The sequence below is a fragment of the Ursus arctos genome, unplaced genomic scaffold (assembly GCF_023065955.2).
Source record: "Ursus arctos isolate Adak ecotype North America unplaced genomic scaffold, UrsArc2.0 scaffold_8, whole genome shotgun sequence".
NCBI classification, from domain to species: domain Eukaryota; kingdom Metazoa; phylum Chordata; class Mammalia; order Carnivora; family Ursidae; genus Ursus; species Ursus arctos.
The window spans coordinates 48,381,335-48,668,822 of record NW_026623100.1 but is presented as its reverse complement, the minus strand read 5'-3'; the positions used below and the strand labels follow the sequence as shown (position 1 = coordinate 48,668,822).

The 287,488-nt window shown below is 46.3% G+C and overlaps 5 protein-coding genes, 2 long non-coding RNA genes and 1 pseudogene across 15 annotated transcripts; 4 read left to right on the top strand and 4 right to left on the bottom strand.

Moving 5' to 3' along the window:
* Positions 1-41,975: 41,975 nt before the first annotated feature.
* Positions 41,976-49,799, bottom strand: LOC123000370 (uncharacterized). The gene is made up of 3 exons (XR_006408332.3): positions 49,347-49,799; positions 49,115-49,212; positions 41,976-42,342 (listed from the first exon to the last, which is right to left on the bottom strand). It is a non-coding gene; the product is annotated as an uncharacterized LOC123000370 (long non-coding RNA).
* Positions 49,800-50,052: 253 nt separating this feature from the next.
* Positions 50,053-66,130, top strand: LOC130543153 (uncharacterized). Of its 2 annotated transcripts, XR_008958271.1 has the most exons (4): positions 50,053-50,331; positions 52,263-52,372; positions 57,822-57,965; positions 63,961-66,130. It is a non-coding gene; the product is annotated as an uncharacterized LOC130543153 (long non-coding RNA). The 2 variants fall into 2 exon arrangements; XR_008958270.1 differs by lacking the exon at positions 63,961-66,130 and having other exon boundaries at positions 50,058-50,331; positions 57,822-58,132.
* A 65,223-nt stretch (positions 66,131-131,353) lies between these two features.
* On the bottom strand, positions 131,354-146,527 carry THNSL2 (threonine synthase like 2). Of its 6 annotated transcripts, none has more exons than XM_026481088.4 (9): positions 146,451-146,527; positions 144,540-144,774; positions 143,119-143,313; positions 142,540-142,692; positions 139,395-139,625; positions 136,414-136,562; positions 136,185-136,310; positions 133,407-133,558; positions 131,354-132,981 (listed from the first exon to the last, which is right to left on the bottom strand). In XM_026481088.4, the coding sequence occupies exons 2-9, from the start codon at positions 144,760-144,762 to the stop codon at positions 132,771-132,773; spliced, it is 1,440 nt and encodes a 479-aa protein (XP_026336873.2). In that variant the 5' UTR covers positions 144,763-144,774; positions 146,451-146,527; the 3' UTR covers positions 131,354-132,770. The 6 variants fall into 6 exon arrangements, with proteins under 6 accessions (XP_026336873.2, XP_026336857.2, XP_026336865.2 ...); XM_026481072.4 differs by lacking the exon at positions 146,451-146,527 and adding an exon at positions 145,722-146,250; XM_026481080.4 differs by lacking the exon at positions 146,451-146,527 and adding an exon at positions 145,975-146,249.
* A 28,467-nt stretch (positions 146,528-174,994) lies between these two features.
* On the top strand, positions 174,995-180,468 carry FABP1 (fatty acid binding protein 1). The gene is made up of 4 exons (XM_026481110.4): positions 174,995-175,177; positions 176,776-176,948; positions 178,385-178,477; positions 180,369-180,468. Exons 1-4 carry the CDS (start codon positions 175,111-175,113, stop codon positions 180,417-180,419), a joined length of 384 nt encoding a protein of 127 aa, XP_026336895.1. The 5' UTR covers positions 174,995-175,110; the 3' UTR covers positions 180,420-180,468.
* A 3,725-nt stretch (positions 180,469-184,193) lies between these two features.
* SMYD1 (SET and MYND domain containing 1) lies at positions 184,194-228,668 on the bottom strand. 2 transcript variants are annotated; one of them, XM_026481124.4, is made up of 10 exons: positions 228,077-228,668; positions 212,640-212,816; positions 208,463-208,676; positions 207,408-207,538; positions 205,336-205,374; positions 203,153-203,342; positions 196,596-196,688; positions 194,374-194,537; positions 193,168-193,336; positions 184,194-191,924 (listed from the first exon to the last, which is right to left on the bottom strand). In XM_026481124.4, the coding sequence occupies exons 1-10, from the start codon at positions 228,211-228,213 to the stop codon at positions 191,769-191,771; spliced, it is 1,470 nt and encodes a 489-aa protein (XP_026336909.1). In that variant the 5' UTR covers positions 228,214-228,668; the 3' UTR covers positions 184,194-191,768. The 2 variants fall into 2 exon arrangements, with proteins under 2 accessions (XP_026336909.1, XP_026336919.1); XM_026481134.4 differs by lacking the exon at positions 205,336-205,374.
* Positions 228,669-235,895: 7,227 nt separating this feature from the next.
* On the top strand, positions 235,896-252,234 carry KRCC1 (lysine rich coiled-coil 1). Of its 2 annotated transcripts, XM_044391721.3 has the most exons (4): positions 235,898-236,124; positions 246,863-246,967; positions 247,399-247,510; positions 250,848-252,234. In XM_044391721.3, the coding sequence occupies exon 4, from the start codon at positions 250,870-250,872 to the stop codon at positions 251,638-251,640; it is 771 nt and encodes a 256-aa protein (XP_044247656.1). In that variant the 5' UTR covers positions 235,898-236,124; positions 246,863-246,967; positions 247,399-247,510; positions 250,848-250,869; the 3' UTR covers positions 251,641-252,234. The 2 variants fall into 2 exon arrangements, with proteins under 2 accessions (XP_026336931.1, XP_044247656.1); XM_026481146.4 differs by lacking the exon at positions 246,863-246,967 and having other exon boundaries at positions 235,896-236,124.
* On the bottom strand, positions 248,059-248,526 carry LOC113242859 (60S ribosomal protein L26-like 1; annotated as a pseudogene).
* Positions 252,235-271,947: 19,713 nt separating the features above from the next.
* On the top strand, positions 271,948-286,526 carry CD8B (CD8 subunit beta). The gene is made up of 6 exons (XM_026481185.4): positions 271,948-272,031; positions 275,010-275,369; positions 278,990-279,079; positions 282,368-282,457; positions 283,691-283,727; positions 285,786-286,526. The coding sequence occupies exons 1-6, from the start codon at positions 271,989-271,991 to the stop codon at positions 285,796-285,798; spliced, it is 633 nt and encodes a 210-aa protein (XP_026336970.1). The 5' UTR covers positions 271,948-271,988; the 3' UTR covers positions 285,799-286,526.
* The last annotated feature ends 962 nt before the right edge of the window (positions 286,527-287,488 follow it).

Below are 287,488 nucleotides of genomic sequence, written 5' to 3'. Positions count from 1 at the left end.
CTCCCATGGACCTGCTTTCGCACCTTTCTCAGAGATCAGTTGGCAAATCTTTGTGTCTGTCTATATCTGGATTCCTCTCTGTTCCATGACCTAAGCGTCTATCCCTCTGCCCACACTGCTAAGTCTCAAAGCAGGTAGTGTGAGTCGTCCACTTTGTTCTTTTTCAAAATTGTTTTGGCTTTTCTAGTTTCTTTGTCTTTTCATATAAATTTTAGGATTAGTTTGTCTATATCTACAAAAAAATCTCGCTGAGACTTTGATAGATTAATTTAGGGATAATTGCCATTTTTACTATGTTGGGTCTTTCAATTAATGAGCACAGTTTCTCTCTCCATTTATTCAGGCCTTTTTTGTTTTCTTTTTACTTTTTTCATCAGCGTTTTGTAGTTTTTAGCATATAGATCGGTCACATTATTGTGCTTTAATTTCTGTTTCCAATTGCTCATTGGTAACGTTGTTGTTAACATGATTGCTTTTCGTGTGTTGACTTTGAATCCTGAGAATCTGCTAAACTCACTTACTAATTGTAGACAGTTTTGGTGGTTTTTGTTTTTTATGGGTTTTTTTTGTTGTTTTTGTAGGTTCCTTGGAGTTTTCTAGACAATCATGGTCTCTGCAAGTAGGGACAGTTTATTTCTTCCTTTCCAATCTGTATGTCTTTACTTGCACTGGAATGTACTCCAACTTATTTATTCTCCTGTTGACAGAAAACCAATTCTTATTTTCTCTCAAGGACCTCTTCTGATACAAGGACAAATTCATACTCTTTATCCAGATCCCTAGGATCCCAGCCGTGTTTTGGAATTCTGAATTTTTTGGATTTTAAAAAGGTAGTTAGTTCATTGTACTTACTGAATATTTCATAACACTCCTAGCAGGATCTGGTTCAGCATCCTATAATCAGATACGTTTCTTTCTTTCTTTTTTTTTTTTGCAAAGAAATAAATGAATATTCATACAAAGGGAGATAGATAAAGTCTAGAAATAGCTACATATCATTTCTGGTCAGGTTCTGCCACAAATGAGTTCGTGCCAAACTTAGAAGAAAAACCACTCTCTGTTTTGAGAGCTTTTGGATTCAGGAATTGCAAAAATGAGATTGCGACTCTTCATTATCTGACTTGGAGTTTGGCGTGGCTGTGAATTTGTTTTTCCTCACTTGCAGTTTTGCGGGAGCCTGTTGGGGGTTTCTCCTCTCCTTTATTTGTTCTTTTTTTTTTTTTTTAAAGATTTTATTTATTTATTTATTTGACAGAGCTAGAGACAGCCGGCGAGAGAGGGAACACAAGCAGGGGGAGTGGGAGACGAAGAAGCAGGCTCATAGTGGAAGACCCTGATGTGGGGCTCGATCCCAGAACGCCGGGATCACGCCCCGAGCCGAAGGCAGACGCTTAACCGCTGTGCCACCCAGGCGCCCCTCCTTTATTTGTTCTTATTCATCTGTTTCCTTTCTTCATTCTGTCTTCTGGGAATTGTTCGTGATCTCTGGTCTGCTGGTGACATCTGCTCTCATTTGCTATGATAAGCTTATTCTCTATGTAAGTCACTTTTCTGTCATTTTAAGGGGTTTGTGTCGGAGACTTTAAGATGTATGTTCTGCCACCTGGATCCAATATCCCAGCTCATTCTGTTTTCTGCTTTATATATTCATGATACACTGCCATGCGCACACACACGGTATTTTTTTTTAATGCCCACATGCTACTTTTGTAATCAGCAAGGAAACATGGCCTTGAGGAAGTATAATCAGGATTCCCCCTCGCTGAACCCCCAGCAAGGTGGGTATTAGTCACTTTACTTTGCAGAGAACCAAGGACCAAGGAGGGAAGGGGCTTGCTCAATGGAGTGAGCCTCTTTCCAGAGCCTCACCACTCTGCAAGACTCAGAACTCAAGGAATCAGAAAAAGGACCAAATGGAAATGTGCCCAAATGCAAGCAGTGGTCACCTGCAATTGGTCAGATCACTAAAGCGACTCGCTGTCTTCTACTTTTCCATATTTTTTCCAGATTTTCTACAGTGACCGTGTAGAGCTGTTTTTTTTTTTCTTTCTACACGATTGAAAATCTTTTCTATGGCTTGATCAAAAATAGCTCGATTCTCACGTTGGCTTCTGTATTCAATCTGTTGTGCTGTACTGTGTTGCTGAATATATAAAGAAAAATCCACTCTGGACATTTTCCTGGAGGAAATGTTCATTGGTGGCAGGGAGGATCTTTGGAGAATAACACTATATGATGTACTTCAAATATCCTTTGATTCGCTCCTAGGAGAATAGGGTTCAAGTTCTTTAATAAAAGCTGCTATAAGAATATGACAGAAAAAAAAAAAACCCACCGTTGCTGTAAAATGTAAGAAAATATGGAAGGGAAAATACAGTGAATAACTTCAACGTCAATAGAAAAAGAAACGAGGGTCATAGGGTGGAAGAAACAATATGGTATTAACATGTACGATCCATCCAGAAAACGCTTTCATGAACTGGCCATTCCAACATGAGAGAAAATGAGGTTGCCTAAAAAGTTATTATTGCGTATGTTAGGACTTGAAGCCTGTTTGTTTAACGCCGCCAGGAAGAAAATTTGTGTACACAAAAGAGGTTCTTCATTGTCAGGAATCGTTGCGTGGAAAATAAAACACAAGATACAGCTGAAGAGGTTTCTTAAAAGTGAACAAAATTCTATAAACACCCAGGTTACTTTAGATGTTAAAATGTAATGTTTGTGAATAACAGCCACAAATATTTCTTAATTATTATTGCTTTTTTATTTGTTTATAATTTATATGTCCCTGAAGATTGTTATACCTTATTAATGTTTCATATGCATTGCTATACATACGATATTTCCTTCTGCTACTAAAATGTACAATGCCACTAAAAAAAAATAATGATAAAGAAGAAGAAGAAAAGAAAAATCCAGCCTCACATGGATATATAGTTAGAAAGGTATGGATTCAGACATCCCGAAAAGATCTTGAGAATTACTAGGTTCCTTGGTCCACAATCTGGCAATCATTTTTCTGGAATAAGATTAGCAAATTACACATTTAAAAAAAAGTGTACAATTTAATGCTTTTTAGTGTATTTAAGGAGTTGCACAACCAACATCATATTTTTCTCTCCTCAGAAAGAAGCTCTGCACCCCTTAGCTCTCCAGTCCCCAGCCCCAAGTAATCACTAATTTACTTTCTTTCTCTCTCTATTTGCCTATTGTGGGCATTTTATACAACTGGAGTCATGTAGTAAGTGTTGTTCGTGTGTGACTGGCTTCTTCGAGTAATGTTTTCAAGATTTGTTCATATTACATCACGTATTTCGTTCCTTTTTTATACCAAATAATACTCCATTGTATGGATCTAACACTTTTGTTTATCCATTTGTCAGCGGAGAGACATTTGGGTTATTTCTGCTTTCCGGCTACTATAAATAATACTGCTGTGAACGTTCACTTGCAAGAATTTTTGTGGACATATATTTTCAGTTCTCTCAGGAGAATTCCTAGGCGTGGAATTGCTGGTAAGTCTATATTCCACCATTTGAGGACCTGCCAGATTGTGTACCAAAGTGGGTCTACCATTTTGCCCTTGAATGGCTGTACCATTCACAGCGGTATACATGACTGTGTAGACTTCTCTACTAAAATACATTTGTATTTTCTTTTTCAAAAGAAGAAACACACTGAAAAATAGTTGCGGGTTCTAATTTTGGACCTTCTGCAAAGAGCAAGTCACTTTGTCTTTATCAATAAAATGGGAACAACCCACAGTACCATCTGGAATTCTCTGACAGGCACAACAGGTCTGCACTTGCTAAATACCATGAACAGAATTCTTTCACAGAAACTCTTTGAACCTGAAACTGAGTCGTACTCAGGGACCATGGATCCTCAGTCTTAGGAAAGCCTTAATCAGCCTTGGCCAGGGAGGCAGAACCGATACAGGAGTATGTGGGGTCTGCCCCCAACCCTCAATTAAAGGGCAGTTTATGCAACATGCCTTCTTTTTGAATCAGAGCCAGGGTCATTGTTGGGCTGAGGTAACATTAATTATTTTTCCGCTTGTCGGATTCCATGAAAAAGATGTGAAAATGGCCTGTTTGTGAAAGAGTGCAGGCAGAGGCTGTGAGCTGATTATGTCAAACCTAGTCAAAGCTTCCTTGGTGTGGGAGACTGTAATCAACAAAGCATGGCTGCGTCTGCACCCCTTACGGGAGGAGCCCCATCCCGCCTGGCTCCCCAGCAGAGACAAGAAGCCAGCTTTAACCCCTGCTGGACTGAATTGCGTCGACTGTGGAGCAAAGACATTCTATGCTCATCAACCATCTAGTACACATGCAGGGGCCAGAGCAGTGAAGGAGGGAATTGTCCTTGTTTTGCGGGGGAGAAGGCATTGAATTACTCCCTTAACGGAGCTGCACCAATTCTTTCTGTGGCTTGGGCAGCCATTCAGATGGGTCAAGGGGCAGTGGCAAAACTCGAAAGATACAGAAATAAGTTTTTTAAAAAGTCTGAAAAAGACCGCAGAGATCGTGAGCAGGTGCTCCAGACTTTCTCCGTAGGTGGGGCTTGTGTTCTGGTGGAAAGGGGTGTCCCAAAGTGGCAGTTGGACAGCACTCGCTTTATGCAAAACTGAGTAATCTTCGCTTGTCTTCTTAGAGAACCGAGTGAGGCAGCTGATGGTGCTACGGGCAAGCGCGAGCCCATCGCGCAACACTGTCCTTCGCAATCATTGACCCAATGATCATCGGGTATGTTGGACCCAATTTTTTTTTTATAACCAATATTTATTATGTCCCCTTTCCTTTCCCGAAATAAGATACGTTGATAATAAAGTTTATTTATATATACGACTATGGGAAGATCATATGCCATACCCGAAATACGCTGCCACTGATCTTCAGTGACATCGAGCTGATCCTGGAAATGAAAATCGACTATATCGCTAAGCACACTGTTAGTTAGCTGACATTTTTTTCATGGCAAGATTTTCTTTTTTTTTTTTTTAAGATTTTATTTATTTATTTGATGGAGAGAGATGGCGAGAGAGGGAACACAGGCAAGGGGAGTGTGAGAGGGAGAAGCAGGCTCCCAGTGGAGGAGCCTGATGTAGGTTCGATCCCAGGACTCTGGGATCACGCCCTGAGCCAAAGGCAGATGCTTAATGGCTGAGCCACCCAGGCGCCCATCATGGCAAGACTTTCTTGATGCAGAAAGTGAGATATTGATATACGCCCTGGTGCTGTTCCTTATCAAGTCAAGTAGCCTTGCTCTAGATGACATAATGAAGTCATCGGGTGCTGGCACCGTAGAGTCAACATGAACATGACAGCTGCGAGGCACGTAACATTAGCAATTTAATTAAAGCCTCTGAGTACTGTTACCCTCGGTGATGTGATTTTCCAAAATGGCGGGAAAGCTCTCGGCAAAGTTCTAACTTAATAATCGTCTCTTGATTCACATTGTGGTTGCATTCCTGGAAACTTCAGTGCATGATCAACCATCTATGTGCACGTCTTGGCTCAGATAATTGGTAGTATGTTTTTTACCTTTTATATGAATGAATGTCCAGAGGAAAATCAGAAAATCATGCAATAGGCAGGATAACTCAAGGTGAGAAAATACCCCGCTCACCACAGACCTCTAGCATTCACATTCCCTACGTACTCCGTGGCAGTAGCAGCCCTGTCCTCATACATTTCCACAACGCCTATGAGTCTAATCTCAAACTGGAACTTCGCAGAGGGTCCCTGAAAGGAAGTGGCTTCCCCCAGATGACACTGAATCCAAGAGATCACAAGGACCAGAACTTAGGTGCTTGACTCCTGATTCTGTCCTGTTGTTCCCAGCCCAAACTCTCCTTGGGACACTGCCTACACTCAATCCTGCTCAGTTCTATGACTGGCTGTCAGTCCTGACAGTCATTAACTCACTATTGCCTGTAAAGCCTTAATGACCTAAAATGTTACCTGAAACTCTTGAAAGCCTCTCTGCAGGATTTTGATCACGTACCCTCAGATGACTCCGATGTAGACTGTCCAGGACTTGCTCACACTCCGAGAATGATTCCCTAAATTTAGTGTTAGAAAGTCTATGGGAAAAAAATGGTTGTGGGGCACCTGGATGGCTCCGTTAAGTGTCTGCCTTTGGCTCAGGTCATGATCTCAGGGCCCTGGGGTCGAGCCCCACATTGGGCTCCCTGCTCAGCAGGGAGTCTGCTTCTCCCTCTTCCTCTGCTTTTCTCCCTGCTCATGCTCCCTCTCTCTCTCTCAAATAAATAAATAAAGTCTTTCTTTAAAAAAATGGTTCTATGGTCAGATCAGTTTTAGAAATCCTGGATTAGCCAAAGGGGAAAAGTGCGTTTACAGACCTTTTAATTAGGGAATATGAAGGTAAATCTCTAAGATGGAGTATCACTTGGTTCGTTTTCCAGGTTTATTTGATCATCAACTGTCTCCATCCCACGCTTTGTTGTTTTTGGGTTAAGTAAACTGTTGCTAATGAAATAGAGAGTATTCACATCTCTACCCTCATTTTGTAGATAAAAAAGAGGAGTAAATAGATCCTGCCTAACGTGAGAAGTCTAAAAGCCTATGGGAGTTTTGTGTATTATTTCAAATAGAAAATAGATATTTGACCCTTTCCACTTAAATTTTCTAGGCCCCACGAGGACAAGCTCACGTTATACTTTCTTTTTTTTTTTTTTTAAAGATTTTATTTATTTATTTGACAGAGACAGAGACAGCCAGCGAGAGAGGGAACATAAGCAGGGGGAGTGGGAGAGGAAGAAGCAGGCTCACAGCGGAGGAGCCTGATGTGGGGCTCGATCCCATAACGCTGGGATCACGCCCTGAGCCAAAGGCAGACGCTTAACCGCTGTGCCACCCAGTCGCCCCTCACGTTATACTTTCTTGTTGTTGTTGGTTTGATTCTTTCTATTGCTTGGGCACAGAGCCTGGCCCATAGTTGTTACTCAAATAATGCTTGTTTAATAAGTTGTTTAATAAATTAAATAATCAATAGCAGTCTACTTAAAAGATGGTGGGATAGCTTCAGGTCATTCTGAGAAGTGGGATGTCTCCTTGTATCTCTTAGGAGCAGATTAATCAGAGAACTCAGTCAAAGACTCTACAGGAAGAGCATCTCAGAGCCAGGAAAACTTTTTAGCCTCCACATTTAATACTAACCATAATCAGGATGGGCAGGAACAGTTGTGTAGGTTATGCACTGCACAAACTATTGGGGTACCAGTCACTCTTTCCAAGAAATGTGTTTACAGCTGGGTTGGGCTGACAGGACATACTCACAAAAACAATTAAAGAACAATCAATGAACAACTGCAGTTGTTTTACATGCCAGGGGGTGCTATGGTTCAAGCTTTAGTGTATTTGTTTAGATTATTTTTATCCTTGGTTATGGCGTGCAAGTAGTCATGGACTACAGGGAGTAGATTGTGGGTGTTCAGCACATTTTTCTGTGATAAAACCTTGTAGTTCCAAACCTGTTCACTCTCTTCATGTTACCACTTTCCAAACACTAGATTCCCGTGCCTTTGCCCAGGCTGTTCCCTCTCCCTAAGTCACCCTTTCCTCTAGTCTTCCTGACACATCGCAGCTTACCCTTCAGGGCCCACTTCAAATGTCACCGCTTCTCTGTGGTTTTCTGAGACCTCTCTGTGGCATTCTCCTGCCAGTGGCTGAATTCACTGTTCCCTCGTATCTACGCCATCAGCACCTTTGAGAGAGACGGCAAATCTATCAAAGGCAAGAGAGGGAAATGGTGAACCATTACCTTATACCCTAAGAAATTCAATCCACAAGCGAAGCCTATGCCTAGTTTGTATAAGTAACAGCGACTGTTAGCTTCTGGATGTTTCAGTACCAGCAGTGTTCGTAGAAGTCTTCTGCACACCTCCATGCTTATGGGGGCCTCTCCCCACGCATATTCTGTCTTCTGTCCACTCATCTGTACGATGAAAACACTATCAACACGTTACATCCCCTTCATTTACCTCCCTAACCTGATTCTACCTTTCCCTTTGAAACTGTTCGTTCGTACTATAGACGAACTTCAAACCAAAACCCTTCGCGCCTCTTCCTCAACGATTACACTCACTTGTTATTCATATGAAATCAGTGTGAACCTATTCTCAGTTTCATTTAGTTTTTGCCATTTATCCTTTGCTCTCACAGGCTCATTATATATCGACCATAGTCGACATCATTGCCATTTTAAGAATTTATAGTTTGTTATCTTGTTAATAAGCTAGAGTTTTCTGTTTATTGTTTGTTTTTGTCGTGGGGGGGGTTGTTTACATCTGTCTCTATCTTGTAAATGGCACTAGTGGGAATAGCTTTGTACCTTTCATTTTTTGGTTATTTCCTTGCAAGTTTATTTCCCAAATAGAATTGTCTAATTACAGCTCTCATAACATATGCAAGTTACTTGTCCAACCAATTTGCAGCTACTGGAGTAATATGTAAGTGTACCTGTTTCCTTAAAGTCACAGAAAATGACCCTTTTACATGTTTGTCATCCACTTAATAGAGATATAATAATGTCCTAAGCCTTTTTTGGGTTGCATTTCTTTCTCTGCCAGAAAGCTTGTGGATTTTTCAAAGTAATCATGTACTTCCTGCATTTTTCTGAGTATAAACTATATTTGGTCACAGAATGAGTTACCCACTTCTGGGGAGCCTGGGCGGCTCAGTCAGTTACGCGTCTGACTCTTGATTTCAGCTCAGGTCATGATCTCAGGCTCGTGAGATCGAGCCCTGTGTTGGGCTCTGTGCTGGGCGTGGAGCCAGCTTGAGATTCTCTCTCTCTCCCTCTCCCTCTGCTCCTCCCTGCTCTCTCTCTCTCTCTCTTTCTCACTCTCGCTCTCACTTTCGTTCTTGCTCTTTCTCTTTCTCTCTGTAAAATAAGTGATTAATCTTAAAAATAAGAAGAATGAGTTACCCACTTCTGTTGAACATTTAATAACAATTAGCATAGTTGGTGATGGAGATTATGTTAATAACACAGAATTAATCGGGCGCCTGGGTAGCGCAGTCGTTAAAGCGTCTGCCTTCGGCTCAGGGCGTGATCCTGGCGTACCGGGATCGAGTCCCACATCAGGCTCCTCTGCTATGAGCCTGCTTCTTCCTCTCCCACTCCCCCTGCTTGTGTTCCCTCTCTCGCTGGCTGTCTCTCTCTCTGTCAAATAAATAAATAAAATCTTTAAAAAAAAAAATAACACAGAATTAATCGTTTAATAAAAAAATTAGGAAAGAGAAAGAGCTGTTTTGAACTCCCCAAATAGGAAGACTTCCACAAAAGCCACTACATGGAAAGTGTGGTCATCTTTACAACAGGAAGGATCGATGGACAGACAGGGTTTCAAGACTCTTGAAGATTAGCGGTGCATAAATACTGAGTCTACATGTCAAATAAAACCACTGTCCCTCCTGTCTTAGATTTTAAAATTCAGATCTTTGCAGGGGCAAAGTGAGGAACAGAAACACATTTACTGGGCCAGATAATAACGTCGCAGGAGGTGAAGACTGGAGAGTAATGCTCATCTATGACATTGAGCTCTTCCCAAGGAACATTCTGTGGGCCAAACAAAAACACACGTGTGGGCCACGTTTGGCCATCGGCCACCAGGCTGTGCCCTATGCTTAAGGCTTCTTTTAGAAACAGTATTCAGATGCCAACAGGGGCCTTGCACGGATGAGGAAGATGAGGCAGACAGGTGAGGTGTGAGAAAGAGTTTGGTTGTCTTTTTTTTTTTTTAAAGATTTTATTTATTTATTCGACAGAGAGAGAGAGACAGCCAGCGAGAGAGGGAACACACGCAGGGGGAGTGGGAGAGGAAGAAGCAGGCTCATAGCGGAGGAGCCTGATGTGGGGCTCGATCCCATCACGCCGGGATCACGCCCTGAGCCGAAGGCAGACGCTTAACGACTGCGCCACCCAGGCGCCCCATAACTGGGATTATTCTATAATCTTGGTTAACAGTTTGCTTTTTTCTTACTATCTTGGAACTCTTTCCATATCAGTTGATGTAAATCTTCCTCATTCTTTTGAAAATCTGTGGAGTGTTCAGCTGGATGGATGGATGGGCCACAATTCAGTCTACAAGCATCTGTCCTCTCAAGAGCAGAGATGGCTGTCATGGTAATATTTATTTAATAGTTAACACATGCTAGCCGCTTCTTAAGTTTTTTTTTTTTTTAAAGATTTCATTTATTTATTTGACAGAGATAGAGACAGCGAGAGAGGGAACACAAGCAGGGGAAGTGGGAGAGGAAGAAGCAGGCTCATAGTGGAGGAGCCTGATGTGGGGCTCGATCCCATAACGCCGGGATCACGCCCTGAGCCGAAGGCAGACGCTTAACCGCTGAGCCACCCAGGCGCCCTGAGTTTGGTTGTCTTTTGATACTGCTAAGGAAAAGAGTAGTTAAGCCCAGTGAATGGTAACTAACATTCTGCCCAATGACAACAGAGCAGGGTGGGGACTAGGGCCAGTTAGAGGATGCATACCCCCCCAATTTTTGTTTAACTTTTGATTATGGACATTTAAACATACAAAATAGAGGGAGTATAATAAAGCCTTTGAGCCCATCAGCCAGCCCAATAATCCCAGCCGGTTAGGGAGCTCCTTGCCCACTTTGCCCCTGTGAGTGGGAGCAGGCATTATGCCACCCCACCTGAAAATTATACACTGGAATACGCCAGCCCTGCCGGGTTTTTCAAAGAAGCTAGACGTTTTGATTTTTCTTTTAAACCTCCCGACTTTTATATGGGGGCAGTTCGTTTAAATTTGTAATACATTGCAAAGGTCAAGATTGTGCTGCCAGTTGCTGATCTGGGGTAATAACATATACCTGGAGAAAATGCTGGTGGTGGAACAGGAACTAGAGCCCAATGCTGAGCTGATTCTGGGTCCCTTAAATATATTTAATGTGTCCCTTAAATTTTGCATGCAAAAATATTGCCCCGTGGGCTGGGCCACGGCTGGGCCTACACATAGCTTTGTGCTGGCTCTCCTAGTGCGCTCTTACAGGGTTTTGTACCCAGGCTTTCCTTTTACCTTTCACAGGGAGCTCCTTGGGGAAACTCTTTGAGGGAACTCACAGTCTCTCCCCAAGGCCCAGCAGATAACAATAATCAATAAGGCTTTGAGGAATGAATGAACAAATAAAAACATGAGAGCCTTTTCACTTTTTTTAAAAGTAAGCTCCATGCCCAATGCAGAGCCTAACGCACGACCCTGAGATCAAGAATCAGACGCTTGGGGCGCCTGGGTGGCTCAGTCGTTAAGCGTCTGCCTTCGGCTCAGGGCGTGATCCTGGCGTTCTGGGATCGAGCCCCACATCAGGCTCCTTTGCTGAGAGCCTGCTTCTTCCTCTCCCACTCCCCCTGCCTGTGTTCCCTCTCTCGCCGGCTGTCTCTCTCGCTGTCAAATAAATAAATAAAATCTTAAAAAAAAAAAAAGAATCAGACGCTTAACCAAATGAGCCACCCAGGCACCCCCTTTTTTGTTACACTTGAGTCTGAGTCACTTCCAACATCATCAGATGAAGACATCTTCGGGCCCACTGATATGACTAATATTTTCTTTGTTGCTTAGAAAAAAAATTTATTATAAATGCTCCATTCTTAATAATTAAAATTAATAATTGAAAAACTGATGCAATGTTTTTTTTGACTCATTTTTATTTTTATTTTTTAGGTCGTGAGTTGATTAATGCATCAAGAATAACATGTTTTGTGGCCACCTCCAAAAATACAAGCATACAGTATTGATTAGGTGGTGCTGGACGGGAATATTTGAGCACTAAAGATTGTCAGCTACTTGAGAATGAGGACTGAGCCTTAAATTTAAAACATTTGGAATACAAAATTGATATATAATTCAGGTACCATAAAACTCACCCCTTTAAAGTGTGCAATTCAGTGGCTTTTGGTATATTCACAAAACTGGGCAACCATCACCACTATCAAGTTCCAGAACATTTTCATCACCCCAGAAAGAAGGCCTTACTCTTTATCAGTCATTCCTCATTCCCTGCTTCTTCCGGGCCCAGCGACCACTAACCTACTTTCTGTTACTATGGGTTGGCCTAATCTGGGCATTTCGTGTAGATGGCATCATACAACATGTGGTCTTTTGTGTCTGACTTCTTCTTTTTTTTTTTTTTTTAAAGATTTATTTATTTATTTATTCGACAGAGAGAGACAGCCAGTGAGAGAGAGAACACAAGCAGGGGGAGTGGGAGAGGAAGAAGCAGGCTCATAGAGGAAGAGCCTGATGTGGGGCTTGATCCCATAACGCCGGGATCACGCCCTGAGCCGAAGGCAGACGCTTAACCGCTGTGCCACCCAGGTGCCCCTGTGTCTGACTTCTTTTACTTAGCATGACTTTATTTATTTTTTGAAGTGATTTTTATTTATTTATTTGAGAGAGAGAGAGAGTGAGTGAGAGAGAGAGAACATGAGCAGCCAGGTGGCTGGGGGCGGGGCAGAGGAAGAGGGAGAAGCAGATTCCCTGTTGAGTAGGGAGCCCGGCAGGGGGCTCAATCCTGGAACTCCAGGATCATGACCTCAGCCCAAGGCAGACGCTTGCCGACTGAGCCACCCAGGCGCCCCTACTCAGCATGTTCTTAAAGTTCATGCATGTTATGACATGTGTTTATGGCTACATATACCACTTATTTATCCGCTCATCAGTTAATGGCCATCCGGGTTGGCTATGAATATTCACGTCCAACATTTTGTGTGAATATACATTTTCAGTTCTTTCAGATATGTATCAAGGAGTAGAATTCTTGGGTTATGTAGAAATTCTGTGTTTAACTTTTTGAGAAGCCGCCAGACATTGTCAAAGTGGCCACACTGTTTTACACTCCCAGGAGCAATGTCTGAGGCTTCCAGCTTCTCCACACCCTGTCAACACTTGGGGCTGCCCGTTGGTCTGATTATAGCCATTCAGGTAGACGTGACGTGGTATCTCGCTGTAGTTTCAATTTGTGTTTCCCTACTTTCCCTAATGATATGGAGCATCTTTTCATGTGCTTATAGGCCATTTGTATATTTCCTTTGGAGAAAAGTTTATTCCATTTTTAAAAAATCAGATTGTCATTGTATTGTTGAGAGTTGTCATTGTTCCTGATATATTCTGGATACTAGGCTATTATTTGATACATAAGGTGCAAATATTTTCTCCTGTTCTGTTGTCTTGATGGTGTCCTTTGAAGAACAAAAAATTTTTAATTTGATTAAGTCCAATTTATCTATCCTTTTTTGTTGCTGTTGTTCATGCCTTTGGTGTCATAGCGAAGCAATTGTTGCTTAATTTAAGGTCATGAGTGTTTATATCTATGCTTTGTCCTAAGAATTTTATGGTTTTAACTCTGATATTTCGGTCTTTGATCTATTTTGAGTAAATTTTTGCATCTGGTGTGGCTAGAGGTCCAAATTCATTTATTTGCATGTGGATATCCCATTGTTCCAGCGTCACTAAAAATAGTTGAAAAAACTGTTCTTTCCTCATCGAAGGTCTTGGCACAATGCCTCACACTTTTCAAAGGTTATTCCCTATAGGACCTAGCATAGTCCCTCCTTTTACCTGGTAAGCAGGCAAATATGTTTGTTGAATTAAAGTGGGGTTCTGAGGGGCACCTGGGTGACTCAGTCGTTAAGCATCTGCCTTCGGCTCGGGGCCTGATCCCAGGGTCCTGGGATCGAGCCCCACATCAGGCTCCTCTGCTGGGAGCCTGCTTCTTCCTCTCCCACTCCCCCTGCCTGTGTTCCCTCTCTCACTGGCTGTCTCTCTCTCTGTCAAATCAGTAAATAAAAATCTTTAAAAAATAAAAATTAAAAAAAAAAAGTGGGGTTCTGAGTAATGGAAGCTATTTTTTTTTCTTTTAATGTAAGAGGTAAAACTTAAACAGAAGACTTACCCAAAGAAGAAAAACTGTTTTAAGGAGCTTGGGTACATGGCTGTGCAACAGGACCCCATTTCCTGGATGGAGTACCCGCAAACGGCTTAACCAATGAGGGTTTACGGTTTAGTGTTTTGCTCTCCACTTCCGGGTGTGCGGATCGGGCTAACAAGGTGGTTCTTTCCCAAGAAGACTTTGGGAAAGTGTTCTATACTTTCCAATGCAGGCGGCTTACCAGGGTGACACAGGGTGTGGGCACCGTTACCTGCCACCCCGGTGCCCCAGGGAGCTCACTGATGGATCCTGGCCGTCTTTCCTGCCATCTGGCCCAACGCTGGACTCCAGGCACAGCAGGCACTCGACGTAGATGGGAACAAAAACAAAACTTGCTCGCCCAACCCTGAGGAATAAAATGAATCCTGAAGGTAATATGGCAACTTATGTGACTATGTAGCTCTCCCAGAGCCCAACAAGTGAACCAAGGCTTTTAAAAATTTTTTTTTAAATCTTAAGCTTTTTCTTTTAATGGGGTTAAATGATGAATTACAGTATTTGATTTTCCAAGTTCACGCTAGTTTGCATGGGGCAAATTTGTTCGTGATATAATGTGCTTATTATGTAATACCTGGTTTGGATTATAATATTTTGGGTAGGATTTTTGCTTATGTGCTAACGTGTTTCTTCTCCTCTTGAGGGTATCCGTTTAGCTTCCCACGCAGCCAAAGTCAAGATATAGTTGGGCTTGAGGTTCTCCTTCTCTGAGGTTCTCGGGCTCTTCCACTCTCTGAGAATATGGACTGATTCGACCCTGTCCCTCCGGCCTTCCCACAAGACGCCTGGATGCTTAGCCCGGAAAGTGAGCAGATCCCAGGGCTGCCCTGATACCGCCGTCCGCAGGCACGGGACACCAGGGGACACCACCCAGGAGAGAGTCGGTGAAGGTGGCACCCCTATCAACTGGGCCGAGGTCACCGTGGGCAACCCCCGGCCTCCAAGAAGGGGTGCCAGGCAGGCATGCCGCTGCTCTCCAGGCTGCCCTGAGTTTGCCCGGGGTGGCAGTGGTGGGAAGTGCCAGCCAGCACAGAATGAGGGGGAGCCCAGGTAGCAATTAAGTGGGGATAAATAGCCATTACCCAGGAGGCCTGACAACTGCAGGAGACCGCAGTCTATGCACGAGCAACCGCTTATTTTCCCATTGATCCTTGGCGGGATAGGGCCCTGCCTTCTGCAGTGCCCCAAATAACAGGCTCACAAAGCCCCGTGCTAAGAGGTGGCATCTGAGAAGAATCCGCTCAGGTCTTCCTGTCTGTTTCATCTTAAGGCCTGCCAGGAGAAGAGATAATTACGGGTCTGAGATTTTGCTCCATCACAGACAATGGAGGGATCAACAGATACCTCTCTGAAATCAGATTAAAAAATTTTTAAAAGGTTTCGGCTCAGGAGGATACCAGCATTTCCCACAGCTTTCAATTGGACGAAAACGGAAAAGGGAGAGATGGGGAAGGAAGAAAGGAGGGGAGAGAGGGAGGGAGGGAGGAAGGAAGGGAAACCTGAATTCTTAAACATGGAAATGATCCACGGGGGTGGGGGGGCTAGACACACTTCGCTTTCCCATGGCCTCCGCTGAGAAATCTTGCCCTTGGCCTGTCGTGGGTCGCTTGAAGGCTCCTCTTCGGGACTCATTCCATTTGGAGCCGAGAATCTGCCATGGGAGCCCAAGCCCCTTTGTGGTCACTGTCCTCCCCAGCTAACCATGATCTACCACCGTGCCTCCCTTTTGCCTATTTTAGAACTTCCTATAAAAGGAATACATAGGGGCTCCTGCGTGGTGCAGTGGGTTAAGCGACTTTTGATTTTGGCTCAGGCTCATGATCTCAGGTTTGTGAGATCGAGCCCCATGTGGGATTCTGCACTGGGCGTGGAGCCTGCTTGAGATTCTCGCTCTCCCTCTGTGCCTCCCCCCATGACGCCCCCTCTCTCCATCTCTCTCTCTAAAAAAAAAAAAAAAAGAAAAGAAAAGAAATGCATAGTATGTACTCCTTTTGTCTTGCTTCTTTCACTCAGTGTAATTGTGAGATCCATCCATGTTACTACATGTACCAATAGTTCGTTGTTTTGTGTTGCCGACTAGTATTCTCTTGTGTAGGTATACCTCAATTGGTTAATCTAGTCACCTATTGATGGACATTGGATTGTTTCCAGGTTTTGGCTATTATGGATAAAGCTACCAGGAATACTTATATGAAAGGCATTTTGTGGATATTTCTACCGAGAAATAGAATTTGCTGGATCCAGGAAAGGTAAAATTATAAATTTTAATTTCACTATCTGGTTTTCAAAGGGGTTTATACCATTTTACTCTCCTACCGTCTTTGAAGGAGTTTTTGATTGTTTCACATCCTTGTCAACTGTTGTAATTATCAGCCATTTAAATATTTCACTACAATTCCGTTTTTCAGATGCATTTCCTTGGTAACTCATGATGTTGGATGCAATTTCATGTGCTTATCAGCCATTTGTATATATTCTTTGGTGAAATTTCTGGTCAAGATTTTGACCATTTAAACTAATTCGGTTGTTTTTCTCATTTTTGAGTTGTATGGATTCTTTTTTTTTAAGATTTTATTAATTTATGTATTTGAGAGAGAGAGAGCATGAGCAGGGGAAGGGGCAGGGGAAGAGAGAGAGGGACAAGCAGACTCCCCACTGAGTATGGAGCCCGACTTGGAACTTGATCCCAGGACCCTGAGATCATGACTGAGCTGAAGTCAGACACTTAACTGACTGAGTCACCCAGGCGCCCCTGGATTCTTTTAAGTTGGGATTCAAGACATTTGTCACATATATGCATTGAGAATATCTTCTCCCACTCTGTGGCTTGCTTCTCTACTGTCTTTGAAGAACAGAAGTATTGATGAAGTCACATTTACTTCTTTCTTCCTTAGTAGTTAATATTTTTTGTGTCCTGTCCAAGAAATCTTAGCTTACCCGAGATTGCTTTTTTTTTTTCTTTCTTTTTTTCTTTTTTCCCTGGAAGCTTTATAGTTTGGGCTTTTCTGTTTGGTATGTGATCTATTTCAAGTTAATTTTATGTATGGAGTCAGATTGGGGTTGAGATTCATTTTTCTCCCCTCAATTATATGCAGTTGTTTTAACACCACTTGTTAAAAAGACTTTCTTTCCTCCACTGAATTGACGACATTTTGGTTGAAAATTAATTGGTCATATATAGGTGGGTTCATTTCTGGACTTTCTGTTCAGTTTTTCTGGGAGAATGGAAATATTAGCAACATTAGAGGCTTCTAATCCATGAACGTAGCATACCTGTCCATTTTACAGGTCTTCAATTTCAGCAGTGTTTTGTTGTTTTCAGGGTAGAGGTCTCACACATCTTTTGCTAAATTTCATCCCAGATAGTTGATGTTTTGGGATGTGACCATAACTAGTACATTTTAAACTTTTAGTTTTTACTTGTTGTTAGTATCTAGAAATACAACTTATTTTTGCATATTGACCTTGTATTTTGCAATCTTGTTAAATTCACTTATAAGACCTAGTAGACGTCCTATAGATTCCTATAAGCTTTTCTACGTACACCATCAAGTTGTCTATAAATACTGACAACTTCAGTTTTTTCTTTCCAGTCACTATGCTTTTTATTTCTTTTTTGGGGGGGTGCTCAATTTTGAATAAAACTGACAAAAGCAGACATCTTCACCTTATTCTCAGACTTAGTGAGAAATGGTCTAATTCACCATGAACTCTGAGAGTACCTAAGTTCTGTCATTCCTTTCATCAAGTTGAGGAAGCACCCTTCTCTTAGCTTGCTGGCAGCTTTGATTGTGAAAGGTGTTCCATTTCGTCAAATTATTTTTCTGCATCTACTGAAGTTTTAGTATCAAGCTTATATTGGACTCATAAAACAAGTTGAGAAATGTTCCTTCCCTCTTTATTTTTCGGGAAGAGTTTGTGTACGACGGTATTATTTCTCTCTTTAATGTTTGATGGAATTAACCAGTGAAGTCATTTGGGCCTGGAGATTTCTCTGTGGGTTTTAATTATAAGTTCAGCCTATTTAATAGATAGGGAGCTATTTAGAATTTTTTTTTTTAATTTCTCCTTTGTCTGTTTTGGTAAGTTATGTTTTTGAAGGAATGTATCCATTTTTGGTAGGGGGGAGAATTTATCCATTTTATCTAAGTTTTTTATTATATTGAATGAAGTTATTCATAATATCCTCAGAGTATTTGTTTGTATCCATAGGATCTATTGTGAATGAAAAGAACACTCCTACATTGAATGGGAGTTGGCAGAAAATCTCTAAGAATCTTTCCAGTGGGAAATTCCAGGGTTAACAAACTGTCCTGGGAAGAGAGAGGATGAGTCTTCTCTGTGGTCCTCTAGAATCTTAGCTCTTCAGCTGTCGATGGGAAACAGGAATACTTTTCCCACCTACTGTCACATCCTTTCCTCTTCATTTCCTTTCCTGCTCACGTTTTTAGAGGACTTGCTCCAGTTTTTTGCTCTATTGCAAAAGAACCTAAAATGGCAATTGGAATTTGCGATGGTAATTTGAACGCAGTTGTTTCCTTAGCAATGAAAATTTATTTGTGATTCAGACTCTTAAAGGTCTCCGAGGTCTAATTAGGATTTTTCACGGAGCAAGCCATTTATAACCAATACTTTGAAAACAACGTAACCTCAGATAGTAGGTTAAGGTTATTTTACCACAGCGGGTACACGAGACACGGCATCCCCCAGCTCCTTCCCGTGAACTTCCTGGAACTCAGGCTTGCAAAAAAATACCTAAGGAAGCAATGCCCTGGCTGAGGGCAGGTGCAACAGCTCCTCCAGCCCATTGCGTCAGTCAGCCAGGGGTGAAGTATTAACCTCAGAAAAGATGGCCGTTCTTCCCAGTTCCCTGACTATTGTAATCCAATAACAGGTATTAGAAAAGTTTTGTTCCTGGGGGGGACAGGAATGCAGGACCAATTCTCCCTAGCCACCTGCCTACCCTTGACCGCCAACACTCACACACTCACACACACAGCAGTGTTCTGCACTGTTTCTTCTCCAAATTATCAAATTATCCTGTGGTCAAAAGGTATTCGGTCCCTTCCAGTCCCTCTCAGTTTGTGGTAGGACTAATTTGTTAATGGGGCTCCAGAAGGAAAGTGCCTAATGTTCCTTCTAATTGGACATGACTGCTGCAGAATGACTGCGGCCGCCAGCCAGCTCTCACTGTCCCTGAGGCTGGATAATAAGCTTCTGCCACCAGCCCCTGGGTCCTGACCAAGACCATTTGCGGTAATGAACTTGGAAGGTTAATTGTAGATTGGGGGAAAAAAAGAGAGAGAAAAGAAAGAGAAAAGCACAGTCCAGCTCTTGTCAGTGGGTTCAATTATGGCTTCTGTCAGCTTAACAAAAGAAATTCAGGAAAGCTAGACTAAGAAGGGATGGGAGGGAGCAAGCAAAGATGGATGGGGGTGGGGAGAGCCCATGATGGTAGCACCAGACTGAAATTCTGCCAGGAGGACCACGGTTTCTGGAAGAAGTTCAGAAGTTACCACGATCGTGTTTGAGTTCCCGGTGTCCGAATGGGAGGGTCTGTCGCAATGGGTACCATAGGGTTCATTACATGTCACTGATCTGATGGAATGAGCCCCTCCCATACCTATCGAGCTCACCGTAAATCCCCATCACCCACACCGATAAAGGAACAGGGCCCACTGTGCATGTTTAGACTAATAATTACCCCAATCACTGTTGATTATTTGACTTCTGAGACCAGATCTTAGAGCATTAAACCCAGAATCTATCACTAAAACCATTCCAAAGGTATTTTTCAAGCTTTTTTTTTAAATTGTGAAATACGGCAAATATATAGAAAAGTGCATCAAACACAAATGTACAGCAGGAGCTATTATTAAAGAGAGAACACCTGTAATCAGCTCTCAGGTGAAGAAACAGAACTTTGCCAGAAGCCCCATCCTGCCCTGTCCTGATCACAACCCTTTCCTTCAACCCCTAGAGGTAACCACGCCCCTGACTTTTATGCTAATAATTTCCTTGCTTTTTTTTTTTTTAATAGTTTCACTACTGAAATAGGCATTCCTAAACATCAGTTTAGTTTTTCCTGTTTTTGAGCTGTATGTAAATGGGAATTCATACAGTATGTACAGCCTGGCTTCTTTTGCTCCAAGTTGTAAGATTCATTTATGTTTTTCATGTCACTCCACTGTCTCTATGGAGTATTCTGCCCTATAAATGTGGCATAATATATGTGTTCCGTTGTTGAATTGCGCTTAGGCTATTGGACATTTTTTGACTATTGCAAACAATGTTTTAGGAATAGTCTTTTTTTTTTTTTTAAGATTTTATTTATTTATTTGACAGAGATAGAGATAGCCAACGAGAGAGGGAACACAAGCAGGGGGAGTGGGAGAGGAAGAAGCAGGCTCATAGCGGAGGAGCCTGATGTGGGGCTCGATCCCATAACGCCGGGATCACGCCCTGAGCCGAAGGCAGATGCTTAACCGCTGTGCCACCCAGGCGCCCCATGGAATAGTCTTGCTCATAAATACACATATCTCCGTATTATGTGGCTAGCAGAGAAACTGCTGGGAGATAAACCTCCCAGAGAGATTTGACAAGACTAGTTGTTAAGTCATTGTAGATGGCCAGAGAAGAGATTGCTTATTGGAAACCAATCTGTTGCTTTATGTGGTAACCAGCCTCCAACATGGCCCTGAGTTATCCCTACTTTCTGATATTCATGCTTTTCCATCATCCTCTCTCACACTGAGTCAGGGATGGTCCACGTAGCCAATAGAATATGGCAGATGTGATGGGTAGTGATTTCCAAGGCTAGGTCATAAAAGACATTGTGGTTTCTATCCAGCTTTCTTGGGTCACTCCTTCTGTGGGAAGCCAGCCGCCATGCTGTAAAGACACTCAAGCAGCCCTATGGAGAAATCCAGGGAGCAGAGAGCTGAGATCTCCAGTCTGTGGGAATGAGGTGTCTTAGAAACAGATCCCCCCAGCCCCAGTTCAGTCTTCAGATGACGCGGCCCTGGCTGCCATCTTGACTGAAACCTCACAAAAGACCCTGAGCTGCAATCACCCACCTTAGCTGCCCCTGGATTCCTGACTCTCAGAAACTGTGGGATGACAGAAGTTTGTTATCTGAAACAATTAAGTTTGGGGATAATTTTTTGTGCTGTAAAAGACACCTTGGTTTATCTAGACTGGCTGAGGCAGGAAAACAAAGCATTCCTATATGTCAACTGTTCAGAAATGATCTATTGTGTTACTTAATCTCCCCTCCTACATGGCGTAGAAATTAAAATAGCAGTCGCCGTCAGACGGTGTATTTATCTTGCTCCCTCTTACTTCCTCCTTCCTTTTCCTTCTTTCCTCCCTTCCTCTGTCATAAGCACTCCTCTTCTTAGGTTTCCGGAGATAAGAACAGGTGCTCTGGCATCAGACAACCTGGGTTTGAATTATTCAGAACTTACAAGCTGAGTGACCTTGGGAAAGTTTCTTTATATCTCTGTGCCTTGGGCTCCATTTTCCAGAGCGGCAAAACAGAGATAGTATATACCACCATCCTCCCTGGAGAGGACAACATAAAAGCCCGTGCAGCGCTTAGAAGGGCTCGTACATACTAAATGACCAGTAAGTGTTCACTATCGTCCTCTCCTCTCTTTCCCTCAACTCTGCTCCCCCCACCTCCCCTCCTCTTCCCTTTCCTCTCCCATCCTCTGCCCTTCTCTGTTCGCCCCTCTGCTTCCTTAATTCTCCTCTCTTCTTCACCCCCCTCACCCATTTACCCTTCAACTTCTGTTTTCTCCTCTCTCTTGCTTTCTCTCTCTCCTCCCATCTCCTTTTCCAGCCTTCTGCCAAGACATTGGCAGAGCAAGCTTCCCCGTGGTTGGGACACCCCAACAAGAAGAAATGAAGCATTTCTAACCATGATGACATCCATGGGCGTGGTGAACCAGCTGTACAATCAAACAGCCTTCCATCAAAAGATGGAGCCTGGGCCCAGGATGATAAGGATCTGACTGCCAGTTCCAGCACCACGGCAGTAACTCGGCTCTTCTCAGAGAAGGTGCAGGAAGTCGCCTCAAATTTTTGGCATCTCCTTGAAAGACTGTTTCCCTAGCATGACACCAATTTGTAGAGAGTTCTCCTCCTCAAATTTATTTCAACATTTAAGAGATTTAATAGATTGTTATTACATAAGCAACAGTTGCTGTAAGATCTTCACACAAAATAAGCACGAGTAGTTGAAAAGAGTAATGTCCTCCTTCCCTTATCCTCCCATTCCTGGTTGGTATGAGGCCTCTTCTACATTCACATGGGTGTTGTGCCTTTGTTCGACTTACATAAATGGGCCTACATGCTCCATAGTGTGCTGTGACTTTCTTTTTTCACATACAATATACAGTGGACCTCTGTCCACAGCAGGACCTATGTATCTACCTTATTCTTTTTTAAAAAAAATATATTTTGCGGCGCCTGGGTGGCTTAGTCGTTAAGTGTCTGCCTTTGGCTCAGGGCGTGATCCCAGAGTCCTGGGATCGAGCCCTACATCAGGCTCCTCAGCTGGGAGCTTGCTTCTTCCTCTCCCACTCCCCCTGCCTGTGTTCCCTCTCTCGCTGGCTGTCTCTCTCTCTGTCAAATAAATAAATAAAATCTTTAAGTAAATAAATAAATAAAAATATTTTATTTATTTGTGGGAGACAACACAAGCAGGGGGAGCGGCAGAGGGAGAAGCAGGCAACCCACTGAGCAGGGAGCCTGGTGCAGGGCTCGATCCCAGGACCCTGGGATCATGACCTGAGCTGAAGGCAGATGCTTAACTGACTGAGCCACCCAGGCACCCCTACCTTGTTCTTTTCAATGGCTGCATAGTACCACAATTTGACCATTCTTCTCTTGTAGGACATTTAAATTCTTTTTTTTTTTTTTAAGATTTTATTTATTTAATATTTAACAGAGATAGAGACAGCCAGCGAGAGAGAGAACACAGCAGGGGGAGTGGGAGAGGAAGAAGCAGGCTCATAGCGGAGGAGCCTGATGTGGGGCTCGATCCCATAACGCCGGGATCACGCCCTGAGCCGAAGGCAGACGCTTAACCGCTGTGCCACCCAGGCGCCCCGGACATTTAAATTCTTAACGACTTTTTATTCCTAACAATGCTATCGTAAATATCCTTTTATATATATTGGTGGGTACTATAGAAATATTTCTTCAGAATGGATGTCTAGAATTATTTTTCATGGGTCCGTGGACAGATCTCTTACATTTTGAGGTATCGACAAATTGTAACAAACCTGAAAAGAGGCAGCTATTCACGTGAAGGAGTATGGAGAACATACCAGGCTAAGAGACCCTGAAGGCAAAGGCCCTGGGGCAAAAGAGAGATAGACCTATTTCAGGAACTGAAAGAAGATGGGGTGACTGGGTTTAGAGAAGAAGAAGAGGTTAGTGAGATAAGCTTGACAGTGTCAACGAGGGCCATTGGGGGGATTACATTTATTGTAAATGCTATTTCGAGCCATTGAGGAGTATTGAACTAGAGTGGCTCTATGGATCGGGATCTCTGACTACACAGTGCCTTCAGGCATTCACCTTGAAGTCAAAGCCAATCTTCAGATTTAGGTCATTCATAGATACAAAGACACACACACACACTCTCAAAGATACAAAGGACTACCCGGAGTATTCTGGATCTATCCAGATTGATCAAAGTTCCCAATACTTTTCAACTAAATGACTCCGATGATGGCAGTAAAAGTTCATTCTGAGTTGAAATCATGGGGCAGTGAATCCTTTGAGGTTTCATGCTCTAACTAGGCTGAGAGGGCCTTAGGCTTTAAGATGGTTTGAAGGGACTCTTGAAGGGGAGGAGGAGGGAAATTCCAGTGAATCGAGAAAGGGAAGAGAACCTGAAGTTGATTGAGCAGATCATGTGGTTCATTGTGGTAAGAAATCCTGGGAAAAAAAATTTTTTAAAATGAGTAACTGTTTCAGGGCAGATGTCTTGAGAAGGGAGTTCCCAAGATTCTATGCTGTCCTGAAACCATTCTAGAGGGAATGACTTTCCAACTTCTTTGCTCACGTACCCCATAAAAGAATTTTGAAAAACTGTACTCTTTATATACTTTTTTGAAAATATTTTATTTATTTATTCGACAGAGATAGAGACAGCCAGCGAGAGAGGGAACACAAGCAGGGGGAGTGGGAGAGGAAGAAGCAGGCTCCTAGTGGAAGAGCCTGATGTGGGGCTAGATCCCATAACGCCGGGATCACGCCCTGAGCCGAAGGCAGACGCTTAACCGCTGAGCCACCCAGGAGCCCCTCTTTATATACTTTTTAAGTTGACATTAAACATTTCTTATTTGTTCAGCTGGAAAAATGTGATTTCTGAGTGTGTGTGTGTGTGTATACACACATTTATACACACACACACACACATACATGTGACTTAAAAATATAATTGTGTCATTTAAATTTATCTTAAATTTATCTAACGTAACCTACATTTCACAGTGACTTTCATTTTGATCAGCTGTTTACAAAAATGCATAAACTCTTTTGTAGAGTTGGAGATTTTACATCCTGCTTTTCTTCCCTGAACCTTCTCTTAATGTAATCTTTACTTAAAACTTTTACTGACTGTTCACTCTCAGACACCTCTTCAGTAAACATATTTAGATTACTTTCTTAATGTTCTATAACCATACAGCTTGCCATTAAAATATGTGGTCATTTCCAGTGATTATTCAAACCCAATTGATCAAAACATCATAAAAGAGGCCAAAATCTGATATTTATTAAATATAATAAAGTTATTAAAAACACAGTATTTTTTCTCTGCCAATTAGTTCATTTTTCTATGGATGGGAAGGTTAATTTTATGTGTCAACTTGGCTGGCGTGGGGTGCCCACTTGCATAGTCAAACACCAATCTGAATGTTGCTATGGAGATCTTTTTAGATGTGATTAGCATGTGAACCAGGAGACTTGGACTAAAGCAGATTACCCTCCACAAGGTGGGCAGGCTGCAGCCAATCAATTGGCGTTTACAGCAAAGACAGTTTCTCAAAGATGAAGACTCAAATATGGAAACCTGGCCTGAGCTTCCTCCCTGAGGCCTGCAGTATTTGGACTTGGCAGCCTGTCCGACAGATCTTGGATTTGTCAGTCACCCCAACTGTGTGAGTCAATTCTTGAAAAAATAAATCTCTGTTTCTGTCTATGCATCTCTCTGTTATCTATCCGTCCAACTATCTATCTACCTATATCTATCTGTATAGCAATGGAAGGCAACTTGTTAATGAGACCAGATTAAAACTTATTCTGATAAATTGGTAATGGTGCATTTTATCATTTTTCCTGGTACCTGGGAGAAAGTTCCAAATATACGTACGAAATTTTATTTTTACAGACAAGTTTGGAATTTTCTTACGTAAGAGTGATATACAGACAGAGAAATGGACAGTTGAGAGTAGATTGTAGTTTAGGAATTCATTTCTTGGTTGAATATGATTACATCTAATACTGAAATATTTGCAAATAGACTGATACAATGTCGGTTTTGCTTCAAAACAACGGGGATAAGGAAGTAGGTAAAGGTATAGAGAGAGAGACCTTCCATGAGTTGGAATTTGTTGAAGCCAAATGATGCATACATGAGGGTTCACTATATGAGTTTTTCTAATTCTAAGTATGTTTGCAATTTTCCCAAATAAAAAGTTAGGAAGAAGAGAAACAAACTGGTTATATTTATAACTATGTTGTTTGTTAAAAAATGATTGTATTTGGGGCGCCTGGGTGGCACAGCGGTTAAGCGTCTGCCTTCGGCTCAGGGCATGATCCCGGCGTTATGGGATCGAGCCCCACATCAGGCTCTTCCGCTATGAGCCTGCTTCTTCCTCTCCCACTCCCCCTGCTTGTGTTCCCCCTCTCGCTGGCTGTCTCTATCTCTGTCAAATAAATAAATAAAATCTTTAAAAAAAAATGATTGTATTTATTTATTTTAGAGAGGCAGACCGTGGGGGAAGGAGCAGAGAGGGAGGGAGAGGGACAAGCAGACACCCCGCTGATCGTGGAGCCGGAATTGGGGCTTGATCCCAAGACCCCGAGATCATGACCTGAGCTGAAACCACGAGTCAGATGCTTAACTGACTGAGCCACCCAGGCGCCCCTGTTTATAACTAGGTTTATTAATTCTACTATCATTTTAGGTTTTTTGGATCTAGAGATGATCTACCATTGACTTAGTAGATGTCTAGTGCCTTCAGACAGATTTTGGAATAGTTTTTCAGTGGAAAGGCTGGTCTGCAAGCACACGAGCTGCTATTGATAGAATTATCCAGCTTTTTTTTTTTTTTGATGATGATTTCTTAATCCTTTTCCATGTTTTCAATGATCTCTTTAATTTCTTTAAACATCTTAAATATATTTATGTTGGCTTTACAGCTTTTTCTGCTGACTCTTGGCCTTAAAACCTTGTTTTGTCATGTGTATTTCAACTGTAAATTCAAGTTTGTTGGAAGGCTACCAATGGAAACCTTCTAAGTTTTCTGAAGGAAGTACATGCCTTTGGAAAGCATTATTTTCTGGAGACAACTGGAAACATTGCCGGGTTTGGTCTATTTTATTTTATTTTTTAACTCATGATAGAAAATTTCAAACAGGGGTGCCTGGGTGGCTCAGATGGTTAAGTGTCTGCCTTCGGCTCAGGTCATTATCCTAGGGTTCTGGGATCGAGCCCCCATCAGGCTCCTTGCTCAGCAGAGAGTCTGTTTCTCCCTCTCCCTCTGCTCCCCCTGCTTGTGCTCTCTCTCTCTCTCTGTCAAATAAATAAATAAATAAATAAATAAATAAATAAATAAATAAGTAAATAAGAAAATTTGAAAAAGAATAGCGTAACACCCCATGTATCTAAACCCCAGCTTTGACAATTGTCGACTCATGGCCAATCTAATTCCATTGCTAAACCTCCAGCCACATCCCCCTCACATACCATTATGCGTAAACTCCAACATCATATAATTGTGTCCGTAAGTATTTCACTACCAAATATTTCACGACAAAAATACTAAACTTTAAAAGACCAAAACCACAGTACCATTATCACATGTAAAAAAATGAGCAGTAGTTCCTTAATATTCAATATTCAGGCGGTGTTCAATTTCCAATTGTATTATGAAAGTCGTATTTTTGTCTGTATATTTATTTGACCCATGATCTAAATAAGGTCTTCACATTGCAGTTGGTTGATATGCATATTAACTTCCTTCACATATAAGTTTTCCCTCCGTTTTTTTATTCTTCTTGTAATCCATTCATTGAAAAAACTGGACTATTTGTCCAGTAGTTTCCCACAGTCTAGTGTTTGCTGAAGGCAACACTCTGGTGTATTCGACATGAGTTTTAAAAACTTAATTCGATTCAGGTTTGATTATTTTTTTCTTTTTGCTATCTCATTTTAAAGACTTTATTTATTTATTTGTCAGACAGACAGAGAGAGACAGAGAGAGAGAGAGCACGCGTTCGAGTACCCAAGCAGGCAGAGCGAGAAGCAGGCTCCCCACTGAGCAGGGAGCCCAATGTGGGACTCGATCCCAGGACCCTGGGATCATGACCTGAGCTGAAGGCAGACGCTTAACTGACTGAGCCACCCAGGTGTCCCCAGTGCTATCTCATTCTAAATTAAAATGCTTATCTTGAAAAAAGTTTTTTTTACCTTGTAAATAATGTGAAGACAAGCCCATATCCATAGGCACTCAGACTTTTGACCAAATTTTCGGAGGAGACTCTCCTTGTCCTCACCAAGTGCCAAGGCCAAGACAAACTCTTCATACTGCCTTCTCACAGTGCCAGATTTTTTTCTCCTAATTCCTCATTTCCATAAGGTGTGGCCCTTTGTAGGGGTCCAGCTCTATAAAGGGGTCTCTGATCTCACTCCTCGCTCTGGAGAGTCTAGTCCAGTTCTCTGTGTGTGGTCTCCGTGCGAGGTGCCTGCGGTGACTAGATGCCTCAGGGCAGCTGATAGCTTCCACTGGTGATTACGCTGCACTGCGTCTTCTCTCTAGGATTTCCCCTTTTGTGTTTGTTTTTCCTTTTTTGCAAACTCGCCCATGCACTTTAAAGCGTGGAACTGATTCGTCCTGGAGGATTTCAGTATATTTACTTTTATTTCTGGAAACCCCGAACTCGTACGTAAAAACCAAGTTTTAGAACTACCTTTGAACTATCCCCTAGCTACAATTTTGAGCAGAAGGAATGTTTGAGCAGAAGGGGTGTCTGTTGGAGATCTGCTCCCGGAAATGATGTTAAACCTGAGACCTGACTGATGAGTAAGAGGGGGCCCGGAGGAGTGGGGAGGAGGCAGTGGTTTGGAATTGGGGAGGAGTGTTCCAACCGGAGGAAGCACTGGCACGAAGCCTTTGTGGCACAGAAAGAAGGAACAAAAAGCTGGAGCGATGGCAGAGGGCCCAGGACGAGGCAGAGCGGGAGACCTATTCCGTCCAGCCTCACCGGAGAGGCTGGGCTGGAGCACTGAGATTTCCACCTCAATGGAACTCTTCACTGCGATCTCACCGCCCGGCCTCTCTTATCTTTGCAGAAGTTCCAGGATGTACAAAGGACTTTCCCCCTCCCTCTTCAACAGTGGACAGTTAGTCTCACTGCACCAGCCGGGAAATTGAGGCTGGAAAACCTAAGCAGTCCACAAGCTTCTGGATAAGCTCGGATGATGCTATAGGACAATGGCTGTCCTATCAATTTATTTAGAGCAAATGGGCTGGGCTGAGTGATCGATACCACACCCTCGGATTTCTTTGCTCAAATATCCCACTTCCTTTCCTTGTGTTGTTCGGGAGGCATTTTCCTTGTCAGGTAAACCCAACCCCAAAGTAGCGAAAGGAGCTTGGGTGGCTTCCCCTTGGGGGGCAGCTGCCTGGGAAGCCAGCCAAGTTGCCTTTCGGTCTTCTGAGGGGAAGCCAGGGTACAGGTTGGGGCGAGGGGCTGAGGAGAGGGAGGGCTCAGCCCTCTTCCTGTGTCTGCCAATAGTCTCGTACACCCTGCCACCAGCCATCTCTTTAGAGTTAAAAATACAAGTTGAGCGACTCCATTAAAAACGAAAGACTTGTTGGTTAGCAGACTTCGAAAGAACTCATTCGATGATGCCCGAATAATATTTCTCCCTTTTTAGAGAGTTTGTTTCCTAGGGCTGCCATAACAAGGCACCACAAACTGGGTGACTTAAAACAACCGAAATGTCTTCTCACACAGTTCCGGAGGTGAGAAGTCCAACATCTAGACGGTGGGCAGGGTTGGTTCCTTCGAGGGGCCCTGATGGAGAACCTGTCCCACGCCTTTCTCTAGTTTCTGGTGTTGCCAGCCATCCTGGGCACCCCCTGGCTCATTAATGTATCCCTCTGATCTCTGCCTCTGTCCTCACCAGGCATCTCCTTGGGTCTCTGTCCTCACCTGGCCATCTTCTTGTAAGGACATCAGTCACACTGGATTAAGGGCCCACCCTAATTTAGTGTGACCTCATTTTAGCTTCACTAATTCCATCTGCAGTTATTGTCGTTCCAAATACAGTCACATTCTGAAGTCCTGGGGGTGAGGACTTCAACATATCTTTTTAGGGGACACAATTCAACTCATGACAGGGTGAGAAAGGATAAGTAAAAGATCTGTAATACCTGTTCACTCCTCTGCAATCTGGCTAGAGGTCAACTGCTGTTTTTAACTTCCATCGTCCTCGAGGCTTCCATGTCTGAGGATGTAACAGCTCGACTCTTCAAAAAGGCAAAAGAAATTCTCCCAGGTTTTCCTCACTAACGGCCTCATGCAGCGGCAGAGTCCAAGGGTCAGCCCTTGCTGAGCACCTTGCTTAGAGACACGCGGACTGGCTGACCGAGGACTCTGGCAAGAAGTTATGAAGTGACAAGGTGGGGAGGAGAAAAATCGGAATCTTTTTGGAATTTATTTTGGACTATGATGGACTATGATGGAAGATAGGGATCTTATTTTAATGTTACTCCAGTGAGTATCCAGTTACCCTCTGCTCCTCCCTGAGCTATATATGTAATATGTGGAAGCCTCCTCTTGTCACACACTGAAGCTTTATGTATATTTGTGTCTTTCATCCAGAATTCTAATGTGTGTCTCTAGTTCTTCAAGTGTCTTCCAAAAAGTGCTGAAGTTCTGTTCATCTTCATCCTGCATATTTATTATTTTGTTTATTTTTTGGTCTTTTGTTTGTTTTTGGTCTTGTTGCCGAAAGGAGACTTTCCCCCGTTATATTTACTAATTGCTTACTTTTAGAATGAAAAAGAAAAAAACGATTTTTCTCAGGCATATTTTGCAACAAGATTTTTCTCACGTATATTTTGCAACAAGCCACTTTGTGGAAGACTCATAAGCCTTAGTAATTTTTCGGATGATTCTTTGTGCTTTCGGTGTAGACGCTCATGTCATCTGAAAACAGGGATACTGTTCTCCAGATGTAGTCTATACATTCCTGCCTCAAGGTCTTTGATTTTGCTCTTAATTGTCTGAATTGCCATCATTCACATCGCCTAAAAGCCCTCTCTTCATCAACACTTAATTTCTCTGTGAAACTTCTTTCAACTTCCCTGGAAAAGTTAAATTCCCTCTCCCTGAACTTCCATAAAACGTTGTACGTGCCTTTATTACAACCATAGCAAACGGCATTATAATTATCTGCTTATAAACCTGCTTTCCCTCAGGACACTCAAAAAAAAAAAAAAAAGCCTACATTTCTTCTCTAGGCTAAGAGTCAAGTTGGAAAAGTTCTATTTGGAGGATAGGGGAATGAAGCCCTTATTCACCTCAGGATTCCCTCTTCTGCAGTTTGGTGCTTGAAGCAGACAAGTGAGGGAGTGAGCTACTAAGACCCGGATGAAGAGACAAAGGAGGCAGGAAGAGCTGGAAGCGGACCTCAGACCCAGGACCGTGGCTTTTCTGCCCAGGTGCTGAAGTCCCCAAGCTCTCTGCCGGCCGCTCATGTGGGGACTTGACCAGCTTGGAAAGGAAGTGGGCTGTCGGGGCTGGGTCCTGTGCCCTTCCCACATCTCAGTCACCGTTCTGCAGCCCAGACCCAGCCAGGGTTCATTGACGGCTCCCTGGCAGGAATCATGCCACCTAGAGGCCCCACGGCGGAAGTCCTCTGCCTGCAAACCGGCCCAGGGCTTGAATTCCAGTTCCTTCCGCCGAAGTGGAGACCCCTCCCAGGCGGTGCTCCTGGCTGGGGTGGAATCTTCGGTGAGGGGCTGCCTACCCGGAGAGCTACGGGGTCCCATTTGCAGAGGTAGGAGCCGGGGAGGGGGTTCCTCTCTCTGCTTCCCGCACGAATTCCCAACTCGTGCCAGAATGGAGTGGAAGGAAGAAAGGCTCAGCCTGCAGGGACTCCGCCAGCTCTCGGCTCTCTGATCCTCCCTCCCACCGAGCCCGCCCGGCTGAGGGCGGCATTGCCAGGCGGGGGAGACAAGGCAGCTTTATTTTGCATAATGCCTTCGGACAAACGGCCCCAGAACGGGGCGGGGGAGGCGGCTGTCAGGCCAGGAATGCACACACCTGTACCTGGGAAGGTTCCTTTGAATTCCTGCTGCTCCGCGGGCTCCCGGGGGCCTGGCCGCTGGCGGTGGGTGGGAGCTTGGCAGCCTGTGCCCCGGGGAGGAGCACTCCACCCAGACCTCCGAGTGGAGCGGCCACCAGCGGAGAGATGATGGCACACCACCGGTTTCTAAAGGTCCCCCAAAACGCCTGCCTTCTCTAGTCCCCCGACTCCCTCCCCACCTGCAGTTCCCACCCCTCCCCCTGCCCCAGACCCAATGGAAACAAAGCTTTACAGAAAAAGAAAGAGTTGGACGACAGCCTTCCTCAGGGGCTTTCAGGCAAAGAATGGACCACAGAGTGCACACAGGAGGCCCCTTTATCCTGTCAGCCTGAGCCTTGCTCCTAGTTTTCCTTGCTTCCAAGTTCTCCATCGGACAGATGAGGAAACCAAAGCCCAGAGCAGTTAAATGCCCTTCCTAGCTCTCCAGCTGACTGGCGGCAGAGCGGCCCTAGTACTTGTTTACTTTTTATGACTTGTTCTGTCATAATTATTATTATTTTATTTGAGAGAGAGCGGGAGAGCGCACAAGCAGAGGGAGGGGCAGGCAGAGGGAAAGAGAGAGAAGCAGACTCCCCGCCGAGCAGGGAGCCATCTCCGGATCATGACCTCAGCCCAAGGTAGACCCAAGGTAGACCCACTGAACCACCCAGGCGCCCCTCTGTCAGAATGATTTTATAACAGAGCCATGCTTGACCTTATCAGATTAGTACCGCTCACAAATCCGTATTTTGGAAACTTCGCGTGAAAGGCCCTCTAACGTGATCAGAGGGAAGTAGGTGACGGTCTCGGAGTGCCCCTGGCCTAGTGTTCAAGATGGCCGCCCCAGCCCCAGCTGCAAGGAGAAATTGCCAGGGTTCCCAGCCTCACGCCTGGACCAGCTGCTGCTCCGGAGAGGGAGAGGGTGAGGGCTCGCGGTGGACAGGCCAGCCAGCCTTCAGCCGGGAGGTGGCCGAAATAGGAGCGAGGTGTAGTGTACAGGCTGTGCGTCGACCTGTTGCGTTCCTTTAGAGCTATCTGCATAGAGGATCCCTCTGAAAAGTTTACCCTTATCTCTGTGAAGTGAAGGCAAAGGGAGTTTTCTGTTTTTTTTCTCTTGGGGCAGGGCAAGCAGAGGAGAGAGCTGGCACCCGGCGACCGAGAGTTTTGGGCAGAGCCCAGCACAGTTCAAGAAAAACCCAAGAAGGGGAAAAACGAGGGAGGTCTGCAGGCCCGTTTGGCCCTGAGCCACGTGTCCAGGAAGCGGGGAGGGTGTGTCTCACCTCTGTGGGGTCTTTCTGCAGCTAGAACAGAAGGAGCCCCAGCTGTGTTCTTGAGCAAGGGCTGGTGCAGAAGGAGAGAGTAAATGAGGAGGATCAGCAAAGAGAGACGGAAAGAGGGAAAGAGGAGACGGGGTGGCCATGGCTCTCACCAGACCTCTCATTAAAGGAGCATTTCTTTGAGCCAGAGAACCTTGTGCTAGGTGTGGTGAGCAGGTTGGTAACGAGGGAGTTGATTGTGACAGGTACCAAGAGAGGTCCCCCCGCTGCAGGGGGGGATGGGGGGGCATAGACCTCCCTCTAGGGGTGTAGAAGAGCCTGGGCTACACTTCCAGCCCTCAGGCCAGCTCAGCCGGGCCTGTGTCTTCCAGCTGGGATAGGATATGATGGACGAGAGATTTCAGCCGGAAAACGATCCTAGATTCTTCTCATCTCTGAAAGGCTTCTGAATGAGGAGCAATATGCCAAACCACAAGAGTAAAATGTCGCTTTGGTTCCAGAACCACAGACCTTTCCCTATGTCTTCTGGGCCCAGTTGGGTACTTGGTCAGGGGACAGATCTCAGGCTTTACTGCTCTCACGCAGAGCAGAGGGCTCACAGAGGGCCAGGGCTTGCAATCTGGAAATTGTGTCCGGAGCACATCATATGTTTGAGTACCGTGGCAGTTTGCATTTTTCTAAAAACGACCACAACAGTGTTTTCAGTCTCACCCGCCTTCCAGAAGCTTGTCTCTTTCCAATCAAGAGATGCTATTTCTCCTCCCCTTGAACAAGGGCAGGCCTTGGGACTGCCTCATCTGATAAGCAGAAGAGACGATCCCTGATTTCCAAGGCTGAGTCATTAGAGGTGATAGGGCTTCCATTTGACTTCCTCTCTTGGGACTTGGGAGCCCTGAGCTGATATTTCAGAAGTTCAGTTATCCTGAAACCACCAGCTGGAAAGATTATATCTCTCTATACCTGTCCATATACCTGTGTCATCTATATCCATATCGAGAGAGATGCTCAGGGAGCCCCAGATGTTCCAGTCCCCAGACGTTTGAGTCTTCCCTGCCCAGGTGCCAGCCACGGGAGTGAGCGACCTCCCATCACTCCGGCTCCCACCCCCCGGCCACTCCAGCTGCTGCCAAATGGAGCAGAGATGCGCTGTCCCTGCCGAGCCCTGCCTGGACTGCAGACTCATGAGCAAAAAATGTTATTTTAAGTCACCAAGTTTTGGAATGGCTTGTTGTACAGTATCAGATAATTGAAACACACTTGTTTCTTCATCTCATTTAATGCTGTCAGTAACCATAAGAGCTGTGGATCACCATCCGTAATTTATAGGCAAGAAAACCAAGGCTCAGAATAGATTAGTCACAAGATGCTATGGACTGACTTGTGTCCTCTCAAAATTCCTGTGTCAAAGCTCTAATCCCCAATGTGATGGTATTTGGAGTTGGGGTTTGAGGGAGATAATTAAGGTTCAATGAGGTCATAAGAATGGGGCTGTAGTCTGTTAAGACTGGTGTCCTTTTAAGAAGAGGAAGAGACACCAGAAGAACTCTTGTCCCCTGCCCCTGTGTGCGTGCAGAGAAGAGGCCGTGTGAGGACCCAGCGAGGAGGTGGTCATCTAAAAGCCAGGAAGAGAAGTTTCACCAGAAACCAGCCGTGGTGGCACCCTGATCTTGGACTTTTGGACTTCTGATCTCCAGAACTGTGGGAAAATAAGTTTCTGTTGTTTAAGCCACTCAGGCTGTGGTATTTTGTTATGGCGGCCTGACGAAAACACGAGAGAGCGGCACGGGCATGATTCATATTGTAATTCTCTGACTCCAGTATCTGCAGCACTTTGCTGAACTGCCTAACTGTCGAAACAAGACTGTTCGTGAGTGATAGTGCTTCTTGGTCTAGACTCCCAAGTCAGGGTCATGTTCTAAGAGTCAGGCAGAACCCGAGCAGGGTGACTTTTAATTCAGGATTTGCCAAATCTGCTGGTAGAGCTCAAATGTTGGACCAGGCCTGGGGTCAAGGGCCAGAACCTCCAGCAGGCAGGTTCCAGAAGCCAAAGGAGGCACTCAATTCTGACCTCAGCTGGGACAGGCTTGGAGTAGACCCTAACTGATTTTTGGGACTTATACTAGATCAGGAAATGGGGCTATAACCAAGATTTTTCCTTTCCCTTCTTCTTTCTTTTTCAAAGAATTTGTTCTTTTTCAAAGAATTTGTTGAATGTCCCCCCTAGGTGCTATTCTAGGCACTGGGAATAGAGGAGCAAACAAGCCAGACAAGGTCCCTGATGGCGTGGAACTTGCATCCTAATAAATGTAGTAAACAGAGACGTAAATGAGTAAACACAAAAACAAACAAATTAGCTTGTAATTGTGATAAATGCTGTGAAAGAAATGAACAGCTGACCTGATAAAGAGAATGTCTTGGCGGGTGGGGTGATCTGAGCGGTGAGATTTGAGCTGGAATGTAAAGAATGAGAAGCAGCCTCCATGTAAAGAGTGGCAGGTGAGTGTTCCAGACAGAGGGACGTGCAGGTGCAAAGGCCCCGAGGTGGGACATAGCGAGGCCCATTGGAGAAACAGAGAGAGAGGGAGTTGCTAAGATGATAGTGATGAACTGAGGCATGGTATGAAGGAAAGTTGATGGGGGAGGCTAGCCTTACAGGCCTTAGAGGCCATAGCAAGAAGTTTGATTTTAATAAACTACAAGTAGAATTTTGTCACCGTGGGGCTGAACAAGAGTAATAAATGCGCAGACGCCGTTGTTGATGGAAGCGTGCTCACCTTCCCTGTGAGGGTCTGGACAGCACCCAGTGATGAGCCCTTTGTTTGCTGGCTCAGCCAGGACCCCGTCTCCCACTGCTGGGGACACGGGGAAGAAATGACCACTTGCTTCCTTCCAAAATGGATTCTCAGGGCACAGGGACATCAGAGCACTCAGTGGTCGCTGCCGGGAGTAAGGACTGACAGCTGAGCAAGAGAGTAAAGGGAACCACGGTGCTGGTACTCATCTCCCAGTGCTGTAACACAAGCTTCGCGGCTTATAACAACACAAATCTAGTATCCTACAGTTCTGGAGGTCAGAAGCCAGACATGGGTCTGGTTGGGTAAGATCAAGGTTTGGCAGGGCTGAGCTCCCTTCTAGAGGCTCCACAGGAGGATTAATTTCCCTGACTTTTCCAACTTCTAGAGGCTGCCTACATTCCTTGGCCCATGCCTTCCTCCCCCATCTTCACCCAGCAATTTTAGGGTAAGCCCTTCTCACACTGCCAGCTCTCTGTTTCTTCTGCCATAACGTCTCCCTCTGACCACAGCCAGGAAATGTTCTCCACTTCTAAGGACCCATGTGATGGACTTGGGCCTGTGTCTTAGTTAGGGCTTCTGCAGTAAAACACCACAGACTGAGGACCTTCTAAAGAACAGAAATTTATTTCTCCCGGTTCTGGGGGCTGGAAGTGTAAGGTCAGGGGAGCAGCAAGGCTGCGTTCTGGTGAGGGCCCTCTTCCCGGTCAGACTTCTTGTATCCTCAGGTGGCAGAAGAGGTCTCTTTTGTAAGGGGACTAATCCCGCTCACAAGCTCTCTCCCCTATGACCTCATCACCCCAAAGACCCCACTCCTAATACCCTTACCTTGGGGATTAGGTTTCAACATAAGAATTTTGGAGGGACACAAACATTCGGACCGTAGCAGCTTACCTCAACAATCCAGTGTAATCTCTCCATCTCAAGATCCTTAACTTCCTCATATCTGCAAAGTCCCTTTTGTCATGTAAAGTAACAAACTCACAGGTTCCAAAGATTCAATGCAGACATCTTCCTGGATCCCTCTTCTGCCTACCACGATGTTAGTTCCGGGCTAAAAGAAGGATAAAAGTGGTTAAGCCTGGGGTTCCTCGAGTGGGCACATCCGATATTCTATTTAGTAAACCTTGGTGAGCTTTTTATCTGAAGTTTAATGCTTGTTCGGGGATACAGATGTGAACACTAAAAACAATCATCGTTTATTGGGAACCCCTCCTGTGCCAGCCGTCTTCCTGTACCGGCTATACTTATTACTTATAAGAGCTTGCATTGCTACACGCCATGCGTTGTGAGAAGTGCTTTGCGTATGTGATAAGAATGAAATGTACTTCATACTTGCACAACTAGCTTTATAGTGCCTCACTTCAGAAACCCAGCATCAGCTGGCAGGTGCCCCCTCGGAGGGGTCTAGTTCCCAGGCTCACAAGGACCCACCTCTGAGCTCAGAGACAACAGTACTGGTGAAGCAGTGGCTCTTCTTAGGATTTTGAATTTCAGCTCCTTAGTACGCTTCCTCCTCTAATTTTCTACGCATTAATATTTTTAACCTCTTTCCTGTGTTCCCTCAGCCCTGGGAAGGATAGAAGTTTCCCGTAATTCTTATCCTCCCGATGCCTTAAGGATTAGGATTTACCCTTTCATTCACCTAGTTAACAAATGTATACCTAGGTAACATTTTTTAATATCACATTTCCTCTATTTAAATACTGGTACTATTTCTGTCATCTGGATGGTTCCTGACTAACACAGAAATTGGGTCTGTATATCAGGAGGTAGAAATAAAGTGGGGCCTTTCATGATTATATCTAATAACCCACTTGCAGAATTTTGGCTTCCCGTCTCCACCATTTTGAGCTCTGTTGATTTTAAAGTCTTAATTCCCAAGGGGGAAAGAAATGCTTCCACCAAAGGACACATTAGCAATTCCATTGAACTAACAGATGAAACCGCCACCTGGCCATTTTGGTCCCCTCCTGCCACAGACTCCGCAGGCATGAAAAAGCGTTACTCCTCTTTGCAGAGATGGATGGGTGATTGAGCTCAATGCCAAGAAGGAATGGAGTTGCTGCTGTACCACGGAGCATGCCGGACGTGTCTGGAACCTAAGAGAGTCCCTGGCATGTCTCTCGACTTCCACGTGCAGTGGCGAAAGTCAATGAAAATATCAACAACCCCCCAAAATGGCAAGGACACTGAAGATTCAGAACTTCCGAGAGTGAACGCTTGTGTCCTTTGGCCGGGTAAGAGGAAACCTAGAGGGGGCTGTGGAGAAGCAAGTTCATCAATGTCAGCTCCATCTTCACGCCCAGCTACAGAATGAGGACTACCAGAGCTAGGCCCGTGTGCTTCCGCACTGTGTCTGTGCGTACGCATTCATGATTTACTCTTCTCTCTCCTTCTTGACTGATGCAGGCCTTTTGGGCTGTTCGAGATTTTGGAGTAAACCAGGGCTGAATCCCAAGTTTGCAGCTTTTCTAAACCCAGACTCTTTCGATAATGTGGTCTATGGCTTTAAATCTTATATGCCAGTGACTCCCACATTCACATCTCTTGCCCTGGCTTCTCACTAGAATTCCAGACATATATTTTACTATCTAGTTGATATCTCCACTTGACAGTTTAGGAAGTATCTCAAGCTTAACGTGGCCAAGACAGAACTCGCGATTCTGTGTATCTCCTTCATACCACCTACTCAAGCCTACTTCTCCCTAGGTTTTCTCCTTTGCAGTAAATTACACAACCACCCAGCCAGTTGTTCATGTAAAAAAGCATAGACATCTTGATTTCTTTCTTCGCCCTACTCTCTACATCTAATCCACCAGCAAGGCTTAATAAAGATGTCTCCAATGCATACTTTGGTCTGTAAAATATAGCCGCATCTCACCACGTCCTTTGCTAACACTCTGGTCCAAGCCACCATATTCTTTCATTTTATTTTATTTTATTTTATTTATTTATTTGACACAGAGAGAGACAGCCAGCGAGAGAGGGAACACAAGCAGGGGGAGTGGGAGAGGAAGAAGCAGGCTCCCAGCAGAGGAGCCTGATGTGGGGCTCGATCCCAGAACGCTGGGATCACGCCCTGAGCTGAAGGCAGACGCTTAATGACTGAGCCACCCAGGTGCCCCAAGTCACCATATTCTTTAACCTGGATATCTGCAGTAGTCTTCTAGGAGGTATTCCATTCCTTATCCCATTCTTGTGACTCCCCTAACCCCATCCTTTATATGGTAGCCAGAATGATCTTTTAGAAACATAAATCAGCTTTAAATTTCTCTAAAGCTTCCCTGACACACACATCATAAAATGAACATGCTTTATCCTGACCTACAAAGCCTTACCAAATCAAATCCTTGACCATCCCTCTAACCCCTCTCATGTCACTCCCTCCCTGCCTTTCCTCTCGAGGCTGATACACTTGTGAAAGTCCGGGAGCTACATCATAAGGAGTAGCGCCTAAACAGGGGGAGATACACAGATGAAACTCTAAGGCTTGACATCTCACAGGCTGGTAACTGGTGGTCACAGCCACGGTGAACCGACTACCCACTACCCATTTCCCCCCTGACCTGCAGTCCTCTTTAAGATGTCTATAGCTCCTGGAGGTCAACCCCCACTCCAGCTCACCTCTGTCCATCCCATAGCGCCTTATTACAGACTCTCAATACCTGACAAGTCTCTATCGATTCCCAGGGAATTGCAACACAGAGGAAACAGAGAAGCTGCTGTCTTTGTCCTTTGTCAAGCTCCAGCTCCCCTGACTTCTGACACTAAAGCTTCTGCCAGAGGGGGTACACTAACCTCTCTGAGTTTGACTGTAGGTCGTTTGGGTTCTGGCTGTTGCAGTTTGAAACCTTACCCAAGTTTTCAGCCAAAGATCGGGGTGCAGAAGACAGCCTGTGGGTTTCTTTTCACTGTCAAGAATTATCCTCTTCGGTAATTGTGGTTGTTCAGGTGAACTTAATAATGAGATAATAACTAGATACATCCGTTTCACTTTGTATTAGAGATACAAGCAAGGAGATCTATGTCGGGCGGACTGTCAGTCAATCCGGAATCATTAGGGAAGTTAAAAAAAAAAAAAAAGGAAATGAAAATGAATACTCTCCAAGCTCTGCTTTAAAGCCATGGAATCAGAATTTCCTGCTCTGAAGAGATTTTTATGTGAAATTAAGATGTAAAAGCTTCATGAGTGACTCTAATGCACGTTCTGGATAAGATGGGGTGCTTTACAATTCCCAGGAGTGGTTTAAGGGTTCCTGCCCTCAAAGATGCCACGTGGAACTCCAACTAGAATCATAGACTTACACCTGCTGTCACATCGCATTTGAAGGTTGAGAAAAAGAGGCCCAGAGAGGTCAGTGTCATCATCCCCAGCTCACACAGCCTCCCAGTGTCAAAGCCAGGGCCTCAACTCAGGTCTCTGAATGAGTGGGACAGAAAGAAAGCAAAATTTATCGTGGCACAATGATTCCCTAATCAGACAGATCGAATTCTAACAATAAGGCAAGTTCTGAAGGGGAAAAGGGAGGAGACAAATAGGGATATTTTGAGGGAAGAGCAGGCCTGGGGAAGGTCAGTGAGGGGCAAGGGCAACACCCGTTCCCACCTCTTACCCCCCGCCGAACCCCCTCCCCCACCTCTGCAGCTATGATGGATTTTCCCAATGAAGGTGAACTCTATCTGGCAGGGGTGCTGGAAGAATGGGAAGGTAACATCTGGTGAGGGATAAAAATAGAAAGTATTATTGGGCTTTTTGAGGCTGCTCACTTGAAAGAGGAGAATAAATCATTCCTTCGCCCAGAGCCCTTATCTGTTCTTTATGCCTTTGACTGTGGGTGTGGAGCAGGTGGGGATAGAAAAAGTGAGGAGATTTTTCCTCAGTGGAAATCCCCTCTTGGTCAGACATCCGTTTGAGGGAGATGCGGGTTGTATCCATAGTATCTGTATGGGGAGGAACGTCTCCACAGAATAATGGAGAAACACACATGAATGAGACACAGGGAGAGGGTAAAGACAGAGGGACACTGGCTGATACAATGATAGAAACAGGAAAGTTCTATAGCGAGGGAGGAAGTAGGAGAAAGAAGAAAAGAATGGGATGGGACCTACTATACTCCCAAGTCCAATGTAGATGCCTCTCTGATGTTTTTTGTGGCTCTCTAGTTTTCTAGACGCGTATCTGGCACATTGCCTCCATACCTCCTGGAGCTGAGCTCCTTCTGGTGTCCAGTGCTTATGATGAGGCTTCTCCCAGGGTTGAGAATTTGGTTAGGGATTGAAAGGTGGGGCCAGGGGACTCTGGCAGTCCCTTGGTTGTCTACTCATAACCAGTGGGGATCCCAAAGATGCCCCTATGCCTTGACTTCTCCCCCAGGCTAGAAACCTGGCATTCTTATTCACCTTTGACTTCCAGCCCTATCCCCCTGCAAGCAGCCGGGCTGATGAGATTTTCTTTTAATGTGCATCCCCTCTTAGTCAGCACAAAGGCCTCTGTTCTGTTCAACCGATATCCTGCTCCTCTCCCTACAGTCAACATTTCTTCAGCCTTAATCCCTTAAAACCCCCTTAAACAACTCAAAAGCAATAAAGAGATAGTCCTTGGTTACATTTCTCCCTTCTGCTTTGTTCTTCCTAAACCTGTTCTCAGATTGCAGGCCAGAAGGTCTTTGTGTGAATGTTGACTCATCTCATTCTAATGAGATCACCGACAGCATAACTGGGCGGCTGGCTGCTCTCGGGCTGGGTGTTGGGTAACAGAGCTGTCTGGCTACGGGACGAGCTTCCTGGAGGAGAAGAGAAGGTGGGGAACCTTCCGTGCCTGGGACTTTGCAACATCACTTACTCCCAGGGGCCTAAACTTGTGATTTTTGGATACTGCCGGTCTGCTCATCCCCAAGTAACTGGATTTCTTCTGTCCATCCCTACAGTCTCCAAACACCTACAACCTGTAATGAGGCTGGTAATCTGTCTCCCCTCTTACTCCTGGGGTTGTTTGTATTATAGCCGCAAGTGGAAATACGCACGGTACTCATTAAACTATTAACTTTAATTTGGTTTCTTAGCACGAAGGTGTTTGATAGACATTAGCTAGGAAAGATAGATAATTTTTTTTAAAGATTTTATTTATTTATTTATTTATTTATTTATTTATTTATTTGACAGAGAGAGAGACAGCCAGAGAGAGAGGGAACACAAGCAGGGAGAGTGGGAGAGGAAGAAGCAGGCTTCCCAGCAGAGCAGGGAACCCAATGCGGGGCTTGATCCCAGGGCTCTGGGATCACACCCCGAGCCAAAGGCAGACACTTAACGACTGAGCCACCCGGGGGCCCCAGATAGATAATTTTTTTTAACATTTTATTTATTTATTTGAGAGATTACGAGTGGGGGGAAGGGGCAGAGGGCTAAGCAGATTCCCCACTGAGTGGGAAGCTGGAGGTAGGCCTAGATCCCAGAACCCCAAGATCATTCGAGCTGAGGTCAGCGGCTTAACTGACTGAGCCACCCAGGTGCCCTGGAAAGATAGATTTTAATGAAGAAAATAAGTAGGTCTTTGGACTATACCTGAGGAGGACAAGCCTTGGCCAGGTGAAGAAATAGAAGATCCAGAATGCAGTCTATGGGAACTTGGGGAAGGGCACCTGCTAGCGAATGGTAAATTCGGGCAAAGCCCACTGCCTCTTGGAACCCAAGGATCTCATCTGTAAAACAAGGAAAATAGACCATGGCTAGGTTGTGTGAGATGGGTGGGTATAGGCAAACAACAAGTACATAGAACGGATCGATGTGTTGACTATTGAACAGTAATTGGTGGGCCAGATCATGAAGCAGACTACGAGGGGAGTGTGAGTGCCTGGACGCTGTGGGCGCGCATGCATGCGTGTGCCCCATTAAACTAACTGTAATCATTTGGCATAGAGCTAAGCGGTGTGGGGACAGGGAGGGAGGCAAGAGGGAGGTGGTGAAGGGGAAGGGCAAAATTCTACCCTAACCAAGCAATTAAAGGTAATAAATGTTGTTAATATACCGTGTAATATAACACATACATATACATACACATTTACAGGCACATACATATGTTCATACACAGGCTCATATGTATGTGGGTGTGTATATATATATATATATATATACATATTTATTTATATTTATCTATGGAAGGGGGTGAATGGATAAAGGGATTAGGTGAAGGTGATGCATAAAAAGATGTGGGCTTGAAAAAAAAAATCTCCAAAATAAGATGAGGCTTTGTGTATTAAGCTGTGTCTCAGATAGCGTCAATCAGGACAACATTGATCTTCCGGTCTACAAACAGAATACATCTCTCCATTGACTTAGGTCTGCTTTAATTTCCTTTTGTAAGGTTCTGTAGTCTTCAGTATGCAGACCTTGCACATCTCCATTAAATTTATTTCTTGAGTATTTTATTTTTTTGAATGTAGTTGGTGTGGTGTCATTTAATGGAGTTAGGTTCATTTTCTCAGTGTTCCTTGCTACAATATAAAAATGCAAGAGATTTTTGTATATTTACATTGTACTGTACAGTCTTGCTAACTTGTTCATTTTCTTAGCCTATACGTAGATGCCTTAGGAATTTTTATTTTTAAGTTTAATTCCCACCCCAGGGAATATTTGGCGTTTTAGTTGCTGCAACTGGAGGGGTACAACTGGCATCCGGTAGGTAGAGCCAAGACGCTGCTAAACACGAATAGCCATGCACAACAAGAAAGTTTCCAGGCAAAGATAGAGAAATCCTGATATAAAAGTATGGGTTTTTAAAAAAATATGTTGTTTCATTTCCCCAAATAGGGATTTTTTCCTAGTTATTTTATCATTACTGATTTCTAATTTACTTCCATTGTGGTCAGAGGAAATACTTGATATGATTTAATTTTTTAAATTTATTGAGATGTGTTGTATGGCCCAACGTGTGGTCTATTCTGGTGAACATACCATATGCACTTGAAGAGAATGTATGTTCTTTTTTTTTTTTTTTAAGATTTTATTTATTTATTTGACAGAGAGAGAGACAGCCAGCGAGAGAGGGAACACAAGCAGGGGGAGTGGGAGAGGAAGAAGCAGGCTCCTAGCGGAGGAGCCTGATGTGGGGCTCGATCCCGTAACGCCGGGATCACGCCCTGAGCCGAAGGCAGACGCTTTAACCGCTGTGCCACCCAGGCGCTCCGAGAATGTGTGTTCTGACTTGGTGGCTGTAATGTTTTATTGATATCAGTTAGCTCAAGGTGGTTGATGGTGTTGCTCATTTTGTCTGTGCGTCTGCTGATTTTATTTTATCTGATCATTCATTGCTGAGAGAGAGGTCTTAACACCTCTAAATATGATAATAGGATCGTCTTATTCTCTCTTTAATTTTGGCAAATTTTACTTCATGTATTTTGAAGCCCTGTAATTAGGTCTACACACGTTTATGACCATTACGTCTTCCTAATGAATTGATCTTTTTGTTATTATGAAACGTTCCTCTTCATCTCCTGTAGGACTTTCCGTCTTCAAATATCTTTTATCTGATATGACTATAGCCACTTCAGCTTTATTCTACTTCCTGTTTGAATGGTATACACCTCCTCATCCGTTCACTTCCAGCCTCTGTGTGTCTTCTAAAGAAAGCATGTAGTTGTTGTCTTAGTTAGCTTGGGCTGCCATAACCAAACACCGTAGACTGGATGGCTTAAACAACAGACACTTCCTTTCTCCTTGTTCTGGAGGCTGAGAATGCCAAGATCAAGGTGCTGGCCAGTCAGTTGCTGGTGAGGACTCTCTTCCCGTCTTGCAGGTGGCCACCCTCTTGCTGTGTTCTCACATGATAGAGAAGAGAGAGAGCAAATTCTCGGGTCTTCTCTAATAAGAACACTAATCTTTTCAGATCAGGGCTCCACCTTTTTGACCTTATTTAACCTTGATTAATTTCTTATTCCAAATATAGCCGCACTCTATGTGGGGTTAGGGCTTCAACATATGAATCTGGGGGCGGGGGTGCGCACACCGGAGTCCATAGCAGTTGGGTCTTGCTTTTTTTTATCCATTTTGATAATTTCTGCCCTTTAAGAAGTTTCAGTTTATTAACCTTTAATGTCATTGTTGATAAATTTGAGCTTGGGCTTATCATTTTATAATTTGTTTTCTATGTCTCTCTGTTTTTTGTTTCTCTTTTCCTCCTTTCTTGTTCTGTTTTTTCATTACTTGAATATATTTTAGAATTGCAGTATAATTTTTTTCCTTTTTTTTTTTTTTTAAGATTTTATTTATTTATTTGACAGAGAGATAGAGAGAGCCAGAGAGCACAAGCGGGGTGAATGGCAGAGGGAGAGGGAGAAACAGGCTCCCCACTGAGCAGGGAGCCTGATGCAGGGCTCAATCCCAGGACCTGGGGATCATGACCTGAGCCGAAGGCAGACGCTTAACTGACTGAGACACCCAGGCGCCCCTTTTTCTTGTTTTTTTAAGTTATACTTCTCTGCGCTGCTTTTAGTGGTTGTTCTGGGATTATAGCATACATTTTTATTTTTTCACCATACACTTATTGGTATTCATTTTTTTTACTTCCCAAAAAATATAGAAACCTTGTAACCATATATGTCTCTTACCTCCTTCCTTTATGTTATAGCTGTTATATGTCCTGTATCTACACAGGTTATAAATCCCACAAAAGAAGTTATCATTTTTGCTTTTGACAGTCATGTGTATAAAGAAATTAAGAGAAAGCAAAAAAAAAAATGAGTCTTTTAATTTACCCAGTTATGTACCTTTTCCAATGCTCTCTATTCATTTCTAAAGCTGTTGTTGACATCTGGTAATATTTTCATTCAGCACGAAGAAATTCCTTACTATTTTTGCAATAAGGGTCTACTGGTGAAGAAGTCTGTATTTTACCTGCATTTTTGAAGGATACTTTTGCTGGATAAAAATTCTGGTTTGGTAGTTTTTCCTTTAAGTACTTTAAGATGTTCTTCACTCTCTTCTGGTGTTCATAGTTTCTGATGATGGGTCATCTTTAATCATTGTTCCACTATATATATATATAATTTTGTCTTTTTTTGCTTCTTTCAAAATTGGCTATGAACATATTTTGCCTTACTTCATTAAAGATAGTAATAATAGCTGTTTTAAAATTCTTAACATGCCCCATAAGGGAACAGCTAGTAACAAATGTATGATGGAAGTCACGCATGATACTCTAGTTCCCTTGCCTCTTGAGGGCATGACTGTGAAGCATATGTTTGACTTCGGCTCTCAAAGTTCTTACAGTGTCCTAAGTTCTAGCTGCCCTCAATGGCTGTTATCCTGTTAACACCCCTTTATTATACACTCTTCCTGACCCTGTTTCATTGCCTCACTCCCCAACTGGTGTTTCCTTCTCCAATAAAGCAAACTGTTGGCTCTTGAATCTTTATCTTTATCTTGGGGAACTCAAACTAATACAGAAGTTGTAGTTGAAGAACATTGTCTAAATTCTTGCTACACAAATTATAGTCTGCAGACCAACAGTATCAGACATCACTTGGGGACTTAATAAAAAAGCAGAATCTCCGGCATCATCACCAGAATTATAATCTCCGTTATAACAAGATCTTTGGGGGCACCCGAGTGGCTCAGTCAGTTAAGCATATGCCTTCGGCTCAGGTCATGATCCCTGGGTCATGAGATCGAGTCCCATATTGGTCTCCTTGCTCACCAGGAAGTCTGCTTCTCCCTCTGCCTTCTACTCTCCCTGCTTGCTCTCTCTCTCTCTGACAAATAAATAAATAAAATCTTAAAAAAAACCAACAACAAGAACAAGATCTTTGCGTGATTTGTGTACCTATTTGTTCGAAAAGCAGTGGTCCAAATGTTACTTATTCTTTAATATTTGCTGAGACTTGCTTCATGACTACAGGACACATTTAAAAAAATATATTTTATTTATTTATTTCAGAGAGGGAGAGAGAGCATGAGCTATTGCAAGCATGAGTGGGCACAAGCATTAACAGGGGGAGAGGCAGAGGGAGAAGCAGGCTTCCTGCTGAACAGGGAGCCCAATATGGGGCTTGATCCCAGGACCCTGGGATCATGACCTGAGCTGAAGGCAGACGTTTAGCTGACTGAGCCACCCAGGCACCCCATTCCTTTCTTTTCTTCTAAAAAATGATTTTATTTATTTATTATTTGTGAGAGAGGCAGAGAGAGAGCCCGAGCATGGGGAGGAGCAGAGGGAGAGGGACAAGCAGACTCCACACTGAGTGTGGAGCCCAGTGTGGGGCTCGATCTTACAGCCCTGAGATCATGACCTGAGCCAAGATCAAGAGTCTGATGCTTAACTGACTGAGCCACCCAGGCGCCCCACCTCCGCTCCTTTCAGGATTGCTTGTCCTGTTCATCTTGATCTTTCTGTTTCATACTATTGGCTGTTAACAAGTCTCTGGTGACCCTCGGTTGTCTGTTCGTATTTCTAAACGAGACTCTTGCTGAGTGTTTGTAGCTCTGACAGATTCCTCTGCCATCATTCAGGTGTCTTTCCCCAGCAGACCTCACCCTTGAATGGGAGGCTGGGTAGATAGCCTATAGGGCACGTGCATGGGGAGCAGCAGGCGGCCAGGCAGCGAGGAGCCCTCACGACTGTCAAGGCGGAAGGCTCTACTTGGCAGGAGAAACACGACCGTGTATTCCATTTGGGGGAAGAACTGGAGCTCGCTCAGCTTCGGCCCAGCCATCGTGGGTGTGCAGAGTTACCAGGCATTGCTCTGCTGCTTCGGGCTCTAATACCATATCCCAGAGCTTCCCTCAGCGGATCCTCCAGTTCATTCAAGAGCTGTTCTCAGGCGTTCACCTGACGATGATGCCCTCATTGGCTGCTCTGTGATGCCCTCATTGGCTGCTCTGAGCAGGAGAGGGGGCTGCAGAGGTGATCTTGAACTAGTTATCCCAGTGATCACCCCTGGACAGCCCACCTGGTCTCTGCACTTGGAGATGAAAATTTGGAGTTTCCTTAGGGACCTTCTAAAGGAGCATTCTTCACTGTATCTGCCTCAGATGTGCTTTCTCCGTGAACCTAATCACATCTGTTTTCCAATTTCCACCAATCTCTTAAAATGTTGGGGCCGTTGATGGCACCATGTCTTATTTTTCCAGACCTGTTCTAAATCTATTATTTGAAAATGATGCAGCCCCTTATTTCACTTAAACGCACATGCTCAACCCATCATGTTGAACTAGATATTTTATTACTTTCTAAGTTTAGATTTGTAGATTCCAGCTGAATTTACTCTTACAGGAAATTGTTCATTCCACTTCTCTGCCTTAACAAAATATGACTCTTTATTTAAAGAACTATTTTGATAACCATAGTTAAAAAGAAGTTTCTTTTAAAACAGCAGAAGAAAAAAAATAAGCATCCAAGTTCCCATATTAAATAATTTTTCCTATAAACAGACTTGATTTTGAATATTCTGTTGTAATTCAATTAGTCATATGTCCTTCCTCATCTTCCAGTATTTGTAACTATTCTTTTTTTTTTGCTTTCCTCATCTAATAAGAATAAATACTTTAATCTCCTTTTCCATTACTTTCTCTATCTTATGACACTTGTGAAACCTTACAATTTTCCTAAATTACAATGTCCCTGATAACTTAGCTTTGTAGAGGAGATACCAATCTGGCTTTTGTATTCCATTGTTAGGGTTAGTGAAAATTGAAATTTATATCTAATAACTATGCATTTTATATGTTTATCAATACTTTGGAAATTTTCTTTAAAAACTTCAGTTCGGGGAGCCTGGGTGGCTTAGTGGGTTAAGCATCTGCCTTTGGCTCAGGTCATGATCTCGGGATCCTGGGATGGAGCCTGCTTCTCCCTCTCCCTCTGCTGCTTCCCCTTCTTGTGCTCTCTCTAGCACGTGCTCTCTCTCTCAAATAAATAAATAAAATCTTAAAAAAAAAAACTTCTATTCACCAGCTTATTTCTGCATTCTGTTAAAAGATCACATTCTTGGGGGGCCTGGGTGGCTCAGTCATTAAGCGCCTGCCTTCGGCTCAGGGCGTGATTCCAGAGTCCTGGGATCGAGCCCCACATCAGGCTCCTCTGCTGGGAGCCTGCTTCTTCCTCTCCCACTCCCCCTGCTTGTGTTCCCTCTCTTGCTGGCTGTCTCTCTCTCTGTGAAATAAATAAATAAAATCTTAAAAAAAAAGATCACATTCTTTTAGCTAGAACACAAACTTTGGGGGAAAAGAAAGCTACCCATTTTAATAGAAGACTCGAGTTTTGCAGAAAGACACTTCAATGTAGACAGGTAGAAATATACATGTTTCTCAAGGTACACAGGGCACCTAGGGCTGCCCACGATGAGTCACCCTCAAAAACAGAACCTGGGGATTGTGGGCTCTCAGGCTGGGTTTCCTGGGGAGCTATTCATGTTCGTTGTTCCTTCCTCCCCACAGGAAACGCGCTGGCTGTGCCGCACAGCACAGGACGTTAATTACCTGAATGATTTCCACCAGATTCTTCAGTGTCCTTTCGTGAGGTGCTCTAAGGCTGAGCGAGACCTCTTCCACCTTTTCTCTTGGTCTGGGGTATGGATCTGTGTGTTCAGGGACACAGAGAGAGAGAGATTATCTTCTCAGACACTCAGGAGAGGGAGGGGTAGTGTGGATACTTGTCACAAACCACCTTTCCTTCTTACTGTAAAGTAATAAAAACAAACAGCATCCTAACCTCTCTGCCGGGATGGGGCTGCTGTTTACAGATAAACAGAGACCTGCTGCCTGTTAGGATCCCAGGAACAAAATTCAGTCGGAAGATTGAAAACACAATTGTGTTTACAGATCCGCAGCGACATGCCAATGTCATGTTGGTGGCAGAAGGCAAAGGTCATGTTTACTGCAAGCAGAGGTGCCCGGAGCTGCCACGGGGGCTGCCGGCGGGGGATCCTGAAGAGAAGCACGGCTGTGGCTGTGAATCCGCTCTTGCCAACCTCAAACCACAGGGCGAGGGATCAGAGGTGAGGTCCTGAGACGGTTGTGCGGCCCAGCATCGAGGCCCCTCGGTGTCTGGAATGGGGCCCCTCGGCCCTGTGCGCTCGCTCTGATTTTTCCAGTCCTCAGAAAAACTTGCTTCCGGCTGGGGAAAACCCTCTTCCAGAAAACGAGGCCACAGCAGCCTAGGGTCACAAATGCCATTAGAAAAGCATCTGCCCTCGGTGCAGATTACTGGGACGGCTGCAAGACGAAAGCTCCCTCCCCCAAAGACAGGTGCTACTGACAGTCCGCTGGCCGAGTCCCTTGAAAGGCAAACGGCACCATGGTTCTAAGTGCCTATTCGGTCGGAGACACCTGACACTCTGCGGGCCCTGCCACCAACTTTCAGGGTGACCTTGAGCAATTATTTAAGCTCTCATTGCCAGAGTTTCATCATCTATAAAGTAAAAATAAAATTGCTTGTCTCTTAGGATTAGGAAGAGGATTAACAGAAATAATAGAGGAGAATGCTTTCCACATTTCCTGGTGTAAGCGCTCGATAAATGGCAGCTGTTGTTAGAACAAGGACGTTGAGGGGAAGAGCCTTGCATGGAGGAGAATGAGGGATAAGTTGCTGATTCATAAGGAGTTCTAATAGCTCAGGAGAATTGCCTGGCGGATCCGTGCTTTGTATCTCGGCTGGAGGGCTACCCAAAACCGCAGCCTCCAGGTTGGAAGGGAAGGTAAGCATCTCATCCCAGTTTGCCTTGATTCTGTGTTCTCCTGTCCTGGGAAACTCCTTGATTCCAGGCAAACCTGGACGCTTGGTCACTGTAGAGGCCAACCCGAGTTTGACTGGGGGATGATTAGAAGTAAAGTGCCTCATGGACCATTTGCTCCTAGGCTGATCCACCGTGTCTTAAAGCCCAGACTTTTGGCAAAAGGGGCCTAACAAGGGATAATGGTCCTTGGCTTCATTTCTCGTTAATGGCTTTAATTGGAGCTGGGGTTATCTGGCCGGGCAACTTCCACCCAGCCTGCTGGGCAAATCCCCTCCCCGCTGGGCCAAGTCATCAGGCAGATTTGTGTGGGGTGGCAGGGACACGGCTTTCCCTTGCTCTTCTCAAGGGAGAATCTGCGCAGGACGCTTAGGGGATGCTGCCACCCATTTGCCTTCTGGGGCACACCCGTAGGACGAAGCTGGGTCTCCACCGACCCTGATCCACCCAGAAAGTGAGCAGCTGTTGCACTCCACCCTGGAGCCCACATCTGTGGCCCCTCTTGGACCTCATCCTCAGCATCAGGGAGAAGCTAGAATGGAAACTTCCAGAAATCAGCTAGCCTGATGCATCCGAGCCAAGTGCTACAGCTTGTGATTGCCAACTTGCTGTAGGACATTGGGGGACAGCACCACAGCCTATACTGACTGGGAGGAGCCACAGATCAGCATCCCCAGGGTCCTTCAGTCCTTCCAACTTCCTCCCCTGAGCTCTAGGCAAGGATAAAGAGTGCTGATGAGTATCAGTATTTGGGGAGCATTCGATATACGTGTTTTAATTGAAAGATGTGGTTTAGGAGTTATAATACTTAACTTCAGGCTATTGATTTACACGAACATACTATTTCTGCAGTACGCACTGCATAACAATACATAAGCTTGCAATTCAAGGAAGCCAGTGTTGTCTGAGTATGTGAATGTGTCAGTTTCCTATTGCTGCTGTAACCAATTCCCACAGACTTAGTGCCTTTATGAAACGACACAAGTTTATTAGCTCACAGTTCTGGAAGTTAGAAGTCCAGAATAGGGGCGCCTGGGTGGCACAGCGGTTGGGCGTCTGCCTTCGGCTCAGGGCGTGATCCCAGCGTTCTGGGTTCGAGCCCCACATCAGGCTCCTCTGCTATGAGCCTGCTTCTTCCTTTCCCACTCCCCCTGCTTGTGTTCCCTCTCTCGCTGGCTGTCTCTATCTCTGTTAAATAAATAAATAAAATCTTTAAAAAAAAAAAAAAAAAAGAAGTCCAGAATAGGTCACTTCCTTTTCCCTACCCTCTAACCCTTAACAACCAGCCCTTATGGATTTGCCTCTTCTGGACGTTGCATATAATTGGAATCATACACTCTGTGGCCTTCAGTAAATGGCACCTTTCACTTAGCATAATGTTTCCATAGTTCACCCATGTTGTCACATGAATGAGCCTTTCATTCCTATTTATGGCTGAATAATACTCCACTATATGGCTACACCCTATTTGTTTATCCATTCATCAGTTGATGAGCATTTAGGTTGCTTCCACTTTTTGGCTGTTATGAACAATGCTACCATGAACATTTTGTGTGCAAATTTTGTGCTGACATGATTTTCATTCCCTTGGGTATATATCTAGGAGTGGAATTGCTGGTCATAAGGTAAGTCTGTGTTTAACATTTTAGGAGCTGCCAGAATGTTTTCCAAAGTGATTCTACCATTTTGAATTTTCACCAGGAAGGAATGAGAGTTCCTCTTTCTCTGCATCTTTGATAGAAATTGATATTTTTAGATCTATGGATTTTAGACACTCTAACAGATATATAAAAACATCTCATTTTTCTTTAATTTGCATTTCCCTAATGACAATGATGTTGATATCTTCTCTTATGCTTATTTTCCATCTGCACATCTTTTTTTTTTTTTTCAAGTAGGCTCCACACCAAGCATGGAACCCAACGTGGGGCCTGAACTCATGACCCCGAGATCAAGACCTGACCTGAGATTGAGAATCGGATGCTCAACCAACTGAGCCACCCAGGTGCCCCTGCGTATCTTCTTTAATGAAGTGTCTGTTCAGATCTCTTGCTCATTTTTAATTGGGGTGTTCATTTTTTTATTGTTGAGTTTTAAGTGTTCTTTGTATGTTTTGTATACAAGTTTTTTTTTTAAGATTTTATTTATTTATTTGACAGAGAGCAAGAGAGACAGAGAAGGAACACAAGCAGGGGCAGAGGGAGAGGGAGAAGCAGGCTCCCTGCAGAGCAAGGAGCCTGTTACGGGATTCAATCCCAAGACCCTGGGATCACGACCTGAGCCCAAGGCAGATGCCTGACGACTGAGCCACCCAGGCGCCCCTGTATACAAGTATTTATCAGATATGTGATACCCAACCAAATGATTATTTAAATATTTTATTTTTAAGTAATCTCTATACCCAATGCAGGGTTTGAACTCACAACCCTGAGGTCGAGAGTTACACCCTTCCCGTGTGAACCAGCCAGGTGCCCCTAACCAAAAAGATAATTTAAAGAAATAAAATTAAGAAAGCATGTAAGTCAAGAGAGGAAGGTAAAAAAAAGTGGGGAGGGCGTGGTCTCTGGAGCTGGTAATCTGAATTCAGCTTCTCGTTCTGCTCTTTGTTAGTGGTATGAGCTCTTGGAGTCCCAGTTTTTCCCTCTAAAGATTAAATAATATCTATCTCTGAGGGTGTTTAAATAAGATGATTACTAAAAATTGCTGGTGCTTAGTAAGTGTTCGCTAAATAGTAGTTTTATAATTGACTTACCTTATCTAGGTTCACTTGGTCAGCAAGTTGCGGAACCAGAATGCATATAGAGGTTTCTACTTTCAAATGTGCCTTTCCCATACTGACCACTAGAGGGCAGCATTAGAAGTCCCGCAGTCCTAGGCACCAATTTTACCTGTGCTGCCTGCAAGCGGGGTGACATTGGAAAAGCGACTTCTCTCTGAGCCTCAGTTTTCTCATCTGTGAGGTTAGACGAATGAATGTATTTTTAAAAGAAGTCTAGTACTGTCTCAGGAACATAGTAGATGGTATATATTTCATTTATATACATTTTGAAAAGACACACCATGGTGCATTGGGAAGACACTGAACTAAGAGTCAGAAGTCCTAGGCCCTTGTGCTTCCTTGGCCTCACCTGGCTGTGTGACCTTGGGACTGTGTGATCTTGGGGCCTTGATCTCTCGGGACTTTGAAGGCTTCCTCTCAATTAAAGCATTAGAACGACAAGGGGGAGAGGGATCTTTTAAAATACCAATGAAAATTATGAAATAGATATGTGAGTGAAAGCCACCAAAATCAAGATAGCAGATGCTTCTGGAGAGGAAAAGAAGGGAAGGAGAATGAAGACGGACACACAGAGGTTCAATTGTATTTATGACACTTTATTTCTTGAAGAAAATTTGACATAAACATGGCACAGATTGACTTTCATAAATCTACCTGGTAAAATACAGTGGACATTATTCTTTATACTTTTTAGAGGGAGAGAAGAGTTTAGTGAAAAAGAGATATGGTTAATCTTCTACTGGGCCTCATTTATAAATTAAACTTTTTCATAGTATGTATGTGGGGGGGGGGAACATAGCATATACAGGGTTCAGTGCTATCTGCAGTTTCAGGCATCAGGGTCTTAGAACATATCCTCTGTGGATAAGGGGGACTACAGTATTCCTAAGGGAGAGGCAAGATTTCCTGACCTGCAGGAGGAGTCGTGTAGGAGGGAAAGAGGAGTCAGAGATAGCTCCAACACTGTGGAACTGGGCAGCTGACCTCTTACTGATTGGAAGATCCTAGATTTGTATTGTGTAGGCCAGCATGTTTGTGACAATTCGTTGTAGCAATGGAAAATGAACAGCCCCTCCCACATGAAGGGGGAGAGGAGACGGGGAAGAGCTGAGGGCACAGAGAAGCAGTGAGTGGAGTAAGAGGAAAACAAACAACAGGCTGTCCTGGGAGCCAAAGAGGAGGCAGCAGGAGACCGGGGTCCTATGTTGCTCACAGGTCACATAGGATGAGGATGGAGATTCCACCATTGGACTTAGGAATGTGGGGGGTAATTCTCTGACGGGTTTTCTACAAAGAGGAACAAAAAAATGGGATGGTCCTGAAGGGGTGTTTGCAGTCGTTGTGGTCGTTTGAAAGGGGAGAAGTGACAGTGTGTTTGTAAACTGATAGGAGTAATCTGGAGAAAGGGCGAGGTGCAGAGGGCAGAGACCAGCTGGGGGAGCAGGACAGCGGCTAGTGCAGTTAGAATCGGCCTTCCAGAACAGGGAATGGCGACTGGCGGGAAAGCAGGGCACGCGGCTGTCGTTGCTGGTAGCTGAGTGGCTAAGGCAGCCGGAGTCTTTGACCTTCTCTTCTCTTCTCTTTTCCTCGCTGAGGCAGATGGCGCAGAAGACTAGGAGACTTGCAGAGAAAGATGTAGAATGACCCTCTAGGATAGAGTGGGCACATGAATGGACTTGGGAAGCCCCGGATGATTGCCAGGCAGCATTCAAGACCCATTTCAACGTCAAGTATTTCCGAAGGGCAAGAAAGGAAATAGAAATCATAACTGAAAGTCGATTTGCCAAGCGCAGGTTTCCTCTGATGCTAGCGATCTAATTCCCAGCCCACATTTGCCCGAAACAGAGGCTCTCGGCACTGGGTCTTGGACTCTCTCTTAGCAACTTTTTGGCCTCTCATCTAGGAGGCCTCTGGGCTGGTGTTGTTACCTGCCTCCCCGGAGCTAGTCTGATGAATACCCTGTTCTGTTCAAGGCCAGATGAAACGAATTTTTCTGTTTCCAGCCGCACCACACCCTTTAGCGACCTCCCACTGAGGTCTGGTTTCTGGTCTAGACAAGACACTTGGTTTTTTGGCTCATTTGCATAGCAGAGATTATTGACATCAGCCATCCCAATGAGCGCACAAGCCTGTCTCAGCCCAGGTTCTCAGCCCCGGCTCGGCTCCCGTCTCCCATCTCTCTCTTCTCCTTCCGGTGGAGAAGTGTATCTAGCAAAAGTCCCATGCGTACGTCACGGTGACCCACATCCTATAGAAATGATAGTGAGGACCGTAGGCTGTTCTCTCGCAGACCTTGAGCGCTCAGGGAGAGTGAACCCAGCAAGGAGGGAGAGGGAAGGGGAGGGAGAGAGCCCCAGCTGATTTAAAAGGTGGGGTCAAAGACAAAACTTCCTTATCCCATTTGGTCACATTCTGGCTATCAATAGGACAGAGGGCTTGAAGCTGTTAAAGAAGGAACAGACCTAGAACAGGTCACCATCTAATTAGGAAGATATTTTTATATGCATACGAAATAGGCTGCATTTTCCATGGAAGATTCCAGGATTCCCTGCTTTGGGCCCCTGCTCCAGTGGGAGTCAACTATTTGCTCTTTTAGCTGGAGGACTGCTCCTTTCCTACCTCCAGAATCCCATTTACCCATTCCCTCTACCTAGAATGCCTCCTCCCCTAATCTCCGGCAACCAAAATTCTTTTTGGGTGTCAAGTCCTTCTTCAAAATTTGCCTCCTATATCACGACCTCCTCGGTTTCTTTAGCCAAAAGTTGTCTAAATTTCTCCGTGAACTCTTAAAACTGTATCTCTCAAACTTCTTCTTCCTTTTTCATTATTACCCTCCTAGGGAGACCTTTTTGGATTCCACACCCCGCCCCCTGGCCCTGAGTAGCCTCCTGAAATTGTAATACTCCAGGGTAAGGGTGTCTAGGAGAAGGCTTGTCTGCAGGACTTCAAAGCCATGGTAATAAGAAGGAAGCAATACAAGTCCCATGGCTAAAGAACCGGCCCCACTGATTTCCTCTACTGGTTTGAGTCAGGCTCGGCCCACAGGATTCAGGTTCTTCGATTCCTTCTTTGACCAGAAGACCAGTCACTGACACAGACACCAAAAACCTGGCTCAAACATTAGAAAAGCACAATAGAACCAGAAGGAACACAGAAAATGTAGAAGGGCTCCATTTCAGAAAATGATTGTGAATCTCTTAAATTTGAATCGGATAAACTATGGCTAGATCACAAGATATTTGCACCACTAAGGAGCCTTAGTGTGCACCTTTCAGTAGTGGTATTGTGCGGGGCAATGAAAATAGAATTTTTTTAAAAAAGATTTTATTTATTCATCTGACAGAGAGAGAGAGAGCACAAGCAGGGGGAGCAGCAGGCAGAGGGAGAAGCAGGCTCCACTGAGCAGGGAGCCCGATGCAGGGCTCGATCCCAGGACCCTGGGATCATGACCTGAGCCCAAGGCAGACGTTTTACCCACTGAGCCACCCAGGCGCCCTTGAAAATAGAATTTGACTTGCAAAAAAAAAAATACACCAATTTTGGGGAACATATATATTATACCAAGCATGGTGCACTCACATAGTGAGTCTGAATATAAAATGTTGTGTCTCAGGGAATAGGGAGGCCTGAGGGCAGGGAGAGAGTCAGACAAGGCAATAGTCAGCACTCACACGTATCGATGAAGTTCACCATCTTATATCAGGGTGGTTTGCGGTGCCCCAAACAATTACAATAATAGCATCAAAGATCACTGATCACAGGGGCTCCTGGGTGTCGCAGTAGGTTAAGTGTCCAACTCTTGGTTTCAGCTCAGGTCGTGATCTCAGGGTCGTGAGATCAAGCCCTGAGTTGGGCTCCATGCTGAGTGTGGAGCCTGCTTGAGATCCTCCCTCCTTCTCCCTGTACCCCTCCCACTGTGCTCTCTCTCTCTCTCTAAAATAAATCTTTAAAAAAAGATCACTGGTCACAGACCACGATAACAAATGTAATAATAATGAAGAAGTTCGAAATATTGCTAGAATTACCAAAATGTGACCCGGAGACATGAAGTGAGGAAATGCTGTTGGAAAAATGGTGTCAACAGACTTGCTCCACAAACACAGAGTTGCCCCAAATTTCAGTTTGTAAAAACAAACAAAAACAAAACCCGAAAAAACCCGCACCGTATCTGCAAAGCACAGTAAAGAGAAGAACAGTACAATGAGGCACGCTTGCATAAAATTAATACTTTAACCGTCGAAGAAAAGTTGGAGGAAACTGAAAAACATACAGCAAAATGAAGTAATCCCAACTATCTAGAACCAGCCACTGGCTGGTTCCACGAGCATCCCTTCCGTCTTCTGGCTCTCCACCCGTTTATCTACTTATCTACCGCACCCATCTCCCTTACCTTGTAGCACCTTGGCCTTCTTGGTTTTCCTTCCTCGTTAGCCATCTTCTTCCTGGGTTTCTTTTTCCCTTTCCATCTGACAACAGTTTGTCGCTTACGGGTGGAGATTTACAGATGCTCTGAAGTATCTCCGTGTCCTCAGTCCTCGAATATAAGCATTCCACGCATGTGTGCAGAACGACTGAACTTTCTTAGGCAAGATCGAGATTTCCTTTCACCTACAGCTGTGCGTTCTCTGGTAAACACAACGGCTATTCACACATGTTTTTTTCTCTTTTCCTTCAGATTATACTTCTCTGCCTGTTGAATTCAGGTGGGACCACGTGACTTGCGTTGGGCCGGAAAATGTGAGCGGAATAGATGCGTCACGTGGACGCAGCAGCTTTCAGAACCGGTACACGCTTCGCCGGTTTCTTTCTCTCTGCTTCGGTGAGTAGTCATGTTCCATTTAGAGGCTCCTCCATCGAGCTGGGCTGTGGGTTAAGAAGGATCGTGCTATGAAGCAGAGCTCCCACCTATCCACGATGGTCACGGAACACAAGCATGAAGTAAACCTTCGTTGTTTCGCGCCGCGGGTTGGTCAACTCTGCCTAAGGGTGGACTATGTTTGTAAATAAAGTTTTATTGCAACATAGTCACAGCCACTGATTCATGGCATGGCTGTTTTCGTGCTAGAACGGCGGAGTTGAGTGGTGGTTACATAGACCTTAGGGCCTGAGGGCCTAACTGACCCACGTTCCAAATATCCAAATGAGTATTAGGGACAGGCTGGAGGGAGAAGAAAGCCCCGGCAACGCCACTGACCCTAGACGACCACAGTAGCCAAAGCGGCTTTTCTTAATCTTTTAAAACCCATCGTGATCCTTTTTTCATATCTTCCTTAAAACTCGAATATTCTTTTTTTTTTTTTTTTAAGATTTTATCTATTTATTTGACAGAGAGAGAGACAGCCAGCGAGAGAGGGAACACAAGCAGGGGGAGTGGGAGAGGAAGAAGCAGGCTCTCAGCGGAGGAGCCTGATGTGGGGCTCGATCCCAGAACGCCAGGATCACGCCCTGAGCCAAAGGCAGACGCTTAATGACTGAGCCACTCCGGCGCCCCAAAACTCGAATATTCTTAATGTTTAAAATGTAAATCATTTGTTCTTTAGTAAGAATAAGTCAAAACTGTGGTAATTTCTAAAGGAGGTTTTACTTGGATCTTGAAAGAGGCACTTTGTTTGTTTGTTTGTTTGTTTTGTTTTGTTCGGCAGGGTATCAGGGCGACCAGCAAGGCTGGAAGGAGAATAGAACACAGTGAGCTTATTCTCTGCTTTGTAATCCCCCTCGTCCCAGATTCTCAGAACTACCACCAGCCCCTCTAAGGCTGGTGGCTCAGTAGGACCCACGGCACCACCAGAGATGGAAAAACTCGAGGGGAGATGCCATGGGGGTTCTGTGCAGGCTTCCGGGAGATGTGGAGTCCTCTCAGTCAGGGTCCCCAGGGGAGGCTGCACGGGAACAGGAGGGGGGAAGGACTGAGAAGTCAGAAGGACAGAACCTAGGGGTGAGGGTTCTGAGACCTGAAGGATCTGCAGACTAAAGGGGAGGGATGACAGGGATTGTCTGGAAGGCTTTGCTCATACTTTATACCTGAGACTATTCTTACGAGGACCCTTGGTGATCTGTACCTGCTGGGGACACATGTGGCTTCCGTGGCTTCTGGGGCCCAGCCCAGCTCCTTTGCTCTAATCTCTTCTCCCAGGACTCCTCCTCTATTTCTAGCCACAGCCTACTCTACTCCCTAGGATTCCTGAGATTGACTCCCACCCCCTGACATCCCCCCCTCCCGCCCCAGGAAAGGAGCACAAGAGCTGTTTACATTTCCTGAACTACCCCGACCCGTGATGCCCCAACGCCAGGTTCTGGCTCCACCTTGACCAGTGCCTAATGGGGCCATCTTGGGTCACGGGTCCCTTTGCCTCATTGAGTTCACCTGTAAAATTAGGAGTTTGATGATACAATCCGTGAAGTCACTTTTAACTATCAAGGTGTTTCTGCAAATCACTACAGGGAAATAGAGAGATCGCCAAAAACAAACAAACAAATAAAGGAACATTACAGGCTTCTAGGAAACCTCAACATAGTCTCATAAAAGTTTTGTCTGAGTTATGGTGAAATGAGAATGGGGCCAATCCTTTCTCCAGCACCTTTTCTTGACAGAGGGAAAGCTCCTAGGATACAGGAAACTCATTTGTATGTCAAAAGGTGGGACTCGCAGGAAGGCTTCCTGTTGCTTCCAGAGGTAAGAAGTTTCTGCCTGGCAGTTTGGATCCCAGGTAACAATTTGTTGGAGATATTTTCATGAGTAAGTGTACCAGGACAAACTCTTGGACATGAGGATGGGCCTGAAATTTTTGGAACATTTAGCCATTAAATAATCTCTTATTCTAGTCCTTACAAAGAAGGGGAAAAAAATAAACTTATTACTTCATTCAAAGCCAATGAAATTCATCCAGCCCCAGCCTCCCTGGAAACCCTGCCCACAGAGGCTAAGCCTGTCTTTAAAGAGCCAGATAATAAAGGAGTTCAAGTGAAAGTCCAGAGTCAGCCAGCTTGAGTTTAGATCTTCTCCCACCACTTACCTGAATGGCTAAGGGCAAATACATAAATCTCTCTAAGCCTTGGTTTCCTCATCTGTACAATGGGTACCTATTTTATAGGTCAACAGGTTTAATCGAGAGAAAGACAGCCGTGACCTGGCACAGTGTCTGGGGAATAGTGAGTGCTCAAGAGAGACCAGCGATTGCTATTACACTGCATCTTGGTAAACTAGATCTTATGGCAGAAGGCACCCCTTCACACCTGCTCTTCTCCCCACAGCCCCTTTTAATAGGATTCACCATTCCTTGATACTCTATAGGCAAGCTGGCCTCAGGACTTGGGTGTTCAGCTGCAGGCTGAGTGGTAGAGCTTATGGGCCTTTTGATCCGGAAATCCTCCCTTTTCCCCCTTGGTTGGTGGGCAGGGGGCAAAGTGAAAACACCAAGTCCAATGGGAGCTTCCCTTCTGGGGCAAGCGATGAAGGAAGGGTTTTCAAAGCCCAGCTCTGCCAGTGACTTGGGCAAGCACTTGGTACATGGTGAGCCTCTAGATGCATTTGCTCCTCCCTTCTACTGGTGGTGGCCCCAGCAGCCGTGAGAGAAGGCGCCAAGTCCCCTTCCACCCCTTCTCTTCTCCCTCCCCTAAAGAAATTTCTGCCTGTCTCCTTCCTTATTCCGGATTCCCCACCACCCTGAGCCACCTGGGAGAGAGTCTCCCCAAAGACACTCGGGGCCCTTTCCAGGTGCAAAGCGGGTACAGGGGCCGGCCTGGGGGCAGGTGCGGCCGCGAATTGGCAGGTAGCCCCACGAGTCCCCCTGAGCCCAAACTTCGCGGGCGCTGCCTGGGCGGGGGGGGGGGGGGGGGGGGGGGCGAGAGGGCCGCAGGGGTTGCGGGGCCACAGCCCACCTGCCCAAGCCCGGCCGACCCGCACGTTCGGGCTTTTCTCAGAAGAGAAAATTCGTGGGTTAAGGACGGCGACCACTTTCGCCGTCCCCGACAGCCGCCGTCCTGCCTAACCGCGGCTCGGAGGAGGCCGCTGGGCATCTGGGGGCCACCGGGCCGCGCGGTCCCCGCGGTCCCCGCGGTCCCCGCGGTGCTGCTCAGCGCCCGGCCCTCGGGCTCAAATCTCTCCGAATACAGAAGGAGTCTGAAGGGAAAGAGGACCCGGCGGCGCGGCGGCCGTGAATGCGGCTCTCCGCCCGGACACTGGCACCCGGCCCCCGCCGCGGCCGAGGCGCAGACGCTTCTCCAAGGAAGCCCGGGCTCCGAGGACCCCGCGGTTCCCCGCCCGGGACCCCAAGTTCTGGGACTGGACAGAGGCGCGACATTTGCCCCTGGCAGGGTCAGCAGGCGGAGCGGCGGCTGGACTCCCCTTCTGCCTCGGCTGGGCGTCGGAAAGGGGGCAGTTTGGGGGTGCCGGGCGGATGATGGGGAGAGGGCCATCTCCCTGCCGCAGCCGACCTCCAGAAAACAGGTAACTGAGAAAAGTGAGGGTAGCGGTAAAATAAATAAATAATTAAATAAATAAATAAATGCTAAGAAGAAAAAGGATGAGAAAAATGCAAAGGGGAAAAGGTCAGTGGGAAAAAGGGTGCAATCAAAGGGGACAGTCAGTTGGTGTGTCCGTGCCAGGATGATAAGTTCCCAAAAAAAAGTGGTTGGCCGTAGGCCGGTGATGGGTATTAAGGAGGGCACATATTGCATGGAGCACTGGGTGTTATATGCAAATAATGAATCATGGAACATTGCATCAAAAACTGGGGATGTACTGTATGGTGACTAATATAACAAAATAAATATTATTAAAAATTTAAAAACAACAACAACAATAACAAAAAGTGGTTGGCCGTGAAACAGTAGTTCTCGAAGTGCTTCCCGACCCCGGCAAGCATCACCCGGGAACTTGTTAGAAATGCAAACCTCCTGCTCAGAAACTTCCAGCAATCTGCGTTCCAACAGGTCTTCTGGGTGATTCTGTTGCCGGCTCACGTTTATTAACCCCTAGGACCAAGGCACGGCACCGGCCTGGGGCTGGGAAACTGGGCCTCTCCGTTTTCCCATCAGTAGAAGGGAGGGTTGGGCTAGATTGGGGGCCTCTGATGGATGGAGTCAGGCAGGTCGGTCGCACAGGGTAAGGTGGGCCAGGTTGGGAATGTCACCCCCCAGAGGGCCTGTGCCCTGTGCCAGCCGGTTGTTGCCTGGCTCGAATGAGGGACAGGTGTTGCCATATAATTGGGTTTTGCAAGAGTAGCTGGAAACCTGGATTTTTTAAATGTGAAATCTCTCGGTTCTTTTTTTTTTTTTTTTTAACGTTGGCAACTAATTAAACATTTTAAAAACATTGTTTGGGTCTTCACTGCAGGCCAAGCAAAACACATCTGCAGCCCGGATTTGCCCTGTGGGTCCCGGCTTATATTCTTTAGACTCCAAGATCTCACCTTACTCTGAAAGGGTCTGTGAGACTGACGTAAAGTGGGCTGCTCCCGCCCTGAATAGAAAAGTCGGACCTTCTGAACTTCTAAGAAAGTATTAGCAGGAGAGAGAGGCTTTTGGACACCTCGCAGTCACATAAAACTATGACTGTTCCTTGAACTCCCTCCTTGCTGTTATCTCTCACTGTCTTAACCAGGGAACCTCACTGTTCTCGTAATTTAGACCTAAAAACAGAAGCAGTAAGCAACCTGCTCAGAGGCATCTGCCAGAGACATCCTGCAAAATACCACCTCCTCGACCGCAGCTCCTTTGTTAAGACCCACTCTAAAAAACACTCAGGGTTTAGCAAATGCTTTTCCTCCGTGCCAGAGATGGTTCTAAGTACCTTACATGGATTAATTCATTTAATCCTACAACAACTCTATGAAATGGGTACGGCTATTGTCTCATATTTTATAGATGAGGAGACAGAGGCCCAGAGAGGTTAAGTGACTTGCCCGAGGTCACCCAGCTTGTATGCAGCGAGTGGCAGAGTTGGGATTTGAACCCAGGCACCCCGGCTGGCTCCAGAGCCCACCCTGCTTTACTGCCTCCCCTGCTCTCGGTGATAAGCCTCATCCTGTCCCACCCAGATGGGACCCCGAGGAATGCGGCAGCTCAGAAGGACATGAAGGGCCTGCGCCGCAGGAGCTGGGCAGGCCCAGCACACGTGGAGCTGTGACCCAAGCAGGTGGGCCCCTCAGCAGCGTGCCCGCTAATGTAGCCAGTCGGGCTTCAGGTGTCACGGAGTTTGACAGCTCTAACAAAGGAGGTGTCATCCGGAAGAGATGAAAGAACAGAGCTGTTTATTTGGGGATTAGAGCCTTAAGAAACGTCTGTAACTCTGCAGGCTGCATTTCTGCAGCTTATCCTCCTTGTTCCTGACAGAGTGTGCTCAGGGTTGTAGAGGCGGGAATGCTCCGTAATCTAGTTTAATGTTACAAGGCTTTCTAGGCAGAAGAACGGTCTCCCTGCCACACAGCATTGTGTCCTGAAGGGCTCCAGGTGGAAAGAGCACTGAAAACGCAGTCAGGAGACCTGGGTCCTAGCCCTAGCGTTATACATAATTGACCGTGAGGCCTGCGGAAACGGTTTTACGTTCTGGGTGCCAGGGGCTCCCTTTCCTGTGTTGTCTGTTCCATTAGCTGCTCACCACACGAAGCTACATTCAAAATGCCGGCTCTGACCTGCACCAGCTACATTTTCTGTGCTCAGGAGCCCCACGCGGCTGCTGGCTGTCACGTTGGAGGGTGCAGACGCAGAGCCTCTCTGTGACGGCAGAAAGGTCTATTGTGCGCTGCTGCTTGTGATTGAATTAGCTCACCCTACAGCCCTCTGAACAATTACATTCTATGTTTTGTTTGTTTCAGCTACATGAGTGTTGCTGCTCGCACCTGTGAGACAGGCCCTGGGGGTGGCCGATCTCCGCCGGCGAGATGGGGACCGTGCGCTGGTCGGTTCTCAGCTAGTGAATTCACCTTGTGGCCAAGCTACTAGAGAGACATCCATTCAAATCAGTGATGCAGCTTTGACCACGAACATTCCTCGCGGCTCACAAAGGAAGTGATCTTGGATCGGATCTAATCATTTGGGGTAAAAGGAAGACTATGGTTGTGACTTCATGAATTCTAACCGGCTGTCCCTGGCCTGGTTTGGGGATGAAAACATTGGAAGGATACCATCAAATACTAGTGAGAGCTAACATTTATCTGGCACTTGGCGTATGCCAGGTATTGTCCTAAGCACTTCACAAATTGTAACCTATTTAGTCCTCATAGCAGTGCTAGGAGGTGAGTACTACTATCGCCCCATTTGGCAGAGGGGGCAGCTGAGGTCCAGGGAGGCTCAGCAGTGCGCACTGCCATGTGGTCAGTGCTAGAGCTGGGACCAGCATTGCCAGATAAAATACGGCACTGAAATTCAGTTTTCACTGGATGTCCTATGTTTTGTTTTTTTTTTTTAAGATTTTATTTATTTATTCGACAGAGATAGAGACAGCCAGCGAGAGAGGGAACACAAGCAGGGGGAGTGGGAGAGGAAGAAGCAGGCTCATAGCAGAAGAGCCTGATGTGGGGCTCGATCCCATCACGCCGGGATCACGCCCTGAGCCGAAGGCAGGCGCTCAACCGCTGTGCCACCCAGGCGCCCCTTGATGTCCTATGTTTTTGTGGGTGAAATCAGCAACCTACCTGAGATCCAAGTTCAGGCTTTCTGGCTCCAGAGTCTGGTACTCCTCGTGCCTCTATTTGCTGCCCCTTACAAGAGAAAGGTACTTTTGGATATTCTGTTGTAAAACACAGGGAAGCACCTCTTTGGAACTATGTAGCTCCCCTCCTCCGTGTACCCCAAGTCCTCATACTCAAATGCGTGAACGTCAGCCAGAGCCTGGGGAATCCTGGGAGTACACATTTGCTACACACCGACAAATTACAGAAGCCCAGTAAGACAGTCCAGCTCTTCTCTCCTAAAGCCTAAGCCCTGCTTCGCACCTAGACAAGTAGACACCATTATTCCCACAGTTCTGGGACCAACCCACCTCCCCCACCGGCCAACGGAAGTGCCCTCAACGCTGCAGCTCTAACTCCAGACGCAAAAGTCAGGTTGCGTCGTGAGAATACCTGGGGCTTATATTTAAAAATGGATTCATAGCTGACCCCAGATCTGCTGGAAGTGAATTCCCAGGGGTGGGGCTAGGGGCATCTGTAGTGGTTTTGGTTTGTTTGTTTTCTTTTAAGATTTTATTTATTCATTTGAGAGAGAGAGAGACAGCCAGCAAGAGAGGGAGCACAAGCAGGGAGAGTGGGAGAGGAAGAAGCAGGCTCCCAGCAGAAGAGCCTGATGCGGGGCTTGATCCCAGAATGCCGGGATCACGCCCCGAGCCAAAGGCAGACGCTTAACGACTGAGCCACCCAGGCGCCCCAGGTTTGTTTCTTTTTTTTAAAGATTTTATTTACTTATTTATTGAGAGAGTATGCAGGCAGAGGGAGGGGCAGAGGGAGACAGAGAGACTCTCAAGCAGACTCCCCACTGAGCACAGAGCCCAACATGGGGCTCCATCTCTCAACCCTGAGATCATGACCTGAGCTGAAATCAAGCGTCAGTCCCTTAAGTGACTGAGCCACCCAGGCGCCCCATGGGCACCTATAGTTTTAATAAATACCCCAGGTCGTCCTGTGGGGTCCCCAGGTTCTGCCTGGGGGCCCCTGCCCGCTTTCAGGAACTTCCCCTTCCTCTTAAGGGCCTAACCTCCATCCTATTCCACACAGCCCGGCTCCTGGTGCCTCCCGCCTGCCTTGTTTACCCTGCGTCCTTTCTAGCCTCTTCCACCACTGCCTATTTCCTCCATCCATCTCTTGTTGATTCTTCCTCCCCAGAGCTGGAGCTTCCCAGGCTTTCTCTCCTAGTGTTGTTTTGGATCCTATGTCGTCAAATTTCTGGCCTATCTCTATCCAGAGTCTCATGACTCATTCTTGTACCACCTCCACTGTCATGGAATCTTAGTAGGCTGGATGTGTGGACAAGACCACAAAGAAAAAAAAATCCTCATTTTACAGATGGAAAAAAAAAAAAAGGCTTCAAGACATGAAGTAACCTTCCCAAGACACAGAGAGAGCTTGTCGGGAATCTGGCTAGAGAATCTGGCCTCCGGAGACCCGGGCATATACGTATAGGATGTCTCATATTTACAGGGACAATCGTCTCTTATTTCCAAGCTAGAGCTGATCTCAAACAAAAGAGATTTGCTACATTTTCACTGCTGCAAGGATGGTTTTAACAATTGGCAGTCTATTGATGAGCGATCAGCCCAAATGAACTGGCCACAGCCTAGGAATTCTTGGAGTCCCTAAAATGTGAGATAAGTAGGCCTGTCAACCATTTCATTAACGATGTGTACTTTGCAATCTGCGCTGACAGGTGAGCCTGACGGGTGGGCAGGGGGGTGGGCGAGCTGGGTGTCCTCTGTAAGCTTTCAGCTCAGAGACAAGACAAGCACCCTTATTTTTCTTTTAAAAACTGCCCCAGAGCCGCCATCTATTCGTAGTTCAGTCTAATTCGGCAAGAACTTTTTGAGGATCCATTGTGTCCCCAGCACTTGTTGGCTCCATAGTGTATGAGAAAAGGAGCGTGTGCCATCTTGTTAGACGAGACGGCAAGGGATGAAGCGGTTAGTGTAAGCTCCCCTCTGGTGTCCCAACCAGTGGGGAGCAACTCTAAGCACTAAGATACCTGCAAACAGAAGGTCCTCGGAACCCTTCAATGCATTCACAAAAATGCACTGAGGGCCTACTATGTGTTGAGCACAGGCCTGAGTGCTGGAGACATGGATGGAGGCTCCGCCCTGTCTTACTGGGAATGACAACTACTAGGGGCCGCTGGCTGCCAGGGGACCTCACTGTGGCTGGGAAGGTTACGTGACAAGAAGACCTGCAGGCGTGGCACAGGGAGGGGCATCTGTGGTCAGCCTCGCTCCAGGAGTGACTTGAACAGGGGGCTCATTTTTCTGTGCCTTACCATACCTGTGAACACGTGACCTCCATTATCACGCATGTTGATGTGTGTCATGCACGTATCACACAGGAGCAAGCTCCTTGATCTCCTCTGCTTCCAGTTCTTTTTTTTTTTTAAGATTTTATTTATTTATTTGTCAGAGAGAGAGAGACAGCCAGCGAGAGTGGAAACACAAGCAGGGGGAGTGGGAGAGGAAGAAGCAGGCTCCCAGGGGAGCAGGGAGCCCGATGCTGGGCTCGATCCCAGAACCCCGGGATCATGCCCTGAGCCGAAGGCAGACGCTCAACGACTGAGCCACCCAGGCGCCCCTGCTTCTACTTCTTAATTGGTGAAATACAGAGAGTTCTATCTACTTTGCTGGATGGTCGTGATGGTTTAATTATTTTTTTTATTTGGTAAATTTTATTTTATTTTTTTTTATAATAATATTTTTTTATTATATTATGTTAGTCACCATACAGTACATCCCTGGTTTTTGACGTAAAGTTCGATGATTCATTAGTTGCGTGTAACGCCCAGTGCACCATGCAATACGTGCCCTCCTTACTACCCATCACCAGCCTATCCCATTCCCCCACCCCCCTCCCCTCAAATTAGATATAAGAAATCAAACTGCCTTCATAAAGTGCCAGACCCCTGCACATGATATAAGGAGGGTCCCCTCACCACCAGTCAGTTCTACCATTTAAAATAAAAATTGGCCCTACTATTTTTGTGGTTTGGAAATCGAGAGAGCAAACGCTGGGTTTGATGCTATCACCAAATCACCAGAATGATGGGGTTGTATGGCCCTGTGGCAAAGCATGGCAAAAGAAGGAAAGAGGGAAAGAGAAACAAGAGCAGAGAAAAGGCAGAAAGAGAAAGAAATGGTGAGGGAACAGGGAGAGAGAGAAGGCAGAGACATAATAAGAGCCAGGTGGGAGAGAGATTTTATGTTTGCTCTGGACAAGCCATTCATAGCCCACACAAAAGAAAGCAACGCGGTAATAGATAATTATTTAGATAGTATCTACTTAATCAGTCCCAAATAGTGCTCAATTACTACAGAATTAGAAATCCTTAATTATTGGTGTGGAATTTCAAAAGGAGAGCCTAGGAAGGCTGTAATGCTCCCGCTGGTGCCCAGGTGGGACCCAGGCGTGCCAGGCTGCTGCCATCACTCAGCTGGGAGAGGGGCCGGGCTGCTGTTTTCAGAAAGCAGCTGGGACAATTACAGGTCTGCGGAGAACAGCTGGAGAGCCAGGAGAAGCAAGTGGAAGCTAAGCTGTGCCTGAAGCTGTATTTGAATAATTGTATTTTATCTGTGGCTTTTTTACTTAAAAAGAAAAGAAAAAGCACAGCCACGATGCACGCTGAATGAATGAATGAATGAATGATCTCGAGAAGCTTTTATTACTTCAATACGTATTCTCTCTCTCATGCTGGCTCCATCCACAAAACAAAAAATTCGTGTTATGTCTAAGAGAGGGAAGGTTGATGATAATAGAGTGACACACGGTGCTATATTATTTTAAGTACTTTACATAATTAATATGATCCCCAATAACTACCCTCTAAGGTAGGTCCTACTATTATTCTCATTTTAGAGATAAGGGGTCTGAGGAATAAAGGTCCTCGCTCGAGATCAGGCAGCTGAGTGGTGGGGCTGGGACTCGCACGGAGCGGTCTGGCTGCAGAGTTCCCGTGTTTCCCGCCACAAGGCCCACGTCCTCTCCATCCAGAGCCTGGGGAGCCTCCTCAGGCACCGGGGCAGTGAGGCCGGAAGGGACTGCTAAGAAAGGCAGAGTGTAGGGTCCAGGGAACATGTGGCATTTTCCTGCAGAAGCCCAGAGGACGCACGCTCTGACGCCGCCTGTGGGGCCTGTCTCCGTGCTGACTGCGGTGCGGACGCTGGGCCTCTCCTCTTTGTGCCAGCCTGCCCTTGGGCCTCTCCCTCTCAACTCCTGCACACATCACCTCTCTAGAGTCCCGACATGACTTCATGTGTCATTTTGGTGATGCTTACCCAGTGAGCAGCAATCCTCCTCGCTATACCCCAAAACAATTCCAGGAAGACCTCGCTCCAAGTCCAAGGGGTCCTACCGGCACTTTGGATGTGTCCGAGATCTCTCCGTGGTCACGTCAAAGCTATGCCCGCGGGTGACCTCTTGAATGACCACGCGGAACCTTCTCTAGAAATCAGATGTTCACCTGTGAGAGGAGCTGAAGGGTTTATTGCTGGAACGTGGCCCTGTGTAGCCTCAGAGGGACGCAGGAGAGGCCGAGGAGGCATAAGAGGCCTTCCCTGGGGGCCTCTGCCCATCCGTAGAGGGTCGCCCACCCCGCATTAGGCTCTGCTCTCCGGTCTGATTTTCCATCTGTGTTTGTGGGCACGTGTGTGGGCGCAGGACTTTGCTGTGACAGACAGCATGGCAGGCAGGGGTTCAGACTGTGAGCCCGGAGAACGGAGCCGAGCTCACTCTGCCCCCGTTAGAGGTGCGACCTGGGTCGGCCGGCTTCCCTCTCTGGGCCTCCCGGAGCTGACGTCGAAGGCAGACGAGCCAGAGATGTTCTCACCTGGGTGCTAAGGTCTCCCTCTCTGCAGTCCCTAGGAAGCAGCTCCTCCCAGACCCCAGGTCCCAGTGCTCCCTTCCTGCCCTCGTGGCCACCCTGACGCAGCCACCCATGAGAACTGCCTCAGCCTCCCTGTTGATATTTCAACACTTTCCCCCCTCCGCCCCCTCCCCCTGCGTCTTGCTGTGGGGGCCAAAGCCACAAGCGAGTAGGCATGTCCAAACCTCGGTTCTCACAGCACCGCCAAGCAGGCTGTTCTCAGAGGTGAGCCCCATCCTGACCCAGACTTCCAGCCCAGCTCGCTTATCTGCAGACGCTCTGTTCCTCCAGGCCCAGCACGAGACTCGGTTTCAACACAGCCCGGCAGATCCCAATCTTCCCAGCCCACCCCATCCTCAGGCGCTGCCTCCAGCCCCGAGCTCACCCCTCTCGGAGACTTGGCTCTTTGTCTCCAGGGATGCAGGCACCCACGCCCTCCCTCCCGAGTCTCCCTGGGTCCCAGGCAGGAGTGGTGACAGTAGCATGGGGCGGGGGTGGGGGTGGGGAATTGCATAAACCTCTCCTGGACAGGCAGTGAGAGCATCTATTTATTATTTTTCTGCTGATTTATTGGGCTAGCAGAGTCCTGCCTTTGGCGAGAAAGCCTTGGGAGCTCGGTAGCCGTGGGGGCAGGTGGCAGAACAGGAGAGCTCTGAGTCTTAAGAGATAACCGCACATGACGGGGGACAGGGTGAACTCCAGGTACTCAGCTCCTCCTCGGGACACTCTAGCTCTGGTCCGCAGAGGAGAAGCCACTGTGCAGGGGGTGTGAGAGAGGCTGTCACAGGCAAGCTCCCTAGATTCTCCTGGTCTGAGGACCGCGTCAGGGCACTTCTGCTCTTCAGTAGGGACCAGGTAGAAGTTAGTCCTACATCCAAGCCACTGGAGTTTGTGCTTTGCCAACGGTTGACTTTCACTGCCGCCCTGAGTTCGGTTAAGTATGGGCTTTAATAGAAACCAAAATAAACTAGAAGTAGCAAATGTACCAGTCGGGACTCCCTGGACATTCAACGCCTTGATCCTTCTAGAAGATTCATGCCCAATCATTCCTAGTCCTTCTCTCTAAGCTGTTACCTAGACCTCCTTCAACTCCTATCCTGAGCAATCTCCCCTGACCATGCCAGGCCTCATGATCACGGCCTTTCTGAGCAGCAACTACAGGCAGAGCCGCCCACATAATCTGGTCCCCGATTGTGCAATATTGTCTATTGTTCACCAACTCCTTATCTGCGTTATCTCCCTAAAGAATCTCAACGACTAGGAGGCCTATTTTTTATTTCTTTTGGAGCCCGTCTTCAATTATTTTCTGGCACAGTACTGATCGCAGAGCTGGGGCTTAATAAACGCTTTGCTTGATTGAGAAAGATAATATGTTGTCAATAGATGAGAAAAGCCAGAGATAAGGCACAACTGTTCCAAACCCATGGAAGAGACAGTTGCACTTATCAATTGTTGTCCAAGCTCCCCTTCATTCTCTCCTCGCCCTCTTGCGGGTCATGTGACTAGTTCTGGCCAATGGATTCTGAGTAGCATTGCCAGGGTCACTCTCCATCCGAGGGACCCCAAGGCATTGTGAGTTTTCTGCCGTGTTCTCTGTCCTCTGTTCCTCACCTGTTGATACGGCTGCCTTATCAGAGAGTGGCATCTCCACCGGCTTGGGTCTCCAAGTGACCGTAGGGAGCAGACCTCCCAGTGTGGAAAGTCACGTGGTCTAACCAGAAGTAAACTTTCTACAACACTCTTCAGGTGTGAGAATGTGTTCGTTACTGCCGCGGAGCCTACCCTGGCGAATAGGACATCTAGTCCACTTAAATATTTTTAGAAGTAGGACGATCTTCACATTGGAAAGGGAAGACCAAGAGAAATCAGTTTAGTCCAGGGTAGGTCAAAAGAGGGCATCATGCCTCATTTGTTTCTTTGTTTGTTTGTTTTGCTTCTTTGCCAACTTGTTGTTTTTAAAAATGTGGTCAAGGCGTGTGTGCATTAAAAGCACCTGAGATGCTGGTTAAGAATGCAGATTCCTGGACCCCACTCTGGAGTCAGGGTCTCTAGCGGCAACACTTGTGCACCTGCATTTTTAACAAGCTCCTAGGTAATTGTTACCCACAGTGAAGTTTGAGAGACTCTGATCTCAGGCCTTGAGATGAGATAGTCTTCAGTCTGTGGCTCAAAACCTTGGCTGCCCATTAGAATGCCCCAGGAAGCGTTTAGAAACGCTGCTTCTCTGCCTCACTCCTACTGGCCCTTTTTAATTAGTCTGGAGAAGGGCTTAGATTTAACGTTATTGCTGTTGCTGTTGTATAAAGTTCTCTCTGATGATTTTAATACGAACCGTTGACCTACATTAATTATTTAAAAGCATTTTCGGGTCCTATTTCAGAGGGCCAGCTCCGAAGGAATTGTTTCAAGAGTGAGCCAAGAGCTGAGGCAAGTGTAACTGGCATGGTGTCCGGATCGAAACGCCCATGACCTTAATTTTTTTTTTTTTTTAAGAAGAGTATATCTCCGGTTTTATTTTATTTTTATTTTTTAATTTTTTTTGAAGATTTTATTTATTTATTTGACAGAGAGAGACAGCCAGCGAGAGAGGGAACACAAGCAGGGGGAGTGGGAGAGGAAGAAGCAGGCTCCCAGCGGAGGAGCCTGATGCGGGGCTCGATCCCAGAACGCCGGGATCACACCCTGAGCCGAAGGCAGACGCTTAACGACTGAGCCACCCAGGCGTCCCTAAACATCATGACCTTCAACAGCAAGAGCAAGATTCTCATTCATCCGCGGCTCCTCCCCATTCAGGCGACACCACCCCCACACACCATCTTTGGAACCTGTGTGCGTGGCTGGCCTTATTCAGACGAAAGGACATTCTCTGGCACCAGACACTTCATTTTCCAAAAAGAGTGGTTCCTTTAAAATGCCCAGCTTTCATGACAAGTCATTCTTGTCACCCAGCTTTGCTTAACCATTTTCCTTATCTGTGAAGTAGGTGTAACAGGCAGTTTCTACCTTACAGGGTTGTTTTTGTTTTTTTAAGTTTTACGCTACTAACTACAGACTGATGAACTTGCTGTCTGCCAACAGCGACATTTGAAATCAGTCTTTCAACAGTGATCATCAGGAATCGATGTAGGTTCACTGAAAATAAGCCCTGCCATGTCAACGCCTCTTCCTGGTAAGATTGGCTATCGACCTGGCAAACTGGGAAATGTAATGGATTTTGGCATAAATGTCAAGCAAGGCATTTGGCAAGGTTGTGTTTTGTTTTGTTTTGTTTTGTTTTTTTGTTTGTTTGGTTGGTTTTTTTTAAAGATTTTATTTATTTATTTGACAGAGATAGAGACAGCCAGCGAGAGAGGGAACACAAGCAGGGGGAGTGGGAGAGGAAGAAGCAGGCTCCCAGCGGAGGAGCCTGATGTGGGGCTCGATCCCAGAACACCGGGATCACGCCCTGAGCCGAAGGCAGACGCCCAACCGCTGTGCCACCCAGGCGCCCCAAGATTGTTTTTTTTTTTAACTGTTATGAATGATACAAAAACGTGGTTTTGTTGAATTCTTCGAGTTTATCTAAAAAATATTCAATTGATGGCTTTGTGAGCTTTCTGTAATATTGTGTACTCTCAACTATACGTTAATTTGGAGTCATTCAGAAAGCCCAGTGTAGCATCACATTCAGTGTGAAAACACCACAAATATTCATTAAATGAGTGCTTGAAAGGGATAGAATTCTAGTTAACTTCCCCTCACAGCTCTTTTTGGCTCCATCGTGTTCGATATATTGACTTACAGATTAGATAACAATGATGGGCCATGAGGTCAAGGCTCCCAATGTTCTTTGTATGAAATCAATGGGGAATAAGATGACCTCTGTTTTGCTTAATGAACAAGGACGTGAATGCGGTTGGGGAGATCTGGCTTAGCAGCGTTCGTGTAAAATCAGTGCTCACACGACGACAAAGTACATTTGAGACAGTGATGTTCTTGGCAACTGAAACATCTAAAAATCTTAGCATTTATTAAGTCATGAGGTCATCTAAGCAATGATCTCATTGTGGTCGGTCCCAGTGAGATGTCGCTGGTTCTCACTGTCGTGGGCTACATGGTGCCCCCACCCCCAAAAGACTCTGAACCTGGAAAAGGTTCTTTGGAGGTATTCTCAGGTTAAGGTGAATCAAGTTAAGGGAGATCATCTGGATTTTGGGTGGGTCCTAAGTCCAGGGACAGAAGTCCTTATAAAAAGAGGGGAAGGCAGTGTGGAGAGGGAGGCAGGGACTGACATTGCAGCGGCAAGGAGATCTAAGGATTGCCAGGAGCCCCCAGAGCCCGGAGGAGACAGCAAATGATTGGATGGGTCCCATTCTGCCAACACCTTGATTTTGCCCTTCTGGTCTCCAGAACGGAGAGAATCCATTTCTGTCGTGTTCAGCCAGCCCATCTGTGGTCATTCGCTATGGCAGCCACAGGCAACGGGCTCTGCCACTGTCATAGTTAAGCAGCAGTGTGGGGAACGGTCTGGGAAGTAGGACTGATCTTTCACGATTTAAGGGGCTGCCTGGGAAGGGAGGGAAAGAAAACAAGCTGGATTTGGGTACTGCCCAGCCTGTTTTGTCCCTTCTCTGCCTCACAGCGCTTCTCTCCAGGGCCTGCCTGCTTCATCCTTCCTTAGCAAGACTCTCAGGAGCGCACAGTGTGTGCAGGGCTCTCCCCCAAAACCCTCAGGATAAACCAGTGAACAACGCAGGCCGGATCCCTGCCTTCAAGGAGCTTGCGTGCCACTGGGGAGGAGTTCGCCAGAGCAGGGACGTGGAAAACAGAGCAAAAGCCAGAGTTTTGTTTGCTTGTAATTGTTTTTAATGCCCAGCGGGCTGCAGATTTAAATCACCACCAGCAGCCCCACGAATGGCTTTGAGTTGAGGAAGTGGTAACGTCCAGGGTGAGTTAAAAGACCCCATTCCACCTGGGAGGAAAACGAAAGTCTCAACTCTCTCTCTCTTTAAGCTTTGTCTTTCTTTCTTTCTTTCTCTCTTTCTTCTTTCTCTTTAAAGATTTTACTTATCTATTTGAGAGAGAGAGAGAGCATGAGGTGGGGATGAGCAGAGGGAGAAGCAGACTCCCCGCTGAGCAGGGATCCGGATGTGGGACTTGATCCCAGGACCCTGGGATCGTGACCTAAGCCGAAGGCAGAAGCTTAACCGACTGCGCCACCCAGGCACCTGCCCCGTCTCTCCTTTTTAAGATTTATTTATTTATTGGGGAGAGAGAGAGTGCACGTGGTGGGCAGGGGCAAAGGGAGAGGGAGAGAATCTCAGGCAGACTCTGTACCTAGTGTGGAGCCTGACACGGGCCTCGATCTCACCACCCTGAGATCCGGACCTGAGCTGAAACCAAGAGTCAGACCCTCAACCGACTGAGCCACCCAGGCGCCCCGGAAGTCTGAATTCTCTTAAGCATTGGTTAATAACAAAAAGAATTTGGAGGAACGTTCCAAATTTTACCTGGACTGCCTTTTCTTTTTGTCTTCTTCTCTGTCAATGTTGCTTAGTGATCATAACCAATGTTACAGTTTTTACTTTAAAAGGTACATTTCAAGGAGAAGTATGTGAATTTTTCTCTGGGCTCAGGACCTCATGAGAAGCTTGGGTGGTTGAATCATGAAGCATTACTATCCAACTAGTGGTAATTTACTCTAATTGAGGACAAAATACCTAGGAGGAATTGAAATGTCTCTTGATTGCTACTTTGTAAACCCAGACCTTAAAGAGACCGTGAGAAGCGGAGAAAGCATTCTCAATTTTATGAGAGGAATTAACAGGAAAACAATAGGCTTCTCTTGAAACAGAATCCATTATGTGTTAGTTTTGCTAGAATTCAGCTCTTTCACGAAGTACAAGATACCACCAATGACAAATGTGCCAAAATGTATACCGGGGCCAATGAACTCCAAGGACACAGCTGTATCAGAGACAGAGAGACATTTTGGTTGCATTGCTGCAGACAAAGACTGCTCTACAGTCCTTGATTATGAACATTTCATTTGTTATTGTTGACTTTGCTTTTGATACATGAACTCTGTTATAAAGGTCTGTTCCCAAGAGATTAGTTATTCTAAGCAGTGCTACGTTCCAGAAGGAACGCTGCAGAAAAGCAAGCCCCATCTTTCCTCCCGGCAGACTCTGTTTAGGAGCAACGTGAATAAACAGAGTAGATGCAAAAGTACTGAGGGCCGAAGGATTTCTTCTTCTTTCCATAACGGCCAGTGAAGAGGAACAATCCAGAAGCCACTATGCAAAAGCTCCTGTGCCTTCATGGCCTGAGATCTTGCATGGAAACCACATCCAGGGCCATGGATTTACCCGAACAAATAGACGGAGGCCTTCCAAAGCTGCAGCCTAAATGCTGTTTACACTGTAAATAAGAAAGACACAAACAGCTCTCTGATGAGCTACTGTCACATCTGGGCTGCCTCGTGGGAACGGGCATGTTAGGGAGGCCGGCTGGCAGCAAGTGCATTCCCTAAGATCTGCCCTCCTGGTGAAACTTGGGAGATGCAGCGGATAAGAGATCTGGAAATGATCACTCCTGGCACTTTCCATCTTATTCTTGAAAACAACATGGGCTGAGTCTCACCTCTTACTCCCTGCAAACTCACCTTATGGGAATGTGCAGCAGGAAACAGACCGAACTCAGCAGCCCCACCTGGTGCTGGAATCCTGGCCACGCCTTTATCACTGCGGTTGTGCCTGAGTCTGCAAAGGCCCGGATGTTGGCATTCTGGCGAGGGTGGGTGTGTCCTTACGGTCACTACCTGTTGAAAGAACACTCTGCATGAAGCTCTCTGCTCCTTGATAGGGAAGATACAAAGATAATATAGACGGTCGCTGTGCTCAGAGCTGCCAGTCTTGCCGGAGTGATAAACTAGTAAGAATTCAGTAGGGGGGAGGCAGTGCAGGGTGGCCCATAGGAAGGGTGAGCCAGCTCAGTCCTCCTACTGACAGCTGGGACCCTCGGCTGTATGTGGCAGCCTGCCTCTGTCTTCCTCCAGCTCGCCCAGGAGATTTTGCACGGAAACCACGGCCAGTGGAACTCTGCTGGCTTCCCTTGCACTTTGCACACGACGCTCTCTTGCAGACACCACTTTCTATGCTGGCGTGCTCTCATCCCTTGCTTCTCACCCAGCCACGCCAGCAAGCCAGCTCCCATTTCTCCTCCTCCATGAAATCTTCTGTGAATCATTTTTGTGGAAATGCTCATAACATTTAGTATATGGAACTGTGGTTCTCAGACTGTGTGCTGTGGTACCCAGGCCGCTGCAGCAAGTTCATAGGGTCCTGGGGAATATTTTAGATTTTCTCGAAGAAACATCTGTCAGGCGCCACGCAAACTACTAGCTTAGGGTTTCCACTTTATTGGCCACATTCCTTTTGACAACGGATTTTCGCACTTGTTATGGACTTAAAAAAAATAAAGTTTCATGTGAAAATCGACGTGCAACAGGCAATGAGGGTGGCAATGTTGTACCACACTTGATTCCGTGGTCTGGAAAGTTGTGCTGTGTCCATAAACGATCGTAATTATTTAGTAATGAAACATAAATATTTTTTCTTTCGATCTTCGACTATTAATTTTTCAAGCGGCTACTAAGTTGTTCAGCCATAAATACTTATTAAGTTGTTTGGACCTAATTACTTAATTACTTAATAAATGGAATGGTTAGTATTTCTTTTGGCCCCGGGGGCAGCACGAAAATGTTACTGAGGCCCTAAGGCTTCTTTCTTAGAGAAAGTTTGTGAACCTCAGGCCTAGACCCTTCATTTGATGCAGAGTGTTTACTGCCGGAATTCTTGTTTTATCTCCTCACGTGTGTCCCTGCAAAGCAAGCTGGGTTTTGTTGATTTGTTGATTTGCCTTCTCCTTGGGCCAGGCTTGAGAAGAATGAGGGAGTTTTCTCCAGAACACCCAAAGGGGCTTCAGGAAAAGAGAAAAACTGCCCAGCAGATGGACTGGAGAGAACTGGATGCGTTTGGATGGGAAGAGAACGCAAACAAGGAAAAGGCCAAAGAGGAATCCATAAATAAAATTAGGTTTAATTAACGAAGTGGGTAGAGGATTGTATCACTTCTATGCAAAGGCATGTCGCCAGTCTTCTGCACTAGAGTTTTGGACGGCCTCTGTTTTTCCGTATTTCATAATGAGGGGTATATGTTAAGTACTCTTGTTTTATGACTATTAATAGATGTTTTAAAGTTTGTACTAATGAGGGAATGAAAAGTTATTTCCACTTGTTTGTTTGTTTGCTATGTTTTGTTTTGTTTTCGGTGCTTTATATCTAGAGTTTTCCATGCTGAAAACACTCTGCTTTGCTATTCAAACAAAACGCCAGCTCACCCGCTGTTGATAGCTAGATGTAAAGATGAACCTGCGTGGAGTCTTTCCCCAGTGAATGTGCCAGCTTCTGGTGGACAGGAGCGGTGCATATGCTATGCTCTTTTGGCTTCCTGCAGAGAGCCTTGAATGCTAAATAACTATGGATGTTTCACTGGCTGGACCCATGGGAGCCGTAAGCGGTGGAAACCTTGGGAAATTATAATAATAGTTTAGAATTTAGATCATTTTATGTCGACAGCCAGGAAGTCTCCGCTAACACTATAGCAGGACTAGTGGGTGGTAACTCGGACCCTCAGAACTCAGAAATCTAACCTGAGGTCTAAGTAAGGTTGCATCTGGCAGAATAGGACACACAATCAACACCCGACAGTGCGTCTGACATCAACAAGCCAACCGAATATGGGCTTCCTTTCTCTTTCTTTTGCTTGTTCCTCCTCCCCCAGGCTTCCTGGCCATGTGGGACGGGCCATGTGGGCTCTACACATCCTTCCTTGCTTTGCCCTCCCACCACTGCATTTCTGTGATTTCCATTTGTCAACCTGCCGTCTGACCGTTGGCACACTGGCTGTTCCATTTGTGTGCTTGGAGCCTTCCGGTTGGGGTCTCGTAGGACATTCACAAGGGCGACAGCTCCTTGGTGAGGATCTGATGAGGATCAGGAAGGGTGCAGTTGTGACGTCTTCCAAGTTCAAATATGGGGACCACCCCCAAAACACTGGGTGAGATGTTCCTCTGAGTCAAGTCGTGGTTGTATAAATGACCCTGGAGTCAGGCTGTGTGTGCTTGAAAACCAAATTCTGGCTCCACTATTAATGGTTGTATTCAGCAATAGACTGAATGTTTCTGAGCTTCTGTTTCCTCATCTATAAAATGGGAATAAAAATAGCATCTGCTTCCTAGGGTTGCTGTGAGGATTAAGGGTTTAACGTGTGAAAGTGCGCAGTGTGCGGGGCCCAGAGGAAGCGTTCAGTCACCGGTGCCCGGCCTTCCGTCAAGGGCCTGGTCTGAAGCCTGTACCACCAGCTGCTGGCTGTGTGGCCGTGACCAAGTCCTGCAACCTCTCTTGGCCCACATTTCTTTACCGCAGAGTGTTGGTGGACCTGCGTAGCCACTTCAGCCTGTCGCTGTGGTAGCAAACCGGAAAATTCAGCACACACATAAGAACTCCATTTGTTAATAGTGGCCCCTTTTTCCTCCCTTACAGTCAACAGAGCACATGGTAAAGGCCTCTTTTCCCGAGGGAGGCTGCTGAGGGCTGGACACGAGTGCTGAGGCCCAGCCCGGGCATCCACGGGGCATCTACCCGCCGCCATGTTGGGCGGACTCTGCATAGCCATTTCACCAGGAGGCCCAGGGAGATGTGTTTCTTGGATCCTGCCTGGGCTCATAAACAAGTCCAGAGTCTGGTTTTCTGTCTCTCCTTTTCTCAATTAGGGAAACAGTCAGGCACTGTCAGTTCCCTTTCAGGTCTCAACAAGCCCGGGCTGCCCTGGAGGGAGGAGGAGGACAGGCGAGGAGACAGGAGGAAACTCTCCCTGTAAAACTTGGCTTTGACTGAATAGCTTCCAGTTGCCTTGAAATCCAATCTTCTTTTGAACTCGAATTTGCCGTCAGTCACATTCTTGGAAGGCGATGTGCTCCAGTCCCGTCCTGACAGCCAGGAGTGATAATACCTTTCCAAGAACCCCACTCTCGGGGTGGTAGGAGCCAGCTGCCTGCTAATGCTCCCTTTCACCTGTTCGGCGAGACTGGAGTATTGGGGGCTTCAGCCCTATGGGACCCTACAGACAACTGATCATCTGGGTTTAGGAGAGAAAGTGATCCTCTTTCTACCTGTTGCTCCTAGAACTGAGGCTATTTGATATCTCTTTTATACCATCACTTGGAATTCCCAAATGCCTGGCTTCTCCATTCCAACCAACAAAATTGTACCTCGTGCCGACATTCACTAACTCATGAATTAATTCAGCCAATATGTATCGAGTGTCTATCGTAGGTTCTAAGCACTGGAAGAACAGCAGACAAAATGAGCGTGACATGCTTGGTCTCCGTGAAGCCCACCCCAACACTTAGGCAACAGGCGAGGTCGGAACTGACATCTGTCAGAGGTCCAGGTTTGAGAGAGAGCGCTGCCACGTAAAAGACACACGACACTGGGTAAACCACTAAGTTTTCCTGAACCTCACTCTTCTCATCTGTACACTAAGTGAAATCATTTTGCATGCTGTAACATTCCATTTGAGTTGGTCCAGGACAGATCCAAACTTTGTACAAATATGTCCAGACTTTTAATTTCATTACATAAGGAGAATTTATTGAGCACCTGCTGTATACCATGCATTTGGGATACAAAGGTGAGTAAGCTCCGGCCCCTGCCTTCCGGTAGAAGAGAGGCATACAGAAGCTGTAGATTAGAAAGCTGTGGTGAAGTGATGACAGGGCCTTACAAGAGAATAATGGGACAACTGAGGAGGGGACCTGACCCAGTCCAGGGAGGAGAAGGAGGAGGAGACACTTGGGCTGAGTCTTAAATGTGTTGAGGTAGCCAGATGAAGAGAGTAGCCGGGGAGGGGGACATCCTGGAAAAAGGAAGTGAACAGAAGAATGGAAACCAGCCACACTATAGTTCATCGTTCTAAGGCACTCAGTACTGACAGGGAATGAGGAGAGAACAGAGGTCCGCAGGGACCAGCTTCTGGAAGACCTTGTCTGCCATGGCGATACATTGGAGTTTATTCTCTAGGCAAGGGGGTCACATTGAAAGGCTTTGAGCAAGGGCGTCATAGCATCAGCTCTATGCTTTAGTTCATGGCAGTTGTACAGAAGGGACTGACTGAGGGGGCCCCGGCAGGTGCTGTGACACGAGACTTTCACTGTGTACCCACAAGCTCAGGGGGGCCTGAGCAAGGCTGGTGGAGAGGTTAGAAGGCATGAGTGAAATATTTAGGGGCTGGAATGATAGGGCTGGGTCAGTGCTGGGAGGTTGAGTAGGATCAGGAGATGAAACGATCCCCAGCTTCCTCGCCTCAGTGCCTTGACGGTGGCTGCAGCAGGGAATCTGAGAGGAGAGCAGGTTTCAAGGGACAGATGACAAGCTTTAGGTGCTTGTTGGGTTTCTCAGTGGAGCCGTCTAGCAGCAAATCGGGTACAGGCAGGCCTTGCCTCCCACGGTTCCATACACGTGGATTTCTCTCGCCACATGTGGTCAGTAACACCAGTGCCCCAACACCACGGGTCACCTTTCAGTGACCACGGCATAGGAAGCGTAATTGCAGAAAACACCTACTTCTCTCGAGGCCACACATCACTACATAATAACAGACGTGCATCACACTCCATGACCAGCCACGTCATCAAGTAAAAAGTGTGTCCAAATTCACACAACACAGAAATCAAGAACAAAGCCCCAAGCGAGGCTAACACGTATCTGTGGCCCTCCCCTCCTGCCCCCACCCCTCACCTGGACCAGGTTTCCAGGAAGAAATGGGACTTTGAGCCAAGCCCTCAAACACCGCGCTGGAGTACCATCACACCTTCCAGTGTCTTCAGAGTGAAAGCTCGAGATCTGCCAGGCTCACTTGGCAGAGGTTTCCTTGTTTTGTGCAAGCAAAGCAATTCTTGTCATACTCAACCTGGAAACCCCACCCAGCATCCCAGGATCGCAGAAGAAAACAGAAAGGACAGGGACAAATATCTCTGTTCCTCTTCTCTGTACCCCAAAAGCGTTGAAGACTCTTCCTGGACTGAGGAAAGAGGCTGGTTAGGGTTAGGGGTGCGGAGAGGAAGGGAGAGAAGGAAGGGGTGGGGGAGAGAGAGGGAGGGAGGGAAGCAGGGAGAGGGAGAGCCCAGGGAAGGAAAGACAGGAAGAGGGAGTGAGGAAGGGGGGAGAGGGATAGAAAATGGAAGAACTGAGGCTTTTCATCCCAGAAGCATCATCTTTGTAATTGGCCACAACAAGCCTCAGAAACTCAAAGGACTGGGGTTTTGCTGTGGGGCAACGTGTGTGGATCCTTTAAGGTGTCCTGCCATCTGTTCTGCAGGAAAATAGGAGGAGACAAAATCTGTCAGAAGCAGCAGGTGGCAGAAAGGGAAGGAGGGGGGTGCAGGGAGTTGGGAACTGGCTCGGGGTGGGGGTTGAAGGAGCAAAGGAAGATGGCTGTGGAGGAGGTCTGGGCAGGTCTCTGCCCTCAGAAGCCCAGGGTCCCCAGCTCCTCACCAGCACACCGCCTCCCACCCCGCCCAGCTCTAGCCTTGCTGGAGGCCAGACAGAGTCTCTGCCAAGGACTGCAGGGACCCCGCCCCAGGGCAATGCTTGGTGGGTGAGCCAGGTCGGTGGTCAACCCCACATACACCCATGGACTGCCCACTTGAGCCAGGGGGGCCCTGCCGGCACTGCGCTGCCGAACGCTGCACGGGCACCAAAGGGCACTGAGTCTCCCATGAGGAAAGGGAAGAAGTGCCAACTCATTTCTTCTCTGAAGTCAAAGAAAATCTAGTATAAACAAAGTGGGCTCTGTGAATTATCCACATGAAATGTTTAACGCATTTAGCCTGGAGCAGATGAGATTTAATAAGGGGATGTTCCCATGGTGATTTTATTAGAAACTTTATTAGCAATCAGCTACCGTTTATTGAGCACCTGGTATCAAGTCAGCCACCGGGCTCCAGGTACCTTGCTGTGCACTCACCTGCCCCAAGTCCCTGTCAGGACCCCTGCCCACGCCCATGAGCGCGTGCACACACACACACACACACACACACACACACGCAGCCACCACCAATGTTATAGCGAGGAACCCTCTCTGAGGCTCAGTGACATTAAGTAACTTACTTAAAGTCATGCAGCGTGTAACTGTGAGAGCCAGAATCGGAAACCAGGACTGGCTAACTCCAAACCCGCAGCCTCCACGGCCGAACTGTCCTGCCTCTTGCTCCACTCCAAGAACTACCCAGGCAAGCAGAGTCAGCCCTTTCTCTCTTGCTCAGCTCCCTGGCACTGGGGGAAGCAGTTTCCGTGCCGTGAGCGCCCCTGTGGAAAGAACCACGTGGTGAAGAACGGAGGTTCTCAGCCTCACCCTGTTGAGGAACTGAAGCCCGTCCACACCTGCACGACTGATCTTGGAAGCAGATCCCTCAGCCCCAGGCCAGTCTTGGTGATGACCATAACCCTGGTCAGTAGCTTGGCTGCAAGCCCCTGAAAGATGTGGAGCCAGAGGCCCCCAGCTAAGCTGTTCTTTGATTCTTGACCCAGAGAAGTGAGATGATACCGTTTCCAGCTTCTAAGTTTTGGGGTAGTTTCTTACGCAGCAGTTGTTAACTAACATGGAGTCATTAGGTTGCCAATTCTCAAGGCTGCTTGTGGTGAAAGCTTCCAGTTACAGAAAATGATACATTTTCTTACTTCTGAATCAATGGAAGTGAGGTTAGGTTGCTGTACTTGCAGCCGGAAGCACACTGATGACTAGACCACACGTGACCTGTGTGTAGCCGGCCTGAAGCAGCATCTGAAAAGACTCTCCCCTTGTTCTAAAATGACTCCACCACGGCCTTCCTCCATCCCCTGAACATGCCAGGCTCCTTCCCGCCTCTGGGTTTTCGCCCATTTTGCTCCTGCTAGCCAGAGCTCTGTCTACTTTATCTTGTTAATGCTTTTGAGTTTTTCAGATTTTAGCTTGAAATCCCAGTCCGTGGTAATGTTCCGGACCGCCCTCTGATTTCTTCTTCTATCAAGTCCCCTTGTTATGCACTTCCTAGCACCATGTACTGTGAGGTGGCAAGAGGCAGAATTCTCAGAGCCAGCCAAGCCAAGGGGGACACGGTGCACGTGGGCTGGGATGCGGAAAGCAGCCCAGAGTGTGGAACCCTGAGAAGGCCACGTGAGTGACTCTTCCTCCTGGAGCTAATGGACCAGGATGGGCTGTCCCCTCCTTGCCCTGGTCTCCCAGTGCCCTGCCCACGAGCGTGGGGTGAGACAGTGCAAGTGTAGCCCTTTGAAGGCGGTGACAAACACAGCATTGGGCACACGGAAAGGGGTTTCCTCCCAACAGATTCGGATTGCAGCATCTATCATGGCTCCCCAGAGAAGGCCGTGCCAGCCACACGAGGGTCCTGAGTCGATGGTGCGATCACCCAGGGCATGCCACCTCTCTGGATAATGCTGCCCCTCCTCTTCTTTTCTTTAAAGAGCTGAGGTAGGGGCTCCAATTATCCTGACAATTATTTCACCTCTCGTTTTTGTTCTGACCCCCGCTCCTAGGTCTAGGTGAGCCTGAAATCCTCTGTGTCCATTACAACTTCTTCCATCGGCATTACCCGCTGAGGCATGAATGTGGACCTGATTAACACAGTGTCTATCTCGGTGTCTGCGTCAGAGGCTGGAACTCCCAGATGCCTGAAATTTGCTCCTTGAGCAACAACAAGCAAAAAAGAAATAAAGCCTTAACAAATTCAACACACACACGCACACACACACACAACACACCCCTCAATCAACCTTGAAGGCAACCTGTCACTCCACACAGCCACCGTCCTTCTGCCCCTCCGTGACCATATGGGGGACGGTAGGGAGATGGAGAGGGAAACAAACAGGAGAGAGAGGGAGAACCGGAATATGGCTGGGAGTGGGAATTAGTGAACACGGGGCGGGGGGGGGCTGGGGGGTAAACCGTTTCTGTGAAAGGCCAGGTGGTAAACAGTTTAGGCTTTAGGGCCACATACGCTCCGTCACAACCACTCAGCTCTGCTGCTGCCGCGTAAAAGCAGGCTAGACAACACACAAACAAATCGGCACGGCTGGCTTCCAACAAAGCCGTATTTATGGACGCTGAAATTTGCATTTCCTATCGTTTTCATGTGTCACAAACTATTCTTCTTTTGATGTTTTTTAAAAACGCCTTATTTGTTTAGAGCAGTTTTGGGTTCACAGCAAAACTGAAGAAGGGAAGGTACGGGGATTTCCCACGCACCTCCTGCCCCCGCACGTGCACAGCCCCCCGTGATCAACACCCCCACCAGAAGGTACATTTGTCCCAATCGATGAACCGCCATTGACACACCATCACCGCTTGAGTCCCATAGTTTACATTGGGGTTCACTCTTGGCGTTGAACAGTCTTAGCTCACGGGCTACCAGAAAGGGTGGTGGGCCAGCGGGGGTCACATGGCTGGAAGTGTGCTGACCCCTGGTCTAAAGTAAGAAGCGCTACAAGAATCAAAGTCTCTGAGCCTCGCTTCTGTCTTGCCTTCCCCTTCTCCCCCCACCCTCACCCCACAATGTGCTACCTCTATCCTCTAGCAAACGTTCATATTTTCCCTCTTAGCTCCCGCCTTGCCCGTCCCCTAACAAATACTTACACCTGCATGAGCATTCAAGCAGTCGGTCCTTAACCACACACTCTCATTTCTGTAGCCGAAGGATTAGGAACATCCAGAGCTTTCTATAGAGTAAGGTTCTTTAGAAATCGAGTAGGTGGGAGTGGTAAGGCCTGTGGGGGAGAACGTGACTTTTAAAACTCAGTTCTATAAAGGATAGGCCCACCCAGTCTTTTTTCTCTGCAGCCACATTATAAAGGAAAAATCATTTCCTGCTAACCATAATGCCTGTATTTTATTTAAAAATTTTCTTACGTACTCAAAATGGTAAGTGATTTTTCTCCAAGGTCTAAAAATGTCCAGTAGTCCCTACTTTTGGATGAAACAAATGATCGGAAACTGAGGCTTGCAAGAGGGAAAGACTTAACCGTACGCACTGATGCGGGGCTGAGGTCCTCGCAGTTATACTTGGAGAAGCTTCAGCCTGAGTGGATAAAGGTCGTGGGCATCACAGAAGAACCCAGTGTTTGCAGTGAGACAGGCCTGGCTCCAAATCCCATTCTGCCATGGGTTGTAGGACTTAGCTTCTCGAGGCTTCCGTCCCTTCACTTGCAAGCCGGAAATAGGAAAGGTCAATTGTTCTGATGTTCAAAGGAGCTAACATATACGAAGTGCCTGGTTAGTGGGAGTGTTCTTCATCCTTTCCATCTCTGGAGTCTCTCCCTACTGCCCTCAATCTAGCAAAACTTATTTTGAGCACCATTGTTTGGTCTCAGTAGCAACTTTCTATGTTTTGCCATAAAAGTAAAATTTTAAGGCAGAGTAAGCATGAAAAAGGCATTCAGAGTAAACTTCCTGGATTGAAGGTGTTTTTTTTTTTTTTTTTTCCTGGCTGTCTCATAATATTCAACTTAGATTCAATTACTTGCAGCAATAATGAATAGCACATTAGTAAATTAAGCTGACTTTCTAGAAGTAATAAAGCCGGACCAGAACATGAGCTCATGGCTGCTCTTGGCTCTTAAGTCTCTGCTGAGGAGGAGAAGGAGAGCCTGCCAAGGAATGTTAGGGGGAATTATCAGGCTTGTGGGGTTGCCAAAGCAGAATTAGCCAGGCTCTAATGCGTGCGGTGGGCGGCGCGCAGATGGAGAGACTGCTGGAAAGCAAGGCAGGAGCCTGGGGAGGAGGTGGGGGGTGGCCGCGGAGGCCTGGAGGGACAGTGGCAAATTCGGGCTGGGGTCGTGACGGGGAGTGGAGGGGTCCTGCAGCCAGCACGCTGTTGACTGACAGACGGGCCTTGCTCTAAGGCCCAGATCCAGAATGTTAGAGCTAGAAAAGTCCTCAACATCCAGTGGCCTTACTCTTTCATTGTACAGATGACAAAACGGAGGCCCAGCCACGTTCTGACCTGCCCAAGGACACGTGTGTTTTGTGAGAGAAGAACCTTGCTGTCTACGACTGGCTTTCTAGGGGTCATTCAGAGAAGGGAAGTCTGGTGTCCTGTTTTGGCCAAAATAAAAAATAGATGTCCAGGAAGCGCTAAGCTCATCTCATCAAAGCCTTGAGGCAACGCCAACTACTTGTCCATCACCCCTGGGCAGAAAGCGTACCACACACACACAGGCTCACGCTGCTGTTTTCTTTCTTTTGGAATATGGGGGTTATGGGAGTGGAAGCCAGCTGTTACGGCTTTTTAAAAAATTGTGTTGCTACTGCAACAGATGTTTATAATATTTTTATAATATTGGACTATAATAAATATAGTATAACATTATGCTATACAATATTTATTATAACATAATACTTACCATCATATTATTATTTCATCATAGTGCTTATTAAAATGAAATATTGGTACTAATAATGTACCAGACAACAGTTTGTGGAAATGACTCATCTTCCCTGTCCTCCGTCCTGAGAGAGGAGATGAAATGGAATCCTGTGACCAGCCTGGGGAGGGGGTCCCTGAAAACACCTCCTGACCCCCGATGAATAGTCCCCCAGGAAGAGACGCGCGCACACACACACACACACACACACACACACACACACCAGCTGCCCTTACATTTGGAGCCCTGGCCCATCAGCTGAAGCCTCCCCTGCCCACTCCAGGCTCCTCCCCTGGGCTGAACTCCCCCCCCCCCCCATTTACCCCCCGCTCCACAAGGAGAGAGCCTGGCAATGGGAGAAGGTGGTCGCTGGGTTTTGTGGGAAAAGAGGTGCCAATTATAGCCTTTATTAGGCTCACACCCGCCGTCTCACTGCCTTTCGACGGCTGCAGACCACACACACACTCTGTTCTCCCGCACGGGGACAGGAGACCTGTGTGGTCCTGCCGACTCACTTATGATAAATCTGCGAGCTTAATAAAACGCATCACTTCTATCTTTTGATCTCTCTTGAGTTACTCATTAGCTCTGGGTAACACACTTCTTGACTGACAGCCCTTCCCAGGGAAAACCCGAGCTGTGTGGCTCTTCAAACAAAAAGCAGCGTGGAAAGGTAGGGGTGTGCGCTGGCGTGTGCGTTGGGGTGGTGCGCTGTGTGCTTTGGAGGATGGAGGAAGGGGAAGGAGGAGCTTGGCCGTCTCGGGAGATGTCTGGGGCAAGGTCACCAGAGGAGAACGAGCATCACCCAGGAACGGCTGCTGCTGGTGGATGGTTCTAGAGCCCTCAGGGCTATTGAGTCTTCCTTCCTACTTTCCTTCAACATCTTTCTCAGGATTCCTTTTCTCCACGGAACCTCCAAGTCTGAGCTTTAATTTGATCTGAATTTCCTTTAAATGTACTACAAACACTTTCTTGTGCAACCTCTTGCCTGGTAAATTTTCTGAAGGGATCAACACTCCATTTTCTTTCCCGCTTTCTGGCACACCGAACACTGCCTTGCCTCCTCCCGTGTGTAGGCATTTGTGACAGGCTCTGGGCCAAGCTCTGGGCCTATTATTCCTGTGTGTGTTTACAGCCCCAGGAGGTAGGGACGGTTGTGATCCGCGTGTAATAGCTGAAGAAACGTGGACTTGGGGAATTGGGGTAAGTTGCCCAAGGTCACATAGCTAACAGGTGAAGGATCAAGGATCTCACCCCAGGGCTGTCTGAGCCCACAGGCCGGGCTCATACCCACTCTGCCCCAAACCGCCCGCCCTGGGCCTCGCTTGGGCTGCTCCGCCGTGCGTGCATTTTGCACTCCCGCCAGCCCCAAGCCCAACACTGAGCCGAAGTTCCCAGTGTTCCTGCCTCCCGAGGACTCCCGTCATGCCCACTCACCGGGGGTGACTTCACCCTGGGCCGAGGCTGCTCTGGGAAACCACAGCCACTCAGGGAGTCGTGGGGAAGGCACCAGACTCAGTATCGACTCACTGTGTGTTGGCGTTTCAGCTGAACAAACAAACTTACCGGCCGTGTTTGGTCCCCTTTACCACCCAGACAGAGCCTTCTTCACAGCCACCCCCACGGGAAACCACACCGCAGCCACCACAGGGCCACACGGAACAGAGAGGCTGTGTTGCCCAGTGGCTAAGGTGCAGCTGAGGCAGTCAGCTGAGGCAGGGTTGGGTCCACCTTATGCCCCTTCGTGCCTCCTTGACCTTGAGCAAGTCGCTCGGCTTCTCTGCTCGGACTCCTAATGCGTTAAAGGGAGCTAATGGGAACACTTACATCATGTGTGTGTTGAAGGAGGTAATCCACGTGGAAGAGCCTGTCATAAAGCAGTCTTTATTATTGTTAATGTTATGGGTTGAACTGAGTCCCCCAAACACGTTAAAGTCCTCACACCTGGCACCTATGAATGGGACCTGATTTGGAAATAGGGTCTTCGCAGGTGTCAGCAAGCTAAGATGAGGTCACCAGGGGAGGCCCTAACCCACTATGACTGGTGTCCTTATACGAAGAGGGAAATTGAGACACAGATGTGTGCAGAGAGAACGCAACGTGAAGACACAGGCATGGAGGGAAGATGGCCACATGAAGACGGTGACAGGGATTGGTGTTAGCGGCCACAAGCTGAGGAACGGGGGCTACCAGAAGCTGAAGAGACAAGGAAGGCTCTCACCCTAGACGTTGCAGAGGGAATATAGCCCTGCTAACGCCTTGATTTTTAACTTCCAGCCTCCTGAACTGTGAGGTAACACGTTTCTTTTGTTTTAAGCCATCCAGGTTGTGGCAGCCCTAGGAAAAGGATGCAATTAGCATTAAAAACATCACTGGCATAGGAGCCCCGAGACGTCTGTCCTAGTTTTGAGTTGGCTTCTAAATAGTTGTGTCCACTTGGACAAACTACAGAGGAATCAACTATTAGAACAGAAAGAGACTGGATGCCAGGTGAGGGAACAGAGGCCCATGGAGGGGAGTAACTGGCAGGTAACCCCAGCGAACCTGTTACTTCATCTGTCAACAAGAGATAATGATCCTGCCTGCTTCCCTGAGCTGTGGTTGAGGTGTCAGTACGATCACCTAGGTAGACCAGTTGCCATCACAGCCATGACAGCGCACGTGCGCACCCCCCCCACCACTGTCTGTCTGTCTTCACGGGAGCACCCTTGTTGGCGTGCCAGGACTCTGGCTGATTAAGGCCAACAATGAGCTATTTGAAGCAGGTGAAATTAATAACAGCCTCTGGGCAGCGATGTGGCCATCAGCCCACCGGTTGGGTAAATATGGAAGAGTTGGTTAAATGTGCCACTTGAGCAGTGGTGTAGACCGCGTATATCGGCATCCACAAAGGAGGGCTTGGTCTCTTAGGGAAGAATATGATGACTCAGGATGCCTGGTTTCTGCACCTGCTGCCGCTGCCTGACTCAGTCTGCGTTGCTGGGCAAGTCCCTTGCCCTCTCTGGGCCTTCCCATGCCTCTCTATACAATGTGAGCTGGGACCTGCAGCCAGGTCTATGTGACTCCAGAACCTCTGATCTTTTTTTATTTTTTTATTTTTTTTAAGATTTTATTTATTTGAGAGAAAGAGCACAAGCAGGGGGAGCAGCAGGTAGAGGGAGAAGCAGGCTCCCCACGGAGCAAGGAGCCCGATCCCAGGACTCTGGGATTATGACCTGAGCTGAAGGCACTTAACTGACCGAGGCACCTAGGTGCCCCCAGAACCTCTGATCTTAACCACCAGTTTATCCTGCCAAAAGAGATGAAACCAGCTGGTCATTCCAGAGAGTACAGAGTGTCAGTAGGGCACAAATGTGTGTGTGTTCTGAAATCACAGAGCTGACAGGGTCAGGAGGTCACCTGGCTGGACCCACCAGATGATAACCTTCATAAGCAGACATTTGGATAGCTTCTGGACATTCCAGTAATGTTTTCCTCACTCGTCTTGAGGATGCTCATTCTGTTGGCATGGAAACAGTCTTCCTTAACATGGGGAAATGATGAATACAAACATTGGGTTAATAAAACCATAATACCTCAGGGGCGCCTGGGTGGCGCAGTCATTAAGCGTCTGCCTTCGACTCAGGGCGTGATCCCGGTGTTACGGGATCGAGCCCCACATCAGGCTCCTCCGCTATGAGCCTGCTTCTTCCTCTCCCACTCCCCCTGCTTGTGTTCCCTCTCTCGCTGGCTGTCTCTCTTTCCGTCAAATAAATAAATAAAATCTTTAAATAAATAAATAAATAAAAAATAAAAACATAATACCTCAGTTTGGGTTCTGCGTCTCTTTTTTAGCTCATGTGACATTAGGCAAATCACTTTGCCTACGAAGACTGATGTGGAGACTTTGGGAGGTTGGGAGGAGAGCAAGGCAAGACCATGAAAACTCCTGGCAGCCCTGGAACACGGCAGGTGCTCAAGAAATGTGGGTTTCCCTCCCTTGGGTTAATCTGGAGCTAGAAAGATTATATCTATTATTTGTACCTCTGTCAGCTCTTGCATTGTCTGAAGACAACTGTCCAGTGGTCGCCCAACTGTTGGCATTCTCATACATTTCTCCTCGTCATCGTCTTCCTCGTCACCATCATCACCATCACCAATATCCTCACCAGCTTCCTCTTTCTCAACAGCATCATCTTTTACCACTATCACCTTTGCCCTCATCACCACCACCACGTCAGAACACTTCAATTAACCCTAGAATTTACCCCGTATTCTCAGAAGGGTAGCCAGTGGATCCATCCAAGATTCATTGAACCAAATATTTTTTCTTTTTTAGAAGAATTGAAGTATAGTTGACATACAATGTTCCATCCTTTGCAGGTGTCCAGCATAGTGACTGCTCACAAGTGTGAGTACCATCTGTCACCTTACAATGCTATTACCATGCCCCCGACTATATTCCCTGTGCTGTACCTTTCATTCTTGTGACTTATTCATTCATACCTGGAAGCCCATTCCTCCCACTCCCCTTCACCCATTTTGGCCATCCCTCTACCCCCTTTCCCCTAAATATTATTATTTTATAGATGGTGAAACTGAATCTCAGAGAATTGCTTTTAGCCAGCATAACACCTAGCCAGCTCAGGTCACACCGAGGATGAGGAGGAATCTTCAGATGTTTTTCAGTGACCTTTGACATTCTCCATGCATTTCTCTTGTGCAAATGACTTCTCAAACTTAAAGGGAAGATTTTACATCTGAGTGTATGTATGTGTGTGTTCATACACGTGTGTGTGTGTGTATGTGTTTGAAAGAGAGAGAAACACAACATACATACCATATCCCTGGAAAACTCTGGAGCCCTTCTCCTGCCAAGCAGACTTGGGTTTCAGCCCACACCTGCAATATTTGGATGTCTTTTGTCCCCTAAAAGTCTCACTTTGCCTGGCTAATCCAGGCAGAGCTTCCTGCTTCCTCCTTACAGGACACAGTTCAGACCAGAATATTAGTAGAGATTATAGGAAGGAGAATAGATTTGAGAGAGGGACAGAGCTGCCAGGCAGGGAAGCTTGGCATCCAGGTGGGAGCCTTCCACGGATGATCTCAAAGCACTTGGCTATAAGCAGGATGGGATGGAGTAGGCCCTTCCCAGGGATGCCTGAGCTAGTCTATATCCTGTATTTTGTCCCTAGATTTTTCCTAGGACAAATGTGCCCATACCTTTGTTTTTATATGTGAATGACACATAAACACCTTTTTTCTCCCCTGCATATCAAACTTGGCTCACTATAAATAGGGTGACCCTATAGCCCAGTTGGACTGGGACAGTCAAGTTTGCATCTGTTGCCCTGACCAGTTTACCATTTGTCACCAGTGTCCCTGTTTGGACATTAATTGTAGAACATTCTTCCAAGGAGAAGTATCAAAGAAGACAGAGGACAAGGGCCACCAAATGAGGGGTTTGCCCTGTGGCTCAGTGGGAAGAACATTAGACTTAGAAGCAGAGAGCTTAGTTTAAGTCTCAGCTGTGTCTCCTTCTACCTAGGTAGGACTCAATTATCTCATCTGTGAAATGGGCATGATTATACCTACTTTACAGGGTTATCAAAGGTGAATGGCTTTAGTAGGCTCTGTTCCCTGCAGTATCACCTCTAATGATCTGTTTTACCTTTATATTTCAGTTACAGCTGTGCCAGTTTTTCTCCAACTTTGTCAAAGATCTGGTCACATGAAAGCAGTGGGGGCCTTGTGCCAGGGTCCAGGGCTCACCAACGGTGGGGTTTGCTCAGAAACTGTAAAAGTCTAGTTATGCCTAAAAAAACCCAACCCACCTCTCAGTGTTGTACCGGCTGGAGCAGCCACACCCCAGGAACTGCTAATTTGGTAGATGGATTTGGAAAACCTGGAAAATTACATAAAGCATTTACTTGGTGGAAGGCTAGAAAATTAGAGCCAAAAACAGAAAACATTTTTGGGAGATGGATTCACTACAATGAAGGACTGAATCTGTGATGGGGAGGAAGAGAATGGAGTCAGCCCTGCAATGCTGTGCCCCTGGGGACCACGGCCCAGAATGTTCTCTCCAGCCTGGTTACAGCCCAGCACCGCTCACCAAGCCCCATGCTGGTGAGCTCTAAGAGGCTTCCAGGTGCTACTCCACTGCTCCCTTCCACAGCCTGTGGCCAGCAGGGACACCCATCCGTCCCAACCCCCGCTGCTGACCATGCTGTCTCGTCTTCCAGCCGCACACCAGTGGAGTGCCTGAGGTCTTAACTACTTGGGCCATGCGGCACGTCCAAATGCAGACGGTAATGCCGGGCCTTCTTCAGCCTGTTTCCTCCTCGCAGGAAGCCCAAGTTCTCCCCATTCCCACTGCATGGGAATGCAGCCACCTTTGAACACCCAAATAAAGATTGTTAACTTTTCAAACCTTTTCTTTTTTTTTTTTTTAAGATTTTATTTATTTATCTGAGAGAGAGAGCAAGAGAGCAAGAGAGCGAGAGAGAGCAAGTGCGAGCACAAGCAGGGGGAAGAGGCAGAGAGAGGGGGACAAGCAGACTTTCCACTGAGCCAGGAGCCTGACACAGGGCTCAATCATGGGACCCTGGGATCATGACCTGAGCTGTAAGGCAAACATTTAAACCAACTGAGCCACCCAGGCGCCCCTCAAGCCCTTTCTTGACTGCCCCTGTTCCAGGCGCTGTGACTTGCCCCTTCCTCGCTACTGCTCTCTGACCCTGCAAATATGGCCATGCTTTACCAGACACTCTGTATCTGTCTCCCTCCAGCACAGTAAGGTCCGAGAGGGCAGGCACAGTATCACTCAGCTCTCTATGCCCCATGACTCACACAGTGACCTTAGTCAGGTTGACCTCTCTAAGACTTACCTAGACACAAGGTGTTTTGACCTCTGTATTAGTCGGGGTTCTCCAGAGAAACACAACAAATAGGATATTTGTATATACTATTATATATAGATAGTAAGTATTAATGTATTATATAAATATTTTAGAGAGATTATGTATTTTTATATATACATATAAAGAGACTTATGAGGAGGAATTGGTGCACAGGACAATGCAGGCTGACAGGTCCCAGATCTGCAGAGCTGATGTCCCAGTTCATGTCTGAAGGCTGAAAGCTGTTGTAGAATCAGGTCTTCCAATGTACTAGCTGGAAGACCGTCAGGCAAGAAAATATTCTCTTAGGGGGAAGATCTGTGTTTTGTTCTATTCGGTACTTCCACTGATGAAGCAATTTGCTTTATTCAGTCTGCCAATTCAAGTGTTAATCTCTTGTAAAAGCACTCCCACAGAAACACCCAGAATAATGTATCACAATGTTTGGGCACCCCGTGGCTCAGACAGGTTGATGGGTAAAATGAGCCATCACATCGCTCTGATGTTGGATATTGTTTAAAGGTCATCAGCATTCATTCCTCTCCCCTTCCGTCCTCTCCAGCGTATTGTAGAGGCTAGAAACCTGAGAACTACATTTCCCAGACTCCCTTGCCAGCAAGGTTAAAGTTCTGCCAATGGACCAACTTGCAAGAGATGCAGAAATAAGGCAGATCAAGCAGAGAAAGACAATTATCATATGGTTTCACTCATTTATGGAACATAAGAAGTAGGAAGATCGGTAGGAGAAGAAAGGGAAGAAGAAAGGGGGGGTAAACAGAAGGGGGAATGAACCATGAGAGACTATGGACTCTGGGAAACAAACAGACCTTCAGAGGGGAGGGGGGTGGGGGAATGGGATAGGCTGGTGATGGATATTAAGCAGGGCACGTATTGCATGGTGCACTGGGTGTTATACGCAAGTAATGAATCATGGAATTTTACATCAAAAACTAGGGATGACCTGTATGGTGACTAACATAATATAATTTTAAAATATTATTGAAAAAAAAAAAAGAAAGAAGGCAGAGGCATCCTCTCTCCAGCACCGGGGACTAGAGTATACATAAGCTTCTGCAGACGTGACATTTTGCAGCGGTCAGCTCGCCTTCCCATCCTCCACCTGTCCCCTGGGCTGGCAAAAGTAGGTTCCTGCAGATGTGACCTCTGGATTAAAACTTGCAGGGGCAGCCTGACCAAAATGTAGTGGTGGTCCCTGACGGCTTCTTCACTCTAAGCGACCTGTTCCCCACTGTACCCTCCTTCTTGAAATCCCGAAGGTGTTTTTTATTTTTTTGCACTGAAACCCCAGATGATAGATACATCAGCACATTGACCTCAAGGTGTTTGGACTCTGGGTTTGTAAATACAAAATTTAAGAAGTAGAACTATACCAATATTAATACATTTTTTCACTGAGAGAGAATTTTCAGGAGCAAGTCTCATTAAGCCGATACGATTTCTAGATCAATTTTCTATACAACACAGTTATACAGTTTTCCCCTTATTTCCATTTTTATTTTACTGAAAATGTTTCATCACTATCATGTTTTTTCTCTTTTTGCTCTAAAACTAAGAAAGATGACTAGCTTATCAATCAAGGTTTTATTTTTGTCAAATTAAATAATGACACCATATCTCCTAACATTCTGATTTTTGTTTTGTGGTTTTATTTCTACCAAATCTAATTTTCCTAGGAAGGCCTAAAGTTTTCAATTTTACTGAGAAAATTTAATTCTGTCAATTTTTAAAACATAACCCAATTTTACCACGTACAGCTTTAGCCGTTGACAATTTAATTATATGTTGAATATTTTTACACAGACCAATTTTTTTGGACCAATTTTTGCATTTTTGATGTAACTCAAAAGATCTGACATTGTGAATATAATAAGAAATATGTATTTTAGTCTTTGTCCATGGTTCCTAAAACCTTGTAATTTTCTAAGTTATTAGAGCGGTAAGAGCGTCTTTTGTTATAATATTTGGTTTTTGTCCTCAGTTCCTGAAATAGCTCCAGAGAGATAAAGGTAAATGAATGTCTCTTATTATTTATAACGAGTGTCTTTCAACAACACCTGAGTCGGTTAATGAGGTGATTTTTAGAAAGCCCCTAGATAACCACAGGATTGGGGGTGGTTGCCAGGGAACCAACCACATGATTAGAGGGTTGGAACTTGTAGGCCCCCACTCCATCTTCAGGGAAGGAAAAGGAGCTGGAATCTGAAGGAATCCCCAATGGCCAATGATTTAATCAATCGTGCCTTTTGGAATGAAGCCTCCATAAAAACCCCAAAAGGATGGAGTTTGGAAAGCTCTGGGTTGGTGAACAGGAACGCATCCATTTGCACCGTGACCCCACTGTGGCAGAAGCTCCTGTGCCCCAGACCCTTCTGGACCTCACCCCATGAGTCTCTTCATCTGGCTGTTCATTCCAAAACTTCAATATCCTTTGTTCTATCCCGGTAATCTAGTAAGTAAATTGTTTTGCTGAGCTTACTGTGAGTCATTCTAGCAAATGATCAAACCCAAGGAAGGTTTGATCAAACCCAAACCTCCAATTTATAGCTACCTTGGACAAGTTGTAGGGAACCTGGGGACCCACGACTTGCAATTGGTGTTTGAAGTTGAGGAGGACAGTCTTGTGGGACTGAGCCTTTCCCCTGTGCAGTCTACACTAATTCCAGTATCAGAATCAAATTGTAGGACATCTAGCTGGAGTTGCAGAATGGCTTGGCGTGGAAAACCCTCACATCTGGGGACCAGAAGTGCAGTATTCTAGGAGGGGGTGTCGTAGTAGAGATAAATAGAGGTGTTTCCCCTTTCAGTGTAGATTTCACTGTGCACTATTTTAGTTGATGTCAGATTTCTTCCTTCTTTTTTTATTTCTACGGCTAAATTCGACCAGTAATTATCACTGTAAATTAATTGTACAAAGATGGATTCTTTACATTGGTTTTTTTTTAATTGAAGCGAAGGGCATCAGAACAAACAGAGGACACATGTGCACAGTAAGCCCAAACGTTCGTATTTGCGTGTGGTAGGATTTCCTTAACTACGAAACAGACTTGTTGTAAGGATTAAACAACACATCGAATGCTCAGCATGATGTCTGGAGCATAAATCACTCAATAACGATTAGTCACGATATACTAATTCTAAATGCTTGTGAGTTACGTTGAACTTTGAACCCTGCGAGATGGGTATTATTATTATCTTTCCACTTTACCTGTGAGGAAGCAGAGTGGATTGGTGGCTGGCCCACGTTCATCTCGGACATGGGCCCAGGCTTTCTGATGCTGAGTGCGTCCTACTTACCTACACAGTCCTTCCTACCCTACACAGCTTTGCAGAGGAAAAAATGGTTGTCTTAGGAAGAGAGAGTCAGCTTAGCTCTGTGCCATGCCAAGTGGGTACAGGTGTGATATACCACCTGAACACCCGCTAAAGGCAGGCCAGGATAGGACCCATCCACAGGAAAACAAAGGGCAAATAGGACCAAAATTCCAGGCAGTTCCCAGGAAGCTGGGGCACCAGGCAAGACTCACCACAAAGGACGTAACTGACCTGAAGGAGACCAGTGACATCTCAGACCAGGACAGAGCAGGGAGGTATCAGAGATACCAAGACCTCCATGGCTCCCAACCCAATGCCAGCTGGTGTATGAGGGTTCAAGAGAAGCAGGGCCGCAAATGGGAATGGCAGCTCATTCTGGACATTGAGGTGGGGCTTGTTCCTTCTGGAGGCTCTAGACGAGAACCTGTTTCCTTGCCTTTCCCTGCTTCTGCAGGCCGCCCACACTCCTTGGCTCCTCCAGCAACACCAGGCTGAATCCTTCTCACGCTGCCACTGCTCTGGTTCTCCCTTCCAGCGGCGTCGTCCACTTTTAGGCACCCTTGTGATTATATTGAACCCCCTTGGGCCATCCAGGATACTCTCCCTATTTGAACGTCAGCTGATTAGCAGCCTTAATTTCGTGTGCAGTCTTATTTCTGCTTTGCCAAATACACGAACACAGTCATAGACATCCTTGGGCCCCTCATTCTATCCACCACACGCTGAGAAAAGTCAACCGGGGCAAAATCGAGGAGGCAAGAGAGGGCCGATTATCGTGGCCAGTTGGTCAGTCCCTGCACTCCCTTCCAGCTGTTGGGCACATTCCAGGGAGATAGTGTGATGGAGTTTTGGTCAGAGGGATCTGGATTAGAAGCCTGGCTTTCACACTTAATGATTGGTGCCTTAGACACTCTGAGTTATTTCCTCATCTGCTGGGTGGGGGGTGATAATAATACTTCAGGCACATTTCTTTAGCAAGGGTTCAATAAGATCTTGCATGTGCGAAAATGCCTAACACATTCCAAGTGTTCCATTTTCTTCCGTGTCACCCACTTCACAGTATGTAAGAGCTCTTGTCTTCTTAACATTCCTTTACTTAGTCAACGTACATGAAATGTGAATTACGTCCTGTGTCCGTATTAGGTGCTGAGGGAGATCCGGCGCCTGGACTCTGACCTGTATGACCTTCAAAAACAGCAGGGGAGAGAGCTGGATGCTGGATTATACATGTGGGCAGCAGCAGAAAAACGAGAGGGTGGTGAGGGGTATGCCTCTGCCCATACTCGTGTTGTCACTCTGCTAAGCAGTGTCAAAGGGAGCCCCAAGTGATGGAGAAAGCCTGCAGGAGTGAAAGAAAATAGGAGTTAAGGGCACCTGGGTGGCTCAGCTGGTTAAGCAACTGCCTTTGGCCCAGGTCATGATCCCGGGGTCCTGGGATTGAGCCCCGCATAGGGCTTCCTGCTCAGTAGGGAGTCTGCTTCTCCTTCTCCCTCTCCCTCTCTCTTTCTCTGCCCCACCACTGCTCATCCTCTCTCTCTCTTTCTCTCAAATAAATAAATAAAAGCTTTATTAAAAAAAAATAGGAGTTAAGAGCACAGAGTTTGAATTCAGATCTAGATTTTTTTTAACTTTTTATTATGAAAAGTTCCAAACATTAACAAACGAAGAGAATACAAAATACTGTGTTCTCTAATTCAGTAGCCACTCACCACACGTGGCTATTAAACACTTGAACTATGACGAGTCTGAATTGAAATTGCTCTCAGTGTGAAATACCCACCAATTTCAAAGCCTTAGTATAAAAAATTTAAAATATCTCATTAGTAATTTTTATATTATTTTGGGTTTGGTGAGGCAAATAGACTATATTATTATAATTAACAATACCTTTCATTCCTTTTTAAATGTGGCTAGAAATTTTTTAATATGTATATAGGTCACATTCAATTTCTTTTGAATCAAGCTGACATAGAGTACTGAATCCCCACTTGAAATGAATCACGCAGCTTCAACAATTACCAGCTTCTGAACATTCTTGTTTCATCTTTATCCCTACCAACCTCCACCCACACTGGATTATTTTGCAATAAAGTCCAGCTCTCATATTATTTCATATGGAAATATTTCAGTATGTACCTCAAAAAGAACTAAGAAAACACAGTCTCATTATTACTCTTCAGAAAAATGAATGTATATCAATTATATTTCAATAAAACTTGGAAAAAAACTAATAATAATTAACATTATCAAATAGAGATTAATTCCAAAAAAAATGGAATAGACACCTTTCTCCCTTTTCCTCCCTCTAAGTACAACCAAACACCCTGGACAAAATTAGTAAGACAAATACAAGAAGATTCTGAGAGGTGAAAAGAAAAACTGGGTAGGAACCTCAGGATTTGAAGAATGACATGGTGATGAGTTCTTAGATTTTCTTATTCTCTCTTCTTATATGTATTATGGCTTCCCTCAAGCTGGAAACACCAAGAGTTGTAAAACAAAAACAAAAACTAATCTCCAAGGAAATCTCGAGCCAAAGGATCAGAAGACAAGTGGCCTAACAGATCAAAAACTTTTTTGAAAATACTCACTCTACTCCAGCCAAACACCATGGGAAAAACAAGGCACTTGTCAACAGCTGAGGTCAAGTGGGAGCCTAGGCTTTAATCCATGCCCAGTGGTAATAAGGTTCCTCTTCTATCTCCCCCCATCCCACCATTTGCAGTGTCGGCAGAGACCTAGTGGGAAGCCTAGACTTCTGCATTACCTGGCAGTAATGAGGTGGCATCCTCCTTTCCTCTGTTGGTGTAGGGTCAGTGAGACCTGCTAGAATAGAATATTGAAATAATATCCAGAGTCTCATAAAAGAATACCTAACATATCTAGTTCACATTAGAAAAACAGACTGAAGAAACTGCTTAAACCTCAAACAGAATAAACCCAAGGAAACCCATGCCAACCCACATCATAATCAAACTTCTTAAAACTAAACAAAGAAAAATCTTGAAAGTAACAAGAGAGAAATGATACCTTACCTATAAGGGGAAAACTGAATAACAGAGATTTCTCATCCAAATCATGAAGTCCAGAAGGAAGTAACACTTTTTTTTTTTTTTTAGTAATCTCTACACCCAAAATGGGGCTCAAACTCGTGACCCCACACATTTTTCAAGTGCTGAAAGAACTGTCAACCCAGAATTCTATGTCCACAAAAATATTCTTCAGGGGTAAAAGGGAAGTCAAGACATTCTCAGATAAGGGAAAATTAAGAAAATTTGTTACTAGCAGACCTGCCCTATGAGAATGGCTAAATTCCTGTTAACAGAAAGGAAATAATAGAAGGACTTGCAGAACATCAAGAAAGAAGGAAGAACATGGGAAAAGTAAAATGTTAGTAAATACGATACAGTAGACTTTCCTTCTCCTCTTGAGTTTTCTAAATTACATTTGGTGGTTGAAGCAAAATTATAACATTATATGATGTGTTTTTCCAAAGATGTACAGTAAATATTTAAGATAATTATAAATGAGGTGAGGTAAAGGGACTTAAATGGAGGTAAGGTTTCTACACTAGTAGACTGCTATGTTACATATATACATGTAATACCTAGAGCAACTATTAAAAAAACTATACATAAATATACATTCCAAAACACTATTAGTATATCAAAATGAAATTATTAAAAATATTCAGGTAATCTGTAAAAAGGTAGGAAAAGGGATACAGAAGAATGGGAAAGAGAGGGAGTAAACAAAAAACAAATTAAAAATGACATACTTAAGCCCTAATATAGCAACAACTACATTTGATGTAAATGGTCTAAATACACCAGTTAAAAGACAGATTGGGCCAATGGCTACAATAATATGCTCCAACTATGTGCTAACTGCAAGAACCTCACTTCAAATATAATGATATATGTAGGTTAAATATAAAAAGATAGCAAAAAATACAATGCAAATTACTGCAAACATTAATCACAAGAAAGTAAGAATGTCTATGTTAATATCAGATAAAGTGGACTTTGGAGCAAATAAAATTACCACAGACAAAGAAGAACAAAACATAGTGATTAAAGGATCAATCCACCAAAAACACACAGCAATCCTAAATAGGTATGCGCCAAATAATAGCACTTCAAAAAATACAAAGCAAAAATTAATAGAACTGAAAGGAGAAATAGACAAACCCATAATTACAGTTCTGACTTCAGCACTCCTTTCTCAACAATTGGTAGAACTGGTAGACAGAAAATCAGCTACCAATAAGATCTAATTGATATTAATACTCTACCTAGATGAAATCTATGGTCCTAGGTTTCAGTGAATACTATTCTTTCTAAGCTTGGCACCCTTGGCATAACAAAGTCTCTAAATAAAGAATATACAAAAAGGCAAACATTTTGGTAACTGCTGATCTTTTCATGATTATTTTACTTTTATTTATATGGTTATAAGAAAACTGGAGCAGGCTCTGCCCCAACCAACAGGTTGAGAACATTGGCACTGAAGCATGGGATCTCTGGGTGGGATGAAGTTGTTTTCAAAGAGTAGAGCTCAGGAGTCACCCTGGCTGTCCATGACTAGTGCCAAGTGTGTTGAAGGGGGACTAAAGCAGACCTAAAGATAAGCTCTTCGTAGAGCCACCTGCCAAATTCACAAGGTCACACCAGCAACACAGGACCAGAAGGAGAATCTGAGAACATCAATACTAGCACCAAATGCAGCTCTAGCACATAGCCGGTGCTTAGTAAACATTTGTGGAACAAATTAATGAATGGTTCCAGCTCTGCTGCTCTAACCATCTATTGTGCCTTGTCACCTTTCTGAGTTTTCTCACACACTGATGGAGTGAGAACTTGGGTCCAAACATCACTTCAGCCTCTTCTAGCTCTCACAATTTATAACACTGCCTCATACGGCCAAGCACTTTCACACACATGAGAGCACTCATAGCATGATCTTAATCTTCACAACAGCTCAAAGAGGAAGTCATACCCATTTTAAAGATGAACACCCTTAGTGCCTAAGAGTGCCTGGCACATACGTAATAATTGCCAGTTACGGTTTGTCCTTCTCAAAAATCCTATTAACGTACCAGAAGAAAGATATATTACTATTTTCCAGATGTGGGCAATGAGAGGGATGTTGTGATTTTCATCATTTACCTCCACATCTATCATTTTGCAAATCAGCATGTTTTCACAGACCCCTCCTTGTAAATTTTGGAGTGACCAATGAAATGGCCAAGGTGCTGATGTCCCTTCTTTCAGGCAAAGAATGACTTGACTGCATGTTCAAGTTTGTCTCCTAAGCCCTCATTGCTGTCATCTCATAAAGGCATAAAGTTTTAGTCTGATCCTCTCTTTTTTATCTAAAACAGTTGCCAAATCAGTAGCTGCAGCTGTAGAATCAGAAACTTAAAAGCGGGTCAACATAAATTACCCAAACTGCAGTCCAAAGGAAAAAATGACGCATGGGAAAGAAAAAACTCAAAATTTGCCCCAACTCATGTACTAAATTGAATGCTCTTATGATGCCCATTTTACAGAAGGAGAAGCCAAGTCACAGAAAGTCTATGGAGCTTGCCCAATCACACAGCTCATGAGCAGAGGAATCAGGATCTGAATCCAGGCCCTCTGGCTCTAGACTTTTCGTTTCTAACCACCTTTCTACAATTGCTTCCTATAAGAGGAACCTGAGGCTCTGGTCATTTGCCCACAGTCACACACAGCTTAACTGCGCTCAGAGCTCAGATTAAAACCCAGGTCTGACGCTGAAGCACAGGCTTGAGTGATTCAAAGGGGTAAAAGGAGGGATTTGGCATTTACTGAGGAAGTTTCTAGTAGCTCAGGCTCTGCCCTTGCACTGTTGCGAAATCACTCAATGTAATCTCCCACCATGGGAATGAAGCAACAGGACCCACATTTTCAGATAAAGATACCGAGGTTCTAAAAGGCCCAGAAAAGCTTGGTACAAAGAGGTTGAGTGTTCTGTCTTCCAAGCTGTAGTTTGCGTCACCACTTCTCAGTTGCATTCTCAGGCTTGGGGGACCCAGGGGACAGGCTGCTGCTGTGGTATGGCTGCTGTGGTCATGCTGTGGCAAGAATGAACCCCCTTCTTTCCAAGCAGTCGGCGTTCAGAAGGTTTCTCAAATCAGATTTCCACCTGTGGTCACGTCAGATGGTAATTCAGATCCCTCAGGCCAGGAGTTCCCAAAAGCCCCACGGGCTGGCCGTGATAGGGACGGCTAGGGCAGGCCATGAAGAGAGGCATATGGGGCAATGACAAGTCACATCCCTCAGCTGGCCTCTTGACCAACAGAATCTAAGGACATAGGGCTGGCCCACGTAAGGGCTAAACCAGGCCTGGAGAAGGGCCTGCATTACAGTGGAAGCATGGGTGGTAGAAAGGGAGAGCGCTCCTAATCCCCCTTTGGGGCAGAAGATAGACCTCCCAGGATTACATGGCACCAGACCTGGGGGCAGAAGAACAGGACTTTAGCTGTGCTTCCACCTCTTTTCAAGGGGTAAGACCTCCGTCAAGGGGTCATTCACCATCTACGAGGACAGGGGCCCTTGGCCCAGCTTTGGAAATGCGACCATGAAATATAAGTGAGCAGAGAATCACAGATCCAGGCTCATCTCTGTGCACAGCGGGACCTCAGAAAAGGTAATACAGCTGCACTGTGACTCAGTTTCCTCCCCTATAAAGCAACAGAATCACACCCACTTCACCTGCCTCCCACTCCCTATCCTCAGGGCTTTATTTAAGTATCTGCTTCTTTATTTGAGAGAGAGAATGTGCGAGTAGGGGGAGGGGCAGAGGGCCAAGCTCTCCAGCAGACTCTCCGCTGAGTGCAGAGCCAGACACGGGGCTCGATCTCATCACCCTGAGACCATGACCTGAGGCAAAATCAAGAGTCGGACGCTCAACCAACTGAGCTACCCAGGCACCCCTTAAGTATCTGCTTCTTTTTTTTTTTTTTTTTTTAAGATTTTATTTATTTATTTGACAGAGAGAGAGAGGCAGCCAGCGAGAGAGGGTACACAGCAGGGGGAGTGGGAGAGGAAGAAGCAGGCTCCCAGCGGAGGAGCCTGATGTGGGGCTCAATCCCAGGACTCTGGGATCACGCCGTGGGCCGAAGGCAGACGCTTAACAACTGAGCCACCCAGGCACTCCTAAGTGTCTGCTTCTTACCTGGGTTTCTACAATGGCTTCCTAGCAGGTGTCCCTGTCTCTTGGCTGGCTGGACTGCTCTCCTGCATCCTCTCCTAGCTAAGCTTACCCCTTGTCATGGGCTGAATGGTGCCCCCCGCAAAAGATACGTTGAATTCCTAACCACAAGTATCTGTGAATATCACCTTATTTCGAATAGACTCTTTGTAGACCATGGCTCGTACACCCCATTCATGTTAAAGCCCGAGCTCCCAATATGACCGTGTTTGGGGATAGGGCCTTTAAAGAGGTAATTAGGCTAAATCAAGTCATGGCGTGGGGCCCTACTCCAATATGACTGGTGTCCTTGTCAGAAGAGGAGGAGACACCAAGGATGCGTGTGCACAGAAGAAAGGCCACATGAGTACGTGCCCACAAACCAAGGAGAGGTCTCAGGAGATCCCGAACCTGATCTTGGCCTTTCAGCCTCTAGAATTGTGAGGAAGTAAATGTCTGTTGTTCAGGTTCCCCGTCCGTGGTATTCTGTTATGGCAGCCCTAGCAAGCTACACAGGGCCCGGTCCAGGTTCTAGCTCGCGCACGGGGCTCCCTGCCTGCCCTTGAGGTTCGTCACTTTGCAGCCATCCTCCTGTCCTGTCTGTCCTGCGGACTTCAAACTCCAGCATCAGAGAGTGCTAAACCAGCTCCTGTAATTGCACACATTCAAATCCTACAGCAAACCCCAGGGTTCTGCTTCTCTGACTGAAGCCTGAATTATTTGGAGGAAAGTTCTTGTACAGGCCAATAGGGTGGCCCTGGTAAGACTGAAACTCTGAGCTGAATTAAAGGATCTGAACTGGCCAAGGATGTGGGCGCAGTGACCACACACCCACGCATCTCTCTCAGAGCTGGGGTGGGAGGGAGCTGGAGTGCCCCTGAGGACCCTCCCGTAGCCCCCAGGAGGGAGGGAACGTAGGCAGAGGCGAGGTGAGCAGATGGGGCCAGGCATGCACCCAGTCTGCTGAGCAGATGCTGGCAGCCCCACCTGCAAGCTGCCAGCCTCTGTGCAAGATCAAAACCCCGCAGCCCCAGCACCTGTGTGCCAGGAGGCCCAGCCCTGCTGCGGCAAGTAGGGACCCAGGAGCCAGCTGCTTCCTCCCACGTGACAAAGCCCGGAGCCTACAGCTGTCAGGGATTAGACCGCACTGCCCTGGGTCACTAAGGGGTTAATCTACAGGCAGTTTCCATCTCCTCGGGCTTTTTCTCTGCTGCCTCCCTGCCCTCCCTGGGGGCACTGGGGGCTCTGAGATTGGGGCAATCCCCAGCTGCAGGCCTCTCAAGCAGGCTGATGCTGCCTTTAGGAATAATTTTTAAAGAACACAGAACACAGTCAGCCCCCAGTATTTGGAACATCCCAACCCAGCAGTCCAGAGGCCTGGGGAGAAGCAGAAATCAAAGAGAAACCACAGTGTGCCAGACATGGGGTAACTCATTGAGCTCCTACAGCAACCCAGGTGAGTTTATAGTTATCGTCTCAGCAATCTAGGAAGTAGGTCTCAGCATCTACATTTTCTAGAGAATTCTCTGAGGCTCTGAGAAATCAGGTGACTTACTGACGGTCACACAGAGATTAAAAAGCCAAGAGGAAAATCAAAACCTAGTTTTTCAGACCATAGAGTCCTTCCTCGTCTCGCTCTCTGAGGCTGCTGCTGGTTGAAGTCCCCCTGTCTTAGCCCAGATGGGGCTGGAGAGTGAGCGAGGGGGTGGCAGTGGGAGAAGAGTAACAAAGAGGCGGCTCTTGACATGGGGTCCAACAGGGGCAGCCTCAGCATCGTCTGTAACCTTGTTAGAAACGCAGATTCTTGGGCCCACCCCAGACTGAGTCAGAAACTTTCTGAGTCAGAAACTCTGGGACTGAGACCCAGGCACTCCTGCATTACACCTCGGCTGTTTTACCCTCAGACCACCGGTTGCTCCCATTTTCCAGAAGCTTGCGCAGCTGGAAAGCAGCGAGGTTGGGATTTGAACCCTGTCTTCTCACTACAGGTGCAGTGCACGTTAGAACTAGAGCTCCCAAAGCGGGGTCTTTTGAGCACACTCCGCCTCCGAGGGGCGTCCAGCTCTCTGCTTCAGGAGGGCCCAGCTTCCAGTCCCGGCTCGGCAGCTTGCCAGCTGTGTGTCCTTTGACAAGTCAATCAACCTCTCTGAATTGTGTCATTGTTCGGGGCTATAACCATATATGTTGAGAGTGGCAACCCTGGTTATTTTATAGGAAGAAGACACTCTGATTGCTCTGATTTGATAAATAATGAGTGGAGCTTCATTGTTTCAGAGCAACAGTGGTTTATTTGGTGGAAGGCAAAATCTTTGAGGAACAGAGCCCACAGAGTGGCGGAGAAATAACAAAAGGACTTCCAATGATGGCCAGGTTGGGGACAGTGCCAGTCAGAGTCCTCAGCCCGCCTTTAGACTGAGTCTGATGGTCTCTCAGGAAAGAAGAAGGTCCAACCAAGTAGTCCTGGAGGCAATTTTCCGGGAGGAAACCTCTCTGTGTGATCCCTATAGGGGTTCACCTGCTCTCTTTCAATGCATCCCAGGGATGGGAGTTTCTCTCTCAGGGTAAACGCTTGTGCGTTGGATGGCTCTAATTGTTACTAGACTCTTCCGCAGAGCATGTCGGAACCAGCCTCCCTCGACCTCGAGCCTTCGGTCTCACTCTGGCCTCTGAGACCCCCGGGTAAGTCTAGGCGAAGACCCTCTAGGTACCCGCAGACAGGCTCTGGAGTCTCTGCCAGCAGAGTCTCGTGTTTGTTTTGAGTCCACGGCCCTGGCACCTGTAACTACCCCCCACTGTACTCCCAGAATATTCTGGCAGAGTTTGAAAATTAAAGTTAATTAAATTCATGTAGGGAATTTCATTACCCCTCCCTTGCTTACACACCTAAGGGATAATAGTAATCACACTACCACCCATCCCCCCATCTGTTGAGCACTCCATTTCCTTCAATGCGCCCCTGCATTTTTTCTTTCAATTGATCACAGCATCCCCATGAAATGGGTCAACGGGGGATTAGTATCCTCATTTCGTGGATGAGGAACCTGAGTTTCAGAGGTCCAGTGAGTTGTCCAAGAGTGACAGCAGGAAATTGCTGGGGCTCCCAAATCCACTTCTAAGAATTTATCCCATGGGAATATTTATTTAAAAATGCACACCTTTGCGTACAAAAATGATTACCACGGCACTGTTGGCAAATGATTGTTTGCCATCTGATTGTCCATCAATGGAGAACTGGTTACAAATTGTGCAACAGCCTTTAATGGAATCCTACACCATTTTCAAAACAGCGTAGGGGGCTTCATGCAGTCACGGGAGTAATGTGCCCACTGTTTGGCTGAGTCATCTAGTGTTGAGCAGGGGAGAAATGCATTTGTAAAAAGTGAGTGTAATGGCCCATTTCCATTTCAGAAATCTGTACGTTTGCACACACAGAAAAGCTGGAAGGACCCACAGCAGCTATCAACAGTGGTTATCTTTTATTTGTGCGTGGGCGGGTCGGGAGGGTCAAGGGGGTTACTGAGTAAAGGCAAGGTTGACTCTTTACATTTCTCTAAGTTTTCATTTTTTAAACAATAAATGCAGAAACTTTAAAAAGACTCATAGGGGTCTCTCATTCTTTACAGAGTTTTGTTTTATAATAAGGATATACTTTTATTTGAAATATATATACCTATACCCCAAAGCATTGCCACAAAACAGTTTTATTTGATTTCAAAGTGAGCAAATTGCATGCGGAGTTGCAGTGATGTGTGCGCTAAACTGGTCTTCGCTGAAATACCCGTCTTGTCCGCAGCGACAACACTTTACAGAGCAGACTCTCTTGTGCCCGTGAATAATCTTGGGACACGGCGGGTGGCAGATCACGGAGTTCAACGGTTAATGGGGCTCATGGTGGACTCTTCCTAACAGGTGTTTGACAATTTTAACAGCAAAGACAGAAAAGGTCGTTATGGAGGACCTATGCTATACATTACAGTAACAGTAATAGTCATAATAACAAAAGCTATTATTACTGCCACTGTGTAATTTGAAATGCCCTGAGGCTGCCCTGTGCTAGAAGCAAACCCATCCTGTCTACTTTCGTATCTCCAGCGTTTAAGACTGTGCCGGGAGTACGGTAGACGCTCAACGAACATTGCTTAACTCGACTGAGCCACCCAGGCGTCCCGCCTCAGGAGTTTTAAAACAAAAGGGCACTTAGTTGTCCAAAAATTAATAGTCATGATTTCTTCTCGTTAGAAACCCTGGCAGATCAGCCCTCCTGATTCTGCCTCAGGCTGGCAGGTGGATGGCAGGGCCTTGAGGCTGATCTAAAAGGGGGAGCCCGTTTGCAGTTGCAGCTGAGTGGTGAGCCTAGCCGCCCACCGGACATCCTGCACACGCTGGCCCCATGACAACTCTCTCCTGAAACCCCATGGCGATGTTTCCTAACTTGGGGATTAACAAAAGTTTTGAGCTTTTTCTTTAAAAACAGCTAACTGCTGCTTTGGTTTATTGTCCTAAATTTCATAATCAAATCGTTCTTTGTATCCATATAGATCCACAGTCTTTAACTTCAAGGAAGAGCCTGGGGCTCCCCCCTTCTTGCCCTCTCCAGGTGATTTGGGCTCTGCTTTCCCGCCATGGATGGTTCTAAGGTGGTAGGACTGTCTGGTCGAGGGGGCGGTGGGGGGGGGGGGGCTCTTCATGATTAAGGGATGGCCACTGGGGAATAGCTGAGAGCCGCCACAGTGTAGACTGCATAATCCTGACTCCAGGCTAAGACTTAAAAGTCATGGGCTGCAGGAGGTCCTCAAATTTCAGTGGTCTGCCCAGCTCTCCAGGGCCATGACCTTGCAGCAATTCAGAGCCAAGCAGCCCGTATGCCTCTGGGCCACAGGACCCCAGGACCCTAAGCACATCTAGGGAATTCACGTTGTTCCAGTCCTGCCCACTTGGTAGCACCCTTAATGACGGGCTTTTTGGTGATTCATTTAAATAGGATTGTCCTTAGGAATCTCTTCTAACTACCCCAGGGTCTGATGAATGTGGTCCTCCTGCCATACCCCGGGCTTCCACAGCCTTGCCTCACTTCTCTGCTTTGCTCTGAAGGAGCTATTTAGAAATCCTGACTGTGTGGAGGGAATCCCATGGAATGCCCCATATTTGAGAATTCTGATCTGAATTCTGAATTCTGATCCCCTAGTTACCTATTGCTGTGAAACAATATTACCACAAACTTAGCAACGTAGAACAACACACATTTAAGGTGAAGGGGATTGAGACGTACAAACCCCCAGTTACAAAATAAGTCACAGATATAAAAAGTACAACACAGGGAATATAGTCCATAATAACATAACGTTGTGCGGTGACAGATGGTGGCTACGCTTATCATGGTGAACACGGCATCATGTATAGAATTATCGAATCACGTTGTACAGCTGAAACTGACATAACATTCTATGTTAGTTATATGTCAATATTAAAAAAATTTAAAAACCCGCATATTTATTATCTCATAGTTTCTGTTGGTCAAGAGTTTGGTCTAAGCTAAGATCTACTTTGGAGTCTCTTACAAGGCCATAAGCAAAGTGTCACCCAGGGTTGGGGTCTCTGAAGCTCGACTGGAGAAAGATCTGCTTCCAAGGTCCTGTGGCATTCAGCCGGATTTCATTCCTTGCAGGTTGTTGGACTGAGGGCTTCAGTCTCCTGCCCGCTGCTGTCTGGTACCAACCCCGTTCCTTGTCACCTGAGTGTCTCTGTAAGGCAGCTCATAACACAGCAGGTGGCTTTGCCAAAGCTGCAAAGGAAGAGAGCACGCCAGCAAGGCGGAAGTTACAGGCCGGTGTGACGTCATTGGGGGCGTGGCTGCCTTTACTGCATTCTATTGGTTAGAAGTAAGTCACGGGTTCTGCCCACACACAAGGGGAGGGATTGCACAGAGGTGTGAATACCTGGGAGCAAGACTCACCGGGCCATTTAAAGTCTGTCCACCACAGGGATCAGCAAGCTCTTGTAAAAGCCTGGAGAGGACACATTTTAGGCTAGCAGGTCAGATAGTTTCTGTCAGAACTATTCATCTCTGCCCTTGTAGTGCAAAATCAACCATAGATAGGACTTAAACAAATGAATGTGTTCTTTTTTTTTTTTAGAGATTTTTAAAAAATTTATTTGACAGAGGGAGACAGCCAGTGAGAGAAGGAACACAAGCAGGGGGAGTGGGAGAGGAAGAAGCAGGCTCCCAGGGGAGGACCCTGATGTGGGGCTCAATCCCAGAATGCTTGGATCACGCCCTGAGCCGAAGGCAGATGCTTAATGACTGTTGGGTTTTAGAGACAGATCGGTTTCTAGACTCTACCCCATTATGTTGAAGAAGGGAGATAGAACCACATTGCCTAACCTTAGTACCCCTTACTTTCATTCAGGCAGTCAACCATGGAGAAATGCATATTCGTCCTGCAGATAGAAAGCATCCTCTGACCAGAACATACAGGCCATTGATAAGGACACACAAGTCCAGAGGGGCAAAGTGACTGCCCCCGCTACCAGGGCTGGCATTGGACTCTCAATGTCCCTTCCTGTCTCCCATGTCAGCCCGCATTGCTTTTTTCTTGTTCTATTCTCTCTCATTCTCTCTCTCTCTCTCTCTCTCTCCTAACCCAGCCACCAATCCCTCAAGCAGACTGAGAGCTCTCTGAGGCCCTTGATGGAGTGTCTCCCCTTCTGCCTGCTCACCCCCTTGTCCTCTCACCTCTGCCATTGACCGGGGACCAGGGGATGGGGGCCAGGTGCACAGTGGGGCAGGTAAGGGGAGGGCGGCAAGTTCTCATGGAGTCCAAGTGAAATCTATTGTCTATTATGTCTATTAAAAAATTTTGCAGATTCTTCTATACTTGTTGAGCCACTGGCTTTGGAGCTGCAGAAAATGTTTGACGCTACCTATCCTCCAGGGACTCCCCTTCGACTGGGGGGGGGGTAGTCCCACAGGACTAGTGGCTGCAAAGGCTGTTAGCATTCAATTCTAGTTCAGGGGTTTGTGAATAATAAATGAGTACTCAGCGAAATTACACCCAGGGGCTTAAAATAGAGTTTGTCTCTAGACTCTAGAGTGATCTTTTAGATCATTAATGACATATATCTCCCCCTGCATGACCTTAGAATAAAATCCAAACTCCTGTCTGCAGTTTACAGGCCCTGCCTGCTTCTTGGACCCTTCCTAACCCTGCTTCCACTGTTTCCTGCAGCCTCCCTTCCTTTTGATCAGCCAGGCACAGCACCGCGCCCCCCCCCCCCGGGGGGGTGGTTGCATTTGCTCTTCCTTCTGCCTAGAACACTCTGACCTAGAGCTTTTTGAAGGGTTAATTCCTCCTCATTCAGGTCTTGATTTAAATAAATCCCCCTCCAAGGGTCCCCCCTCCCCACAGCCTCCCTTCTGAAGGAGTTCTGCTCAAGGCTCTGCTGGTCTGGTCTGTTAGCTCCTGCATGTCCCTTATCAGCCCCTGCAGTCATTCTCTCCGTGGGTTTATCATCTTTCTCTCATCTACTGCTGCATCACCCATACTTTCAGTGGAACCTGACACATGGGCAACTCCATAAATATCTCTGGCAAGAACCAAAAAGCGCTTCCCTTCTTTGACAAGGAATAATTACGACCCAAATGTCCTTCAGTGGTTAAGCAAACCAAGGTACGCCCCCATCACCGATCCTACTCAGGAAAGAAAAGGTACACATGATCGACTCAACAACCTGCCCGGGACCTCAAGGGGATTATGCTGAGTGAAAAAAAACAATTTCAAAGGGTCACATACTGTATGATTCTGCTTATAGAACATTCTTGAACTATTAAAATAATAGCGATAGAGAAGAGATCAGTGGTTGCCAGGGGTGGGGGCCTGGAGTCCAGGGAGAGGATGAGAATCCATGAGGGGCTGGCATGAGGGGGCCCTTTGGTGATGGAACAAATCCGAATCTTGATGACAGAGGTGGTGATATCCAAGCTACGTGTGTGATCATTGCACAGAGGTATATATGCACTCACAAATGAGCGCTTGTCACACCGGTGAGATCAGAGCGAACTCTGGATTACGCCAATGTCGGCTGCCTGGTTTGAGGTTGTACGGTGATATAAGTTGTTCACCCCGGGGGAGGTTGGGAGAAGGGCACATAGACCTCTCTACACATTGTTTTTACAACCTCCTGTGAATCTATAATTATTTCAAAATAAGAAGTTAAGAAAATGTTCTGCGTGAACAATGACAAAAAAAGAGACAAATTTAGAGATAAGTTTCAACGTTTTTAATATTAAATCTATTCGTATAGGCGCTATTGTTGCTGCCGTCGTGATACAAAAGTGTATCTAGGTCAATGAAAAGCCTTTTTTCAAAAAGAGTTGGTCAACATGTTTTGCCTCTGATATTTATACACAATGCTTTTGTCTTATTTTGGGGTTGGTACTGGTCCCTGGTTAATACCTACCATGGAAAGAGCTGTACAGACCACAACAGGGCTTTGACAGGCCCCATTTCATTGGAGATGGTTATTAGCACGGAGGTGGTACTTTGGTTGGCCTTTCCATTTTACAGATGAGAAAACCGAGGCTCGGCTACAAAATGGCATACCGTATCTAAGGGGTAGAGCCTGCATGACTCAGGACTCTTCCCCTGACCACCAATGACACACATTTGAGAGTAACTGTTTGGAGATCGCATAGTCCTCTTAATTTATGCCCACATTCAGGCTGGAAGCCTTAACCCTTCTCGGCTCTAGAGGGGCGGTGGCCTCCAGCCCCAACCAACTCCAAGAAGCTAATTAGCACTTCTTTTTAAAAAACTCAAGGTGGACTAAGAGAGAAAGAGACTCTTAGTTGTTGCTCATTTGCGGATGTTTCCCTTGCAAAACCACATCAAAGCAGGGAAGCCCACCATGGACTTGGCCGGAAACCAAAGCTCCGCTGGCCAATCTGGGGAAGCGGCAAGTTCCATCAGGCAGAAAACCATTTTATCTTCTGGGCCCAGATTCCTCACTTAGAGCTGACGGAGGCGGAGCATCCCCCGAGCAGCAAAGCTCTCCCTAAGCCCCCAGCTGTCTCGGGGAGCCCCCCGACTTGGGGAGCCCTGCCCTGTGCGGGCCTGATCGGGGCAGGAGATGAGCCTCTGAGCAAACGGCACAGATGGCCGCTGAGTGCCTACCAGGTGCAGAGCAGACAGTGAATGTGACTTTGGGGAGCAGCCCCATCCTTTTCAGGTACTGCAAAATGAAAGTGCGTATTCGTCTTCCAGAAAGGCGTCACCAAACATGTGTTGATTTTGAGGGAAGAGAACCCAGAGGAGCCATCCTGTTAGATGCTAAGAGTGTGTTCTGCAGGGCGTTGCAGGAAACACACAGTAAAAATGTCCCGGGGCCCTCCTGCCCGCCCCCCACCCCCACCGCTCTCCAGGAGATGCCAGCATGCGGAACACACAGAGAAACACAGCAAATCTCCCAGGGAGATGTCTAGATTAGATTCGAAGGAAGCACGGGATTTACAGGATGCAGGTATGGGGGGGCGGGGGGGTGCCTACTGGGGAGCACATTTTCAGCAAGAAGCACTAAGGACACACTGCTGCATGGGCTCCCGTCTCTCCGGATGTAATTGTGTTCACACCCATCTCCACGCTACACTCTGAGCTCCCTGGGGGCTGGGCCCATGGCTTTCATCTTTCCATCTCAAGTGTCTAGCATTATACCTGGTACGTAAGAGGCACAGATAACACTTTGAGGGGATGAGTGGATGAATACAGAAATGAATGGCTTAGCCTCTGAGAGATGGAGATTAATCAATGATTTCTGAGCTGTGGAGGGCACACACTTTTACTTATTTTTAAGATTTTATTTACTTACTTGACAGAGAGAGAGTGCGAGCAAGCACGAGTGGAAGGGGGGAAAGCAGGATCCCCACTGAGCAAGGAACCTGATGCAATCCCAGCACCCTGTGATCCTGACCTGAGCCAAAGACAGACGCTTAACCGACTGAGCCACCCAGACACCCTGATGACACAATTTTATATGCATTTTAGGAATATCACAGTGACAACCTCGTGTAAGCTCTGGCAGTAGGATGAGTGTTTGAGGATTTTAGTTGGGTGTTTTAAATCTGAGAGGATAAGGCCAGTCACTTGAATCCTTTCTCACCCCCAATCTGACCTCTGGTCTTGTAAATAAAGAGCCCAGTGTAGGCTTGGTGCATGCAAGAACTGAAAGACCTTGAGCCCATCGGAGATCTGAGGTTTCAACTAAATGAGACAGTCACCTTCCCATTCACTGTGCCTTACGGGGACCTTGGACTTGATAAATATGCATTACATAGGAGTTGATTCATTAAAGGAAAAGAGTTGGGGACTTTCAGAACTACAGAGGTGTGGACACGTTTTAGTTCATCACCTTTGATCTCTCTTCCTATGTTGGAAGAATCCCCTACTTATAAATCTTGGTGAGAAGAGCCCACCTCACCCTAAGGACACAGAAACGCATGAAATTGCTTCCCCAGCTGTCTTAGAGCCAGAGCACTGTCATGGGACCAAAGCTAGCCAACCAGAAACCTCCACCTGCCTTGGCTTTAGTGAGGTGCCAATGGCGCCTCAGCCACGAACTTCCCATACGGAAAATATCGCCCGGATGGACAGGAGATCACTGCAGATCTCAGGGATAATCCAGAGAACACTCAGCAGATCCGATGACTCTTCCCTGCTGCCAAAGGCCACACTTAGCCGCAGCCCTGCCCCCTCCCCTAAGAGATGCCTCCTTAAAGGAAAAGCCTGAGCAGATCCGACTCAGGGCAGGGCCCTTGACTGACAAGTGAAGACTCCTTGATTCAGTGTTTCAGCCTCTAGACAATGCTTCAGGTCTAAGGCTGGAGGGTACTTGAAATTTCGCTCCTATACCAATTGTTCTGAATGTTCTGAGGAGGCAACCCTTTGAAGCTGTTTCAGACTAGACGGGTGGTTACAATCATAAGGTAGAGGCTAAAAATAGAGACCCTGGGATCAGACAAAACAGCATTTGGCTCTAAAACCCTCTAGCTGTGTGACTTTGGCACCTGGCGCACGGTGAGTCCAGTTAGTGGGGGCTATTATTATTATCATCACTACCCGGGGAGACTATTTGAGGACTCAGGGTTGGAGAGAAAGCGAGGAGACAGGCTGACTCCAAGAACCCCACCCAAGCACCTGGCTGAGGCACGGGCAGACAGTGGAGGGGGGTTAAACATGTTTGGCAGAGCCCTGAGGGGCGGAGGGAGACCCAATGGTAGAAGCTAGAAGGTGGCGTGTTTGGCCTCGCTACCAGACTTTCTAATAATAATCTGAAGATGTGCCCAGGTCACTCGGTGTATGGTAAATAGTATGGGAAGTATTTAAGCCAGAGTTGGGAAAATATTTGGTGAGAGATTTCAAGGGGATTTAAAAAGATATTAGATTTGGTCAAACGTTTAAACAATGAAACTTCCCTTTTCTTTCCTTTTTTAAAGATTATATCTATCTATCTATATCTATATCTATCTATCTATATATAGAGAGCACAAGCAGGGGGAGGAGCAAAAGGAGAGGGAGAGAGATATCCCAAGCTCAGTGCACGGGACCCTGTCTCAAGACCCCAAGATCACAACCTGAGCCGAAATCAAGAGTAGGACACTCAACTGACTGAGCCACCCAGGCGCCCCATTTTTCTTTTTAAATACTATTTTGGCTATTCTGGGTCCCTTGCAATTCTATATGAATTTTAGAATGAACTCGTTGATTTCTATAAAGAGGTCAACTGGAACTCTGATGGGATTGCATTGAATTTGTAGATAATTTGGGAAGTTTTCCCATCTTAACAATGTTAAGTCTTTTGATGCATGGACATAGAATGTTTTTCCAATTATACAGGTCTTCTTTAATTTCTTTCAGTAATGTTTTGTTGTTTTCAGAGTATAAGTTTGGCACTACTTTTGTTAAATTTATTCCTAAGTATTTTATTATTATTATTACTTAAGATTTTATTCTTTATTTATTTTAAAGATTTTTTTAAACATTTATCTATGTGAGAGAAAGAGAGAGAGAGAGAGAGAGAGAGAGCATGAGCAGGGGGAGGGAGAAGCAGACTCCCTGCCGAGTAGGGAGTCCAATGGGACTCAATGCCAGGACTCCAAGATCATGACCTGAGCCAAAGGCAGATTCCAAACTGACTGAGCCACCCAAGCACCCCTGAAACTTCCTTTTTAAATGAATCTTTCTGTGAAAACCCAGTCAATGCTGAGGTTGTCCAAAAGGCGTACTAAGCATGTGCTCAGAACGCCAGACAAATAGGAAGAGGGAGAGAGAAATGTTCCATTTGAATAAACGCAGCTCGAATTTTCCATCAGCAAAAATAGGGATGAGCCACTTTAACGTCAGTAAGTAGGGATGGGACCTTCCAGGTCTTCTCAGTATTCAGGGCCTTTAAATCTTAATCTGGTCCTGTGCCCATTATAACAAACAGATCAAAGCAGAAGTGCTTTAGAGACAGCTGGAGCAAGAGCCAGGAGCGCCCTCCCCACCCAGGCCACTATAGGGACTCTGAGGACCTCTCCAGAGTCATGGACCCCATTCTGAAAAGTCCCAGACAGCCGTCCAGTCCTGGGATTAGGGCAAGCTCTTCCCGCCTTTACACCTGACTTGAGTCAAGCCTTACTCGAGTTTCATTTACGATGGTGTTTAATTGTAATTTGCTTAGTGATTTTAACTTTTCCATTTTGCTTCATCTATTATCTTATTTAACTCTCACAACATTCCCTGAGGGGGCCTGAAGGATGTCTCTTTTATCTGCATTTTATTGGTAAGGAAACAGGCCTAGATCACACAAAGACCCGAGGTCTGAGCTGAGGAAGACATGTTGGTACCACAGTGGTGACTGATATGGTGTCTGGGCCGTCCATTTGCTCAGCTCCCTTGTCCCCCCTGAACCCACTTCAGCCCAATCCCCGATGTATCACTTTTATTTTATGAGAGATTTCTGCTGCCTCCCTCCCCAGCCTTGTGACTTGGGGCTCTAACAGTATCCAGCTCATGGCCTCATGGCCCCTTGACTCCCCTGGTCAAGGCTAAATTTCTACAAGGACCCACTAACATGTCAGGAGCTGTTTTTGCGATAATGGTACGTAGTTCTCTGCTGCGAATGCCTTGACCTTGTTGCAGAACCCTAAGTATTGTGCTGTTGCTCTCTTATCGGGGTGTGCAGAAGCCCCACCTGGCATCAGCCTCGGCCGCAGACATGTGTGACCCCATGCGATCCCCCAGGCTGTCCTAGCCAGCAGCAGGGATGCTTGTCCAATAGTCCAGACCCGCTGTAGAGCTGCTTTCGCTCTGGGCCCCACCCAGAGCTAGGAGCCTTCTCTAACACCTCATAAATGGATCACAGTGGGATTCCTAAGTATGGGATATGCAGCTTCCAAAACCCGAAGAAGTCTACCAAGTGTTACGTTTCTTTCTCAGTAGGAGTTTAAAGGTGCAATACATTGCCCTTACTTTGGAGGCTTAATCGGATCGTGGCTCAAACCACTGGACCCTTAAAAATTTTATCAATATAGTCTGTCCCTGAATCTGTTATGGTTTTTCTCTAGAATGCACGTCTATGGTACAAGTCTTTAATCATGGCATCCAGGACACTTGCTACTTTTTTGCACATTGGATCAAATTAGTGTGATTTTACCAACTTATCATGGAGACCAAGGTGCAGCCTGGGCTGTGGGATGTTAACAGGTGTTGCACCAGAAAAGCTCAAAGCTCTATTAGCCATATTTTTGCTCTAAATATATTTAAAATATCTACTTAAGAAAAACACTGGACACATTCTTACAGCTGCCGTTGATATTATTACAAGATAGTCTGCTTTTTTCAGTGATGTGCCATATTGAAAAATGGCAGGAAGCGTTACCTAATTACACACGTTTGACATTCAATATAGCTTCTATCAATGTGTGGTATTTAACAATTGACTCTTGTGTTGCGTGAAGCTTCAGTGATCACGAACAGCCTCATTGCGTGTTCAGACATAGAAGACCCAATGTATTCGTGATGTGATTCAATGGTTTTTGTATCCTAAACGTCGCCTCTACCCCATATCATCTTCATGGATCCAGAAGAAGGAAGTTTCAAAGAAAAAGCAGAATCATGTGCTCCTAAGCTGGGTTTGAATCATAGAACCATACAATTAAGCCGCCTTCAAATGAAGAGAGTTTCTAAAAAAGTTGGGAGAGGAGCTGTTCAAAATGAATAAATTAATTGCCAACAATAAGGATAACTACAGTAAAACAAAACATAAACAATGTAAAATAGGAAGTTGATCTTTCTCCTTTGCTACATTGTACTAGTGACAGAAGCAGAATATGGAAATAGACCCATGTTGAACCTGATACGGAAGACCCTAACCAGCCCCCTTGCTCCGAATATGAAGTGAAAAGGTGGTTTTTAAATAATTCAGAAAGAATTCTTTCAATTGAAATAATTTTGAGGGGTTATGCCTTATAATAAAAACATATAAAATATATATTTAAAATCGTCATCTATTTAATTATTAACGAAATTAAGTTGGCTTAATGTATAGACTATGGCAATTCTGTTCTAAATTAAAAATATAATTTCCTGCTGTAATTTCTTGCTCTAATTAATCTGGAAGACCATGCTCTTTCGTCTGGTGTGATCCCAGCATGTGACTTTAATCACCTTGGTGTCCCTTCAATCCATTATACTTTTAAAAAGTATCTCATGATGGCCAAAGTTGGAGAAACATGGTCGCAAGAGCCACTAGATATGCGGAGAACCTTGGAGTCAGAGCACCTGGTTTTGAACCTCCTTTCTGCCATTTCCCACCAGTGAGCTTGGGCGAGTTTCTCAACTTCTTTTAGTCTCATTTTCTGGCTTTGGTACAAGAGCAGAACCCCAGTTTCTTGGGGGACAAGACAGTCACGCTAAATTAATGGTAGCCATTCATGTTTGCCAGATACATGCAGAGTCTGTGATAAGAAAGATGCTAACAAGAGGGGCTGTGGGGCCAGCAGCCTCGGCCTCCTCAGGAAAGGCTTGCTCTTTGTTCCCACTCTGGATTTTGCCTTCAATTCCCTGAAAGTTCCTGTTCTGTTTCCCCCAAACTGTCGGACGGTCCCATGACTTTGGTCCTATCTCGTTGAGCTGCAGGACAAACCAACTGTTGTCTCCTTCCTACATTTGTCTTCACCGACGCATCTGGAAACTGCCTGGCAAATGGCAACGTTTCTCCAGGAGCAGCTGCCTTGGGCTGGTTTTAGATTTTTGCCTTGGCAAGCTCCAGAAACCCTTTCTGTCTCTCTGTCTCTGTCTCTTTCTCTCTCTCTTGCGCGCGCGCACACACACACACACACACACACACACACACGCGCGCCCTTCAGGACCTAAGGGCATACAACCCCCCCCCCCCCCCCAGCTGTTGGAAGTTCTGCTGAGGGCAGCCCAGAGCCCTACTTAGGCAGAAATTGTCTCAGCTGAAGACACGTCACCCAAAGTCCCCCCTCCTGGGGTAAGCTCACATCCGGTGAGTGGTTGATATGAGAGACAAACATTGCCCACTCCTGCTTCTTTTCCTTCCCTTCCACAGGGAGGCTGCCCCAGAATTACCCTCCCGTGTCAGCACTCCGCCAGGCCACCCCTCCCCCAGCCAGGATGACCCTGCTCCCAGCCCCTTCCACGAGGCAGCTTTGCCAGCATCAGCTTTGGAAAGATTCTCGGGCCCAAATCTCCCTTTCCTGAACTTCAACAGTCAAAGCTCCTTCTTTGTTTTGTTTCTTTTGGGGGAAGGAAAGAGAGGGAGACTCCCAGAGGAGAAGAGGAAAAAGTAGAGAAGGGTGAGAATAGTAAATCCGCACACTGGTAAAGCCCAAGCCAGCCGGCAAAGGGATTTCGATCCACATTATTTTAAAGAAGAGGAAGGCACTCCTACCTTCAGGCACTGAAACGACAGGTGATCTTTGGTTTTTTGTGGTTTGTTTTTTTTTTTTTTGCTTTTCTATATTCTCAGGATTTGGTTTTTTTTTTTTTTTTCCGATGAGCAAATAATCAGGGAAAAAAAACAATAAAGCTATTTTGAAGAAGGAGGAGGAAGCCAGGACACAGGGCTGGAGGGCTTGATTCTTCTCCGTCTGCGTTCCCTCATTCCACCCGCCCCCGAAAGCAGAAAGCCGCGCAGTCCGAGGGCGGCTGTGGGCAGAGGAAGTGAGGCCGAGAAGCTCGGAGGCAGCTCAGAGCAGGGATTTCTGGTTGAGCAGATTCCCCCATTCTTTGCTTCCAGCCCCAAATCCCACGCTTACTCACTTCACAGCACCTACTTTTAACCTGCCAAATGCCACTAAATCTGCAAATTAAACCTCTGATTACAGAATTCCTTTTGATGTAAAAAAAATGTGGGGATTTTTAAAATGTAATTATTCATACACTAAGATTTTAATGGTGCTGCTTTTCTCCCTCTCTCGCCTTTTTTTTTTTTCCCAGGGCAGGGTGATTCCCCGGTGCGGGCCTGCCCAGGCAGCCCCGCGGGCCGCGCAGGAAGGCGCCTGCAGGAGCCGTCGGCCGCGCTCGGATGCGCTGCTCTGGGGAGGCTGCAAGGGGTCTGCGCGGCAGCTGTGCCCCTGGCCTCCACCCTGCAGCCTCCCCAGCTCGGCGACGAGATGACAAGCAGATGCAAGGCTGCAGCGTGAGTCCCGAATGGGGAGCCTGGGACCGAGGGCCTGAAGTCCTGGCTTCTGCGGCAGGCTCACCGTCCCCGAGGCTGGGGCTTGGGAAAGTGCTCGAATGGAACTCCCGCAGCCAGCCGGAGAGGCACGGAGGCCGGGGAAGTGGCCTGGCCTGCCCGCCTGTCTGCACACTGTGCCTCACTCCCCGCCTGGCTGCAACCCGACCGATCTTTCTGTCTTTCTTTCTTTTCTTTTTTTTTTTTAGTTGTGGTAAAATACACCCAAAATTTACTATTTTAACCACTTTTAAGTATCCAGTTCGGTGGCATTAAGTACATTGCTGATAGTGAACGACCATCACCGCCATCCATTTCCAGAAAATGCCCATCCTCCCAAACGGAAACGCTCACCCCTGCAGCACTCCCTGCCCATTCCCCTCTCCCCTGACCTACCCCCCACCAGCCACCACTCTCTTTTCTGTCTGAATTTGCCTCTTCCAGCTACTTCACGGAAGTGGAATCGCATGATGGTTGTCCTTTGGGGTCTGGCTCTTTCACTCAGTATAATGTCCTCGGGGCTCATCCATGTGGGTCAGAATTTCCTTCCTTTTTAAGGCTGGATAATATTCCAATGTATGGCTTATCGCATTTTATTCATCCGTCCGTCTGTTGTGGGCACCTGGCGTGCTTCCGCCTTTTGGCTCGTGTGAATAATGCTCCTTGAATGCGGGTGTACAAGTATCTTTTCAATTCTCTCCTTTAAATTCTCTATTTTTAAAAAAATTTTATTTATTTAAGAGAGAGAGATGGCAAGAGAGAGCACAAGCAAGGAGTGGGAGAGGGAGAAGCAGGCTCCCCCCTGAGCAGGGAGCCTGACATGGGGCTCCATCCCAGGACCCCGGGATCATGACCTGAGCCAAAGGCAGATGCTTAACCGACTGAGCCACCCAGACGCCCCTTTTCAATTCTTTAAAATGCATACCCAGAAGTGGAATTACTGGATCTTGTGGTACAGACTGATTATTTATTTATTTTTTAATAAAGATTTCACTTATTTATTTGTCAGAGAGTGAGAGAGAGCATGAGGAGAGAAGGGGTAGAGGAAGAGGGAGAAGCAGACTCCCCACCGAGCAAGGGGCCTGATGTGGGACTCAATCCCAGGACCCTGGAATCATGAGCCAAAAGCAGACGCTTAACCAACTGAATCACCCAGGTGCCCCCAGACTGATCTCTTAAACGTGAAAGTTAAACCATTTTGTCCCAAGCCTCCCTTAGAGTCCACAAGGATCTGCATGATGGGGTCCCTGCCAGGGCTCAGGGAGCTCATCTCATCCCACGGGATCCTTGCACCCCAGACACAGCCAGGGGATTCTCAATCACCCCAGCACACCCTACCTCCATGCCATCCCACTAGAATGTTCTTGAGTTTGGCTATCTAGTCCTCAATCCCGGGGTGGCAGCCCCTTCAGAGACCTTCCCTCCACCACCCCACCTACAGCTGGCCCTGCCCCTCCTCCCCTGCCTCCACCACATCTTCACCTTCTGCTGGCTTCCCTCCATGGCCACGTCTCAGTCTGGACTTACCTTGCTTCTTTATTTCTCCATTGACTGCTCCTTGCCTGCCCCAACGTGAAATCTCTAGAGGAGCAGGTCATTCATCTGTCATATCCCTGCCCCTAAAGTGCCATGCCTGGCTCACAGGGTCTGTCTTCTTGGCTTGAAGACAGCCATCTTCTCCCTGTGTCTTCACATCATCTTCCTTCTGCACATGCCTGTGTCTTCATCTCCTCTTTTAGAAAGACGCCAGCCATATTGGATTAAGGCCCACTCTAATGACCCCATTTTAATGTAATCACCTCTTTAAAGACCCTATTTCTAAACACAGTTACACTTGCTGGTACTGGGGCTTAGGACTTCAACATATGAGTATTTGGAGGAATACAATTCATTCCACCGTGGCTAATAGACCATTTGCTAAAACCTGTCACCCTTTGGCAAGATACTAGACTCACTCTTCTAGGAAGCTTTCATGAACTGTGCAACACAGAGCCAGCAACATCCCCCCTTCTCAGAACTACCACAGGAAATTACATACTGCTCCTACCATTTCACATCTGTGTGTGTGCACAGTGTGTGTTTGTGCATGTGTGTGTGTGTGCGCACGCGTGCACAGGTCTCTGGCAAGTACTGGAGAGTGGAGCCTACCTTTTTCTTGAGGCTGCCTTCTCAATGGTACCAAGCACATAGTAGGGGCTTTCTCAGTACTCAATATTTGGCTGGCCACTGGCCCCAACCCCAGACTGAGAATAATATATTTTATTCTGAGGAATCCCATCCCCTCCTTCTAAAGGACCAGTGCAGGTAAAAGACGCAGCCCAGTGGGGTATTGTCAGAGTCCGGGGTGTGCGGATCAGGCAGGAGCACAGAGAACATGGAGCCAACATCGCCATTCGTCCACAAGAACACTGCAGCGCCGAGAGGGGGCGAGGTATGTCTGGGGGGCCCAGCCAGATAGGGGCAGAAGCAGGAGCCAGAGTGGGGCCTCCTGACTCCCAGGCTACTGCTCTGTCCCCAGGACAGAATTGGACCCACACGCACAAACATAGCCAGCTTTGTTTTTACTTAGAAAAAGAAGGGGGGATATTTTGGTTCATTGAGAGTAACCACTGAAGTCAGAAAGATGATCAATTTTCAAAGAACAGTATACACCAGAAGGGAAGATTCCAGAAACTATAATGCTGGTGGCCTCGCTGGTCCTGGCAAGGCTTCCATGTCACCGTCCTGAGCACCGGCCCCAGCAGCCTGTCTTCTGTGAGGTGTGTGACACTGGGGTTCCCTGCAAGTTGAGCTCTGCATCCAATTTCTAATGTTAACATGCCTACTTCCTCCATTTCTCTTCTTCCTCAAGCTGAGAGCAGAGTAAGGCCCCACCCCAGTTGGCTTATTTACCATGTTTGCACTATTTTACCATTTTATTTATTAACCACTTTTTCACTATCCCATCCTCGATATTGCCTCCAAAGTATTCTTTCTGGAGTGTAAATCACACCATCTCAGCCCCTTCTTCCAATCATTTAATCCTCCACCCTGCCCACCCACATCATCACCTCTAGGGATAAGCCATAGCTCCTTAGAATAGCTTGGAAGTCGTTCCTGATATGGCCCCTGCCTCCCTGTGCATACACACGCTATCACTAGGACACCTTTAGCTACAAGGCACAGAAAACTCACCTCCAATAAATTTAAATATAACCGCCCTTGTGATCTCCCCTCACTAGAAGTCCAGAGGCAGGAAGCTGCGGGCTGTTCAGTTCAGAGGTTTACAGCCTCACTGAGAGCCGAGGGCCTTGCCCTATCACCGCTATCCTCATGGGGGCAAGGTGGCTGCAGTGGCTCCGAGTGTCCCTGCCTCCCATTCCAATGTCAAGAGGCAGAACCAGTCCTGGATGAGCTTTCCCTTGCATCTCATGGGCCAAAGCTAAGTACAGGCCCTTTCTGAAATGCCCTGGGCGATGGAGTACCGTGATTGGTTTTCACAAGCCTGGATTTCCCCAAGACCCGGGGCTCATCTCAACCTTTACTTTTCCTTTGAAGCCTCTCCTATCTCACTCAGGGCAGGGCTACTGGATGTCTCCTCCTCCGGTTATTCAACGAACGTTGACTGAGCATCCAAGAGGTGCCAGGCATGGGGACACAGTCGTAGTGAGCAAAACCAGACACGGGGCTGCCCTCGTTTTGTCCCTATTTCTGTTATAGGTAGGACTTGACATATTTATTGTTTTGCAAAGTGTGTGCTATTAGGCACCTCCTGGTTTCCTCCTGTATGGAAGAGGGATAATACTGTCCATTCCAATGTGGCCAGAGTTGCAGAGAATACACACACCGAACCCCGGGACGCATCCTTTTGTAGCCGATGTAACTCTCTACGGATTTGCTTGCCCCAGATGAAGGGTACTTCTCTGGTGTGCGAACTCCTTTGACAGGCTGGAATAACACTTTCAAATGCATAAAATACAGGGCACAAGATAAGAAAGGAAACCAATTATATTGAGAGACCACTATTAAAATACTTAAAAAGACTTCTAATATAGAACCCTTGTATATGTTCCTTATTGATACTTAAGTAACATAATATAGTGTCAGATCTAATATCATTTCAAAGTGGGGATGAGTGTTAATAATATTTCTTGCTACCTACCACTGCAGGAACTTCCTGTGAGAATGTCTGACTTCCGGCTCTGGCAAAGTCCCAGGGTCTGCTCCTGTGAATCTGTTGGTTGCCAATATTTACGATTTAGGGAAGCACTAACTTTTCAGTCACAGGTTAAGGAAAATACAGCTGTAGTTTTCTCCCATTCAGGTTCTCAAACCCCTCGAATTCTATCCAGGGACCCCTTGGGAGTTATTAGACCTCAAACTCAAAACCTGCCCCTGGAGCTGGGACGGGGATGGCCTATTTTCCCCAGGCCCTGAAAAGAGCATCCAGTAAGGCCTCAATACACGAGAGACTTAGGAAGCTTATATATATACACACGGAAAATGAGAACATACGGAAAGGTGCAGCCTGGACCTTCTTTTCAGACCCCAGATTCCGGAAGGGCTTTAAACAAATTCTTTTCATTTACAGCAGGCCTGTGTATATCCGATTTCTTCCATAGTTCAGATTTCGAAGGATGGCTGCTTGCAACCTCAGGGAACTACCCAAACAGCAATGACTAATCCCTAGGAGAACCCCCAAGACTCCTTTCCCTGCGCCAAGCCCAGAAGGGGAGGCTCGAGTGTGTTCACAGGAGGTAGAACAGTGCAAAGGGAGAGAGTCCCAGAGCTCTCAGCTGCCCAGCCTGACCAGCCCCGCAACCTTGGCTAAGCCAACTCTCCTCTCTGAGTTGTTGCGCTCATCTGTAAAAAGTAAGGGTTGGGGGAGATGACATCCGTCCCATGGGGCTCTGGACATCCATTCTTGCTTTTTTTTTTTTTTTTAAGGATTTTATTTATTTATTTTGAGAGAGAGAGAGTGCACAAGCAGGGGAGAGGGGGAGAGGGGAAAGGAGATGCAGACTCCCCGCTGAGCAGAAAGGCTGACTCTGGCTGGGCTCAATCCCTGGACCTTGGGGTCATGACCTGAGAAGAAGGCAGATGCTTAAGAGACTGAGCTACCCAGGGGCCCCCCATTCTTGCTTTCTAAAGAATTCTCAATCAATGGCGTGGTTTTGGTATCTGATTTTGTGTGTGTCCAGCCGCCTTAAAATTAAGTCTTACGCAGAATTCCGGTGTCTGCATTTGTGTTTGTATTTACAATCACAGGCAACAATACTGTCTGGATTGTCATGAGCCAGTAAGGAAGGGTTGACCATGTGACAAATACATGGCGAGCCAGGGGCCAAGCAAAGGCTATATGACATCACAACGTGCTGGGCTTGGGATGTTGTTTCCAGGTGGTTTGAAACGAAGAGGGTTGGAAGAACAAAGTTATTGCATCACAAAAAGAGGATAAATCCGCTAAACCGACAACGAAAATCCTGCGTGTGGACTTCAGTCCTGCTTGAGTGCCGCATGGGATGTACCACATACATTCAGGAGATTACTTTGAACTTGGATTTCGTTTGTAGATTTGTTCTCATTTAATTTGAATTTTTATTTCTGTTTATCTTTGTATGGGACTTATCAGTAGAAGGAGTTCACAGGTAGTTTTATGTTTGTACATGTTCGAGTAGCATTATTACAAAACAAAAACTATTTGAGACAACATTGGAAGCATCTGTGATTTTTTTTTTTTTAAAGGAGGGAGGTCCCAGTATTAAATCTGAGAATGAACTAAAAAAAAAAACTTCTGCCCCCACCCCGACCTTCAGGGTTTCTGATTCCTAGAGAACAAAGTCAGACCTGCAGGCCTGTAGAGGGTGGGGCTGGGGCTGGGGCTGGGGCTGGGCCTGGGGTCAGTCACCTTTGAAGGGAAAGGGCCTTGGGGGTGTGTTCTGCTGCCCTCTGCTGGCCATGTGAATCCCTGGCGGTTCATCCTGGACTTGGAGAATTTGGAGGGATTTTTTTGCCCAGAGGTTGGGGGGGGTAGGGGGGCAAAAGTGACCTTTAATTGCAGGAGCGTGCCACAGAGCTGGGCCCCGCCCCTTCGGATCCCTCAAGACCTAAACCATCTATTGTATCAGCAAACGCTGTCTCTGCTTCGGGATGAGGATTGGATAAGAGATGGTGAAATGAAGACAGTGATTCGGGCGACCCCAGGAGCTGAGGGGGAGGCGGGAGAGGGACACTCCGTGGGTCTCCCTAGCGGCCACACCAGGGGAAGGCTCTAGTGGTTTCATCCCAGCCTAAAGGACCCAGAGCCTTGCCTGGGTTCTTAGTTTTGTACCTGTTAAGGGACCTTTGTCTTGGTTACTTAGCTCCTGAGCATTCGTTCAGAGGGAAGGAAGTCCCTCCTCTTCTTACAAAAGATCTTTGCGATAACCAAACTATTGAGGAGGAGAAGGAAACAGTTCTGAACACAGGAGGACCACCTCGGCACCTAGAAGACCCCTGAACACCCAGCCCAGCCTTCTTCTCCGCCACCCCTCCCTCTCCTGCTGTCATCTTTCCTCTTCTGGGCCCTGCAGCCCTCCAGCCAGTTCTGTTCCCATCAGCCACTCCCTGAGGCCATACTCAGGAAGGCTAGGTTTGGGGGCTAGGTCTTGGTTGATGGGTATTGGACATCAGTCTTGCAGAAATGATTACGTATCCAAGGTGCAGTGCCCTAAATGAATCACTGCAACACTGGAGGGTCAGCGCTGTAACAGGAGCGGGAAGAGGGGGCCACAGGAGGGCTGCCGGGCTCCTGCATTGAGGAACCGGTCACTCACAGCCTTGGGGCCTGGGGGTGGTCACAAACTTTTATCCTTCTATGTAGGTCAACCACAGCCCCATCTTTTCCTACTCTTTCTCTCTCCCTTGGAACCCAACACAGGGCCCAGCCGCTGGTGGGTTGAAGGGTGGATCTGGGGAGAAGTTTTCTTGAGCAGGACAGAGAAGTCATTAGCCTTCTTTCAGGAGTTGTGTTGCTCCTTGTGTTGCTCACCCTTTGTTCATTTGGTTACACAGAAAACTCAGCAAAGTCTCCCCAACTCCATCCGTCTGGGTCTTCCCAGCGGGGTCCACCAGACAGAGCCTCCCTGCCAGCAGCTGAAAAACCCCTCAGAACTTCTGTCATCCACTCTCCTTCCAGGACAAGACCCACGCCACTCAGTAGACACTTGCTCCCAGCCTTCCCCAGTGAGGAACCCAGCTCCAAGTGGGAACCCGAGCCAGAGGCAAGCCTCCAGCAAAGGTTCTGACTCCCTGCTCCCTCCCCAGAGCACCTGGCCCTCCTCTCAGATTCCGGCACCTCTCCATCTAACTTTCAGATGACTGCAGACTCTGATTTCGAGAGAACACAGAGACCATCTGGCCCAAAGTGCCTCTCCCGGGCCAGCGCGATGTTTAAGCTCACAGACCCTACACCCAGCCTCACACCTCTCCTCTACCACTCACTGGCTGGGGTGGCCTTCAGCAAGTGACTTAACCTCTCCAAACTTCATTTCCTCATCTTTAAAATGGAGATCCTAATAGTACTTTCTCATACAGTACTCATGAGCATTAAAGGAGTCAATGTCTGGAAAGTGCTTCACAAAGGGCTCAGCCGGTCATTGGTCCTCGAGAGAGGGCATCATTCCATCACCATCGTCATGGCAAATTAGCGAGGCTCGTTAACGACCTAACAGAGCCACTGCTGACCAATCCAGGCCCTTGGGCCCCCAAATGAGGCTCGCAGACAAACCCGGTCCTCCGGGAAGAGGCAGTCTTGCAGGCAAGATAAGACTAATTCGCAAAGCAATTAGTAAAAAATACAAGATAGCTTAAAAGTACTAAATTGTTCTGCGCAGACTGTAATTGTGTTAATAAGAAGAACCATTTGTGTAGCATTTTAGCATTTACTTAGCACTTGAAAATACATTATCTCATGTAATCCTCAAAACAAAGCAGCCAGGTAAGGACTGGAATTAGCCGAGGAGCCAAGCAAGGGTGAAATGGCTTGTGATCACGCGGCCAGTAAGTGCTGGACTCCGGAAGGACGGTTTCAGCCCCTTCTAATTTCATCTGATGCCCGTGGGACGTGCACGTGTGTGTGTGTGTGTGTGTGTGTGTGTGGTATAGATGTATGTGTGTGTATTGGCACAGCCGGGCTGTGTGAATGTTTACGGAGTGGGTGCTTCTTCAGATTTTCCCCTTAGGGTTGCCCTGCTCTTCCACTGGGTCCCCAAGATTCCCAGTGGCCGGGGTATTCTGTAATTCATGTTTCGCATCTATTTGCGCTGTGTTCAGTGGCTTTTTTCTGGGTCCCTTCTTCCAGGTGTGGTGACCTCTCAGAGCTGGTTACGTCTCTGAACCACCTAGAGGGCTGGGATTTGGGGGACCCTAATGACCCCCAAGGCCCTCAGAAATATGGCAGCAAAAGATAAGAACTAGGGGTGCCTGGGTGGCTCAGTCGTCAAGCTTCTGCCTTCAGCTCAGGGTGTAATCCCAGGGTCCTGGGATCGAGCCCCACATCAGGCTCCTCTGCGGGGGTCCTGCTTCTTCCTTTCCCACTCCCCCTGCTTGTGTTCCCTCTCTCGCTGGCTGTCTCTCTCTGTCAAATAAATAAATAAAATCTTAAAAAAAAAAAAAAAGGAAATAGCTGCTCGGCCAGCCCGCAGTGGGTCCTGGGTGCTAGGGCCAGTGCCCATTAGATAGACCCGCAAAGCAGGTCTCCAGCAGGCCTCTCAGAGACGCAAAGCCATGCTCCCAAATCCATCCACGAAAGGGAGGGTGGAGGAGGGCCCAGGAGCCTGGCCACAGCCTGGGGAAGCCTGGAAAGCAGCGAACCGCAGACCAGCTACGGAGGACACGGTGTGCTGAAACCCGTACATTGAACTTGAAGCCACAGTACGTGGGTTCAAGTCCCAGCCTCTCTGCCCCTTTGTGGTGCCAGTTTCTTCATCTGCATTTTGCAGATGATAGCAATACATCTGTCACAGGGGCAGGATTCAATCCGTCACTTTGTAAAGCATTACCTGGCACAGAGCTGGTACGATCAGGCCCACGTGATGACTTCCGTGGATCCTGGGTACTTTTGCTTTCATGGGCCTCTTCCTTCATAAAATGTGTAAACTTCTGTCGTACAGGAGTGCTCGTATAAAGACGAATAGAAGCCAAGCTGAATTATAGTCATTGTTTCTTTTGGTTTTAAAAGAAATGGAAACATTTTCATAGGCCTCTAAATGTATTGGGACTGCTAAGCATCTGACCTATAGTGCCTCGTGGAAAAACGGGCCCTGGGGCTCCATCCCCAGGATGTTCGCTAATGTAGATATTACTGTGTCTCTGAAACTGCCCAGGGCTTTGGCCAGTAAGGGCCATCGTCATTCCGTTAGGAATGCTCTAACCATCCTGCTGTGGGCCCAGCATTCCTGCCCTTCCTTCTTTGTACTGAATGCCATGCTCCAATGTCAAATTTTCCTGTAGGAGGGCGCCCTCTGGCCTCTTCCTTCTCTCCCTGGGCATCACAGAGGTGTGGGGCTGGCAGGCCCTGCTGTGGGAATGGCGGGCAGAAATCAACCTGGGTGACCGGCTCCTTTAGACCTCAGGGCCCAGGAAGAGGGCTCTGGAGGCAGGATGCCTTCTCCACGCAGCCCTCAGAAAGGTAGCAACAGCGTCCCCTAGTGGCCCCCAAACTCCCTCCACGCTGTGCGGGCCTTACCTGCGTTCCAAAGCCCCTCCCGCCCCCCATCCAGAGCAAAAGGCTTCTGTTCACCTTCACGTGTTTGTGTTGCTCTAAACCCACCCCCCTCAATTCATACGGGATTTGAACCCAGGAATATAACTAAGCCCGCAACTATCCGCGGTGTGTTCACATGTACCCGAAGCCAATGTTAAACTCTAGATTTGCTGTCTGTGGAAATGCAACGTGAGCCACAAAGGCGAGCCACGTATAGAACTTTAAAATCCCAGTAAAAGGAAAAGAAACAGATGGAATTAATTTCAATGATATATTTTATTTAACCCAATACATCCAAATATTGTCATTCCAACATGTGATCGATACACAATCATTACTGAGATATTTCAGATTTCTTTCATTTAACGTCTTTGAAATCCAGTATATATTTTCACTTACGGTGTATTTCCATTGGAACACTCAATTTTCATTGGAAATACTTATCTGTATTTAGACTTCATAAAATTTACAGATTCACATACCTGCATTTTCCCAACCATACTTAAAAGATTTTTTAATGACTGAATCAAATAATAGTTTTGAAATTTAAATGTTAATTATTAAAATTTTTAAAAATTAAAAATTCAGTTCTTCAGTTGTACTGTTCACATTTCAAGAGCTCAGAGTCCCATGTGGCTAGCAGCTACTGAATTCGACAGTGCACGGCGAGATCATGGAAACAGTGGCAGCAATAAAGCACGCCCTTGTGAAAATAAAGTACACCTCATAATTGACAAATAAGAAGTTACTTATGAACTTAAACTCCCAGCCCCAGGGTTTCCCAAATTAGAGCGCACAGAAGACTTACTCAGGGAATTTGTAAGAACTGCAGTTGATGTCCACCCCACACCCAGAGATTCCCCTGTGAAGGTGGCCAGAAGAGTGCATTGTGAGGAGACCCAGGCCACGCTTCAAGAACCATCACACGGTTATCGGGCAGTTGGGCAATCACAGGCATGAGCACCCCCGGTTCCCGCTGGTTACGGCACGCACCAGGCACTAAGCTCAGTTAGCACTGCCGAAGATGCGTCCACAAGACAAGGCACTGGAGTACGGGGAGAAAAGATCAGTGTAGGTGTTTATTCTTAGTCCTTCCTCCCTATTTTAGCATATGGTTTGCGTAGTTCATATATAATTTAGTATACATATGTTGGGAGAACAAATTTTAAAAATGTTTCGATCAATAGGGGCAAACCCAAAAGGTTTCACCCCATTGAGTTAAACAGTGGTTCTTGTCTTCAAGAGGCTTTGAGATGGAGAGGTAATGTCTAATGTGGAGAACCATAAAACAGGGTAGAGGGAATACATGCCTTAGGAAAGCTACCGTTGACGTTCTGCTGGAATCATGAGCCATTATTTCCATCTGGGCTGATGTGGGACAACTCGGCAGTAAACTATTTGCAGGAACCAAGACTCATCAAAGAAGGACAGTCTCCCAGAGGCAAAGGCAGGATGGAAGGCACGGAGAGGGGAGAGGGTGAGTCAATCTCAGAGAAAAGGACAGTGTGACTTCTCTGGGGCAGTGTGGTTATGGAGACACCTACAGAAAGGCAGGCATTTGGACTTAGTGATTGCTGTGATACCGGCCCTGGGTTAATAGAACAGGGGACCCCGATACAAGAGCTACAGGGCAACTTGACTCAAGTCAGATCCAGCGTGGCTATTCTGGAACATTCAGGAATGACCCCTCTGTGGCCAGCTCAGGCTCTCAATGGTGTTCCGAAGCATCAGCGTCCAGTCGTCCCCCTTCCGCATCGGGGTGCAGCGCGTCTCCTTGAACTCCAGGGCTAGGATCTCCGCAGGGGTCTCTGGGGTCAGCCCGGCAGCCAGGACAGCTTCTGGGAACTTGGCTGCAGAGGCGGGGGCCAGACAGCACCGGGGAAGGCTGTGGGGTGGGGCAGGTGGAACAGGAGGGCAGGAGAGAGACCAGAAGGCCAGACACGGAAAGGAGAAGTGAGGAGGGAGGAGGAGAAGGAACGGGGGTGGGCAGGGATAGGGTGGTGCACAGAGAAGAAAGGACAAGAGAGAAAGAGGCAGATGCTGGGTACCTTGAACTTATCTCGACAATGGCACTGCCAGGGAAACCGCTGCTCTTTGGGGGAGACCAGCGCCACCGCCACCCCTCAGTGGCTGCCCCAGATAGCTATCTCACACCCTCCTCCGGGACCACAGTTCTCAGGGCACAGCTCCACACAGCACCCGTCCTGCTCATGAAAGCCATTTGTGCAGGTTCATATCTCCCCTGCTTGGGGAGGAGGAGGGCCCCCGAAAGCCAGAGTACCCGGTGACCCAGGCGTCCAGCGCCCGTACCTGGGCTGCTGCCTGTCCGTCTGCCGGTAATGGTAACTCACGGCCACGGCCGAGTGAGGGCACAGCAGGTACTGGTTCTCTTCCCAACAGCGCCCCATGGTCCGGGTGATGGCCTCATCCGACACCGACTCAGACGTCACTGCCCCTAGAAGCTGACAGGTCCCGGGGTCAGAGGGGTGGGAATCAGGGTCAGGGGAAACCCGGGGAAAGTGACCCAAAACTCACTACATAACATAGGCAGGCAACCCCAGAACTCAGATGGAATCTTCGCACTAAGTCGCTCAGCTTCAGCTCAAGAGAAAAATCTGGTTCCCCGTGTTTCCCAGTTTTAAGTCGATTCCCTCAGCCTGGGGGGAAGGATCCTCTGAGTTTCAGGTCAGTAAACTTCGTGAGGATTAGCTCATGAATCAGCAAGTTAGTGTAGAGACTTGTTCCACAAATGGACAAAACACAGAAAGTTAAGGGCTTTCAAACATTCCTGGTGCCTTGTCGTTGGTACACCTCTTTCCTGTGGGTGCAAGAACACCTTCCAGTGAGTTCCCACCCAGCCCGGATCACACGTCTTCCAGGAAGCCTCCTCCCAACCCGCAGACAGAGGAAGACTCCCTTCTCATTGCCCCCTCAGTGTGGACGGTTGATCTGATCATTTTCTGAAAATGTATTGCATGCTATTCGTGTGTCCATCACCCTGCACACCCTTCCTGCACCAGAGACCGCAGCTACCTGTCCCGTTGGGGTTCACAGAAGACGGAGAAAGTGTTTTCTCTAGCTTTGTATCTCCAGCACCTAGCACGTTCCTGGCTTCCCGGAGATACGTGGCATGAAGGAATGAAGGAATGAAGGAGTGAGTGAGTGACGGCTGTTCCAGCAGATGGAAAGTCCGGCACAGGTACAGCCAGGGAGAGAATGAAGCAGGGCGGGGTCTGCTGTCTGTTCCTGGAGCACCTCATTTACGTGAGGAGAAGGAACGGGGTATCGAAACAAACCACTAACTGGATAAGTTGATGTTTGGTTATGATCTGAATGTTTGCCCCCCACCCAAATTCATATGTGAAAAACTTAATCCCAATGTGAGGGTGTCTGAAGGTGGGACTTTGGGGAGGTAACTAGGTCCTGAGGATGGCGCTCTCGTGAATGGAATTAGTATCTTTATAAGAGGCCAGAGAGCTAGCTACCTGTCTTTCCACCATATGGGGCTATGACGACACACCGACCGTCTGCCATTTGTATGGAAGTTGCTCCCACCAGAACCCAATGACGCCGGCACCCTGATCTCAGACTTCTGGCGTCCAGAACTGTGAGAGATCGATCTGTTGTTTATAAGTCCCCCAGTCTCTGGTACTTAGGTCGAGCAACCCCAACTAAGACAGGTTGCATCATGGGAAACATTGAGATTCCACTCCGGTCTGCACGGGTGGCTAAGCCCAGAGAACTGTATCCAGCTCTGGGAGCAACCCTGTAGGACAGTCATTGACTGGGCGAAATGAGGTCACATAAGAGACAGCTAAAGGAACCCGGGACGACAGAGAAATGGGGATTCTCTTCAAATACGGGAATCACGACTCCCCAGTGAGCAGGCTGGAAGGAGGGGATTCTGGCTCAATACACAGAATTTCTCACGATGAGAGCTGGTGTGAGGTAGTGAGGTCCTGGTCAATGGCCATACAGTCTGGATGACTTGGTGGCACGCGGTAGAGAAAATTAAAGGCAACGTTGGCCATATAAAATCCTTTTCCTTAATGTAAAATGAGTGGACCATCACCAGGCTGCATGAAAATAAAAGCAAACGGGGCACCCGGCTGGCTCGGACAGTTCAACGTCCAACTCCTTTTTTTTTTTTTTTTTTTTTAAAGATTTTATTTATTTATTCGACAGAGATAGAGACAGCCAGCGAGAGAGGGAACACAGGCAGGGGGAGTGGGAGAGGAAGAAGCAGGCTCATAGCGGAAGAGCCTGATGTGGGGCTCGATCCCACAACACCAGGATCACGCCCTGAGCCGAAGGCAGACGCCTAACCGCTGTGCCACCCAGGCGCCCCTAAACGTCCAACTCCTGATTTCGGCTCAGGTCATAATCTCAGGGGCGTGAGATTAAGCCCTACCTCCATGCTGAGTGTGGAGATTCTCTCTCTCCCCCTGCTTCTGTTTTCCCCCACCCCCGGCCACTTGCACACATGCTCTTTCTCTCAAAAATAAATAAATAAATAAATAAATAAATAAATAAATAAATAAATAAAAGCAATCTTTCCTAACTGGGTTCCTACCACTCTGAAGAAATAAAATTTCTCCTTTTCCTTTTAAAAAGAAAGAAAACTCAAGAGGATAATGGTCTCTGTTCCTACTGGACAGGCAAAATGACTGCCAATTGTTGCTACTTGCTGAAAATCAGCAACAATAAATAAAAATAATAATTGATAATGTTCTGGGCCCTATACTTCCAGGCAGTATACAAAGTGCTTCATTATTTGACTTCAGTCTTCAACAGTGACAGGCATTCTCATTAGTCCCACTTTACATATGAGGAAACTGAGGCACAGAGTTTAAGAAATGGACCCAAGTTTTCACGGCCGGCTTGGAGCCAAGCCCAGTCTGACTCTAAACCAATGCCCTCTATTGTGCCTCCTCATTCAATAAATTAATCCATAGAAAGTGACTGCAAAGGTGCTCTTGAGGTGCTCAAGAAACAGGTGCCCTCTTCCCTTAACCAGATTTCCAAACCCAAGTTGGGTTTCATGGCTTCCCCCTTTGCTTTCTCTGTGGTGCGTGAGTGGTGACTGACCTTGCTGTGCAGTTCCTTGGGTAGACTCGTGCTCTGGGTCCTTTCAAACTGCTCCATGAGGGCTCTCGTCCCCTGGCTGTCAGAGCCCGACAGCAGCCAGAAGATCCTTTCCATGTTGTAGGGCACCTGGGCAGGAAGGAGGGTGCCAGGGGCCACACTGATCTCAGCCCTTGTCCATCCCCACCCAGTCAACACCTGGGCCAGGCGCACACTTCCCCACAGGTCCCACCTGAATGTCCATAGCTGATGCCAAGGTTGGTTCGACGGCCTCGGACAGAGAGAAGTCTCCCCGCTGCACAGTCCTGTGGATGATGTCATTGCGGTTCACCGCCACCACCAGGCGGATGGGCAGGCCCATCTTCTGGGCAATGCACCCCGCTGAGGACAAGAGAGGAGACTAAAGCTTTCTCAGACATGACGCCCAAAGCACAAGAAATAAAAGGAAATTTAGATAAACTGGACTTCATCAAAATTAAGAAACTTTTGTGCTTTTTGAAGATTTTGATTTGTGCTTCAAAGGACACGATCAAGAAAACGAAAAGGCAGCTCACTGAATGGGAAAAAACATTTGCAGATCATACATCTGATAAAGGACTTGCATACGGAGTATGTCAATAACTCTTACAACTCAACAATAAAAATACGAATGGCCCAATTTAAAAATGGCCAAAAGACTTGGACAAACATTTCTCCAGAAGATAAACACATGGCCAGTGAGAACATAAAAGATATTCAACATCAGGAAAATAGAAACCAAAGTCATAGTGACCCACCATTGCACGTCCAGTAGGACGGCTAGAATCAAGGCGCTGGCAGGGCTGTGGAGAGATTGGGACCCTCATACATTGCTGAAGGGAATATAAAATGGTGCAGCTGTTCTGCAAAAGTCTGACAGTTCCTCAAAAAGTTAAGCACAGAGTTATCATGTGACCCAGAAATTCCACTCCTAGTACACTCAGGAGAAACGAAGATACAGGTCCACACAAAAACTTATACACCAACGTTTGCAGCAACATTGTTCATAATAGTCACAAAACTGAAGCGATCCAAATGTCTAATAACTGATGAATGGATAACGAAATGTGCTATATGCACCCAATGGAATATTATTCAGCCCGAGAAGGAATGAAGTACTGATACAGGCTACGATATCCAGGAAACTTGAAAACATATTAAGTGAAAGAAGCCAGACACAAAAGGTCACATACTGTATGATTCTATTTATGTAAAATGTCCAGAATAGGCAAATCGATAGAGACAAAATAGATCAATGGTTGCCTAGAGCTGGGGAGATGAGGGAAGCGGGGCGTCACTGCTAAAGGGAACAGGGTTTCTTTCCTACGTGATAAGAATGTTCTGAATTGGCTGTGGGGGTGGCTGTACCAACCTGCACGTACACTAAGAACGATTCGGTTGTACCCTTCAAACGGGTGAATTGTATAGGATGTGAATTGTGTAACAATAAAGCTGTCTCTCACACACACACACACACACAGAGAGAAAGAAGAGGAGGAGAGGTTACTGTCCCCTGATACTCTCCTCCACCCCCACGTCTCTCCCTCCTTCCCTCTCTCTCTCTCTCACATACACACCACCAGGAACACATGCTCGCTACCACTTGCAGAAGAGAAAATGAAGGTTCTGGAAGGTTGAAATGACCCACCCCAAGCCTGCTGAGTGGCACATGCACATGTGCTTGCCCCCCGCCCAACTCAGCCTCCTAGAAGCAGCACCTTCGGACACCCTGCCCCTCCTGGAGAGGCCCCTCGGGAGGGAGGACAGAGCAGTGCCCTCCACCCACCCACCCAGCAGTTTCTGTTTGCAGGGAACAAACAAGGAATTGCTCACCCTGGGGGAGGGGGAGTGCGAAAACGTAGTCACTTAGGGAGGTTTTACATACGTCCCCGAATGGTTCATCTCTGGTGGGTCGTCGAGAGGAGTTAAGGATCATCATACCACCCCAACGTCGCTCTGAATTTTGCAAAGCACTTTTCGCTCGATCCGCATGCTATCCGCGTATGGAGGATGCTCAGGGAGCCCAGGGGCTCCATTCACACAGCTAGCTCCTGATGAGCAGAGAGCGACAGGAGCACTCTGCAAAACTTCGCGTTGTGCCAGCCACTGTGGAAGGGCACAACGGGGAGCGCAGTGGGCTCTGCCCCATGGGGGTGAAGACGGCTGAGCTATCCTTGCCTAACCGCCAGCCCCGTTCTTCCCATCCCCGTGGCAGTGGAGGAAGTCAGGAAGACTCCGGGCCGCTAAGATGCTTTCACAGTCTCCGTCTCACTGAAGCCATCCCTGGCGCCCATCAGAAGCAATGCCACCGACAGAACTATCAGAAACAGGCCGTTAGGAGGCAGCCTCGCAAGCTCCCGAGGACACAGACTCTGGGGCCAGCCTGCCGGCGTGCTCATCCTGGCTCTGTCCCTGACCGCTGTGTACGCAGCGGCAAGCTGGCTCCCTTCTCTGTGCCTCCACTTCCTCATTATTAAGTGGAGACAACAGTACCGTCCTCACAGGCGCGCGTGAGCGGTCAATAAGTTGATCCGTGAGAAGCACTTAGAGGGGTGCCTGACGAGTAGGAAGTGCTGGAAACATGTTTATTGTTATTATAGAAGATGATTTTAACGCCACGCAGCGGCATAGCTCTTCACCTGTACAAAGTTCACAGACGTGTGGGAAGGATCTTACTTACACTCGACAGTAGCCCGGAGAGATAGGATAAGCTATCCAAGATTGCTTTTATAGCCAAGCAGCTGGGTCGAAGGGACTGCCCCAGGGCCATTCAGCTGGGGCAGAACCCTAAGTCCAGACCTCTTTCCACCTCACACGGTCCCCGGGTAGTGATTCCAGTGGGAACATGTTGTGCCAGTTGTCCTCATAGTAGACAGCTGGCTGAGGCTGGGAGTGAAGTCCACCTCTCTGGAGGCGGGCACGGGCAGGCCAGCACAGCGGCTGAACCTTGACCGCATCTCTCCACACGATCCTGAGGGGGGTTAGCCCATCCTTCCCTCCTGCAGCAAGAGCCCGGGATGTCGTCCCAGGGAGGGAGGGGGAAGTTTGCTGGGGGCTTCTTCTGTGCGCTTGCCTGTCACCTTCAGAGCAAGGGCTCGAACTTTCTCCTCACAGTTGCAGCCGAAGGGCAGCTGGAAGGATGAGGACCACAGGCATTTTTCTGGAAAGCCCATTTCTGCCCAGGGGTCTCCTTACCTGCAAGGTTACCGGCAGCCCCTGTTGGCACAACCACCTCCACTGGGGGCAGGGGGTGCGTGTCTAAGGATGACGCACACTGGAAATAAGCAAAGAAGTGGTGGGCCATTTGCACGAGGACCCGGGACCAGTTGATTGAATTCAGACTCATCAGATTGTGCTTCTTGACAAAAGCCACGTCAGCAAACACGGCCTTGATTGGCTCATCAAGCTCATCGCTGTTGCCCTCCACTGTCAGGAGAGAGAGGGGAGGGCAGCTATCAGGAGCAGGAAGAACCCCCAGGGGTCGGCACTTGCCTGCAACAAGGCCCTCCCACACTGGGCCCATCCAGCCGGGACCTTCACTTGGCCTTGGTTTCTGCTCTCCCATGTCTTGGCCTGGCTTTCTAGACTCGAAATTAAGCAACTCAAGAGAAGACATCATGTCTCATATTCTTGTGGTCATACTTCCAACATTTCTGCCATTATACGAAATTAGACATCAATTGTCAACCTTCTGGGATGTTGGGAGAAGGACTCCTCTTTGTAGTCCATGCCTACCTGCCCCACTCTCCAGGAGCAAGGAGAGATGATTTTTGAGGCTATGAGGTGGCGAGAGGCTGACCCTTTCTTTACTCCACAGTCCTCTACTAGGGCTTGGGGGAAAGGGTCACTGTTCCCACATGTTCTGCCCTTCTCTCCGTTAGATCACAGAGAGACATTCTGCTCTCTGTTCCCACGTGGTAGGCAAGCTGGCAAGGACCTTTCCTCCTTGAGCTGGGTGTGGACACAGTTCACTTTACGGATGAATTAGGGGGTAAATTTATGGGTGAGTTGGCTTCTAGTCCAAGTTGCACTCCTCAATCCAGCCCAACTAGCAATCAAGCCAATATTGATCTCTTATCTGAAACCTGGGTCTATTTCTCCACCGGACCCAAACTTGAAGGAGAGGGCTAAGATTTGCCGCAGGGAGTGCCAGAGTCAGCCCAAGGTTCTTATTCATTCCGCCCTTCGTACTGTAGAGCGGCAATGAGGCCATGGGGCTGACCCTAGATCCCCACGCCCACGTGCTGTTTGCTGGGGCTCTAGGAAAAGGTTCACTGCTCTGCAGATGGAGCCACAGGAAGGAAATACGCCATGAGGGAAATGAGCCTTAGGACTGGGAAGGCAGAGCAGAGAACGCGAAGAACCTGGGTCTCCACTGAGGGCCTGCTGAGTCACTGAATCGACTAGTCACCTCCCACCTCTAGACTTCCAGTTATAGAAGCTGGAAAATATTCTTGTTCAAGCTGGTCGGAGTTAGATTTTCTGTTACTTCCAGCCAAAAATATCCCAAATAATGTATAAATAGCACTTGCTGGTTATTCTGTGCTTACAAAGCACCAAGTATAAAATATATATGAAAATTAATGACTTTAAACAACACCAGTGTCCAACACACAACAATCCAGGTGGCCCATCCCTACTCCCTGAGCTCCCTGGTCTAAGGGAGAAGACATGTCCACTTTTAGCTCCGGAACACACACACATCCTCCTAGAAACCAAATCAGAAGATTCTAGAAAGGAAAGGAAGGACCTGAATAGTGCTATTTAGAAACAAAAATTAATTTCTTTAAAGTCCGCTGTCTTATTTTCTTGAAGCTCAGAACAGGTACAAAACAGAAAAGCCCCTTGGGCTCCAGCAAGAAGACATTTATGACCTATTGGACTCATCGCCATCCACATGTCTACTACTCTTTTACTAATGGGTACCGTTCTCCACTCCGTGATCAGGAACCGAGCTTAAACACAAGCCCTTAGGTAAAAGCCTTCTAATATCTGGTATAAGGCGAGAAGGGAGTAGGTGGCAGAACGGAGGTCGAAATGTTATTCTCGGCTTCGATTCTAGGCAAAAACAGCCTTAGATTCATAACTAGCAATTTGAGTGCTTAGGGTATAATAGCGACCCTCGGGAGCCCAGATATCATACATCAAAATTTTGCCATCGGTGCGGGAAAACAGCCAAATATGGGCAACCACCAACATTAACCTGTAAGATTTTCCAACACCTGCATTAGCGAAACCCAGAACTTTTCACTGGAATGTGTAGGTGCTTATTAAAGAAAAGAGTAGAAGGAGCTTTTTGCTTGCTTTTGAACCAACGGATGAAGGATCTTCACGCTACTCCCATGGATAGTTTGTTTGCACTTTGTTTTTTGCTGTTTGCCCCTTGACAAAACTGGTGTTCTATGAAAACGTCCTCTATGGGATTATACCAGGAGGCCAGGCGAGTTGGAGGAGGAAAGCCTTCTGCCACTACATTTGCTCTCCTGCTAATGAGTGACCGAATGAAGCCAGGCCTCCCGGACTTTCCCAAGGCCACAGTGTGCAAAACCTCACCGAGACCCCTTACTCCTCATATCCCCACCCCCACTTTGGGGCTACCTGGGGTCTAGCTAGGTGTGAAGAGTGGATATAAGAGTGTACAGCTCCACTCAAGCTCTCTCTGCCCTTCTGGAGTCTCAATTTCTACAGAATAGATGCCCTGACATTAAAGGAGATTGTGGGGTTTTTTTTTGCTTTTCTGCAAGTACAAAATGCCCAAATTCATGATGTGGCTCAGGAAGGTGTCTCCAGCAATGGGTACGACTGAGTAATTTCCTAGACCTGCTAACCAAATGCATGACTTAGTTGTTCATATACCATAAGGGAGGGCACGAGCTATTCACATGTAAGGACACAGTCTTTTAAAATAATTATTGAACAGGCTTCATGCGCTCTAAAGTTCAGTGTCCTGGAACAAAACCCGAGTCACTTGCCTCGGGCTACGGGTCTGGTGGCTGCCTGTATACAGGGCACCGGTAGGTTGAACCTGCACAGAGCTGGCATTCTTTGGGGGTGTGGTGTTCACCCGACACTTCAGGATGTGCACGGTCAGTATGGTTTATGCGCTTGTCACCTCCAAGAGCGTATGAAACTGTGTTGCCAGGAGCTTGCCCAGAGCTGAGTCAAGGCATGTACCGACCTCATGACTGATGAAGGAAGGGAGGGACAGAGAAAAAGCTGGAGGAAGGATGGTCACCTAATCAACTGGCCAGTTGTATTCCATTGTGGTCCAGCCCATCTCCCAAAATAGACGCGCTCAAGGCGGCCATGCTTCCGCTGGAGGCTCCACCCCAGCGCTCACCTCCAAACACGTGGACGTTCTCGCTCAGCACCGTGGTCATCTGGAGCTCCTGGATCTTCGTGCAGTGACCCTGGGGCAGCAGAACGATGATGTCCATGTTCTTTGCCCCTTGAACGCTCTCAATGGCAGCACTCCCTGTGTCCCCAGACGTTCCTGGATGGGAAGAAAAAAGAACACGCCCCTTTAGAACAAGGGAGATGGAAAAGGAAAGAAATGGTCCCTAAAGCATTGCTGTCACAGGAGGCAATGGCTACTTAAAATACCTACAGAGCTGGGACCTCGTGCTTAATCCGGGGTCCGTTAACCTCCTAGAGGCCCAGGGACAGAAATCAGGACATCTGTGAACATGGTACCATATACTCTCACATATTTTGTGTACTTAAAATATTATTCTGAGAAGGTTCCATAGCCTCCACCAGACTGTCAAAGGGGTCCGCGGCACAGGAAAAGGGGACGAACCCTGCTCTAGAAGAACCAGTAACACACACTCCTTGAGACATCCATGCGGAGCTTCCTGGGGGTAGATAGCAGCACGTGAGGGACCTACGGGGCTCGGGCCGTCGTGCCCACCATGCACACCTACAACCACGGTGACGTGCTTCTCCTTCTTCTCCAGGAAGTACTGCAGGAACTGTGCTGTGCAGCACAGGGACAGGTCCTTAAACGCGTACGTGGCCCCATGCCACAGCTCCAGCACGTTCAGCCCGTCCCTCAGCCTGGACAGATGGACCACCTCTCTGCAGCGGAATCTGCGGAAGGCTCGGTCGATCAGATCTGTGCGGGGAGAGGGGCGGGACAGTGGAGGAAGGCCGTTAGCTCTGCCTCAGCTTCTCTCTCCCTCTCTTTACGCTTTTGAATGCCAAGTTTCTATCTCCTGCTACCAGGTAAGAGACTACGGACAAAGGAGACTATGTATGAATAGAATTACTTAATCCTAGGAAAAAGTCTGAACAGACACGAACCACACTGTTCATAGATTCCTCAGTGTGATGCCCCCCAGAGAAGAGAAATAGCATAAAACTTCCATTTTTTACTTTCTAAACCATCATTTGGATTTCTGTGTGCGTGTGTGCCAGTAGAGAGGTTCACGTCCACAACTGAGCAACGAACAAGTCAATGTCTCATCTCTTCTAATGTTCCTTCCTAAAGACCAGACGGTGTTTGTTTTTGCTATGCTAAATTTCACACCTGTGATACCAGAATCTTGGGATGGTTCACATATAATCCTACCTAAGGGAGGTCACCGTAGGTAGTGCTTCTCGAACTTTCATCGACAAACCAATCACCTGGGATCTTAAAATGCAGATTCTGGCTCAGTAGGCCTGAGGAAGGCTGAGAACTCTAATGAGTGCCCAGGCAATGCCAAGAGTGCCATCAGACCACATTCTTGAGCGGTCCTCTTCTTCCCAGCCCTAAACTCTCACCATCACATGGTGGATTAGTTCACATGTTTGGCCCATGGACCAGCAGCACTAGTGTTATCTAGATACTTAGCAGGAATGCAGAGTCTCAGGCCCCACCCCAGACCTACTGAATCAGAATCTGCATTTTAACAGGATCCCCAGGGAGAATCCAGGGGCACGTTCCAGTTTGAGAGGACAATCTCCAAGTCCCTTCTGAAATTACCGTTCAAGGAAATAGAACAGCAATCTGAGGATCCAGGTGCTTTATATACAGGTAGGAAATACCCCAACATTCAAACATCTCGGGATGTTGGTGAAGTCTCTAGTCTTGAAGAGGTTTTTGAAAAATAAACTAAAGGAAAAAACATTCTCTGCAGATCACCGTGGCATTCATTTCACTGGAGATGGAAAGTGGAATGGTTGAACTCTTTGGGGATATTTCTATTTCTGGGATTCTAGAATCTGGGAAAAAACTCCAATGTTTGGGAAATAGGACTAGAAACCTCCTAGGGGTTAAGCAATGGATTTGCAGCTCTGTGGGGGACTGGACTGGCAGGGGAGTGAGGTGGGAGAGCAGGGAGGCTGGGGGATGCTTACCGTTTAAGACATCTCTTGGAATGAGCTCAGGACCAATGAAGAGATTGCACAGCTCCTTCACCAGGCTGGGGTAGGAGAGCGCACTCCACTGACGCAGGGTCTGTATGTGCAGCTGTGGGAGCTCCTCGGGCATGAAGAGACCTCCGTCAGGAGCATAGCCAGAGAAGAGGGCCCCCTCAAAGTCGACCCGTGGGGCCATCCCCCGAGTGCTGACGTACCACATGATCCTGGTGGCCTGCAGAGGGAAAGTCCCAGAGGCACCTGATCTCCAAGCTCAGGACCCCACAGTCTGGAGCGTACAGAGCACCCTCAGCTAGCCCCTGGACCACCACTCATGGGGGTAAGCATCCCAGCCTGAGAGACTGGAGTCCTGTCGAGTCTCATGCCAGCTTCACCGAAGACTGGCCAAATCATGACCTTTCCAGTCAAAATGAGGCAAATTCACTGACTTTAGGAGAGGGGGTACCAAGTCATGCCAAGAAAGGAAAAAGTTTGGTCCTCACTGTCAAGGAATAAGGGAACTGGGAAAAGATCAGAGCAATAAGGCAGCCGCCATTTTGATAGGCCTCTTGGTAAGGAGAGGACCACCGCAGTTGGTTATACACCTTTTGAGAGATACCGGGGTCCACTACGGCTCAAAAAGTAACCACCTTCCATGCTTATACAGCATTGTTGCCTATAACCTAGTGGTTCCTCACTCCGGTAGTTTGTTGGAATCAACTTCGGAGCTTGTAAAAAAATCCTGCTCCCTGGGACCCTCCCTGGATCAATAAGATTAGAACCTCTATATGAGAGGCTCCGTGGGTGAAGCTATTGCACAGCCAGGGTTAAGAATACAGTAACCAACTTGCCCCACTTTGCCCAGGACCTTCTCAGTTTTAAAACTGGAAGTCCCATGTCCCAAGAAACCCCTCAGTGCCAGACAAACTAGAACGGTTTGGTCATCCTAGTTGAGAACCAGCGCCCTACCTCTCAGCCTAATCCTGGAATCATTTGAAGTTCTGGCAAGTTACTCTTAAGACTGTCTAGCCAAGGCTAACCGGCCCTGTGTGGAGTCAGGACTCTGACTGGGGTCCTGGGGAGGGGGAGTGTCCAAGGCCTGACTCTGGTCACAATGCCACATGGGTTAGGTTCCCAGGAAGCAGGTGCCAGGTCAGGGAGCTGAGCTTGAGCGCTGAATACCTTTCCCTGGCTCATGCAGGTGAAGCCAGGAGCTCTGGTTTTAAAGCCCCAAGGCCAGGAAACATTTCAGGAAGGGCCAGCAGGTAAAGAAATTTTCTGACAAAAGGTGGGGCAGGGCAGGAACCCGGACCCCAGGGGCTGAGACCCTGGCCACTGATCGCATGGAGACAGCGCCCCTCGGGGTGGAGGCCCCAGCAGGCTCAGTTAGGCCCCGGCCTCTCTGAGGTCACGGGGCACCAGTCCTCCGGCTCACCAGGCCCTGGGTCAGGAAAGGAGGTTTTGATCAGGCCTGCAGGATAAGGCAGCCTCTGAAAACACGGCGGACTTCTCAGGTTCCCGCTCTCCGGGTACTGCAGAAACCCTACGCAAGGTGCAAAGCCTCGACCCTCCCAGGTTCCTCCGGGTCCGGTCCGAGCAGAGCGCCGCGGCTGGAGGTTACAGAAGCCGCCGCGAGAACGACACAGCCACGCGGAAGTCAACCGCGAGTTCAAGTGCGCAGATAAACCGCTACCGATGACCCCCCCGGGGGGGCGGCGCCGCGATCGCCGGAAGCGGACGCGGGCAGGGGCCCTGCGGCCGGCCTGTGTGCTGGGAGCTCGGCCGCGGGGGCGCCGGCTCGCGTGCGGCGGTCGCCGCGGCGAGCGAGCGGCGCCCCCCTCCCCCCACTCCCGCCCGGGGATCTGCTGGCCGGGGCCCGAGGGGCTGCGCGGGCCGGGCGGGGGCGGTTACCGGGTCCGCGGCGCGGGCGGCTGCGGGGCGCGGCCCGGGGAGGCGGCCGGTGCGCGGCGGGGCCGGGCCGGGCGGTGCTCGCTGGCCTCGGCGGCAGGGTCGGGCTTCCGGGAGAGCGAGAAGGGCCGCGGGGGAGGGCAGCGGCGCGGGAAGAGCTGCAGGGGGGCGCCAGAGGGATGCCAGCTTGGCGTGTTTTTTAAGACACCTTGCTAATCACATTCAGTCTCTCAATCTTCCCGGCCGCCCTGGAGCCACAGTTCTTTGTAGAAAAACACTTTTATTAAATACAGATCTATTCTAGAGTAAAATCCCCCTTTTTTATTTATTTATTTGTTTATTTATTTATTTATTTATTTATTTATTTATTAGAAGCAAGACACACGCCCTCCGGGCATGGCCAATGGCGCTGGATTCCATTCATCCTCCTGGGTCCCAACTCACTTAGGAGGCAAAGTTTGAGGAGCTGGGCAGATGTCAGCTAAGGTTTAGTTCGCGCCTCTGTGCTGGGCCTGGTCCCTGTAGCAGGCCCAGCAGGGACTCATGGGGACAGAGGACGTGGATGACTGCCCTCCTCCTTTCTTCCTCCTGTTTATAACATTCCCCTAAACCTGTGGTCTCTGCTTATTTGTTACCTCTCTCCAGACTTCAGCCCACATGTGCTCGTTGGACATAGCCACACAAGTCCACAGAAACAGTCTGACTGGTCACTGTTAGGCTAACGGACTGTTGTTCGCGCAGTACGCACAGAGGCCAGGGAACCATTCCCAGAGAGGGATCCAGGCCAGGCAGGACCCCCAAAGGGTACCCATCCCTTGTCAGGTACACTTTATCACTCAAAGGCCAGGGAAGCCGAGGCACCTGGCACAAATTCCCTAAGACGCAGCCGTATATGTTACCATGCTCATGACCAACCAGGATGGAGGCTCAGAGCCCCACAAGGACGAAAGTACCTTCCACAGAGTTCTCCCGTCAGGCCTTTTGCCAGACTTACAGAGGCCTCAGGACTTCTTCATTGTTCTGTAAGCAGAAGGGAAGGCCAGAAGCTTTCTGTAAATCGTATGACTCCCTCAAAAAGGAGAGGACCAAAAGGCTTGGAGAAGAAGAGGTTTAATTTGTTAGTAATCCCTGCCCAGGACATTCAGCATGAGGCAGCTCTAGAAAATAAAAACTTGTGCGCGGCCTGTGAGGAGGACAGAACTCGGAGTGCCGAGCAGGAGCAGTAGGAACGTGGAGCTCCCGGAGACTTTTACACTGGATCAACATTAAGTTTTTATAAGATTAAAAATTGCTTTTATGTATTTATTTTGCTTTTTGACCTTTCGGGTTAGAGTGCTTAGCTGTCTGTGGCTTTGAAGCCAATGATCTTCAAAGCAGTGCCCCAGGGCCCTTGCACTGCTATTTCTTCCATATGTCCCTACAAAGACCTCTAAGGGAGGCTTCTACAAGACTGTGCACAGAGGATTTCCCATGGTCTCCATGCAGTGGGATGTAGGAGCTAGGGTTCAGAGCCCTCTGTAAAGATTAGAGAGCACCGAGGGTCCAGGCAGCTGGAGGAGCACGTGACCCTCCGGAAGCCCGCCAGACATTTGTGGAGGCCACAGGCCAGCGCTCAGGCTTTTTCTGGAGTTCTGGTGGGGCAAGGGAGCAAGGCAAAAGGGAGGAAAGAGGCCATTCAGAGACAGGACACGCCTGGTCTCTCTGAGCATTTTGATTTCCTAAACTGATAATCCATTGTTTCACTTAATGTGTGTGGTGGTTGTTTGGGGGAGATGGGATGGTATTTAAGCTCCTGTACTCTGAATCACCCTCATTACTCTGCGTGCCTGACTCTGTAACTAAGGGTTTCAAATAAATAGTCTACAATTATCAAGAAAAAACTGACCAGTATCATTCAACTATCTTTTTTCTTTTTTCAGAAACAGATAAATTGATCCTTAAATTTCTATGGAAATGCAAAGGACTCAGATTAACCAAAACAATCTTGACAAGAAATTACAAAGAGGAAGACTTACACTTCCAGAGTTTAAAATCTCGTTCAAAGCTGTCATAGTCAGGACGGTAGTTCAGTGGTACTGACATCAGAATAGACATACAGACGCAGGGAATAGAATTGATCGTCCAGAAATAAACCCATGTACGTGTGGTCAATTGATTGTTAACAAGGGTGCCAAGACTCTTCAATGGGGAAAGAATAGTCCCTAAGCAAATGATGATGGGCTAACTGGACATCTACGTGCAAATGAGTGCATTCGGACCCCTACTTCATACCGTATGCAAAATTTACCTCAAAATGGACCAAAGATGTAAACATAAGAATGGCAACTATAAAACTCTTAGGAGAAAACAGTGGAAATCTTCATGACCTTGGATTAGGCAATGGTTTCTTAGATATGGCCCCAAAATAAAATGCAGCAAAAGGAAAAAGAGAGAAATTGGGCTTCATAAAATATTAAAGCTTTTGTGCACCAGAAGAAACTATTAAGCAAGTGAAAAGGCAATCTGTAGAATAGGAGAACATGGGGCGCCTGGGTAGCTCAGTTGGTTAAGTGTCCGACTCCTGGTTTCAGCTCAGGTCTTGAGCTCAGGGTTGTGGGATCCAGCCCCACCTGGGCTCAGTGTGGAGTCTCCTTGAGATTCTTTCCCTCTTCCTCTCTCTCCCCCTCTGCTCCTCTTCCCGCTCATGTATGCATGCATACTCTCTCTCTCTCAAATAAATAAATAAATAAAATCATTAAAAAAAAAGAATAGAACAGATTTGCAAATCATTAATCTGATAAGAGTCAAGTATCCAGAATCTATAAGAAGCCCCTAAAACTCAATAATAAAAAGACAATGTAATTTAAAAACGGGCAAAGGACTTAAATAGACATCTCTCCAAATGAGCTACGAATGGCCCGCAAGCTCATAAAAAGATACTCAACGTCATTAGTCATTAGGGAAATGCACATCAAAACCAGTATGAGATACCACTTCATGCCCGCTAGGATGGCCGGCATCAGAAAGATGGTGTTGGTGAAGATGTGGAATGATTGGAACCCTCATATACACACCAAGACCCATCGCTGGTGGGAACATAAGCTGAAATAGCCACTTTGGAAAACAACTTGGGACTCCTCAGAATGTTAAAGAGTTTCCAGATGACCCAGTAATTCTATTCTTCAGTGCATGCCCAGGAGAATCGAAAACATACCTTCCTACAAAATCTTGAACACAAATGCTCATAGCAGCCTTATTCCTAATAGCGCCAAAATGGAAACAACCTGACTGTTCACCGAGTGATGAATGGATAACAAAAGGTGGTATGTCCATACAGTGGAATATTATTCTCTCACAAAAGAAATACTATGGCATGGATGAAACTTGGAAACGTTCTGCTAAGTGAAAGAAGCCAGACCTAAAAGTCCATGTCTTGTATGGTTCTCTTTATAGGAAATGTCCAGAACAGGCAAATCCACAGACAGAAAGGAGATTAGTGGCTGCAGATTACGGGCTGGAGATTAGTGGAGCTGGGTGAGACGGAAATAAGGAATAGCTGCTAATGAGGACAGGGTTTCTTAGGGGGATGGTGTAAGTGTTCTGGAATTAGACAGTGGTGGTGGGGGCACAAATTTATAATATACTAAAAATACTGAGTTGCACACTTGAAATTGTGAGTTTAATGCTCTATGAATTATGTCATAATAAAAAAATTGCAAAAAAACATAAAAACCAATTGGCTAGGAGTCAGGGCACATTATCCAAAATAGCTGCTTAGAGAGAAAAGCTTGGAAGGCCGGAAGAGGCAGGCTGAGTCCTGAGAAGGGACACGTTACTCCCAGTGGGAGTACAGAACAGGAGGAGAGTGGTTTTGATTCAGACATGATCTAATTCATCAGTAAACAACTTTAGAAATCGTTCATAAAAACTCAGGAAAAGACAACCAAGCCTTTTCTAATGCTGGAAGTTTCTTCTGAGTTATTCATTGTGCATTCTTTGCTACAAATATGCATTCTAAATAAAATCTATGCATGCTAAATGAATTCTTCCATTGCTGAATTTATTTGGAAGAGCAGTCAATGGTGCATAAGCAATGCAGGTCAGAGATGCCTTTTAACATCCTCGTATCTGGTTTTACTCCATGCATTTTGAGAAACCTACAGAATACATTGGGGAAGGGTACAAATAGTTCCATAGCTGATGTCACTTCAGGTGCTGCTCTGTGACCATCTGAGCTGAGTGCCCATTGACCACCAATGTTTGTCGTAAGGACTGGATGCTAGTTTCTCAGTCGTGTCTTTTTCCTTCCCGTGGTCTGTGCTAAGCGTTTCATGCTCCTCCTGCATGAAAGCATCTGTGCCAAGTTCAAAGGTACTTTTATTCATGCAAATAGGAAATCATGCCTACCCAGTGATCTCCACTGAAGCAGAATTAAGTAAAAGCCTAGACTCATGTTCCATTATCTCAAGACCATTGTCCAGACTGACCCCGTGTGCTCTATTTCCTCAGAGTGGTAATAATGGTAAAGGGCCCGGACAGTCCAGCAGCCATGGGCACTGTTGGCTGTCGGGATGTGAGGTCTTGTGCCAGCTCTGTGTGGACTTGGATACAACACGTCACTGGAGCAGGCTCTTGCTTTGCTCTGGGAGGGGACTTGGCTCCAGGCTGCCTGACAAGTGTTGCACCTGCCCTTTGCTCTTCCACTCTCTCAGCCAGGACTCACGTTTCCTAAGAATATTCACATATATCAGCCCACATATACTCCCAGTCACCACTTCATTTCCAATCTTCAGGAGCTGAGACCCAGCAAGATTGTGGCCCACTGAAGGGCATGCCATTAGAAAGCAATGCAGCTGGGATTCCCCCGTAGGTCTCCCAAGTCCACATGCGATTTTCTTCTCATCCCACCACAACTGTAAGTTGCTTGGAACTTGGAAAAGAGTTTTTCCATTAATGAGAAATTATGAAAACCTGGGGAAGCGCAGGCTTGCAAACATCCCAGGACAGACCTCTGCAAGATGCTTGACCAGGATCCATGCTCACCTACTCCTCTGATGTGGCAAGATATGCAGCTAGAAACTCACACGTGTCCTCAAACTTCTCTGCCTTGAGAAGTGGCCAAGTGGCCAAGTTCTGGCCAATGAGGTATACGCTAAAAATTCTGGGAAGGGTTCCAGGACAGCTTTTGTAAGGAATAGACTCAACTGGTGAGCGCACCTGGGACTTGTGTTAAGTCGGAAACCGTGAAGGGTCTGAGACGTTACCCTACTTGGAAGCTAATGTTAGCCGGCCCCACTTCACATGTATCCACTGACACGAGACATGAGGTTTCTGGATCAGACAGTTGACCACTATGGACAAAAGCAGCCAGCAGCATCTTAGCACAAGTTCCCCAAACCCCCAACCCCAGGGGAGGACATGGTGAGAACCAGATGTCACCTGCACATGCGGTGGGGTTGGCATAGAGGAACCCTGAAATTAAGAGTTTCATAGGCCACGGGCACATCTGCCCCTTGAGATGATTCATTGATCAAACCTCTGGGAAAGAGGGAAGACATGACTAGGTTTATTACCTTGGAATGCAAGAAACGTCTCCAGGATGTAGACGGAGAGAGCTTTAACTCTCCAAATCACTCTGGAGTTTTCTACTTTAGGGAAACACTATCTCCAGTTTCCAGGCCTTTGCTGGTCAAACATACCCTTTGTACAGAAAGCCTGGACAGGGCAAAACTATGAAATATCCATGGAAAATTTTCCCCCAACACCTCGAGACTCAGCAGCCACTTTGCACCATAGAGGACAGCCACAAACTAAGGATGGAGGGGCAGAAAGATAGCAGGTGCCTGAAGCCTTGGCGGCGTCCTTGAGCAGCTGACCCAGCCCTGGACTCAACTTGTTTAAACCTTGGCTTCTCAGGGTTTCTCTTGCTAGAAGCCAAACGACATCCTAACTGCTAATGTCGTCTATCACAAACTGATAGGATGAAAGAGAAGCCCAGAAAGAGGGGGTTGGGGGGGCAAGTGAGACAAAGAATCATTACAAAACTAGAGTATGGAAAGATGGCCGTTTCAACTTTGATACAACATGCTGTACACAGAACTCTTCATCCACCAGCTACCTTCCCTCGCTCCATGGATGGCCCCTTATAGGCTCAGTTGCTGAAAACTCCCAAGGAGGAATACTTCATGTTTCCTTTTCCCTTATCCCCCAGATCCAATCCATCAGCAGCCCCCAGGTTGTGCCCACAGAATCTACCTCCTTGGTCCACGTGCCGCTGTTTCCATCTCCTCCCCACCAGCCCCCTTGTGCCTCTACCCTTCCAACCCACCATCTCTTCTCGTGGCAGAAGGACCGGTCCCAGCACACCAGTCATCAAATCCTCAGTAGTTCTTGTCACTATTAGAATTTAGTTCTGAGCCCATGTGGCCCAGAGAATTCTCCAACCTCACCTTGAAACATGCCAACCTTCACCCACTGTGATGACTGAGCAGCACTCAACTTTTTTCCCTTTAAGAACAAGCCAATCGTTTTTATATCTCTAGGTATTGCCATTCCTTCTGACAAAATGCTGTTCCCAGTCTCTTCCATGACTGGCTTTTTCTCACACCTGAGGTATTTGCACTCATGTCCTCTTCTCAGAGAACCTTCCCTGACCACTCTCCCTTTCCTGTTTCTGTCAAACTATCCTTCTTATTTGTTTTATGGCACTTATCACATTCTGAAGTCCTCTTGCTTGTTGTGGTTCAACTTCCCGTCCACCTACCCACTGAAGTGTCATTTGCTTGGGAGCAGACCTTTGCCCCACTCACCACTGTGCCTACAGATCCTGGGCCCAGCACCACCCACTGAAGCTCTTAATAAGTGTGGGCTTGGGCAGGTGTGACAGCCATATCTGTTTTCTAGGAGTGAGAGAGTAGATGGCCTTTGAGCAACTCTCAGAGCTCACCCTTCCAAGCCGCCACCATATGGCCCCATTCCATTGTCTTTTTTTTTTATGTTCAGTTAGCCAACATATGATACATCATTAGCTTTTGATGTAGTGTTCAATGATTCATCATTGCCTATAACACCCAGTGCTCATCACCACACGTGCCCTCCTTAATACCCTTCACCGTTCCATTGTGTTCATGGCATTTACTACATTACATTCTTGGGCTCATCAGCTGTTTTCTCCCCTCTCTATTGTAACAGGAAGCTCTCTGAGGACACAGACCTTATGGGCTGTGTCCACCACTCTCTTGCCGGCACCAAACAATTACTGGCCTCGCTCAATGTGTGCTTACTGAACGAAGGAGTAAAATGTATAGAAAGCAAAGTTGGCTTGCTTAAGTTGTCAGCCACTTCAATGTCGCTGGGTTACTCATTTAGCAAAGGCCAGCCTGCCAAAGGTGGTTGGAGCCTGATAAGAAATTCCATAATTGGTGGGCAAGCTAACCATCCCTGGAACACAATGGTCAGCAAGGACGTTGTCAAGCTGCAGGATGAGAACATGTGCTTTGCAGATGAGTACACTGAGAACTAGAAAATCTGCATGGACTGAAGTGGTCTCAAGCATAGAAAAGGAACCCGCGGCAAGCTGCACAGCTTTCTTCTTCTGGGCGAGCCAAGCAACCATTTCCTGTGGCCTCAATCTGAGCGTAGACCCTATTCTAAGAATACTTACTCTCACCTATTGATAGTGTTAGGTCAGTGGTCCTTACACTCCAAGGGGTATAAATACCACCTAGGCCCCTGCTTCTCAAGCTTTAACACCCAAAAGCTTCCCCTGAGGATTTTTTAAAATGTGGATTCTAATTCCATAGATCTGGGATACAGTTGAGATTCTGCATTTTAACAATTTCCCAAGTGAGACCAATGTTGCTAGAAAGCTTGTTTAAAATGCAGATTCCTTGGGGCGCCTGGGTGGCACAGCGGTTAAGCGTCTGCCTTTGGCTCAGGGCGTGATCCCGGCATTATGGGATCAAGCCCCACATCAGGCTCCTCCGCTATGAGCCTGCTTCTTCCTCTCCCACTGCCCCTGCTTGTGTTCCCTCTCTCGCTGGCTGTCTCTATCTCTGTCAAATAAATAAATAAAATCTTTAAAAAAAATAAAATAAAAATAAAATGCAGATTCCTGGGGTGCCTGGGTGGCTTAGTCATTAAGTGTCTGCCTTTGGCTCAGGGCGTGATCCCAGAGTCCTGGGATCGAGCCCTACATCAGGCTCCTCAGCTGGGAGCCAGCTTCTTCCTCTCCCAGTCCCCCTGCCTGTGTTCCCTCTCTCGCTGGCTGTCTGTCTTTCCATCAAATAAATAAAAAATAAAATCTTAAAAAAAATTAATAAAATAAAATGCAGATTCCTGGGCTCAATCTCCAAGCTCCGAATCCAGAAGGCCAGTAGGAGGGGCCCAGGAATGTGTTTTAACCAGCGGCCCAGGTGATTCTGATTCAAATGGTCTGCTGACACATTTAGAGACATTTTGCACTTGACCATTGTCGTCAAAAAACTCAAGAAGAGTGATGAGCTAACAAGCTGCCTTGAAGAAAGGTAGCAAATGGCAGCTGGAGAAATAGCAGAAGGGTTTGGGCCGTGGTAGAGAGGGGGCTCTTTACGGATACCCTCTCGTGGGTGGTGAGGAAGAGTGACACAATTAACACTTGCAATACAGTGTTCGCAGATGGCCCCTGTTCACACACCTGAAAATGTCGCGCCCAGAAGCTCAGGCCTGGGCTACTGAAATCTTAATACAGAGCAAGGCATCATTCATGACAATGGGCCTGGGTTCACAATTAGGAAGAAACAGCAATAGTCTCTTTTCACGGGCAGTGAGAAATGGGGAGTATTCGAGTCTAACTCCATCTCCTACACGCTCCCTTTTACTCTCTCTGCTCCAGCCACAATGGCAGCTCCTCTACCCAACAAACATAGCACCACCTCGGGTCTTTCCACTTGCTTTTCCCTCTGCCCAGCATGTTCTTTCCAGAGAGGCCTTCCCTCTTGATGCAGCCACGTTTCTGCTCTGTGGTCTCCTGCTTGGAAATTGCTTCCATAATCCCTCTGTCTAAAGCAATGTTCGTTATCCCCCTACCTTGATTTATTCTTCTGCATAAACTTATCACCACCAGACACTGTAGAGGACCATTGTTTCTCTTCACCATGATGGAATCTCCCAGAAGAGCTGGGACCTGCTCTGTTCCATTCTCCTGATTAATCCCCAGTGCTTTGAACAGTGCCTGTCATGTGATCCATGCTCAGTAAAATATTTGCTTAAGGAGAAAGGAAGCCATGACTGCAGTGATGGAGATGACTGCCCCTCTCTGCACCCTGATACCTTTCCTTCCTCCCGGTGCCTCCAGGCCCCAAGGTTCTTACCACCACCCTGCCATGGATAAGAAAAAGCACTTAACTCTCCTTAATGACTAATGCTACCCTGAGTGTGATTACATACGGTTTTCAACAAATTTGGAAGAGACCAAATAGGGTAAGGTCAGCATGGAATTTATTACTTCAGGTGAATAGAAAACTACAGGTGAGCTTCAAGTCGGCACAGGTATTGGACAGGTATTTGGACGGCATGGGTCTGGGTCACAGGGAACAAGCCCGAGATAACATAGGACGGGGATCATGGGAAGTTAAGAAAATACGAATCAGGCAGGGGCTAGCTGCCGATTAAGCCCAGGATGGGAGCAGATGCTGACTGCCTAGAACAGGGGTCAGCGAACCAGGGCCTGCAGGCCAAATCTGGTCCATTGCCTGTTTTTGGAGATGAGGTTTTCCTGGAGCCCAGCTGTGCCCATTTACCCGAGCACATCGGGTGCTTGCTTTTGCACTAAAACAGCAGAGTGGGGAGACTGCGACGTAGGCCCCAGGCTGGCAAAACCTAAACCCGGTCCCTTTACAGAAAATGTGTGCCCACCTGGGTTAGAAGATTTTCCTAAGTAGAATTACAGTCAGGGAGGCAAAGGTAGGCAGTACCTACCTGAACACTTTGGAGGAGACTCAGAACTTGTCAACTCTGCTTCTCATGACAGGATTTCACAAGAAGACTCGGAAAACCAGCTGCTCAGGGGAAGGAAGGCAGGCTCGGGGACCAGGAGACGATGCAAGTCACGCAGGGACCCGAGGCAAGGGAAACAGTTTACCGCACAGGCTCCATTTCAAAAATACACGATACTGAGCTGAGCTTGCCTGACAGGAGTAGGAAAAGGAGTGGGGACACTCGACAGCGCGAACCCCAAGCTGTGGGAGGGGAGGAGAGAGCGGCATGTTTCCCCAGGTGTAGACGGGGACAAGTCACTCAGGGCTTGAAAGAGACAGAGGCTGCTGGGGACAGACCTCAGAAACACCCCAGCCAGCATCCTCAGGAATTGGACATGATTCTATAAATGCGGGCTTTGCCCTCCCAGGTTGGTTAGTCATTGGATACAGCTGTCCCGGAAGGAGGCATGAGCTTGGGCGAGGCGGGTACCGTCGGTGTCTACAGCTGTATTTTCAGCTGATACCATCCCCAAAGAAGGCTGGGGGCTGAAGGCCTTCCCCCCGCAGTTCCCAGCAGCTGGGGAAGAAGCTCTCTTCCTGAAGGAGGATATGGGCAGCACGTCACAGCCTCCACTGCATTTAGACGATGATTTCAGAGAGTAGGTGTCTCATTCTCTTGGAGCTGACATTATGAAGGCGATAGGCATTTACTCTGCCATTCACTCATTGTTATTAGTTATATACAATTATACGTATGATGTCTGGTGTATAATTGTATTCCATATATATTGCACAACTACGGAGTGGCTGGCACAGGGCCAGGCTCTAGACATGAAACAAGACCTCTGCCCTTCAGAACCCCACAGTCTGGGGAGCAGAGGGAGAGGGACACGCACAGCCCAGCTGAGCAGTGCTGTAAGGGAAGCAAGCCCAGGCCTGGCTCAGCACAGAGAGTTGGGGCTCGGGAGTCACACCGAAGGCTTCCTGGAGGAGGTGGCTCCTGGTCCAGCCTCTGTGACTCAGGTTTGCAGCTAGAGGTAGAACAGAAGAGGTCTTCTTTTTTTATTTCTTAAGATTTTATTTATTTATTTCACAGACAGAGAGAGTGAGAGAGAACAAGCAGGGGGAGCAGCAGAGGGAGAGGGAGAAACAGGCTTTCTGGTGAGCAGGGAGCCCAATGCGCGGCTCAATCCCAGGACCCTGGGATCATGACCTGAGCCGAAGGCAGATGCTTAACCGACTGAGCCACCCAGGCGCCCCAAAGAGGTCTTCTTTTTACCCACTCACACCAGGCAGGAAGTTGGCTGATACAGAGCGTTTGGCTCCCTTCTCTCTTACCTGGAACCAACACCCCAGGGTCGCCTCTGGTTCCTGGTTCCGTCGTAAACCATGGTGCCTGCATTCCCTGCCGCTAGATGGCAGTATTGGGTCAGAAGTGCTGGCACAGCTAAGCTGCTTTATTGCAGGTCAGCCCCAGATCCCGTTGTGGTTTATCCTGGGGGTGAGCTGGTGGGAGTGGTGGTGAGTTCCTGGGAGTGGCAATAGGATTTTCTTTTTTTTTTTTTTTTAACTTTAATTTATCAAATTGCATATGGCATATATATTCGTGTGCCCAAAAAGATTGAAAAATCAAGCGAATGGTAGAGTATTGCTCTCCATAGTAGACTGAAACAACTCTTCCATGGTTTCCTAGAAAATGGGAAACTGGAATTGTCACGGGAATGATCTTTTCTTACTACGTCCTCCCTCCGTCCTGGCCAGGTACCAGGTGTACACATTGGTGATGCTGTACTTAATTGCTTCGTGATCTCCAGCTGGCACCGCCTTCTATCACTTTTGCCTGTTCCTCCAGCTTCTCTAAGTAGATGATGATTGGAAAGCAGCTATTGTCTGCAATGTTCATGATATGTTAGAATCAGAAGATAGGTTGGATTTCCCTGATAATTTACAGATGCAAAACCAGAGTTGGGAGTCTCATCTCAAAGGTAACCTGGCTCATTTCCAGTAATCTCCTTTTGACGGGATTAAAATTCTCATTTCTTATTGACTAAGCCAGTATTGTCTCTGTGTTTCATAACTTTAGGAAAACTGTATTTTAGAGAATACCAGCAGATATTTTGCAAAGCAAAGTTACTCATTCAACAAACATGCATCAGGCATTTGCCAGATGCAAAGTGCTGCGTGAGGGTGGAAAGTCGCAGTTCACTGGTGGTCTCAGCCTTGCAGACATTTGCCATCAAAGTGGGGGAAGCAGAGGATATTACAGCACCAAGTGCCTTTATGGAATGACCTTTTAAAAAAAAAGAGAGAGAACACAAATGGAAGAACAACATGTTAAAAAATGATGGACAGTTGTATCAACTCTCATGAGTTAGGGAGACGATATAGAGGAAGAAGGGTGCAAGCAGAGGAATGAAGCCGACACTGGGATTGAGGAGCCGGTGGCAGAGAGACACTGCAACCCAGGAGAAGCCAGGATCCCCTCTCTTACCCACATGTGCCTGGAGAGAAGGTTGAGGAGGGATTCCCAGGTTTCTTGAGGGTTCAGAGCAGGGGTGGAAGGCAGCAGGGAGCACAACACGGACCATGGACAGCAGGCCACTCTCCAGCACCCCCCAGGGGAAGGGGGATGGACTTGCTGTGGCAGGTGAAATGGGTCTAGAACATTCACCAAACAGAAAGATGGCAGAGGTGAGCCCCGATGGGCACCTGGAAACCACCAAAGAAGTCTCATGATCCTAATCGCCCATGATAATAACTTAGTTGAGAATACCTATGCTGAAAAGGGAAGGAGAGAAGGAGGACGAGAGAAGGAAAGATCATAAATCAGTGTTATTTAGAAATGTGGAGAAAAGTGCCAGGTAAAGAAAGCCAAAAGAGTTGTAAGTGGTTTCAGTAGTCTCATTACCTTACCATTTGGGTGTGGTTGTGTGTGTGTATGTGTGTGTGTGTGTGTGTGTGTGTGTTAAGTAGTTTCCACACCCAATGTGGAGCCCCTTGTGGGGCTTGAACTCACAACCTTGACATCAAGACTTGAGCTGAGATCAAGAGTCAGGTGCTTAACTGAGCTACCTAGGCACCCCTAGGAGTGGTCCTTGATTCTCAAAATTTAGTGTGCCCTCAAACCCTGAGGAAACTTGTTCTAGATTCCAAGCAGGGATAGAGAGCGAAATGGAGCCAAGCCCCAAATTCTCTCCAGGCCCACCTCCTCCTAACTGTGGGACTTTGAGCCGAGAACTTCACGTTTCTGTCTTCCCATCTTAGCAAGGGATCGAATCAGGTCAGAGCTTCTTGAACTTTTTGAGAGGTGGAGTTTGAGAATCTAAAGCATTATCAGAAAAACACAGTGTACTTTGCACACAAATTCAGCGTGTTCCTAGACCATTCAGGGTCCCTGGATTTTTTATTTCACTCTTTGGGAAAGAATGTTCTCCAAGCACACGTCCCTTTCAGCTCTGATGTTCAGGCTGATGTGGATTCTGGAGGCTGTGGGCAGACTGGCTGGGGAGAGAGGGCGGCACCACCGGCACAGCCGCTTTAGAGTCCTAGCCCCTGGGTCGTCTCCCGCATTGAATGGGCACCTCACACTGCATTTTATGGGATGGAAGAGCTGGTCACTAACTTGGCAGATATAAATCTCTCCCACCCTGACCAAGACACTGGTGGCCAAGTCTCCTGGGAGTGATGAGGGACCAAGGACATCCCGGGCTAAAAGAAAGCAGAACATCTCAGACGAGTTTTATTTAATTAAAAACTGAGGAAGATAAGTCAGCTTGGGGAAGTGGCCCCAGCTCTACCCTTCTCCTTCAGATCCTAGAAAGAATGACTTTTCCAAATAAGTAACGATTTTGATAATGGCCTTGGTGCTCATTCCTCATCCAGTTCATGGCTCAGATGTTCTGATAAGGGCTAGGACAATCTGTGAAGTTGTGAGGCCCAAAGGTCTTCAGTCATCTTTTCAAACCTAAGAAGACCTTTCATCCAGACAGAAGCCAGGGTACGGTTCTGCCTATTATCTCGGGCCATTGGAGGCCTCTAGATTGAGTGCTGAGTTCAGACCATTTCGGGCCTAATCAAAGGAGCCATTGGCTCCTGATGCTTCCCTAATCTCAATGAGATTAATTGAATCTGTGGCACATGGCCAGCTGGTCAACGGTCACAGGGCCAAGTTCTTAGATAGGAAGAGCAAACTCAAGGCCACTAAAGGTGTGAGCCACCCACAGGGACATGTGTGCTGGCAAAGGACTCCTGACCACTGTCCATCATCCTTCCAGCCTGGAGGAGAAGCCATACCTAGAAGGATGCTGTGACTTGCCTGCCCAAGATATCTATGTCCTGCATCATCAGCCTACTGTCCTCCTCTTCTCATTCTCAGCCTCAATATCCCACTGTTACATAGTGACGGTTATATAACATAGCAGAAGAAGGTTGTCAACTGTCCCATCTGAGATTATGCCATCTTTGTGGGGTTTTTGTTGTTGTTGTTGTTATTTATGGTATGATTTGATTATACTAAATTAAATGTCAGACAAAAAAGCATATATACGTTATGATTGCATTTAGACAAAATTCTAGAAAATTCAAAATAACCCAGTGACAGAAAGCAGATCAGTGGTTGCTAAGGAACAGGGGCAGTTGGGTGGCAAGGAGTGAGGGGAGGAATTACAGTGGGCCATGAGGAAAACCTAGACTGTGACAAATATTTCCTTATCTTGATTGTGGTGATGGTTTTAGGAGTTCATACATATGTCAGTCTTATCCAGTTATACATTTTAAATATGTGCAGTTTGTTACATGTCAACTAGATGTCAATAGAGCTGTTAAAAAAATGAATCTTTTAGGGGCGCCTGGGTAGCGCAGTCGTTAAAGCGTCTGCCTTCGGCTCAGGGCGTGATCCCGGCGTACCAGGATCGAGTCCCACATCAGGCTCCTCCGCTATGAGCCTGCTTCTTCCTCTCCCACTCCCCTGCTGCGTTCCCTCTCTCACTGACTGTCTCTCTGTCACATAAATAAAAAAAAAAAAAGAATCTTTTAGTGTGAAATAGTTCAACAAGGTTGCCAGATTTCTGTCAACAACAACAAAAGAGCATTTATCTATACCAGCAATAATCAATTAGAAAATATAGTCGCATCTACGATATCAGCAAAAATCACAAAGCATCTAGGAGTTGACTTGATAAAACATAGGATACCGCCGTGGGGAAATTTTTAGATTTTTAAACTCTATTAAAGAATTTAAGAGAACACGCATTTGATGGGATCACTCAATATTATAAGGATGACAATTCTCTGTAGGTTGATGTCAACACAGACACAGGTATAGAAAGTCCTTGATTTATCAGAAATGCACAGAGCTCCAAGTGAGAGAAAGTACAGTACCATCTGAACAAGGATGGGGTTTTATTAGCAAAGAAGATGTTAGGATGCAATCCAGTGTGTCTGCTGCATGACTAAGCATGGTGGAGGGAAACATTTCTGACCTGGAGTCAAGAGCCTCAGGTTCGAATACCAGCTCCCATATAAGAGCACTGGAACTTAGAGTCAATCTCTTAACGTGTTTGGCCTTTTACCATCATCCATCAAAGCAGAGTCTAGACCATTTGATCTCTGTAGTATGTATATTTAGCTCCGCGTTTTGCCATTGAAATAACAGGCTTCAGAAAGGTTGAGTGAGTTGCTTCTTCCCCAGCTCCCTGTTCTACGCCATCAACTTCCGCATAGCGACCCAGGTAGTAAGGAAGCACCTCCAGCCCCCGGAACCTCAGCGCTTGTCCTTTACAAAGATAGCACAGGATTGATCTCCATTAATCCTCTCGGCAGGGGCGCCTGGGTGGCTCAGTCGGTTAAGCCTCTGCCTGCCTTCCGCCCTGGTCATGATCTCAGGGTCCTGGGATGGAGCCCCACATTGGGCTCCCGGTTCAGTGGGGAGTCTTCTTCTCCCTCTGCCTCCCCCCAGTGCTCTTGCTCCCTCTCTCTCTAAAATAAATAAGTGAAAACTTTTTAAAAACTCCTCTCAGCAAAGCCCAGGGACAGCCAGCGCTGACTCATGGGAGGATCAAAGCTCTGCAAACTTCTCACAGACAATGGCCGCAGCGCGTTATTATCTTGGATGAACAAAGTCCTGGCACGAGGTAAATGCTTGATAAATATTTGTTGAATGAGTGAATTTGTAGAATTCCATTCTACAAATGGGAAAATTGTGGTCAGAGAAGCTGATGGGGCCCCAGGACGGCATAGCCAGGGATCCAGGGTACCTGACCACAAATCCTACACTCTTTTCAATGGATGGCAATGCCTAGTTCTCATGTCCGTTAAAGATGGGGAGCAGAGGCGGGAGTAAGAAGCAGGGACCCTCCCCAAGGGTCCCTGAAGAAGAAGGGCAGCAATAAATTGTAAAGGCTGCAGGCTGAGTCTGTGAATGATTCAAGATACAAATCGAGGCGGTCTTGTTATACTCACTTGAGGACCGGAGTGGTCTCCCGAGGCCAGGGTGCAATGATCTCTGCTGGAGATTGGCATGGAGAGGATAGTAGTGAACTTGCAGGGCTAGTGGAGGCTTTCCAAAGGGGGCGGAGAAGGTAGGAAAGGGAGCACCCTGGGGAGATCCCGGGACGCCCAGACAGGCCTCCAGCAACACATCAACCTTATCAGCAGAGTCAAGGGCCGTGCTTTACTAATGAGGTACAGAAGTTTCCTTGTTTGTTTGTTTGTTTGTTTCTCTTATAATGTGGATTCAAGCTTCTTTCTATGATTATGGGACACTCACCCCTTGGTCCTGACATGCACCCTGAGGATGAGAGGAGAAATGGCTCACACTCAAAACCAGGCAGGGCAGTGAGTGTAGCTTCTGTGGAAGCAAAAGCCGTAGAGGCCCCGTGCGTGGAGTGGGCAGGTGCCTGGCACTCAGCATGGCTCTGAGAGCACCAGCCAAGGGGGTTTCAGTGGCTGAGAAGCAGTGGTGACTGGGGCAGACCAGGCCCTGGGAGCCAAGGGGTCTGCTCCTCCCTGGACAGCTCCCCCCTGGGCTCAGCTTGGGCCCAAGCCGAGCTGAGAGGAAAGGTTGGGAAGGGGGGGACATTGCTGCTGCAGCATGGGGGCTTCTGAAACAGTAGCAAAACCTCATTTGTTCATTCATTCATTCATTCATTCACTCACGCATTCAATAAATGTTTCTTTAGCACCTGCAGTGCTCCAGGCACTGATTTCCCCGGATCTTTGGTCTAGTAGCCAAACTTGCTGGTGATGAACTAAAAGAGAAATTTCCAAATGTTGAGTATGCATCCTTTTGCATTTTTTGCATGTAGAATGAAAATGCAAAGAGAGGCATCTCTGGCTTAGAGGAGACAATTCTAGCATCACTCCCAGAAGGGCTGCTTCTCTGCTGTTCCCTAGCTGTGCAGCCTCAGACAAGACACTCACCCTCTCTGGATCTCAGTTTTCTCTGGGTGAAATGGGAGTAGTAGTGTGCATCATGCCTGCCCAACAGGTGGTTGGGAATGCATACGTCCGGCTGAGCTGTGCTGTGCAGATTATGGTTTGGCATTTTATTCTAACCTTTGGCGATCTGGATTCTCTTTCAATCGGTCTCCCCAACTACAATGAAAAATATCAACCAAAACCAGGATCAAGAGTTTGTCCACTTGGGCCTATTTGGAAAAGGAGTCAAGTAAACGGTTTGAGACATCAGACTGGTCGCATTCAGACCCACACATCTTTCTAATAAAGGTTTGATTCCCACTTAACATGGCCAATGCTGCCCTTTGTCTAGATACCGGGGTTTCCTTGGAAAACTTTGCCCTGACCTTGGAAAACAACTCCTATCAGAGCTATTTTCAGCAGACAGCCAAAGAAAGCTGACAGACTCCAGGGCCCTGAGTTACAAAGGGGGTAGTTTAGTCAAATAATACTTAGTTGAAATTTAACCAAATTGTCAAAAGCTTTGGTCAAAGGAGAAACTTGGGCCAGAGCTGGACATGTGATTAAAAATGTACCTAGCCCTGAAACACACACACACACACACACACACACACACACACACACACACACACACACCTGTCAGCAGATGGGGCGATCCCTCCTCTCAATGGACAGTGTGCATGGTCATGAGCTCTGCCCACATCATGGAATCCTGTAACTTCCCCATGCTATTTTCCAAGGGCGTGGGCTTTAGCATTTCTATGAAATGTTTATAAGGATATTGCTTAAACAGACCTGACGCCCTTTCTCATGGGTCTCTAATGACTTCTCCACTCCGTGCCAGGCATTTGTTGCCTGTGTAATTGAAGATCCTGCCAGAAGGCAAATAAATGCCAGGAGAGTTGTCACTTGTAGGCAAAGTTTGTGGCATTTTATTCCTTTTTTTAAAAAAAGGTTTTATTTATTTACCTATTTATTTATCTAGAGCACGAATGGGGAGAGGGGCAGAGGGAGAGGGGGAGAGTGAATCTCAAGCCGACTCTGCACTGAGCAGGGAGCCCAACGCGGGGCTGAATCTCACGACCCTGAAATCATGACCTGAGCAGAAACCAAGAGCCGGACGCCCAACCGACTGAGCCACCCAGGCACCCCACATTTATTTTATCCGTTCACTTGGCCATCCCACAGGCAGTTCATGAGAGCTCTCTACTCTCAGACACTGTGCTAAGCTCTAGAGATACACAACAACACACAGCCCCTGCCCTCGAGAAAGTTACAAATAATAAACAAAAACAGAACTAGAAATGCCATTACAAACCTAAACCCTTCAGTGTGTCATTGCACTCCCGAGCTAATCTTATGCTGATCATTTCCTCAAAGTTGAAATCCTCCCAGGCATAGGTCAATAGACTGAAAGTGGGCAGTCAAAATTTTTTGTTTTTTGTGGTTTTTTTATAATAATTTTTATTATATTATGTTAGTCACCATACAGTACAGCCCTAGTTTTTGATGTAAAGTTCCATGATTCATTACTTGCGTGCAACACCCAGTGTGTGTTTGTGAGAACTTTACTTCTTAATCAAATTTCCACAAAATTTAAAATTTAATAATTCCACTGGAGTTTGAGGTACAAGAGGAGAGACAATACCTCAGGGAGCCCCAAGATTTTCCCTTTAGCCTCAGACCAAATGGACCCTTGGATGTCCCTGTGCTCGCTGACCATGCCGGGGAATACCTCAGGCTTCCATCTTGAAACCTGCCACTCTCGGAGACCTACCTCAGGCTTCCATCTTGAAACCTGCCACTCTCGGAGACCTTGGCCTCAAACAGTCTGCAGAGCATTTGGTGAGCTATCACTTATTGTGAGGCAGTCGCAAATGTTTGGAGAACATTCGTGGGAAGCATCCTGATGAAAAATTTAGCATGGTTCCTCCTAAGTGAACTCACTCCCAGGGCCAGTATTAACAAGGAGAAGACCAGAATGATTTTGGCATTAATAAGTCCTTCGGCCCTGATTTCCACTCAAGTGTCCTGTGAAGTTGGTGAGTGTAGGTAGGTCCCTGTGAATCAGGATACCCCTGGGAAATAAGATAGAGTCTGACTCCTCATCTTGCATTGATGTCACCAGTCTGGGCTGTGCAGCCAGACTCTGTGAGTTTGAATCCTGGTTCCTTCCTCTGTTTCTTACCTAGGAAGAGCTTAAGTTTCCTAACTTCTCTATGCCTGAGAGTTCTCATCTCTAAAATGGGTTTTAATGTGTTATGAAACGGGTAATTCATGTAAGTGTGCCCGGTAACAGTGAGCGTTCAGGCAATATTAGCTGGAACAGCAAGGACACGCGGGAGGGACGCTTGGGTCTGCAGCAGTGCCATCGGGAGGTGTCTACAGCTCCTCTCCCTGCCCACCCATGTGCCTACAGTGGACCCCCAAACGCTCTCAGTTTCAGTGGCACAACAGTGCTCCGATTCACACCTGCCCCCCACATCTCCTCCCGAGATCAGGTGCTCCTCGTCTCTTCACACAGTTTTGGCAGGAGTTCCCATTTCTCCACCTCCAGATCTCTCCCCATCCGGCCAGTCTTTCCTGCTGCCTCCAGAGTAATGGTCCAAAACCACAATCACACCTCTCTTCTGCTCAACACTTTCGTTGACCGTCCATCACCTAGCATGGCAATATCCAAAATGCTGTCACTGGCACATCGGCCATTTCTTTTTGTCGTCTCTTCAGACGTCCCTTGTGCCAGGATTTTGCCTGTGCCTCTCAGCCCCTTGCCCTCACTGAGCACTCTGCACTGTCTTTTAGGGACCTGGAGTCTACGCTCTACATTTCCTGAACTCCTTTGCCCACTGCATCTTGTTAGGACCTCAGGGATGAGGGTGAGCCAAGCAGCGGGAGTGTGGAAGGCGAAGGAGGAGCCAGTCTTGCTGGACAGCCGTCCCTGGCAGTTCGAGCAGCTGCTGGTATGGCAGCAGGAGTGCAGCGGCTCTAGGTTCCAGCAGCCTGCCTGGGGGGTGGCCCCTCTCGGGGGTTCAAGGCCAAGCCGAGGAAGCACCACTTTCCCGGATCCGGAAATGGAGGCACCAGCCACCTCCCACCCTGCAGAAGCAAGTGTAGACACCTGAAACCCAGCTCAGGGGCATTCACAGCCTTGAATCCCCTACTTTTGCTGTTCCAGCTCTTTTGCTGTTCCAGCTCTTCCAACAGCTCGGTGACCAATCCCCTGTATTAAATGTCCTCATTTGAAATGCCCAGGACAATATCTGTTTTCTGTCCTGGACTTCTGTCCTATGGGTCATGTATGACTTTTCTCTAAGTTGCTCCTAAAACAACAGCAACTCACCCTTGTCCTAAGCAATGACATCTATGAGCTCCTAAGTTGGTGTCTGTTTTTCTAATCTGTATTAGAACCAATGCATAACTATTAATATTATTATATTAATAAAAAAGTGTTCATCCATGTACCATCTAAAATCACGTCCTGGGCTGATACATACCCCATTCTGGGTATACACACACTCACCGGGGATACGATGCAGCCTCCCCTTCACCATCTGGCTGCGGCCTCTTTCTGGCTCCCATCCCTAGGTCCCCCCTATGGAGACTCCTCCCTTCTCCTCTCTCCTTTCCCTCCCTGAACCTCATGCTTTGTTCAGCAACAGCCTATTTTTCTATGCCTTTGCATGGTTGGTTCTCTATTCATGAAAGTGAATCTTTCATGAATCTTGACTCCTTCCCTGACCAGAAAATTCTTTCTTACTCTTAACTCAATCATTCCCCATTTTGAAGTTTTATTCAAACTTCATCCTAGTCAAAAGGGAGCTTTAACTCTCATCATGTTCTCTACTATGTTTTAGATTCAAAACATAACTTCCCCCCAACACACACAAATTTCACATAGTAGCTCAGAATAGGCTTGTTGAGCGAATACTCGAGAAGTAGATGCATCGTCTGATGCTTGTGGCTTTGTTGGGATAGAAGCTGGGGAAAGGCTAGCCTGGAGGAGGGGACAGAATGATGTGTATGAGCACCATGGAGCACAAGGTGTGTGTTTCCAGAGTGACCCATATGGGATATCCCAGTAGGTCGAAGATAGGAAGAACTACAGATGCCAGCTTTAAAGAATGAGAATTTAGTGAAATACGCTTTGCACTGCGCCTTTACCGAACACAAGGGCCCAGCAGCCACCTCAGGATCTTTTATTTCTTTGAGTTCTCTCTTCATGCACGTGCACTGTCAGGTTATTTGGTCTAGAGTAAGAGGACATTTCTGAGCCAAGAGTAAGCCAACCATGAATGACTCAAGAGGTCAACAATATCTGGACTATTGTCCTGTCGACATTTTCTAGACACGTACTCCATGGAAAGTGCAATGCTAAGCTCTGGTTTAGAAGAATTTTCAGGAAAGTAACCAAGATTTACCTTTAAAAATTATAATATGGGAATAATAAAGGTCTAAAAACAAAAGCTTTGGAGTCCAACGGACTGGGTTCGTGCTCCCATTTGACAAATAGGAAGCAGTTACTAACCTTTTCATACTTTAGTTTTCTCTTCTGAAAAATGGCAATAATAACACCTTATAATATTGTTTTGAGAATGTGACGAGATAGTACAGAAAAAGCACGTGCTTAGTGTTCGGTTAATAGAAGCTATTGTTTTATCACTATGAATATAGCAGAACTAATGGAACAGAATAGAAACTGGCATTGGGGACATTGGTCTAGGAGAGCAGAGAAAGCAGAGACCTCGGGAGGGTTGTGTGTGGGGGGAGTGTGGAGCTGAGCCTTGAAGGATGTCTGTGGAGCGGCCAGCCTGGCTCCGAAGGGCTGATGACTCACAGCTCTAAAGCAGAGAGAATGCAGGGTTATAAGGTGGGGGTGACAGGCTGGCCAAGGGTCGCTTGGAAGAGATTTTTCTTTGAAGTGTCAGGCTGACTTTGAGGCCAACTGGGCTAGCTTTCAACCCTCAGAGGGCAAGGGACACAAGGACACAGGGATATAGGACAAGCAAACACTATTAGCTTTACAGCCAAAATAGGAGCCTTATAAACAGCCTTACAGGTAAGTTTTGAGTTCTGTTTTGATTACATCAGCCTGCAAATCATCCCCACTGCTTGTCACGTAATCCACAGGATTTGTCTCTACTGTGTCACAGTGAAGGAGAACCCACAGGGGTCCTTCAACTAACACATAGGAAGGTCTCACGTTCCACAACAAGGTTATTCCTAAAAGTTATTTGTAAAAGGACATTTGGTCGAGTACACTATTCAGGGCAATCTGTGCAGGAGGATTTTTTTTACATTGCAAACCACCACCCACGATATTTGTTTATCATATTTGCATTTTCCCTCCATTGGGTTCTTCAAGCAGGCAGACCTCTGAAAATGCCAAGGATATTGGATGGTTGTTTTTTGGTTTTGTTTTTTTAAGATTTTATTTATTTATTTGACAGAGAGAGAGACAGCCAGTGAGAGAGGGAACACAAGCAGGGGGAGTGGGAGAGGAAGAAGCAGGCTCCCAGTGGAGGAGCCTGATGCGGGGCTCGATCCCAGAACGCCGGGATCACGCCCTGGGCCGAAGGCAGACGCTTAACGACTGAGCCACCCAGGTGCCCCAATATTGGATGGTTTTAAGGCAGATTCCATTCTAGGTACTGGACAGTTGTTTACGGGGGGTTCTTTAAGGAAATTCAATGATCGAAGACGTAAAATACACATACGCAAAGCAAAGCTTAAGAATGTCTTTTAAAATTTTTTGTTGAAGGCTGTACATCCTGAAATTCCACCGAAAGGACTTAAAACGGCACATAATAAAAACACAAGGTTTCCAGGACCCCACAACATGGTCAACTGAGCTAATACAAGCTCTTCCCTCAGCACAGCTAAAATGTGCAGGTTGAACCATGACAGTTTTTCAGAAATATAGCTGAGGTCACAAGAAGGAAAAAAAGAAAAATCCCCAGGTGCCAGAATCAGAGAGAGAACTGAAAGAGCAGTCAACAGTGCGGTGAGGCTGGGGTGCCCGGGGTGATTGCCAGACCTGGAAATAGGCCCGGGTGGTCATGAGTGTGGATTTCCATACCCTCAGGAGCAGGAGATGAGGTCTCAGGGCCTGTGAAAGACCCAACATGGGCACTGAGATGCCTGGTAGGCCAGTGCACCTTAGCATACCAGGCAGGGATGGAAGACACTACCCCCCAGCCCAGGGAGATGGGAAGAAGCTTGTCCCCAAGAGAGAAACATAAAAATCAGTCCAGAGCTGGAGATAGCTCTGAGACACCCGGCAAAGGCCAATGCAAAGCCCTCTGATCCCCTCTGACAGGCGTGTCACATTCCTGAAGGACTTGACAGTTTACGCAGGGCATTCACAGGGCAGAGAGTGTCACGACCATTTCACAGATAAGGAAGTGGAGGCTCAGGAAGGCTGAGTGGTTTGTCCAGGATCACAGGTCAGGTAGAGAAATCTGGGCCCAAACCAAAGTCCTTCCTGTCCAGAGCCCTTTGTCTAGCAGAAGGACGGGCAGCTCAGGGCACCTCGGGCAACACCCAGGACAGGGCAAGCTGGCCCTGCAGACACCCTGGGATCAGACACTCTGTGGAGGGGCCGGGCCTCAAATGAACGCCAGTCATATTCTGATCACCAAGAGGCACGTCACCTCTTCTCTCCCGTCTCCGCAGTGCCCATGCGAGTAGGGAGCATGAGGAGAGGGGATGTCTAGTGGGACCTGGGGAGGCATTACACTTTTGGAATTGAAAACTGTTCCCATGAAGTGAGTCTTTTTTTTTTTTTCCTTGAAAGCCACTTGAACTTTGTCATTGCAATTACGCTTATCTCTTCCTGTGTTTGCTTAGCTTGTGGGCAGGAGATGTCATTACCCTCTCCTAATTTTATGGAAAACTACTTACAAGTGTTAAATTTTGAAATAGCCACAAACCTCTTCTCCCTCAAGACTCACACACACAAAAATCTGGCCCAAAGGAGGCCATGGCAGATTGCCTGAGAAGGCCCCATCTGGAATCTTGGGGAGAGAGGAGGTCCTTGCCTCGTGTTTGTCAGGCTGTCCATTTGTGGTGAGAGCTGGCAGGTCTTCACCACTTGCCAGCCTCTGGACCAGCCTCTGAGTGAATCTCGCCCAGGTGCTGCCCAGACTGGGTAGGCAGGGAGTAAAGGGCCAGGGAGAAGGCTCTGGAGGGAGTCAGACGCCAGAAAAGGAGTACCCACCTCAGCCTTCCTGTGAGGGCTCTGGGATGGGTGCTAACTTGCCCTAAGAGAAAAATTCATGACCTTCCTTCCGCTCTCCACCTTAAAGCCCAGAGTGCAGTGCTGTGGGGTGAGGTGACGTTCGTGGTCAAGGGGAGAGTGTCTGGATGTGGACCCAGGTATCCCTTTATCGGAGGAGAGATGCTGGGCAGGCAGTGGCTGCGTGGGAGAGCATGGTGTATCCAGGGCACCGCCAGGAGATCCTCCCAAACTGAGCACTTAATGGCCTCAGGGAGAGGGGGTTAAGGGCCTCATCATCGCCATTTCCTTGGTGATTGTTTCATTGGTTTTAAAAGCTCCCATTCTCCCCATTGAAGCAAGTTTCTACTGATTTGCTCCCTGATAAGTGTTTGAAAAGTTCTTTGGATAGGTGGTGGGTGAGATGGGGTGGGTAGGGTCTCAGGTATGACTTGAATTTCGTCCAGCGCTCAGCCACTGCAGTCATTAGACAGACACACACCAGCTATCAGCCTGTGGAATTAGTCTATGCACCCAGATACCATCTGGGATCACATGGCACTCTGGGATTTGGGTAAAATTAGCTTGAGTTCTTCCAAAGCCCTCGCTAAGATTTCTGAGGGTCCTTGGGGGGATTTTGCTCCCATACACACCCTGCTTCCTGATACAGATTGTCCCTGACTTATGTTCAACTTAGGATTTTGGGCGTTTAGGGTGGTGTGAAAGTGATACTCATTCAGTAGGACCCATACTTTGTGAATTGTGATCTGTTTCCCAGGCCAGTGATAATGCGGTACAATCATCTCTTGGGATGTAGGGTGGCCACTGTGAGCCTTGGCTCCGTCAGCCACGTGATCACAGGAGTAAACAATCAATACACTTATAGCCATTCTGTACCCGTGTAAACTTTGTTTTTCACTTTCAGTACAGTAGTCAATAAATTACACGAGCTATTCAATACTATGTTATATAATAGACTTTGCGTTAGATGGTTTTGCCCAACTGTAGGCTAATGGAAGTGCCCTGAGTACGTGTACGGTGGGCAGGGCTAAGCTAGGATGTTCAGTGGGCCAGGTATAGTAGATGCGTGTTCCACTCACGGTATTTTCAACTTACAATGGGTTTGTTGGGACATGACACCATCATGAGTTGAAGAAGATCTATGTGATTCCAGGCGTACTGTCTCATCTCCATGGCATCAATCCCGAAATGAAACTTAGCCCTTCATCATTTTCCATTTGCACCTGTATTGATTAATGAATTACCTTTACCGAAGCACCTGAGGTCGTCGGGAGGGAATTAAAGAAAGATGGCTGCGGATTCCCTTGGCGGCAAATGAGCGGCTTCACGTGCAACAGGACCTTTCCTGGAAGAGCTTCGTGCCTCACTGCCCCTGGGGGTGTCTTTGCGCCCCATCACCCCACACCCACGCACTGGTTCCCCTCCTTCCTGCACTGCTCTCTTTCCTTTCCTGATGTCCAGGGGGAGAAGGGAGGCCTCTCCCAGCGTCCTGCGCAGCCCAGCAGCCTTCCCCGTCACCGCCTGACCCCTCGCCGATCACAGATCTTGGGTTTCACTCACTCTCTCTCCCAAGGAGCTTCTCCAGCCATTTACACACACACACACACACACACACACACACACACACACACACACACAGTTTCCTCTCAGAGGGGAATTCTGATGCCAGTTCTTAAGATAATGGATTTTTCACTTCCTTACATATACATATATATGTAGATGACAAAATAAAAGTCATTGTCCGTGGGGCCCCTGGGTGGTTCAGTCGGTTGAGCACCCACACCCAACTCTTGATTTCGGCTCGGGTTGTGATCTTGGGGTCGTGGGATCAAGCCCTACATCGGCCTCACAGCTTGGGATTCTTTTCCTCCGCCCCCGCCCCCGGCTCCCAAATAAATAAATAAATCTTTAAAAAAATCTTTGTCCCACTTGGAGGAGAATAGGATCTAATATGGGTGCCCTCAGTACAATGAGACATATTAAAAGGTACATAATCAAGGTTCAGAACAAGACATGCCTGTCACCCTTTGAGCCACTCTCCCACTGCCAGCTGGGTGCCGGGGCATTTGTGGTGCCTAAAAATGGCTGTGAGTTCTGGACTTACAAGCCTGCTTAGCGTTCTCCAGGGACCGTCCTGACCCGTGGCCTGGAAAGCACTGTGTCCTGGGCACTGGCAGAGGAGGACCGAGCAGAAAGGGCCGAGTGGAGCACCCCTCCATGCCGGAGGGAAAGGCTTACTGGTGCTGGGATCTGCGTGACAGCCGTCAACCAGTGCCCTCTGCCCATGCCGCTCAGAAGGCAGTGATCTCTCCATGGCAGGGCGTATGCTAACACCACCTGTCAGGGATGCCGGAGGAGGGCTTTGACATGGAGCACATGCGGGGATGAGAGGACTTCTCTGGTGCTTTGCGGGATCCACCTGTCCACGTTCTGGAAGTTTGGAAGAGTATGCATGAGGGAGCTGGAGATAACAGGGCATGCCGCTCCTGTGGACTGACACGCTTGCGTCAGTGCTGTGCTCCCAGGCTTGTCCTCTTGTAGTGTCAGTGCCCTGGCACAAGCCCTCAAACACTCACGTGTCCCCTGACTCCTAGGCAGCCAGAGCAGATGCCCCGGCAGCCCAGACAGTTGGCAGCTGAGGGAGTGAGCGTGCAGTCATCCTGGTGATTGTGCTGCAGGTGAGGACAGACAGGGTCCCCTGGCAGCAGAGGGCACCGTCCAGGAAACAGAAAGCTCTGGCTGCAATCTCACCACCTATCCTGGCACAGGCTGGAGTGGCAGAGCAGGACTGCAGAGGAAGGAGTAAGAATGGACAGGGAAGCGAAGAGAGGAGCTGGCACTCAGGCCCACGGTCACCCACTGCCAGCCCTGTTCACATCGTCTCGTGCTGGAGTCTCACCTTTGCATACTTGCCTGGTTAGACACACATACATATGCACACACACACACACACACACACACACACACACACACACACACTGACCCTGACTGCCCAGCCCCAGTGATTCAGTGATGGGAGGGGATGTGCCAACCTAACTCTCCATATTTCTTATTTTCCTTTAACAAGAAGATCCGTGGCCTCATTATCTTTTGACGGTTTTTATTTACTGACCTATCATGGACACCTACTAGGTGCCAGGTATTGGGAATACCAAGGAAGACATGAAAAAGAATACGCAGAGAAATAATCCCAGTAGGATTTGGAACATAGGTATTTGCAAAGCGCTCTATGAGCCCAGAGGATTTCTAGAGGAGGTGAACAGGTGGAGAAGGTGAAGGAAGGGCAGAGGGTGCAGCGGGAAAGCAAAGCCGGGGCATGGCCCCTCTGACGTGTGCAGTTGGCCCAGCAAGTCCTACCTGCTTTCTCTCTCCCACCCCATCTCTGCTGATAAAATGCATCTCAATTTCCGCACGCCCAGTTTCCATGGTTCCCACTGCCCATCAGTACGCCACGCTTTGTTCGACACCTTTAAACGGAGACTGATGTGGACGGCGCAGAGCTTGGAATTATCAAGAGGAATCCCAGAATACAAAATAGCACTAGGGGCTTATGATAGCTTTCTAAAAATTAAGTTCGTGTAATGATAAAGATGGAAGAGATCGTAAGGTTATGTAAATAAGGTGAAGTTTTGAGTTTAAAAGGACTTTTTGGTATTTTTCTGTGTGTCTAGATCTAAGTACACACACGTATATATGGACACACATACGTATATATGCACACATCTCTATGCACGCAGGTGCATACGTCTGTGTGTACAGATATGTATGCACACACGCACACACACACCTGAATGGAGGATCGGCACATTAAAGGTGGCAGGAATTTAGGGCTTTGCACTGGACTGACATCCATTAATGTTTGCTGGATTAGAGCAAACCTCTGCTGCGCCCATCCTGTTTTTTTATTGTTGACCATTGCTCTTAGCAGTTAATGTTTGAACCTGGCCATAAAGGAGTCAACAGCTGCTGACCTATGTCCAACATCCGAAGCGGAAGGAGCCCCCTATAAATCGGCCCACACTGGGCAGCCCCGCCAGCAGAGCTGCAGATCCGCTGTGGAGCGAGCCTTGACGCCACCATGAACTTCTCCGGCAAGTACCAGCTGCAGAGCCAGGAAAACTTTGAGGCCTTCATGAAGGCAGTTGGTGAGTGCTGGGCTGGACACCAAGGCTGGGGGTCATGGCCGTGAGGGTCATGGCGGTCTGCTGGCGGTGGTCAATCAGAGTCTCGACGCTGGGATGGAAGGAAAGTTTCAGGCTTTGCACGGACCACAGGCCATGTTCTGCACAGGACTTTTGTAGTCATTTGCAGCTTGCGCTTTTGCTCACTGGCCAAGGCCATTCCGTAGGCAATCTCTGCAGGCACCTCACTGGGTGACCTCCCTCATTCATTCATTCATTCATTCATTCATTCATTCTTCTAACAAATGTTGATTCAGGGCCAACAACACACTGAGCTCTGTGCTGGATGGGTACCAGAGAGACAGGCAACTTGGAAATGAGCCCCAATTCCAAGTCAGAGTTTAGAGAGAGAAAAAGAGAAGAGATAAATACAGTAAAGTATCCCGTCACGTGTACTGAGCACTGACTCACTACCAGGCACTGCGCTAAGCCCTTAATATGCAATATCCCATTGAACCCTCACCAAAAATCTCTGAGTTGGGTACTAATATTTTTCCCATTTCACAGTCAAGACAACTGAGGCCTAGAAAGGTTAAGTAATCCCGGCCAAGGTCACATAGGTAGGAAGCATTTGCGTTGGGATTTGAAGTGGATGTTGGTTCCAGAGACTCCACTTTACTCCTCTGTGCCCCCCAGAGTCCTGTGCAGAAGGATTGGGGCTCACGGGGGGCACGGATGGAAGGTTTGCTGGTGGTGAAGGTGAGCCTTGTCTGGGCCTTGGCGGATCAGCAAGTTGTTCCTAGGGGCAGGGGGAAGGGAGCGTGCTGCGGATGGAGGGAACCCTATGGGAAAGGGGCAATGTGACAAAGAAGGGGGCCAAGGGGGAAAGTGTGGGGAAGACAGCAAAGGTGGGGAGAGGAGGACCTTCAGGGCTAGCCGAGAGCTGGGCTCTTCTCCTGTAGCACGTCACACCACCTCTGTTCCAAACCCCTGACCTGGGCCGCAGGACCCTCTACCCCCGCTGCCAACGTGGACCTCACTTTGCTTAACGGTGTAGATGTGCCCTGAAATGTGTAAAGGTCTGTCCCAGGGCAAGGGACTCCCACCGCGTCTTCCTCAAGAGCCTCGACGGCAGAGGTCGAGGCGGGGACGGGTGGCCAGAGGCTTGCCGGGCATTGTCCTGGCTGGCCCGTGTTGTCCTGGCATTCATTGCTCCCTCTCTCACTCTCAGGAGGGACCTGGCCGGAACACAAACTGTGTGGTCACTCTGGGTGTGGAATGAAACACTGACACTCGGAGCAAAGTCTGGCGTGAGATAGGAGAGCGAGCGGGAACCAGGGCGTTCACTAGAGGAAAGGTGCTTCGGGACACAGGAGTGCCTTCTTTATAACCACCCCCCTCCCCAGTGAAATAGTGGGCTGCCAGGTCAGGCCGAGTCAGGCCACAGATCTTTCCTTTCAGAGGTCAAAGCCCATGTTGCTCACGGGACTCAGTCCGTGCCTCTGGCCTCTGCGGAGACACGGCAACTTCCTGTCTGACTCCACACCACAAAGTTTCTCTGTGACCACCGCCCTGCAGCTCCCACCTCTGCTCATCTCTGAACCTCAAATGATTTCCACCAGGTCTGCCTGAAGAACTCATCCAGAAGGGGAAGGACATCAAGGGGGTGTCGGAAATTGTGCAGAACGGGAAGCACTTCAAACTCACCATCACCACTGGGTCCAAAGTGATTCAAAATGAGTTCACCTTGGGGGAAGAGTGTGAGCTGGAGACCATGACTGGGGAGAAGGTCAAGGTAGGAGGTGCCCCCTCACACCACCCTCTGCTTCTGGAACTTTCCCTGGAACCTGGCCCCAGGGCTTCATCCTGCCAAGCTCCCACCTCACAGTTCCCACCATGGACACCTTATCTGTGACTCCCACTTCTGGGGTGGGAGCCAGAGAGACCAAGACAGCTCTAGGGAAGACACTCTAGGGAGGCCCTTCCTATTTCCCTGTGACTGTCTGTCTGGGTGCTCTGGCCCAAGAACCCAAGTTCTCTCACATGGAGGATGTGGGGGGACCAGGCACAGCTTCTCCCAGGCCCAGCAGTGGACAATCAGGAGTCCGTGAAAAACCCTAAACAGAGCTGTGACGTCATCCTTGAGCCCAAAGTAAACTGGCCTTGCTGAGCCCACAGCTGCTGGTCATGGGAAGAGACTTCTTGAAGGAGGTTCTTGAAGAACACCAGAAAACCAAGGCCTCAGGCAGGCCTTCACCCCAAGCGTCAGAGGTCACTGAGCCCCTGGCCTCAGCTACCTCATCTGTAAAATGGGTATAGCCACCCTTCCCTGACTGAAGGCAGTGGGCAGGGTGGCATCACTCCACTGGGCTATGGCTCAGGGTGTGCCCTGAGAGCTGGGTGTGCACTGTGAGAATGGCCAGGTGATGGCAGAGAGATCTAGGCAGTGGGGTGCCCCTCACTAGAGACTTTAGTTCCCCTGGGAAATTCCACACACCTAGCCTAGCCAACAAACAGAGCAGCTGTCTTCACCCCTCCCCCTCCAGGCAACTTTGTGCCTTGGCCTCAGCATGTTGGTCTTTTAACCTCTTCTGACAGCCTCTTATTTCTGCTTCTACACATATGACTTTACAGGTCAGGAAATCTGTGATACATTTTAGGAAGGAAATTCTTTTGATATGCCCGTAGTAAGGGGCAGGCCATCATGGGTTTTACCACAGGCCTCTTCCAAGTGTCCATCTTGGAGGCACATTTTTAACCCTGGCTAGGGTCTTCTGTTTCCTGTTGGGTTTCTACTGTCTCTTCCTGGATGCATAAAGCTTAAAAAAGAGACCACAATAGAAAATATAAATGTGCTGGAAGAAACATAAAGCAAAGCTAAATAGGTATTCTCCCAACCAGCCAGTATGTGGAACTTTGCTACTCCCTCCATCCATCAGCTTGGAGAACTGGGATTTTACCGATGTAATCTTGGTGCTTGCAGCTGAGGCCACTTAGGTGTCCTATGCTCATTTCTAGTTCATGTACCATAAATTAAAAGTTTGATTAAAGAAGCCCTGGCATTTTCTTTAGCTTTTAAATGCACCTCCTGCCTTTAGAGCTGGAGGACTGGGGGACCTGAGTGGCTTGGCTGTTGTCACCAGGACCCAGGCAAGGGAGCCAGTGTCACTGGCCAGGGTCCTGCTCCCTCCCCAGACTCTCCTCACAGCTCATCTCTTCTCTCCCCTGCAGGCTGTGGTCCAGATGGAAGGTGACAATAAACTGGTGACAACTTTCAAAGGCATCAAGTCTGTGACCGAACTCAATGGCGATGTGATCACCAATGTAAGTTGGCACTCTGAGCTGGTGGCTCCCAGTGCTTGAGGGGAAGGGACAGGTAAAGTGTGAGCAGCAGCTCCCCACCACCTTTCCTGTGCTCCACCTCGGCTACCACTTACTGAGGACCCAAGATGTACCAGGCAGTTTACACATATTAGCTCCATCTTCCCATCAACCCTGACTTTTCTAAGTGGGGAAACTGAGGCAACAAATAGCCAGGGAATGGCAGAACGAGGGTTCTTCTGAGCGGGGCCTGTCGCACAGGGCTGTCATCCACAGCTGCACACTGCACAATCCTACAGGGAGCTACTCCCACTATAGATGGTGTGGACTCGTGTACTTATTACCTTCTCGAAGCAGGTGCTCGTTAACCACCGACTTGTTGTTGTTTAACATTTATCCATCCATTTCCTTATTTATTTATCGGGGGTGGGTGGGGAGAGAGAGAGTGGGGAGAGTAGCAGAGGGAGAGGGAGAGACTCCCAAGCAGACTCCCCACTGAGTGCAGAGCCCAATGCACGACTTGATCCTGCAACCCCGAGATCATGACCCGAGCTGAAATGAAGAGGCAGACGCTCAACCGACGGAGCCACCCAGGTTCCCCAACCATCTTGTCCTAACAAAACTAGTAGAGTGTATTCGGATAGCGTTCCAACAGATAGAAGTACAGTATCTTGAGGAAGCGGTGTTCTTTATTTAATTCATCAAAGACCCCACAGATGTTGGCAGTGGCCCCCTGCTGGTGCTTCCCCACCTCTCTTGAGTCCTTTCAGGCTCTCCTTCCATCCCCACTTTCCAGGTCGGTGTTGACCACCCCAACTTCCCCCTCTTCCTGCTCTCCTCATCACTATCCCCCTTTCCGTACCTATATCCAAATAGGATGGGGTAAGAGAGGTGCTTGGTAGAAGGAGAAACAGGGTCCTGCAGAGCCACCAGCATGACCCACCTTTCTCAGTCTCCCTGGGTTGTAGCCATAAGACTCGCTCACACGTGTTTACAAGGAGAATCATATTCATAGCGATTTTACAGCAGCTTATAGGAGTGGCACACTCCACTTGTGCAATCATCCTTGCTGCCTGATTCGGCCATGTCCTGTCCCTGATTTGGGGGTGAATAGTACAGTGTTTCTCCTGCAATTCTTTGCCCCCATGATGTGCTTTGGGGAGTAACAGAAGGCAGAACACTACCCAAGGAGTCTGTCACACCCCTCCTTTTTCAAGTGGGAAAATCCCTCAACCAGGTAGGGTGTGAGGCTCACCAAGTAAACATGCGGTTTCCACCCTGCTGGGCACATTCACAGCAGAGCAAGAAGGCACCAGCAGGATGGAGGGAGATGAGCTGGTCCTGGACTCAGTCCTGGCCAAAGTCCTTTGATAGGCTTTTTTTTCTGCTTTGATATGCTTTTAATATTTCCCCAAATCTTCCCCTCAGCTGTGAGGCAGGCAGGATGAGGGATTTAATAAATAGGTTGACCTGTCCAAGGTCATCCAGCTAATGAGCTATAGAACCAGGGTTCAAACCTAGATCTTTTCATTCCATTCCATTGCTGCTGAAGCTAAGGGGCTCCTTTGGTACATAGTAGGCACTCAATGAAACTTGGAGAAAATTGGATTGGACTGGACTTCTTTGGATGGTCTTGTTCTCACAGCCATCGATATAGAAAGAAATTCACTAAAAGGCAGGACAACCCTTCACATGAGGAAGTGAAGTGACACAGACCTGGCATGGGATTTCAGAAAAGATTGCCCACCCTTCCTCTGATCTCACAGAAAACAGAGAAATCTTTGGGTTGTTTCATATGCTAGCATATTTGGGATGTTTTTATAGCCTTACTTACCTTTTACGATTCAACATTAGAACATTTTGTGATTTTTTTTTTTTTTTTTTTTGCTTTCAGACCATGACGTTGGGTGGCATTGTCTTCAAGAGAATCAGCAAGAGAATTTAAATAAGTCTGCACTTCATATTCTTTTACTGTGTAAAATTAGTGTAATAAAGTGAACTTTGTTTTAAAAAAAATCTTTTCTTCTCGATGGCTTGTCACTGATGGTGCTATTGGTATCAATGGGCCCTGATCACTCCCCAATTTTTGTAAATCTTGATGCCCTGCAAGTGTTCCATCCTGCTGGGTCAGGTCTGAAGGGTGATTCTCACCCTGAAAACAGACCCCAGGCTGCCCACGCAGGTGATCCTACAAGAAACAGGAGATGTGGCTGCATCTGTGAGGCAGCCCTGGAATGATCCTTCACAGGCAAGGAGCTGGAGCAAGACAGCGTGCTGGCTCCCTGTGGGGACAGAGAACGGCAATGCTGGGCAGGCAAAGGGGAGCTATGCCCACCAGTGTGGTCACAGCAGCCCCACTCACCAGGGGACATGAACAAAAAGAGCAGACCCTGACCCACCAAATGAATAATTTGCCCTCCTCGGAGAGGGCTGACCGAGGAGCTTAGCAGGAGGCACCAGAAGTGGACAGAGGAAGCTCAGGTGGAAACTCCCCCCATGCTATGGGCAGAGGCAGAATGTGGAAATAGGATTTCTCTGAACAGCACTTTGTATCAGGCTCTGGGAGCTGCTATAGATTGGGTCGCACCCCCCCCAACCCTAAAATTCACATGATATAGTCCTAACATCCAGGACCTCAGACTGTGACCTTATTTTGAAATAAAGACATTGCAAATATTATGAGGTAAGTTAAAATGAGGTCATACTGGAGTAAGGTGGGCCCCTAATCCCATATGGCTGGTGTCTTTATAAAAGGGAGACATTTGCAGATAGAGACACCCACACAGGGAGGACGCCATGTGAAGTTTGGAGTTCTGCTGCCACAAGGCAAGAATGTCCCAGAAGCTAGGAGAGAGACCTGGAACAGATCCTTCTCTACCTCTTCAGAGGGAGCATGGCCTTGGCCTCACCTTGATCTCAGACTTCTGGTCTCCAGAACTGTGAGATAATACATTTCTGTTGTTCAAGCTGCCCAGTCTGGGGTACTCTGTTATGGCAGCCCTAGCAAGCGGACAGGGTGCTTGTTCCCCATATCCAAAGAGCTGCCAAGCTCGGACATTTCTATCTTCACCATGTCTTTCAGCTCCCAGAACTATGCCAGCCCACAGAAAGTTCTCAACAAAGACACCTTAATCTGAATGAACCTGTCACTTTTCCCGCCACTGCTCTTCCCACTTCTGGAGCTGAAACCCCATTACTCATACTCGTTCCTTGGATGGTCTCACAGGCCTTATGGCATCTCCCTGCCCCTCTCTCTCACCTACCAGTCTCCACTAAAAGTCATCTTCCTTAAAAACAGCACTGATCATAACGCTTCCTACGTCATTGCCTAGCACACAAGAGTCAAACTCTCAAACCTTCACGTCTCTGTATCGGGGGTTGGGAAACTTTTTTTTTTTTTTTTTAAGATTTTATTTATTTATTTGACAGAGAGAGAGACAGCCAGCGAGAGAGGGAACACAAGCAGGGGGAGTGGGAGAGGAAGAAGCAGGCTCCTAGCGGAGGAGCCTGACGTGGGGCCTGATCCCAGAACGCCGGGATCACGCCCTGAGCCGAAGGCAGACACTTAACAACTGCGCCACCCAGGCGCCCCAGGGGTTGGGAAACTTCTGTAAAAAGCCAGAGAGTAAATATTTTCAGCGTTGTGGGCCACCCAGACTCTGTCACAAATCCCCAGTTCTGCTCTTAGAGCATGAAGCAGCCATAGGCAATACACCAAAAAATGCACATGGCTGTGTTCCAACAAAACTTTATTTATGGACACTGACATTTGAATGTCATAACATTTTCCTATGTCATAAAATAGTATTCTTCTTTTGTTGTTTTTTTTTTTTTCAGCCATTTAAACATAGACTACCATTCTTAGCTCACACACCATATAGAAACAGGTGGCAGCCGGATCTGACCCAGGCTCTATAGGCTGCTGTCCCTTGCTTGATACAGCCTGCCCCGCCCTATCTAGTTGCAACCCTTGCCTATAATATGCATTCCAATAAAACGTAACAACCTCTCATCCCCCCAGCAACTTAACTGCCACCTCCTTCAAGAAGGCTTCCTAAATTGGACCGCTGAAAGGGCTCTTTCCCTCTGGCATTTTACCAGCACGTCTATTGGATGAAATTCTCCCTGCCTTACACTGTACACAGTATTTGCCCTATGTTTTCCCTCCTTCTCCTGTGTGGAGTGGGGTCTTGGGGAAGAGGGAGGCCGTAACTTGGGGAACTAAGGCACCCTTAAGAAAAGAATTTCAGAGCTTCAGTAAGAACTCAGAGTTGGGAGATACAGGGGGGAAAATCCTATAGCACACTACTATATACCATTCACAAAAATAAATTCCAGATGAACTAAAGAGCTAAATGAATAAATGTGAAATATTAAAAATAGATATTGTAGATAAACAAGTATATATTGATGTATAGAAGACTTTTTTTTTTCCAAAATGTTATATATTTATTTGACAGAGAAAGAGACAGCAAGAGAGAGAACACAAACAGGGGGAGTGGGAGAGGGAGAAGCAGGCTTCCCACCGAGCAGGGAGCCCCAATGTGGGGCTTGATCCCAAGACCCCAGGATCACGATCTGAGCCCAAGGCAGACGCTCAAAGACTGAGCCACCCAGACACCCCTACAGAAGACCTCCTTAAACAAGGTGCAAAAACCATGAAGGAAAAGACTAATTCATATTACTACCTCAAAAATATAAAGTTTTGCATGAAAAGACACACTGTAAACAGAGCTTCAAAAAAAAAAAAAAAAGCAACAGGGGTGCCTGGATGGCTCAGTCGGTTAAGCATCTGCCTTCAGCTCAGGTCATGGTCCCAGGGTCCTGGGATCGAGCTCCGAGTTGGGCTCCCCGGGGAGCCTGCTTCTCCCTCTCCCTCTGCTGCTCCCGCTGCTTACGCTCTCTCTCTCTTTCTGTCTCAGATAAATACATAAAATCTTTTTTTAAAAAAAGCAACAAAGTGGAAGAAAATATTTGTGACTTACATAATAGAGGTTAATAGAATATAAAAACCAGTAAGAAGCCCAGCAAGTCAATGGGAACGTGGGGTGAGCACATTAATGGGCAACTTACAGTGTGACATAGGCTGAGTCTCAAAGTAATCAGGGAAGAGGGAGGTAAGATCAGAGAGATATCATTTTACAAATCAAACTAGTAAAAAGTAAAAGTATTGATAACATGGAGTGTTTGCAAGGCTGTGAGGAATGGCTCTCCCATCGCTGGTACAGATGTAAATTGTTACAGTCTGTGTGGAGCACCATTGAACAATACCCACTAATATTTTCAATGTGAATTCCCTAATGCCTAGCAATGCCGTTGCTGTATGTCTCCCTAGAGAAGTGTTTAAACACATATGAAAAAAAAAAAGCATATAAAGGTTACAATAACCAAAAACTGGAAGCAAATGCCGATAAGTAAGAAAAGGTTAGCTAATCTGTGGTATAGCCATACTTCAAAATAACCTGTGGTAGAGTAAATGAATGACGTAGCTCTGTAAGTACTGTCACAAAACTCTCTCTCAGACAAAGCTTTTTTTAAGAAAGCAAGTTTCTGAACAGTATCGCCTATAAAATATGTGAATTTCATTAAAATATGAAACAAAATTATTTATATAGATACACATGCATGTTTATGACCATGGATTGTTGGGATGCCGGATGGTAGCCATCCCCATCTGGTGCGGGAGGTCAAGAGAACTTTTTGCATTATTTATATTGAATTTTCTGCAAGGAACTACTTGTGTGGAACTATTTTTTTAAATGAGCCATGAATTTCTTTAGAAGTAGATGATTTAGAGTGAAAATATTGGGCTTGAGGGGCCTGAGTCGCTCTGTTGGTTGAGCGTCTGACTCTTGGTTTTGGCTCAGGTTGTGATGTCAGGGTGGAGAGATCAAGCCCCAACCTCCCTCCCCTGTCCAGGCTCCATGCTCAGCGTAGAGTCTGCTTCAGATTCTCTCTCTCCCTCTTCCTTTGCCTCTCCCCACCCACCGCTCCCGCATGTGTGTGCTCTCTCTCTCCCTCTAAAACAAAACAAAACAAAACAAAACAAAACAAAACAAAAACAAAAACACTGGGCTTGAAGACATGGTTCTAATTAGCTATCCCTGATTTTGGACCATAGTTTTCTCATCTGGAAACTGGGCAACACAATACCTCTTCTTGTGGCTTTGGTAAGGGACAGATGAATTGATGCACATGGGGGTGCCAGGGTGGCTCAGTCAGTTAAGTGTCTGCCTTAGGCTCAGGTCATGATCCCAGGGTCCTGAGATCAAGTCCCGGGTCAGGCTCCCTGCTCAGTGGGGAATCTGCTTCTCCCTCTCCCTATGTCTGACACTCCCCCTGCTTGTGCTCTCTCTCCCTCTCTGTCAAATAAATAAATGAATAAAATCTTTAAAAAAAATGATGCATGTGCCATCCAAACAAGGCATGTCATTACTGCCCCTTGGATTCCTGAGAGAACTGCAGTGGGGTCTGACCCCCAGACCATTAGCAGCAGCTCTCTTGTGCCCAGGGAAGCATCCGTGTGCAGATGAAGAGGCACAGAGAGGAAAGAGGTTTTCTAGGACCATGCAGCTGATGAGCTGCACAGGAGGAGGAATGTAGTAGAAACAAGGTCTCTTCAACCAAGCCTCTCGGGATCTGACAAAATTCCCAAAGCCGCCTCCTAACTGAGATTTTCCCCGGGAACAAGTCTTGCTTTTGAAGGGGTTATGTGTTTATGCCCAAAAAGAAAGTTAATTTTATGCTGAATTTGGATTTTGTACAGTTGCCCAGGAAACTCTGGGTCTGAAGTCAACTTTAAATAAATTGAATAAACAGCTGTTGATGGTATCAGCTATTTTCGACTTGACCCCTCTCCCCTCCTGACCCTGTCCCCTCCTCTCCACTTGTCCTGTGGGCATTCCAACAACGGAGCACACTCTGTACAACCCATGAGTGCTGATTGACTTGTAAAGAGCCAGTTTGGGCATCTATATTCATGCAAACGTAGACTTTTCCAGTTATCTTCTTTTTTCAAAACTGATTCCCATTAGGGTAAAGAAAGCGATTTGGGGGGTAGGGTGTTGAACTTAATCTATATTCGATCTTCAAAGTACTTTTCCTATATATACTCGAGGCACATTGACCACCCCATGATATTCTGGGATTTCATGGAGTAAACATGGGGTAAACATGGAGATATAAAATTAAATGTATCTTCTCCACACAACCTGGCCTCTTTCAGTCAAATCGGAGCATAGTACTAAGCTCTATGATCCCCAGGAGACTTGCTATCTAGGGGAGTGGAGATCAACCCATAATCCATAATGGCGACAGCAGGATCCATGCTGTGATCCTGGGGGGTACAAGCTCCAAACATTTCAGCTGACTCTCAAAGCATTCAATGATATTTGCCTGGCCAGGAGGCATGGTATAAATGGAGACTTGGCAAAAGATGAGGCAGAGAAAGGATACACAGTCTCTGTCTTGAGCTCACTGAGCCCTGGAGCCATCAGAGAGCCACGCAACAGGAGCTGAATCCTGGACAGGCAGAGAGGGATCAGGAAAGGAAAGAGGGGTTGCTATGGGGAATAACACTCCACCTCTCGATCCTTCTGCCTTCCCAACTGGGGCCTTCCATTGGCTGAACAAGAAAGCAGAGATCAGCCTTCTGAGAGCTGGCAGAGAGGGGTGGGGGACGAGTTCACGCCAGAGTTACCGAACACATGCGCTGGCCAGAGTTACCGAACACATGCGGTGTGCTGTGCTTCTCTGAGACTGATGAGGTGCTCCTGGTCAACCTGAGATTGGGTGATGTGTATGTAATGCAGGGCCAGGAGTAGGCAAGGGAGTTTCCAGAAGTACTGTTTATCCCGTGCAACTGTGCACACCTCGGACCAAGAGCTTGCACCTCTGACTGTCGTAATGGCCATTCTCTCTGCTGTGTGCCCCAACCTACTGATTCCCTCCTGCATCCTTTAAAGAAGCAAACCCTGAACGAGTGGCCCAAGCCGTGGCTATATCTGGCCCTAAATACATGGTCTGTCAATACACTCATTGGTGGTGCCGTGAGTGAGTGGCTTAATCTGAAGGAGAGTAACCAGAGGTCTTAGATTTGTTAGGCATGGCCCAGAGGGGTACAGGCTGCAGAATGCAGATTTCACTCCAGTCCAAGTAAAGATTTCTTTAATGCTGTTTTTAACTATTCATTCTGTTACTTTCATGTAGCAAACCCCATTTTTATAAATTGCCAACACCACAAATTAAGGTGTTCTTCTCAAGTTGAGCCGATTGCCCTGGTATAAATATTCTCACCCTGGCCAATGTCAAGCTATTAATGTGATGTTGCCGACTGCAGAGTTTGGAAGAGAAGTGCACAGTCAGCTCGCAAGAGCTGGCCACCCCCTGCTGCTCCTGTTTACCCTTCACCTTCACTTTCTCTGTAGGGGAAGGGATCCTTGACAGAAGCAAGGCTGGAGTGCCCATGGAGCGCTTAGGATGGGCCAGACACCGTTCAATGGGCTTTCACATTTTATTTATTTATTTTTAAGATTTTATTTATTTGACAGAGAGAGGGAGGGGCTGGCAGAGGGAGATGGAGAAGCAGGCTCCCCCTGCAGAGCAGGGAGCCCAGGACCCTGGGATCACAACCTGAGCTGAAGGCAGTCGTCCAACCAACTGAGCCACCCAGGCGCCTGGGCTTTCATTTTTTTTTTTTTTAAGATTTTATTTATTTATTTGACAGAGAGAGAGACAGCCAGCGAGAGAGGGAACACAAGTGGGGGGAGTGGGAGAGGAAGAAGCAGGCTCCCAGTGGAGGAATCCAATGTGGGGCTCGATCCCAGGACTCCGGGATCACGCCCTAAGCCGAAGGCAGATGCTTAACGACTGAGCCACCCAGGCGCCCCTGGGTTTTCACATTTTAAAAGCTTAATTCTCACAGCACATCTGTGTGGTAGGTAGAAATGAAGAAACGGGCCTGGGTGAATTCACCAGTCCCAGGTTATATAGCTGACCTTAGGAGAGCTGAGATAGGAACTTCACTGGTCTCAGTGTCCCCAGTCTTAAAGAGTATACTATTCTCTAAAACTGCATTGTCTAATACAGCAGCCAGGAGCCACATTGGTTATTTAAACTGAAATTAAATCAATTTAAAATTCAGTTCCTCACTCATACTAGACACATTTCAAGAGCTTGAATAGTTCCATGTTGCTAGTGGATACTATATTCAACAACAGAGACACAATATATTTTCATCATCACAGAAAGTTCTGTTGGCGCTACTCTAAACAGACTGTCAGAAAGAAAGAAGCCACACATACTTGCTTGGAAATACAGATGATTTAAAGGCCTTTGTTGACTGCTGTATCATAAAAACTCAAAATATGCAGTTTTATGTCTCTTCTGCTCTGAAATAAGCAAATTCATTCACTTATCCATTCATTCAACACACATTAACTGAGCACCTACTGTGTTCCAAGACCTAGGCTAGGTTCTGGGGCTAAAAAGATAAATAAAGGGACACGACTCCTGCTCACAATCCGATGGAGGAGGCAGACATGTAAAAAGGCAATTATAACGCCATGAGGAGATTGTTCTGGTGTGGGGTCTGAAGGTGATATGAGAGACTCAGACAGGCAGCCAGGAGAACCTAAGGCATTCGGGAAACTTCAGAGAAAGGATGATTTCCCAACTGGATATTGAAAGATGAATAGGAGTTGACAGGTTTCAGATACTTTAGATAGAACATTTCAGAATTCAAAGAGAGGGAGCGCCTGGGTGGCACAGTCGTTAAGCGTCTGCCTTCGGCTCAGGGCGTGATCCTGGCGTTCAGGGATCGAGCCCCACATCAGGCTCCTCCGCTGAGAGCCTGCTTCTTCCTCTCCCACTCCCCTGTTGTGTTCCCTCTCTCGCTGGCTGTCACATAAATAAATAAAATCTTAAAAAAAAAAAAAATTCAAAGAGAGTCCCTAGGAGAACATGAGTCACTCAGGGACCCGTGAGTGAGTGGGTTTGACTGGTGTCTAGGATGCAATGGAGGTGAGTGACTAGAGCAGAAGTCAGGTGTTCTTGGGCAGTCTGCTGAGGGACAGATGTGGGGGAGGGGACAAGGGAAAGAAAAAGAGTTTCATTTTGGATGTATTGAGTGTGGTGTGCCTGGAGAACATTCGAGAGAGCATGTGGGGCTGGAGCTCAAGAGCAAGGCTGGGAATATAGAGTTAAGAATATCAGCCTCAAGGTGGTGATTAAACCAAGAGCCTGGCTGGGCTCATGCAGGGAGTGTGTGCAGAGTGAGATGAGAATGAGCCAAGAATGACCAGAAGGAACAAACCCAACCCCAGGAAACACCGACATATCAGGGACAGGTAGAGAAACGGGGTTAGGGAAGAAGATGGAGAAATCACATCAGAGGATCATCACAAGGAAGTGATATCCAGAAATCAAGGGCTGGGAGTGTCAACTGATGCAGAGAAGCCAAATAACATATGGACTAAAAGCCACCCGCCAGAGTTGACCTTGTATGAGCCATGTTAGCGGAGCTCAGGAAGCCAGCCTGCAGTGGGTTCAGGAAGAAATGGAAAGTGAAGAAAGGCAGATAATAACTATGAGAGACAAGTCCTTTAAAAAAAAATACTCAGCTCTGAAGATTATGATCAAAGAATCCTCAGCATGTTTGTTGATGAAGAAGGCAGTGGATGGAGGAGGAAGGCAGTGGATGGAGGAATGTCAAGGATCCAGGGTGGAGAGGGCATTACAGGTGGAGCAAGGCCCGAGGATATCAGAGGGAAAGGGGTCCAGAGCACAGGTGGAGAGTTAGCTTTGTGGGAAGAGAGGGGCTCCCTTTCCACTGGTGTGAGAAGGAGGGAAAGAGGGTCAAGCACAGACAAGATGTGCATGAATGTGGGAAGAGGATTGAGGGCGTCCCATCTTCTGACCTCTGTTTCTCTATGAAGCAGGAGATGAGCTTCTGCTGAAAGCAGAACACTAGAGGACAGGAGTGAAGCCTAAAATAGCTACTGGGCAAAAGGGAGAGAGAGCCAACGAGGGGCACATGAAACACTTCCGGGCTGCACCCAAAGGCCAGCTGAGGTTGGCAAGGAGTCTGTAGAAGTGCCTGTGTTCAGAGAGGTACTGTTCTCCCTGGCATCTCCAGGAGCAACAGAGGGAAAACAAAGCAGCTGAATGAATCTAGGGTTGGGACTCTGCAGGGCAGGAAGAGAGAATGGACAGAAAGGAAGGAGGGCTGATGAACTGGCTTATCTGGAAGGAAGTAAACACAGGAGGAGGGTGAAACACTACAGTATATATGATATCATCTAGTAATCTGGGGTGGAGAAAAAAAGACAGAGAGGTGAAAAGGTAGGAAGCAATGACCAGAAAGTTAGACATCAAAAATGGAGAAATTATAACCAGGAGAGAGTATTAATGGAGAAACTGGAAAGACATCTGTCATTGAGTAAATTAAGAATCTGTGAAGCAAGAGGATTAGATGACTTTTGTAAGTGGACATTGAAGGCACCAAATTTGAAGCAGAGGGGATGGAAAATAAGACCATGAATATGGGAGAATAACCAGCAGAATGGCAGAGGACAGTGACAAAGAAAGGAAGAGGCTTGGAGGAAGGTTTTACAGGAGGGCAGGAGAGTGATCATTTAAATGTGCACTGGGTTTCTAGGAGAATGCTGGTGCCATCTCTAGGCCTGTTAGTATGAAGGCATGGAAGACTGTCAGTCTCCCTATGACAGCTTCTAGAGAAGGTGGTATCCTTGAAGAGCTGAATGCCAGGTATGAGTATCTGCAAAGAGGTAGCACACTGACCAACTTTGGGCCAGTTTTTGACATGTTTGCAGAGCCACTGGAGAGGTTAAGAGGGAGGCAGCAGGTGGTTCTGAGGATGAAGGGGGGGATGGAGGAGCTAACACTTTAGGCAGAGATGATAAATATGGGGTTTGGGGGGATCACTTGAAGATGGTAGCTAGAGCTCTGGAGTCAAGGGTGGCCCAGATGGTATGGAAGACTTGGTGACACCCCCAAATGGAGAGCTTTACTCCAGGATTCCCCTAAAATATTGGTGAGAATTTTAGAACTCCAGAAGATAACAGGACAACTAGATTGGCTGATTCCAAGAACCTCACTCTTGGGTGAAAACCTCCCAGGACATGGTGGCAAGTTGAACACGTCCCCAAGGAGATATTAACCTAGGCTTATGGAGTCCGGATTAGACATTCCTCCTGATGAGAAGAGCAGAGGTCCCAGGGCATAGGCAGTGAAAGAAATTAAGCAAGGGAAATCATAATTATTCCCTACTAAGAACAGAAATTTCCTGGAGGCCTATGATGATGTCTGAGCTGGTAAAGACCATTCAGGCACATGTAACCAAATAAAACTCCCAAAACCCAATTCTGCTAAACCCAAGACCATCAGGTGTGTGTGTTTCCAAGTTTCTCCCTCAGCTTCATCCTGCTAAGACTTCAATCTGGTTGGCCAACAGCCAGGAAAATCTTAGATATTGTGCTAAGTGGCACCCACATCTCGGGGAATCAAGGCTTGGCAGTGAGGGTGGGGGAAGCAGATTTCTAGGTGTTTTAGAAATACTTTCCGAACAATACTTAGAATCCCGACCTTAAACTGAGGCCTCAAATGGCTAGGGCAAAGCTCCACCTCTTTCTGCATATTCACCTCATTCTCATATTTACTAAGAGGTTTTGGTTCTCTGAGTAGAACCTAAATGGCCCAAACACAGCCCCTTCTTCGTAATTCCACGCTAACTGGACATCACCCATCCTCGTCATGAGTATTCAGACCAGGAGTAAGACCAGCAGTGCCAGAGACACGCACAGATAGCTGAGCAGCCCCCTGAGACTCCAGGCACCTGCCACACTCAGCTCAAATGTCATCTCCTCCATGACACCCTCCCCAATGCACACACACCCCCACACCCACATACCAGACACATGCCCTCCACTGCACCTCCCATATACTTTACCATTGCATTTATTATACTGGGCTTTAATGGTTTGCATTTTGCCTCCCCAGCTACATTTGAAGCTTCTTTACCCCTAAGGCCGTCCACCCAGTAAAGATTCGTAGGACAAGTTGGGCTAGGCTGGGCTGGGATAGAGTTCAATTGAATTGAACTGAGTTTAAATGAACCAAAATGAACTGAGGAACACAGAACAGTACATTCCCACAGCAACAAGAGTGCACATCATCCCCTCTTCCTCATCCAGGGTCTTCTGAGAAACCCACTACCTCCAGAATGTCTCCCCGCTTCCCCAGCCACGGTGCGCCCCCGCCCCCCCACAGGTCCTCATTACTTCTTATGGAACAGAGCCGGGGCTGGCTCATTGCTGGGCTCGGCCATGACCTGCATGGGCTGGTTGCTCAGGGCAGCCTCGCGCATCTTGTGGTACATGAACTCGTTCTGGCGGAACATGCGCAGCTCCATCTCCGTCTGCACCCGCATGGCCTGTGGGACACAGATACACCATAAGCAGTGATGACAGGTCGCCGGAATATATTGGCTTCTGACCTACCCTGGTCCTCTTGCAAAGGGCAGACAACAGAGTAAATGGCTCCCAGTCACTGAGATTCAGCTGTATCCACTCACAGGACACACAGACACACACACTCATACACACACACACACACACTCATCCTCTAGGGGCCTAATGTCCTGGGAGTGGGCTCGGTTTGTTGGGGAGAGGGAGTCAGACCCCTGAGAGAGTAGCTCGAGGGATTGTTCTCAGCAGAGAATGTTCGTTTGCAGTAACTGACAAATGGGGACCTAGATTTGAACCCTAGATCCTGCACATAGGTCCCAACGAACATTGTGGGACGTTAGGCAAGTGACAATCCCTTCAGGGCTCAGTTTCCTCACACATGAAGTTGGTGAGATTCCTTCATACTTCACAATGGACCAGGAAGTTTATAGTATGTGACATACAGAAAAGCCCCCACGCTCCCGTATTTCTATTCAAGAAATATTTCTTAGGCTGAGGACAGAGCAGTGAATAAGAGAACAAAGGCTCTGCCTTTGTCAAGCTTAATATACTAGGCATAAAGTTAGTCTTCTCAGACATTTTATGACACCAAAGTCTGTCCCTTTCCCTGTACCATACTGCCTGAGGACAGTCCTTTGAACCCTGTCACCCTCAAATAAACCAGCCCTTCAAAGCACAAAGGAAACTAGCAATTATTAAGAGCATGCCATTTGCTAGGCACTGTTCTGAGTGCTTTTCACACATTAACTCACGGAGCCCTTATCACAACCCTATCCCTTTACTCCATTTTACTGATGAGGAGACTGAGGCCCACACATGCCACGTTTGCGCTCACACAGCTGGACTTCAATCCCAGCAGCGTGCTCCCTGGGCCTGTGTTCCCAGCTCCACTCTACGCAGCATGTCTTCCAACGTACGTGGCTGCACGCACACTGCTGGGTAGGCCTTCTCTGTTCACGCCTGGAGCATCTCGGGCTTCAAACCTCACCTTTGCCATCCACTCGTTATGTGACTGTGGACAGGCTAGGCCCCTTCCCGGGGCGTCAGTGTGCTCAGCTATAAAACAAGGGGAGCGGACTAAAGCATTTCTGAATCCCCTTCTGGTCCAGTGGGCAGTCTATGGACTTTCCAAAAGCAGAGTCCAGAACCCAGTTCCCATCTGTAGAGAGAGCTCAGACCAGAAGAGGTGAGCCCTGAGATGCTACTTGCCTCTAAGTCCTTGGTGATCGGGTGGGAGGGTCCGTGCGTCACCAGGAGGATGGCGTAGGCTTTGCAGATCATCCCGTGCCCCACCTCAATGTTACCAGCATGCCAGTTGGTCAGCCCTGCCCGCATCACGGCCATGCCCAGTTGGGCATTGTTGGGATGGTAGAGCTTCCTGTGCGGACACAGCACATAATTGTCACAGATAATCCCAACCTTCCTTACATCTGCACAGCATCTGACCACTTACCAAGTACCCTCATTGACGTGGTCCATCTGCTCTCCCACAAGTGCTGTGAGGCATCCGCAGCCCATGGGGCAGGACTGAGCCACAGAGAAGGGGAGGAGCTACCAAACACCCCACATGGTGAGGCTGTGGGAGCTGAGACTCTGCCCGGGGCCATGAAGCCAAGTCCTCCTGGGCAAAAGAGTCAGGACTCTGCACCAGAGTACAGGAAGCGGGGAGCTCTCGGGGACACCCCAGCCCTCTTCCTGGAAAGTAGAAGTTCAGGGAAATAAAAAGAACTTGAATATCCTTCTTGGGACAGAACTGTATTCTCACCTCCTTGGCACCCTCCTAAGAGAGCTTCCTTTTAGCATATTGTATCATTTTCCTGGCTTTTGTTTATGAGTAATATTTGCTCAAAAAAGGGAACCTGCTTGTGCCAACTTACTCATTTGGCCAAAGATACAAAGTCACATGCCAGCGTGGACATGGAAGGCAAAAGAAGACATTGGCAGAGGGAAGGCAAGGGCTTTGCATTTTATAATCTGTAAGCAAGGATGGCTAATACCTCTTTTATTCATTCATTCATTGATTCATTTATTTATTTATTTTTAAATAAAAGGTTGCCTGTGCTGACTGCTAGGGGGACAAACTTTCTGAAGCACTTAAAATCCAGAGGGACTTAGCCTGAAGAAAACCAAAAGCAGAAGATGCTGCCCAAGTGATAGATGAGATGGAGGGTTTGGGAAAGACCAGGGATGACAGATAGGTTTCATCGCAGGTACCAGCCCTGATGATTTGTTCATTACTACTCAGAGCACCGCAGTAGAAAGGCTCAGTCGTAAAGATAAGGCGGACCAGCATCCACTACCGATGCCTGCTGTGGGTTACAGGAGGGAGAGGACGCAGCGTGTGTGCTGTCTGTTTGGCAGCCCTGGAACAGACACACTGCAGGACACTTTCTGAGACCCAGCACGGCTACCTACATATAGCCGTCCACCATCCTCCTGGCGTAGTATGAGGCCTCCTCAAAGGCCTGGAGGTAGGAGAGGACCTCGGACACGGTGCTCAGCATCCGCAGCGTGTAGAGGTTGGTGTCGGCAAACACTGGCTCCTGCTTCTGCAGGCACTCCCGGCACAATTTCACAACCTGGAGGAGACACAGGCTCTGTCCATTACCGCCTCACTCACACAGGGGACCATCACCATGACACTGACGCTCATTCTTTTAAGGTTGAGGACATTGCTGACAGGGGTGGAAAAGCACCGGTTTGTGATCTGAATAGTTAAACGGTCCTATTTGGCTACAGTGTAGGGATGAAGAGGGTAACGGTGGGAGATGGGCTGACGTGGCAAAGTGAGGCGTTCTCATAATCAGCAAGTAGCAGAGAGTTACGAAAGGGAGAGACTTATTGATTGATTCTCACAATGCAGTGACATAGGTACTACTAACATTCCCATTTTGCCAGATAAGGAAACTGAAGCACAGAGAAGGTAAGTACTTTGCCAAAGTCACACAGGTAGTAAAACATGGAGCAAGAATTCCAACTAAGCAGTTGTGCTTTATCTTAAGCACCATTCCTGTGATTCTCCACCCTAGTTGCGCTCTAGAATTACCTGGAGACCTTTTTAAAAACAGCGGCGTCTGGGCCGTACCCCAGACCAAGTGCAAGCAAGTATGTGGGGGAGGGAGCCTGGCATCTGTACCTGGGTGGTCCTTATGCACAGTGCGGTTGGACAATCATTCCCCCATGGAAATGTTCTAGATGAGCCGGTAGAGAGGTGGGTCCCAGGAGGCTGGGAGAACCACTGGGAGGATGTCGCATTGGTTCTGGTGAGGAATAAGACGGGCCTGACCCCAGTCAGCCTGGAGTCAGACTTTCCTGACTGATTTACGTGTCCACACAAGCTTCGGTTGCCCCTACAAAGTCAGATGGTCTCTAGATTTTAGTTTCTCATGGTTCTCCTCTTCTTCCCTTGCCACTGTCATGGGAGAAATGCCACACAATTCCTTCTGTTTCAAATGAGTGGAAGCTAATTTGACTTTGAGACTCTCCCAGTCCCATGAGGCAACTGGGTCGGGGTGTGACAAAATGTGGGCTGGCAATCCATCCATCCGGAAGACAATCCTCTTAAACCCATGGGGCCAGTGTCCAGCCCTACACCTGACCCTGTTCAGTTCACACGGAAGAGGAGAAATCAGAGAAATGGAACCAGCAGAGCCCTACTGGTTGCTCCAGCTCCTGCGTCATGTGTCTGACGTGGGTTTTCCGTATTGTACAATAATACCCTATCGATGCGACCGTCTCCCTGCCTGACAGAACTCCTGGGAGGCAAGGAGCAGGTCTTGCGTCGGTCACCCCACTAAGGGCTCAAAAATGTGCAATGAACGAGTAAATGAGGAGGATGAAGATAAAGGAAAAGCAGATAGAAACGAACACAAATTAACCTCTCGCGGTGCCATTCCTTAGTGGCTCCCAAACCCAGCCACACGCCTGCGATGTTTAAAGAGCTGGGAAACAAACTACTGATTCACGGTCTGCTGCAGACTGGCCGAATCACTGAGGGGGTGAGACGCAGGACTGCGCGTTGCCAACAAGCTGCCCAGGTGAATCTGATGTGAATGCTCCGTGGGGCAGTGTTTGGCGGGGGGCGGGGGGTGTCTCAACTTTGGGTGCCTGATGCGATCACTTGAGGGTTTTAAAAATCCTGACGTCTGGGTTGCACCCCAAGAGATTTTGGTCAAGTTGTCCTGGGTTGTGTCTGAGCATCAGGAGTTTTCAATGGTCCTAGTGTACAGCCAGGTGACAACTCTCGCTGTTTCCAGAGCCGGGGCTGAGAGCTCAGTTAGTAGAGACTGAGAACTGTAGCCAGGATGTGCATTCAACTACTAAAAGCCAGCGACCCACTGCCATCTCCATTCCTCCACCTCTGATGCCACCCTGAGGTATCACAGATCCCCCAGGGACATTCGTCAGGCTGCCTGTGCTCTCCCCACACCCAGTTTCAGTAGGCTGAACAGTCACGGAGAACATACCTCTAAGAGGCACAAAGGCAAGAAGAGTCACAGAGCAAACCAAGGGATATCCTCCAGAAAAACAACCTGCTTCGTAGCCTCCCCATCTCCACCCCACCCCATTTCCCCCCTCTTACCAGAGAACCTTTCTGTTCTCTTCCCCATCCCATCCCTACAAAAATGAATTCTTACCTCATGGTACAGACCCTCAGAGCGAGCCTTGTCAATTTTTTCCAGTGTATCCTTGGAGAATTGTATCATCTCCTTTACCACCTCCTGAGACGGCTGGGAAAGAGAGGGACGAGGAGTTGGAGACCCCTTCACAAAGCACCCCACTGCATCCCTGAAGTCGCCATCTTTGACATGCAGTGTCGTGCAAGATTGATGCCTTCCTCCTTCTGAATGCTTCGCTCCCATGCACACTGCTCCAGATCTCTACAGCTTTTGCAGCTCCCTCACCAAGCTTCCGACTCAGGTGCATTTTCCACTGGCCAAGCCCCAGAGTCTTGCTGCCAGCCAGTCATTCCCCACCTTGTGCTCATGTCTGGGTTTTTGGACCCCAGAGCATAATCTGACCTTGATCTCTGTGGTATTTTCTCTGGCATTTTGGATTTTTATTCTGTCACCTGAAATATTTTCCATTGTTCCTCTTTACTTCACGTCAACCACATATTCCACAGGTACGCCCTTGCATTTTAGTCTTCGCTCAACTCACCGATTTAAATACTGACCAGCCCCGGGCTGAGGACAGAAGCTTAAGGCTTGACCAAAAAAATCTTACTCAGTTTGCCATTGAAGTTTATTAAAGAGGGGATTTGTGACTGTGGGCATTCAAATCCTTCCAAAGTATCTTAGCATCAGTTCCTATTTCTTTGTCTTGACCATGTGATATCATGAGAGAGTCTGTCAGCTGTCTCTGTGAAATCTGGATTCATTAGGCTTACAGTGTTTGCCTGAGCGATCTAATGATCTTTTTTTTTTTAAGACTGACTTATTTATTTGAGGGGGGAGGGGCAGAGGGTGAGGGAGAGTGAGTCTTAAGCAGACTCTGCACTGAGCATGGAGCCCAATGCAGGGCTCAATCTCATGACCCTGAGATCCTGACCTGAGCCAAAACCAGAGTCAGACACTTAACCAACTGCACCACCCAGGTGCCCCTCTAGTGATCTTTTTTTTTTTTAAGATTTATTTATTTATTTACTTTTGTGTGCGAGACAGAGAGAGCACGCAAGGGCATGAGCAGGGCAAAGGGGAGAGGGAGAAGCAGACTCCCTGCTCAGCAGGGAGCCTGATACAGGACTCGATCCGAGGACCTGACCTGAGCCAAGGCAGACGCTTAACTGACTGAACCACCCAGGCACCCCTCTAGTGATCTTATTTTTAAAGAATGAGGCTTTGATATTTCAGGGAAAAGGGTACCTTAATTAAAAAGCCCATGAGGGCATCATAATTTTGAAGAAAAAAAGTGCAAACTTCTTACTGTCCAAAGAAAAAGTTTACTTGCTGTGCTCATCCATACCAGAAACTCTTTCCTGGAATTAACTTTTTTTTTGCTTAGGTAAATCTGATAAAACTTTTTTCCAAAATGAAAATAACTTTGTTATTTATTTGACCATAAAACTGATACATGGAAACTAAAAAATTAAAACATATGAAAAAAGCATGGAATAAAATAGAAAGCCCTAGAATCCACCCAAAAATGAACACAGCATTTTAAGAAACATTTTCCAATGCATATATACAGGAATAATATTTAAAATATTTAACAACTGGCATAGGAAAGGCACTGACCAATCAGAACAGACACTGTGACCATAAACAGCAAGCACGTCAATCACAGCCTTATCAGTATGTAGTGGCCGAACTGCATTCCTGTAGGCGTGCACATGCATGTGTGTATATGCCAAGAGCACCAAATATTTCTTCTAACTGGAAGAGGACCAGATTTCTGTCTATAGCCTGTTCTTTCACTCAGTGGGTATGGATATTTTCCCATACCAATATAAAAATATGTCACCACTTTTAATAATTGTAGCATTTTCCACTGTATAAAGCCAGAATAATTTATTTAACCAGTTCTCCAGTTTTCCACATTTTTCACTATAAGGAATTGAGTTCAGTGGCTCCATTTAGATTTGCTGCTTACAGTGTTTTGTAAGGTCACCTTCACTCAACTACCAAAAAGTAACAGAAGGATAGGCATTCGTTCCCTTACAAACTCCCTTAATAGATGGAGATCGGATCTTCCCTTAGTCTCCCAGCTGTCCTGAGCCAGTTCTACAGTGTCTAGCTTGCCGTACGAGAGGCCCCTGGCCAGGGCCGCTTGCTTCTGGGTCAGGATCTCCTAAAGGAAGGGGCTTCTCCTCACCTCACCTACTTTGGCTTCTATGGAGTTCTGGTCTACCCCCACATTTTTGACTGTCCTCGTTTCCTTCTGCACCTGGCCTGCCTGGAATCCTTCTGCCTGTCTACCTTGTTGCATGGCCCAACTCCAACCATTGATGCTTCCACCACTGCTGTGACTTCTGCTCACAGACCTCACCCCTCACCTTTGTCCTGATCTTTGATATGGGCTGAGACTTCTGGCTTCTGGCTATCTTCTAGTCCAAAGAGTATTACTTAGCCTTCTGTTAACTCGACCTTGTCTTGGTTCCAGACAAGTCATTTAAGTGCATAGTCCCTTTCCTAAACTCATTTGAATCAAGCACATAAATAAGAGGGGGTCCATGTCTCACCAGTTGTACAGAGCTCTGTAACTGGCAGTCTAGCGGTGTACCACTCGTCTGCCAAATCTAGATTTTTGGTATCCTCTGTAGCTTGTTGCCCAAACAGTGGCTCATAAAATCAATCTAGTTTATGACCACTGGTCTCTAATCTACTGTAAGTTCCATCATCTTTAAAACTCAAAATTCTTAGTGAATCTTCTGGAGTAATCAATAGCTTGCAGGGTAGAGTTGGAGAATACCAAGAGATCAGATGTTAATAAAAAGTCTTGTTGAATTTGATATTGTAAGGAAAAGTGTGACTTCAAGCACTGGAAGTGAATCAAATTTTTTCAAGGAGGCAACTGCCAAGATTCTCAAAACAACCTGGCTAGAAGGTTGTTAATTACATGTGCAACATGTGATAAAGCTATTCTGAGAAGGGAAATGGGGCTGTTCCACTTGGCTCCACTTTTCAGAGTAAAGGCAGGAGGAAAGCATGATCTGCACATAGGATTAAAGGAACCCTACAGAGAGAGACTCCCCTCCCTAGAAACACAAAGTAAATAGAAAACCAGGAGGAAAAGAGTGAGGAGCTGGAGCAGCGGGAAATGCCAGTGGAGGAGAAGCCAGAGGAAGGCTAGAGGAAGAAGGGTAAGAATCAGAAGAGGGGGAAGAGTCAGCAGAAGGGGAGGAGCCACTGGAGGGAGAGGAGCTAGAAGAGGAAGAAAGGAGCCAAAGAGGGATGCTGGTTCCCCAACCTTGAAAAACTAGTACATTCTTATTGTGAAAACCAGGGGTAAGGGCTAGGGAGAGAGAAAAAGAAAAACCTAATCAACCTAAATAAGGAGGCTCCAAAGCTACTGCTGAGGGGAATTTTCTACATTTTGGTGTTATTTTCTCATTCTTTTAATGTTTGGTTTTTATTTTTATCCAGGTTACCATATACATTTAACTTTGGAAGGGAGAAAAAAGTCTGGTCTCTTAATAAAAAATTAAGTAGTGGTGAGAGTTATGAAACAAATACTCAGGGCCCCACATCACGAGGGAAGACTGGCTGGCTTTCAGATAAAACGCACAGTATCCCACAGGTTCTAGAACGTCAGGGTGAGGGTGGACAGGAGCTTATTCTTTCCTGTAGCTCCTACAGTACTGTGCCCGGTGCCCTGCACATATATGCCCATATACATTTCCTAGAATACAGAACCTCTGAGTCTGTGAAAAGAAGGTTGTTCCTACCAAAAAAAACTCATGTTAAGGGTGCCTGGGTGGCTCAGTTGGTTAAGCTTCTGCCTTCAGCTCACGTCATGATCCCAGAGTCCTGGGATCGAGCCCAGCATCACGTGCCCTGTTCAGTGGGGAGTCTGCTTCGCCCTCTTCCTCTGGCCCTCCCCCCACACATGCTTTCTGTCTCTCACTCTCGCTCTTGCTCTCTCTCTGTCTCAAATAAATAAAATCTTTAAAAAAAAAAAACCTCATATTAATCCACAGGTCCCAACTACTTTGTATCCTGCCTGGGAAGGGTGACTCTCGACTTGTCCACACTAAGCATCATTGATCTGTTGCTTATAGCCTTCTCCTCCTCCTTCTGTCTGTATCAAGCCTGACTATGCTTACACAGGCATATGTGCATGGATCTGTGTGTGTGTGCGTGTGTGTGTTGTCAGTGTACGTGTCCCTTTTATTTTTTATAAATGGTAGCATACACAGTGTTATGGGTTGAATTGCATCTCCCAAAATTCATATGTTGAAGTCCTAACCCTCAGTACCTGAGAATGTAACCTTTTTTGGAAATAGGTCACTGTAGACTTAATTAGTTAAGATGAGGTCATAATGGAGTAGTGTGGGCCCTTAATCCAATATGACTGGTGTCCTTATAAAAAGAATACCAGGTGAAGAGAAAGAGACACACACAGAAGGCAGACAATGTAAAGAGATAGGCCTGAGAGCCAAGGAGAGAGGCCTGAACGGAGCCTCCACTCACAACCCCCAGAGGGAACCGACCCTCTGACACCTTGATTTCAGGATCCAGAACTGGGAGAGCGTACATTTCTGTTGCCAGCCACCCACTTTGGGGTACTGTGTTATGACAGCCCTAGCGAACTAATGCACATGGCAATGTTTGGCCCTTAATTCTTAAGAAATAGAGCTCATTCCATATTTATACACAAATATCTACCTCATTGGTTTTAGTGGCTACAAGGTAATTTAATTTAAATACTTCCTTATTGGTGGTTATTTAGGTTTTACTCAATTGTTGTTCTCAACAATGCAGCAATGTATCTCTTTATACACATAACTTCGTGCACGTATGCAAGTAAATCTGCTAGGTAAATTCTTAGAGGAGAAGTGCTTGGGCAAAGAGTAAAAATTATTGTATCTTAAGAATAAAAATAAGTTAGTGGCAGGGCATCTGAGTGGCTCAGTAGGTTAAGCGTCTGCCTTTGGCTCAGTTCATGATCCTAGGGTCCTGGGATCAAGCCCTGCTTTGGGCTCCCTGCTCAGCATGGGAGTCGGCTTCTCCCTCTCCCTCAGCATCGCCACCCCCACTCGTATGCACTTTCTCTCCCTCTCTCTCGCTCTCTTAAATAAATAAATAAATAAATAAATACATACATACATACATACATACATAAATAAAATCTTTCCCAAAAAAGTTAATGGCAAAAAAAAAAAAAGTCTAGAATGGCCAGAGGATGAACAAGAGAAATGAATCAAGTGGGGAAATAGTGTTATCCAAACATTAGCACTGACAGCATCGAGTAATGAATTAATCGAGAGTGGCCCCGCCATCTGTACTGAGAAGTCAGTTTTGCTTGTAGTCTTTGCTCTAATCAGAGACAAACTTCTGCCCACACATACGATGCAGAAGTTAAGTTCATTAAGAAGCATATTTGTGTATTTGTATCTTAAATGCACCGGTGGACTGTGGGTTATAGAGAAGGGCTCGAACGGCGTCTCCAGAGGAGTCCAGCTCCTGGTTAAAAACCTAGGTCTAATTTTTCAGACCTGACCGCAGACAATTAGAAAGGTTCTACCTGTGTCCTCCCAACATGTCTGAAGGGAGTCCAGTCGAGGACCCCAGCACCCTCCGCTGCTCATGCTCTTTACACAGTTGCATTCCGAGCCAGGGGCCTTCATTTCTAGGTCTCTTTATCTGAGGCCCTGATCTCCTGAGGCCTCCTTACAGGAGAGGAGGGGGTAAACTTAAAGACACTCTCACTCCAACTCAGAACCCAGCACTTTTCCACTCATAGCCCTTCCCCTGTGCCCTCTCCCTCTCTCTCCCCACCTCAGGCTCCATAAAAGTGCTGGAGCCCTTTGTTCTGAGCCCCTCAGCAGTGAGAAGACCCCCACATCTGTGCTGATCCACCTGCCCGCCACCTGTGCACCCTTCCATGGGGCAAAATGGAACAGGAGGAGTCCAGTTTTAGCCTTTGGTTTACACCATGGCTGCGCTCTCTCCCAGCTTACCTGAGCTTCCGACATCCCCCTCCATAACCCTTTAGCTGCTCAGTGGTGTCCCCACCAACCACGAACAGGCTACTCAGGGGTTCAGCATATTAACCAATCTCCACATTGCCCGATGTCCACATTACCCACTCCAGGGGACTAGGAATATCTTTGTGATAACCAGGCAACTAATCTCTTTGCCTATCTGGTCTCAATATATGAAATTCTCAGCATTACTTAACCAGCAAAAGGGCAAAGAGAGGAACTAAAATGTACTCAGTGCCCACCCTATACGCCACTCCCTTTACATGTATCATTTTGTTCAATCCTCCTAACAACCCCTTCTACTGGGTGCTATCATTCCTATTTTACAGATGAGAAAACTGAGCAACTTCCCAGCGCAAACTCCTGGCAAGGGGTGGTCCCAGCTAGCTGGGACCTGTCATCAGCGCTCTGTCCACTACCCCGTAGCAACAGCTCCGGCTGGTTCTCCAGGAACTAGCAGCCAGGGTGCGCTGGTTAGTGGGGAACTCCAGCCTCGCCGGCGCCTGGAGAAGAGGGTCGCAAATACCCCAGTAGCAGGGCCACACGTACCTTTGGGTCATCTTTCACCCCCAGAAACAGGTCATCCTTCAGCTTTTTTTGGCAGTGCTCACAGGTGCAGTCAAAGTAGTACTGTTTCTTCAGCTGCCTCTTGCGCTCTTCACTGACGTTAAGGAAGTCGATATAGGACACTGTCAGCTCCTCTCCTTCTGAGATCTTGCCCAGGGCCCGGAGCTCAATTCTGGAGAAGGTAGAGGAAAGAGGAAGTCAGACCCAGGGCCATCAGAGTGGGGTTTCTGCTCTTCAAGGTCTCAAGGAGTTGAGTCTCAAAGACAACGTCCACTAGTGCTCCAAGAAAACTCCCAATCCTCCCTCCGCCTGGCCCCGCAAAAAAGGGGAAAAGTGACCTAAAGGACAGTTTTCTGGATAATTCTGTGCTACTCATCGTAACAATCAAATCTGTTCCATTGAGTTAACTGCTCTGAAATCCAATTAAATAGATTCCGGGTAGAGGGCTGGGCCTGGTCACAAAGCCATAGCTTCCATGCCTGCAATTATCTCAGTACATTTAGCTACTGATTGTCTGCAACAAAGGGGATCGACCTCCCCATTTCACAAAGAAGGGCGCTGCCACCCTGAGACAGGAAGGAACTTCCCCCGAGGTCCCACAGCACTTTGGCAACAGTCAAGATCAGAAATCAAGTGCCATTCATGCTTCACCTCATCATGCGACTCTCCCTGGACTGTCTTCAGTCTGCCTCCTGGGTCTGCCATGCGCAGGAAAGGAGATGCCCCAAAGCCCTTGATATGTGGGCCCTGCCAATATTCTAAATAGTTCCATGTGGCCAACTCCTGGGCCAGTGTTGAGTGTGGATCTCTGGCGTCTGGTCCTGGGGTAAGTCAGCAGTTCTGCTCTTTTTTTTGGGGGGGGGTGGTCGATTTTTTTTTTAATAATATTTTTTTATTATATTATGTTAGTCACCATACAGTACATCCCTAGTTTTTGATGTAAAGTTCCATGATTCCACCAACCCCTTCTACAGGCATGGCTCCATCATGATATTCAACAGTGATTCAGTGTAAGCTGAGTTAGGATTTCTAGCAGCTTTGCTTCCCGTCATGATTCAGCCAATTCTTGCAAGGTCTTAGAGTATCTCATATTGTTTCAATCGTGTTAAGAGAATTTTCAAAAATAAATTAATTTAATGTCACTTAAATATGAAAATATGCATGCCCCATTTTACCTTACTTGGAGTGGGGATCAGGGGATGAATAGTGACCACCACTCCATTCTCTCTTTTCTATCTCTAACGCCCTGCAATTCTAGAGTTCAGCTAATTGAGCCACACATGGACAATTTATTCAAGCTTTTCTTGGAGAGATTAGAAATGCAGCCCAGAGCCACGGAGACTTAGAACCAGGAAGGTCCCCAGAGACACTCTCATCTTGACCTTTGCTCTATAGAGCAAAATGGAATCAAATGCCCAGGGGATGATGGGAATCGTCCAAAGTCACGTGCAACACAGGCCAACACAGACTCCAAGGCACCAACCACGCCTACTCCTGCCTTCCCAGAGCCCAAACTCTCATGCAGAGTTTTGTTCTTAATCCAAAGAGCATTTCAAGTACTTTCAAACCAAACCTGAGAAAAAGACCCATCTGAGGCAATTTTTTTGTCATTAAGAAAAGTCAAAGCAAAATCTAACCTAAACCACTAAAATCACAATTGGCCAGAAGCAGTAAGCAGAATAGTGTGAATAAATATTTATCAAAAATATCACAGTTACGGGTGCTATTTTCAGAAGCCAGTCTGGGTGGGAAGTTGGGGGTTATAAACAAACACAGTCCTTTAGTAGGTCAGTAACATCAGCAGTCCTCATTTTATGATAGGCAGGACTTTGAGGGACAGTGTGGGCTTTGCTAAGGTGATGTGGACTAGAAGGGACCGTCATGCTTTGGGATTGCGAGAGTGAGAGAAGTAAGGCGTGAAAGATGGGGAAGAAAAGAAGCAAAGGAAAGCAAAGGCGCAGCAGGGAGTGGGTGGGTGAGGAACAAAACGATTCCTGTATATGCATTTAAAATACAGCATTCAGCAAAGACGAGACTCTGGGGATGCAGGAGGACATCACAGACGGAGAGCAGCCAGGAAATCGCGGGAAAGGGCGGCCCCAGCAAACCAAACAAGTGAGGGAGATGGGTCAGAGGAACAGGGATGTTTGCAAAGACTGACCCACCTCATCTGGGTGTGAAACATGGATTTCACTGCCTCATGACTGAAAGACAAAACAGATACCCGAATGGAAATCATTACCGTTGGCTAGTCCAGTACAGCTAGCAAGGGGGCACAGCATCCCAGCTGATGCAACCGATGTTTTGGCCATCACAACCACCTTGACATCCCAGCCCCTGCCAGCAGGGCTCCCTTGACAAGACGCAGCCTGGTATAGTGGAAAGTGCACTGGATTTGGAATGAGAAGTTCTGGATTCAGAGGTCCTCAGCCTTTCCTGGGCTCAGTGTTCTCAACTGTAACCTGGTAAGGGGATTGCCATGAGACAGTGCATTTAAAAGTAGGTGGTAAAAATGTAACGGGATGCTACTCGCCAGCATCTTGGCCGAAGAAGTGTTGCCTCTTTGGTGTCCATCTCCGGGACCGTGTGAACTGTGTGTGGAGACTGGTTAGGTCACACAGGTCGTGTATAAAATTTGTTGGGGTTAGAACTGCGTTCTTTCCACTATGGCAGGCAGCTAGGCTGTGACTGCAAAGTCACCTTTTCTTGCACAACAGCCAAGAAGCCAGGTAAAATGTGGCTGCTCAAAATTAGCGGATGCAAAGAAGCCAGAGCAGACACCAGAAATGATCTGCAGAAAGGGCTCCCGGGTTCCTGTGGCTGTCACATGTAGTGACAAGGGGAGCCCTGGGTCACCACTGCTTGGGGGACTGGCATCCTGAAAGCCCAGCCCCATATGTGGCTGAATTTGATCCTTGGCCAACCAGGCTAACCTGGGACAACAGCCCCTCTGAGGAGGATTCCATGAGGTCCATGCCAGTGACCCCAAGAAACTTAGGAAGGGAAACGCAGATGCTGGGGGAAAATTATCATCTGGGTCCCAAATAAACTTCGCTGTCTTGAGTGACTTTCTTACTTGCTTAAGAGCCTGGTGTCATGCAGGCCCTTGCTTCCAGAAATAGGAAGGAAACGGGAAATCAGAGTCCCTGCTAGATTGGGGTTTAGGCTTGATTCCTGACTGAGAACCAGAAAGCATTGTCTCTGGTTTCCAGGAAGTTTTGGGGGGAAACCTGCTCATTGTTGATGGCTCAGAGTTGACTTGCATCTGTCATGAAATCTTCTCTTATCTCTAAGAGCAAAATTAGTAATATTGCTTAGGTCTTGTTCCCCCAAATTCCCCCAGCCCTGAGCCATGGACAAGGGTCTCTTCCTGTTTGCTGACTTCTCCACTTATGCCCACCCCCAAGACACATTCTTTGTCCGTCCCCCGATCTGTGCCTTTGGAGTGGGGGGTGGGGAGTTCTGGCCTCTAAAGGGCTTCATCACCCAGGGTCCTTTGCTCTCTGGCTTCTGGTTAGAGTTTGGCCAATGGTAGGAGACCAGAGAGTGGGAGGAGAGAGAGGTTGGGGTATTTAGTCTCCTGGCTCCCTCTCTGCCTCACCATGGTTCCAGCAGTGGCTGCTTTCTCTACCAGTATAGCCAAGCTATTGGGTGGGGGGTGGAGAAAGGAACCTCTCCCATGGCTGCAGCTCTCACCAGCTATAAGAACAGTATTGTACACCTACCCCTCTAGGTCTAGAGGGGGTAATGGTTTCATACTATTGCTAGACTCTGGACATCTCACTATTCCTTGTTAGTTTCTTAAACTTTACCCTTACTTCTGCAGATTGTCCTGTTATTAAATTCTCTTTGGGTAAACTCTGAGTGTGCCTTCTGATTTCTGCTGGGACCTTGACTACTGTATGCTCCTGCCAAGCACCTTCTCAGCTGATGTTGTTCTGCAGTGACTTCTAGATAGATAATCCCAGGCTTCGAGCTTTAAAACAGTAGTCAGATGTTTACTTAACACATCTAGGCAGCCTCAAGAAACATGTGAAGACTCAGAAATTACCCACGTGGAATTCTTTGCTATCCTCCTCATTACCCTTCTCCTATCCACAATGGTTCTAGAATGAAATTTCTATTTGCTGCCCATCCATGCTAGTTCAGGTTCCATGGTTTGCTTTAGGTCAAGTGGAGAAAACACCCTAAGGTCTCCCCATCCCCACACACCATCCCCAGGTAAAGACATACTCACTTGCCGTTGTTAAATATGACAGTGCAGTTGGGCCAACAGTTGTGGTTCACCAAGCCCAGGTTGGGGAAGATGCCCACACCCACGGCCTGCAGGCCTCTCTGGTCACTGAGTGTGAAGCCATTGCAGTTAATCTACGCAGAGGAAAAGATCAAAGAGTCAGATAACATACATAAATGAGGGACAGAACACCATCCTGGCTGCTGAAAGTTCAAGAAAATAGAAGACTCAGTCTCATCCTAGAGATGCTTAGAGAGTCTCCTATTCTCTAAGTCACTCCAAAGGACCCTCAAGATAAGCACCCTGGGAGAGTACCGTACTTGCTAGAAGGCAAAGCCACCTCGGAAGTTTTGAGTAGCTGTATTCTACAAAGGTCAAAGACAGAACTTTTGGTTCTGAGAAGTCTCCCCCTTTTCCTGATTCTGGGTCTCACATGAGTCTTCCCCGGTCACTGTCTTGGTTTCTCTCTGTGCCCTGCTCTGCCTGACTCTGTCTGTCTGTGTGTGTAGGGGTGCGGGTATTACGTGGCCCGAGCCTGTTTAGCCACTAGGCTTCTTGCCCCACCTCTTGGACTCTTACGGCTACAAGAGGTCTGGCTTTGCTATGCCAAGGCAGCACTCTCCAAAAGTCCTTCCTCTCCTCTCCCTGATGTCCACAGCCCACGGCTCCAGGCTCTCCATTATCCTGCCCACCATATCTGGGAAAAGGAATGGTCTCATTTCCAAAGTGACCGGCGGGGGTGATTGGGTCTTTGCTTTCAATATGAACAGGAGAAAAAGCAGAAAGTGCAGATAAACAAGGAGGTAAATTTCTACCCAAATCTACCGTTTGGAGATAACAAATCGTTTGTGTGTGGGATGAGAGCTTCCAAGAGGGAGGGAATGACTTCCTAGTAAGCAAGGCCAGAAAGAAAGGGGATGAAAGTTCTTTACTTTAGGCCTCTGTCCCCTCTAGTCCCTCTCTCGGCCTCCCCCGCCCAGCAGCCTCTGAATAGGTCTTGGCTGACCAATCCCAGCTTCCCCCCCTCCCCACCCTGGCCACGTTACGAGGCACCCTACCACGCCAAAGACGTGCGAGATATACTGCATGCTGAACTGCTGGCTCTGGGGCGGCCAGTACTGCAAGAAGGTGTCCACGTCCATCCACAGCTCCTTTTGTTCCTCCTCCCCAAAGTGCTCCACGTGGTTCTGCAGCTCATCCACAGCGACCAGGCAGCCCTCCGTGAGCCCGGTGCCCTCTCTCTCCACCCGCCACAGGATGCGGGCTGCCAGCCTGGGGAGAGGGGCAGGGTTAGGGTTGCCCCGACACATTCATTCCTTCCGCAAACACTTACTGAGTACCTATGGCGAGCCAGGCAGTATTGAACTATACAGACGGGATTTCTTTTACCACGGAGCTTTTTACAGTAGGGGAGACCTAAGTTAAAAATTTCAACTAATGTTACGTGCTATGCAGAGAATAAAATAGGGTAACATGATGGAGAGTGGCTGGGGGAAGGGAAGCCACAGTGGTCAGGGGAGGTGACATGGAGGAGGAGCACTCGAGCTGAAAATGGAATGAACAGAAGGAGCGGGCTCTGTGCAGATGGGGAAGGAGCAGTGAGTACGAAGACCCTGAAGGAATGAGCTTGGCACAATGGAGAAACAGCAAGAAGGCCAAGGTGGCTGGAGCATAGGGAGTGAGGAGTAGAGAGCAAATACAGGTGGAGAGGTGGGCAGGAACCAGGTCATATGGGGTCTATGAGACTATGAAAGGGATCTGGGGACACTGAGGTGTGGCAGCCTGGGTCTCTCCTGATAGTACGGCTAACTGAGAAGGCCACTGGAGAAGGAGCCTAACAACCTGGGTTCAAGTCCATTTCCAGTTACTGTGTGACCCTGGGCAATTCATCTGAACTTCCCTGAACCTAGCCCCAGGAGGGATAATACACATCCCCTGATGTGGTATTTAGAAGACAAAGTAATGTAAAGGATGTCCACGTGTGTGAACTTATTTATAGTCTTAGTGATTAGAGAAAGAGGTGGGAAAGACAATCTAGGTGGGGAAATAGTAGGGGCAAAGGCTCGGAGGCAGCCAGAGCCTGGGCATATGCAGGAAGCAGGGAGGGGCTGGCCTGGCTGGGGCACAGGGCTCTGGAGGAGGAGTGGAGGCAAGGTGGGACAGGAGGGAGCCCTGGAGAGCACAAGGCATTGAGTGTGAGACAGGGGTGCACTTCACCTTGAGGACAGTGAGGGTCCTCTTGTTAACTGTTCAGCCCATGCCAGCCAGATGAAGCCTATGACTGAGGGACATTTTGGAAACTCTCAGTTACTCCCTGAATGCACACTGGATAGGGACCTTCCAGAGGCGGTGGCCTAAGGCAGATCCAGTCCCTGAGGGACCCCCTTGGCAAAGAACAGGCCTGCTTCTCCTCTGGTTTGGGTCACAGAGTTATTTCTGCCAAGATGCCCTGCTGGGGATCCCAGGTGCTTGGGAACCAAGGTACCCCCACATGGAGCTCAGGACAGCACTGGAGAAAATAAGGGTCGGGTAGGGTGTCTGTTACCTCTAAATATTAGGGAATGGTCACAAAGCTCAGAGGGTAACAGATTTCAACTCAGTATCAGAAGAAACCACCAACTGGGACTATGCAGATAAAGTGAGTGAGCTCCCCATCACAGAAGGTAACATTTACTTTGTGCTTTAAAGACTAAGTAGGATAGTAAAGAGCCATCTGTACTCCCACATTTACTACAGCATAATTCATGAGAGCCAAGATATGGAAACAACCTAAGTGTCCATCAATGGATGAAAGGATAAAGAAGATGCAGTAAACAAATATAATGAAATTTTATTCGGCCATGAGAAAGCAGAAAATCCTGCCACTTAAGACAGCGTGGATGGACCTTGAGGGTATTATGCTAAGTGAAACAAACCAGACACAGGCAAAAACTGCATGGTATCAGCTATATACGGTGTCTGAAAGAAAGAAAGAAAGAAAGAAAGAAAGAAAGAAAGAAAGAAAGAAAGAAAGAAAGAAAGAAAGAAAGAAAGAGGAAAGAAAGAAAGAAAGAAAGAAAAAAGGAAAGAAAGAAAGAAATTAATTCAAACTCATAGAAACAGAGTAAAGTGGTTGCCAGGGTCTGGGGAGTGGAGGAAACAGGGAGAGGCTAGTAAAAGCACAAACTTTCAGCTATAAAACAAGTAAGGAGGATGCCTGGGTGGCTCAGTCAGTTAAGTGTCTGCGTTTGGCTCAGGTCATGATCCCGGGGTCCTGGGGAGTCCTGGGGGGTCCTGGGATCGAGCCCAGTGTCATCTCAGGCTCTGCTCAGCGGGGAGCATGCTTCTCCCTCTCCCTCTGCCTGATGCTCCCCTTGCTTGTGCTCCCTCCCTCTGTCTCTGTCAAATAAATAAATAAAATCTTTAAATAAACGAATGAATGAATGAATGAATGAATGAATGAATAAGGCCTGAGGATCTAATGTAAACCATGGTGACTATAATTGATAACACTGTATTGTATCAGTGAAATCTGCTGGACAGTAGAACATAAAGGTTCTCACTTGAAAAAAAAAGGATGACTAGGTCAGGTGATAGACGTGCTAATTAACTAGGTGGGGGGCATCCTTTCAAAATGTACACATATATCAAGTCACCATGATGTACTGTTTAAATATCTTACAATCTTATATGTCAATTATACCTCAATAGAGCTGAATTTTTTTTTTAAATTTAAATAAAATTGCAAAAGAACATTTTTTTTTAAAGAAGCAGGAGTTCAACAAATGGAACTAAGGGGGATGTGGAGGCTGACTGAGCCGTTTCATTTTGTAGTTTCTTAAAAATTTCTAGGGTATGACGATTTCATTCTGCACTTTAACTTCACACCCTACACACCCAGTGAAAATGCTCCCAACTTCATCTTCCGCGTCTCCTCAGTTCTCCACTCTCACTTCCAAGGCACCGACCCGCAGCCCTATCTGGCAGTGTCAGCCCGGAGATTTCTGGCCACAGCCGCCCAGGGTCGCCACTAACTGTTGCAAGTGGCTTTTGCGTGTAATGAGTGCAGGGGGGGTGTGCACAAGCCCATGGACTAGTGGGCTATGGTGCTGGAAAAGCTCGGCATTTTTTCTTGGTTTGCCTCTCTCTCTTTTTTTTCTCTTTGCTCATTTGTTTTGTTTCTTAAATTCACATATGAATGAAATCACATGGTATTTGTCTTTCTCTGACTTATTTCACGTAGGATAATACTCTATAGCTCTATCCGTGTTGTTGCAAATGACAAGATTTCATTCTTTTCTATGGCTGTGTAATATGCCATTGTATATGTATATATATTTATATATATACACATCTTCCCTGTCCATTCATCAGTTGCTGGGTACCTGAACTGCTTCCATAATTCCATGATTGAAGATATGCTGCTATCTAACCATAGAGACCCACTGATGACTACCAGAGGGGAGGGAGGGGAATGGGGAAAATAGGTGATGGGGATTGAGGAGGGCATCTGTTGTAATGAGCATTGGGTGATGAATGGAAGTGCTGAATCACTATATTATACACTTGAAACTAATATTATACTCTATGCTAACTAACTGTAATTTAAGTAAAAACTTTTTTTTAAAAAGCTCTTCTTTAAAAAAAAAAAAGATTTTATTTATTTATTTGACAGACAGAGCACAAGCAGGGGGAGCAACAGGCAGAGGGAGAGGGAGAAGCAGACTCCCCACTAAGCAGGGAGCCCAATGCCAGGCTCGATCCCAGACCCTGGGATCATGACCTAAGGCGAAGGCAGACACTTAACCGACTGAGCCACCCAGGTGCCCCTAAAAAGCTCTTCATTTTTCAAAGGTAGCTGCTGCTATTGAGCTCTGGCTCATTTTGCCAAATCTTCAGATTTTTTTTTTCAAGAGAAAGCAGAAACCCTAATTTTTTTAATGTGGAAATTCCCAGTTTTTAAAACATTGGCAGATCAATTTTTTTTTTTTAATTAAACACTAGGGAGGCATTGAGAACGGGTCTGCAGCCAGCTCCAGCCAGTGGCTGTAGACTGGAATGGTGCTGTAGACACCCAGTTCTAGATGGGCTCCCAGACACAGAAGTGCCCCTCTCCAGTCTCTTTGAGGCTCTATCCTGACTTGCGCTCAGCCTGGCTTCCTTGGGCCTGGGAATAGTTGTCACTAAGGCCTTTTCCCGCCTGACATTTAGGAATCAAATGTCACCTAAGTCCCACCCCGGGGGCCCAGCTCTGACCTGATGTTCTCATTGGGCACCTTCCCATATCTCTTCATGGCCGAACACTCGTTCTTGTGATTCAGCCAAGCATCCTTCTGGCAGGTGCGGTCACAGTAGTGGGCAAACTTGCACTGTCCACAGCGATGCAGCTTCTCCTGCCTCTTGAAGCAGGTATGGCACACAAAGTTAACCAGGCTGGAAATGGAGGGAGAAACAGGTGATTGAGGTGGCACAGCAGAAAAGGACCACACTAGACATTGGGCCCCAATGTGGGAGACACTACTGCACCCTGCATATAAGTCTTTCAATTTAACTCAGCAAGTGAAGATTTATGACCCATATGCGGTAGGCACTGGGAGTATATAAGCCACCAGAGCAGTGAGTGAACCTGCCTGAGGAGGCTATGATAGCGGACCCATGGGGTGTTCCTGGGACACACTGGAACAGACACTTGAGGAGCCCAGGAAGTCTTCCAGGCCAAGGGACTGGGTGGAAATTCCTCATGGTCCCCTCGCCAAAAGCCACAGGTCACTGGCACCATGGCGTGGGAGGGAGCGCTCTGTGTGACATGACCTTCTCATTCTTGAAATGCAATGTCTCTTTCCCTGAAGAATAAAACTCATAACTATCCATAATATCATAGAACATGAAACATGATATATTTTACGCAAAATGGGATCCGTGCATTGTGATATATGTCACAGTTCTGTGTGTTTTGTAAAAGTAACAATTACAAGGTCACTGATGTCAGTGAGGTCATCCATTGTATTCTCCTAGCCCAGAGAGCGAGTGGCAGTGACACAGAAGATCGTGCCTGCCCACTCAGTGGGAGAAGGAGAGAGGCGTAGGAAGATGAGGTTCCTTACCCCGTGCTTCCAGCCCCCAGTGTTCCCAAGAGAGCTGCGTGTCTCCCAGGTGAGAGCCGTCTTTCAGGCAGAAAAGGGCATAGGTTAGCATGAAGGAAACAGACTTTAAGACATAACCTAACACCCAGAGCCAGTGAAATCTAGTATGAAGTACAATATCTCAGTATCTCTGCAATGTGGAAAAAAGAAATCCTGGCCACTAAATCAGAGAAATGGTGAGAAGAAGTGCAGCAGTATGCACAGAAGCACTGAGCTCCCCGGGAAAAATGGGTATGGAAACTCAGGCTGCAGTTTAGAGTCTAAAGAAGGATCTCAAAAGTAGAGGAAAACAGGGGCTTTTAGAATCACAGAATCCTAGAGCCTGAAGTAAGAACCTTCAATAGAACATACAAGTACAGAAATCCCTTGTGTCTATCCCTGACCATGCCTTTTTGAAATTCCCAGAGTGAAAAAGAGTGCGCTGCTTCCAAGAACAGTTAGTCCATTGTTGGCCAGTCCTAACTACGGCAGATTTCCTCCTTGTGATAGGCTCGAATTTGCCTTCCCAAGATACATTCTCCTGTCATCTAATTTGGCTCTCTGGATCCTTGTCCTGTGGAACAGGCGTGGGCAGGTCAGTGCTTCAAGAATTTGAAGACCGCTGCTGTGACGCCCCTTCATTTCCCCTTTCTATGTTAAACACTCCCAGTCCCTTCAACAGTCCCATTCTGGTCTCCGTGTGCCCACAGCGGGTCCCTGCAGCCAAAGGAAGGTGGGCACAACAGGGGAATCAAGCAAGATCCAGCAGCCAATGCCAGGGCATCAGGCTCAAGGATCAGCCCAAAGGTCAGGCCTTGTGGTCCCAAGACAGCATCAAGAAATGGAGAGACAGATAGAGAGCCAAGCTGAGGGCAAAGCACGGGATGTTGCTCTAAGCTAGGTCCTGGGTTTCCAGTTTTCAGTCTCTGGGTGGCCAACTCAACACACTGCTGTGTCCCCATCTGCTGTAAGGAACATTGCTAATAATTGGTTATTAACCATGAAGTACTCACAGGCATGGAAGGTTAGTGGTTATTTACAAGTTTAGAGCAGATTCAAGGTTATCCCCATAATAATGTCTTCCTCACTCCCCTGCAATCCCTTAAGCTTTCCCAATCAGAGAGGAAGGGTAGAATTACACTCACATATCTAGAATTGCAAAGAATCTGCAGCTCATCATAGCTACGCCACAGAGGGTAGTCCCTGCTTGAGAAGGTCATTTGCCATGAGCGCTCCAGCAGAACAGAACACACAGGCAGGGACCCTGACCATTTAGTGGAATCAACAAACCCCTAGAGATGGGAAGCTATGAATTTCTCGCAACTGCTTCAAGTCAAGATGGCATCTGGCAGGAATGTGAAGTTCAACAACAGAGACTGAACTGCTGAAGAACCCAAGTAATTTGGATCCCAGTGAGGTTCCAAATTCTGTCTCCTGGACACTCAAGGGTGGATGCTGGGTCACAGTGCTTTGTAATTATGGTGCCCAGAACAGAATATAGCATCCAGGTGTGGTGCTATTCACATTTCCTGGATCTGGACATTGTGATTCCATTAACTTTTTCAGCAAAAAATTCACAGTTATTTAAGATCAAATGACAAATCTAGTCACTAGAACCTCCCCAGTTTTCTTAAAGATGCTGCAGCCAAGTCAGAGCTTCCCCTGATGTGTCTATATCATGCTGCATTCTTAAAATATCTTTGAGGTATGACTGACATACATATCCAAAATCTTTAACTTGATAGACTCTGACATATGCACATACCTGTGAAACCATCACCATGACCTAGACAGTGAACCTATCCATCACTCCCCAAAATTTCTTCATGACATTGAATTTTTTTTAACCTGAAGTGGGGGCTTTCCCCTTTATCCCTAGCTCTTAGTATTCCAAATGGTCCAGATCATTTTGAACTTTCATTCGGCCATGACTTCTATCGGTATGCTGAGCCCTGAGTCATCTACAAATCTGAAAGCAAGTCTTAGGTTGGGAAGGGGAAGGAGGAGCAGATGCCCACCTCTGGGGTATCAGGACCCAGAACAGGAATACAAACCCAAGGCAGGAAAGAAAGGGAAATGGTCTGGAGAGGGGAGAGTTAGAAGCAAGCATGATCATACTGGCTGTCACTTGTGACTTGTCACTTGGAGCTCCATGCCCATCTGCTCCAGGGGCGACCATCAGGGAACAACCCCACATTGGGACTGCTCTACCATTTCACACCCAAACTGATATTTTTAGAATATTCAAGCATAATATCCTCATATTTTTATTCATACAGATATATTCACATTCATAGACATATTTCATGTGGAAATTGAAATTTGCACCTACCAAATACTATGCTTTGCAGTTCTCACACTATTTCACTGTTTCACATTTTAAACAGAACCACACACTCCAGGTGGTCACCTAGAATAGCTTCATCTTTGTGGGCTCTACTTATTTCTAATATATTTAAACTTTAGGAAGATGTAGTAGCACAGGGGCTGGAGACATGAACCAAGGCCTGCACAAGCTCCAGCAACTGAGAACATTAAGAACTTGCTCTTGCAACAAACACATGGTGGAGGGGTCAACCAGATGACCGAGAGTCCTCCATATTAACTTCCAGGCAGAATACAATGTTTATTAAGGGATACCTGATTTTAAAATGTGCTAATCTGAAGTTTATGCAACAGTGATTGTTTTGAACCGAGACCAACATTTTTTTTCCCCCCAAGGAAGAGTATTTTATCCCTGACATTGTTTAGAATTGCTGGTGCATGGTGATAATAAAAACCAAATCTTTTAGTCAGGTTTTTTAAAATCAGTTTTGTTATTGTTTTTAAATTCTATGCAGACAACACCCCCTTACTGTCTTCTCTGGGGATGGACCTCTGCCATTACCACTTATAAAGCTCAAATTTTCTTAGCCTGGCTCAAAAGGAGACAATACATCTGTCCTGGAGCCTGCCTCAGGATCCCATGAACTGACTTAATACACTTCTAATGGGGCCTGATTATAGACTAATCTATCTGCCATGAACAATAGCTATAATATGTCCACAGAAATTCTAGTGGAAAGACCCTCGTGTCTTCCAAGTCACTAACAACCACTCTGACCAGGAGAAGGCTAGAGACAGAGCCCCTGTGCTGCAGTGTAAAGACTTCACCCCAGACTGGGTGATGGAGAGACCTCTGCAATCACTATACAATCAATTATCAGTCCTTTAATCAATTCAGCCTTCAGTTCAACAACATCTCACCATCATATTGTCTCATGAGAGTCTTTTCAAACACTCTATAATTTTTAATTACTTTTCATAAAACGAAAATGTGATTAATTTGGCATGATTTTTTTTTCTTATAGTGAACTCATAGTGGGTTCCAAATGTTAGCCACCAAACTATCCAAACTATTTTCTACAGGCTCACACACTTGTTTTATAATCTATCCTACAATTTTGCTAGGGCCTAGAGTCAAGTTTTAAATCCTGGTGAAAAGCATTGTGAGTTATCTCCTAATTTAGATCTCCTTGGGATGAAGCTGACCTTTCTCTCCATCACCTCACCTGCTTAGCCATGACGCTGGAACTGGGAAGGAGAAGGGGGTTGTGTTTGAAGCAGATCCGAGCTTCTCGAACTTTAGTGTGCACACACATCACCAGAGATCTTGTTAAAATTCAGGTTCCAGCTCAAAAGGTCTAGACTGGGGCCTGAGATTCTGCATTTCTAACAAGTTCCTAGGTCATGCTGAGCTGTAACTTCGAGTAACAAGAATGTAGAGGTGACAGAAAATCTGCTCCTTCTGGTGGGGTATGCACGAAAGTGTTGGGCAGGCAGGAAGGGGAAATTTAATTAAAAAACAAAACAAAACAACAACCTGTTTCTCTGATCTCCATCTCCCTGACTGGTGTCAAAATGGGTATTATGGAAGGTCAGACCTGGAGTCAGTCAGAGCTGGGTTCAACTCCTAATTCCAGTAACTACCAGGGGTGTGACTTCAAGCAAGTACTCTTAACTCTCTGAGCCTTTGTTTCCCTATGTGAAAATGGCAATAACAACACCTTGATCTTGAAATCTTTCAGACAGATGAATATTACTTGTTAATGAAACATGCTTACTATTTTAAGAAATTCAAGCAAGAAGAAAATTACAAAGAAGTTCCAAAATCCCACCACTCTCAGAGTGATTTTGAAGACTAAACGAAATGTAAAGCAGCCAGCTCAATGAGCCTTGCACAAGGGGAGTGCTCAGGAGCTGCCGGCCTGGTCCACCTGCCCGTCTGTCACGTGGGGAGGTCGGGCCAGGTGATCTCAGAGCTCCTGATCCCGTCCAGCACCCACTAGTCCTCAGGCAGCGACCAGCGAGCAAGACCTCCTAGCTAGAGGAGAACCCCTGCAGGAGGGGCAGGTAATTCTCTGACAGAAATACCTCCCCTCCTACTTACTTCCCCCAGTGAGAGAGAGAGAGAGAGAAAGAGATCCAGAAGACAGGCAGTCCTAAAACCACTTTTTGGATTCCAAGAGAAAGATGCTTCTTCCAGCCAGGCTTAGCCAAGCGACCTTTGGCAAGTCCCATTTCTCCTCCGAGTCTCTTTTTCCAGTGCCCACAGAGCATATTAATGCCCATTTTCACAACACCTTGCAATTTTCAAAGAGATGTTGTAAGCAACTCTCCTTTATTAAACCTTCACAACAACCCTTTAGAATAGTGATCACTGTCCTCACAGGGACATTATTCTTATAGGGGTTCCTGCTGCCTGCCACTGTGCCCCGCACAGAGGACAAAGGAAGCCGCCAAAGCCCACCTTTGGGCTCTGCCTGCAGCCCCGAGTGTGCTTTGCCCTGGCCAGTGGGTCCTCACTCACTCCTTGCTCTGCAGTCCTGCCCTGGGTTATGTCATCTGTCAGAGTCAAGAGGCTGGAAGGGCAGCTGCTGCTCAGCTCCTTGTATGGAAATAACCAGTTACTGGACAGATAAATGCAAAGAGAAGGTGCCTGCAAGGTGGACAAGCCCTCCAAAAACACAGCCAGAAAGGACTAAACCAACAACTCTGGCTTTCTGGACTGCTAAAAAACCCCTCAGCCTGCCAGGGGCTCTTTCCTCAAAAACGGAGGGGAAGGAAGCATGTCTTAAAGAACACCCCATCCCTCAAGTACCCAGAGGATTTTACAATATTTTCAATTCCTTCTTTCCTTCCTTCCTTGTTTCTTCCACTCTACCTTCCTTTTGCAAGCATTTATTGGGCATCTACTATGTGCTGTGCATTGAACTTGGTAATAGAGGGCCTTAAAGATAAACAAGACACAAACCTTGCCTTCGAGCAGTCCCCAGGCTGGGCTGAGGCATAAACACATATAGGCAAGGTAAGGCATGCCATCCAGGAGTGCAGGTAACTTGCTGCAGGACTCAAGGAAGGGAGACCTAACTGACACTGAGGTAGGGGAGGCTAGGAATCAGGGAAGTCAGTCATCTACAAGGGGAGGAGGCACTGTTCTGACCCTCTAAAGATGGGCTGAGTTTATACTCAGAGAATGTCAAGTTCTTCCATGGAGTGGCTCTGGCCTGAGTCAAGGCATCCATGTGGGGGGCGCAGGCATGTATTGGAGACAGGAGTAGCTATCTGACAAGATCATAGGATACACCACACTGGGAAATAATGCTGGAACAATGACCAGACACGGGGGCACCTGGAATGTTACTCTCAGTAGTATGTCCTTATTCTCTAGGCAAAGGGGAGCCACTGAAGACTTTTGCAGAGAGCAGACACACGCCCAGGCCTGGGAGATTCATTTTCCTTTTCCCCGTGGCATCTACTTAATGTTGTTTTTAAATGCCCCATGTCAACTCATAAGGGGATCGCTGGATTCATGTTTGCATTACACATACCTCAGCATAAGAATTTAGGTGATACTGCTTCCTTAGGTCAGATCTACGTATTGCCTATTTACAACATCTCTTCTATATTAAAGTAGCAATTCTCAAGATTTTCTCTGCCACAACTCACACGACGAAGTTCACACACCCCACTCAGACCTGTCTGCATTTCCCACACTGGGGCTGTGATCGTGCCCCATTTCCCTTGCTCAAAACACATCTTCGGATGCACGTGACTGAAGATGACATCATTGTGGGGACAACCCAGCATTTGATCTAATTTATATTGAAAAAGCAATTATTCTCAAACTTCTGCATTTAAGGATTATTTCATAAAATTTAGCAATACAGCTCATAACAGGTCATGTGACATTCCACGGTGTCTTGCCTCTGCATCCGAAGTGCCGAACTAAAGACATATTTCTAAAGGCGCCTGGCTGGCTCAGTCGGTAGAGCATATGACTCTTGATCTCAGGGTTGTGAGTTTAAGCCCCACGTTGGGTGTAGAGCTTACTTAAAAATAAAACAAAATAAAGACATATTTCTAAACCTGCTATGGTTATTCTCAACATCAAGTGTAAATGTTTAACAACTCTAAGTTGAATAACAAACAGTGACTCAATTCATTTTCTGAATACTGAGTGTAAATGTTTAACACTACAAGTTGAATAACAAACAGTGATTCATTCATTTTCTGAACTAACTGTTCGGGAATTTCCCTAATCCCTTTATTAAATGATTTCCATTTATAGCACCAGTTGCCCTCACCACCCATCCACCAGCTGTTATCAACTTCAAGGCCACAGTGTGTTGGTGTGTATGCCACACTAATCCTGGTGTTCCCACAAGCCCACATAGAATCACAGCAGCTAACAGCCCAGCTGTCTCCAGTTATGACCTGAAGCTCATAACTTCTCCAATTTTCAAAAAAGCCTGGCTGGCATTAGTTTCTTTTAAAGTATTCTGCTTTTTCTTATGTTCTCACCTTTGGTTTTTCCTACACACATATGCATGATCTCCTGGGCACTTTGAATTCTTTCAACAGAATCAGTTAGGATCCAGTCCGGTTTTTATTTATAGAAATTTTTTGTAAAAATCCACTATCCTTGATCCTTCTTAACATCTTCTGTGATGAGTTGGATTAATATGAAATTCATCTTACTGGTTGTGATAGGCTGAATGATAGTCCCCCAAAAATGTCAATGTCCTAATCCCCAGAGCCTGTGAATATTTTATACTACATGGCAGAAGGGACTTTGCAGAGGCAATTAAGATGAAGGCTCTTGAGAAGGGGAGATAATCCCAAAGCATCCCGGTGGGTCTAATGTAATTACAAAGGTCCTTATAAGGAGGAGGCAGGTCAGAGGGGGAAAAGATGCTATGCTACTGGCTTTGAAGATAGAGCCCAGGAATACAGGCAGCCTGTAGAAACTAGAAAAGTCTAGGAAACATAGCCCTACGGACCCATTTTAGATCTCTGACCTTCAAAAGTATAAGATAATAAATTTGTGTTGTTTAAGCCACTAAAATTTGTGGTAATTTGTTAGCAATGGTAGGGAATACATTGGTTTGTTATTACAAAAGCACTTTTCTTCCTGGATAATCACATGTATATTCCTGTTTTTTACCTATTAGTTTCTGGATCTAACCCTTCTCTGGTCCCAGAACCAGATTCTGATTGTTTTGAAATTGATGGATGGGTGTCGTTTCTTTGATTAAGACTAAATATTGTTAATGGGACTGATAAGAAAAGAAGAAATTAAGTAGGCAATGCTGGGGGGTGGGGGGCAGTGAAAAGTGATGGCTGGACAAGATCCCAGGAATCTCATCCTGCCCTATGACTCGTCTGTGTATGACCTGGGGACGGCCTGTCACTTCACTAAGCCTGTTTCCCAATCTGTAAGAGAGGACTGAATATATTCAATGGGTCTCAACCTTCTCCTGGGTTGAAAGTGATTTTGTAAGTCATGAAAACTATAGGCTTTCTCTCCAGAAGTAAAAAGCATGGATGCATATCCACATAAACTTTGATTCTCCAAATCTAGGTCTCTCCCTAGCTAAGGATCCATGAACCCAAAAGCTAGATGTGCTCTAAATTCATGATGTCTAGGATTGTTAAAAAAGGAACCATCAAATAGTATTTTTGGCTCCTAGAACTGCTCATGAGCACCATTTCCATGCCATTTCTTGTGTTTATGCTAAAGTAAAATAATAATCAGAATAAGCTCCATTTATATATTAGCCCAGCACCCCTCTGGTGCTGCACTGGAGTCCTTCACATGTACTGAAGAAATTGTACAACCCATAGAATCTCATGCCGGAAGGGATCTTCAGGGTCAAATGACTCAATTCCCCTCTATTGCCCGACTCCCCACGGACATCGTCTCTGCCAGGTTGTCATCAGGAACTACACAACCCTGGAAATAGCCTTTCCACCTCCAGACAACACTGGCAGACCTGGTCTCCCATTAGGCAACAGAGTCTCAGTGTTGGGCCTAAAGGGCCTAAAAGCTCGTGGTGACCCAGGAAAAGGTTTGGGACTCATACACCTTTGAATAGTCCCAAAATTTTCTTAAAACAAAAACAAAAAATGCAAAATGGACATCAGTAACAATCACAATAGCGAAGTTATAAAAATCCATTCAAAAGTGGTAAGCAAAAACTACATTTTATATATCGTAAGGTGGTATCTCTACAGGTCCAGGGCCTACTTAGTTCTTAGATGGCTTGAGCTCTAACTAGCACTACGCCCTCCACACTTCATTTTGATCAGAAATATGACTGTAACTTCTGCTCAAGGTGTTAGGTTCTCACCCTTCTGTCAATTAAAAAAAAATGTTCAGAATCCTCTGTCTTACAAACAACAGTTCGTTATTTGTAGATGGCTATTAGGAGAAGAAGCTCTCCGATATTATTGTAAAACATGCTTCAAATTCCTATCCTGGCCAAATCTGATGCTATGACAGATTGGCCCTGAATCTATTTGGTTGTGGGTTTTTTCGAAGATGATGATGATGGTGATGGCGGTGATACAATTTTATACATAGTGTAATAAATCATGCCCCATGGACCTTGGTCTGTAGGTCAACTGGGTTAACCAACTGATTTTACAGTTTGGAAAGGATGGGGATTCTACTTCAGAGAAGTGAAAGAGTCCTTCCAAGATGAAGCATCAAAAAAGATAAGGATCTTATCTTGCTGAAGACCTGAGTCATTCTTAAGGTTAGAACCATTTATCTTCTTCTTTTTTTTTTTAAGATTTTATTTATTTATTCGACAGAGAGAGAGACAGCCAGCGAGAGAGGGAACACAAGCAGGGGGAATGGGAGAGGAAGAAGCAAGCTCATAGCGGAAGAGCCTGATGTGGGGCTCGATCCCACAAGGCCGGGATCACGCCCTGAGCCGAAGGCAGACGCTTAACCGCTGTGCCACCCAGGTGCCCCAGAACCATTTACCTTCTTATTCCCCTTGACATAAAATGAACTAAATAAGCTATAAAAAGGAAAGTGAAAGAATGCAATGACAATAAGTAACTGAAATAAAAATAAACTAAAAAAAAAAAAACACCTTACGATTGGATATCATTTTGAAAGATACAAGTAAGATAGAAAAATGAATAGTTTTTTAAATAAAGGACATGAAAAATTAAAGAAAGTCAAAAGTGGTTGAGGACAAGGTGTGCCTGGGTGCCTCAGTCTGTTAAGCATCCAACTCTTGATCTTAGCTCAGGTCTTGATCTCAGCGTTGTGAGTTCAAGCCTCACACTGGGCTCCACACTGGGTGAGGAGCCTATGTAATAAATAAATAAATAAATTGATTAAAATAAAAGCAATTGAGAATTACAAAAGAGGTAAGATCAAAAGAGCTAATAAACCAAAATGATGCAGAAGGAGTCAAACAATTTAGAAGTTCTGAACATTAAGGAGTAATAAACAAATGAGTTACACATACAGTTTTCAAATGAGGGCATCAATAGAAAATAGACGAAAAAAATCACACAAAAAAGGAAGGTGATGACAAATAAATGTATTTTTTTAAAAACCTTTCACCTCCCTAATAATACAAAGATTGGAAACAAAATAATACTAAAATAAGTTTTTATAGATGAAGTTGGAAAATATAAGTCTAAGTTAGCTCTCTGTGTTGGCCAGTGCTGGGATAAGGAGGCAAATGCTATATTGCTCATGGAGAAAACTGGTATAATTCTCTTTGGTGGGGTGATTTGGAAATCTATATTAAGAGCCTTATAACTGCCTTTTGAATCCAAAATGTAGACTTCTAGGAGTTTATCTTTAATAAATAATCAGAGACGTGTGGAAAGATCTATTAGGAAAAGTAGGAAACAACCTTGATATCCAAAATAGGGCACTTGCTAAACTGATATAGAATAGTCAACAAAAGGAATACTATACAGTCATTAAAAATGCTTTAGGAGGATAATAATGGTTTGAAAAGTTGCTCACAATTTTGTGAAAGGAAGAAATGTATACATTAATTATAATGAATCTAAGATATTGCCAATTATTAAATATATCATTTTTTACCATTAAGAAACAAACAAATGCTCCCAATTAAACCATGAGCCACAGATTGTAGGATACATCATGAATTCAGAGATGTCAAAATGAAATATATATCCTAGATTTAATAAAATCCTATATTGTGTCATATTCCTTTCATTGTAAAATAAACTGCCCCCCCCCCATGTTTTAATACAGCACGCTAATTTTAGGGAAGCATTTTACCATCAAGGTGTACAAGGTGTACATTTAATGTGTTTCTTCCACCACCACCCCGCCTACAAATCATTGAGAATCAAGAAAATATTTTATATGCATATTTGCATGAAACAATTGTAAGGATCCAATTACACTTCAAGTAAAACAAAACAAAACAAAACAATCATAAGGATATATGCCAGAATGTTAACAGTAGTTTTCTGTGAATGTTAAGGGTGCAGGAATTTTTATTTTCTTACTTTGGTTTTTCTATAATTTCTACATTTTCCAAAATAAGCAAAAAAAAAAAAAAACTGAACAAGACAACATCATGAATTCCCAGATTAGTCCGATCTCATGTAGAAATTAGCAGGATCACTCAAGCTAAGATATCATGGGCTCCTATTCTCTGTCCTCCCGAAAACTGGGCGCAAGAGAGCACAAGGGGTCGAGAGCAACTTTTAACAGTTCATCTACTACCCCGGGGGGTTCATCCACTTTAAAAGACCATGTCCATGAAAGACAGCTCCTTGGTAAACTGACCTTACCCACCTACTTCACCTTCATCCCTTTCCAGCACCCAACCAAAACACCTAAAAAGGATGGCAAATAGCTTGTTCTTTTAAATGCCAGTTTTGATTGATTAGTAAGGCCTGCTTGGAGCATCCTGATAGAAAAAATCCTTAGGCTAAGTTGGAATTCAGGAAGGAGTTGCCAATTGATTAGCTATACCTGGCAGGGATCATGGTGGCCCAAGTGTTACATATTTGCCAGCCCTAAAAAGATTGTCTCTATTCTTGCTCCTTTATCTTTAAGGAGACCATCTGTTTTTCCAACCAGCAAAATTCCAGAGATCCTAACCAGACCAAGGACTATATTATAAGGGCATGGATTGTTGCAGTTAATGCTAAACTAAATCTATCCTAACAAAGACAATGCAAACTTGCAAGTCAGTCTGAGACATTACAGCATTATATCTTAAAGCTGAATATCACATACATTATGATCGGGTATTTCCACTCCTAGGATACACACCTCATGTATCTGTTTACCAAGAAATAAAAGCAAAAATGTCCCTTGCAACCACTTGCAGAAAGAATGGAAAAATAAACTGGTACAAACTGACACTTCAGTTACATATAACCATAAGGATGAATAATAAAACTAACACTGAGTGAAAGAAGCAAGTGGCATGAAGTCATATATTATACCATTGTTTCAAAGATCAAAAATAAAACACAAAAACTAAGTCATATATGGTTTAGGAATACGTACACATGTGTAAAACCATTACTCAAAAGGCAGGGGAATAAGAACATAAAATTCAAGATACTAGTTACCTTTGCAATAAGCTGGGGACTGGATAGGGAAAGATAGAGAAGACGCAATGTAATGGCATACTCTAGTTAAGCAGGATGATGGTTTCATAGGTGCTCATTTATTGTTACATTTCATGGATGTTCACTTATTGTTATGCTTCATAACACTCATATATACAATATATATCACATATTGTTGGAAAGAATTTTCATTTAATATAGCACTCCACTAAAAATAAAATCTTTCCTCATGTTTGTATTTGGAGGGTAGGGCAGAAAGCCTGGATTGCAATAACATGGATTAGAATGTGCCTCTTTCGTGAGTGACTCAGTCCTACCTCCCCACTCGGGTTTCTCATCTACAGCGGCGGAGTCTCGGCAGGAGGCTAAAATAGGAGGATACGATGGGCAAAGGTTTCCGTTGCTGCCTCTCCAGGCTATCCAGGTACACCCAAAAAGCAGCCCCCTCGTCTTTGCGGTGACAAATTTGGGAAAAATCACTTTTTAAAAGTATCTCTTTTAGATTTCTTTCAATCATTTAAAGGATCATTTACCCCAATTATCCCAATTTTTATTACTGTAATAATAATATAACATTTTGTTAGCATATTATCTAAAATGTACACTGAAGTTGTTTTGTAGTTGTTACTTCAAATGAATAATGATTTATTTATGGTAAGAAAAACACGTAAACATCCTAAATGCTCAGTCATAAAGAAGTGGTAGGAGAGCACATCGCGATTAAATACTATGTTTATGAAGAGAACTTGGTAACAAAGAAGTGGCTAAATTGTTAAATGTAAAACATCAGTTTCTATAATAAGATCCCAGCTGCGTAGTACAAATGAAACCTATGTTTTAAAATAAACTGGAAGGAAATACACAAAAATGTTTAGGGTTAGCATCTTTGTGTGAAGATATATTTTTTTTCTTCCTTAATTTTACTTTTATAATGGAAGGAAAGTCCACTCAATTCCAAACACTCTTAAAAGGGATACTAATTGGCTATATTGGCTTTTGGGAAATGGAGGCACCAATGGATGTATTCTATATACGGCAATGTGGCCATTCAGTGGCAGCACCAAGATCAGGGTTCAGAGTTTCTGTTTTCTAGCTTTTTAGTCTTAATTCCGAATCCAACTGATTCCTCAACTGTGCTCACCTCCAGCCACGAAACATGCACAAGTACATTAATCAAGTTAGACAAGCTCCCGGTGAAGACTTATTACTGTCACCTCAGCCCCCTTATATTCCTCAGGTGACAGTCAGCCATATACTCCGTTCATTGCCTTCTCCCTGAAGGTCCTGGTAGGCAGGAAGAAACGAAAATCTGAATGCTAATCAAATGATCTCTGAAAAGCAGTGCCCATTCTCAGGATGGTGAGTACAGGGAGCCAACCACAAAGCCTAGATTATCGGAGGCCATCTTGATTCAGACCACATCAATGTCAGGCAGGTCACCCCAACTTTGGGCTCAGAGAATATTGTTATAATCACTTGGCAAGGTTTTTTTAAATAAAGATTTAATACTAATTTAAAAGTTTGGTAGTCAAGTACAGATATGGTTGTAGGGAAATGGGGATATAAATTTAATGCAGACACTTTGGAGAGCCTATTAAAATAGAAATAGCACACTTTATGGCACAATTCCTCTTCTAGCCATATATCCTGGAGAATAATCACACAAGTGTACAAGTGGGAAAGGTCAAGGATTTTAAATGTAGAAATGTTTGTTTTCATGAAAAGCAGGAAACCACCGAATGTCTCTCAATAGGGAAGGAGATAATTAAGTTTCCATGTATTTATAGGGTAGAATATCTACAGCAGTCAAAACTGGCAATCCGCGTAGCATATGGATCAACATGGATAGGTCTACACGTGGGTAAAAGAAACAGATCTTTGAGGATTTAAAAGAATTATCTATAGACTTATAGTTCCCATAAGAATATATATCAAAAACATGTTGTTTAGTGAAAAGAGCAAGTTCTAGAATGACATTTGAAGTACGATACCACGTCTGTTAAAAAAAAAAAAAGACAAACTACAGCTATACATTTCTGATAAATGCAGATATATGTATATAACAGTACAAGAACATTCTACAAGGAAACACGTTAAAACATAACAGGTATTACCTCCGAGGAAAGACAAAGAAGATTGGGATTAGGGGTGGGAGAGGTAAAAAGAGCTTTCAGCTTCATTGGTGATATTCTAATTTTTCAAATGTAAATGGATTCCAGTGTCACTTGTGTATTTACAATTGCTTTTTTAAAGTTTCAGCAGCTACTTTATGCTCTAATATATTGATTATACTCAGGGAACTAAAAATTTGGAGACTTCTATAAGCAAATGTTTCCTATAACACCACACCCACCTTTCCATTCCCCTTCCCTCTGCCCTCCCCACACACAGCACACCCATTCCACCAAGTTCAACGGTACTGTGAGAAAGTGCCCCAAAGCCTTTGCTCACCTTTACAACCCTCCTAGGGACCAGAGCAAATCACATTAGAAATGACTCTTTGCAGAAAAAGTGATGCCAGAAAACAGCTGTCAGAAGTGCCATTTTGTTAAAAATGATCACACGGATTCTACCTCTTTCCCTGATGATTTTGAGAGCAAAGGATTTTAGAACCACACCAACAGAGACAAAGCGGCAACGCCTCACATTTCATACCTGTCAAAAACCACTGCGGAATAAGCCCGCTCGGCGAAGATGACATCTGCAGCCCAGAACTCCTTAGTGGCCTTCAGACCTCTGCCCTTGCCCTCAGAAGTGAAGACTTCCACGTTCTCCATTCTCCCTATTGTCATCTCAGAGCCCTTCAGGCAGCTCGGTGGGTATTTCACACTGAGCCAGGTCCCTTGTCCTTGCTATTTCAGCACCTTCAGCATCCCAAAGAGCAAGCCTATAAATGGACAAGCACCTCCCCTTCCCTACCCCCTCTCAGCCACTGCGCCCTCACCTCCCCCTCTGCCACATTTCCTGGAGGTAGGAATGGGGCAGACGAGAAGACAGTGATCTGACAAGGGTCTCGTTCATCACCCAGCAAAGCTGACAAGGCGGAAATGACCATGGGCTAGTGTGCCTCTCAAATTGGGTCCGAAAACTTTGAAAAGTTCCTTTGCAAGAAGCAGCTCAGTCCTGCATGGCAGTTGTGCTCAGCTTTAGTTGGAATAGGGAGCACTTGGTCAGTAGGGTATTTTTAGCAGCCAGATGCCTCTGTCAATCCAAAGCAGACAGCTGAAATGGTCCAAGAGAGGAGGTGATGCTTGCTGCTCTGGGAACCTTCAGCTGTCAGGCTTCTACTTTCTCAAGTGTGATGGGCCCCTTATCCCCCTCCCACCTCCCCCATAGGCGGAGTGTTTGCAGAATACAGCAGATGCCAAACTGACCCCCTTGGCATATACAAAACAGTATTATTTAAGCTCCAAGGGGCATCCCTCTTCTTCAGTACTACCTGGGGCTCCCACAGCACCCCCACCCAGGACATGGAGGTCTGGGAGCTCCCTGATGATGCAGGTATGTTGGATGTAGGCTGTATTATGAAGAGGAGGCAGGCTTTGAAAATGAAAACCCTCATGTCTGTCTTTTTATCATATCTCCCTTAAACATATGTCTGCTGCCAGGAAAATACCAACATGCTCTGTCTTTCTTCTTTCCCAGGAATGAGGACATTGGTGGGGTAATTCTAAAACGTCCATTGACCTAAATGCCACTGTTCTTTTTTTTTTTTTTTTTTTAACTAAACCCTACACCCAATGTGGGGCTTAAATTCACGACCCCGAGACCAAGAGTCACATGCTCTACCTACCGAGGCAGCCAGGTGCCCCTAAATGCCACTCTTCTTGATTGCCAGACAGCTGTTATTTAGGTTGAAAAGGCAAATACCGTATGATTTCACCTACACGTGGAATCTAAAAAACAAAACAACCCAACAAAGCTGAAATAGACCCGCAAATACAGAGAACACGCTGGTGGCCGCCAGAGGGGAGAGGGGTGGGGGGATGGGCAAAAGGGGAAGAGGAGATACAGGATTCCAGTTATGGAATGAATAAGTCAAAGGGATAAAAGGTACAGCACAGGGAATACAGTCAATGGTATTGTCATAGCGTTGTATGGTGACTGATGGTAACTATACTTTGTGAGCATAGCATAACATACAGAGTTGTCAAATCACTACATTGTACGCCTGAAACTAATATAACATTGCATGTCAATGCTACTTCAATTTAAAAAAATACAATAAAAATAAAACGATTTTATAAATAAATAAAATAAAATAAAATAAAGTTGGGTGCCCCCAAAGAGTAAACATTGCACGCTCCCAATGGGGGAAAAAAAAGATTAAAAAGGAGCTCTTCAATCCAGGTTAGCTTCAAATGAATACCTGGACTCACAATGCTGGGCAACTCAGGGCTTTGCCGCAACCGATCTTCCCTCGGGATCCAGGGGCTCAGCCTGGGAGGGATTAGGTTGTTCTCTAGATACTATACCCCTGGAACAGGTTCAGCCCCAGCCAAGGTCAAGAAAGAAATCTAGCTGTCCCAAGTCAGAAAGAGAGGGAGCATCAAGCCTAATGCTTTAGTTATATCTGAGTCTCAACCGTACCAGAACAAGTATTCTATTAAAGTGTGATAGACAGAATAAAGCCCACCCCCCCGCCCCGAGGATGTCTAGGTCCTACTCCCCAGACCCGGGAATATGTTACCTTACACGACAAAAGGAACTTTGCAAATGTGATTAAGGATCTTGAAGGAGGAGATTATCCTGGATTATCCAGGTGGGCCCAATAGAATCACAAGAATCCCTATAAGAGGATGGCAGGGGGTCAGAGTCAGAGAAGGAGATGTAACAATGGAAGCAAGAGGGTCAGAGTCAGAGAGACATTTGAAGATACTATATTGCTGGCTTTGAAGATGGAGGGCTGGGCTATGAGCCAAGAAATGCAGGTGGTCTCGAGAAACTGGAAAATGCAAGGGAACAGCTTCTCCCCCTAGAACCTCTAGAAGGAGAACAGCCCTGACGATACTTTGATTTAAACCCAGTGAACCCCATTTCTGGCTTTTGACCACAACCTGTAAGATAATAAATTTATGTTATTTTAAGCCACTAAGTAATTTGTTATGACAACAATAGGAAATAAACATATAAAATGTTATCATTTCACATTCTGGTAAATATTATATAACATCCCTTTCGCTACTCTGAAATGGCATACATAATTTCCTAGCTCTTACACCTAAAAAATATAAATTATTAGTCCTGTAGTCTGAATGTTTGTGTATCTCATCCCCCTCCACTCCCATCCCAAATTTCAAAATGTTGAAGTCCTCACCCTCTAAGATAAGGGTCTCAGTAGGTGGGGCGTTTAGGAGGTGCTTAAATCATGAACATGGAGCCCTGGTGAATAAGAAGCTCCAAAGAGGTCCTTAGGCCCTTCTGTTACATGATGACTACAAACGACCTGGAAGAATCCTCACCCGACCATGCTGGTGCCCTAATCTCAGACTTCCAGCTTCCAGAACAGTAAGAAATAAATTTCTGTTGTTTATAAGCTACCCAGTCTGTGGTATTTTGTTATTGTAGCCCGAATGGACTAAAACATTTACCTAACCTAATAAGGGAGAAATAAAATGAAGGTTAGCTTATAATAAAATAATATATATTCATGGTAAACTAAATATGTCAATGAGCTCACTAAGTATACGCTCGGGCACGACTGCAGTAGAAAACATGATAAAGTGGTCAGACATTTGCGCCTCCACATAGAATCATTGTGATAGTGAGAGCTAAACATGTAGATTGATTTTGGGGACACAAATACTGCACAGGGCACTGTTGACTGTGACATGAGTTTTCTGAAATGGTGAATGACTCTTAGTCAAGTTCTGAATGAAAGAAAGCATAATCCTTCAGTTAACAAGAGGCTGCATTCCTGGAAGATCGAGCATATATTAAAAAGACTCTATGATTACATATAAAACACAATCCTAGACTGATAAATATTAACAAAGTTCCACCTACCTAAAATGTACATCTGTATATTTGAGGTTGTGAGGGCCAGGCAAAGAATCTTCAATGCATAAGGCTGTTTCCTGCTTCCGAGGATATCCTGCATCTCTGGCCAGGATCAATGAGCTAGGGGATGTTGGCTCTAGTTACGAGGCTGGCGACACGGAAGGGGGCACGTGGCCCTGCTGCACTGCTCATCAACCTAAATCCTATATAAAAATTTTCGCTCACCTGCTCCCCTCCAGTTTTTTTTTCCACACTGGGATCCAAACGTTTGTGACCCCAGTCCCACGCACAATATGCCAGTAGCGCTGCACAACCGAAAGTGTTCCCCCCCACACACATATTTCTAAAATGCCCCCTAAGTGGTGGTATTGCCTTCGTGAGAACTGCTGGTCTTCATCATCAGGAAACAGCCATCTAGAGTTTTGGAAGGACTTCTTCTTGCCCTACCAGAGATGTTTAGCAGAAAAGATTCAGAAAGAACATTAAGAGTTTTCTTCAACATCACATATGGAGGTATGGAAAAAACAGATTTATTCAATGTTTCCTGAGAGATCAAACCCAGGGCCAGAGTAGGCATAACCACATAACAGACTTGAGCTTCACAGACTTTGAAAGTCATGCTCCTTTTGAGCCCTTTTCTGCTCCAAGATAGAAATTTTTTCCATTGTTAATGATTTTCATAGCCATCCAGGCTCTTTCTTTTGTGTGTCTGGATAAAGAAGGGTGGTGACAAAGGGACAAAAATGGGACAGCTCAAGCCAGAGGACTCCTAGTCTGGGAGACAGATCTGAGCTGGGAGATTTCAGACAAGAGGATGACAGAAATAACCACTATGGTTCTATTTACTTCTATTTCAGCTGAACTTCCCTTGCACCTCAGGCCACACATACATGCCAAAAATACCACTGTGGCTACCAAGTACTCCCACACACTCTAAAAATTGTGAGGAAACTTGCAGAAGATGCTGGGCCAGGGTAATGTCGGGTCCTGTCATGCACCTTAAGGGTAGAAGGTGACATGAAGAGGCCAAGAATGGGGGCTGATTTGGAGTTTTGAGTGTATCAACACTTGGGCTCCAAGTATCCTCTTAATACGAGCTCCACTTCTTAATCTGTATCTTGGGTAGCAGCTGTTCCCAGATACCAAGTTGCGGCCCCCAAATCTTTAGCTATAGCCTGTATTCACATTATTTTCCTCCTGAGTCTTTGAGCAAATAATCTCAAGAGGCCTTGAGAGTGGTTGCGTTCCCTTCAGCTGGATATGCTGCAATAGAGGGAATATATACAAGTAAGTGTGAGGTGGAGACATAAATGAGACCCAGAGGAATGGTTCTGAAACTGGGACAGTTTGTATGCCTGCATTAACATGGTAGTGGCTCATCTACCATACTCCATGGAAAAACTCCAATCATCCCTTCTATTGGGAAGACTAGCTCGCTGAGCCACACACGTACAAGGGACCACCATCTAGTGGCAAATCCAGAGAACTGCAAGATTTCTTTAGTAAAAGAAAGCCCTTCATCACTGGCTTCCACCTCCTTTGTACCTGGAGCTGAGGTTCATTTCCTCCAGGGGTCAACAAGTTTTCTTTGAGAGCTTCAACTAAGAATGGTTTGTACCTTCTTTAATAGTTGGGGGAAAAATTCAAAAGAAGAATATGTTGTGACACATGAAAATTATATGAAAGTTAAATTTCGGTGGCCATAAATAAAATTTTATTAAACAACAGCCATACTAAGGGCGCCTGCCTGGCTCCGTCAGTGGAGCATGGCACTCTTGATCTTGGGGTAGTGAGTTCGAGCTCCACATTGAGCGTGGAGCCTACTTAAAAAAAACAAAACAAAACAAAACAAAACACCCCAGCCGTACTCATCTGTTTACATATTTTATGTGGATGCTTTCACACTATAACAGCGGAGTTGAATACTTGCAACAAAGACCATATGGCCCACAAAGCTGAAAATATTTACTCTCTGGCCTTTTACAGACAATGTTTGCCAATGCCTGTTTTAAACTAATAATAACTTAATGCCTAGTAACCTTAAATAAGCGAGGCTTCTCATTGCTGTCAAGTGAATTCACTGGCTGATTCATTCATTTATTTCGTAATCACTATGAGTGACAGAATCAAAGAAAAAGTTCTTGTGCACATCTAGCACTCACATTCCAGAATGACAGGGGCAGGTTTCCTCCTTAATAGTCCATTATATCCTGTATAACTACACCACTGGCGAAACCTCAAACTCTCTGGGCTCTGTGTTCTTAATAAAACAGCATGTTTGCTTCCATCCCTCCTCCTTTGGCCCCAAGCAATCCTTGGCTGCAAACTGCTTTCTTCCCAAGAATTCCTAAATTTGCTCATTCCACATGCATTTATTGGCACATGTATCAGGCACTGTACTCAGTGCCCTGAAACAAGATGAACAAAATGTGGGCCCTGTCTTTAAGACACTGACCATTCAGGGACACTTATGGAAGAGCATGTACAGATGGTGAAAGAGATACAGGAAGCAAAGGGGAAAGGATATCCAGGGCAGCCTGAGGAGTTGGGGAAGGCTTCAGAGAAGTAGCCGACAAAGATAAGAAGGCAGGGAGAGAACCAGAGCTGGAGGTGACCATTTCAGCCCCAAGGACATAGCAGCATGAGCAGAGACATGGAGAGAGAAAGAGTACAACGTGCAAACAACTACAATAGGTTGGGTATTGTAGGAGCTACAGAAGCACACATATTCTGTTTACCATTTGCGCACCAGACTGTTGCCTTTATGTCCCAGTGTTTCATATACATTTGAGAGTTTTCTAACAATGAATGTTTGAATGTCTGAAATTGTGCTTTATTAACATTACCTTATGGTTTTCATAATACCCTTTGAAGTGGGTATTATTGAGGCCTCTAGTTAAAAAAGCACCATCATCTCTTAAGTATAAACCCCAGAGAACCTCTCACATGTGTGCACAAGAAGACTACATAAGAACATTGCAGCACTATCTGTATTTGCAAAAATGGGAAACAAGTTCAATGTCTATCAGTAAGAGAATGGATGGCTCATGGTGTATTCATGCAATGAGATGTTACAGAGCTGTGAAGGTGAATGAATTAGAACCTCACATCTCAGCATATGTTAATACCAAAACATAATAAGTGAAAAAAGTAAGTTGCAGGGGAATAAACAGTATGTATAATAACATTTATGTAAAGCTTTAAATCATGCAAAGCAATGCTTCCTGTTATTTAGCCATACATACATATGTAACAAAAGTATTAAGAAATGAATAGGAATGAGAAATGCTGAACTCAGGATACAATTTACTTTTGGAGGGAGGAGGAGTTCATTAGGAAGTACAGAGAAGGAATTCCAGAAGAGGGAGCAGCATATATAATAAACTGAGTCACACAACAGTTTGGTACTTATAGGAATTAGTAAAGGTTTAATGTTGCTAAATCACAAAGTGAAAGCAGGGTGGGGAGGTGACAGCAATAGGAAGATGATGAGATCAAGGTGCACAGAAGCCCAGGAGTACTCCGATTTGACTTTCTCCAAAAGACAATGGAGAGCCAGGAATGACTTCTGGATAGAACGCTTTGGCAGCAGTAATGAAGAGTAGATTGGACTGGTGCAGTCAGAAGTTAGACATCTGTTGCCATGATTCTAACAAGAGATGATAGGCACCTGAAACTAGGCAATAGCAGTGTTGACATTGGAAAGGAGTGTCTACTCAAGAGAAACTTTTGCACAGCGTACCAGGAGACCTGCCCATCAACAGGCAAATGGGTGGAATATTGTACAGCAGTAAAACAAATAAGTAACACCTATATGCAACGGCTTGAATGATCCTCCAAATGTTGAGTGAAACAAGTTCCAGAATACTGCATAGAGGAAGATATAAATCTTAATTCAAAAATAAACTTTTTCTAGCCACACATGTGTGAGATAGATAGATAGATAGATAGATAGATAGATAGATAGATATGAAAGGAAATGAAGACTACAAACCAGGGTAGTGATTTCTTTGGGAGACGGGCATGAGATGAGGTGAGGTTGTGTATGTGTGTGTATGTACATACGCATATACTGAAGGAGGGAAGACAAAAAGTCATTTATGGACCAATGACGACAACATATCACGACCAAGGCTTCTGCTTACTCTAACTCTGTACATTAAAGACCCTAACAAAGGAAAGACAGATAAAGGAGATGATGTATTTCTCAGATACTTTGGAGGAAGAATCCAGAGGTTTCCAGACTTTTTCTTTCTCAGTAGTTTTTAGATTCACTCACCCCAGGCGAACGGCCCCACGCGCTCTCCCGTACCTCGAACGACGAGAGGCAAACCCCCGGGAGAAAAACACCGGCAACGTGTGGCGCAAGCCCAGGAAAAGAGGAGCGAAGGTGGCGGGACACACAGGGGGCGGGGCAAAAGGGCCTCTTTGGAATCTGGGCGAGCCGCGCAAGCGCAGTAGCGCGCCTTGCCGCCATGGCGCCGGCGCCGTCCAGTCAGCCGCCGGTGGTGGCGGAGACTTCCCCTCAGGAGACCGGGTCTCCGCCTCCTCCTCTCACCCCGCCTGCTCGGCGGCGGAGGCAGCGGTGGCGGCAGCGGCTGTCCTGCCTCTCCGCCACCTCCACCCCGGCCTATTCTCCGGCCGGCGGCGTTGGCGGGGAGGGGGAACAGTAGTTGTAGACGCCCGCCCCTGCCTCAGAGAAGGTGAGTTCCCGCCCCGGCGGCGGGGGCGGCCCCGTCTTCAGCCCCTCAACTCCGCGGCCCAGAGACGGCTGGGCGCGCCCCGAATGTGCGCCATCGCAGACCGGGTCGGGGCGGGAGCCCGTCCGCCCCCTCAACCACCCGCCGCCCCTGGAAAGGGGCGCCACGGCCCCCAGGTGGAGAGTGGAGGGGAGAGGGACGCCTCGGCACGCTCAGGAAGCTGAGGATTGAGGGGGCAGAGAGGTGGTAGGGAGAAGCCGAACTGGGACCGTCAGGGAAAGGGGAGCGGGATTGATGAGGGAAGTCCGAGGTCAGGAGAGAGAGAGTCCGAGACGTGCGAGCGAGGAACTTCTACTGGGTGCAAGTCAACATCCGGGAAAGTAGGTACTTAGGCAGAAGTGGAGGACTTTGCCGAGAGTAGGAAGTAGCCCGGGAGCTGAAAACTGCGGGGGCCCTGAGGGAGGAGAAGAGGGGCAAGGGTTTTGAGACGCCCCTTTGGCGAGCTTTTCTACGCTTTTTGAGGGTAACACCCTGTAAAACAGCTTCCAAGATTTATAGGCCTCTCTTGTCAGTGGTCCGAGTTCAGTCCGGATCTACCGGTGTCAAAGATCGCAAAGCGGACATTAGTGAGAGCAGTGAAAAATAAACTTTATTCAGAAACTACCGACAGTAGGGGAAAGAGCTGAGCTCCATTCGGATTTGCTCAGAGCTGACTGGGAGTTTAAAGGGAAAATGAGGGGCTGGAGGAGAGGTGGGGTTCAAGAGGAGTCAGGGAAGTTAGAGATTAGAAAGGGTTGTTCCTTGTGGATGCTGTTAGGCCAGCTGTGTCTGTTCGCTGGCAAGTAAGGAAGTTAGGATCTGTCCTCCCACGGCCACGGAGACCTAGTAGGCCTATCCTTTCTGATGATTACACTCGAAAGGAATGGCTTCCAGATCTTGGAGAAGGATGCTCCTGAGTTGTAGGAGGTACACATCCGTCTCAGAGACAGGAAGGTTTCACAATCCAAAGCTTTTAGTAAAGCACTCTCAAAAAGAGAGGTGGGGGCCTGTCATCAGGTGTTGACTCTAAAAACAGTACATATATTTTGACAGCCCTGCGCTTTTTCTCGCAGGAGCTCCAAAGGGGACTGAGTCATCTCAGGGATTCAGCCTTAAGCTGCTGGAGGCCGTGTTAAAATTGGGGCAAGTCTTCGTGCAGGAGTTTGGAAGGAGTGTTTCTGCCCAAAGTTTTCACAGTTCTCACCAACACGTTTTCCCCTAACACAAAAAGCTATTTCTTGATCATCTCAGTCTAACAGATGTTTGAATTTTTACAAGTACTATATGCCTGTGAACAGCCTGCTTGTTCCAAACTAGGAGGTAAGGCTGTAAGGCAGTTTGGGAAATGATTTTTAGATGGTGGAGCTTGATCACATTGCAGATCTCAGTAAAACATTGTAACCCTCTTCAGTTTCATAATTTTTAGTATTTGCTGTGTTACCTTTTATTGCTTTTTGTCTCCAGAGTGAAAGATGATGGAAGCCAAGATACTGTAGAATAATTTAGGCTCCTTTTTTTGGGAGAGACATCAATAAATAAAATAACCTCATGAAAATAATTTTGTTTTCACCCTCTTTCATGATATAGTCTATTTTTCTGTGCTATTCCATAATCTTTTACATATTTCACTTTGGAGAAATGGCAAAGTAGTAAAAAAAAAAAAAAAAGATTTACATTTCTTAAAACATTTCTGTAAGCACCTTACATAAATTCCATACACTAAAAATGGAATTAGTCATTGCAACCAAATGATGTTCTATTAAAGGTCTCTTAGTGAAAGCAACCTTTGGAAGACTAGATTTAGTGTCTTCAATCAGCCTAAGGTTATCATTGTTACCAGATAAAAAATAAAATCTGGATTTATTTGTTTTCATACCAGACTTAACTGCCTCTCACCAACAAGTAAGCCTGAGCAGTTTATAGGTGTCGAGACTACAATTCAATTTGGCTCTCATAGCCAGATCACAGGAAGATTTGGAAACAGTTTCTCATGGAAAAACAGTTTTTTGCCAGATGACATTTTTTGTTTGTGTGTGTGCGATGACTTTGAATCTGTGCAGTTACTTAAGACTTTATCCAGTATCAGTTCACACAATGCTAGCAGTAACCTTTCTATGCAACTTCAGGGTGGTATAATGAGAATACTGGAATAGGACTTTTAACAAGTAATAGTTTGCAGTGTTAAGTTTGTCCGCTAGCTGTATGACCTGAATAAGTTCCAAACTTTTCTTTCAAACTCAAAGTCCCAAATTTCTTTTTTGAGTTTTGTCATCTCTGGGGAGGGAGAATTAGATTAACCTGATAGAGTGGTTCTCAACCAGGGGTTATTTTGTACACCCACCCCAGAGGACATTTGGCAATTTCTGGAGACCTTTTTAGTTTCCACCACTGGGCAAGTAGGGGCAGGGTGAGCACGGGTGCTTCTTGGCATCTATTTGATATAGGGCAGAGATGCTGGCAAACATCTGAAAAATGGACAAGGCTACCCCACCTCACCCCAACAAAGGATTTTCCTACCCAAGATGTCAGTAGCATCAAGGTTAGGGACCTCTGCAGCAACTAAACTCTGAGGTCCTTGACAGCATTAAAATTGTGAACTGACTTTACAGTTCTATATTGATATTCTTTCCATGGGTTGGCTGTGTACGAGAACAGCAGTTACTAAAACATGGAACTTCAACCTATAACGGCTATAAGGTAACATTCAAGAGAGTGATGAAATCGCTGAGTTAAGACAGAACATTCACTAGGATTTGAAAAGATATAATTCGTTACCTAAAAAATTACCTCTTGTCCCATTATTTTGGGTAAATATCCTTCATTAACTGTTCAGTTAACTGCTACCTAACAAATAGCCAATATTTGGTATATTATACTATTTAAAACTGATAGGAGTCTATATATTTTTACTTGAGATATTTGTAAAAGCCTTAAATAATTGCTGGTCAAGATAGTACATAAACAAGAAGGGGGGGGGAAATGTTGCTTGTTACTTATCCAGTATTTTTTTCTCTTAAAAGATTTTGTTATCATGCATCCAGTTACTAAAATTCTAGTCACTTTCAAGATCCTGATAGGACCATTAAAACGGATTTGAAGAACATCTTCTAATCCATCTTCAGCTACAGCTGTAACACTCCTAAGAGGAGCTGTTCTGTATTGGACTTGATAATGAACAGATGTAAGGATTAAATATTGGCAAGCAGGGAATATATACAAGGTGTAAGATTACAAATAGGAAATTGAGAAACTCAATCACAAAAAAACCAAAGAAATACCATGTGACCAGACTTATATGAAAAGAAATATACACAGAATTTATGATGACGGTGTCATAAGATTTTCCAGGACACTGTTAATTCAGTGAGGTTTCTCAGATATTTTTCACAGTTAAAAAATTTTTCACCCAGTAATGATATTCCTGAGGGATCAGTAAAAACAAAACCACAACAAACAATTCTTGCTTATTTGCTTCTCTAAGAAAAAAAATTAAAAGGACCTAGTTTTAGAATAAAGGATTTTTTTGACTCCTTGAGTCATTAACCCATTTACATAGCAATTGCCTAAAAATGTTTTCCTTTGTTTTCTTGATATTAAGCAGGGATTTGGGTCAAATGACAAAAAAATCTAGCTAATAGCTAACATGTTAACATTTATTCAGAAAACATTGAGCTCCTGCTATGTACCAGTTACTCTGCTCAGTGTCAAGGTTGTACAAATGAATTAGGCACAGCCCTTTTAAAGAGCTTAGTATTAATGTTTGTTAGTGAAATTAGAAAGAAAAAAAAAGTGGAGAAAATGCAGGGTTTTTAAAAACACAATAAAAGTTTATTTCTCTCTCAAATTACAGTAAAGGTGAGGCTCCAGAGCTGGCATGGCTGCTTTGCCATTCCTGACACACAGCTTCCATCTCTGAGTCTGAAATGGCTGCAGAAGAAATGTGGAATAGTAGTGTAAGGCAGTCAGATTCTCCATGGGGGGTTGGAAGGAGACAGGTTAATTGACAACCTCTAAAATTGGTAAGAAATAGCAGGATGAGCACATTAGAGAAAATGCAGTTGTAAATGTGCATTAGCTAGGACTCCTGGAATAATCAGGAGTAGTTCATTGTTTTGTGTGAATCTGTGCTCTGCTTGAGACATTGCTACATGCACACCAAAGCACATTATGTTGTAAATCTAATTGACAGCTGGATAGAATGGTTGGGGAGGAGGATGTCTGGAGAGGTATTAATGATTATTTGTGAGTTTCAGGTTTGTTGCCTTTATTAGGTGTCAATATGTGAAAATATTGACTAAGCATACTAAAACAAGATTTCCCCTGCTATATTCATCAAATATATGCTAGGACATGAGCATTGGGATTTTTTCCCCTTCTTACAGACCCATTCACATTTACTAACCCTTCAGAAGGAATGGAGTACTTTTGGTGGCATTCTGATGTAGGAATGTTTGGCCTTGGGTCCAAATAAAATTAACTTCACCAGCATGATACTCGAGCTAGCTTACTGATGTTCAAAGGCTTAGTTTAGGTAAAGACATAAATATTATATTAAATGTGTAACTATTAAATGTGAAGTACTCCCAATTAATGATTTTGTAATTGTTTTGTATTTCATCATTGGAAATAGGCCATAGTAGTAAACCTTAGTTATTTTTGTGATTGTTGTATTAGTGTAGAATAGCTAGAGCTTAGCAAACTCCTAGATCAGATACTAATTTCATTTCCTGAAAAGGCAAGGTTAATAAACAACATAGCTAAGAGTATGATGCTAACAGCAAGAGGGCTGCATTTCTTTTTTCTTTTTTTTTTTTAAGATTTTATTTATTTGAGAGGGAGAGAGAGAGAGAATGAGCAGGGGGGAAGGGGCAGAGGGAGAGGGAGAAGCAGACTCCAGGGAGCCCAACGATGATTAGGCGCTCCATCCCTGGGCTCTATCCCAGGATCCCAGTGTCATGACCTGAGCCAAAGGCAGACGCTTAACCAACTGAGCCACCCAGGCGCCCCATAGGGCTCCATTTCTATTTCAGTTAAGATCTCTAAAAAACACTTAAATAGGTAAATAATAAATAAATTAATTAAATAAATAAATAAAAACATGCAAAGATAACAAATAGTTACAAAAGATAGCAAAGATAACAGAATCAGTTACCTAGTCTAAAACTTAATGCGATGCTCTGCTTAGTCTTTCCTGAGATTATAGTAATGTTAAAAGAGTGCGGAACTCAAAGAGTAGGAACAATAGAAGGATATCCATTCTCACCACTTCTATTTAGTATTGTACTGGAGGTCCTAGCCAGTACAGTCAGACAAGAAAAACAAAAGGTGTTCAGATTGGAGAAAAAGAAGTAACACTGTTTCTATTTGCAGATGATATGATCCTATATGTAGGAAAGAGCAAGGAATCTAGGAAAAGGCTACTAGAATACGTTTAGCAAGGGGGTAAAATATAAGGCCCATATACAAAATTGGTATTTCTAAATGTTAGCAACAAGCATTTAGTAAGTTTGGATTTTAAAAAATACTATTTACTACTGCATCAAAAAAAAAAAAAAAACCAAAATACTTTTAGATAGCTTTAATGAAATACAGAGAATGCTACATAACATCTCTGAGAGAAAGGTGCAAATAATGGAAGAATATAAAATATCTCCTAATACTTCGCAGTGAATCAGATTTAAAAGTATAAGACCATGCCACTTATTTGGTGTATTTTTTGAAGGAGAAGAATTGAGCTAAAACTAATCAGATTAACATCCTAATTTTGCCCTTTTTTTTCTTCAGAGATATTTAATAAACATTTTTTTAAGACCTTCATGCTGTATGATGTTTAAATGCCATTCCACAACACAAATGATGTGCTGTGGGGCCTAAAATATCTTATTAGCTTTTTCACTTAAATTCAGTTGATTTATTCACCAAACCTGAGACTTACTGAAAACATTTTATACAATGCGAAAGTTCAAGTTTTGCATTTTCTAAATGGGTGCTTGGAATGTAAGAAATTCTCTGACAGTTCTAGAATTAGAGTGGTTCTTAGTTTTTTATTAAGCTATGAAGCTCTTTTAGGCAGTTTTTAATTACGAGTAACATATTACTCATGTGTTTCATATTTAACACAATAGTTGATATATAATTTTTTTTTTAAGATTTTATTTATTTATTTATTTGACAGAGAGAGACAGCCAGTGAGAGGGAACACAAGCAGGGGGAGTGGGAGAGGAAGAAGCAGGCTCCTAGCAGAGGAGCCTGATGTGGGACTCAATCCCAGAACGCTGGGATCACGCCCTGAGCCGAAGGCAGACGCTTAACCACTGCGCTACCCAGGCGCCCTGATATATAATGTTTTTAACTTTTACTGAAGTAATAAAGACCAAGCCTTCTCCGGCTATTGAATACCTACATAGTTTCATTTCTCCAAAATAAAAGATTCCATATTCTTGCTCTTTTCACTATGATGTCTTTCCTAGAAGTAAATGAACAAGTAAATAACACTGTGGGTGTTCATCTATAACTAGGCTTGTGGTATATGTGAAGTATAAATAGAAACTCAAGTTTTCAGAATTTTGCTAGATTTGGTCCGAAAATATTAGAAGGTACATCTTAAAAAAATACTCCAGATGAGTTTCAGTGAAGATAAACTATTTCTTGTTTGGCACCTAATAGAGCCTATAAATAGTAAAATTAGCTAGTATCCTAGGTGTTTCTGCATGATACTCCATACTCTTTTGGATATTATACATGGTACACATTAACACGATATAAACTGAAATCTTCAAAGAATTGGTTCAAAATCAGAGCAATCACAAAAGACAATGATCAAGTCTAACCTTCAGCTTTCATTTTATTATTTTTAAAATTTTACTTATTTTAGGGATGCCTGGGTGACGTAGTCGGTGAAGCATCTGCCTTTGGCTCAGGTCGTGAACCCAGGGTCCTAGGATCAAGCCCCGGGACAGCCTCCGGGCTCAGCAGGGTGTCTGTTTCCCTCTTGCTGTGCCCTTGCCCCTGCTTGTGCTCTCTCACGCGCTCTCTCTTTCTCTCTCTCTCTCTGTCTCTCTCTCTCTTTCTCAAATAAAGATTTATTTATTAGAGAGAGAGGGGATCCCAAGCAGCTGGGAGGCTGACTTAGAGCTCGATCTCATGACCCCAAGATCATGACCTGAGCTGAAATCAAGAGAAGTCCCTCTGAAACATGAGTTGGCTTGAAATAAAAAGAATTAGGTACTCCTGACAGGCACTCTTGTTCTGTTTACACATAATCTTTCCTTTATTTGGCTTTCTGTAGTTACTAGAATAATTGGTTGGGAGAACATTTCACTACATCGTTAAATAGATGAAATCCTGAATAACAATACAAGTCACTCATTCATTCAGCACTTACCATGTGCCATATACTCTTCTAAGCATTTTACATGTATTCATTTCCTTAAGGCTCACAACAACTCGTTGAGGTGTATATTATATCCCCATTTTAGAGATGAGGAACTTAAGACACCGAGAGGTTGAGAATTTCGCCAAGCTTACACAGCTATTAAGTGCCAGAACTGTCTCCAGAGTCCTTGTGTCTGGCCCCTAGGAGCAACGATATAAGCGACATAATATGACTGACAATAGTTTTGCATAGGCTAATTGGTCTTTGTTAGGTGAATAATTTTTCTGGAAACAAAGCCAACATTTAAAAATCCAGTTTAGCAAGTTAAGGCAAAATTATACCTTTTTCCAAAACAGCACATCTGTTATAGATCTTTAAACTCCTCTGGTACACTTTATTGAGATAAACTTTACTTAAAATATACATGTATTTGAAGTATACAAGGCAATGAGTTTTTGACAGTATATACTCCCATGCAACCATTGTAAACAAAATGCCAAATATTTCTGTCAACACCAAAAGTTTTCTCAGGCCTCTTTACAATCCATTCCTCCCTCTACCCCTGTCCCTAATAACCACTAATCTTTCTATCACTATAGATGAGTTTATATGTCTAGAACTTTTTACAAATACAGAATCATACAGTAGGTACTCTTGTGTCTTGCACTAAGCATGATTTTGAGATTCATCCCTGTTATATGTATATTGCTGTTTTGTTTCTTTTTGTTGCCGAATAATTATATTGTATAGATACCATGTTTTGTTTATCCATTAGCCTATTGGGAGACATTAGGGTTGTTTTAGTTTTGGGCTATTACAAATAAATCTGCTATGTACATTCGTGTACAGGTCTTTGCGTGGATGTATGTTTTCATTTCTCTTAGACTAATACATGCAAGTGAAATGGCTGGGTCACATGGTAGATGTTTAATGTTTAAAGAAATTATCAAACTGTTATGCAAATTTGTCCCATTTTAAATTCTAACTAGTAATGTATGAGAATTCCAGTTGTTCAACATCCTTACCAAATTTTGGTATTTTCAGTCCTATTAATTTCAATGATTTCCAGTGATGGTGTAGGGTTTTAAGTCGTATTTATATATATAAATTATTTTTTGAGGTGTCTGTTCAGATCTTTTGCCCATTTGAATTTGAATTTGTCTTATTGAGTCATAAGAGTTCTTTATATATTCTAGATAAAAGTCCTTTGTCTGATATGTGAGATGGGAATAGTTTTCCTATTTTATGGCTTGCTTTTCATTTTAACTTTAAAGTCATATGTAATTAAATTGTATACCTTAAAACAACTCAGAAATAATTTAGAGAGATACTATATATAATAAACATTTTTAAATATTCATCATCCTTTCTAAAATGTTTCTGATTTATAGTTCTTAAACTCATAATGTTTTGTTTTGTTTTGTTTTTTAGCTTTTATTTATTTATTTGAGAGGGAGCACACGAGGAGTGGGGAGGGGCAGAGGGAGAGGGAGAAGCAGGCTCCCTGCTGATCAGGGAGCCTGACACAGGGCTCCATCCCAGGAACCTGGGATCATGACCTGAGCCAAACGCAGACGCTCAACTGACTGAGCCACCCAGGCATCCCAAACTCATAATATTTTTAAGCAAACCTTTTTAATCTATATACTGGTACTGAAAGTTAAGCTTAATTTGAAGATACCCTGTAGAACCTTTAAATCAAATTTTTAAGGAGTTTTTAATTACAAACAATGCTTTTTGCAGAAATTAAAACAATATAGACATATGCAGAGAGCAAAAAGTTCAATATTGTCTATTACTCCTTTCCAAGCCTGTTTCCCAAGCCCCATTAAGTTTATATCTTTTCTGATTTTTTCTATGGATATTGCAATATACAAGATCAGACTGTCAAATCAGACTAACACAAATCAGTAATATTACCTAGTATCAAGGTTTATTAAGTATTTCAAGGATACAAGCAATCAGGCAACTCTAAAGAAGCAGAGATATCTAGGACATGAAAGATGTCTCCTCAAACCATGTTTTCCTGCATTGGTCATGCATCTCTGATCCAAAATAATAGATGAGGTTTCTAAGTGAGGGTCACCTCACACAGTGGAAGTATTCAAATTATGAATCATCTCCATTTTATACCTCCTAGCTTATGGGACATTCTTCAGAGAGCTATGCCTCATAGACCCTGAGTTTATTTACTATAAATAATCCTTAGCCAGGGACATCTTGCTAAGGGCATATCAAAGATAAGTTCCCTTTCTCCTAGCCAATATCAGTGGTCCCTTTAGTCAGAGGTCCAGAAGTCACCTCCTACCTTCCCTCCCCCACCCCCGCCCCGCCACCCAGGAGACAAAGTAATTTGTCTGAATTTCAGGCCAGCTCCTTTAACTCCTCCTTACAATAAAACATACGTGACTATATTTAGTTTTTTTGTTCTGTATGTTGAGTGTTTTTACACTAAAATTGGATTTTAGATTGATCAATAGGTAGGTAAATAGGTAGATAATAGATTTTTACATCACTTTTCCCCCTTAAGATACCATGGACATTTCTCCACGACAGTACATGTAGTTCCAACTCATTCATTTAAATGGCTGCATAGGAAGTACAATTTTGATGCTCCACGATTGGTATCATATTTATAAACTGGTAAATTTCTATAAAATAAATTTCAACTGTTAGGAACTTTTAGATAGTAGTATAGACCTCAAGCGTAAATGTGGTCATTTTGGTATAGATTGTTTATTCCGGTGAGGAATACTTTGAACAAAAGTTCTGGAAATTAATATGTGAATATGACTATAGTTTTGAGTGGCTTACGTGAGCCTTGTGAGCCTTGCTTATGATGATGTTTGCACCAACTGTGGAGGACTGTTGCCCATTATAGGTAAAGATGGTTTGTGGTTCTTCTGTGTGATTCCCAGATGACATTAGGGGTATGGTTAGAATCAGAGGCTATCTTAAACTGCATGTCTTGAAATTGTTTGCTGTAAAACACAAAAATGCCAAGGCCAGATTTCTTAGTCCAAGCTTTCAATACAGATTATTTTCCATAAAGTCCAGACTCCTGCCGGTCACCCAGTAACTTCTCTTTCTGAATAGTATTTTCTGGACTAAATAAAAATATATTACCATATTAAAGGCTAGAGGCTTACTAAATGTTTTCATACTGAAATTTCATTCTAATTAGGAAAAAGCTAGTATATAGCCTTGCAAGCACTCAGGAAATTAAAATTTTAGATGGTATATGAAATGATATCTATTTAAAGATTGAAAATATTACCTTAAATGTTTAATGATCTTCTGTCTTACCTCCCTTTATTTTATTCATAGATACCAGGTTGAACGAACAAATATAGAACTTTTACAGATGCCCTTTGTAAAAGGAGTGTGGGGAGTAGGGATATAGTTTGAATTGCAAAGTATTTCCTTTATGAGGTAGGTTGAAAATAGAAATCTTCTAGATCATAGGATTATTTCTACAAAGCTGATACTTTTATTTGAAAGCTAACAAAACCCTATTCTTAAACTCTTAGTTCAGACTAAATATATTAAAAATCATGAATGCTCTCTGCAAATTTAGAGGTGGAAATTTAGGGTCACTTTGTTCTAAAACAAAATATTATTTATTTTTCTGGGGTAAAATACACACTCAAAGAGTTAGCCTAAACTTCAGACTTACAGGAAGTAAAATGATAAGAAATTAGAGATAGATTTGTGAATTTTCAGGTGATGGATCTATGTTGATGGTATAGTTCTAAACTTTGAACTATTTAATCTTTATAACCAGATTGCACTTGATTTCAGATGACTGGGAGTAGCGTATTAGACAAAAATCGATTTGGGGATCTCTGCGTCATGTTTTTTAGCTTGCTGGTTGTTACACAGTCTCACCATGTGGGGCAAGTTCATGCTACAAAATGAAGCAATTATCGGATGACTATGATCAGATTTCTTCACCAAGTTCCCAGCCTGAGAAGGGTAAGTTTCCATTCACCTCTTTACTGAGCTCTGCATGATCTGTGGACTGTGGGGGCTGGCTTTTTTCATTTAGCACGCCTTCAGGGTTTATCCATGTTGTACCATGTATCAGCACTTCATTCCTTTTTATAGCTGAATAATAGTCCATTGTATGAATACACTGCACCTTATTTATCCATTCAGCAGTTAATGGACACTGAGTTGTTTCTACTTTTTAGCTGTTATGAATATTGTTGCTGTGAACATTTGTGTACGAGTTTTTGTGTGAACATAGGTTTTCAGTTCTCTCCGGTGTGTACCTAGGAGTGAAATTGCTGGGTCATACAGCAACACTGTGTTCAACATTTTGAGGAATTGCCATTATTTTTCTTTTTTTTTTTTCTTTTAAATTAGGAAATATTTCCAGTGGTTATTCACAAAATTATTAATCAAAACAGCAAAAGTAGGTTTGCAGAGCCACATATCAATAACAAAACAGGAAGTAAATGAAATATTCGAGAGATATCTTGAGAAATTTCAAAGGATTACATACCAGGCTAAAAATCTAGTTACACTATGGCTGCACAACAGGTTATATTCATTCTGGCATTTTTCTCAATAAGTTCTTCCTTATATTTGCCTTTCTTTTTTCCAACTTGTCAAGATTTGGCTTTTCATTCAAGATTTTTTTTCTGATCTTTGTCCAGTTTTAGCCTGGTGATAACCACCTTGCTTGGGTGAATGTCCACATGGACAGTTGTGCCATTAGCCTTCTCACATTGTACCCGCTTGATGTAGATGACCTATTTCTTTCTGCATACCTGGACTACCTTGCTGATTTGTTGACCTTTTTAGTGTCCTCAGACCACCTGGACCTCACCATCCCTGCAGATGGGCATGGAGCAGATGTTGTACTTTTCCCAAAGCTCCTTGGAGGGTGGGGAAGATACGACCTTCCTGCACACGTGCACGGGGGCGCTGAAGTGGCATTTGGGGATTTTGCTGCCATCTGAGGTCACAAAGGGGTTGAACTTCATGGTGACCATCTACCTGGCTCCGGGTAGGCTCAGACCTGTGTGCACTGGGCTGGAAGTCCAGACTGTTTTTCAAAATAGCTGCATGTTTTACATCCCCACAAGCAATGAATGAAGTTACCAATTTTTTCACATCCTTGCCAGCACTTAATATCATCTGGCTTTTTTTATTATAGCCATCTTTGTGGATATGAAGTATCAAACATTTTTAAACATAAAAGTGGAGAGAAGAGTATAGTGAACCTTCATATGCTCATCATCCAGTTTCAACAATTATCAACATCTTTTTAATCTCGTTAGTGACTTCGTAAAAACGGCCTTACGGAAGTATAGTTAACATAGAGTAAACTGTACATATTTAAAGTACACAATTTGTTGGGTTTTGACAGATATGTATACCATCAAATGGTCAGTATAGTAAACATATATCCAGACCCCAAAAGTACCTTTTATAATCATCCCACCCACCCTTCCTGCCTCATCCCCAAGCAAACACTGTTCCTGTAGATTAGTTTGCATTTTCTGGAGTTTATTTAATGGAATCATATATTATGTACTCTTTTGTCAGGTTTCTTTCACTCAGCATAATCATGTTGAGATTCATCCATATCGTTGACTGTATCAATGGTTCATTCCTTTTTATCACTGATAGTATTTCAGTGTACGGACAGACCACTATTTGATTGTTCCATTTACCTGTTGATCATCATTTCGGTCTTTTCCTTTCTGGGGCTATTACAAATAAAATTGCCGTGAGCATTCATGGATCAGTCTTTGTATGGACATATATTGCCTTTTCTTTTGGGAGAAATATCTGGGACTGGAATAACGAGATCATATGGTAGGCGTAGGTTTAACTTCCTCAGAAACTACCAAACTGTGTGCTAGTGGTTGTACCATTTTACATCGCTAACCAGCAGTGTATGAGAATTCTAGTTGTTCTGTATCCTCACCAACAACACTGGCACAGTCATTCTAGTGAGTGCTCTTACTGGTGTCTCATTGTGGTTTTAATGGACATTGACTTGATGACTAATGGTATCTTTTCATGTGTTCATTGGCCATTGTATATATTCTTTTCTGAAGTATCTGTTCAAATCTTTTGCCTATATTTAACCAAATATTTGTTATGTTATTTGATTCTCGTTAGAATTTTTATACTATTTAAGTTGACGAGGAGCTAAATTTTCCGACTCGCCAAATGAGGCTTCATTTAGACATTATTTTTAATCTCAAATTTCCAGAAATGATAGCTGATCATTAGTGACTGTAGAGTGCTATGGTCAGGCTTATTTCTTTCTGTTAAAGGGAAGAAATGTTCTGTTCTACGTGGGTTATGCAGCCTCCTAATTTTTGGAGACAGAGTATGTCACCAAAAATATCTAGGGCATTATCATCTTGTAGTAAGTGTGTTTTCTGCTATATTTGCACTTATGCAGGATTTGAGGGAGGGGAAAGAAATAAATGAGGAATAGTTCTGCCCCCACCAAAAGAATCAAACAAGCCAACAAAAAACTAGTACATCTAGTTTATATTTCTTCTGAAACTTTTCTCTGCATCAGTCTGACCCCCTCTCGGCTTTCACCTCCATTTCCTCCCTTCACCCTCCCACCAGTACTTTAACAGAGCACAAACCAGAAGACATTCTAGAATGCTTTTTTCACCAATCAGAAGTAACAGAATGAAATCCAAGCCCTATGCAGAAGGTATGGAACTCTGTTCCCTCATCTTCTCTCATGCCCTATACTAAAGAGTAGTTTCATCTCATAGGTGAATTTCTAATTTCCAGCATTCCCAAACCATTTTGTAAATACCCTTTTATTAAGTCTTACAGTACTCTAGGCAGGTAAGTATATTTGTTTATTTTATTTTGTTTGAGTAAACTGAAGAGTGTAAAGATTAAATTAATTCTCTATGGTTCTATTACTTCTCTTAGAAAACAATATACAAGAAACCGATTAAATCAGAACTTTAGAAACTATATGAGCATTTGATCAGGCCACTTCTCAGGGATGTGAGTCCTTATCCACACATCCCTGTATGTCTTACATTTTTAGTCATACAACAGAACCCTATATTCCATCTCCTTTCTGCACTCTTCATCCCACTTCTGAGAAAGATAAAGCTGCTTGTGAGTAGGCCTGGGAGATACTTGGCTATCCTAATGTACCTTTTTGACATATAATGTCATGGTATTTAACTTTTATGCTGAATTAGGTTTTAATCTGTTTGGGCTTTGTTTTTTGAAGCTCTCTTCAAGAGCAAAGGAAATATTCAGAATAAAATAATCTAGTAAGAAGAATTTTCTCCCATCTTCTCTATAGAGAATCCCTTGTTGTCAACCTAATGAAGCATTCAAAGAAGACATATGACTCTTTTCAAGATGAACTTGAAGATTATATCAAAGTGCAGAAAGCCAGAGGCTTAGAGCCAAAGACTTGTTTCAGAAAGATGAGAGACAACTGTTTGGAAACCTGTGGATACAGAGAAGAGGTTTATTACCAACCAAGGTATAGAATGTTTGATCAAAGACTCTCATTTGAAACCAGGCAGACCTACCCAAGATCATGCCCTAGTTCACAAAAAGTGGAAAACCGGTTACCTCATTGGCTACCAGCTCATGACAGCAGGCTAAGACTAGACTCCCTGAGCTACTGTCAGTTCACCAGGGACTGTTTCTCAGAAAAACCAGGACCCCTGAACCTTAGTCAGCAAGAGTATAACTGTGGCTCATACAGTCTAGAAGCTGGAGTTCACAAGCGCCTCTCCTCAGAAAACGGTGCCAGTGGCCATCAAGCCAGTCATCAACAGCTACATCAGAAGGGGAAGAGACACCCGGGGGAAGGCAGAGAAAAACCAGAGGAGGAACAGCCCAAGCATAAGAGAAAAAAAAGTTGTGAAGAAACAGATTTAGGTAAACACAACTTCCAAAGAAATAAAACACAGATGGAAACAGTCAGGGTCAGTACAGAAAAGCTTAAGAATCGAAAGGAAAAGAAAAGCCGAGATGGAGCCTCTAAAAAAGAGGAACGTAAGCGTAGAAAAGAGAAAAAGGAACAAGGTAAAGAGAGAACAGAGGAGGAAATGCTTTGGGACCAGTCTATCCTTGGATTTTGAAGCTTGTGAGTTGGTTCTCCTGAGGTTAAATTGAAAAAATAGTTGAGGGGCTTGGTTTTCTGAGGTTCATGTTCAGATCGATTTTTTGGATGAAAACAGGTAATTAAACTTCTAACAACAGGCCAAGTGAACAGAAAGTATTTAATATGCTTACTCTCCAACATGGAAATTGCATTTCCTCGTTTTCTAAAAGCATCCTTAACATTTTTCTTATATAATGTAATTTCCCTTAATGAGAGTGGCTCTGCTTTTACTCATCAAATTGCTATGATAGAAGTATTTTTCCCTTGGGGGGTCATTTGTTTTAAATTGGAGTATTAATAGGCTTTGCAGAATCTTTTTCTTGATTGGGTTTGTTTTAGTGTTGGGTGGGGTATTTGTATATTCATTAGTTTATGACACAGTTTAGACTGATTTTTTTTCCTTTTTAGATCTAACTTGCAGCATATTTTCTATATTGGAAAGTGGGAAATGAAATACATTATAATAATAATAAGCTAAGGTTACATAAAGTTTTAAAAGTTTCAAAGAGTCTTGATACAAAATCAGTTTATATTCTGGAAATATTTATAATAAAGTGTTCTAATTTCTGCATTTTGTTGTTCTGTGTCAATGATCTGTTCCCATTCAACAATGATTTTGTTTTGGAAGAGAAATAACTGAGCAGTTTGTACTTAAGAGGCAAGATCTTTTGGGGAGGTCACACTTTACAGTTGTAAAAATACTTTATTATACCTTGCTTTTCATTTTTAAACCCACTTTTGAGGATAGAAATCTATTAATCACCACAATTTTTCCAAATAGCTGAAATTGAAGAGAGAGGAATTTATAAGAAATAAAACGCTAGTAGATTATTCTTTCCTAACCAATGTTTTCATTCTGATAATCCCCCTTTTTTATGATAAGCATATGAAGTATTTGAACATCCATATCTTGTAGAAAGAACTATGGCCTGGGAATCTGAATCCCAGAATTCTAGTCTAAGCTATGCCATCAAGTTGTTACGTGACCTGGGGGGAGTCACTTAACTTCGTTTTCCTCATTATCAAATATGACCAGAATCGGCCTCTAAAATGCCTTGGATAACAAGATTCTGTGATATGGAAATTCTCTGCATCCACAATGCTGTACTTACGTATCTATTTTAATATAAATGTCAGAATTATTTTGCTAAAAGTGTTTTTAGCTTATACACTAAAAGATAATATAAATATAATAAAATATATAAATATGTCTATCCCCCAACCCCTACCCACCCATCCTCTTGTATGTAACCAGTCTCCCTACCCTTGCTGAGCAGCTGCCTTACTCAGCCCTGACCCTTCCCTGGGTCACACCACCTTGCCTAGCCTCCTACCACCCTGGGCCCCAAATAGCAAAGAAGGAAAGATGGGGAGGAGGGAGGGAGAGAGGGTAGATGACCCATTTTATTTTATTTTAAACTAACGACCACAAAACTCCAATCCATTGAGTTTCCATAGTAAGTTTCCCGCTCAGATACCACTTCTATATTCTCTCTCCTCAAACCTTTCCCTTCCTCGCGCCTCCCATATAGGCCTCTATTCTCAGCTCGTGACTTCACCTCACACTCCAGTGAGGAAATAGAAGCCTTCAGAAGGGGCCTTAATTCATTGCCGTACCACCAGATTCATAAACTTCCCTCAACTCTGTTCTCTGTCTTCCCTCCTGTTACAATGAAGGCGAAGACGAGTCTCCCCTCATGCACTGTATCCTACCCTTTCACCTTCTCAAGGTCTTCATCTTTCCTGCACCATGAATCTCTCCTACTGGATTATTCCCGTAGTATGCAAACATGCTTCTGTTTACCCTCTACACAAAACCAAAATAACTCCCTCGACCCCCATACCCTCTTTCAGCTACCTCCTTTCTCTTTGACGTCAAAACTTGTCTACACCAACCGTCTACACTTTCTCACCTCTCATTCTCTCCTTTACCATCTAATTTTCTGTCCCTACTGCTTCTTGAAGCTGTTCTTGTCAGTTAAGATCTCCAATGGCCTCCATATTGTCAAATCCAATGGATAGTTTTTATTCATATTGAGTACAGCCTCTCAGCAGCTCCCATCTGGTTGGTCAGTCCCTCTCCCTTGAAATGCTACATCATAGCATTCATACATCAGCCTTCATCACACCACATTCTCCTGATTTTCCTTACCTCCATAACTCCTCCTCCTCATGGGCTCCTTTCCTGGTTCCTCCTCCTCCCTCCCACCTCCCTCTAAATGCATCATCATGTATGGTGCATCAGGGACCAGTCCTAGACCACCACTCTGTAATCTCACACCCTAAGTGATCTTATCCAGGCCCATGGCTTTAAATTTACCTGTATGTTGTACATTACATGTTCCCCACCCTCCAAATGCATATGTTGGAATCTAATCCCCAATGTTATGGTATATGGATGTGGTGTCTTTAGAAGGTAATTAGGTCATGAGGATAGAGCCTTCATGAATGGGATTAATGCCTTTGTAAGAAGAGGCCAGACAGCTAGCTCAGCCACCTAGCCTATGGTAATTTGTTACAGCAGCTCAAAGTGTCTAAGACAGTTGATGACCTCTAAATTTCTATTTCTAGACTAGATCTTCTCCCCAAGTTCTAGACTCATATGCAACTGCACTAGTTGATATTTCCACTTAGAAACTCAAAAGAGTACTTCTTCCCTTATCACCAGTCATTCCTACCCACCTCCTCCACGCCCAGTTTCCCCATCTCTGTGAATAACAACACCAACTCAGTTGTTCAACCCTTCCTCTCCTACATCAGACGCATCAGTAATTCCTCCTGGTTAAATCATCAAATTCTCTCTCCTATTGTCCAGTTCTCTGCATCTTCATTGACACCATCCTGTCCCAAACCATCACTTATCCTTGTACCAAACAGGACAAACACGTCTAAAAAGAACTGCAAAACTGGAAGAACTCATCACAGGTTCTGAGTTGGTGAGTGCAAAACTGCAACAGAGGCACCCAACGATCAACTGCTGTCATGGTCATCTACGTCCTGAGGATTTCAGAGATACCCAGCAACTATTTCCTTCAGAAGGACAAAACTTTGCCTCAAAACAAAACAAAAAACCTGCTAGGTTGAAAAACCACATCAAGCAGGAAGTAACACTAGAAATAAGGAGAAGAAAAGGTTGAAGTAGGGAGCAGGGAAAGGTCCCAGAGGAAGCAAAACCTAGAAACGATTGTAACAGCAAAATATAACATCAAAGGTTCTTACCTTGGTGGGCAAGGCCTGTAGGCCAGTAGGAAATAGAGCAGACTTTTCTGAAGCAGGCTTAGCCCTGAGAGGCAGAGAAGTAACCATGTTTGGCACCCTTCAGAGTAACAAAGAGGAAGCCCTAAGCTGTGAAGCTGGGAAAGGTACCCTATGCCATTCCCTTGTCCTCAGAAATGCCCTTCCAGTAGTCAAGGTTAACACATTTCATTTAAATTTTGGAAAACAGGAGGAGAATGTGATCTCACCACACAAAGTATTACAAGAGAAAAATGAACTGTAAACTATTTTGACAAGAAGACACCAGAAAAATGCAGACACAAAACAGATGAAAACTCTGACCTAACACTTCAGAAAGGGCTGAAGTAAGACAGTAATGAAAGCTTTGAGAAAAGCACATCAACCAGAAAAATAGCTCTGGAATAAAATGGCCAGACAACTATGCAACTGAAAAAGAAAAATAGGGGCACCTGGGTGGCACAGCGGTTAGCGTCTGCCTTCGGCGCAGGGCGTGATCCTGGCGTTCTGGGATCGAGCCCCACATCAGACTCCTCCGCTGGGAGCCTGCTTCTTCCTCTCCCACTCCCCCTGCTTGTGTTCCCTCTCTCGCTGGCTGTCTCTATCTCTGTCAAATAAATAAATAAAATCTTAAAAAAAAAAAAGAAAAAGAAAATAATTATTAATTGCAGGGAAAATAAAATGTGATGCAGTAAAAAAAAAAAGTAATTCTATTTTTCAGTCAGAAATATTCATGGAGCATCGACTTTCAGCTAGACATGGTTACAAAACAATGACCCTGACAGACACAGGAAAAAATTAGCAAAAGAAAAAAAAAGCATTTTGGACATAAAAGGAATACAAGAGAGGATAGACAACATAGAAAAAAAAGTAAAGGGTAAAAAGGATAATGAAGATAATGCAAAAATGTAAGGCAAATAATACAAAAGACTTGCAAGAAAGTGATAAAGATAAAAAGTAAGCCGAGGAAACTCAAATATACTTGGAGAATCTAAAGAAAACAAGCAATGAAGCAGAACAAACACTTCAAACCGTGTTCAGTGAGGTGTAATTCGTGTTTATTAATGGCCCTGTGTAGATACATTTGCAGAACAGTTGCAGGTGTGCATGCAAAATGTTGTTGACTCGTTTAGGCAATGCATGGAGGGCTCTGGATTCTCAGACCCTGGGCAATAAGTCCCAAGAGAGTTTTGAACTTTCAGATCTAACAAACTTGGTTTTGAACTCCAGTCGGACACTTACCAGCTATGTATGGTACATTCTTTGTGGGGGCAAATGGCAGCAAAAATTCTCCCTCCCCGTACCACGCGCGTGGTAGTCCTTCCCGCACTGCTGGGCTTGGCCATGGGACTTGGTTTGGCCAATGGGAGACGAGCAATTATGATGCAAGCTAGATTTGGAAAGTGCCCTGCTTGCCCTCATGCTACTTTTGGAACTCGGCCACCTTGCCCAAGCCCTGCTGAATCATGAGAGACTTGTGGCCACATCTCCATCACCCAGCTGACCTTGAACTAACTCCTCCTCTTCCCCACATACCAGGCACCTTGGCCTTCCAACCCCCACTGAGCCAGGCCAGCCAGCTCACAAAATTGTGAGAAATAAATGCTTGCTGTTTTAAATCCTAAGCTGTTGGGTGGTCTGTGATGCAGCAGACGCTAATTTATACACTACATGATTTAGGTGAGCTTCTTAATCTGGAGATAAGACAAGTACCCTTACAGGGCTATTCTGAGGATTAAATAAGAGGATATATGCAAAGGGTTTGGCACAACATAAATACTCAACATAATGAAAACAACCTCCACAGGCTGGAATGGGGGCAGCCCGCAGGCTGGGGCACACTGCTTTAGTACTTTGTAAGCAGTCCTCATACCTAGAATGCCAGAGGAAAACATGCGAAAGAACAAGAAGGATGGCTGGGGTGCCTGGGTGGCTCAGTCGTTAAGTGTCTGCCTTTGGCTCAGGTCATGATCCCAGCGTTCTGGGATCGAGACCCACATCAGGCTCCTCCACTAGGAGCCTGCTTCTTTCTCTCCCACTCCCCCTGCTTGTGTTCCCTCTCTCGCTGCCTCTCTCTCTGTCAAATACATAAATAAAATCTTAAAAAAAAAGAAGAAGAAGAAGAAGAAGAAGGATGGGGCAGCAGAGGCCACGATATGAGGGTACATGCCCCAGGTCACGGCGCTAATCGTGGAGAAGGGCTGCACTCTAGGCTTTTCCCTGCCACCCACCCCCATGCTATCAGCCCTGGAAGCGATGGATACAAGGTCACTCAGCATCTCAGCTGGCTCCTCCAGGAGCATAAAGTATGGACCTCCCTGGACAGGAAACAAACCAAAGAACACAACAACCCTCATAGGTAGTATAGATATCTAAATGTGTCTTGGATTTCCTAGAGACCCGAGCCCCTAATAAGAGTGGATTTTGACGCTATTACATCTTATCCCCAGAGCTACCATAGAGGGAACTGCCATCACTACATGGAAGAAAGCTCAGACTCTGAGAATCACTCAAAGTAATTTGTCCGGGGTTACACTGGAACCCAGCCCTGTCTCCTTCCAGGCTTGAGGTTTGAACTCTAGCCCTGTAGGGAGCTGGGATAGAATCTGTGAGGAGGTGTGGTGGGTAGGGGTACCTGGCAGATGGGTACTGGCTGGACTTCACAGGATCTAGGGGCTTCCTGGAGGGGCCAAGAGTGAGGAAACAGGTTTACCATCCATAGACCTTGAAGGGAAACAGGGAGTCACCTGAGCGTGTATGAGAGAATACGCAGAGAAGGTGAGGGCACAGAAGGCCCTGGAGGGCTTTCGAAAGTGAGGTCAAAGTCTTGGTCTGATAGGAAAGGGGTGATGGGCTGTTTCTAGGCAGAAAAAGAGAGCACTGGACCAGGTGGTCTCAAAGGTCCGCCTCCAAATGGGGAGAATGGAGCCAAGCACCATGAAATTTCACCCTTTATCATTAGCTGTCTATCAAAAGATGCCACAGAGAGAATGAAAACACAAGGTAAAGAGTGGGAGATCTCACAACCAGCAAAGGGCTCATTGGCAGAATACAGGGAAAATGCAAACAAGGCAGCAGGAAAATGTCCAAGAGACCTCCACCAGAACTTCACAAGAGAGAAAAACCCGAAAAAGCCAGTAGATATGAGGAAAGGTACTTGGTATCCTTGGAAACTAGGAAATGCCTGTTTCTTGGTTTGGTTTGGTTTGGTTTTGGTTACTCTGAATTTTACTTCAACTATTACAATCAGAAACAGAATTTAAGGTCTGATAATTCCAAGCATTAGAAATCATGGGAAGCAATCAAACACTTCTGGGGGAGGATTTCAGTTGGTAGAACCTCTTTCAAAAACTATTTGGTGTTACCGTGTTTGACAAAGCTGAATATTTGATGCTGTGCTGCACAGAAATTCTGCTCTTAGGCAAACAGCTTCTAGAGATGCAGACTTACGGTATCAGAAGATATGTATCTGAACATTCATGACAGTGGTGTTTAAAATGGCCCTAGACTAGAAACATTCATAAGCCCATGAATGGATAGATGATCTGTGATTATGTATTTTTTTAACAGAATGGAATACTGTACAACCATGAAAAGGAACACATTGTGGAGACGTTCAGAAGTGTGTTGAACAAAAGAAGTGCACGCTGTGTGATTCCACCTATGTAAAGTTCAAACAGGAAAAACTAGGGGCGCCTGGGTGGCTCAGTTGGCTAAGCATCTGCCTTCGGCTCAGGTCATGATCCTGGGGTCCTGAGATTGAGTCCTGCCTCAGGCTCCCTGCTCCATGGAGAACCTGACTCTCCCTCTCCCCTCCCCGCCCCCCCCCAGTCCCCGCTCATGCTCTCTCTCTCTCTCTCTCAAATATATAAATAAATAAAATCTTATAAAAAATAAATAATTGAACAAACTAAACTAAATTATTTCGAGATGTCTTAAGGGATAAGCTCTACAGAAGGACGAGATTCCCACAGAAGTCAAGCTAGTGCCCCGCAGTTAACATGTGAAGGCAAAGGAGCCAGACTTCTGGGGTGTGGGCAATGTTCTATTTACTGACTTGAATGTGGTTTGATGGACATTTCCTTTGTGATAAATCATTGTGCTTTATATCTCTGCATGTGTGCCATACTTTAAGAGTGGTGGATTTTATTTAAAATTTTTTTCACAATAAACTTTAAACAAGCTATAAAAATGTTGATTAGGCTGAGAGATCGCATTCCAAGGTGATGAGGTTGGATGGCTTGGGTGTTCCTGAATCACCTTAAAAACTTGACAGGATTTGTTTCTCCCGATAGCCTGGATCTGTAGGATGGTGGGGTCTAAAACCCAAAAGCCTGAGACAAAGGAAGGGGCGTGGCTTGCTGCTTCCTGACTTCCAGGGGCCTGGCTGAGAAGTCTGAGCCAGGAGGAAGCTGGGATTCTTCCCCTGGAGCTCGGAGTGAAGCCCAGCTTCGGCTAGGGCTCCTTACTTCCTCTTGAGGTTCTAGCCTGGTGACCTCTGCTCTCTGTGGGCCCACAGGACTTCTTACATGACCTCAAAGACTTGTAAGCTGGAGGAGGGGAGGGTTCCATCTGTCTGTGGAAATTGCTCTCAGTAACTAGTAGATTCCAGATAAGAGGTGAACCAAACGTGTTTGTCTGTAGCTCTGTTTGGTGGCATTTGGAGTGCTAGTTGGGAGGGAAGGTGGCTGAGGTGTGAACCCGAGGAGGTGGGGGGGGGCAGGTAGGACTTCCTGGATCTGGGCTTCCCAGTGGGCCCGCACATTGAAGATGAAGTGTCAGGAGAGGTCAGGGCCTCTCTTCACTCACGTATTCATGGTCATCGGTCCTACTAAGCATCGGCTTTATGTCAAACACACTTTGATATGGTAAGGAACTTCTTTTCCAGGGTCAGAGATAGACCGGATTTCCAAGTTAAATTGTATTCAGATGCCTGCTACTCCGAGTGTGGCCTGGGTACGATCAGCATCAGCATCACTGGGGGTTTGGTAGAAATGCAGAATCTCAGGCCCCATCCCAGACCAACGATGCAGAATCAGCATCTTCACAATTATCTTGAAGCACTGTGTGAGGTCACAGAAAGTGCCGTGGAGAAAAAGTAGGGAAGGGGCCTAGGCTGTCCCAGGGGTTTGGGGGTCGGTCAACGCTGTGAGAAGGTGACATTCCAACTAGGACTAGGAAGGAGGAGTCTTCAGAAGGAGATTAAATAGATAAAAGAACTTTGCAGGCTTCAGATGGAGAAGGACAAAGGCCCTGAGGTCAGGGTGTGCCTGCTTGTTCCACTCCAGCCTGGAGAACAGTGTGGCGGAGAGACCTCTCGTCAGTCAGTGGGACCACCGGTAGTGTCAGGGCGTTCAGGCACTTGGGGGATCCGGGCTTCCTCCTGTGTGAGGTTGGACACCTGATGGACTTCGAGCGAAGGAGTGACTTTAGGCAGGATGTCACTGGAGTTAAAGGATTCTTCTGGCTGCCGGTTTGGAAACAGACTCGGTAAGCAGAAGCTAGGAGACGAGTCAGCGGGCGACCCGCCTGATTCGGCAGAGATGGGGTCTGGCCCGGGCAGGAGCCATCTGAGTGGGGAGAAGTGGTCCGATTCTGATGTCCTTTGAGCGTAGAGCAGCAGGCAGGACCCCCCGACGGTGCTGCGGGAGCCCCGGGAGAACAGCAGGGGAGCAGCACGTGTCTCCTGTGGTTCTAGTCTTACAACAGAGCGTTGTAAGCAAGAACAGGAGTTGAAGGAGAGGAAGAGCCTTTAGGAAGAGCAAGCCCCCCACGCCTCCCACAGGCTGCCTCGGAGAAGCACGGTCTGCAGTCTCCCGGCTCTGGGGCGAGCCCGACGCAGAAGGAAATGCCTGAGCGAACTTGATTTCACCTGCACGTGAGTCTGCACATCCTGCTCTCCACGGTGTAGCGTAGCCACGTGTGTCTTAATAGGCGGCACCCCAACTGAGAAAACCAAGCCAGAGGGGCAGACACGAGGCAGAGAAGCAGGCAGGGCCGTGACAAACTAGCAGACGCTGGAGAAACATGGAGAAACGTAGCAGTTGAGGGAAGGACTCAGGAACGGCCTGAGGGAGCGTGGCTGTTAGAGGGAGGCTGGAAAAAATGGGGGACAGCAGTCGTGGCTTGTACTTGGAGACTGAGGAACAGGTCCAGGCCAGCCTGGGGGACTTACTAAGGACTATTTTAAAACAATAGGAAACACAAGGGGTTTGGCTGGAGGAGGCAGAATCAGACTGACTTCAAAAAAAAAAAAAAGACTCTGAAAAAAAAAGTAATTCCTCTGGCTGCTCCCCAGAGCGTGAGTCGAGGGCGTGTTGAAGTGGACAAAGGCTGATCTGTAGCACAGGTGAGGGAAGACGGGGCTCAGACCGGGAGGGAGCAGCGGGGACGGAGGGAAGGCAGGGGGTAAATTCCAGGGGCCTTTCTTTGGTAAAATAGGCCAGACATGATGGATCCCACGATACAGACAGTTCTGCCAACACCTGAGAGCTTTCTAAGCAGGGCCTGCTTCAGTCTGCTCAGCACGCCTCCCCCCTGCTCAGGGGCCCTCCCGTCCACCTCCCAGGGCACAACCAGGACCTCGCTCTCCCTACCCGCATCTGTCTTGGCCCGTGTGCACTGGCTCTTGTGCGCTTCCCCGGGGCAGGGAACGCGTCTGTCTAGTTCACATACGTGCCCAATAGCACGCGTGCCACCGGGCTCAGAGCGCCTGCTCAGGCGAGCGTGCGTGCCGGCCGGGCAGAGAGCAGTTGCACACCTCACACCACCGGGGACCCTACAGGGGAGTCAACCCGTGCGGAAGCGGCCAGGCCGGCTCCAAATCCACGGCTGCCCACAGTGGTGGCCTGCCCCAAGGCACTCGCACCTGAAGTGAAACCCGGCCCCGCCTGGGCCTGCGGGGTGAGTCCTCCCAGGGGATGGGCCTCCCAGCGTGCACTCTGGCACCTTCCTCTCAGGCTAGGTGCCCTGGGCTCTTAACCACAGCCTGGACTAACAGGCCCTTCGCTGGAGTGTTCACTCTTCTTCCATTCTGAGGAAGTGACCGAAGGCCTGTCTTGAAATTATTATTTCACTAGGATCCAGAATCGATGAAAAAACCTCTACCAGACATTGAACCCCTCTCCTGGCTAATTCAGTCTCACTTTAGGTTCTATTTAAGGAAGGAGGTTTCCCTGCTGACCAATGACGTTTTAGGACCAGACCAGCCAGACCTTCCCCAGGCTGACAGTCCTGGCCCTGCAGCCCTCCCTCTGGGTGGGCCCCCAGAGTGGGCCCAGAGCTCTGGGTGTGTGCAAAACACTGCTGCCTTGCCGATCGGTTAAAAACTAGGAGCACCTACATTTGCAGGGACTTGATTTTTTTTTTTTTTAATCACAGTCCGCACCTGTCACAGCAAGCAGCCCTCTTAAAAAATGAAGTCAACCCTTTGTGCACTGAAATAGAAAACGGGTCTAGACAGATTGTTTGGGAAGAAAAGCTGAGTTGAGAACCAGAATGTACCCTCTGACCTCACACCTGTTGGATCAGAGTTTAGATAAAAGCCTGCAGGAATACCGTAGTTACCTCTGGAAAGGGAAACCAGGGAAATTTGGTTTTACAGTGTGTAATTGTCACTGTGATTTGGTTTTTTTGTTCATTTGTTTTGGGGTTTTTTGTGAGGTTTTCGTTTTTTGTTGTTTTTACTTCTAGCACAAACAAGTATTTATTTTGATTAAATGAAAAGACAAAAACAATAAGGTAGAATGGGTGCAAGTTCTCCAAATAGACCACCGGTAGCCCGTTTGCCGTTAACCTGATTCCATCATTCCAGCATCCCGCCGAGAGTGTTAATCACTAACGGCCGCTCTCTGTACCCAGCACCTTCCAAGCCCTTCATTTGTAATCGTTCTTTAAACCTCACAGCACCCATAAGGTTGGTACCAATGTTGGAGCGGTTAAGTGAGCAGGCCTTTGACCCTGTCTGCCTGGGTGCAAATCTTGGCTTTTCCACTTCCTAGCCGTGTGCCCTTAGGTTCTTTGAATCCTCTGTAACTCGGTTTCCTCATTTGTAAAAAAGGAATCATGATAGGTCTAGATCGTGCGACAATTAACATCTTCCTCTTCTTTCATGCCAGCTATGAAGATACACACACACACACAGAGACACGTGTGTGTGTGTGTGTGTACATACAAACATATAGTGTGTGTGAGAGAGAATGTTTGATGACCCCTATTATTTCTTGGTGCATAAGCATAGGGACAAGCCAGTTCTGTTTTTATAGAATTTATGAATGATTTTAGTTTAAATTAGTTGCTTGATATTTTTTTTGTTTTCTTATAAGTAACTTGATTTTTTTTTCATTACACAAGTAATAGTATTTATGGCAAAAAAAGTTATAACATACAATTAAGTAGAAAAGCTAAAAGTATCCATAATCCCCAGACCTAGGGATACCCACTGATAAATTTTACACATTAATTCTATATTTCTAACTCTCAAATTTACAGTGTTTTTAAGACTCATTTTCTTAGTCTATTATATTTTATGATTCTCAGCCTCTGTCAAAAATATACACTTTCAATATTACTGGCTACTCAGTATTTTTAGTACATGAACATAATACAATCTCCACTAGAAAACTGAGAGCCTGATCTTTTCAACGACAAAGACCACATCTGTAGCAAAATGATACATTTAACAGAAACTTTTTCCTCCGTCTTCCCTAGCAGAGATTCATCCCTAGTCAACATAATGGAAAATTCTAAGATTTATGACTCTTTTCAACATGAACTTGAGGATTATGTTAGAAAGCAGAAAGCCAGAGGATTACAACCAGAGGTTTGCTTTAGAAAGGTGACGGAAGACTCTGAGTACAGAGAAAGGGGCCACCCCGCACCCAGACCGCTAATGCTGGAGCAGGGACCCTCCTTCACGAGGACCCACACGTTCTCCAGCTCCCACACAAGGCCAAGAACAGCGGAAAACCAGTTACCCCCGTGGTCCAAACTTCAACACTCCAGACTGGAATCTCTAAACCACTGTCACAAAACGCACGACCATTTCTCCAAGCACCTGTGGCTTCCAAGCCCACCTCTGCAAGGAAAGACCCCTGACCCCCATGCGGCACGACGCGGGAAAGATACCAGCCGCATCCGGGAGGAGGGTCCCACCAGAGCCCATCAGGCCGGAGATCAAGATCAAGGCCAAGGGAGAAGGTCCAGGGAGGACACAACAAGGGGGAGCAGGGAGAGGGGAAGAGATAGCATTGCGAGGATGGAGATTCCCACAAAGAGACCAAAAAAAAGGCCAAGGTACAGCCAGTCGGCACAGAGAAGCCCAAACTCAGGAAGAAGCACAACCAAGGCACCGCAAAGGAGGGAAGAAGGTTCCAGAGGGCAAAGAAGCGACCTGGCAAAGAAAGCACGCAGGAGAGGGACCTGTGGGATGAAGCTGTCCTTGGCAGTTGTTACTGATGGGGGGGGGTTTGGGGTCGCCGATATTAAATTATTTGGATAACGTTGGAAAGGCTGGATTAAATGGCATTGAAGCAATTCTGTGGCCACCACTTGGAAGAAAATAAAATTTGATCCCCACCTCAGACTCTGTTCAAATATAAAACACAGGTGGCTTAATGATGTCAGTGTAAAAACTAAAATATAAAACCGTTAGGAGAAAATATAGGAAAATCGTTTTTAATTTTGGAGTGTGAACAGCCTTCCTGAATGAGACACATTATTCAGGATCCATAAAGACAAAAAAATAATAAATGTAATTGCAGAAGCATTTAAAATCTGTCTAACAGAACATCTTTTTGCAAATTTTTTTAGAACAAATTAGAAGATAAGCATTGTATATATGCATAGAGCACCCCCAGAAAGATCACTGAACTGTTGACTCTGGGGGCAAAAACCAAGTGGGTGGGGGACAGACGTGGCAGGTAGACTAACTTTTCAAAGTGTTCATCTTTCTATTTTGAATTTGGTAATATCTACTACCTTTCTTTTTTTAAGATTTTTAAAATTTTTAAGTATTCTCTACACCCAACGTGGGGCTTGAACTCACAACCCTGAGATCAAGAGTCACCCACTCCACCCACTGAGCCAGCCAGGTGCCCCAAGATTATTACCTTTTAAATAAACAAATATTTTTTACAGGCAAGCAACACACAGGGAAAAATATTTGCAACACTCTATATTAATATCTCTTGTGTCAATTATCAAATTATTGCTTCTTATCTCCAAACAGCTTCTTTGCCCCTTTGTGAAACTGGATAGTGAAAACTGGTCTCCTTCGCCAGCTAGCTCGATGTTATTCTCAGCCAGTAGAGGGCGCCGGAGGGACATTGTAAACTGGGAGGAAGAGGGACTTTTTTTTCCTTTTCTTGAGGTTGCTGGTTTCCTGTAGCCACAAGTCCTTGCCTTTGTGTGTGTGATGTAGCTGCAGTCCATGCCCTGTGACAAATTTTTTGTCCCTGGTAGGCTGTGTGATCTGTGAGTTCCATATTCTCTCTGCAGCAGTCCAAATCTCAGCCCCTCTTCCAAGTTTCTCTCTTCCATGTTCACCTTCCTCAAGGTCAAGGGTAGGCAGTCCAAATCTCAGCCCCTCTTCCAAGTTTCTCTCTTCCATGTTCACCTTCCTCAAGGTCAAGGGTAGGCAAACTGCAGTCTGCAGTCCAAATCCAGCCCCCCGCCTGCTTTTTTATACTGCTCCTCATCTAAGAATAGTTCTTATATTTGAACCTCAACTAAGCAAAATGTTATCCCAACAAAGTGCATCCCATTCTTCTCACTAAAGAACTTTATTCCAAAGCTTGTACTCACTATTATATTTTTATTTATTATTTTAAAAAGATTTCACTGATTTATTAGAGAGTGTGTGAGTACAAGTGCAAATGGGGGAGGGGCTAAGGGAGAGGGAGAGGATCTTAAGCAGACTCACCCCCCCCCACCCCGACACCAGAACCTCACTCAGGGCTCCATGTCACAATCCTGAGATCATGACCTGAGCCCAAATGAAGAGTCAGGCACTTAACTGACTGAGCCACCCAGACACCCCTACTATTATATTTTTAATTTTATCAGTACAAAGGTTGTGGAGATTTGTATTCTGTATTATTATACATAAATATTCCACAGAGCCTATACTATTTACCACCCGGCCCTTTACAGAAAAAGTTTGCCAGGGGCGCCTGGGTGGCTCAGTTGTTAAGCGTCTGCCTTCGGCTCAGGGCGTGATCCCGGCGTTATGGGATCGAGCCCCACATCAGGCTCCACCGCTGGAAGCCTGCTTCTTCCTCTCCCACTCTTCCCTGCTTGTGTTCCCTCTCTCGCTGGCTGTCTCTCTCTCTTTGTCAAATGAATAAATAAAATCTTAAAAAAAAAAAAAGGTCTTTACCAAAAAAAAGAAAAAAGAAAAAGTTTGCCAATCCCTGCCTCAGAGTTGCCTTGTACCACTTTTGGTAGTTAACATTTTATTAGTTTAAATTTTTTTATATTTAATTTTCTCTGTTTAAATTAGTGGAACAGTTTGTGTTCTGATGGAGCCCTAACTGATAATAGCCTTAATAGACAAATAGCATTTACCAATTAATAAGAAAGTATAAATAACTCAACAGGAAAACAGGCATTTACCTCTACATTTAGTTAACAAATATTAAATTCCAATTGTTGTTCCAGGTACTAAGATAAAAGAGAATGAGATACAAAGACAGAAAGAAGCAAGGAAGGCTTTGTTGATGTATAAAACGGAGCTCATTTCTGGGCTCGGGTCATGATGGACGAGTAACTCACCTGGATGTGGGCCTGGAAGGACTTTGAGAATCTTGGAGGTTGGGGAGTATTCACTGTTTGCTGATTGGTCCCATCCCACAGTTGTAGAACCTCTGGCACCCCTGCTCCCCACCTACGAAATGCCAGTGGCTCCTCCCCACCTAAATTTTGAGACAATCGACATAGTCCCCCGGGAACTGACAGAGTGTGCCCCCTGCCAGAGGTTCCTACTCACTCAGAAAGCTTGGCTTAGCTTCTGGAAGTTCAACTGACAGTTTAAAATCAGATCGCTGATTTCCTCTGTCTCTGATGACAACCCACTTACCAGCAAGGCTGGTATCTTAACCCCATTTAGCAGATGAGGTATTCAAGGCCTGGGGGCTAGAAGAACCAAGAAATTATTCTAATCAAGATGCTCTGGGACCTGACCCACTGTTCTTTCCGCCCGCCTTTGTTTCCAAATGTTACCTTAAGCAGTGCACAGCCATATTAAATGACACGAAGAGGTTGCTCACATTGTTCTCTTTCCCTCCATATGCTCTGCAAGGAGAAGTCTCCATTCAGTGCAAGGAGTGAGACCCCCCTCCAGGAACGCAAGGTTGGTTCAACATAAGACACTCGATCTACCACATTGATAGAACAAAGGGAAAAAAGCCTCAATCGAAGCAGAAAAAGCATTTGATGAAATCCAATGCCCTTTAATGGTAAAAAAAAATACTCAGAAAACTAACACTGGATGGGACTTCCTCAACATGATAAAATACACTTACGAAAAACCATAGCTACCATCATAGTCAATGATAGAAGACTAAAAACTTTTCTAAGATCAGTAATGAGATACAGATACCAACTCTCATCGCCCCTATTCAATATGATATTGCTAGTTTTACCAGAGCAATTAGAGAAGAAAAAGAATTAAAGCCATCCAAATTGGAAAGAAAAAAGTAAAACTATCTCTACTCTCAGATGGCATGATCCTATATATAGAAAAATCTCAATCCACAAAAAAACTGCTAGAGCTAATAAAATCAGCGAAGTTGCGGGGTACAAAAGCAGCCCACAAAAATCAGTTGTGTTTTTATACCCCAGCAATGAACAGTCTAAAAAGGAAAATTTTTAAAATTTTCATTTATAATAGAATCCCCCCAAAAATATCAAAGAATAAATTTAATGAAGAAAGTCAAAGATTATACATTGAAAACTAAAAAATACTGCCGAAGGAAATTAAAGACGATTCAAATAAATGGAAAGACATCCTGTGTTCATGGATTATAAAACTTAATATTGTTAAGATGGCAATACTATCCAAAGCAATCTACAAATTAAATGCAATCCCATCAAAATTCCAATAGGTTTTTTTGCAGAAATGGAAAAGATGATTTTCCAATTCATATGAAAATATTAGGGACCCTAGATGTTAAAGCAATATTTATTTTTATTTTTTTAAGATTTTATTTGTTTTATTTGAGAGAGAGAGAGTGTGTGTGAGAGAGAGAGAGAGATCAGAGTAGAGAGGAGGAGCAGAGGGAAAAGCAGACTCCCACTGAGCAGGGAGCCCTATGCAGGGCTCCATCCCAGGACCCTGGGATCATGACCTGAGCCGAAGACAGATGCTTAACTGCCTGAGCCACCCAGGTGCCCATAAAACAGCATTTAAAAAGAAGAACAAAGTTAAGTAACTCACACTTCCTGATTTTTTTTTCACACTTTCTGATTTTAAAACTTATTACAAAGCTACATGTAGTAGTAAGGGTTCTCCAGAGAGATAGAATCAATAGGATATATATAGATAGATTTATCTATCTATATATATCTCATAGGATACCTTATTATATATGATTTATTACAAGGTATTGGCTTATGCAATTATGGAGGCTGAGAAGTCCCATGAAACGCTGTCTATAAGTTGGATACCCAGGAGAGCAGGTGGTGTCATTTGAAGGCCTAAGAGCCTGAAGGCCAGTGATGTAAATTCCAGTCCAAGTTCAAAGGGCTGAGAACCAGGAGTGTGGAGGGCAAGAGAAGAAAGATGTCCCAGCTCAGGCAGACAGGCAGAGGGAGGGCAAATCTAACTTTCTTACACCTTTTTGTTTTATTCAGGTCCTCAGTGAATTGGAGGATACTCATCTATATGGGGAAAGGCCGTCTACCTTACTCAATACACCAATTCAAATGCTCATCTCTTCCAGAAACAACCTCACAGACACACCCTTACATAAAGTTTAATCAGATATCTGGGCATTCGTGGCCTAGCCAAGTTGATATAAAATTGACCCTCCCATTATAGCGATCAAAACAGCATGTTGCTGGCATAAAGACACATATAGATCAGTGGAATAGAACTGAGAATAGAACTGGAATAGAACTGGAATAGAACTGAGAATCTAGAAATAAGCCCATACATTTATGGTCAATTGACCTTCAACAGGGTGCAAAGACTTTAATGGGGAAAGAAGAGTCTCTTCAATAAATGATGCCACGACAACTTGCAAAGGAATGAAATTGGATTCCTACCTCACACCATATGCAAAAACAAACTCAAAATGGGTCAATAACTGAAATACAAAACCTAAAATTATAACACTCTTAGGAGAAAACATCAAAGTAAATATGGATTTAGCAATGGATGCTGAGATATGACACCAAAAGCACGAGCAACAAAAGAAAAATACATAAATTGAACTTCATCAAAATTAAAAAGTTTTGTTCATTAAAGGACATTAAAAGTGAAAAGACAACCAACAGTACAAGAGATAATATTTTCCAATCTTATATCAGAGAAGGGTAGAGTATTCAAAATACATAAAGAGGGTAGAGTATTCAAAATACATAAAGTAACAAAAAGGCACCCCAATTTTTAAAAAGAGGAAAGAATTTGAATAGACTTATTCAAAGAAGAGATACAAATGGCCAATAAGCATATGAAAAGATGTCTAACATTAATCATGTGGGAAATACAATTTAAAGCCACGATGAGATATTACATCACAGCCACTAAGACGGATATATTAAAAAAAAAAAAAGTAACAAGTGTCGGTGAGGATGTGGGAAATTAGGGCCCTCATACATTATTGGTAGGAATGTAAAATGGTGCAGCTCCATGGAAAACAGTTGGGCAGTTCCTCAAAAAGTTAGACATAGAAATACCATACAACTGAGCAATTACACCCCTACCTATATACCTGAAAGAATGGAAAACAAGTACTCAAATACGTGTTTGTACAAGAATGTTTATAGCAGCCTTACTCACAATAGCCAAAAGTAGAAATAATCCAAACGCCCATTAATAGATGAATCTATAAACAGAGTGTCTTACAGACATACAACAGAATATTACTCAGCTGTAAAAAAGAATGAACCAACACACGCTACATGCAGCATGAATGAACCTCAAAGTGTTATGCTGGTAAAGGAAGCCAGACACAAGAGGCCACATACTGCTGGACTCCATTTAGATGAGATGTCCGAATAGGTAAATCTATACAGACCAGGGGACGATTTGGAGAGAGAGACAAATAGAAGGTGACTACATAATGGGTACAGGGATTTCTTTTGGGGAGATGAAGATGTTTTGGAGCTAGATGGAAGTAGGTGGTGGTTTCATGACCATGTGAATGTACTGAATACCCCAGGATTGTACAATTTAAAATAGTTAATTTTATGTTATGTGAATTTCACTTCAATTAAGAAAAAAAAAAAGCTCACACTAGTGTGGGTCTCCCCAGGGCTATCTGCCCTGTCTGTGCTCAGCCTCACAGTTGCTCATGGGAACAAGGGAAATATGGAGGGAGACTCTGGCCTCTGGCTGGGCCTCACAAGTGCGCACCGCTTAGGGCAAGGCCTGGGTCTTTTTTTTTTTTTTTTAATTAGTTTCAGAGGTAGCATTTAGTGATTCATCAGTTGCATATAACACCCAGTGCTCATCACGTCACACGCCCTCCTTAATGCCCATCACCCAATCACCCCATCCCCCCACCCACCTCCCTTCCAGCAACCTTCGGTTCGTCTCCTAGAGTTCAGTGTCTCTTACTTATGGTTTGCCTCCCTCTCAATTTTCATCTTATTTTATTTTTCCTTCCCTTCCCCTATGTTCATCTGTTTTGTTTCTTAAATTCCGTGTATGAGTGAAATCATACAGTATTTGTCTTTCTCCGACTGACTTATTTCACTTAGCATAATACCCTCTAGTTCCATCGTTGCAAATGGCAAGATTTCATTTTTTGATGGCTGGGTAATATTCCATTGTGTATGTATGTGTGTGTGTGTGTGTGTGTGTGTGTGTACCACATCTTCTTTATCCATTCATCTGTCGATGGACATCTAGGCTCTTTCCATAGTTTGGCTACTGTGGACATTGCTGCTATAAACATTGGGGTGCAGGTGCCCTGTCAGAAAACCACATTTGTATCTTTGGGGTAAATACCTAGTAGTGCAATTGCTGTGTCATAGGGTAACTCTATTTTTAACTTTTTGAGGAACCTCCATACTGTTTTCCGGAGTGGCTGCACCAGCTCGCAGTCCCACCAACAGTGTAAGAGAGCTCCCCTTTCTCCACAGCCTCTCCAACATTTGTGGTTTCCTGACTTAGTAATTTTAGCCATTCTGACCAGTGTGAGGTGGTATCTCATTGTGGTTTTGATTTGTATTTCCCTGATGCCAAGTGAAGTGGAACATTTTTCCATGTGTCTGTTGACCATTTGTATGTCTTCTTTGGAGAAATGTCTGCTTATGTCTTCTGAGGGCAAAGCCTGGGTCTTGGTCACCCTAGGCCCCACTGAGCCGGAGGGCCTCTCGGAAAGAAAAGAAGTTTAAAAAAAAAAAGAAAGAAAAGAAAAGAAAAGAAAAGAAAAGAAAAAAGAAAAGAAAAGAAAAGAAAAAAGGAAGAGGGAGGAGGATGAGGAAGGAAGGAGAGAAAAGAGTGACCAGAATTAGAGTCCCGCTCTACCCTGCATTTCTGGGGTACCCTGAGTATCCTGACTTCTGTGAGCCTCAGTGGCCTCAAGTGTCACAGGGAGTCATGACCCTCCCAGGGCAGAAGGCGATCACACACCTGCAATTGCGTGGCGCAGGACAGCGGTGTCACCTCCTCATCGGAAAGCATGGGGTCCTAGCGGGTTCTTTGGAAACGCACCCAAGACCTTTGAAATGCCGGGAGGATGAGGGCGGAGACCTTGCCAAGCTCACACCGGACTCCTTCCCCCACCCCTCCGGGCCGGTCCTTCCCGTCCCTCCCCCCACAACCCGCCCCAGCTGCCCCGCTCCGCCCCGCTCCCCACCCACCGCCAGCCTGGACCGTCTCCGCCGCGTCCCGCTGGGACCAGGTGTCCCGGGCGCGCCAAGATGCAGCCGGGGCTCTGGCTCCTCCTGGCCGCGCAGCTCGCAGGTAAGACGGGGAGACTCGCGCGGCGTGCGGGCTGGAGCGGGTGGTCAGCCCTGGACCCGGGAAGAGCCTGAGCCGTAAAGTTTAGAAAAGGCTGTCCCGGTAGGATGCAGATCCCAGATGCTGTGGCCCCCGGGAGGCGGACGCGGTGGGCACAGACCCTGGGGGTGGAAAAGAAGTTCATCCTTCGACTTCATTATTCCAGGGATCCCTGAGCCCCAGGATTGAGGCTAATCTCCCCCAGAAGTCTGGAGGAGAGGGAGGGGGGGTAGGATTTAAGAAGGAAGAAAAGGGAAAGGGGAAGGAGGTACAGAGAGGAAAGAAAAAACTGCCTTTGACTAGGGTTCCCACAGGGACGTGCCCCCCAGGAAGGTTCCAGAGGCTCGGCTCTGGATTTGATGTCCCATACTTGGCCCAGGGTTCTGTATATACATTTGTAGTACTTCCGGGGAAGTACTTGGGGTACACTCTGCCAGACACCCGGCTACTGCCCGTTCTCAGACCCGTGTGGCAGAGGACTCCCTCGGGGTTCCCTCTGTCCCCAGCTCTCCCTGGCTTGTGTGTGCTGTGTGCTAAGGCTCCCAGAACCAGCCAGCCATGCGGGACTCGGAATGTTGCCATCGGAATGTAGCAGGGAGTCTGCACTGTCCCTCTCATAAGCCCAACCAGGCTGCCTTTTGGGAGAAGCTCCTCCACACTCCAGGCTCCCCACTAACCTGCGGTTGATTGCTCTCTTCCCCAAAAAGCCCAAAGCTAGTCATCCTGCCAACGGTGACAAGGTCTGCCAGCCCCCTGCTCTGACGCGGTGAGCTCAACCGCATCTCAAATAGAAGCTAGTCCAGGCCATTCAAAACCAGCTGCTGTTGCTGATCCTTTTAGAAACAGCAGGTCCTTCTGAGTGCGGGATCACTGGGAGAGGGTGAAATGAATCACATGAGACCGCATGGGTAGGGAGGCCTGGCTCTGCGTCCGGCACAGAGATAGACTTGCCCCTGCCGGGTGTTCAGCCTCCAGAGCCACGAGAGAGACCAGGGTGTGTCGCAGCTAGCAAGCCTGCAAGTCAGGACACAGGAAGGGGAACTTACACACAAAGCCCAGGGTGCTTTTGGGCCCCTTTATCCCTAGAAGAGTCGCTTCTGGGCTTTCTTGCAAGAACTTCAGGAGTCTGCATATTTGCAGACCCACTATGTGCACAGGGGGGCATGACGGCGATCCAGGAGGGAATCACAGGTCTCCTTGATTCAGGGAGTGGCTCAAAGCTCAGGTTCTGGGGCCCAGACCTGGATTTGAATCTGGGTCCACCACATACAGGCTGTGTGACCTTGAGCATGTCCTTAGCTTTCCTGGGCCTCTGTTTCCTCATGCGTAAAATGGGTGGAAAACAGGATCTGGTGAGGATTACGTGACATAATGCATGCACCGTGCTGGGCACAGTTCAGTGAAGATTGGCATCCTCGTCTCTTATTACCTCCCCCAAGATGTCAGTGACCCGGAAACAGCGAAGAAGCTGTACTCTGCTGAAAAGGCAGGACGGTGTTTAGGGAGAAAAGAGAAGGCCAGCAGGCATGTGGGCACCAGGCCCCTTGTCATTCGGGATGCACGCAGAAGCTCAGAGTGGCCTGTCAGTGGAGTGCAAAAGCTTACATTTATGGCCCACTATGGGGCCGTGAAGCCGAGACACAAGCATCGGCAGGATGGTGACTCTAGGCCGCTGCCTCAGTAGGCTAGCTCCCCTTAGGTACACACACACACACACACACACACACACACACACACACACCCTCGGGACTCCTGTGCCCTCCCGTGCCTCGCAGTTCCTGAGTCTCTGCCCCGGGCTGTAGGATCTCCCTCTGCCCCACTGCTAACATGGAAGGCTCACCAGGTCAGATTCAGGGTGTTGGACTTGGCTGTGAAGGACCCGTTCACATCTGTCCTAAGATGTCATCTGGTGCCTGTAACAACCCCTGGTGTGTGAGCCACGTAGACAATGATGTACCCGTGTACAGCGCTTTACAGTTTGCAGTGGGTTTTTTGGACGTTCTAACCCTCGCAGGCAAGCAGGACAGTGCCCCCAAGCTGCCCTCCTCTTAAAGGGCAGAGACAGGCTCCTTGACTTCCTGCAGTCCCACCGCGGGTAGGGGGCAGAAGCTGGGTTCAAGGCCAGGTCTCCGCGTTCTGGTCTAGTTCTCCATGAACAATCCCCTACTCATCGATGCTTCCCACTGTGAGACTAAAATGAAATCCCCGGGCTGTTTCCGGGCTGTCTGTCCTTTCCTGCGGGAACGGGGAGCCAGCGACCTGTCACACTCTGACAGGCTGTAGTAGCACCTGTGACAATAGCGGTTCCTCTTGCTTGAGCGTGCTTGAGCATATCTTGCAGAAAGGGCGGCTGGCCCTCTTTTAGATTGGCCAGACCAGCCCCGGGCTCGGGCTCTGATTTGGGGCCCCTCCGGGCTGCTGAGTCTCCCGTACCTGCTTGGAGCCTGTTGAGGGTCTGTCCAGAGAGTGGCAGCAGGACAAGGTGAAAGGCAACCGGCTTTGACTTCAAGAATTTGAATCTTTTGAGTTTGAATCCCAGCTCACTTACTAGCTGTTGGTGGGACTTTGAACAAGTAACTTCAGGCCTCAGTTTCCTCATCTGTGTAATGGGGATAAATATCCCCAAATAAGTTTGAGATTGGATTAAGATCATTTACACGAAGAGCCGGGCATATAAGCAATCAATAAATGGCAGCTATGCCCCTGTGCCCTCTGTAAAGCCGGTCAGAGGAAACACCAGCCTTGCGGATGGTCTGCTGGGAGGTGGGGTGTTCGAGCTCTGAGTCGGGGAGCCACCCGAGGCAGGTCGCACAGCCCCTGGCCCTGCAACTGGACTGGTTCTTCCACGGCTCTCCTTCCATGCTTGACTCTGTGTCCCTGAAGCCCCACAACCGTGGCTGGGACAACGTGCTGATGATCTCTGCCCCTTCTGCTTCTCCCAGCGTTGCGTGGCAGCTCGGCGCTCCAGCAGGTGCCTGCGTCCATCATGATTCAGACCAAACAAATGGTGACAATGTCCTGTGAAGCCAAAACCTCCCCCACTAGCACGCGCATCTACTGGCTGAGACAGCGCCAGGCTCCGAGCTCGGACAGTCACCACGAGTTCCTGGCCTTCTGGGATTCCGTAAAAGGGATTGTGTATGGCCAAGAGGTGGACCAGGAGAAGCTCACTGTGTTTCCGGAAGCAACCCGCTCCATTCTCAATCTCACAAGCGTGAAGCCTGCAGACAGTGGCATCTACTTCTGCATGACCATTGGGACCCCTGAGCTGACCTTCGGGAAGGGAACTCAGCTGAGTGTGGGTAAGAATCTAGCTCGATGCTGTCCATGTGCTTGGAGCGCCTGCTCTATGCTGGGTGCGTGCCGGGCCCTGGAGCTTCTCCGCTCTCCACGAGCCCCGCGCTGCAGGACAGGATGCCAGCCAGGAGCAATAGCGCCATAGCTGGTAGGACCAGACTGACCCAGGGCCAGGCAGAGGCCAGCGTTTTATGTGGTCATTTCAGTTCCCGTGGCCATCTACCCTTTGAGGTAAGAAGTTGTTTCCTACTGCAGATGGGATGCTTGGAAGCATTGCTACTTCTTCTGGGGCCAAGGCAGTGCTGTCCTCCAGCCACATCAGGCCTACCTGAGGCTCTGCCCAGATTGGGCTGTATCCCCAGACCTGACAGTGGTCTCGGAAATTCCCACCAAGGAAAGAAGGTCCTCACTGCCTGGACATACCCAGTGAGAGCATTTCTAGGGCCGGCGGATGCCCTTACATTCTGAATGGGGGAGCCTGTGGCTCAACCCTACACCCAGAGGTACAAGGAGGAAGGAGACTGGACCCCAGGACTAGCTGCAAATTCTGCTGCATATTCACTGGGTGCCTTTGCCCCGGTCCCTCTGCTCCCTGGGCCTCAGTTTTCTCATCTGTTTCACGGGGCTGCCGTTGGCCTCCAGGGCCCCCTCCAACCCCGAGAAGCTGCAGTTAAGTCAGCCCGCCCCATAGAAATAGATGATAAGCCACAGATGGGATTTAAAAATTTCTAATGCCACGTTAAAAAAAGGTAAAAAGAAACAAGCAGAATTAATTTAAATACTATATTTGTAACCCAGTTTATCAACAATATCATCATTTTAACTCGTAATCAATATAAACATTATTACTGAAATATTTTGCATTCCCTTTCCATTCTAAGTGTTCGATGTGTTTCTTACACACCGTACACCTTGAGTGACACTGGCCAGGGGCACAGGGGGCAGGTGGCCGCACTCTTGGACAGTGAGGAGTAAGCTCTGAGAGGTGTGAAGGAATCATGGCAGAAGTTCTCAAAGGCCTGCAGCTGCCTTTTGCCCCCTCTGCACGTCAGCCAATGGCCGGCAGGCCCCCTGCGTTCCTCCCACTGTCCTGCTTGTCGCTCACCTGGGTTCTCCTCAGGCTGGGGGCTGAAGAATGACAAGGGGACCCCCTGCCCCAGGAACTGGACCACTCAGCATGGGAAGATACAGGGACCGCTGGGACAGCAGCACAATTAGGAAGACAGAAACAGAGGGGTGCTGCTGTCCCATCTCACCAGCTTTGGGTCTTCATCAGGAGGTAGGGGCGGGGGCGAGAATCTGGGCAAGAAGCGAGACATCCTCAGCAGGGCGTTGACTGATTCCTGTATTGAAAATCGGGCTTTGGGGGGTTGGGGTTTTGGTTTGGTTTATTGTTTTTGTCTCTACAAGCCCCACATTTTCCCACTCATGAGATTTTGGGGTCTGAGAAAGGTAGATGATGAAATAAACAAAACTGGTTTCTAGAAGCTTCCCTTCCACCTACACCACCACCCACTCGCTCCTGGCTTTGATATTTCCAAACCCCTCGTGCTGCTCAGCTCCCTGAGAATAGCGGACCCTTCCCAAAGCACGTGCCCGCACCTGCGTCACCTCGCCAGAGTCAGGGTATCCGGAGTCGCACCCCACCCCTCCTGCCAGAGGTCAGCACGTATCCAAGGAGGAAGCTCAGGTGTAAAGAAAGTATTTGGAGAGAGACGGGGCCTTTTGGGGGCCGCTTAACCACACCATGGGCTCAAAAGTCCTGTCCTTTTCAAAGAGGGGAGAAGTGGGGAGATTTGAATGGGGGGCAGGGGGAGTCAGGAGTCATCAACAGGACCCAGTTCTGGGCAAGAAGAAATTAAAATGGAACAAGCCTCCTGTCAAGCCCCTCATCAGACCCAGGCCACGGAGCCCAGCCAAGACACTTCAGGTCCTACAGAGCTGGCTCCCCTGCAGGCTTCCTGCTGACTGGCCGAGAGACCTCGGTGCCTCCTCGTGTATAAAGTAAAGGGAAGGGACTTCGGGGCCGTGAGGAGGACAGGAGGGAACACTGCTGGGGCCCCCAGGCAGAGGGCCAGGCTCCTGCACACTCTGGGAACACCATAGCTGGTGTCCTTTTCCCTTTTACACTAGTTTCCCTCAGCATTGCGACGGTCCAGGGCCTTGAACTGATGGGCCTAACTTGTCGTCAAGAAGCCTTTGCACCTGAGGCGGTGTGGCGTCGTGACAGCCTAGAATCAGGGTCTCTTGGCTCAGATCCTGGTAGAGCTGTTTGAGGCTTCCTGAACTTTGGACAAGCTATTCCAGTGCTCTGAGCCTAGGCCTCCTTGGGGCTCAGACGAGGGTCCTAGCGCTTGTCCCCAAGGTTGCCGGGCTCGATAAGCCGAGGCTGAAGCGCTTGGCTGTGCCTCCAGCACGTGGTGGGACTTCGTAGGTGTCTGTTCGAGTTAGTCGGTTCTTCCCAGAAACCTCGAAGCAGGCAGAGGAGAGCGTGTCATCTCCACTTCCAAGAGGACACTCAGGCCGGCAAGGGTCCAAGTGTCCGCTTTTTATGGGGAAGATTGGCCAGCCCCGAAATGACCATTTTGTTGGCTGCCCCTCCTTGTCCCCTTGACACTGGAGTTTCAATTTATGGTGTCACCATCTTCCCTCTCCTACGGTTTTGCAGGAAGTCATTGTAATGAAGTGTCTTTGCTCACCTCACCGACACAAGGGTTGGATTCGGCAGCACCCAGTGCTCACACCATTCTTAGCACCTCAAGCCTCCGGTGCCTCCCTTGGCTCCGTGTGCTTGTCCCCCTGCCCTGCCCCAGCCCATCAGAGTGTGACACTGGACTAGAACGAAAGAGAGGAGTGACCCGCCCAGGTGTCAGGAGAGGGGTTGGGGGGCCAGAGGGGCACTTTGCACTGTGGGGCCTTGGGCCAGCCCCTCATATCGCTGGTGTTCATCTTTGAAATTAAAGGTTCAGACTAGAGGTTCTTCCAGCTCTGATCGTATATGATTTGTCAAGACACTTGAGAAGGAAAGAAAATCCCCATTGCAACCTGCATGGTATTGTACATATGGTAAAGGGCACCCACCTCCTTTCTGCGAGCTTCCTCCAACCACTTAGGAATTGGCAGGTTGGCTGAGGGGCTGGTCTTGTCAAGGGCTTGGGGACTCTGGCTTCCGCTCAAGGTCTTTGGCCAGGGGGAACCTGCTGCGGCCAAGGGGAGCACAATTTGCTGGGCATGCTGTCCCCTTTAGTTTTCATGATGATCCCGAGAAGGAACTGGGAGTCATCTTTATTTCAGCAAATGGGGAAACTGAGGCACAGAACAATGATAGGACTTGCCCCAAGTCACACAGTGGCTAATTAGGGCGGCTGGGGCTCTGTTCAGGACCATGTGGGTGCAGAGCCCCTCTCTTTCCTGGACACCAGAGCAACCCCCTGCCTAGGCACTCAGATAGGTCTGAGAGTTGGGGAAACACCTAGAGAATTCTATTGCTGTGTAACCTTAGAGCCTGTAGCAGCCCAGGAAACAGTCATAGGGGCTTTTTAGTACCTGGATGGAAGTAATGAGATTTTAACTTTTGGCTGGAACTCCACCCACTGTTTACATGTGTCTTGCTTGCTTTCTGTAGTTGATGTTCTTCCCACCACTGCCCAGCCCACCAGGAAGCCCAGCACCAAGAAGAAAGTGTGCCGGTCCCCAAGCCCAGTGGCCCAGAAGGGTGAGTTCTTCCATCTTCCTGGACTCTCAGAAGCACAGCAAGCTGTCTTTCTTCCCTCCCTCTCTCCCTCCCTCGCTCCCTTCTTCCTTCCTTCCTTCCTTCCTTCCTTCCTTCCTTCCTTCCGCAAGCCCTTCCCATGTGTGGACTCTAGCCTGTTTCTCTGGCCCCGGGCAAGCTGGGGTCAGAAGGGAAGTTGAGTATGACCACAGTGCTGTCCTCCAGCAGCTCACAGTCTCGTGGGAGACACGCTTACAAATCATCACAGGGAAAACCTAATGGAGGCTATGGCCGCCCGAAAACCTGCACACCAGTGTTCCCAGCAGCATTATTCATAATCCCCGAAAAGTAGAGACTCAGAAGTCCACCAGCTGATGAATATGGAATATCCATACAATGGAATCTTATTTGGCCATAATAAACAGTAAATTACTGATATAAGCTACAATATGGATGAACTTAGAAAATATCACACAGTGAAAGAAGCCAGACACAAAAGATCGTGTATTACGTGATCCCATTGATAAGAAATGTCCAAAATATGACATTTATAGAGACAGACTGTAGAGCAGTGGTTGCCTAAAACTGGGGAGCTGGGAAAGAATGGGGAGTGATTGTTAATGGGTACAGGATTTGGGGGGGGTGAGATGAAAATGTTCTAAAATTAGATTGTGGTGATTGATGATTGCACAACTCTGTGAATATACCCAAAACCATTAAATTATACACTTGGAGCAGGTGAACTTTATAGGTAAAATCTATCTCAGTAAAACTATTAACAAACAAAAATACCAAACCCAAAGGACTGGAACTTCAAAGTTTCTCGGTTTGGACGCTTACCAGAGGACCTAACACACCGTATGTGCTGATATGTGTTTGTGAAGGAGTGAACACACTAGCCTGTCTGTGCTATACGCACCAGACACAGCAGCTGGAGCGCACACACACACACACACACACACACACACACACACACGCTTCGTGTTTCTGGAAACATTCTGACCTCCGCTCCCCAGAAGATACTGGTGACAAACAAAGTGTCATCTGCTCCTACCCATAGGACGGACGGCAAGCCGCCACACTAGAGCTGCCTCGAGCCCCTGGGGTTGCTCGGTCTTAAACACATCAAGTAACAGAAAGAACCTGAGGGGAGGCATCTGATGTGATTCAGGGGATGAGAGCAGGAAGCTTCCCCATGGGGTCACAGCGATAAAGGAAATCAGAACCCATATGCAGGAGGGCAGGGTCTTGGGGAACATAAAGGTGGAGATAGAGTGACCTCATTTGATAAAATATCCATGCCCCGCAACTTCGCCTAAAGGATTTCAGGTAGGTTACAACAAAACAGCGACACAAAGGCAAATACAGCAGCACCACGAAGTTGAGGGCGCCGAAACTGGGTCTAGACAAGCAGCAAAGCCAGCTTCACCAGAGGGAATACTCCAGATAACCAGGCACCAAACCCCTGCTCCCCACAGTGATACAAAGAAACAACCCCAGACGCCAGGCTTCAAAGCCTTTATCCCAGGGTTAAACTCTAGAAGAAATCTGCCCTGTTCATCCTTCTGGAAGGACTGCTAAACAATAATGAATTCACTAACATTTCTATAAGTGATGAGAGCAAAGGTCTTTGAAGTTCTTGCATCATTTCTTATATTGACCCTCAGTAAAATCCCAGGGCAGGTATGCAAATCCAACATTAATAGGTTATTAAGAATAACCAGGATGAGTGTGAAAGTGGCCAGGTGGGCACTGGGGAAGAAGCAGGTGGAGGTTGCTTTGGGGGTGGGGGCCATGGGACAGGGTACCAGGCTTAGGTCTGAATCCCTATCTACCGCCGCCTATACTGTGTGACCTTGGGCAGGTGATTCAGCCTCTCTGAACCTGTTTCCTCATCTGTAACATTGGGATGTTTGCCTGGCATGATGAAACGAGGTGCTATATATAAGGCACTCATCTTGGGGGGCACCCAGCTAGAGCTCAAAGCTTGTCATCGTGAATGAAACCGCATAGCCACCTTGGGGAAGGGCCTGCTCCCTAAGGCTTCAGGCTGTCCCTCGAGATGACACTGAGAGGAACGATGTGGTGACTGCTCGGCTTCAGGGGACCCCAAAACCCGGGCAAGGCAAGAAAGGCCAGGCCAGGTCGTACAAGTGGCTAACATATGAAAATACGCTGACACTGACACATCATCGGGGAATGAAAGTGACATATCGTGTTAAACCCACTACTCTGGCCAAAACGAAACACTTTGATAATATCGAGGGCCGGCGAGGTACAGAACAGGTGGTTAGGAATGAAGAGCAGTGCAGGCTCTTTGGAGGGCCCTTCACAGTGTCTGGCACAACTTTGAATGGACATAGTCGATGGTTTGGCGGATCCTGTTTTCAGTATCTGCCCCGAGCTGGCTTCTACATTAGGAAAAATGTACCAGGGTATTCTCTGCAGAGTAACTTGTAAAAGTAAAACACAAGGAGCAAACAAAATGCCCGTCCGCTGGCTAAATAATCCATGGGATGTCCAAACTGCAAATGCTACTCTGCAAAAACAATATCTTTGGGTGCTGAGATTTTTTTAAAGATTTTATTTATTTATTTTAGAGAGAGGCGGGGGGACGGGCAGCGTGAGAGGGAGAGAGAGTCTCGGGCAGACTCTGCACTGAGCCTGGAGCCCGACTCGGGGCTCAATGTCATGACCCTGAGATCACGACCTGAGCTGAAACCAAGGGTCAGAGGCTCAACCAACTGTACCACCCAGGCACCCCCCTGATACATTTAAGTGAAGAAAAATGGTTTGCCAAATAATTTGTACAGTATAAGCCACTGTATGCTTAAAAAATCCTGTATGTGTCTGTTTAAATTATGTATGTGTAAATGCAAAGACAAAGGCACCAAATTACCATGGGATTTTTTTCCTGTGAAGGAACTAGCGTGCCAAGGAGCATTCTAACCATATACTTGAATCCTTTACAATGAAAATATATTCAGCTATCTCTTGAGTAATTAAAATAAAAGCTTTAAAAATAAATAGTAAAAATATCGTTACCAGGCATGAAAATGATCTCCTTTGAACATAAGTAGCTCCTGAGTTTAATTAGTTTTTAAAATGATGATGCGGGACAAAGCATTTTCTATGTAAAACTATGTCAGTGTGTTTAAAGTACCTAGAAAGAAAGACGAGAAAAATATGCAAATGGTGGTATTCTCTGGAAGGTGGGACTTCCGGGTGATTTTTCCCTCTTTGTATTTTCATGTGCATGCCTCAAATGTTCAGTAAGTGTGTCTTTTCCAGGCCTGTCCTGTGGCCCCCTCATCCTCGGCCTCCTGGTGGCCGGAGTCCTGCTTCTGCTGGTGTCCTTGGGAGTGGCCATCCACCTACACTGTAAGTTGTGCCCTCTTGGGCCACCGTGGTGACTCCTTTTGCTGCTGGAGCGTCCGTCCTTCTCTAGGGAAGCCGGACAGATAGCAGAAGTTTCTACCCGCCTCCAACCCATGGAAGCTGCAGAAGTGATTTTTAGCCTGAGGCCACGCTGCAGGGGTCAGAGACCACCCTGTCTCTGGAGTCAGACAGACCTGGGTTTGAATCCAACCCCACTATGTGCTGATCTAGGGACCATGGCTTCTCTGAGCCAGGGCCGCCCCATCCAGGAGTAACGATATTACCTACCTCCCAGGGTTGCCGTTTATAAAGTCCTGCCCCGAGCCCTGGGCTCTACCCTTGGCCCTTCTGCTCTCCTGTGCCACCGGGAGCAAGTCACTGACCTTCTCTGGGCTTCTATAAAATAGGACGGGGTGGCTCACAGGGGCATGGACTAGATCAGTGACTCTTTTATAGGTCACAGACCCCTTGAAACTTGTGACAGCAGTTGCAGACCCTGTCCCCCAGAAATACGTCATGAACATATTTTTGCATAACATTGCCATTCACAAAACGATCCTTTTGCCCCCATTAAAGTTCGGTGGTCTGCAAACTTTTTTGATCAAGGATCTCATCAGTAAAAAATTGTTAAATAATGAACCCCAACTGCAAAGAGATCTCATTAGTAAAAAAGAGTTTTTAAACTCAAACTGCAATTAGCTGTATTTATTGCATATATTACGTATGCTATTAAAGGTGCTTCATAACTGAAAAGTAATAAAAGATGGGATAGACCTGTAAATAGGCATGCTCACACTTTCTTCCGCATCCCAGTGGGAACCCTTGCAATCCCCCCGAATGCACACACTCTAGCTTAAGACCACCTGTCTGCACACCTCTCGTTCCTGACCTGCTGCAAAGGGCAAATTGACCCAGTTAAGGACACACAGACCAGAGTAGATTCACTGAGTTCAAATTCTACCTTTACTGCTTACTAGCTGCATGACTTTGGGCAAGTTACTCTGTACCATGCATGCTCTGTGACTCAGTGTCCCCATATGCCCTGTTAAGAGTAGTAGTCATACGTTTGCTGTGAGCTTGACGGGAGTTAAAGCACGTAAAGTTGGAGCACAGCCTGGCACTAGGGAAGTGGTCTGAGGTGCTGGCTGTCCCCGTCATCTCCCCCCTCACTCTCTGGGGCTTGGTGTCAGCGGCCCACAGCCCACAGCAACCCACGTCCTTGTTTTCTTCTTCTAGGTCTGCAGAGAAAAGCCCGCCTTCGCCTCCTGAAACAGTAAGTGCCTGGGGCCTTGGAAAAGTGCCCGGGACACGGCCCTGGGTGAGGTCCTGGCTTCCTCGGCCCCTGCGGCTGCCACAGCCTCTCCCAGCAGGGAGCCAAAGCCAGACCCCACCTGCAAAAAATCTTAGACTGTATAAATAGTTCAGGAGGAGAAATCGTCTAAACAAACGAAAATACTGGGTGGTGGTCGAGTGTATTTCAAGCACGGAGAGAAGCTCTTCGAGGTGGTCACAAAGAATTCTTGCAGGCATAGAACACAGTAGGGCAGCCCGAACTCGTTTCCACCCAGCATTTCATCTGACCTGGTCCTGCAGGACATAGAGGGTTACTGTTACAGACCAGCTGAAAGACTTGCTCAAAGCATTTGGGATAATAAAGAGCAGGCCTGGATTGGAAGCCAAGTCAGTTCACTGCTTCCTTCCCCGCTGGTGTGGGCTGTTGGGCTGCCTTGGTCTGTCTTCCACCCTGGGCCCCACCTGGGTTGCAGGAGTTGGCAAATCAAAAGGCTGAGTCACACAGACATGGGAGCTAAAAAGCACTGGCTCTTTGGGCCCCTGAGCTGTGTAAGCGCGGGCAGACACCCGGAGGCCCTGAGAGGCCAGCGGCCAGAAGCTGCTCCCAGCCTCAGGGATTGCCAGGCCTCAGCCAGGCCATGCGCGGTGTTCTTGGATGCTTTCTCTTCCTCGAAATACTATTCCACATCTACCTCTCTCATTAATGACATTCTCCTCCATCTAGAGGTGTTTGGAAAAAAAGAAAGCCCATCAAGCCTCTAGATTGAAGAGGGCGACAGGGCCTGGTGGTTTGGAATCCTGTCTGCCACTCACCAACCATGTGACCGTAGGCGAGTCACTTCACCCCTCTGAGCCTCTGATTCCTCATCTGTAAAATAGGATCACAGTACCAACCTCATGGCTCTTGCGAGGACTTACTGGGTAATACCCATAAAGCGCTCAGCCCCGGTCCCACAGAATCAAAGCACAAACTCACGTCACTTACAAAAGTCAGCTCTACCACCCAGACAACCAAGGAACAAAATGTACTCCCCAATACTTGGAATGTAAACTCCATATAAACTCTGTGTTATATTCTCTACATTATTATATACACCATATTTGTATACACATTTGCTTGACTAGAGACAGTCACTGAAACATGCCTGCTGTTTTTTACGGGCGAGTTTCAGTGATCATTTTAGTTGTGTACAGTTTTCACAATTTTACGTGCTGGCCTTAGAAGTTATCCCCTACGTAAGAGACAGTAACCTGAGTGTATTTGTCTGAGCCTAGATCTGCAGAATGTTCTGTTCAACATCTTCCCCATGGTGACCTCTAATGGAGAATGAGTCCCCATCAGGGGACTGCCCCCACTCAGCCCTTCATTTTAACTTGTTCCGCAGTGATTTGATGCCAGTTTTAGGAGACCTCATGCGCTGGCAAAGTTAGGGGTTCTGAGAATCCACTGAGGTGGGGAAGGAGCTGGGGGGCGTCATGGGGGGCTGTGAGCTCCCTCATCCTCTGTTCACAGTACTGCTGTCATCGGCCACCTGTAGTTAGCTCGCCTGTGAGACATCATTTGAACAAAAGGGTTTGTGGCTAAAACAAAGTTTGAAACCACGTCTAGTTTTGCTACCATGATCCAGGTGTGGGCGAAAGAGTCCACAGGCCTCGCAGAGCAGCCATTCCAAACTCGAGTTGCGATTTCAGGCAGATGCTCCCCAGCCCGAAATTGAGCCTAGAAAATCTTCCCATCAGCAAGCCTCCTTCTTCTGGCCCCTTAGTGTACATTTGTGAATAGCTTCTCTTAGAAAGTACTGCAGGAAGTAACACTATTCAAAGCTAGACTTCTTTGGGCTTTGGTTTTTGAACTTCTTAAATTTTTTTTTTTTTAATGACTAAGTTGGGCCCTAAAAACCTACTAACAGAAAACTCCTGGCCCCGGGCTCCTTACTGGAAGTGCAGCCCTCCATCCTCATGTCATTTGTCTTTGTTACAAGAAATTCATATTATTTCCCTGAAAATAAGTGGTGTCTCAACTTGCTGTTGTTTTCAGGTTTTATAAATGAGCAAAAAATATGCTTTTGGGGTCCTGCTACAAAAATACATTGGTCAGTAATGAGCAAGATCTGGAAAAATGAGAGAGCAGGGCCATGCTCAACTCACTCCACTGTGGAAATTTCACTGACCTGCTGAAGTTGCCTGCTTTTAATTATTGCAAGTTCGTTCTGTGGGCGTCACACATGGGAGCAACTTGTTAGTTGGTCATCGGGAGTCACGGAGAGAAGGCTTCAGAGCCCCCGAACACTTCCTGCAACTCAGGGACACCGTGGAGGATGGAGTAGGAAATGCCGCCATGACACCACTTCCAGCCCCCCAACTCCCGCTGGGATGGGCTGGGACCTTTGTATTGGCCGTCCAGCCCCAGGCTCACAGGTTGTTTTGCCCTGGTACGGCAGTGACATGGAGTCCTGAGTCTCTCATGGGATGGCGCTGGGATGGCTCTTCCTTGGTCTTCCCAGACTGGGCTGACTGCCCTCACCCCAGAGACCAGACCCAGCTTGGAAACCAGCTTCTGTGAAGGGCTGACCTGACTCCCGTAGTTACTTCAGTCTCTGGGGACATCCTTTTGGGGCTGGGGACTTGTGACTTTGAGAATGGGAAGTCACTTTATCTCCTATTAGGAATTTCCCCCGGCTTTCACTTCTGCCCTCCCATGGCTTGTATATTTCTCTCTCACTTTCTGTTCTTTTTATGAAAATGTCTTGGTTGTAAAAATAAAGTCCTGAATAAAAGATGCAAATGGGTCCTGTGATGGAAAAGCACAAAGCCCATCTGTACAGCAAAGATGTTGATGCTCAGCTGAAAAGAAATACCAAGGATAAAATGCGCCTGTCCTCATTTGTCCCCACGACATGCTGTCGTCCGTGTTGTAGACATAGAGAGAGTCTCAGAGGTTGGGAGGCACCCCAGCGACCCAGCGCCAGGCAGCAGGAGCCCCAGGGGCTGACCTCCTCTGGCCACTCAAAACCACCTTCAGTAGCCTACAGACTGGAACCCCAGGGACTCCCAGCCACAGACGGGTGACCTTATACTGAAGACAAGCTGAGAGGCATCAGGGTCTCTCTCTCTCTCAGCTTTGACAGGGGAAGAAGATGCAAGGGGAAAACGCTGAGCTGGAAGAGGGAGTTGAGATGAGGCTCTCGTGCCTTCTGAGAAAGCCCCGGGGGATCTGGTCTTAGCCCCCCACCCTGGGCTTTCACCGTATAAGAGCTACTGAGCCAAAAATGAGTGCAGCCTCAGGCTGCGTTCACAGAAGCACCAGGCGCAGGCCAACGAGCACAGAGCCCCACCTGCTTTTCCTGGCCGGCTGGGAGGTGCGCTTGAGGAAGGGCCGATGCAAACCAGGCTCTGCCCAGAGGCCGATGGCAACTGCAGAAAACAGGAAAGGAAAGATGGCTCGAGGGGAGGGAGGGGGCACCGGAGATGCTGCCCGTGGAGTGAAGGGCGCAGAACTAGGTGCGGCGGGTGGGAGTTAGACGGGTGTGGGTGCAGGAGGTGCTTGAGAGAAGCAAGCGCTCTCTGTCCGTCAGCTCTGAGGACACCAGGACAGGCTGCCTCCCAGAGTCCTGGGGAGCAGGGAAGGAGCCAGGGCGGCCGGGGCCAGGTCCCCCTAGGGTTCATGTTTAAGGTGGGCTTCTTGCTCCGACACATCCTATTTCGTGATCAGAGACTAAAGCCCAGGGGCGCCTGGGTGGC

Coding starts and splice junctions, on each gene's coding strand:
- THNSL2 (XM_026481072.4), bottom strand. Junction 136,563..139,394: donor GGCTGCCGGTAACCTTGCAG/GTAAGGAGACCC, acceptor TCTTGTCCTCAG/CGGGGTGCATTGCCCAGAAG. Junction 136,311..136,413: donor CATCAGCTATGGACATTCAG/GTGGGACCTGTG, acceptor CTTCCTGCCCAG/GTGCCCTACAACATGGAAAG.
- FABP1 (XM_026481110.4), top strand. CDS start 175,111: ATGAACTTCTCCGGCAAGTACCAGCTGCAGAGCCAGGAAAACTTTGAG. Junction 175,178..176,775: donor GGCCTTCATGAAGGCAGTTG/GTGAGTGCTGGG, acceptor GATTTCCACCAG/GTCTGCCTGAAGAACTCATC. Junction 176,949..178,384: donor TGACTGGGGAGAAGGTCAAG/GTAGGAGGTGCC, acceptor TCTCCCCTGCAG/GCTGTGGTCCAGATGGAAGG.
- SMYD1 (XM_026481124.4), bottom strand. CDS start 228,213: ATGACAATAGGGAGAATGGAGAACGTGGAAGTCTTCACTTCTGAGGGC. Junction 208,677..212,639: donor GTGCCCAATGAGAACATCAG/GTCAGAGCTGGG, acceptor CCCTCTCCCCAG/GCTGGCAGCCCGCATCCTGT. Junction 193,337..194,373: donor AGGATGGTGGACGGCTATAT/GTAGGTAGCCGT, acceptor GTGTCCGCACAG/GAAGCTCTACCATCCCAACA.
- KRCC1 (XM_026481146.4), top strand. CDS start 250,870: ATGAAGCATTCAAAGAAGACATATGACTCTTTTCAAGATGAACTTGAA.
- CD8B (XM_026481185.4), top strand. CDS start 271,989: ATGCAGCCGGGGCTCTGGCTCCTCCTGGCCGCGCAGCTCGCAG. Junction 272,032..275,009: donor CCTGGCCGCGCAGCTCGCAG/GTAAGACGGGGA, acceptor TGCTTCTCCCAG/CGTTGCGTGGCAGCTCGGCG. Junction 275,370..278,989: donor GGGAACTCAGCTGAGTGTGG/GTAAGAATCTAG, acceptor TGCTTTCTGTAG/TTGATGTTCTTCCCACCACT.